The sequence below is a fragment of the Bombus vosnesenskii genome, unplaced genomic scaffold (genome assembly GCF_011952255.1).
Source record: "Bombus vosnesenskii isolate JDL3184/JDL3185 unplaced genomic scaffold, Bvos_JDL3184-5_v1.1 scf7180000014621, whole genome shotgun sequence".
Classification (NCBI taxonomy): domain Eukaryota; kingdom Metazoa; phylum Arthropoda; class Insecta; order Hymenoptera; family Apidae; genus Bombus; species Bombus vosnesenskii.
This window is the reverse complement of record NW_022883555.1, coordinates 115160-403517: the sequence shown is the minus strand read 5'-3', so window position 1 is coordinate 403517 and position 288358 is coordinate 115160. Positions and strand designations below refer to the sequence as shown.

The 288358-nt window shown below is 37.3% G+C and overlaps 9 protein-coding genes, 2 long non-coding RNA genes and 1 pseudogene across 21 annotated transcripts in view; 4 read left to right on the top strand and 8 right to left on the bottom strand.

The window, feature by feature from the left end:
- LOC117240333 (transcriptional activator cubitus interruptus) overlaps positions 1-46417 on the bottom strand; it is a 145801-nt gene extending 99384 nt beyond the window's left edge. The window contains exon 1 of the mRNA XM_033506316.1: positions 45084-46417. Coding sequence (XP_033362207.1) covers positions 45084-45340 — 257 coding nt within the window. The 5' untranslated portion in view covers positions 45341-46417. The remainder of the gene's footprint in view (positions 1-45083) is intronic.
- A 23727-nt stretch (positions 46418-70144) lies between these two features.
- On the bottom strand, positions 70145-162570 carry LOC117240359. Its single transcript, XM_033506364.1, has 23 exons — positions 162477-162570; positions 100725-100778; positions 91522-98783; positions 88048-90700; positions 86680-86954; positions 85699-86046; positions 84907-85227; positions 84175-84522; positions 83735-84041; positions 82687-83327; positions 81986-82363; positions 81002-81838; positions 78705-80690; positions 78167-78453; positions 77255-77801; positions 76411-76695; positions 76047-76287; positions 75517-75860; positions 75137-75428; positions 74455-74769; positions 73737-74014; positions 72789-73187; positions 70145-72418 (listed from the first exon to the last, which is right to left on the bottom strand). Exons 1-23 carry the CDS (start codon positions 162568-162570, stop codon positions 72383-72385), a joined length of 18528 nt encoding a protein of 6175 aa, XP_033362255.1. The 3' UTR covers positions 70145-72382.
- Positions 162571-167703: 5133 nt separating this feature from the next.
- On the bottom strand, positions 167704-173464 carry LOC117240369. 3 transcript variants are annotated; one of them, XR_004494669.1, is made up of 4 exons: positions 173140-173464; positions 170905-171098; positions 170530-170662; positions 167704-169018 (listed from the first exon to the last, which is right to left on the bottom strand). It is a non-coding gene; the product is annotated as an uncharacterized LOC117240369 (long non-coding RNA). The 3 variants fall into 3 exon arrangements; XR_004494667.1 differs by lacking the exon at positions 173140-173464 and having other exon boundaries at positions 170905-171182; XR_004494668.1 differs by lacking the exon at positions 173140-173464 and having other exon boundaries at positions 170533-170662; positions 170905-171182.
- Positions 173465-173816: 352 nt separating this feature from the next.
- Positions 173817-174916, bottom strand: LOC117240367 (translation machinery-associated protein 16 homolog). The gene is made up of 5 exons (XM_033506377.1): positions 174803-174916; positions 174631-174722; positions 174373-174513; positions 174136-174284; positions 173817-174069 (listed from the first exon to the last, which is right to left on the bottom strand). The coding sequence occupies exons 1-5, from the start codon at positions 174803-174805 to the stop codon at positions 173831-173833; spliced, it is 624 nt and encodes a 207-aa protein (XP_033362268.1). The 5' UTR covers positions 174806-174916; the 3' UTR covers positions 173817-173830.
- A 62-nt stretch (positions 174917-174978) lies between these two features.
- LOC117240368 lies at positions 174979-177490 on the top strand. The gene is made up of 5 exons (XM_033506378.1): positions 174979-175455; positions 176407-176513; positions 176740-176838; positions 176923-177039; positions 177119-177490. Exons 1-5 carry the CDS (start codon positions 175168-175170, stop codon positions 177246-177248), a joined length of 741 nt encoding a protein of 246 aa, XP_033362269.1. The 5' UTR covers positions 174979-175167; the 3' UTR covers positions 177249-177490.
- Positions 177491-177587: 97 nt separating this feature from the next.
- Positions 177588-189727, bottom strand: LOC117240366. The gene is made up of 9 exons (XM_033506376.1): positions 189370-189727; positions 188896-189080; positions 187330-187514; positions 185327-185716; positions 181539-181706; positions 180268-180494; positions 179473-179675; positions 179127-179392; positions 177588-178694 (listed from the first exon to the last, which is right to left on the bottom strand). Exons 1-9 carry the CDS (start codon positions 189518-189520, stop codon positions 178046-178048), a joined length of 2424 nt encoding a protein of 807 aa, XP_033362267.1. The 5' UTR covers positions 189521-189727; the 3' UTR covers positions 177588-178045.
- A 9009-nt stretch (positions 189728-198736) lies between these two features.
- On the top strand, positions 198737-219802 carry LOC117240417 (acyl-CoA Delta(11) desaturase-like). 2 transcript variants are annotated; one of them, XM_033506469.1, is made up of 6 exons: positions 198737-198996; positions 216539-216762; positions 217634-217764; positions 218202-218407; positions 218704-218889; positions 219068-219526. In XM_033506469.1, the coding sequence occupies exons 2-6, from the start codon at positions 216552-216554 to the stop codon at positions 219387-219389; spliced, it is 1056 nt and encodes a 351-aa protein (XP_033362360.1). In that variant the 5' UTR covers positions 198737-198996; positions 216539-216551; the 3' UTR covers positions 219390-219526. The 2 variants fall into 2 exon arrangements, with proteins under 2 accessions (XP_033362360.1, XP_033362359.1); XM_033506468.1 differs by lacking the exon at positions 198737-198996 and adding an exon at positions 214971-214993 and having other exon boundaries at positions 219068-219802.
- On the bottom strand, positions 211757-212504 carry LOC117240418. The gene is made up of 3 exons (XR_004494682.1): positions 212445-212504; positions 212132-212230; positions 211757-211816 (listed from the first exon to the last, which is right to left on the bottom strand). It is a non-coding gene; the product is annotated as an uncharacterized LOC117240418 (long non-coding RNA).
- A 3154-nt stretch (positions 219803-222956) lies between the features above and the next one.
- Positions 222957-225822, bottom strand: LOC117240416 (acyl-CoA Delta(11) desaturase). The gene is made up of 6 exons (XM_033506467.1): positions 225670-225822; positions 225175-225317; positions 224813-224943; positions 224497-224702; positions 223987-224169; positions 222957-223464 (listed from the first exon to the last, which is right to left on the bottom strand). The coding sequence occupies exons 1-6, from the start codon at positions 225777-225779 to the stop codon at positions 223155-223157; spliced, it is 1083 nt and encodes a 360-aa protein (XP_033362358.1). The 5' UTR covers positions 225780-225822; the 3' UTR covers positions 222957-223154.
- A 2074-nt stretch (positions 225823-227896) lies between these two features.
- On the bottom strand, positions 227897-242006 carry LOC117240415 (acyl-CoA Delta(11) desaturase). Of its 5 annotated transcripts, XM_033506462.1 has the most exons (7): positions 241122-242006; positions 240774-240995; positions 232751-233160; positions 229766-229896; positions 229288-229493; positions 229011-229196; positions 227897-228493 (listed from the first exon to the last, which is right to left on the bottom strand). In XM_033506462.1, exons 3-7 carry the CDS (start codon positions 233016-233018, stop codon positions 228178-228180), a joined length of 1107 nt encoding a protein of 368 aa, XP_033362353.1. In that variant the 5' UTR covers positions 233019-233160; positions 240774-240995; positions 241122-242006; the 3' UTR covers positions 227897-228177. The 5 variants fall into 5 exon arrangements, with proteins under 5 accessions (XP_033362353.1, XP_033362352.1, XP_033362357.1 ...); XM_033506461.1 differs by lacking the exon at positions 240774-240995; XM_033506466.1 differs by lacking the exon at positions 240774-240995 and having other exon boundaries at positions 241849-242001.
- A 4773-nt stretch (positions 242007-246779) lies between these two features.
- LOC117240337 ((11Z)-hexadec-11-enoyl-CoA conjugase-like) lies at positions 246780-272200 on the top strand. 4 transcript variants are annotated; one of them, XM_033506319.1, is made up of 8 exons: positions 246780-246873; positions 260693-260838; positions 265597-265862; positions 267654-267784; positions 268227-268432; positions 269109-269291; positions 269720-269956; positions 270302-272200. In XM_033506319.1, exons 2-8 carry the CDS (start codon positions 260774-260776, stop codon positions 270420-270422), a joined length of 1209 nt encoding a protein of 402 aa, XP_033362210.1. In that variant the 5' UTR covers positions 246780-246873; positions 260693-260773; the 3' UTR covers positions 270423-272200. The 4 variants fall into 4 exon arrangements, with proteins under 4 accessions (XP_033362210.1, XP_033362213.1, XP_033362212.1 ...); XM_033506322.1 differs by lacking the exon at positions 260693-260838 and having other exon boundaries at positions 246785-246873; XM_033506321.1 differs by lacking the exons at positions 246780-246873; positions 260693-260838 and adding an exon at positions 247255-247353.
- A 4034-nt stretch (positions 272201-276234) lies between these two features.
- On the top strand, positions 276235-280472 carry LOC117240335 (annotated as a pseudogene).
- Positions 280473-288358: the final 7886 nt, after the last annotated feature.

The following is a 288358-nucleotide window of genomic DNA, read 5'->3' as shown; positions in this document are numbered from 1 at the left end:
TGTCACCCCACTCTCCTCCGTTCTCAGTCCCACCATCCTCTCTTCCCCCACTATTCACCTGGCCCATCCAACTAGGCCCACAGCCCCTCTCTCTCTTCGCAACCCCTTCTCCCATCTTCGTTGCTCCACTCGAGGCTTATCGCGGCCCGATCTCCGGGCCTCTCGGCTTCACGTGGCGTGCCCTAATGACGTCTTGGAACGAACGGGTACCACCGCCATCTAACAAGAGACTTTTTCACGTTCCAATGCTAATCCCCCGGGAGTCGTTCCCTTCTGCTCCTTTCTTCCCTCCTTTCTTTCTTTCTTTCGTTCGCGTTCGTTCTTCTCTGTCCGGTACACGAACTAACGCAACACGAAACGGATTTTGTTTCGTCCTCCCTATGTATCTCGCCGTGTTTCTTCGTTCTTCGAGGGTTCGCGCGAAAGTAGTAGAACTAAGAGAGGTCCTGCAGATTATTGGTGAAGTTCGATCACGATCCTTATCGACTGTGTCCGTGATTTGTTGCCGCTGAGACGTGCTCGATCGTTTTACCGACTCTGGTTACTTCAGGTTTACCTTTGGGGGTTTCGGTTTTGGCGAGATGGCTGTTACGTATGGAGTATGCGAATGGCCTGGATAATTATATGACGGAGTTTCGGAGAGAACATTTGTTTGAATATCTATTTGTAGGATTTCGAATATAGATCCGAGAAATTGACAATTCGAGCGACCAGTTGCCTCACCATGGTTAACACTGTCGTTGCTACTGCCGCATGAGTTGCCTCGATTATCTAATAATTTACGCTATTGACGCGACTATCGCTTTTGTACCTTTCATCAAAAGACTTAAAAAGCCAAACAAAGGCAATAAACGGTATATTTAAAATAATGATACCTTTTGCAAAAAGAAATGTCTAATCTCAGATACGAAGTAGCCATATCCTTCAGCATCTGTTGACAATATTTAATACGATTTCCATTTTTTTTGCGCTTTTCACAGAAGTGTTCAAATCAAATATCCAAACTGACGATTCCAACCCTCCAACAAACCACCCTTAACACGCTCGAGTACCAAGTGGAAGCACTCCTTGGTCGATCGATTCGTCTTAATTGCTTCTTGCCTGACTCGTTCGCTCCTAATTATTCCCAGGCTCTTCATTTGTGCCGAGATTGCACGTTCCCGGGCCGGAGAGATGTTCTTTCCTCTCCTCTCTGTCGGGGTCAAAGCTGGCCCTCCAAGGTCGACTTCTCGCGGGGACTCATCGCGACAACGTCCCCTCCTCGTTCTTCTTCGCGGAGTGAAACACGCACGGAGGAGCGAGAAAGATGGAAAGAACACGAGACATTCGACTGTATACGGGAGTCGATTGAATCGGTCGGAGCGCAAAAAGGGCGACCGGGACAAAACAAAGGGACTCGCTTGGAATCTCTATCGGCGAGAGGGTCGGGGCAGTGGGTCCAAGCAGAGGGATCAGGGGAATACTCGACAGAGGCAGGAGAGTCCAGAACCAGAGTCGAGGCTCGTGGAAAAAAGACCTTGACTTGGCGGCTGTTCGAGTCCTGGATGGCTGCTGCGGGCCGAACCAACCGCCAACCGCTAAAAACCTAATTAGATGTCATAATTATACCCAGTGGCGCTCAACCAGCATCGAGAGACCGACCTTCGATCCCCGGAGGAGGGCATCGGTTTTGCAGACACCGTTGTTCTTGTTGATGGGATTTATGTTAACGAATGTTGATTGGGCAGGTGAAGAAGATTTGCTCGCCACTTTTTAAACCTCGACGTGAGATTCTTCGGAGATGTGAGTTCTGCTCGGTTTTGTAGACAGAAGGAAGACGAGATCCGAGTATTCGAAGGTTCTACGGAATTCGGGACGTATGTCGCCGCCTAATATGGATCTAAGCTCCTCGTTTCGGAAAATTTCATGCATTCTTAGCGATGCTTGGTATTTCCTACTACCATAGTAAACAATTAAACGATAGTAAATTGTGTTACTTCTGGTAAATTTGTAAGTGTTGAGGAATTCTATGGATATCAGTCATTTTGATCAATATCAGTCTATGTGTCGTATTCGACGTGCGAGAAGAATTGGGAAATCAAAATGTATAACATAACGGTGTGCCTGACATTATACAATAATATATTCTATCATCGAATTCTAACCTTTAACAATGTCATCACAGAAAATGCTCTGTTTCACCAAACAGATTCTGCCGTCAAATTCACATCCTGGTCTGTAGAGTACCTACGTGTACTACTTCGTATTACTACAATGATACGTTCTACGACTAAATTCTAAACACTAACAGTATCTCATCCTCAAGAAACACTGATCTTCTTTAATCAATCTCATCGTCGACTTCACTCCACCCCCTGCCCCTTCACCTCTTGTTTAGGAACAGATTCAAAGAATCTGCAGAATCTCATCGCTCCAGCTGTGTCAAGAGCCTCTTAATTCACCTGAATCGATCCAATAACCAGCAACAAACAACTCGAACAAACAATTACCCAGCAACATTCTTGCGCGGAACGATACGCCTCCGATTGATGCTCGGCGTTGATCGGCGTAGTGTCCGGTTCACGATAAGTTTCGCGCTGCCGCGAATCGATTATCCACCCATTCCCCTTCGTTCGTATCCTCGTCATTGGTTGACCTCCGGTCGGCATCGTGTATCGTCGCCGATCGATTCGATCGCGATAACCCCGTCACGCCTTGCGATATGAAATCACACGGTCGCGCGAACGGACGCGCTCGAAACTTAACAGGTGGTATGATCGGGGCCCCAACAGAGGAGAGTATCCTGTTTCAAATTGCGCTCTGTTGCCCGACCGGTAGGTTAATTGCACCAGAGGCGGGCAGAAATTCCATTAACTCCGCCAACAAGTTCATTACTCTATTCGATAAAAGTATTTATATTGTCAAAGTTGAAACGGGGGCGTACAAAATGCTCGAGTTCTTTTCTTCTTTCTACCGAGGATTTTAATCTTCAATTGATATTACGAGGCATGACTGATATACAGCAATTTGTGCTTTGTCTAAGAATTAGTTAATCTTTCGGTGTTCTATTTTAATTTGTATTTTGGGTTTCACGCGATGAACACTATCGATAAATATTACGTAAATTAAGATTAGTTATCCTTCTTCGAGTATCTTTCTTTGGAATACTTTATTTAGAGAATCTAACAAACTACTATATTTTAATTATATTTAACGAAATGTAACATCCACTTCGGGTGATAAAAAGCCAAGGAGAATAACGAGGTTAATTATTTGTGTTGGAATGACAAAGTTTATAAAAGTAATGAATTTATGGGGGTGCTTAAATATTAAGGTTTGGTTTATGAATCCGTGCTGTTGATTGTAAATTGCCCTGTTAGAATTAGGCTTCGTGGAATCTTTCGAGAGATTCTCGGTGCTAGTTATGCGGGTAACAAATCAGATGGATCGTTCTTTTTTTTTTCTTTTTCGAGTCTCTTCTTACGGAGGGCGTTTAACGTATTAAGCAACTTTGTTCAAACGTGGGTAATATTACATACATATATTATTCTACGACTACTATAAATAAACGAATTCTCCCATTATATTATGCAATCCTAAAAGATTTTTAAAAAATTATCTAATCGCCATAATCTCCATTAACATGTTCCACTGTCAATCTTTCTGTCATACTTCGAACAAATGTTTCATACGAATTATTATGAATCTTTTTTACAATTTCACGTTCTTAGTTCAAGTTTCGCATCCAAATCGATGTCACCTAACCCCAATCTAAAAATACGTGTCGATGCAAAGCCACGTACGCGATAAACTTATTAATTCAATTCTGCTTAACTTGCAGACGATTCCCAGAAAAACCATAGCGTGCTACTACCACCCAATAAATTTAATACTACCAAAAACTTCACCAAACATCGTCCAGCCTTCAAAACCTTCCACTAAACACCCATACCAGCGACTGAATTGAAACGAACACATTGGAGTTTAGCTGACTCACATAGAAGGAGCGTGTGGTGACCGTTTTAATCGGACACTGTAGCATCGTCTTTCGACGCACGTTCACCGAAAGAATGGTATTCCGCTATGAAGGGACCGGAGTCCGGGCTCGTTTCGAAGATTGTCCACGGATCCACACCGGCTGCTGTCTTTTCACGGTCGTATTCCCCGTTTATCGTCCGTGTCAACGACCGTGAGCCAGCGGAATGCCGGGGATATTTTAACAGTCTCGCGGCGTTAATTACTATTATACGGCACGCGGTCGCCGAGCACCAGCTTGAGTAACAGTGTGCGGCTTGAAACGAGATACTCCGCACCTCGGACACGATGATACCACCTGTTGTGCCTTAACGTCGAAGTATTTCAAATCGCGAGCCAACTTGACAAGAAGGAACGTTGGTTCACGCGGTGACGACCGGCCAATGGTAGACGAATGCGAATTTTCTTCAGATGGACACTCGAGGACGTTAAGATTTTCTACAGGTGTGGAGTTTCTTGTAAAAATGTACTTTGTACGTGATTGTTTTTTTGGATGGATGAGAAAAAAATTAAAACAGAAGCTGCGTCCATCAAATTAAAAATAAAGAAGAGAGATAATGTTGAAAATATTTTATAAAATGGACAAAGACGAATTTTTCGTTACGGTCAGGCGCATCAGATGTTTCATTTAAGGAAACCACGTGGAAAACAGAGACAAATTATACCGAGAACGCAAGGTGAAAACCGAAAACTACACCTGTTCTGATACGGTCGAGGGTGAAATTGGAAGGAAGCCGTGTTTGGATACGAGGGCTGCTCAGGGAATCCCTCGAGGCGAATCGTAAACGCAACCACCTGTTACTTCGACAGGACAATCGCGTGCGACTGGTCCCTTTATTAATTCTTTCATTCAACCAGAACTGGGTGTTTTTGCTGAAGCTAAGAACATTTTAATAAATCTGTACCTTTACGAATATAAATAATAGATCTATGTCATTTATTAAACTAAATACTTGATATTTTATATTTAAAATTTCGGATATTTTATACATTTTTCTACGTGTTAAATATATTTTTTACATAAAACATAAACAGTTAATATTTATCGAACATTTGAAAATTCTAGCAATGTATTTCTGTTTAAGAAAAAACGTGAACCAATTTCCACCGCTAGACATCGCCATATAAAGATGTGATAAATTCACATATCTGCAACTCATTGCAACCAACTATAGTTCGTTTCAGATTCTGTTATAATTCTAACCGCTGGAAGGGACAATCCAAGGATCCGAAGAACGAATTACCCTCGCTGTTAGCGCAGGAATCGAATGTGAAAATAATTTTTCCTTGTGTCTTACCTGTAGAAGTTAACCAGTTGTATGTAAGTTGGTAAACGAGATTACGCAATACAATTACACACGGATTGCTGGATTTATTACACAAACTATCGGGCACGCGGATTACCCAAGCGGAAATTGGAAAATTAATGGATCGAACTGAAGAGATTCGTGAGGAGCGAGAAGGGTTTGAGAAATTCACCAAGGAGATCGCGCGATGAAAAGTTAACGAGCTTCCTAAAACGGATCGAATTAATCATCCGTCATGGTTCTGCTTGTAATTGGTCGAGAGAGGAGATCGGCGAGTTATGACGAAGTTACCTCTCTGTTTTGCCTATCGCGTGGATGAGGAAACGAAGGTGTACCGGATTGTAATCTAAGGAAACCCTCTCTATTTCCAATCTTTTATCCTTTTTCCTTTCGTTTCTCCGATTTGCTCTGGAATTCTAGATGTTGATCTTTGTGTTGGTATTTAGGTGACTGAGAAACTCAACCACTTCGTTTTATACTTTTTTGCTCCCTTTTTCATAAGATCAGTCAGCAGAGGGTGATTAATTTCCTATATTTGGATCGAGTTTTATAGCGTCTCTTGATACGGTTTCTCTAAAGTGTAACTATCATACCTCTTCCCCTCGCATGATTTGTGTATATAGTTTACTTTGTATACCTATAATTAGATTTGTGTAATTCACGTGCAATTTATTTAAACTCGAGTTATGTCCAGTCCGTAATTTCATCCTGACTGATTTTGTCCTTTCTTAATCAGAAAGTTTCAACATATTTTTAGCAACTGTAAAAGCAAAACATCGTCAATTTGTCTCGTCAGGTTTTATTGTTCCAGCGTTAAAGACCAGCCTCTTTGAAAAGCTCTGAAAAACTTCCTCAATTCTTTCCTTCCTAACTTCGATTATTTCTAAATTATTCTATCGTCTTCAATTTATATAAGTTTTCCGGCAATACGAGAAACAAATTCCGCAATGATTATAGTCCACGAATCACGCGTAATTTAAAAGGTTTGATCGTTCTAACATTTGGATCGAATTAATTAAACTACGTTCTACGTCTCGTGAACTTGCCACTCGCCTTTTTCCGTCCCATCTTCGACTATTTCTAGATTACTCGGTCGCACGCAAATCATTAAAATTTATTAATAACGAAATCAGTAAATTCTGTAGCAATTATAGTACGCAAATTACATGTCCGAAAGCCTTAAGCGGAAATTGCTTAATCGGACGGCCACGATTCCCATTTCGGTCGCATTCTCACGGCATTCTTCCATCGTCCCCGAGGAATTTCGAACGAGCTAGCGCGAATCCCTCGACGAATTAATTATCGCCGCGAGAATCGCAAATTACGTGACCAGTGTTTTTGCCCGGCGCCTCGTTGCGCGACTCCCGCGCGGACAAATCGAGGCGAACGTATACACAGCTCGTCGTCGAGCGGAATACGCGGGGCCGTGTGCGAGCGCCTTTAGGCGGCGCGGCGTGTCGCCCGGTCGGCGGCCGCTTTTGATCAACGACCGCCTTCAATAATTCATCCGCGAGTCGAACGTGTAACTGCAACGATCGCTTCGCTCCACTGACTTCGATCTTCGCGCGATCTTTAGCCAGTCGCTCCAACCTATCTCGTTTGCTTTTCGACCGGTTGCTATTGGATATAAGGAATGTTGTTATGTACGAGATACATCATTCGGAACGAAAATACTACAGCTATTAGAGGAAATTGTAAACATAGCTTGATCTTTGGATAAGTGGACTTCAACTTTGGAACGCGATTTAATTTTGGATAATAGATAATCCTTCGCGGCACATTTGACACGTTTAACATTTCATCCCAAGTAGTTCATATTCAATGAGCTGCTTCCAAGTTCAAAAATTTGCACGAATTCTGTACACTTTTCGTTGGAAAATCTTCAGTGGATTCATTCATAACGCGAAACGATATGTTTCGCGTGTGGAAAGTGAAAACGATCGAAGTGAAAGGTCGAGTCTAGTCTGATATAAGGTCGATTGATATCGAGTCATATTCGTAGCACAACTCAATGTCGCAGCACAACAACGTGCAACTCCTGCACTTGCTTCCCTTAATTGATTACCTCCGCCCGAAAACAACCCCTGAACCTTCCCAATCCAATCGGCCAATTTCCAATCGAACCTAAAACATTTCCGGCCGACTATCTTCCAGAGAATTTTCGATGCGTCCGGCAGAAAAGTGCGGCCCTGGCGCAGCCTCCCGTCGTGGACCGGTTCAAAAATACCACGGATGCCCGCGCTGCGGGCGACGGGGGCGGGTTGGCTCTCCACGAACCCGACCGACGGTGCGAGCAAGACGGAACAGCGAACGGAGACAGCATCGCCTTGGCGAGAAGCGTGTGACGACGATGGAGGACCAAGAGTGAGACATAGAAAGGGGTCGGGGTGGCACGAGGGGGTATAAGGAGGGGGGTAAGGGGTCAGGGAAGGGGGGAGGTAGCCAGTGAAAAAGGACAAGCAGAGTTTGGGGATGCGAGGCACGAGGGAGAAGGACGAACACGCGAGGACCGTTCGAACGGCGAATCTTCGAAGCGAAATGTACGGCCAGACAGAGGGTGGGGGCAAATAAAAGGGAAAATAAAAAGATTCCAATAGAAAGAGCGAAAAAGACATAGAAGGGAGGACAGGAACGAAACTTTAAACGAGAGAGACGAAACATCAGCAGCGTCAGGAGAATGGTACAAGATAGGTGGAAGAAGAGACAGAGAAGAAGAGGTTGGATGGTTTGTAAGAGGAAGAGGGACAGGGTTAAAGGCTGAAGGGGGGAGAGGGTGAATCCGGAGGTAGCGGCAGAACGCGTCTTTATTATACGAACGGACCAAGGAACCCAGCGACCAGGCCTGCCTCTGATGATGTTGTACTCACGACTCGCACGTTCTCTCGTACCTACTCGTACTCGTTTAGCTTTCTCGCGTATATACGAGCGTGCCTCGTCCACGCTGAAGGACCTCCGCAGCCTTAAGGGGGAGGAAATCGGCGCGATCGTTAAACGGTCAATTATCACTGGCCCCTTCTTCCCTCTCTTCTATTCCTCCTTTATCCTTCCTCGACCATGTTCCTTCTCTCTTTTTCGCTCGACCACGGGGTCGTTCAATGTTCCTTGCCTTTGAAACTCTCCCCTCGTTCCTTCATCCTTTCCTTTTGCTCCTGTGCTCGACCCTTTATTACGCTCTTTATGATTTTCTTTCGCTTTGTGTCTGTGTATCGGCGGTGTTCAGAACGCTCTCGTTTTTTAGGCTACTTTCGTTTGTCATTACGTTTCTGTACTTGATTCGTTGCCTTGGAAGATATCGACGATGGTTGGGGTTATGTATCGAAATGTTCCTGACAGAGCCGGGCTTTGCCTTTGTCGAACGTAGCGTGGAGCCTTTAACGAAGACTCGAACCGATTTGTGACGGCTCGTTTGCAAGGTTCGATCGATGCTCATTTTTACGACAATGCGATATTTCAACATCGTCGCGCATTAAACAACATGTTCCCATGTAACGACCTGTTAAATTTTGTTCTTTAGGTAATCGAATTCTCCAGTTTGTCCGTAACCAAATCTTAAGCAAATCGCGTACCAATTAAACATTTCTATAATCAGTTAAAGTTAACGAAAGCGAAGCTATATAGGTTACACCGTTCCTAGTCCTTACAAATGTAAAGATAATCAAAAACCTCAACCTAATTTTCACTTTCACAATCTTCCACTATCGAAACGTCAAACAAGTATTTCCACGTATCTACCAGAAACTAAAAAAAACTCTGGAGGCACGAAGAATCCCGCCATTATCGAGCAGCAGCGCATTAACAAGCCAAACAAGAACCCAACTTGTCCCGTATCTCGAGCAGAGGACACCCAATAACCGATCCACCTCCGCATCCACTTTCGTCCGCCACACGGTCTCCCATTTTTCCAGCGGTACACCCATTCGAACTCCGCTCTTAGCATCGAAATCGCGTGGAAGCCCGTGACAGCGGCGGTAGGTGACCACGGCAGCTCGAGTCAAAGAAGGTACGACGTGGTAAAATGAAGAAGTTGTGTGGTGGCCGGCGCGAACTCGCCGGATCTGGATCCAGCGAGCCATTAGTCGGCCGATGGTCGGACCAATAAAAGCTCGCTGCTGCCGTCCACCGACCATAAAGTCGTAGGATTCCTTGTTATGCGGCCGTGTGAGCAAGCCACGTATGAAAAAGGACGGTGAAAAAGGACGATCAAAAAAGAAAAAGAGAGAAAGTTGTGGAAATAGGAGGAGACAGGGAGGGGGGAGTATAGGTGTATAGGAGCCTCTGAGGAAAGGCGTAGGTATGGCACAGGGAGAAAAGGGTAGAGCGTCAGGCGAATAAAGATAGAAGAGCGACGAGAGAGGAAGAAAACATGGAAGATAGAGCGCCAAGTAGCTTCCAGGTTTACCACGAGGGAAAGAAAAAAAGAAAAAGATTTTATATACTGATAAAGAGAGAGAGACAGGGGTAAGAGAAATCTTCGCGGGTCTGTTGGCCGTGGCAAAAAGGGAGAAAAAGGCGCTAAGAAGGCGCGGCTCTTATAAAATCGTGGCCAGCTCCTTTATTGGCATCGGGGCGGGAAATTATGTGTACGTTCCGCCGTGGAACCTGTTTCGGCCCGTTTCTCGCGTATAATTGGAACGTTCGGCCCAGCTTCAGGACACCACAACGTTGCATTCGTTTGCCGCAAATCGTTCGTTTCCTCAGCTGAATGCTCGTGCTCTCGACCTTTCCTCCTACTCTCTTTCACCTCGCCTTCCTCTCTCCAGCGAAGTCGCAGAGCAAAAAGCTCTCGTCTTTGCCGGGCCGTTTTCCATAGCGATCTTCTCTCGTCCCGAAACCGCGAACGTAACCGGAGAACGGGACCCGGAGCGTGCTTTTCGACGCAGAAATATCGCTGGCGATTTATATCCTCCGGAAGAAGAGACGGTGGTGCCGTACTCGAAGATTTCGCGCGACACCCAAGTACCTCGAGGCTCGGCACTGTAATTTCAAGCGATCCTTAATTTTGGTTCATATCTTGGGCTTACACGTTGCATTTTTCGTTCGTTAGTTTCGTTATTTATATGTTAATACGAAGATGCGGAAGGTAGTTAATTACCGCAAATAATGATTTATCTCGGAGCAAAGGATCAGTGATTGTTTAACGCATCTTTCTCATTGTCATTTGGTAGATTAAAAGCTAGTTCTGGTTACGTGACAAAAGGATGCATACTAAGCAGACGTTTTCATATTTTAGTAGAGGGAGAACTTAAAAATCACCTTCTCCATGCTCTCTATAGAAGAATTTCGAAAGGATACATAAGCTCTGCAATTTTTGAAAGTGTCGATGCATCGGGGTACCAAGGCTAATGTCAGGCGAGTGCGAGCGAGTTTGGGACGAAACGACGTACGACTGGGGCCAGATATTTACGAGGGGAAAAATGTGCCGACGTGGTAGCGAAGACCCGCCGAAAATTAGCCCGGTGACAACGATTAATGATCTCCGCAGGCTCGCTCGCGCGATTTAAATCTCGTCCACGACTATATCCGCGCGGCGTTCTGCCTCGCATCTGCCCGTCACTTTTTGCCGCTCTTTCACGACACCGTCACACAGGGTTATCCGAGTGCCATGAACCCGTGAACCCATTCGTGTCCTTGACGAACCGCGCTCTGACTCCGTATCACGAACCTTATCTTAGAAAAACTTAATTTTCACTCTGTTAGGTAAATAGATTAGATTAGAAAGAACGGTATATCTAAATGCTAATCGTATGTTAGATCAACGAGTAAAATTCCACATTCTGCCGGACGCTGGTGGTGAAATACATTTGCGAAACCTTATCACGTAATTGTCCAATAATTAATCCTGTTTGCTGAATTTTTAGAACATGATTTTTAATTTATTTGGCGAAATATTTTATCTAACAGCGCAATAATTAACGCTAATTATTTATACCCCAATTTCTTTATTTAAACATGTAACTCAAAGAATATAATATCCAATGTCAAACTTTATTTCAAGGCTATTAATATTCAAGATCGACTGTCAAATATTTTATCTATCCACGTAATGATTCATTTAAATTTAGATTACTTCGCGTAGAAAACTGTAATTGCAAGAAATACGCTATCCGATCTTAAATATTCATAGTCTGGCGAAATTCATCTAAAACATCATCTAAAATTAATCGTTTAGCAGGAAGCGGTCGCTTAAACTTTCAGATCGGAACGCGCCAGTAAATGAATCAACCACCTTGTATATGAATTGGCCGGTCCCCATCACGGGCAAGGCACTATGTCTCTATTAAACGTACGATCCGGCTTGGAATTCCTCTGTTTTGCATACGCCAATGAATTTTTTCCACTCTCCGTAAAGAACGATCACTGGTGGGGAAGCCGGAGCCACGACGTTCCATAAACAATAAATTAAGCATTTATTGCGCGCGCGCTCAATTCCCGGAATACAAATGAATGATAATCGCGAGCGGTGCGAGGAGACTCTCGTCGTTCTACACGAGAGATAATAATAAAAGAGAAGAATAATAAGAAAAAAGCGAAGAACAAAATATAAGAAAGAAACAAAAAGGAGAAATGGAAGAAGAAAAAGAAAAGAGAGAGAGAGAGAGAGAGAGAAGCAACAGGGGGGCAAGAAGATGCCTCCTATCCACGGACATTTCATTACCAGCTGTCTCGCTCGCTCGTGCAACCTGGCCTAACGAAACCTCGATATAATCGCCAGCCTACCGAATTAATGAAAGCAAAATTAAAGGGCCAGTCGCTTCTCATTAATCTCCGCCGTGCGCGTAAGAAGCAAATGACGGGTGTCCAGGCCACGAAAAGATGATGGACGCGAGTTTTCGGGACACCCCGTAGAGAGCTCTCGGTCGGTGCACGCTCATCGGGTCCTCTCTGCCTTAAGTGATGGCGGCCATAATGTTTTATGCAACGGAGTAGGCGGATGGGAACTCGAACCCACCGCGGCCTGTCAACGCGCGATCATAATTATTTGGCGGTCCGTTCGACGTGGATTCCCTCCGATACAACCATGTGTGGAAGAGCGTGTATATGTATATAGCGGAGATTGGACGAGGATGAGGCTGTAGGCTGCGAAGCGACGCACGTGGTTTTTGCGGCAACTGATAATGATAGATGAAGATATCGATCTTCTGGTTTCGCTTCGCTGGCGATTGCGGAGGGCGCGACGCGGCGCAGCCGGGTTTGTTAGCGGCCAGATGGAAATTTAAATGGTTCGCTGCGTCGATAGAAAAATGTTGATCTTCGACAGTTTCAGATTTACGAGATTCGAACTTTCCGAGTCTAGAGATTTGGAGGATTTGAGCTCTCGAAATTTTACCATTAGGCAAATTTAACTCTTCGAATATCGGAGCTTCCGAAATTTTGCCATTTGCGAGATTTGAATCTTCGAAAGTTTAAGATGTCGAAGGTCCCAGCTTTCGAAACATTCGCAACCATCAAAAGTTTGTAATTTCGACGAATTAAACCTCCGAAACTTTAACATTTCGAATTCCACCTATTGAGTATAGGAAAATGAAACCTTCCAAACATTCGACGCACCATCCTTAACCACTTTACCCCTCGTCAAACCTTCGCAAATCCTATTTCCCACAAATCTCCCACTAAACCTCTCCCAAAGACGAATTTTCTAGCGCTTGCTCTCAACATCCCCCGCCATTCTAATTCCCAGCAAAGGGTGCACAAGGTAGGACCCACTTGCCAAAGCTAATCGAGCGGCTTTATTCGAACTCGAAGATGCAGATAGAGGGACATCGGTCGCATGCAAATGGCACGCACACACGGTCCCACGCGAAGCTACGTCTTCTCCGTTGCGTTTCTTTTCCTGGAACAACCTGCTGCAAGGAATTCTCTGCCGCGATAAGTCAACCAGCCCCCATGGACGGATGCGGCTTCAATTAACGCGGCCCATTAAGGTCGATTTACATCAGCGGCGGCCGCGCGAAAAGAATGTCTCGCCATTCAGTTTAATGGACCTGTTTGCACCTACCCCTTCGTACGGCCCTGCCACGCTAACGAGCCACCAAGTTGCGTTCTGCTAACGTCGCGCCTATATCCGCATTGTATCGATTATCAACTGGATTACGTAACTTTTTTTCTTTCCCTACTTGCCACGCAGCGCACCTTATGGATCGTTTAATTAACCGTAAAACATCATCGATTTCGTTTTATATGTAGCTTAGAGATCACGAGCAACTAGCGAAGCGGATGCTTTTCTTGCTACATGTTTCTTATTGCTGGCGTATGAGATGATACGAGCCACGTATATATTCATTATCACATTGGATTAATGAGATTGGGCGTGGGAATCGTAGTGGCCGGTAATTGTTCATTAGTAGAAGGTTTTTACGAAGATAAACAATGTTAAGGAGACGTTTCCAAGCTACTGACAGGTAATTTGTTTGTCATTGAACAATTTTAGGAAGAATATCTTAGTAAAAGAAATGTAAAGTTAAAAGAGCAAGATTCTTTCTGTTCGACAAGAGTCGTAAAGTATCGATCAGCCCTAATATTATATTTTTCGCTATATAACAAATTGTATACTGATATGAGCAATAGACTCAACGCATTAGCATATCAAAGTTCCTCTTCCACGAGAACTCAAATTCGGTGGAAAACATAAAAAGGCATAGGTCAGACCAACTTGGGAAAGGTTCCGATAAAAGTAAAATTAATATCGATCGCTTTTCAAAAACGTGGCGACGAAGAGACAACGATGTAAAGAGCGGATCGATCATTACGAAAGCTAGATTAGGGTATTACATATCACAGAAGAAATTTCCTCGGAAGTTGAACGTCACACAATATACAAGAGAGTAGGTGATGTGGAAACTGCCAGTTGATGAAGTTAATACAATAAGTACTCGTAAAAGGGAACAACAAGGCGTTGATTACGGTAGCTATACTCGTCCCGGTTATTGTAAATTAGACGCCTTAATCGTATTCATTTCCTCGTACAATGATGAACAAGCGTAATGTATCACGTTGCGAACGAAATTATTTCTATTAAGTTGATCTCGATAGTCGCGTCGTCCAAGATTTATCGATTCGACGTGCGCGGGTTGTTTCAACTACCAACAAGTCTCGTTCAACCACACGTTGCTTGCTTTTCTAATTGCGAATTGGTTAAACTGGCAAATACGTAAAATGTCGGTGAAAAATTTCGGATATTTTTCTTCTAATTTTACTTTTACTAGCGTTCGACCTAATCTTCATATACCCACGTTATGTAAAATTTAGAAATATTCACGTTATTAGTTATTACTGAATTTATCGAATCAAATCGTAATACGAAATAAACAAATACGTATTAATTAAGACAATCAAAGATATCTGTTCAATTTTCTATCTCGTTGTTACTTATCTACATATTCCTATTCTTAAGTTCAGCAATTATCTTTGATTAAATTCAATAGCAAATACGAACTTTGCTACTGATGAACAAAATCGAATACAAATTGAATCATCTCGATCGATCGTCGTCATTTCGTATTAATCAAAGATGCTTTTTTTCGATTCCTAAACACGTCATCATTCGTCTTGTAACATTTTCTCCCACAGTAATATCATAATACGAGGTTCGATGATAATAATATATTTATCAAATTTCTGAATACCAATACGTTCGTTTTCAATTTCACCAACCCCGACATTTCTATTAATAAACAAAACGAAATACTAATTAAATCATCTCCATTGGCCATTTCAAAGGGGAGTGAAAGACGCCTTCTATGCGGCGTTCAAGCCACGCCATCATTTACCCGCGTCTATTTCATCCTACACCGTTTTCTCCCATTAATTCTCCTATAATAACCAAACGAACGAGGCACAGGCAACCGGGAGAAAGGGATCGTTCTGTCAGTGTCAAACCGCTCGGCGCGTTTCGCTAATCGCGGAAACACATCTCTCCACAGAGAGCCGATCGAGCTCGCCAGGATATCGAGCGCGAAAATATCAGGCTCAGCTCCACGCTGGCTTCCAATTAGAATAATGGAGGATTAGGGGAAGCGGGACGACGCGTGTTTCTCTCTCTTGGTCGCTCTCTGCTCGGCGACGAGACGCCGCGGAATTACGTCGGGCTATTTAAATTTATTAATTGAGCGATATCAATGAACTCGTGCGCTAACAGTGCCCTCATTGAATTCGCCCCGGCTAAGCCGCCTTCGTGGTAACTCCAGCCGCCTTCTCCGCGTTTCTTGCGGCGACCATTTTTCGCGACACGCTTCTTCTCGCGTTTGCCTTCGTTTTCCCGTTTCTTCTTCGTTTTGCAGATTGCTCGAGTTATTGGCTAGCACTGATATTTTATATTTTGCACTTTGACAAATTGATAGTTGAATGCCCGGGAATTAAAAATGCTTTCGACTTAATTACTTCGTGCACATGATGTCAAGTTGCCGTAACTATCATCCAGACATCCGTGAGAGGCATTTTTGTATTGTACGCTGGATGAAATATCAAGCGATTATTACGTAGATGTATGTCCAAACATCATTGCGTGTGCTTTGAATTTTCTATTATACAATCTATGTGTAAAAGTGGTAAAGTGCGAAACGGATAATCAATCTCTTCAAACGTTTTCGCGATAAATATATAATAACATTTATATGTAGCGATAGCACCTAGGTTTTTGCGAATTCATAAAAGATCCACATTCGATTTTTCAAGACACGATTCTTTACACATTTGTCGTTCAGGCTTCTAATGTTTCTTATACCTGTTTTTGCAAAATTAGTAGATAAGAATCGATTCTGCTTGTCTCTGGCAATAACATCTTTGCAGTAAAGTCTTCTACTATTTGCCATTGATTTATTCTACTATTTACCATGGCATATTGTGGCATTTATTTGCGATCTATAACGATCCTTTGCTAATTATTGAACTTTCAATAGCCGTCGTGAAGTTTCTCCTGTACATTGCGATATTCTCCAATTTCTACAGATACTTCGCGATATTTTCTACGAGTAAAAAAATTCAAGTAAAATGAAATGTTCCTATGCCACTTCTCGTAACTGGTAATAGCAACAACACTATTAAGTTTTCCACGTCTTTAAATATTTATGAAATATTTTTTTTATATGAGAGCACAAATAGGATTGGCGAGCGTATGAGAACGTTCCAGTCCGGTCGAAACGGCTTTCGCTTTGATTCATGGGGCGGAATGCGTCGTGCACGGGTACCAGTTGTCGAGGCGACTTGATTATTGCTGGACCAATCATTTTAATGGCTAATGTCGAGGGCGACCGATAACCCCGCACGATAAAAGGACCGTTTCTTCCTCTCCGTCGATCGGTTGAACGCAACGCGATGACAGCACCATTGTCGCGGCACAATATCGACTTTTGCCGCGATCGACACGCTCCACCCGTCACTTTTTTGGTTCCACTGAAATCCGTCATCTCGAACTTGCTCGAAGAAACTCACGTAACCATTGATACCAAGTGCAATTTGTATACTCGTAAGAGGAATAGAAATAGAAAAATTCTGCATGAATTTTTAGGTGCAAAGAATTTTAGTCTTTTGAATCTTTCATAAGAAGGATGGAAAAGAAAGAGAAATTAAAGAATTTTAAGAAAAAGATGTGTATAAATGTATATTTTGTATCGAATTTTAATAGGATTAGACCTTATTTTTATACATACTTGGGATCATGTGAATGAATTTTCTGCTACATTTGTCAAAGAAATAGATAAACTTGTACAAACGTGATAAGAGTGGAAGGAAATCTAACGTTAAAAGTTCCAAACCTTCGATGGAAGACAAATGCACCGAACTTTCCACGTGCGCAAGACAAGTTAGAAGTTAGAACAGAAAAACGATAAATCGATTTGCATAAAGTACCACGCTAATTACTCCCTGAACTATAAATCACGAGTAGTTTGACATCGAGAGTTTCTCAAATACGTATAACAGACAAAAGACGTGAAAAAAGGGATCGTGGAAACGTTACAAACACGGGAAGAAAAGAGGTGGCAAATTGAGTCAAACAAATATGAAACGAGTTCGAACGATAACCAAAGGGAAGAAGACGCGACGAAAGCTTGGACGTTTTACCCGTGGCCGGTTTCTTATTGAAATTGAAGACAAGAAGAGGCTTTAACCCTTTCTTCGGTCGGACGTGTTCGCGACAAAAGATCGTAAAAGAGGTCCGGAGGCCGCGAGAGCTTTTGACAAATGGACAGTCGGTAGCGCGAAGAAGCAACGCGTAGAAAAATAAATCAGGGGGCGCACAGTGAAAAAATATCAGAGTGTTTTCGGCCCGTGAAACGCCGACGAGCGTGCCCGCTTAATCCTGATTAATGCCCTTGGAAACTCGCGCTAATGCTAATGCCAACCGGCCCGTGTGTCCGCGTTCCCCTTTCTTCATCCCTTCAACCTTTCTTCCTCTTCTTCCTTTTTTTCTTCTTCTTCTCGTCTCTTCGAGCATTTCTCACGATGGAACGATTTGCAATATAATATTTTATCGAAGGGTTCGTCGACCAACTCTTTTCCATGCTTCCGTATTTGTACAGAATGGTTGGTTATTCGTGACGAAAATGGGGCGAGAAAAATAAAGGAAGATCACAGCAATCGTCGTGTCGTATAAAACTTTCTTCTCGACTATGAATAACTCTAGCATGAAAACTTTCTTTCTTAACTTTCGTTTAAATTCCATCGAACACGCGTGTATCTCCGTCTCTGTATTTGTATAGTACGCTATACGTTTTGTATTTGAAAATTATGTTTCGAAAAGACGAAAATTCGTACGACAAGAATTTCTTCTACTCTCTCGATTTGTCTCGGAGCTTGCTTCTTGTTTGCATTGCGAATTACTTGTCACCCTGTACTTGTACCTTTCAGTGTAATCCTTAGCAAACTGGGAAATTTGATGGAAACTTAATTCTTTACAAACGTAATTGCTATCCGCGCATCTGTGCGTTTCTAAATTACGTATAATCCGTAGTCTAGTCATTAGAAAGTCAAAGTCGTCAAATGAAATGGCATTACCGCTCCGAAATTGCAACAGTCCGATCATAACCACGACATTAAACTCCGCGATTTACAAGAATTAAACTACGACGGCTAAACAACGAAACTAAGGTAATCAAATGAGTCGATTTCTATAACGTTGGCCAATGTGAGAGCCGCTTAAGGATCGTGACCGGCGATTGAGTTGTATCCAACGTTTGTTAAGACTGCTAGAGAGAAGAAGATAGAGGAGGATGAGGGAACAGAATGGCTAAGAAGAAGAGAGAGCGAGAAACACGATCGAGACACACGAGACGATGCATCATCTCCGGTCCGCGATGAATCGGACGAGGACGAGCGTGCGGGCCCTTCGTTGAACGAGAACCGACGCATAAATTCACGTGCACGTCCCCAACACGTTCGAGAGAGAGATACGGGCGGATAGGAACAAGCGAGAGGGCATCGGGGCCTCACGTGTGCGAACATGCGAGACAAAGAAGCGCTCGTGCAGTAAACTCGCACGATCTTCGTGGCGCAATCCGCCTTTGGCTGTGCGCGCTCTCTCGTGTTTCGTGCGGCTCGCACCCACACCGAAACAATCCACTTGTACGAGTGCACGTGCGTGCGAAAATGGCGTGGTTACGTGGTTTGTAAAGATGAATGGGGTACGTCGTCTTTGTCAAAATTAAATTTCTGCAGAATCTGTTTGGCGAGAGATGGGCAGATATTGCAGAAAGTTTCGCTAGATGACGAAAGCTGCAAGATTTCGCAGTAGGAGTTTGAGGAAGAGACGGATAAAAATTGGTATTGAAGAGAACATTATTGGGAATTTTTAAAGTCGTGGCATCCCTTCAGCAATTATTTTGAGCATGTTTCTATGATTCATTAGTAAAAAGTTTGACGATAGATGGGGAAAAATTAAATTATTTGTAAGTATTTCATTATCCATTAGTTCATTTACGATTAATAATTCAATCGCAATTATTTCGATTACACAGTGATCGCATAATGGATCGAATTTAGCGATTTTCTCACACGGTAATTAAAGCATTTTCAAGAATATTACCTCGATCTCGAACATTGATAAAGTTACTTTATAGGACGATAGAGGAGTTTTCCCATAAAACATGGGTTTAACGATCGCAGCCATAAAAGTCCTACCGTAGAAGATGAGAATCGAAAGTATTTAAATTCAGGTGATTTCCTGTTTCCAATGATTACAGTCATATTCCTCGTGAACCAGATTGCCTTTACCTGCGCGTATGTTCATGCTGAGGGCTACTCACTCTCTACTAACATACGCGTAACTCTATGTGTTCTCTATGTACGTGGGTGAACGCGTGAGTAAAGATTACGACAGACGATTAAGGACATTCGCGAACTTTCTCGATTTCCTTCTGGAGGAGGCGACAAAAAATACGTTTTCTCTGCAACGTTGATTTCAGACAAAAATGTCGACGATGTCTTTCGTGAAAGACGCAAAAGCTTTAGAAGACTCTTTAACATATCAAGAGTTCTCCGCTATTAGAATATCTCACATCTATTCAAGATTTTTCTTCCATAAGAGTAACACTTTGACCTTTTTTGTTCCAAGATTTTTCAAGATCTTTATTTCACAAAAATATATACTTTAACCTTTTCAAACTCGAACTACTTCTACCGTGAAAACATATCGTAGACTGATTATTAATAGCATGAATCGACCCTGACTTCTTTCATCGTATAATATCTATCACGTATTATTTACATAACGTTACACGTACACGTATATCCAAATAGACAATCAAAATTACTTTTGCAGAGGAATCGTTGATCGTGAACTATCCACTGAAATATCCTTCGCTCCAAAAATCTCTAAATTTCAGCAAAATCTTCCATCTCGTCGATTCTTCGTCAACAGCTACTTACTACCGACAAAACATCTCGAAGAGATTTCAAACGAGCGTATACATAAGCGTGTAATCGCGAGGGAATCGTCAAGTCTCCCTAGGAAAGATCGACGAATAGTTAGAGGCGCTCTGCTCTCGACGATGACGTTGTTGTTGGTCGTACCGGTTTTTCCGAGGACTTCGCGTTCCAAGATCGCACGAAACAGTTCTGGTCAGTCTATCTTCTCTCGTGCACTTTCTAGGTGTTCCTTTCCACCAGGAGGGGAATATAACCGAGGATAAACGACGATCGTTTCAGCGTTCAGGGCTGGCTGAGTAAACCTAGGCACAACCCTCCGGGTCGGATAAGATCGCGGCGCGGCCTCGAGTGGACGGCGGAGTTAAAGGATAATTTAGTAATTACGGCCAGATGCTTGGCCCGCGGCTAACCTCCACCACTCCCACGAACGTAATCGCGCGCCCTCAGCGTCTACTCGCTCGATGTACAAGCGCGAACTTCACGACAGCGTAATCCAACAGGATCCAGATCTTATGGCATTTGTTACACACGTTACTCCGAATCTCGCAGGCTGGTACGTAAATAAGAGTGATATTGCATGTATATGGCTGGTTCGATATTTTACAGTGAAAATAGAAACGTTTCATAGTTCTCGGACCGTGTACATAAATTTTAGCAGAATCCCGACAGTTGTTGCGGTGTGAAATTGCCGTTCGCTTTTAAATTTCGTAAAAATCTTCGTTAAATTGATCGTGTTATCCGAGATAGATAAGATTCATAGGGTAACGCTTCTAATTCGTGTGTCAGCTGACAGAAAATGTACTGTTAATAAATAGGATAAGAGGCAAATCAGGTAGCGCTGGTTACGAGAAAAGCAAACTAAACGAAGAGAGAAATTATACGAGTAGATTGCAGGAAATACAAGCAGATATAAAACTCTATTTAAAAGCCTCTATATTTCTTGAGACGCGTGGATGAAATTCTCGCCACTACCTTCTTGCCTTAAAAGTGATCACTTGGCGATTTCGAAATACCGCCGGTTTATAAACTCTTCGGGGATAATCGTTCGATAGTAACCGAGAAAATTCCTCGCACCAATCTAATAGACCGAAATCGATCTATGAAGCCTATAAACCTTAAAAATTGGCAAAATCAACAAGAAAGATCACCAGACAACTTCAACATACCCCTAAACCGCGCGAGCAATGCGAACCACGAGACTCGGAGCGATAACTTTGAAAAGCCTTTGGTCAAACCAAGAAGAACACGGTGGAAACAGAAAGAGCGCAGTTGAAATCTTTGTTCGATCCGGTTGCAGAGTTCGCGGGCCAGAGCGGATCGGCGCCAGAATAAAGAGACTCCGCGGCAGATGAGGACGAGAAAGGAGGTGGAGGAGGTTGGAGGAGCTACGAAGATGAAGTTTGCAAGGGAGTAGCACGACCGAGTCGCTGGTACCATGCATCATCGATCCGGACAGCTTCGCTGCCCTCTCCTCGGACCTCTTCGCCGCCGTGTTCCGCTCCGTTTCGTTCTTCCTCGAGACTCCTCCGGTTGGCCTCTTGCCTCCACCGGAGATCGTCCTGCCTGCCTGCCTACCTACCTACCTACCTACCTACCGACTCTCGCTCTAACCACCTTCCAACCACCTCCTCGCGAGTCTGGCAAAAAAAGCCCTGGATGCTTGGCCCTGCGAGGGGTCGAGATCGATCGATCGATTGCAAGCTAACCCGGGAGATGGTTGGTGGCGATCCAGCCACGATCCCGGATAGCGTTCTCTGGTTGGCTCGCGCTAGCTTCTGCACATCTTTCGGGAAATCTCACTCGAATTAATTTCTCCATCGGCAAAATTGTATCATTTTTAGAATTTATATAAATTGCAGTGAATAAGTGGATTCATCGCACATGGTCAGACAATCTTTGTGTAGAATAAATTTCTGTTGCATTGACTTCTGTGCCAATGATCCTTCGTTTTATTTTATCACTTGGACGCGTGATTATGTTCCTCTTTTTTCTTTTTTAAGTTCATAGAATGGTGAATTTTTGCATTTTTACTTTCGTTACAATCATGTTTTTGATTAAAACATGAAAATGATCCCGGCTCGATAAACATAGCTCTTGATCCTATTTTGATTGATGTTTTTACAAACAATAGGAAGAACGGTAACGATCGGTTAGATTTAATGACTCGATATTTAAATGCTCAGACTTCATTCTCCATGCTGCAGACAACCCGAATAACGAGGCATTCAATTCCGGTCGAAATTAATAATTGAAATGCAGATTGAAGTATTTGCCAATACCATTGGTTTTCGTTCGCCTTATATTACAAATAATCTGGGCGACATAATCTTTGATTTCTCTCTATCGATTCCGTTGTATAAATATTTTCTCCTAAGCCGAATCAAAGAAGCTGAACCTCCCTACATTCAGCCATTAATTATCCTTCCCCATCCTATTCTTTTATCACCACTTCTTTAATTCTCGATTTGCTCGTTCTTTTTACTTTACCACGAGTGTGGCATCCATCTTGGCGAACGATGAAGACATACCGATCACAGCTGCCCGCTGAGAGCACGCATTAGGTGCCAGGATGCATCCTCGTCGCGCAGCCTTCTCATAGATAGCGTTCTCCCGACAAAATGTATGTAAATGCGCTTGCGTCCTGGAGCGATGTTGCGCGATTACCGTCGTTATCGCGTGGAAACGACGCTGAATCGCGATGGAAGATGCTACACTTGCTCTCCACGAACATCTCGGCGCTCATCAGCGAACGAACAACTTGGAAAAAGGAGAACGTAGAAGTCGGGTCTAATTTCTATGTAATCTTGATAGTCGTATTGGTTTCGCGGACCTCGGCGGATGAACGATGGAAATGAAGGATCGTCGCGAGTAGATAGGTGTTTCTTATGATCTCGATTTTCTTTTAACAGAGATACTAATTACCAACTGGGATAAACATTCGAAGATTATAGCCGCTGTGCGTCTCATGTTGTGGAAGAAACGATGTCCTGAGGCTCGGATATAAACGGCTTTTTACTTACTAATGCTTGTGCTTTTTGTATTCCTTGCCTCGATATATCAGGAAATTTTATATAACGTTGAAATAATTGGCTACTTTCTCTGAAATTTCATTGTTTTCAGCAAAAAGAGGAATACTTTTAAATTTAACGAATTCCAATGAAACGTTCAATCTTCAAAAAATACAGGACACAATGCATCGTTTACGTATTGTTCAAGTAATTATTATTGTTCCTGCAAATCGAGTTTCTTGAAATCTTTTGAGGCTTAACAATCGGTAAATGAAAAATCCAGTGACACGTTATTCAAATAATATGGGAACTTTGAAACTCGAGTGTCTTTAAAACGAATATTTCTAAATCTAAAAATTTTCTAGAGAACTAAAAAGCATCTGTTCCAATCTAACATGGTGTTCAAATAATTACCATTTCGAAATATTTTCGATACAGAATATCTCTTACATTTAAATTTAATAAGTACTAAAGGAACTTCCAGACTTTGAAACGAAGAAATCTCTAACCCATCGCTCAGCCAATATGTTCGAATAATCACTGTTTCTAAAATTTAAACGCCTCCGACATAGAATACCTTTAGAAACGTAACAAATTCCAATGAAACCTCGAATCTTCAAAAACAAAAAAAAAAAAAAAAAAGAAAGAAAGAAAGAGAGAATAAAATGGAACAAAGCCCACAAGTTTCTCATTGTCTCCGCTTAGTATTAAAATATTCCTATCCCAATGCACGACAATTTCCATACATCTTCCATTCCACGATCTTCAGGAAGCAGTCAAATCTCGGAACAAGATGTCCACGAGCTGTTACGGGATCGCACGCGAAAGAAGAGGAACCCCGAGTTCGGATAGACCGGTCTTTTCGTGGAACGTTTACGATCGCGCGGAAATTACCAGCGCGCCGTACGGGACGGGATTTTTTCGCAAGAAAGTTTACATCTCGCCACTTTTACGATCCATAAACGCTTTCGGTACCAGCGGCGTCGTTCGTTAATTTACAACAAGGAAGCGGGCGACGTCGACGCGTTCAACATCACGGCGCGTCGTCGATACAAAATTTACGATCATCGAGCAGCCGATCATCCGGTTGCTCCATAACATTCAACGACTATCGGAAGCCACGATTTTCTTATGTAATCGTTGCCCCATCGATTCGATTCGGGAATCGTTCCAACCGTATTACCAATCCACGAAACGTGATCGAATTATCGACCAATCCGGCCGCGGTTCCCTCGCGAGGAGCCTCGACACGCCGCGTCGGCGATAAATATTGCCTTTGAATCGAAAATGGATGCCGCCCCGAATGTTGTAATGTAGTTGCAATCGGCGGAACGTTTTCGAGGGATTTGATTGTGGTATCTTGATTGCCTCGCTACCGGTTGAGTCAGACAATTTATTCATGGAGAATTGAATGCGGAGATTTATCGGGGAAATGTAATTTTGAATCATTAGGTAGAAGTATTAGATCCGTAAAGGAATGCGATAGTATTTTTAGAGAAATGATTTTTATAGCTACCTTTCTAGCTATTGCTCGTAGCAATAAATTTATAAACCAATTCCAAAATTTTCAAACGTTAAGTCCTCGTAATTGTTGAAATTCATAAGAAAATTTATAGAAATAACAAAGGATATGCGCACACGACACGATATTTCTTACGAATTATTAGACGTCAAATTAGTAATTTATTTTCGAAAAACGAAAGAAAAAAGGAATTTTATAAGAAAGTAATATCTTCCAAACGAAGAACTGATCCCATAGTTCTTTGTCAATGCGAGAAGACGCGGCTGAAGACAAAATCAGCCTTCATTAGCAACTTAAATATCGACTAAGACCATTTTTTTTTCTCTCGTACCTCGCATGGTTGACCCGCTTCAAAGAAACGATCACGTTAATTTATCACCAATTAATGGGCGATCGCATTAAGAAGTCTGAATCTTGATACTTGAAATTATTCTTCTTTCCGCGAACACTGTAATTCTCCCGGCTTATACCGGAATACGGGAATACCGATAAGCAGATCGGAGGTTTCAGAGACTCGCTCTGTTTCTCATCAGGCCGGGCGCTTCGAAGAGCCGAAATTAACCGGGATTCACTCGGAAATATTCCAGTTCGGCCTGCTAATTATCAGAACGTCCCGTCCACCGAACGTCCCGACACCAGTCCAAGGAATTCTATCATCATTGGCGCGATATCGACCGGCCAATTTGTATCGTTCCGATGAAAAATGCGAATTACGCGACAGACTCGTAAATCAAGATCATTGTACGATATTAGCGTACATATACTGTATCGTGTATTCGTTTGAGTTTTTGTTAGATTAATTTTTCGGATGAATATTTTTCAGTAAAATTCTAATTACAGGTAATTTTTTCAAAACACTAAATATTCAATCAAAATAGGCAATTTCTGCATACACTTTTTCAAAAATGAACTGGATTCAAAGTTTGTAAGAATTGTCGAAGTCGAAAAGAATTGTTGGAATGAAGTTATTTTTGCTTCTTTCAAATAATTTATAGATTTTAAAGAATTCCAATGAGGTAAATCTACGTTCTCGGTAATTCTCGTTGCGTTTTTACAGATTTACAGATCGCACGAATATTCTGATTGTTCACAACGACGATAATGAAATTTTGATATCTTTATACAGTTTGTTAATATTGGATGTACGAAATTTATATAAAATTCTGTCTTCTTGAACGCAGCTGATAGTTACTTAGAGAACAAAATTTGGCCAGTCAATCTCCTACTTTGGAGAAACGATATTTCATATGCACCAATCTAATGATTAAATTTTATCTCACCTAAGAGCGATATGTTCACGAGTTTTCCATAAGATATCTTAAAAGTTCGAGTATTTTGCAATGCATTTTAACTTGGGGAAACTTCACTCTCTTTTATATTTTTAAAATTATAGCCAGAGGTCCAACTCGAGGGTATTGGATAGGTAAATGGAAATTCGGACGATTCCGATCGGTGTAATTCTCTTGAGATGGACAGAGTGCGTGGGCCGAGATAACAAAGTGATCGTCCGCACCCACACCTACACGCACACCATATACTAGAGATATTCGTATATGCCAGTTAATGTGGGTGCACGGTGCAAGATGAACGCGTGCAAGCAGGTACGCAATAATTCTACAGTGCACGTGCTCGCGTGATTCACCATGACGTCTCTGTTTTCGACACGCCACGGGCCATCGACATGCCGGCTACGTCACTGTGAATATTTCGATTAAAAGATCATCGAGAGTCTTTAAATGAGAAGTCAAAGGTTTTGACACTGTGTCTTTTGCAATGTATCAAAGCACCCGAAAGAAACATATTACAGTAAAAGAAGATCTTCATAATCCAACAGTCGAGCGTAGAAACGATAGCAAAGTTCTAGGTTTCTCTCCAGTTGTGTATAGTATAAAGTAAGTACCTTTTAGTGTAGAAATTTTGTGCAGGTTTTACACCTAATTTTTCACCTTGTTTTACACCTAAGCTTGTTTTTTCTACTGAATTGTTGGCAAAAGTCAAAATTTTTAAATAAAATAAGAATTGCACATATAGCCAAATACCGTTTTACATAAAATCTAGCGAGTATTTTCCCTTTTCCTAAATATAGATACATATCTTTTTATGCTACTCGATATAGGTAGATAAATTTAAAATATCTTGAAAAAATCACACACTGCTGCTTCCAAAAAAAAAACAATCCACGTCCAATCAAAAATTATTTTCCGATGACTCGGACATTATTTCGAGTGAACCGAAACTAATCCACGCTCGAAACCCTTTCACGGTTCGAGAAGAATTTCGAGCGGCGAACATGGTTCCAGGAAATAAGAGCGACACGACGCTACCGTTCTCAGATCACGATTTCCCTCGATGCAGATCGCATAGATTCCGAAGCCGAGCCTAGAAGCGACTAGAGCCCACTCGAGAGCAGAGATTGAGTTACCAAGATAATCGGATGCACGCCCATCCGCACGCGGCCACGCATCTCGATATCTGTTAGGCCCAGTTCACAACGCAGGCTCTCGACTTCTTGCTCCTCCTAAGATACCCTTCCTCGATGACCCGAGATTCCAACCGCGCTCGAGGAAGTTACCAGACTACGAGTTTCATTCCGCTACCTTTCCAACGTGCATATCGATCAACCATTGTCAGCTGATCTGATTAAAGGTAAATTATGGTCGTAATGATATTTTGAGCGGTCGCTTGGAATTTTGGTAGGTACTTTGTTTCGAGTTGTTTTATCATAAAAGTTAAGAATGCAGTTTGAGTTAAAAGCAGTTTTGATCTGACGTCTTTAACGCTTATTTTAGGAAGAAGAAAGACCTTGAAATCCTAAAACGAAGCATTAAATTTATCGACCAAACCAGATGCGTAGAATGTATCTACGATAGCGGTGATATATATATCTTTTATGTACACCGTACAATGTACGAAAATTCTTTAACGCGGAAGAAATTGGAGGAACGTTAAAGCAATCCTAACAAGTTACAATTTGATAATGAAGATTTGCTATCTTTCGAATAGTATTAAAGAGACAATAAAATGTAATCTTTAAGATACTACTACCAAATTCTATATTCACCTTAGAAACTGGCCGACATATTGATTCTAACCTATAAATTTTCGTTAATTCTAGAATTAACTACAATCTTCCAAATCGGGAAATGCTCAAAACCATCAGATCAACTTATGGAAGAGATAAAATGATCAACCTTGTGACCTAACAAATTAAGATGTATCGTAAAGTAGCAGCAAGTGAAATTTTGTTTTTTTTTTGTCAGACGACGAAAGGTAACGCAAAGGGACGAAGAAAGAGAAGCACAATGGCAGCTGGTCAAGGTTTCTCACGTACAAATACATTTTTTTCCAGAGCGAAAGCGAGCGTTCGCGCAACAAGTGCCCGTGAAAAGAGACCTCGGCCCCTGGCGGAACCGAGGATCTATAGATCTGAGCGGGCCACAGAGGCAGATGGAGCAACCAACACAAAGCGATAAATCAACGTAATAAGGCGGCCCCTGGGAGAAACACCGAGGTCCATAAAGATGTTGGTTTAGGACGCGGATTTTCGAGGCGTTCCCCCGCGGCATTGAATCTCTCACTCCCCATAGAAAATCACCGATCGCCTCTGCCTCACGACCCGGGGGCGCGGCTTTCGTGGAATCACCAGTCAATCGACCGATTCCTTGTTTCTTCTACGTTCTGTTACACATTTCTTATACGGTTCTGCGAATCGCAACATTTTCGCTACAGAGTACTACGCTTTGTTGCATCTTTACTGTAAAGCATTGTGCTTTATTATATTTTTAATGCGAAGCTCCGTACTTTTCGTTACGATTTCCGAAGAAATCGGCGTTTAAAACCCTTCCCTGTGTTTCTCGTTAAGTCTCTATTTTGAAGTTTTGAAATTGGATCAAACTAACACCGTTCGATATAGAGATATTCCTTGCCTAATTAGTTCTTAAATCACCATATATCTATAATATAGTAGTCCTCTCGATAATGATTCGATTTAACGTTCTATTAAACATTCTATTGTGAACGATAAGCCGACTCGATGTAATATACGGTATTACCAAATAAAACACACCAAAGATATTACAAACTATAGCGTGCTATTAGATTACGCGTAACTTGCAGTACAAGTTCTGCATGTCGTTACACTTTACAATACAATAAGCGATACAAGTCAACGATATATTAAATAGCTCGATATCGAATGAACTCAACACGACGTTAGATCTATACTCTAATTTCTAAAATACAATTCATTTATTCAAATCGGCCACAAATACGATACTTGTGTTACAAACGTATTCGCTTAAACGCCAACGTTACGTTATTGTTATTTTATTGCATAACAGCTATACCAATATCAGGACGCATATTTGATATTTCAATGGAATAACTGTATTAATTAATTAAATTCCTGTATTCCTAAAATGAAATGTTTATTCTAATAAAGTGCGTGAGGAATGTTTCTAGCAGGTTCGATTCACTGTCGAACAAGGGATTCGATTCGGCTGCCTGGAACCTTTCATTCTGTTCTCAGAACGAAGGAAATCGAACCGCAGCGAGGGTAGAAGCGTAAGATTAAAGGGCGGAGTTAATGACTCAATTAGCGCAGCGGCGGTCACCCAAACGTCGACAGGAAACCCCATAGGAAAAACACGCTTCCGGTTTCTTTGACTTTGCAAAAAGGCAACCGCGGTCTTTTTGTCGGAACTTTCATTTATCCATCGGATCGACGATCGGTTCTTGGAGAACATTGCGATGGCGTTTTAGGAGAAATGGAAAAATAAATCGAAGAAGCGCGATAATAAGTTTGAGAATAATAAAATACTCGAATTTCTTGGAACGTAAGCACAGAACTAATTTGAAGGCATTCGTGCGAGACGTAAATTGAAAATTACGAAATTTTGAAAAAATCTTTCATAATTCGGATTAATCTTAAATTTACAAAACTCTCATAGATTTAATAATTTTAAAACACGTTTAATAATGAAAACGCATTTAAGAATAAGACTACTAAATTTACAAGTTCGTTTTTATAGACTTCCATTTAAAATTCCATTACCTCAGCAACAACGCGGAACAAATCGAAGAAAATTCGCAAATCTCAAGCTGAAATCTATACGGACAGTACACAATATTCGTATGTCTCTAAAAATGAAAAATTCATATGGAGAACGACAGGGATAAAGATTACCTTGTTAAATTTACATTCTACCAGGGATCTAACCTAAAAGCGAACAAGTACAAGAATATCCAAAAGGCTGTAAATCTTATTCATAGCGCAGATATGAAATTTTCGAGTCCTTGAAATAATTCGAATATTTTTATTTGCACCGACCAACGCAAAACAGAGCCGTGTATAAGTTTATGGAAATCTTTGCTGGGTTTTATGCATTGTAACACGATCGAGACACATTCCATTCCAGCCTCGTGCATTTCGTATCTTTATTGCAACCCCATTATCACGTCTTATTATACGTTTCCCTTATCACACACGCTCGCTTGGCTGACAAGCGCGCACGCGGAATGCAGCTCGGAGCGGTGAGCCGATTTTTTGCGTCCGGTTTTATTGAAACCGGCACACAACTTAGGGGAAAGTGTATCTTTCCGCCGCGAATTCTTTTGTTTAGAAAAAATGCCCCGAGAAATTTAAAAGTAAAATCAGCTGAATTATCTCGGCCGATAAGGTGTGTTTAAATGATTCGGGATTCTTGGTTTTCTAACGCAGTTCGCTCGATTTGTAGGTGCAGTTTCTGGTTTTTAAATTGCTCCGTGTTAATATCGAGATTAAGAGCTCTAAATTTTATCTTTTCAATTGCCTTCTCTTTTCTTTATTTTCCAACTGAAGTGTAGAATATTATTAAACGACAAATAATCCATACTTCGATTTTCCTTAGACCTTTAAGTTAGATTTTTCATTAGTTTTCAAAAGATTACGTAGAATTTCAGACCTTCTGCCATCTCGAGAGATCAGATATTCTTAATAGCATTGGCAATACTAATGAGAACATAGATCGCTTTGTTTTAATGGGAAAAAAAGTTGAGAATCCTTGTTTTTCTCTATTTAATTGTTACGTGTACTCTCTGTTTAAATAGAGTTTGAATAGAGTAATAGAGAATAATTAATTCAAAGCTGGGTATCGGAAAGGTAGAAGTTTACTCAAAGCTGAATTCATTCTTCCCCATTCACAGACAAGCATCAACGACCTACAGTTTCGCGCGATTCAGGTACACAAAGAACGACTGTCGAGCGTACGATGAACGCGGTTTGACGATTACCACACGCTCTGAAGAGGCTAACGGCGGCTGGAATCAATGATAAAATCGAAAGGATCGAGAACACAGGACGATCGGACCGAGGTATTAAAGCCTTCGTGAGTGGGGCGATTTTATGGTTTCCGCGGTATACGAACGATTTCCAAGGGGCCGTGATTGAACGCGGGTGAAAAGAAACCGCGAGGAACACTCGACTCGGGCCGCCGCCTCTGTCAGCTGTCATTAAGCGTCGTTAACTTGACAGTGGACAGAAGTCAATGGCGCTGGATCCCGGGCACACCGGGATTACCAGTTGCTCTACAGCTCCTCGAATAGAGCTGTTATCTTTATGTCGTTTCTAAGAAGATTCACGTCCTTCCTCCTCCTATCCCGCTACTCCCATCGTGGTCGTCCTCTTTAAAACCTTCCACTTTCTCCGTATTTCAGGCATCTCTACGATTTTGTGATTCGCTTTCGTAACCTTCTGTTTCGGTAGATCGATAGTACGATGACGTTTCTGGAGAGGTTTGAAGTGGAAGTCAGCGTGGAACGCGAGTGAGAAGTTCGAGTAGTTTATGGTTTCCGCGATTTTATTTTTAGGATAAATTGTGTTAGAAATCGAGAAGATTAAAGGATGATTGATTAGAAGATGATGAAGTAGAAGATGATGCATAGAGAAGTTCGCAGCTGAAGATAACGTAGGGTGTGAAAGAGAATTTATTGCGTAATTTATCGTTTAAGAAGATTATTGATGTGACAAGTGCAGATTGAAGATGGGGTATTGTTTAACATTCTCGTTACTGATGCTGCAACTTCTACGGTTTGCTGGTGTCACATTTTTATACCAGAATTGACAATATCGAGTCGCAGTGATAGCTATATGGTGTTTTGACAATTGTTTCAAGTATAATGATCGACGATGAAGCTAAGTGCGAAGATATTTCTGATAAATAGATTGTACGTTTTCTAAGGAAAGAGCATCAACTTCTAGTAGCATGATAGCAAAATATAATGGAGAAAATAGAACGACACATAAATTTTACAAATTTTCTACAACACCCTCAAATACCCAAATAACAAGAATGTTTCTCAACTCTCTACCACGATATCCATAAAAAAGTCTTCTAAAAAAGCTTCCAAGACTCTCCCACCTCCGCAAACGTTCAGCCCCCTCCCTCAAAGTGATCCGGAAGCGGCATGGTACCGCCGAGGAAGCAAAGAAAACAACCTGACAGATCCCCGAAACGAATCGATCTCGTACCCACGATCCGCCCCCAGAGAAAACACGAAAGCCACGCAACGTGTCGTTTTCTCAGACAACAACGCGTCACATCCTCGCCATCCCGAAGAAGATCGACTACTAACCGATCGAAACACATCGACGATACACAAAAAGGAAGGAATAAACGTGAAATGGAAGTTGCATTGAACAGGGCTGGAAGCGAGAGGTGAATAGAAATGGAGCTTCCTCGAGAAGCTCGCGACGTCTTCAGCAGGATCCAAAACGCGGGTGCATAAACAACCGCGATCCCGTGGAAGCACGCGCAGCGCGCATAAAATCTCATAATGCCCTTGTCCAAACAAACGCACGGTGGCAGTGTTATGGCGTTGGAGAATTTACCACTCTGAAAAGCGGCGAACAGAGCCACGGACGATGAGGAACGATGAGAACGGAGGCGGTGCAGAGACACGCGAGTGGGAGAGAGAGAAAGAGAGAGAGAGAGAGAGATAGGAGTGGCCCCAGAAGAGATCTTCGCGCGTAGGAGCCGCCACTCGAGAGTCCGCTCGTTTAAATCCAACTACAAGGTAAACCTCGCTTCTCTTCAGAACCCCCTCTGATCCCTTCTCTCTTTTTCCATCTTCTCCTTCTTCTTCCTTGTTCCCTTCTTCCTTTCTGTCCCTCCGTCAGTTCCTCTTCGATCCCCTCCTCCTCTTCCATCAGATATCTCGTGTATCGAGACTATACAACCGCTAATCCGATTGTTGCCCGTTTGCCGCGCATCCCTTGTGAACAAGGAATCACCCGGACGCGGCATTAAGAAGCTATCGGCGTATCTTTGTTCTCCACTCGTCGTTATCTGGCTTGTTTTTCTAGGCGACGATTAAGGATTTGACGAGATTAAGTGTTTGTTGGGAGGAGAGTAAAGGGACGGGTTCGCAGCAAAAGTTAGCTGCGATTATAGTTTTACTTTTGAGACAAAGTGGAAGTCTGTAGTCGTATTTTGGAAAGTTTCAAGCGTGGACCACCGAAAGCATTCATAGATATAAATTCACAGTTAGACTAAGTACGTAAATTAACCAATCGTTTATATTTATAAAACTATAAATATTCTTCCTCTGATTTGTGCTGTACGGATGATTCAATATAGAGGCTGTAGCAGAAGAAATATGAGCTGGCTTTTTGAATCGAAAGATGTCTGTAATGGTAACATTGTTTCACGAATAAGACGGGTATTCTTGTTTGTGCGCAGCATATCGTTTAGAACATAGTTCGTCCGAACTAATTACAGAACAAACTAAGATCTTCCATGCTTCTTATCATTTTTCAGATCGAACAAATAAACGTACTCAATCAGGCACAAACTAAAATTTGGTTGCAATAAATCAAGCTCTGTTGCTATGTTTAAAGCTTGAAAACTGATATTTCGTTCCAATAGACAATATGTAGGTAAATACAAATTTACAATTTGTTTCTATTTAACCTAACTTTCGTATCTCGAAGAGTTTATCCATAGGTCCCTTAGTTTCAATGTCTAACAATAAGTCAAGAACCTCGGACTATATCACAAGCTGGTTTCTTTGTCCATCGAGTCGCTTAAACAAACCATGTGAAACGTTCTTCCTCTCGAAATATTTGCCCAGCGTGTGAAACGCCGCGGTTTGAGACGACGACACGCGTTGACGCAGAGATTTAAGGCGGCGGAAGTGGTTGCAGCACGGTATTCGTGTGTTTGCGGACTAAAGACAACACCGGTGTAAATCTGTTTGGCCAAGGAAAGCCTGGCCACGTGGCGTGCACGTTTGCAGCCTGTTCCAACCTCGGGTCTAACTGCTTCGTCTAATATTTCTCTAGAAAACACTGGATTACGCCATGCGTTCGCCAATTAACTCTCATTCAGAACCGAAACTCTCGTAACTCCATCATCGAGTTTTTCAGCTAACATTGTGTACAATTATTTTAAGGACAAATAAAATAAAAATTGTTTGCATGTGTGTAGAGAGTGGATTGTGTGTTTGTTCAGTAACACCATTAAGAATTCAATATGAATAAACGCATTTAAGTTGGAATAAAGAAATATTCGAAAAAACTGAATAAGATTTTCTTCAGTACCAAGTATAGTTTCTACTATGTACTATTAGATTTTATTATTGTTCTAAAAATATAAGTGTCAACGCCAAAAAAAGTGACGAATTTTGGCGAAGATAATTTTTAGAAACTCTACACTTTCTATTATTAGTAAATATATTAAATAATCTCTCCGACATGGAATAAGTGTCGGCATCCGCTAACTGAAAGAAACTAACGAAGACATTTAATAAACCTTGACGTAGATAACCAAGCGTCGCTCGTATCTTAATGTACATAAATGAATTGTTTCGCAAATAATCGTCAAATCGTTATTGAATGCAGCTATTTACGTACAATATAGCTGACGCGAACACTCGACGTTATCTTCCGATTTCCACGAACCGTCATCGATCGTCGTGCGAAGCAGCTGTAAATTTATTTATCGATCAACTTGATAGCGAGTATTTATAAAAAGGAAACCGCGGGAAATATTTGGACGCGGTAATCTGGCCTGAGATACAACGTCCGGCAAAGCAGACAAAACACACCGGGATTTATCGGCGGCTATCATCGGTTAATTGTCTCGTTAAGGCGATTAGGCCTTTTCGAGCCGGACGAGGCCGACTTGTCGCTGTCGACTGGCGTGAAAGTCGCGCCTCCCCCCTACTAAAACGCGATGAATCTTATTGGTTTGACGAGCACGCTCCTGCTTTATGACAAGGGATAAACTTCGGACACGACGGGAGTATACTCTTAACTGTGGGAAGAATTCGACTCCCATTCTCCAGGGAGAAGCTGGTGAGCGAGAGGTCTGTAGTAGTTGAAACGTTCGATCCAGGAATAGCGAATATTTTTCAACCGAGTTCGATTAACAGATAATTCATTATTGGAAGTTTGCCTATCTCAACAAAATTTTCCGCCTAAACGTCTCTTTTGCACTCATTTTTCCAATATCCAGACGTCAGTTTACTTCCCATTAGAGAAATAACATTATCAAACTTGACAGAAGATAAAAACCACCTTTATTGATCGTAACAAGGTTCTCCACTTAAACGTAGCGTTTGTACCTTGCCTCAGAACCAGATGCCAACTTATCTGCTCCAGAATAGAAAATTAATATTATCAAACCCAATGAAACATACGCTGCTCCGGTTCTCCTTAGAGTAACAACGGCAAACAACAGCGAAGTTCTCAAGACCGGTATAACAGTATAAACCATTTCCAAGAATTAAACCTAACGAACATTCTATCCTGCCATGTAACAGGAAAACTACCCTTATCGTTGCTAAGAAAATCTCCCACCTAAAATCATCCTTCCTAAACTCTGTACACAACCAAACCATGAAAAAGCATGAAAAGAGGCATCAAACGAGCAATTCACCCCCCTCGACGTATTTCTTCGTTCTCGCGTTACACGTCTCGCCATGAGCTCATACCGATGCGCGGCCTTATCCCGCGAGCAAGCAACGTAACAGACTCGTGTATACGCGATGGTGCCCGGTATCGTCCACGGTATCGTATCGTATCGTGCTCGGGTATCGTGTGTCCCTTGGATGTGCATCGCGCGGCACGGCCGTGTACGACGCGGCACCGTGGCGTTATGAATGCCTGGAATTTATCAATGGACGCCGCGCCAATGATAAATCGCACGTGCGCTTCGTATCGTCCCGCGGCCCTTTCTATCCGCGCGAGAAAGGGGAAGAAAGAGAGCGGTTAGTGCTCAGCCACAAGGGAACGTCTTCCTTCGACGAGCTCCTACCGTGTACATCGCGATCCCGCCTCGCTGACAAATCGGCTCCCGTTTTTACACGCGCAACGCGCCTCCAGCTCGAGACGGCCCGGGAATACGAGATAGGGCCTTCTTGAAAATCGTCTGCCGTCTTTCTTCCCCTTTCCTTTTTCTCCTCAGTTTCGTCCTTTACTCTGTACGCTTGGTTGCTTTTTGGTCTTGTTTGTTTCGTGGCGAATTCTCGGGCCCCTTCGAGGCCACGGGGTGGCGTGGCGGATAATTGAGAAGGTTCGTGGTACAGTCCAACCCTTTTCAGCTTAGAGAAGCATTACCAAATGCTGGTTTAGGTGGTTTGTATCTGATATCTTCGAAAGCTCGATAGCTTCGAATGAGATAATACGTCGAAGCCTTCAGATGGCAACAATGTTGGCCTTCGATTAGTATCATTGGACGTTTTAAGGTGTTTATACGATATTCAACCCCTTGCCCCTTGAGAATAATGTATCATTTTCGTGGAACGAAAAGTAGATCGCTTCGGTAATAAGGCTTCCTTTGAACTCTATCAGGTTGTAGTTTGACAAATACAGATTACATAAGTGTAATATCGGATCGTTCCGCTTCAGACGTAACATTGCAGGTAGGTCACTACAGTTAACTTTCATTTACGTAGCTAACGCAAAACATCGTAAGACGAGAGATTAATATTTTATGTCTTACGTAACATCGACCATTAATGGATTTTGTCGCCGATATATAAGTGTACAACATAAATTAAATTAAATATCCTAATCTAATCTGGCGTGGCGAGCAATGACGTTACGACACAAACTGAAAGTTAAGCTATAATCTAAAACATATAATTGACAAGAGTCGAATGAAGTAGAATGTCCAATCCAATTTGGTAATTTAGTGGTAAAGAAATGAGGAATATTTTAACGATTGTTGAAGATATTGCAAACGAGTTGAACGAATATGGAACTGAACTTTCTATCTTCGAGATGGTTCCACTATACTTCGATTCCTCCAGTCTCAACACACCAACTCTCGAGCTACTTCAATCAGGGGCGTGTAGAATCGAACCCAAAGAGGATGACATCACTTGCAGCGTCCAGGAATCGCTATCTGTGGCCGCGAACGGATCGAACTCGGCAAACGACATAATCGTATCTCTCGCTTCTTGGAAGACGGTCGCTTGATCGAAACAATCGAGTTCCAGAACGATCTCGACGACAACGTGGATGGAACGGCAGACGAAACCATAAATGTATACAATATATACGATAAATTAAATCGTCTCGTGATTTCATAATTGTTTCATGACATCGTTTATGTTTATAAACTGTGTGCACGATACGTTTTATCTCCGCTTGCACATTTGAAGAATGTACGCTTCAAGGATTGCTGTTAAGATATTTGAGAAATGGATTCGATGCAACGGTCTCTTCGGTACGCTAGACTAAGCGAAGAGATGAAAGAAGATTTAGCACGACGAACTCAAGTTCTTAATTTGGAGGAGCTAGGTAGCTGTTTAGAACACCCAACTTATTTAATGTCCGCCATTAATATATAAGTCCATCGTTAATTTAGCGTTGCATGGATTTTATACGATCTACGTTGAGCTTTCTATTCGGCTTGCAGTTCGTTTAGAGGAAGTGGCAATACACGTTATTAATGATACGTAAGCCTAACTCGATCTACTTTTAAGGAGCGTCGAAATATGATTTTGCTTCTATCAGAGAGCGTAACTCCTAGGAAGTTGTTTCTTTTTGCTTGCTAGGATTATCGAAGAATTTTACATTTTAATAAAATTGCACAGCAATTTTTCCACCGGTACAAAAACTAGGGAACGATCAGTCAAACAAGTGACTGATTGTGTTTCAGCATTCAAAGATATGTTTCAAATATCATTGCAATAATACGATCTTACGAAAATAAAATGCGGAATAAGATCAATTCTCAAAAGTGTATATAATAATATTATCTGTTTCTAAAACCACCCCTAAAAAAGGAACCTTCTAACCAATAAACTTCCCCCTTTCTTCTTTTCTACATATGTACTTCTCTGCAATTTGTCCGAGGACATAATTGGCAAATTATTATAACAGTTGAGATTCTTCCCTCTGGAAGATCCTTCTCTCAAGAGCCCCTCAATTGGTAGCTAGTCTCGACTCTGGTTCACGCGACAGCCCGCATGTTTCGCGCGTTCCACGGATTTGCTTTCCCCGTATACCCTGTCAATGGGATATGCCGCGTGCCCACGCGACCGACAGATTCATAAACGGGACGCGAGCGTTCATTGTTCGCTCCGGGGACCAGATTTTCCTCCCACGAGCTGTGCGTGGGGCCCGGACCCCGATCGCGATAAAAAATACGCCTAAGGACGACCAGGTACCTCGATTTACCTGACGTTACGGCCGCTCGCTGCTCGACTTCCTCGGGGAATCTGGAGCTTCCATGCTCGCGCAGATAAGGCAATCGATTCGGGATCCTCTCCGTTTCTTCTGCCTCCTCTTCGTGTTCCTTCTTTCTGTTTTATTTCGTCGGACGAAAGCTGGAAACGTAGCTGGACGAAGAAATCGCGACGAACGAGGGAACAAGGGACCCCGGTGTCGATGCTCGAATTATTGTCGCAGTCTCTTTGCTTGCGGATACAAAAATACAAACGTTATGTATTCTGACGCTTTAAGAAGCCTGCTTGGACAGCATAGATATAAGATGGTACGCGGAATGGAGTTTCGCGGTGTTTATGGCTTTTGGAGGCTGTTTCGTTTTTTCAGTAATAGCTGCAGGTACATTTTCCTGTTGCGAATTTGTGAGTGGAACTTGAAAATTTATTAGTATAACGAGTTTTAAATGTTTCTTTCTTTTTGCGGCTATTGAAACTGTACAGGTGTTTGGCAGAAAAATTAAATTCGATATCTTAGCGAGATAACTTATTTCTGTACTTCGTTCGAGAAAAACTTCAAGTATCCTGTCAGAGGAGTTTTTCATAGCGAGCAATTTTAACACACCCTAGCTAAATATGTTTATTCATAGACCAACTGAATCGTTTATGTTAATATGTAATTTCTTTACCGTTCTAAATCACCAGAGAGTGTTCAGAGACAAAATATAAGAAGCATAGGAAATCACCGAACATCTTCAACATAGTTTACAAAGATTGAAACCTCGCCTCGAGTGGATTCTTTTTAACCAACAACGAATTATCCCGACTAGCACCGAACGCTCTTCTATTTTTCTCGCGACGAAAGGTCTTGAATCATAGAGATTACAGCGCGTACAAACGGCGTAATGTATTCGCGGACAGCCTAGACGAGTGTTACACGCGGGACGCGTTCGCCAGAGAAAACGACAACCGTTTGCATTTGCAATCGGCAAGTGCACTTGGATCGCATTCACCGCTGGCCAGGAAGTGTCTAGCCGATCCTCGAACGCTGTCAACGAGCAACGAGCCGTGGGTAATGAGTAACGGCGTGATTGTGCCGGAAAATGCAAATATCATTGGCCTGTCGTGTTCCAAGATGAATCTTCGTTAAATTAAAGGGAAACTGAGCAAAGTACGGATTGTTTCTTGCTTCAAGAGCCACGTACGACTTCCTGTTTAAGTAGAGGAGTTCCTATCCGCAGGAGGAATTCATATTGGATCTTTTTATTTAGAGAAACGTACGTACAAAAATTTTTGTGCGTACTAAGAGAAGTACGCTGCACTGATTGTCTTACAGAATTGAGTTCACGTCTAAAACGATCTGTCAAAATTCAAACTCCTGACAGGATACAGGGTTGAATATACAGTCATATCGATTTCTTCGCAGTTTGAAAATATATTTCATGTAATACGTATTTTGCCATACGGCGCAGGACTTTGGACAGTTACAATTTATTTGCTTTGTCAGTAAAAACATTTTTTCTTCAGACTGCCATCATTTATGGAATTATTCAAATGTTTGGTAAATCCCAGGATGACATTTTAGATAACAGATACTAGTTTATGGATCAAAGAGTATTTCCTACTTTAAACGTTCTAAATAATATGAATAACTTCGTCACTTTCTAACACAAAATTGTAATTACAGCTGCAAGCTACGTTAATATCATCCAAAAAGATCTGAACTGTTCACTTTGCAATTACATATGAAAAGATCTCTAAACTTTGGACGATTCCGGCTAGTGTACGTTCTTAATGTTTATTTGGAGGATGAGTTTCCAATGTCATAATTACACGTCAGTACATTTAATCTTGCCAAATCTTATCGTGGAAAAGAAACGTCTTATAACACGACACAAGATGAAGAAGATCACGTGAGAGGCGACTGGAAACGCGATCGAAAGGATCGAGCAGCGACGGCCAGCGTGAAATTCACAGCGCGCGTCGCTCAGGCGTGCTCCCTTCGGCCTGTTCGTCGGATATTTTTGTCTCTTTACGAGGATACGCGAGACGCGGATGTATTTTTGCCATCGGCGTGTGTTTTACCCCCCGTCACCATCCGCGATATCGTCCATTTCACTTCCCGTGACGAAGCAGCGTCCTAAATGTCCAGCGGATGCATTCGTTTCCGACACGTTTCTCCCCACGATTAAAAATCACCGCCTAGCGGCGACGCATCTTTCGAACCTCGCGCGTCCGATCGATGAATTTATAGCGGAACAAGAATGGAGCAACACTATTTACGACTGTGAGACGAAATGGAAACGCGTTGGAGAAGAAATAAAATGGGATTTAAAGGATGAATTGTGAATCTTTTGCCGCTTTTTGTCGACCAAACGCGAATGCTTGACATTTTATACGAGATTTGTAAAATTAGCAATTGTGTTGATGTTCGTAATAATTGAAAATTAACTGTGAAATGAATTATGTTCTTCGAATGTATTTTGAAATAATTAAGTTCCAAATATCCGCCTGTATCCTCAAACAATAAAAATCTATGAAATGATAAAGTGCATGCTGGAAAATAACGTTCCAAGACGAAAAAGAAAGAGGAATATACCCAAGGGGGAAATAAAAATCGTCAGGAATAATACTGGACTAAGTATCACGATGATGAAATGATCGAGAAGGGAGGACGTCGTTAAGGATCGTCGGATACATCGAACGGGAAGAATTTCACGGATGATCGAAGGGGTGGTAACGATCTGACTGGCTGGTGTAATTAAACGCTTAATTGAACTGACGCTGGCTGGCCAATTGGCTAATATCAAACACCTGCTACTTGCTCGCTCGATCTTACGATCGAAAGTAATTACAAACGGGAGAGGGAAGTAGTTTTTCCTTTTCTGCTTGTACCTTTTTCCCTATATGTCCTGCCTATATTTGCCCTGCCAAGATAATTGGCACGTGAGACTCGTGCTATAAAATTTTTGGATGGACAAACGATGCTCATACACTAATGTCCAAATTATGCATAAAAGTAGCAGAATTCGAAATTCTTCTTTTCAACGATTACGTATGTAAAATTTTCACTCTGCCACATTCTTTGAATTAATTTTTGGATCAACTATGTCTCTTTGCTTTAAAGAAATTTCTTACCCCTGTAACCTATTTTATACGAAAGCTTCTATTGTTGATATACACGATACATCGTTTCAATTTATGCTACGACTTTTCTTAAAAGATTCTACCGCTTGTCTTCAAAAATGAACTATTTTTTTATTATGGAAGTATTTAATCCGACATGGTCTAACTGCCATGATAGAAGTGTCGTTATTTTACTGGATAAAATCATATTACTTAACGATAGTAATGTCACGATTCACACAACTATTTTAACCCATTCTTTGTAAGAAGCAATACATATATACAATATTTCATCAAAGATGTCCCAAATTCCAGACCAATATCTGAATGACAAGAGAACAATTTGTCGCATCGTTAAGTGATTGAACAATTTCTATTTCAAACCATCCTTTTGAACAGTTCTACTTTTCCGGATTGTATCCCTTTCCCAAACCATATAGTAAATCAGTGATATTAATTGAACAATTTCTCCAAAATCGACGAAGAATTTAAATGAAAAGTCGTGGAAGTGCCGTTGAGGCGATGACGATTGTCGCTTCCGTTCGAGTATCGTCCGTGAAAAGGGTTAAGCAGGCCGTTTAGAAACGTCCAATTATCCCCTGGCGTGGTTCGTTGGCTGAGCGTTTCCACGAGCCCGTTAGCCTAGCCTTAACAAGTCGCCGAGGTAATCTCGTTGCGTGCAATAGCGTGTCGTGTTTGCGGAACGTGAAAACGTGCGAAACCGCCTTAATTAACTCGATTAAGACGTTAAGGAGCTCCCCCTCTTTTCCTCGTCTGATTCACCAACGCCAAACCGTTCACCGTTTCATCCCTTCCCTTCGTATCTCTCTTTCTCGCGCATTAAATACATCATGCGTTATAACGGCGAATTTATACAATCCGCAAAAATATTCAGAGAACGCGATAAACCCTCCCATATAACAGTTATGAATATTAAACTAATTGCAAACTATTGTCAGACGTATCAATTTACTAAATCTTCCTTTTTTGTTTTTATGAATATTTTTATTATTGTAGATATATATATGACTGGGATATCATTTTAAGAATTGGAATTTTCTTGTTCGCATACGACTATTTCTATTTAGAAATGCATTTCGTCTAGGATTTAGCGAAATATGAATCTCCACGAAAAATAGGACAAAAATTTCTCAGCCTCCGTACTTAAAAATGTAGCACGTGATCCCTGCATTGTATAGGCGACCATTATACTTTAACCCTACAACGCAAGCATTCGTGATTTTTACGGTTTACAAAACCGTTTCATTTATCGCGAATAACAGATACATTTCATTACCTAGTATTAACCAACTAACGTACCAAATTATTACCTATAAATAAAACGTGTAATTGTTACGTCGTAAAAGTGAAAATAAAAGTTATAAAAGTTTCATAAAAGCCTGTAATAATGAAATACCCTGACTTAAAGTTAAGTAGCAATTTCATAATGGATCTCGTCGTGATCTTTGCAAATTATTTTTATCTTTCTTCTCCATATAAAAATTAGCTGTTATCGTGATTTAGAAGAAACGTGTAGAAAAGAAGCTAAGGGATGACCTCGCGTTCGCCAGGAATCATTAGGGGTAATTAAGAGCCGTGAATGGAGGCGATGCGTTGATAGATAAGCGTGATTGAGGGTGATACACGCGAGGATTACCACGCGGCTCGTTGATTCTCATTCAACGATCGTTCTCCGCCGACGAATCGTCGGGATCTCCGTCGTCAGAGTTTTGCGCCGTTTCGCGGGACTCTAAGTAGCCGCGTATGTAATCTAATTGAATTAAATATCGCGTCGAGTCGGTCTGGATGAGTCATTCGACGTGCAAACGTGATCGTTTATTCTTCCAGAATGATCGAGACGCTACGCTGTTTAAGAATTATCTGTCTGATTGCACCAATAGCTGCGTTCGGTCAGGGAGACATATAATGCCTTGTTCAACGAGAAATTCTTAATCATCATCGACGCGATAATTACGAATTTTTCAGTGGAGAAACTCACTTGCCTTTCGAACGAGGAAACTCGATTGCTCGAATGTGTCAATTCGAAAAATTTGAGATGCGACGTATAGTTTGCGCTTAAATCTTTCCAATTTTCACGTCCATCTTCGCAATATTTTTTATGAGATTATACTTACAGCGTGATGTGCCTAGGCGAAATGGCATTTTCAAATTAGGGGTTGAAATAATGCTTTTATATGGAACTAGCGGTGATGATGGAATATCTTTCTAGTTTGCAGTATAGAGAGTATACTGACTCGCATAATGTTATTGTGTTTTCGTTTGATCAAGTTTCTGTCAAAAAGACAGGAGAATGATTCGAAACAGTTGGTATCAATTGGAAATCTGTAAACTAAGTATATTATATAGAGACGCTTTGCTGATACAATGGAACTTCGAAATTATCATTCACATAGCTATAACTTCGATAATTGACATTCCATGACACAAAGATATGAGTGAATAATTGAAGTTTTATGGACGTACGTTTACACAATGCAGAGTGATTGATGTCTCAATTAGTTTACGCGTCAACAATCGTTATATTACTCCTGAGTAAATACTCATCATTAACAATTGCTTTCTCTCATTAAACTTCGCTCCCAATCAACTTCTGCGACATTCTTGCTTTTGGCATCTAAAGACGTATTCATTGAACGAAAATTAATTATAATGCAGCATTGAAATTTATACATGCATACAGAAGAAGTACAAAACCATCTTTATAATTCTTTCGACATCATCATACAATTGAAACTTAGCTATTTCTAGTTACCCTCGTTACTTATCATTCAATTCCTCGACCATCAATCATCCCCAAAGTTTTCTTTCTCACTATCGTCCTACTCATTCACACTACCCTAACGTGTATCTTGCTTCCTGAAAATCGATCATCTTTCAACTTCCTTCCCTATTGAACCACAAATTCAAAGGAGACCTATCTTCACTTCAATTTACCCCCAAAAATCAATCCTATCAATTTTCCTTCTTTGACTTTCTTCTTCCCGTAAATATACATCTTTATTTCACGAAAAAGCTCTGAAAGAACCTGTTACATTTAGAGCCTACTTTCAATTCTTGATTTTGAGAAACGCAAGAGTTCATAACTTTTTTATAACCGACAAATATATATATATATATATATATATATATATATATTTCCTAATAAACTCGAAATTTACAGCCACGTTTTAATGACACGATATTTCCAGCGTTATTGTGCGTCCCTACTGTGTACAATAACAAACATAACACGCTTACAGTCGGCCCTTTTGAACTATATATTTCGTTATTGACGAGCTCGCGATATTTTATACAAAAGTTTTAATTTATATTTTTCAAACATTTCCGCACACCTCTATCCTTCTCCGATCTCCCGCAAACACCTGTTTTGCTTTGCAGTAAATTTCATATTTTGCGTCTTGTACGCTAATACGATCGATGACAGCCAACGTCATGCATACGTTGAACTGTCGTGTACGTGGAACACTCGCCGTAAAAGTGTTAAGTTCAATATGAGGACCTTGAGTCTTACATCTACGGCTTATTCACTGCCCCGTAAAAAGCGACATCAGTATTAACGATAATATGGAAACTTACGGATGGGGCGGTGGAGCATGGAAAGCTGCGGCGGCGGCAGCGGCGGCGGCAGCCGCGTGATGTTCCCATGCGGCGGCAGCCGCCGCGGCCGGATGAGGCGGAGGCGGCGGTCCATGGTGCGGATGAAACGGTGGCGGCGGCGGATGCGGATGCGGATGGAACGCCGCATGGAACGCTGAATGAGGGTGATGCGGGGGCGGCGGTGGCGGTAACAGGGAGAACGCCTCCTGATGATAGGCGACCTCCTTTTCCGGCATTTTGTTCTCGCTGCTCTCGAGGCTCGAGTGCCGCGCCACAGAGGGTGTCTTCGCTGCCTGCTCGTCCAGGATCAGGGAAGATCGTCCTGTCTGACACCCCGTGCCCGACGATGCGAACCACCCTCGATCCACGATTGCATAGTCCGTCAATCCTCAACAGACTTTTTCGCTCTTCGATCTTGATAATGACTCTCTTCCTTTACTTGTCTTTCCGATTAACAAATTGATTATTTGATTTTAAAAAGATTCAAATGGTTCCTGACGTAAACGGATTGCATTTCATGTTATTTCATGTCGTTCGATGAGAATGAGGTGGGTTAGGTGGCACAGAGCCTCCCGTCGGCTGTCGACTGACGTCTTCGTGGGAAATGGTTTTATTAATCCTTGAAAATTATTGCTTTTGTATTTGTTTCATACAGAGCTGTTCCTTAAGCGACGAATCAGTGGATGATTGCGAATTTTCAAATCAAGGCGATCTATGGGGTTCCCAGAATCGTCAGGATCAAGAAGAGTCTTTTCCAGTTTGTTCGAGGTAACAGGACGCTTATTATCTCTAGGAAGATTCTATCCGTCACGGTGATCATCCGGCAGACTATTATACTCGAAAGATCCAACAGTGTGATTAATCAGTTGCCAAGAGTCAATAATAACCGAAAGCGCGGAGGAAGCTCTGAAACTCCATCACCGGATTATCCAACGTCTGTGCCAAAATCACGGTCACCGTGGAACAGTCCGTTCGCGTCACACCACGACGAACAACACCACGCTGTACAGATTGTTCCACTAATCGTCACACGGTCTTTCACCCCGAAACATGGAAACAACAATAACAACAACCACTACCAAAAGATTCTTCTACCTATAGGAAAAAATGTCCTTGTAAGTAGGAGGAATCCAAGTTTCTTTGCGAGACGCGCAAGAGAGATGATCACGCGGTACACGAATCCAAAGGTTCGCGGAAAAGCCAGTGGCAAGTCCCGGGGGTTAGACGAGAGTCCCAAAAATCCGCGGGCCGAGGCGTGTGTGCGGGCTGTCACGGTGCTCGTGCTTTGGCGGGTATGGCGGTACTGAGGCTCCACCACCACCACCACCACCGTTACCACCACCATCACGCTTCGCCACCACCACCAACAGCAGCGGCAGCACGAGCAGCGACGGACGAACGGTGGTGGACTCTTAGCGGAACGAAGACGTTCTACGAGGGAAAATTCAAAGTTAGAACGAGAAAGAGGATAGGACGTACGCCCCTGGCCGCGTTGGACGAGCGATACGAGCAAGATGGAACGAGACGGTGGAGTCCACGAATACAGGGGAGGGAGACGAAGGGGTCGAGTAGATCCACGGAACGAGAATGGTGGGAAGAATCTCGTGGAGAAAGAGAAACGGGGGAAGGAGTTAGTGGGGACGAAGGTCGAAGGAAGAAGGCCCGCGATGTCGACGGACAGAGGAGGACGGAGAACGCGTGTCAGCTCGACAACTCAACTAGCACCAGCCGTCCCTGACTCCCACCTCGGGGCTCTTTCTCCGCTCCAGCCTCCCGTACCCTTCGACCGCGAAGGCGTACGAGGCGGAGATCCAAGGGGAAGGGAGAGAGTGCGTGGGTGACACGCGGGGGAACACGAAACTATTCCAGAGGGAGAGACTATCCATCAGAGCACGGATAGAAGGGCCCGTGCCCACGGTGATGGCTACGATTAGCGGGGTCCGTGTCCTCTGCGTTCAGTGACAGAAAGGGTTTTCGAAGGATGAGTCCTTTTTTCTTTTTTAGCGGATAAAGACAAGTCCCCTGGGTGGATTTAGAAGTGGCGTGGGGTTAATTTGGGTTACAAGGAGGATTAATTGTGGTAAAAGCGGTTGGCTTCCAAGGGTTGATTAGAAGCAATGAAAAGGGGTTGCTGAACGAAATTTGGAACGAGAAGAACAAGAAGATGGTGCGAGAATAACAAAAAGATGGTACGAGAAGAACAGAGAAATAGGTGAGGTTAATTGAAGTTGAAACGATTGGTTTCTGAGGATTGATTAACGGGATGAGAAGAAGTGCTGGATAAATTTTGGGGTAGAGATTGTTCAAGAAGCTTCGAATAGAGATATGAATATACACTATGTAGTATACACTATTATACACTATCTTTTAATATTGATTATCGTAGAATCCAAAGGTGTTCTATCAATGCAATGATCTAGCTACTAGACACTACTAATATCGAAGAACTACACACGTCTTATTCACTTTCACGGTCTCCACTTCAAGCTACAGTCGCACGATCGAGAGCTACTTTTATTACTCATTAATGTGTCAACAAATTTCAATTTACAATTTGCTATGTAATCAATTAAATTGCACACGTATCTTCGCGAGAGCAATTAAACATTCGATTGCTTCATAATACACTTTCTCACAATTTAACGCAACATAAATTGACGTTTGCCGTAGAAACGAAGTTTCCATGCGTAAGATACCCGGTTGTTACACATGTGCTTTGCAACGAGTTCGAGGAAACACGAAACCGGCGCAGCCGAAAATGCGAGAAAAGACAGGACACACACCGTTGACAGTAGGCAGTTTATGTTTCAAAGAATTCGTGTCGTCGGCTAGTCTCATTTCTCCATGCTTTTCGGATTCACGCGCTGGAAAAGATCGTTTCCAGGGTAGGAAAAAATATTTGGCCGGCTGTTCCTGTGAAACTTCTTACCTACCGGAAGTTAAACACTCGATGACCATTTGTGTTTGTTATCCTAGAGAAAGTTCAACATTTTCGCACATGTTTTTAGTTTCATTTATTTTAATAGTAACATAATTCAAATCTACTCCAACGTTATACTTGTACAACAATTGCGAATAACAATTTAGTACCACTGCCTTGATATATTCTCAAAGTAACTACAAACCCAAATAAATAGCATTCAGTGATCTGAAAGCTGAATCATTCAAACCACCCCCGATGCATCGTACCAACACCAAAATACTCAAACATAATTTTATTCGATTAACTACCTCAAGGGCCCACAGTACCACTTGAGTTCCTCTTTCCTAGGTCACACTCATCCCTTCCATCGTAAATTTCAAGGAGCAGAAAAACGCTTGATCGCAATCCCTTGACATTCAAATTAACCGTTTCCATTATAATCGGCCATTAGAGTAGAACCAGGTTGTTTCGTTTCATTGGACGGTGACGCAGCCCCCGGAGGAAGCCATCATCGTCGAGCAGTATCATCATCAGGGAGAGCGGCGCAATTAGGGCGGCGAGGATTTTAGCGAAACGAGCCGCTCTAAACGCGTTGCTCGTCTTCCAACGATCCACCCGGTTGAAGGAACACGAGACACGGTGGCAAGAGAGCGCAAGAGCTGTCGTTTTCGTGCGTTGATTGGCCGGTCGTTTCAGGATAATTAGGTCCCTGGAACGGGATCAGCTCTGGGTGGGTGAGGTCCTGGCAAAATCAACAAAATAATAAGAGACCACGGGTGTTTGCCGGAGACGCGAACGTGACGCGTCCTCGCTGATGAAGAGATGTATCTGAACGAGAGAATTACGACGCGACGACTGGTCAAGGGGATGAGGTTCTTCGCAACTCTTCTCTCTGATGACTCTATACAGGGTTCAACCGTTTCGTTGATTGTCGGACTTCTGTCGAAGGTAGATGGTTAGGTTGATTAAAGTTGTTAATTTTGGGTAATCGTGAGTTTGAGGTGATGTTCAGAGCAAATATTAACAGCAATTTTGGTAGAATTTTGATATATCAGGGACGAATTCATAATTGATAATTTTGATAGAAATTGATGTGTGTAGCGGCACGCGAGCAGGACAATTCAAATCCTATTCTTGTTTTGCTTCGGAGTATCAAGACTGTTAGGTCACAAGTATTGTAAGGAGTAATAAACTCCGAGCAAAACAATGTCGCCGCTACATACAACCGTCAAACAGTCGAGTTCAAATTTTCCGGTTGTCCCCTGACCAGTTTAAATAAACAGACGCAATCACATTCAGAGTTCATCGAACAGAGTCGAAGAGTATTAACGTATAAACAAGCATCGCAGTGATCTACAAAGTTTCTCCAAGTATTTACCGGGTATTTATTCCGTGACTTAAATTTGTACCAGCTGACTCACAATTCGTCTGTAATTAATTTATTTATTCGAAAATATATTTAACGGATTGCGACGGCAATAATTCGCTTTCGTTATTTCGCTCCACCAGAAACAGACTAATCCACATGTGTATCGATAATTTTCGAGGAATAAATTGTTCAAAATTTGGATTTAATCAGAGATAAATATTGAGACGATTTAGCATCTTGAGAAGCTTTTGTACATTTACCGGTTACGTCGATAGAAATATAAATTTGCATAAACATCCGCAGTTTGATCACCGCATTTATAACAACTGTAACTCTCACGAAATCAGTAAACCATTTCTTTGCGTTTCATTTTCATATTATACCAACTTCACCAAGTATAAAAATATACACATGTGTATATCATTTCCAGAAAGGCTACCAATTCTACAGACACTACACAATCGATTCAAACCTTTCCATACGCGTCTACAATCCTCCGATAAAGAACACACAAAGAAACCTATCCAACAACATACTCCGACATATTCCTCCGATTTCCTGGTACGTTAACTCGTCTACAGTCGACTAGAACTCGTACAAATCGGTAGATCGCGCCAGAACACGTATCCTCATCGATAGCTGGAACAACCCTGCGGATGGTAGAGTCGCGGTTGTCCAGCAGATCGAATCGATCCCCCTTGAGTGAATCGCTGTTGCAGCTATGGCAAAAAGCGGTTGCCTCGCTTCATGCGGTAGCCGTGTAACGCAGTGTAAACAAAAAAGAACGCGTGTTACATGTTCTATCCAAGTGTACGAGTGAGTTGGCAACAACGCCGCTCGTTACGTCGGACGCCAACAGCCATCCTCCTTCCGTTTTCATCCTTGGATCTCCTTTTGCGCGAGCTTCCAGTATTCCACGTCAGCGGCTATCCAGCTCGAGACACGCTTTTACCAGGCGAGAGGATATCGCTTGGTGTTGGCATCGATCGTCGAGTCATTGATAGAACATGGTACATCGACGAGGACGGTGAAAGCTTCTGATTGATATCTTTCTTACCGCGGGACAGGGATAAGCAAGCGATCCCTCGCTTGACTAATCGCTGCCTTCTTGCCGGAGCGCTCGACAGTCAGCCTATCTAGGAAATGTTTCGTTTAACTGGATTCTAATATCGATCTGATGTCACGTAACAGGAAGACTCGAGCGTGACCAGAAATCTGAATAATTTCAAGGGTGTGTTATTGAGAGAACTTGGCGCCAGTGTGGCGTTGAATTTTGGTTTTATCTTTTTTCGGGTTTCTTTGATTCCCGATGGGATACGCTATCGGTAGAGAATTTTGAATCGATGCTAATTTCTGTATTAATTTGAAGCTAATGCCATGGATACGTAAAAAGTTTGTAAAAAGAACTTTCACTTCGATGAAGCTTTGTACAGTATTTTAAAAAGTTTTCTGAACCACCAAAATTTTAAGATAACTCTTTCTTTTTTAATTCTTCAATTCTCTGTAATACTACTGTCAAAAGATTGATTAGAATTGAAAGAAGGAAATAAAATGTTGCTTCATAGAAGAAAATCTCAAGATATCTGCTTGACTGGTTAAAAATTTAAAGACCCACGAAATCTCAAAAATATTAGGTAAATTGTAAAGGAAAACAATTTTCTATATCCAAACAGTTGAGTATAAACAATTAATAATTTAATTTTTTTAACCTTCCATCTCAAACCAATTTCCCCAAAAAAGTTTACTTTCCTTGGTCATTATGCCATTCGTCTGGCAAACTGGACACGCTATATCTTTGAATACTTCTAAGATAAAAATAGAGTAAATGCATGATTGATTCTGAGAATCAGTCGCTACAAAACACGATCCCCATTAAATACACGTCGATAAACTCTTCGACAAGAGTGACTTAATTAGACGACGAAATTACGTTAAAAAAAAAAGATTCTCATTATCCACGATCTCGGGTGATCAGAGAGCCATCCTAGCTAGGGTGCTGACTGCAGAAAGGGAGGACTGGAACCCTTTAGCCTGACTGTTCGGTGGTGGGAGAGTGGGCCGGGTCAATGATGAGACTCCTTATGGGGGGCCTTACCAGGTACCTGTTGGTCAGGTGGGCCCCACTATTGCCCCATAGCTTTCTCATCTCTTTCCATCTACCAAACAAACCTACGTTTCATCCTTTTCTCTCTTCTTCTCCTCGTCAATCCCTTGGTACACCATCTCCTTTTGTTCCGATCCAGGCACTGGACCATCGCGAGGATTATTCTTCGGATCCGCTTTGATCTTTCGGCACTGTTGCTTCTCATCCAAGAAGGGGCCCCCGATGGAAGTTCCTGGAGTCGCGCGAACAGTGATTTCTCAATGCGTTGATTCCTCTACCGGTGTTCCCTTTGAAGTAACACGGCTCGTATGGCCGCTTTATGGCTCTGAATAATAATGACGAATGTCTAATGAGAGGAAATGAAGTTGTTGCTCTTAACAGGATGATCGGTTTGGTAATCATCAGGCATTTGGGTTCTGTTTTATCGTACATCCCCGTTCATAAGTATCAGGAAATTTGCAGAATGTTGGAAACTTTCATTCTATATTTTCAAAACACTGTCGCGTGTGATGAGAACACAAGAAAAATTTTGATGTGTTTTATCTTCCATCTTTTATAAAAAAAAAAGAACAATTTTAACCCCCTGTGGGCAAGCTGAGTAGCTTATGTCTACGCTTAATTCTATTACTGTTCTAGACATTTGCAAAATCGGACAAAATTTTGGGATACTTATAGAAGTCTCCACTACGTTAGGTAATTGACCTTTATGTCTGTCACTGGAGAAAAGTTCTGCAGGAAACATAAAAATTCGCTGCGAAGAAATTTACGAGTACTCTGGGCGCTAAACGACACGTCAGGGCGACTACACTCTTTACGCAGAACGTTTGTTCTCCTGAACTTGAGATATCATAAATTACCTCCTTTATTACTGAACAAAATACTTGGTGTAAAAGTACATGCGAAGATCGAACAGTTTTTCTCCCTTAAAAGAAACATTCTCGTTCCTCGTAAACTCAAATCGTCTGGCTCAAATGAACGTGTAACATCAACATCTAAACCGTAATCTTCCTGCTGTGTTGGCTGGTTGCGTTTCATCCGGGTGATTGCAAAAATAGAAGAGACCGTTTCGTAACTTCTGGCCACGGTGCAACTCGGGATCCCGCGAGTACAAACGAGCTGGGCTGGAATTCATTATCGTTAATCACTTCGATCCTCGACCCCCTCAACGAGCCATCGTCATCAGCTCGTACATCTCCGGAAAGCCGTGGTTGTCTCGGTCTCGGTAGTCCAGAACGCTCATAAAAGCGGCCAAAGGTTTCACGCGAGAAACGGAACCCGAGGATCTCTTCGCGAGTGATAGAGAAGAAGAAAGAAAAGAAGAGGATGAAGCTTGTAAAAAGAGAAACAGCGAGAAGGAGCGAGCGAAGGAGAGCAGCAGGCCGCAATTCGTGACTTCCCAGAAAGGTGGAGGAGAGCCTCCGGGCCCTGGAGCAGCTCCCCCGTGGTTCTAGCTCATTAACCGTCATCCTTCCCTCTACCCTGCCCTCATCATCCTCTTCTGCACGTCGTTGGCGTGACGGCGGGCCTCTCGAAGACGTGCGTGTGCGTCTGTACGCGCTCATCAGGTAAGAAAGAAGCCGCCTGTGCCGACACGCGGGGCGCTAGGCGCTGGGTCAGTTAGTTAGCGAGGGAAGAGGGGATCGAAAGGGGCCTTACGCGAGTCGTAGTGGGGAGTCGGTACGCATGGTGGGGCGCGTAGTCACGTGATGGGACTAATGCCACTGGAGACGGGCGCGTGGTAGGGGAAACGGGCCCCGTTACCCCCTCCACTCAGGAAAGTTGGCCGCAACGAACGATCTCGTCGCTTTAAACCGGTGTGCGTCCGTCTGACGAGATAATTTGTTCCTCGTTTCCTGGGATTTCGTGAGCGGTAGACGGCAACGACTGTGTCCAGAGGCCTGCGAAACGAGCCTGGTCAACCTGCGGTTGGCCATTCGACTGGACTTTCATCGATGCGCCGAAATTTCCTTTCTCGATACGATGATTATACTTTGATACATGGAAATCTTCGGTTTTCGGCTAATTGTACGGCTAACCGACTCGAATTACGGTTTAACTTCATTCCGTGGTATCCGACGAGGGCTGTTAAAGAGAAGTCAAGACACAGGGTGCAACGACGATCCTCCTTCGATCGTTACGAGCCCCTGGACACGTTCAGCCGTGGGAAAACGAGAACTCGGTGACTTTCGGGTTTCTCCTTTTTACGGTCGTTACGATAACTCAGCGTCGTTAAAGAATACGTTATCTGGCAACCTGCCTCGATTTTCTAAGGAAAATATACGACCTGAGGAATTGGAGTGCGGCATTTGTGTACAACGTTCCTGCACGCGTTGTAAATCTGATTCGGATCCTCTGATCCGGGACGGATTAAGACAAACTTATGGCTCTGTTAGGTACGAATTAACCAAGTTTCAAGTATATCCGAAAAATTCTAAATTCTACTCCTCTAGACTATACTCCTCTGTACTATATCTTCAGCATAAAAATCTCTTGGTGCAGTGTACAAAGACTCCTCCCAGAAAATACATCAATACCTCATTGTCAATCTGAAACTTTCAGTATTCGAGAAAATCCTGAAAAATAATCTAAAATCCATCAAAGGGGACAAGTTTGCCTTCTTGACATGTTCTTACAACAAAAACCAATAATGATGAATCACCCTTTGATAGTTTGACCCTTCGATCATTGAGCTATTTATGAAAATTGACTTTTGTAAAACTTCGGAAGATGAAAGTAGAATTCAGGAAGTCTAACCGATTCGTTAAAATTCCTAAAATTTCCAACGATTTTTGCGTCTGAGAATGCGAGTCTTCGTCTTCCATGGCGAAAGACGAAGTCAGGTGCCTCGCAGAAAAGAAGAAGAAGAAAAGGCAGAAAGGGAGAGGAAGCACGGCAAGAGGATTGGACCAGAGGTGGCGCGAGGCAGACAGGTTGGTCCGTTCGCCACCCGGGGGCGCCCCAAGGTGGCCGGTGCTCGCACGCCGTGGTGCAGATGAAGATGGAGCGAATAGGGTGTCAAGAGCGCGACAAGGAAAACAAGAGATTCGAAAAGACCCGAAGAAACATGGTGGCCTCGCCCCACGCGAAGACCTCCCGAACACAAGGGCCCGAGAGACTTTGGCTCCTCCGTTCGACAAGTTTATCGATGATGCCTGACGAAATTCTGCCTCGCAAGTTCGGTGTAACTTCCGTTGTCGAAAATCTCATCTTTTTGTGACTGATTCTTGCATGAATTACTGCATCGCCTAATGAAGGGAATATCATATTATTTATTACGAGCTTCGTCGACACGTTAAGGACCAACGTCGTGTTTCATTTACAATTTTTCTTCGGTATATTTATATCACGAAATTTTCATATTCATTTGGTCTTTATTTTGTATTTGATTATGGTCGTAAAAGAAGATTCAGAAAAAGAACTTGATAGGTACCTTTTAGTCAGTATTGCTTCTTCTATTTTAAATCCGGAATTTTATGAGGATCGATGAAATAAAGACATTTATAGTTCTGTGATAAATATGTGTGAATTCTTCATTTGTGAAATGAATTTTTACGAAATATCTGTTATTTCAATACGCTTCAGTTATTGTATTTATGTCTATCAATAACATCGCATCTTCGCAATCCTTATGCATTTGATCCTCCTTGATCCCTACTGGATTAAAGAACTAGACAAGTTTTCGCTATAAAGCTACGTCAATTAAAAAATAGTGAAATAGAATGAAGTAGGTTAAGTCAAGTTGATCTGTTGAATTATGGGCGTGTATTGAGAATGTAAAGATGAAGACGAGAGAAACGTTGGGTGGATAAGGTTGGACAAGTTCGAAGGAGAGCGTCCATCTTGATCGGAGGAATTCCTGTTAGGGTTAAAAAGGCAACGCGTCAAGTGGAAACACGAGAAATCGGTGGATTCGTTCTAGTCGATACGGATTATCTCGGCCGTGGACAGAAAAATCCACCTGTCTTTTATTTATGTATCCTTCTTCTCCTGGCTGACGCAAACATCTTTGTCGGCCGTCCCAAGATATTACCGTGGTCCTATTTACGTCCTATCCTCGGCAATCCGACCGCAACGCTAATCTCGTCCTTATTTCGCCCACGACCGTCCACGAGCATCTTTTTCTCGCTCGTTTTGGCCTAGAATCCTAAAACTCTATTCACACCGCTCGTTTTCCTTAGGTCTTTACCGACAGGATGTCAAACAATTGCTGATCTATGGAGTCAAAGCTAAACCTTATACTTTTATATTTTAGTCAAACTTTAATCTTTTTATACTTCTACTTAGACATAATACGATTCAACATCATTCTCGTGCTAGAAATGAATATCACTCGTCACCACAGAATTACCGATTAAGAGATTGCAATGCCTTAATTCGATCTATTTTATTCATTGAGAGCAAAGTAATGAATATTTTGTTACCAAACGATTAATAAATTAATGAAGTTGTAATACTATTATAACTTAGGCCTAGAATAACAGAAATAAATATTCACTTTGTATACTTGCATTACCAAGTATACTTTTCATCAACTTTATTGGTCAATAATTCTAGCACTATGTCATAGCTAAATTAAGAGACGTGTCATTATTATGCGAAAGTCGCGTAAAACTCGGTAGAAGTCGGGTCCAAAGAGGTTCGAGGGGGGTGAACAGTGTGGAGTAGGCCTTAATCTTGCGATGGACGTGGCGCGGGCCCCCACCGCGCGCGTATGTCCTCTAATCATGGCTGGAAAGGCCGCCGCGGTCCAGGATAGAGACGTTCCACGGCCTAATTGCTATATATATGCCAAGAGGGGGCCTCCCGACTCGGTCTCGCTCAGTTATTCTCGGGCCCACGGTGTTATTAAACCCTCGGGGCCCTGGCCCCACCTTCCTCCACGTGGAAACGCATGCTGCGCCTCCGCCGAATATCCGACACGGACGAAAAACCGCGTCGAAATTAGAGATTCGTGCGTCGACCACAAACGAGCGTGAAGGAAGTTTCTGTTTCTCTGATTGTTTCCAAGCCAAAGGTTTTTCTTGAAGAACTTTTCAACCGACAGTGGTGATCGCATATAGATGAAAAATTAGTGAAAAGATTTAGAGACGATATTATTATTTAGAGTCGATGCAATTAAGTTTTCACCAGAATTTTGTATACCTGCATCGCATGACGAACGTAATGTAATATTAATATACGAAGATGAAAGAAATCTGTTAGAGGCTAGTGAAAATTCGTAGCGCGCGAGCGATACGAGCCAACAGAAATCAAAATGTTGTAGAATTAAAAATGTACGATTAAAGTGTATATAGTATGCTGTTTAATATATTGTTTTTACGGTTACGAAATTTATCCAGAATTTGCATATGTATAAGGTGCGATAACACAAGAGTACCGATTTATTCGACCATAACCAATTGAACGGTTTAGTTCATCAATTTTTGGCTCAATTTGTAACATGTTACGACTTTATAGAAAGTTATATTTTTAACTTTTCAAAAGAATTATAATTGACTACACATTTTCTCATTAATTCTCTAAGAGGTTTAAGCTAGTAACAGGAGCGCTCGATCATATTGTCCCCACGATTCATATAACACCCATCAATCATGTACCCAAATTTCCCCACCCAGTACCTATACTTTATGAAAAAAGGAAGGAAACGAACGAAACATAGAAACAACGGCATTTGCATAACCGCACAAACTATCCTAAGTATTTCCGACGGAACAAACGAACATGACTAATATTCGATACGAACAGGGTCCCGGGGTACGGCCCGCGGTTACAACTCGGGGCACGCTGTTCGACGTGTAACAGGTTTCGAATCCGACTCGTAGCTCCGAAGAAGTGTCGCGCGTGGAGGAAAGCCGGTAATAAACTTATAATGGGTCTGCCCGCCAGATTTACAGCCCCATTTACCAAGTTCCTCAATCCTCTGTCTTTTGTCCTTCTTCTTCTATTTGCCATTGTCTCCCTTTCTTACCGTGGAGCCACGACCTCCTCCAGTTTCTTCTTTTCTCCCCGCGTTACAAAACGAAACTATTCGCACCGTAAGAAAAGGACACTGAACGCTGACCGCATAAACCGTGAAGAGGAAAAAAATCGAAGTACAGAAGAACGTCGCAGTGAAAAGTCTGCAGGGGGCGTCCTTCGTTCGACATCCATGAGATTTCATTTCCACGCGACGAAAATCGTCGAATCGCAATTTGTGACGGTACTTGCCGCTTTTCAAGACGAATCTTCTCACGACGTGCCATTCCCTGAAGAGGATGCTGGGTGTCTTCGCCAGCTACGAGCTATCTGACCGACCGATCTGCACGCTGCGAGCTGAGATACGTCCAATGCGACCGATCTCTGCCTCTGTCCCGCTTACGCTCGAATGGCTGGCACGAGGTCGCCTGGACACGGGGTAACCGGGGAGCTGGTAAGGGAGAATTTACCACCGAGGTGTCGAGAGTTAGTAGCTTGCTCCCAAACGAGATCTCGAGATAAGTTCGTCCACGAATTAGCGAGAATCGGAGGAGGAGGCTACTAGCAGAACGAGAGAGACGTTTCAAGTCTCAAGAAAGTCACACTTTCAGAGGGACCCGCTGGCTGGACGACGGACTTCCAGACACGGAAAGCTCGCCTCCGGAGTGGAATCCGAGGACGCCTTTAAGCGCTCGTCGATCGACATTTTTATTGGCGTGGATCGTAGCTGGTTCTTCTTTCAGTTGTACACTTTGTTCAGGTTTATGGGAGGTTTAACGCGCGTGATGTGTTTGGGATGTTTCGAGTTTTATATCGGGGCAGGTTGATGTCGATATCTTTCAGGAGGAATGTTCTCGGTACTGTGATATGGTTGATCCACTTTGATTTTTCATCAACTCGGACGAGGAGCCTCTTTTTTTACAAAGAATCTTGAAAGTTCCGTCTTTAAAGATGCGAAAGTTTCATCTTTCTATCGTACTTTAAATGTGCGGAATATCAGAATAACTTTAGGTATAGCAAGATTCAACAAGGTACAAGAGCTAGCTTGATTTTGTCAATGTTAAAATGTAATATTGCAAGGGCTAATTAGAAACCTACAAATTTTCACGCATATTTAAATTGAAGACTTCTAAAGATTGACATCTGTACCTGATTAGAAATTCTCATACATTCAAGAACGTGTAACTACGAACCCTGAAAAATCCAGAAATATTAATTACGAATTCTCTGAAACCTAATGAGTGCTCGACTGTGTGCGAATTCTCGGAAACTCAGAAACGTGCTTACTTACTAAATATCTCAGGAACCCAATATTCGATCTAGAAATCTTTGGAAACCTGCCATCTCTCAACTACCCTTCTCAAAAATTCTCGTAATTTCGATCCTTCGCAACCATCGGTGAAACCATCGATACCAATCGAAATCCACCATCGTTTCCTCGAAATGCAATGTTTCTTGCCTCGAAAGAGTCCTGCTTTCCTCCATGTTCCGCGTAAACGTCGTCAGTGGTTTCCTTTAGCTGTAAGAGTGGAGCAGAGGGAGGAAGGACGAACGACGGCAGATGCGCGGCCGGTGAAGCAGCCATCGTTCTCGATTTCTTGTTTGCTTCATGGCGAATCAGAAGGGCCGCGCAGCGAGTCCAAGTCCGATCGGGGCCGCCTCATTGTTTTTCCACGGCTGAGGCCCCTCTCGCGGCCTTTATGAACGTCGAAGGGCCCCACGACTCCCAGGAGCGTAAGAAGCCTCAGGGGCGATGCCGAGTTTCGCAAGTCACCCGTTGGTAGTTGGTAGCCTCTTTGTCTTCGCGTTTGCTCTGTTTGCCGTTCGTTCGCGCCGGTCACATCACGGGAAAAAGCAAAATTGATTCTTCCGAGGCTCTCTCGTCGTTCGTTCTGCCTGGAACCATCTAATTCGAAACGCCAAGCGATCATTCTTGCGGGAATGTGTTAATCACAGATTCCTCTGATTATTTCACGTAAATTGTGTTCCACCATCCTCTTTAGGAGTGAATGATTCCGTAATGAGAAGATTTAAGGTGGAGATTTTCAACTCTACAAGAAAGGGAGAAAAATTTCAACCCTAGAAGTAGTTAAATCGTTTTTCTTTCTTTTTTATTTAAATTTCACATTCACAATTTGTCCAATTTGGACATTTGGTAGAATTTTTTATCTGTTTGATTATCATGTGGGTGGCTACCCCCAATGGGGTACCATCATAGTTAAATCGTAGCTTCGAAAATGCTGAACGTTATAAACGTTGAATTTATGCTAATACCACACGCACGAATAAAAGTATCATGTACTTGTTTCAGAGTCCGTAGCGTCTCGATTATTTGCATACTTGTTTATCGATAGATAAAATCGAGCGCTTGAAAAATTCTTCCAAAATTGCAACAGAATTGCAAGATAGCATTACGATTCTCGCTTCAACGTCACGATTAACCGCAAACCCAAGAACAGAGCATCGAATCTCCCATAGTTATTTTGCACCTGAAGCTTCCCCTTCCACCAACGATCTTCAGGAACTCGTAAGCAGAATTCTTCCCAGAATGCTGGTATTTCACTTGGAGCGCATTCGTTCCAGCAGCTTGCTCCTCTTTTTGGGACAGCAACCCCTGCGCGCCCTGTCCTGCAGAAGGGAACGTAATTAGCGCCAGTTCGATCCTTTGTGTTATTCACCGGGCGTCGAGAACAAGATGATTACTGGCTCTCCACAGGTCCCTGCCAGGCGTTGCCTACCTCTTCGAAAATGAAAAATCGCGTCCGTGCTCTCCTTCTTCCTTCTACCCTGTCTTCGTCACGCTGCTGACCGCTTCTTTTGTACGCTGTCCCGCCCCAACCCCCTACGAATTCGCTCGTTTTAGATATTTCTGGGCACCTTCAACAATCGATGAGAGAAAAATCCACGGAACCATCAGGAAACAAAGGGAAATCTTGGAGGAACAAAAGTAATCGTGGACCGTAATTGAGGTGTATAGGGTGAGATGGTGGATGTTAGCTAAGGGGTGAGAAATTTCAAGGCTTTCTTTAAAAAATGATATCGTGTGTATATTTAAGGTTGTTTATGGGGAAGTTTTATTGCCCTTTTGGTAAGGGATTGGTGGTCCTTTATTGTGATTTTGAGATAGTGGTTGTCGTAAAGTATAAAAGTGGTAGGAAGAGATATTGGAATTGTTTAAGGATTACTATAAATAACCAATAAATACCAATATCAAACGGTAAGTTAAGTCGAGGAAATTTACCTGCACATGCAGAGTGTTAATACGTGTTAAATAGAAACGGCTAACGATGTTGCACATTAAAATTCCAACGTACAGAATGATTAACAAACGATTCGATATTTTAAACTGCGCATTTATTTCATCCTTGAAATCACCAGAAATCATTTCCTACGTCACGCCCCTCTTCTAGATCCAAATAATAAAAGACTAGCCCAAGATACAAATAACAGTTTGACACTTCTTTAATCATCCTCAAACAGCGTTCAATTACCAGAAACCTAAAAGGAATTTGAAACCCACAGCTTGAAAACGATCGTATACCATTGTAGGAGAGTTAGACATGCAATGATGGCGTACAAATCGTGAAAGAGGATGTTTCCCTGCGAAGCGTGTCACGGCTGAAAATTCCTCGATTTCCCAGCCACGTTCGATACACCGGCTCCCTTTATTGCGACACGTTCCGGGGATTTAGGAATGCCGCGTGGAAAATAGATGCCGGGTTGATGCGCCGGGAAACGTGTTTCTCGAATAGCAGGCCACCGTAGAAAATCGAATTTCATCGTCTGTTTGTTATTTTCGCTGCAGACTGAAACGTTAATGACCGTCGAGGCGAAGACGTGTCGATGTACCATCGTCCGAAAAGCGCCGACTCTGTGGCGAATCGATGCACGCCGCCTCAAACTCATAAACTGACGCCTCGAAAGCAACTTTTGTTGCCGTTTGATGATCTGCTATTGACCAGTTGGTATCGGTTTCGTTATTGTTTCCGATCGTTTCGAACATCCGCGAGTGTCCCAGATGAATGAATCGGTCATTTAGTGTTATTCACGATGATCGATGAGGCCAGTTACACATTTTATATTTCTTTATATTGATGGAATTTACAAAACGTTCACGTTCAAGGAAACGAATTAGTTCTATGTCATTTGCGATGGTCGATGAAGTTTTTTTTTTTTAATTTGATATCTCTTCGTGGATCAATGGAATCTGTGTTATATAATTTTATTAGTGAAATTTTGCAATTTCATTCAACGGTCGTTGATCCGTCTGACCTGAATTTACGTGGCTCGTATACGTTTCATATAATTATTCAAGAATTATCGTACAAGTTTCTCTCAAACTTTCATAACCTTTAATTTGTACCCTGCAAACGTATTTAACTTGAGACATATGCAACGAGCGTTTTAAATAAACCTTCTTCGCGTTCTATAGGGATGATTAATCGTTCGACAGTTTCCGTTACTTATTAAATTCGATCTTACTCCGTTTCGAAATATCCAATCGTATTTTTGTCTCGTCCATATCCATATCTCACGTCGTTTTCTCGTTGTCAGTATGGTTGCACAACGTGCTCTTTCCAGGGTTGCACAACCAGTCAACACGTCGATAATGAAGTCGTTGTATCAAAGGATAAAGTGTGGCCGTAACGAACTGTAAATGCGAGAGTCTTGAAATTCCAACAATTCTAAACTCGTAAAACCCTAAAATGTCTCACCGTCGCGGTATTCAGTGGACCAAAATCGAAATAATCGTTGCTCGATTTTGATCTTATTGTTCGACGACATCATCAATCTCTAAATAATATAAATGAAAATAATAATTCCCCCCCAAAATCGATAGTGGATTAGCAAAAATCGTTCGTACATCAAACTCTAAAATTGAAAAATGACTTGCTTGAGCTTAAAAATTGACACACGCATTCATTGTACACTCTTGTTTATTAATATTTGATAAAGAGTGTTTGTTACACTTTAATTATGAAGAATTTGAGCACAGACATGTATAATTTCGATTCCCAATTAAAAAATTTCTTTCTTTAAGAAGCGATTTAAGAAGACGACTCAAACCATCTTGCACTTTCGATTCTTCTGTGTTAAAAAGATATTACATTGCACCATAATTTTTTTTCTGCTGCAAACTGTTATACTGGGTGCCTTTTATTTTTTTGGTAAAATCCATCTGTAATTGCCATTTAGTTGAAGAGTGGATTTCTGATCATTTACTTTACACGGCATCGGCGCTATTTACTGAAACATCCACTAAAACATCATTTTCAAACTTAAACATCATTAAAAATAAATAAATCAATATTCAAAATATTTAAACTTAAAAGACAAGCAGTAGAGAAAATCCTAACAAAGATTTGTTAAACAGACGATTACACGCAGATTGTATGTATTTTTTTATCTTTATCCCGAGCCCTCGTTCAAATATCTAGCGAACGTGGACAATGAACGTGATCCACGAATTTTTAATTTCTTCGCGAATCCTCGCTCAAATGTCGCGCTGTGGATCGATTCGAGAAAAAGGATGTGAAAAGAATCTAAACGCAACAATTAGTTTTTAATCGTGCAGGAGGATTCAGATGTCAAGTACAAAGATTAGAATACTCGAAACTAAAATTTTCTCGAAATAAAACATTCCTTCTCCCAATTAGACGAGCAAACTTATTAACAAAATTGATCTAACAACGTACATAAATAAAATTGGAATTTTTTCTCAAACAATCCTCGATTATTCGAAAATCTCACCACTCATAGGCATCGTTCACGGTTGTTACTTCGTTCCCGGCACACAAGCGGCCATTAGCAACGTTACAAGGTGACAGGCATTCCAATTGAAAGGCGACGAACGAGACAAACCGCTCCAATAGCCATTCCGAATTCCTCCAGCTCTCTAATATCCCTTTTTTGAGAGGCCGTGTAATTTCAGCGTCGAATTCGAATGGCGTGTCGCGAACGAACCGTGAGACGACAGCCGCGATTGTCGCGCTCGTCGTTCACGCTGAATCCTGTCCATGAAACGCCGAATACCGTGCATCGGACCGTGACACCCGTTACACGTAATTTCCCTTGCAAAAATGATGAATCGCTCCAACGAACTCGCGCGAGCGCCGGAGTAGTCTCGCGGCGTGTTCAGTTCGTGACGATGAAAGCCAGGTAAACCCCCGTGGCAAATGACAGGATCCGTCCGGCTAATGTTCCGTCATTGTGTCACTCATCACCTTGACGTTCGGTGCCTGTTCACGGTGACGACTTGCAAATCGCAAGCGTCCTGACAAGCGTCACGCTTGTTAGCAAACTGGGAAATCGGGGAAAGTCGACAGGTGTTGGGTATATGTGCGTTTAAGTGTAAATGGGAAGAATTCGATGAAAAGGGGAAAGGATAGAGACTCGATGTTTGGAATGGAGGTGAGGGATTCGAGGATAAAAGAGCGTTCGTTGAAAGATGCAGATAAATTTGAAATTTTCTAAATTCCTTTCGATTCAGGTAAGGAAGTAATCATAAATAAGTGGAACAATGCTGTGGATATTACAGAGCAGTATTAAGGTTAACGTATGTTCTTCCATTTATTTGTATTTATGTCCTCGTTTCATAAACATGGAAATACATAAAATGTATTATAATAAAGAACGACTGAATGTCACGTATTTAGAATAGAAACGTGAATGTAGCAGGTGATTTGTCGTTCCTTTTAGTAAAATACTTCTGATATAAATTGACCTTTTGTAGTTAGAATTCCTTTACTATTAGATCACGATGCTTTAATACAATTCAACGAAAAAAAAGTTCGATACAATGATAAATCCAATAATAATAAATCCAAATAATCCAATTAGTAAAAATACGATAGTGAAATACGAATAACAAAGAATGTCGAAAATGTAGACACGGGGTACGTGACTGCCAGGTTACAAGGGTGTTTAAGCCTCGCTGAGGATTGTGAAACAAGAACGCACATATAAATGACAAATTACTGCTCGGAACTTGTTTCTTTCTTTTTAATAAAGTAATCCTTCAGATATAAACACAGTCCTCCTTAATACTTCATGCGCGTCCCAAAAGATAAAAAATAACACAGAAAACGAGGGATATTATGTTATGATGTAGAAAAGAAATTCATTAGCGAACCGTGCACGATCGATTTGAATTTTGCAATATGGCATTACCCGCAATTTACAGTAACGAGACCAATATACATATATATATAGGATGCATAAAGGACGGAGGAGACGTTGTCGAATATTATAGAGTGCCGCGAAATAAAACCTGAAAGAAACTGGCTGCTCAAAATCGAGACGAGTCTATTAGCTGGAAAGTACCGCGTCATCTCTTCGTCTTCAAAGAACTTCCCGGATCCCTCATTATCGTTAACGATTTCCGGCAGTCAAAGCCTTTCAACAATGCCACTGCCCGGGAATTTTCTAAGATTTTCCGAACAAAGAGCGAGAAACAATTTCCTTGGAAACGTGGCCCGCGCCGTCGGTCGATCGTCAGAGATTTCAGCGCCAACAGCTCATCAATTCTTTCCAGGGCCAGGGAAAAAGGTATCAAAAAGTTGTTCGCTCGATCTCCGGATGAAATTGCTCCCCTCTATCGGCATTCCCCTCTTAACAGCACGGTGACTTCACAGTTTTGTAATGAGCTGCAATTGCCTCGCAAGTGGGAACATTGGTTACATTGTTTCTTACTCGTTTCTTACCCTTTTGCACGGTATTCTTGCAATATTTTTGCTTCGTTTTGTTAGAGAAAAATGACCGTAAGTCGGTTTTAATGTAACGTCTTATTAGACAAGTCTGGTTGGATAACATGCATGTAGGTAGCGTTTCGATTAACTTGTCAAGCCTTTTTTATTCTTTCGGAATAAATGTCTGGACAAAAACATATTAAATGTTCGTTTAACGATGAGGAATTTAAACTATGAAATTGATTATTGTAATGTATACAGGGCGGCTGGTAACTGGTGGTACAAGAGGAAAGGGAGTGATTCTACGCGAAAAAAGAAGTCGAAAATATAGAATAAAAATTTTTTTAAAATTTTTTTTCACCCCCTTTCCGCTTGTACCACCACTTACCAACCACCCTGTATAATAGCAATGTGCAAGAAGAGAGAATTTCGTAGAATACGAATTAATTCTTTCAAAGCAATTTCAAATTTTAACTCTTGTAAAATCATAGAAAAATTCTATCGAGGAGCTCAAACGAACCTCATTTCGAAATTCTATTTTATAATGTTTTAAAAATAATTAAATAATAATCATTCCAAAGAAAAAAAATTAAATAACCCTATCAGTTTGCCACAACATAGCAAAATCGTAAATGTAACACAAGAAGGCAACTTTTTCAACGCTTCAGAATTGATCAAACAATGATCCTAACTATGATCTATAAACTCCCCAAAATGACCACATAACTTCATAGATCTATCGCTAAACCCCCAAAACATCAGAAATCTCGTTCAAACACCGTATCCACGAAAAGCTCCTAGCTAAACTAGCTCTTCTAAAAAAGAAAAGATCCACCAAAACCATAAAAAAAGATCAAAAAGGAAAAATTCCATACAAAGAGCAAATCGTGTCACAGAGGGTTCACCCAACGTCGATGAGCGCCTTACTCAGCAAACACCAGACAACACACACGAGCAGAACGAGCCAAAAATGACGACGTTCTTCACGTTCGAATATTCTGTGAAATCCTTTTCACGCGTCTCTGTTCCGCGCGAGCTGCACGAGGGGCTGGCAATTTTGTGGGGGTGAAGAGAGCCGTGGACTATCGTCGGATGGCACTGTGTTCTGCTCCATAGATCACGGCCAGCTTTCTTTTTCGTTCCCCTTTCAGGAAGCGGCACAATGCTAGCTTCGCCGGTATTATACGAGGTCGTAGCCGACAATGGACGCGAACTTGCCCATTGTACCGGTCGATTCCGAACCTGGAGCCAGGCCAGAGCGGCCTTCCCTTTTCCTCGGTCGTGTTACCGACGAGATGTCTTCATTAGCGCGACCTACGTGTCATTCTGCACGGTTACGTAAACGCCGTGCGATTTAGGAGAGATGTTAAAGGCTTCTTGGAGAACGTGAGTTAACTTCTGCGAAGTTCATAGCGTGGGCATGTGGTATGTTCAGTTTCAATGTTATAGGGAAAAAGGTTTTGTAAAATAAAGATTCTGAGAGAATGTATTATCGGTACGTTTTTGGCGTGATTTTTGTGCAGATTGAATTAAGGGATGGTTAGAGGTTTTCTTCGATTCGATTAAAAGAACGAGTACTTCTACAATTCGTACACTGTACTACGAAATATTTTCTTCTTTCTACTTTCACCTTGTCTTTTTTCACAGTACTGAATTTAACATCGTAGCGTTTTGCATCTTAGTGTACCTAACTGTTAGATTCGTGAGTTACCTCCTATGTAGATATGACACGAAGTTAGAAACTGTAGCATAATTAGTTTTAATATTCAATAAATAACGTGTCAGTTGGTGAAGACTCAGCTTACATTATTTTCCTTCGAGCTTGATACCGATCGTATTACTCCCATAAGTTTCCCTTAACTTCTCACTTTTCCACGCTAACTTTGCTCTAAAATTAACAACTTTTCCCCTATCTGCAAACTTTATCCTATACGTTTCTTCCAATCCTCAACGATCATCGTTCCATCAAAAGTCCCCAGAGTCCAGAGTCCCATGAGAAACCCGTTCACGCGTCCACATCGAGATCTCAACGATCTTTCAAAGCAACGTGGCTCCCTCGACACAGGTAGCCAAGAGGAATTTCCACGCCGGTTGAGCGGTTCGATCGCGGTGGAACGCTTTTATGATGGCAATCGATTCAACGCGAGGATAGAGAAAGAGGCAGAGGCCTGAACGATCGTGAATAAATCGTTGGTTGGAGGCTGTGATCGTGGCTGGTTTACAAACAATACAGCAAGCACGCAGCTTGGTCCACAATGGTGACGAGGATTCACGCGTGGATCGCAATAATTCCAGCGTGTAGCCAGGCCACGTGATAGGTGGTAACTGGTAACTGGTACCTGGTGATTTGTAACTGGTAGCCAGCGGTGCCCGGCTAATCCCACAAAGAGCGCCGACCTTTGAAATTTCTGGACAATTTATCTCGTGGCATGCAGCGTGCGCGCGAGCGCCTTCCCTCTGCTGCCATTGTGACAGGCAGTCGGAAACGAACCCGCTATTTGAGGATCGGTTTTTCTTTTCTTCTTGTTACAAATATTGATGGTGCGTATGGATCGCTTTTTAACGACAAATAGAATAAATTTTATAATTGTTATTTAGTTCTTGCCCAGGCTGGATATTTCAAATTGTCCTATGAGTTTTGTTTAAATCTTTTCTGTGAATTTCAATAGAATTCTTGCCTTTTTTCAGTAATGACAAAGAATATGGAAAATGTTTTACTAAACGATGACTCCTCTTGTTTTCCTTTTCTTCTCTCATTCTTAATTCTCTCCTTCTCTTTCATTCCTACCCTTCTTTCCGCCTTACCACTCTTCATTCCTCACATTTCCCCATTCTTTCTTGCTTTGCTCGCTTCTGAGTGTGCTCTTGGCATTTCTCACTATTTAATCAAATATAACAACTACCTAAGAGTTCTAAGCGGGCACACACGCTTTGCAGGGATTACGTAATCATTATCTACCGATAAACCGGAGAAAAATGAATGTGTTAGAAAACGAGTTACAAAAATATATGTGAATCCAACTAAATCGGAGAAAAGCCATGCACTTGCAATGATAAGTTAAACCAGACCCTCTATAGATCAAACCTGTTTCTGGATCCACAAATTGGAATTCTCAAAAACTCGGTTACAAATTTCTTTCACGGTTCCCAGGGGAGCATGGCGCACGAGAACTACTCTCGACTGATCTCTCGAGGGACTACTCGTATTTTCCTTCGATGAAATCTTATCTGAAAGATCGGAGAGGAGTGGACCGTCGAGAGAGCGAGAGAGGAAGGGAAACGTGGCACCGAGAAATCGGCGGGGGTCCATGGTCAGAAACACGAGGACTCGAGGGTTCCAATTTCTCCGGGCGCGCGCAACGCGTCGCAAAAACGCGTCGAAGCCGACTATTCCGGGAAAAAAGGCCACTGTGTCTTCTCTCTCTCGCGTCGGATCAGTATCCACGGTTGTTTCCGTTTCGCCTTTGCTATAAAATTTGTCACAAAGAAGATTCAATGAGAACTTGAGAAGTTTTAATTGGATTTGAATCGTTCCGTGATAAAGTGCTATTAATTTGGATTTCGGCGTCGAATTAAACATAGCGGAACGAATATTTTATCGATCTACCTCTCTAAAATGTATATCATTCATCATCGTCATCGTCATCGTCACCATATACAAAAGATCCTATCTAAAAGTATCTCGAACCACTCATCACATTCCTTCACATGTCACCATGTATCTTATCATGGATAATAAAACGGCGCTTAAAATAACTCTAATTCGTTCTTGTGTAAACACTTTTAATTATTGACAATAAAATTCTCAAACAACTGATCATTCTCCTTTACATTTTACCATATTCACTTCGCTACAGATATTACAGCAGCCTTAGAAATAAATCTTTTGCGCGCTATCTACAGATCATCTCGATTAACACTACAGCCACTAAAAGGTCAAAATAGCCAATCATCAGTAATCCTTCAGAAATTGTTTAGATTTACAACCACGATTCTTCACGGACATATTCTTCTTCCGTTATATGCATTTTTATACATCTACCATTTTTAATTTCTTCGCTACAAGCTTCATACCTTCATCATCAGCACCTCTAGCTTCAAATCCTATCCAATGAGCAACCTCATCAACCAACACACCAAAATCTACTTACTCCTAACCCTATCTACCTCTAAAACCATCAGAAATCCTCTCAAGATAGCGCGGGAAGGCATCAGGCTACGCCACTGAAACGAGGACAACTTGATTCTCGCGCGGACAAAAAGCGGGGACGTGCGGCGGTCCGCGTTTCTCGATTCGTCGCGGCGCGAGCCGTGGCCTGCAAGCTAAAACGAGCCTAATCCGCAAAACAAACCGATCGTGGTCCGCGACGGGCAGTTCGGGGCCCCTGTTCCACGGGCCCGCGAACAACCGTACGCGACGAAAGGGCCGATTCGTCGAAGGGGCCCGCTCCGGACGACGAGCGGCGACTACCGCAAATGACTTTATTTATACCGTCGCCCCTTATTAGGCACTCCCTTGAGCCGTGGCCGTGTAAGGTTGTCGGAAGGTAATTTCGCCGGTATCGGGGGCTTCTTTTGTCGGACTCGGCTTTTTGCACCGGCCCCCACGTCCACCGGTCTGAAATTACTACCGACCAGAGGCGTGCAAGTTTTTCGAGAGCGAGCGTTACGTGAACACGCCGCGCCCTGTGCAACACTCGGCATGTGTCGTTGTTGCTTGTTGTGTTACTTGGCTGGTTGCGTTTCGTTGGAAAAGTACCTCGTAATGGAGATCGGTTCTTCTGCACGTTCCTATGGGGTTGCAGCTGGATGGACGTTTGGTGGATTCTAAGGATGTCGCAGAGTGCGGAGGTTTGATACTGTGGTGAAGGTTGAGTTCGTTAGTGCGAAACAGTGATAAGTCTGCTGATTCCTCTCGATTCCATCGTACCGAGTGCTGCTCCTAATTAATAATTCATTGTTAGTTTCTACGCTTTCAATGGATAATTTGTATTATTCACTTTTATTAAAATTACAAAGAAGTATACAGATTCTAAGTATACAAAAATTACAATAACATTAAGTAGAAGAGGTTCTTCTTGAGACGGTATGTACAACAGAATATATTTATATGCATTATTATATTATATTATATTATGTATATTATATATATATAGATCAAATATCTATGCGTACACATGTGGTATGTATAAAAGAGTAGTTTCATTTTGGACGTAGAAAAAGGACGAGTTAGTTAGTTTCGTGCGATAATACAAGGTACGAGCTTCGTTCGTTCGTCTTCGTTTACGAAACGATCACCGACGTATGTATATTTTATTTCATTTGGTTAACACGCGCAGTTTTACGACACTGAAAGGAAATAAAAAAGAAAGAAGGAGTCAGACACATAGAAAGTATTATCGTTAATGATACACCTGTCCTCCGCTTAATACATCCGCTTACGCTATCTATTGAGCTAAAGAAAGTAAAAATCAAGTTAAATGCACGTGCGGCTGCGTTATGCAACACGTTCTGCTCGCTCTTCCTCGAGTCTGGTTTAGCGACGTTGCCGCGGCTTCGTCACAATCAACACATAATTAACGAACATTTCATTCGCATTTCACGCGTTCAAAATTCCATTGATTCTTTTTTATCCCATTTTGATTCGTCCGATACATCTCGAGCACATTTGGTAAGGAATGATTGACATTAACAGGTAGTACAATCAAGGAGATTGCAGATTGGCTGAATTTACAATTAAAATTTTCCTTCTTCATTTAAAGGATTAATCAAATTGTTGAAATGTTAATTGGTAAAATTGCGATTGTTATCGTCACAAGTTCCTGCGTACAAGCTACGTTCTATAGAATTTTTTTTTAAAAATACAGTTTGTACTTATAGTCAGATGTTGGAAAAGTATGAATCGCAATGAATTTGCTACGCCCCGACGTACGAATTTGTAAACTGACGAAGCCGGGCAACATGACAGGACCCGCCAGAAAATAGACTAAACAAACAAACAATAACAACAATTAATAATAATGTCCGCCTCCGCGGCGATCGGCGCCGTTCGCACGACTTATGACACTGTATTGAGTCACGCGTCGATTCGCGTGCAGCGTTTACCGAGGACCGTAAAACGCTTATGGAAAATTCGATTATGACATCGAGAAGTATCGTTTTTATTCGTATTCACAATTCAAATAATCTCGTTATTCGTCGTAAGAAAAAATAAAATTATATTATATTTTTAAAAGTCTTGCTATAAATCTATTTTAAAGAGCATCATATTCAAAAGTTTGCAAATGTCCAGTGACTTATGAACGAGATTACATATATTATTCATACAAATAAGTACATGTAAAAAAATATATATAAATATATCGCCAATTAGACTGCAGATATTCATGCAGTTATGGGAAATTTAAAATATCCAAGGTAAAATAACAATAAATTGTATAAAAATCAGCAAACTACCGATAGTAAATAAATGGCATTATCGAAGATATCTCTCGAAGATAATCAAATTTCCGAAACGACATGATCGAGTACTCGGCGACCAGTTAAAAAAAGAAAAAGTATAAGAAACGAGGATAAAAAAAATGAAAACGGCAGTGGGAAAGGCGAGGGACAATTTCCCTCGCTACCCTTCCCAATCATTGGTTGTATTTTGGCACGGGAATGAGTAACCAGCGCGTCTCTTTGAATCTGACATTCGCGTTTGATCGAACTTGATATCTTTTTCTCAAATCCCGCCGACGGCAAAGAGAGCGCCTTCTGAAACGTTTCTACGTATCTAAAATCTTTGAACGAATACATAAATAAATAGAGGAAAGCGTTGCTTATAAATTTACCTTCTTCTTGGTCAAGTTTCTTTTTAATCACTTTGGTTTATCACCAAGATCGTTATTTTATTGTTAACAATATAAATATATTTATATGTGCTTTTTTGAGACGCTTCCCCATCAATAAATATCGTATTAATTTAATAAAATAGACGATTAAAGCTTCCGAACGAAACGATTAAGGATATGTTTCTAATTTGTTTGCATCGATTAAACTAAAACAACTTGTTCGATTTTGACCTTTGTTTTAACGTACTTAAGCTTCGACGTTTTTCGACATAGTTGCGTCGTTGAAGAAATTTGTTTCATGTTTTATCTGTTCGATTCGCGAACTTGTGGAGGCTACCGTCCAGCGGTCACATCCACAACCTCCCGTCGACCGGATTTCCTTTATTACTTGTACGATCTTCGGTGTCTAGAGGGAGTCGAAGTTCGACTCTCGATCGCTGGTCTGCAAGAAACGTTCTTTATGATTTCCTAAATTAAATATAGCAAAGATGGTACGTTTATACGATTACTTTTTGACTAATTGCATTGACTAATTGCAGCAACTATAGCAGAAACTGCGGAAAGTTTAAAATGAATATCTTTACGTCTTTCAATCAATACAAAAATGAAATAAAACATTTCTAATCAAAATAAAATTGTTGCCCCTGAACAAAACTTATCTGTAAAAATCTATATCAATTGACCGCAAATTAATTAATATTTGGCAGATATTTTTTTTATGCTGGTAGATATGATAACTACACAAACACTGAACAGTTAACAAAGGCAACGTAGAAATTCTAAGTGGAGCTCGAATTTCACTCGTAACTCACCTTGTCCGGGCTATAAAGAGGCGGATGCTGCGCCGGAAGTCTCAGCGTGCTTCCCAGATCCCTCTCGGCCATTGTGTGCCCCTCGCTGGCACTGTCTCTAGTGTCTCTGGCATCCTTAACGCTGTTTCTTCTGGCATCGGCGACTTTCGTAGGCGGCTGGATCGTCGTTTCACCGCAAGATCTGGCGAGAGTCGAGCCAGCCTCGCCTAAATCAAGCCTCAACAGCTTCGTCGGTGCTTGGATGGTCGTCTCGCCACAGGAACGCGCCAACGTCGAGCACAGATCGCCCTGGAGATCCCCGGTTCGCAGCACTTTCGTCGCTGTTTCAACCGTGGTCTCGCCACAGGAGCGAGCTAACGTCGAGTCGGCGTCCATTTGTCGAGTTACCGTTGCGGACACCTAACGTATAAAATAATCAGATTTTTATTTAAGAATTATACGAATATATACATTTCATGAATAGCTATGAACTATTTTGTAACTAGTAGATACATTTTGTACTAGTAGAACATTTTGTAACTAGTAGATTTTGAAACTTTGTCTGATTGATAATTTTATAAGTAGTTTCGGAATTGATTATATCGTAAGTAAGCTTTCACACTTTCTAAACTACAGCTACTTTATATTTGTAGCGTCGCCCCCCCGCGTTATATCGTATTGTTTTTTATTTCTCAATATCAACTTCAAGATCGTAAGTTGTAAAGTATGAAATTTTCAACGAGTCATTGCATTCCGAGAAAGATACGTTTATATACATTAAAAAATGAAAATTATATATGAAAAAGAAAATTATTCATTACAAATACATATATAAAATGAAATATGTAACATATAAAATAAAAAGCATTTGTTGAAGGAAAGAGATGAATCATTTTTTTCAGATATTAATTGATGTTAACTTCCTGAAGGAAGATTCACAGTTAAATAATAATTAATAACAGAACACACCTGAAAACCAGCGCTAACAAGGGCGCCACTCGGTGCAGCCGGCGTTCTGACGATCTGCACATCAGAATCCTTGCAATCTTTCGCGCTGGATACGCTCTGCTTCCTGTTTCCGGTGTTATGCGTGCCGTTTTCGAGGTAATTGAGCAGCTTGTGCTCTTCTGTCGAGAACGTGCTCATACCGGATTTGTAATTCTGCGGAGACTGGGGTGCGGATCGATATTTGGCGCGCGGGATCATCACTGTCAACGAACGATCTCGTTGTTCGTCGTTCATTGCCACTGTAGCAATTCGATAATACAAAATTAAAATGTCTTAATATTATATAAAGATGGTCTTCGTTCATTTATTATCATTGACAAAATGTACTGTAATATAACAACAAAAATTTCCACTGTTTTAATGTATCTTTACCCAACGATTTTTTAACATAATACTCTACTTCTTTCTCTTTAAATATTCTTAAATAATTAAACATTTTTTCTCTTTCTCTAATTCTTAGATATCATAACTCACAATTTCTTTTTTCTTGAAACGTCTTAAATAATTTCTAAATAAGTTCTCCGACAACTCTAAATTTCCTCTCCGTTAAAGATTCTTGTGTTCCTTGGAATAAATAAATTCCGAATATAATATTCCGAAAAAGAATGTTCCGAATCTTCGATCAATTGGCAATCAAATTTTCATGAACTCAACATAATCTTTAAAACAAAAATCCTACCTGATGCAGGTACCATGGTAGCTTTTCTTGGTGGATGTCTGGGTTTGGTACTGATCTTTCGAGCCGGCCTCTTTGTCGGTGGCAAGGGTGCGATCATCTGTGGGGGTGGTGGGAGAACGTGCGGCACGTGGTGTGGAATAGCCAAGTCTGTCACACTACCCTCGCTACTGGTGTCCCCGCCCGTTCCAGGAATCATAGCCCTTCTGTCGCCAGTTCTTCGTTTCCGACTCGGCTGACGGAAACATGCCATACCGACACAAACCGCCAGAAGGCCCAGTAATATTGCACCCGTTGTAACAAGAGCTATCAGGAGCACTGCAACCAGATTTACGATTAAGTGTTGCATCGGAAAACTTCGTGAAATATATACAAATGATTTCCACGCTACTTTATAAGTCGAGAAATAATTGCAATTAGATAATGTATAATTTCATAATGTAAAGATAAGATATAGATTACTATTTCATTATCATATTAACGTTCATCTCTTCCTTATGTCAATTCGATACCTTACTATCGATGTTAACTGTTTTATTATTTCTTTCAAATAATTTTTATTTGTGGAGATCGTTTTTAATCTGCATGATTTTATTATTAATTGTGTTACGAAAAATCTTATGGTTTAATGTATGAACACTTTTTCTAGTTTTCCTATATTTTAGATTCGAGTAAGCAAATTTACCTTTCAGATTAACTTGACACCGCTGACCACTGTGCCAGGGGAAGCACTCGCAAACCTCTTGACCATTGGTGTTTGTAACGCAGTGTCCTTTGTTGTTACAACTAGGGCAACCTAAGGGCGCTTGAGAGCAGAATCTTCCAGGATACGCGGGGTTTTCAGACAAATCTGCCCAACCCTCTTTACAAGAACACTGATAAGAGCCTCGCAGATTGAAACAGGCTGCGTTTGGCGAGCAATCGTGATGTGGTCCTCCTTCTTCTGTCGCGCATTCGTCGAAATCAATGGCCTCAATCTGAAATAAAATGTGCTTTCTTTATTTACGAAAATTTCAGGTCTCCTCCTCGATTGATAATTTTTTTGCTTAGAAAAACGAAACTTACGACGTCAAGATTTTTCAAGGCATAAACCTCAGTGCCTCCTAAGCTATAATTGCTTCCAATAAGATACTTTCGAAGAACTTCTTTTAGTCTGGTTTCATTAGCGTTGTCGCTGAGCTGAACGTGGAACTCCACTTTCGTTGGGTCAGGCGAGAAACCAGCTATCTTCAATCCTCTGTAGACATCTCTGAGATCACTCTGCATCAGAGTTCTATCTAGGGCGTCTTTAGTAGGACCTAACAGTTTTCTGAAAGCTGTCGACGTCGAATCGTTCATGCTGGCTTCGTATATTACTGGTTCGTGTCCAATACGGTCCAAGCCAACTCGTAACGTGTAAGTGTAAGTGGCTATAATTACATATTAAAAGAGCATAAAAATAAAGAATCAATTACCAAATATTTTCTAGAAATGCTAGTAATATTGTCAAATCCTTTAGCAGTGATTTTATCAATACATTTTTCAAATTCTCCAATATCAGCTATACGGCTTAATTTAATTAATTTAACTTAATAAATTCAAATGTAATAACTCACGCTTGCAAGGTCGATCAGGGAACATTCTAGCGAAGCCCGGACGGCAAACGCATCGCATTTCACCTCCAACTTCCGCGCATATTTCAGACCTAGACGCTCTACATTCTGGTGTACACTGATTGACAATAGGTTGAAGCGATACCACGGGTGCTCCAAGAACTCCACCAGCCAGTACTCTATGAACTTCGTTTCCAGTTGGATCTTGTTCGTCTCTCGAAATATCACCGTATTCAGCCTCAACCTGAGAAAAATTAATACTTTTGTAATATGACTTTATATAATTTTTCTAATGTAATCATTAAATACAAATTAAATGGATACATAATACATTGCGAAATAATTAAAATGTATTTCTTACATTTACCTCTTCAGCACCAGGTGCCGGTGGCTTCTGATCGCTCATCACCACAAAGATGGAATCATTGTCGACCACGTTTTCGTAGGATGATGGTATTCTAGTCACCACCGATTGCAAGATCGTTGATGTGACCGTGGATATTACACTGGTTGGACGCAATAATGTTTCCGTTACTGTTTCCACAGTGGTCGATGTCAATGTGTGGGTGAGCAGTAATGTTCGAGTTGTAGGTGGTGAACCCAATACAGATGTTTCCGTTCTCGTTACTGTTGACGTCTGGAATCGTGTCACCTGTGTGATAAACGATTGTAACGCTAACTGAAGCACAGTAACTTCTCTTATAATTTTTCTTCTCTTTTTATTGTAGACAGATCTAATTTTTTAATATTATCAACGAGACGAAAGATATAGACAGATGAAATAGACAAGACTAATTTTCGAAAAATCCACTGATCTCTCGTGTGATATTGATTTTTATTAATTCAAAATTGATACTGTAACTATTAATAGCTGTCTATATACCTTTTATAACTTTTTCCAGAAATTCATATATTTGTAAATCGAGAACAAATTTGTAGTATAACGTTTGTCTTTCTCTAAAGCTTTCTACCTCTTTTCCTGTTTCTAATATTTCAACACAGACACGACACGTATCTCCAAAATTAAATTACTATAGTATCAAGTATGCTATATAGATATAACAAATAAATTAAACAGTAAACTGAAAACAACCATGAACGATCATTTTCCCTGAGTATCTATAACGACTCGTGTTCTTTAACAAACATACAAAATAAATGTAAATTACCCTCTATCACAGTTCAAAGTATCAAAATTTGATCCAACTCACCTCTTTAGGCTTCATACGCGTGGTCGTCGTTGTCCTATTAGCAGCCTCGCGTGTCACGTTGCTAACATCCTTCGTCATCTTGATCACCGACTCGTTTCTCCTGTCAATATTTCCGGACAACGTACTCGTTACCTTCGTTATCGAACTGTCAACCCTGGTCACCACGCTAGGCAATTCCTTCGATGTGGTTTCGTTCTTTCGTTTGCGTTCTGTCGCCGACGAAACGACCACCTTTGAAGCTTCGTTTTTCGTCATTGTAGGTCGTGACTCTTTCTTCTGACTCGTGCTGACCACGTGGTGAGTCAAACTTTCCGTAGCTTCCACCTTTGTCGATGGTAGAACGTTATCGTGACTGGATTCCAAAAATACTGGATGCTCCGGACGTTTTACAGGGTTTCGAGGAATATCGAAGTTATGAGATCGAGTTGGTTCCACGTCTCTGGTTGTCGAGGATCTGCTTGGTTGAATATGATCTACTTGCAATGGTCTTAGCTTCGTTGGGATTACCAGGTTCGTCGTTAGCATTGGTGTTGGTTGTACCGATATTCTACGAGATTTCATCGTAATCAGTGGTAAATTGGAGGATGCACAAACGTTCAAAAGCTTAGAACTAGCAAGTATCCTATAGAACTTAACAGAACTCAATATCGACTATCCAAAACCTCATGGGACCCAAAAGTTTGAAAGAAGGTTGTCTTAAAATTTTGCCATCGTAGAAAACTTATTGAAACAAAGAAAATTAAAATGTTTACAAAGGAATTTAGAATAATAAATCCGATTTTGAATAATGTGGCGATATTTGAGCCGAAAACACGTTGAAAACTTAACTATGTTAAATTTGATCAATAATTAGATTTGAAAATGTACACATATAAATTTTCAATGGAAATTAACAATAAAATACAAAAATACCTAGATACAGGTCTCGTGTCAAATGGTCGCACGGTATAAATGCTAACGTGCTCCGTCATTCTGGTTTCCACTGGCCTAAGAATCTCAGGCACGTCTACCACCACTGGAAGATCGACAGTGCCGTGTATGATCGGTATCTTTGATTCGATATCCTGAACCACTGGTATGTGGGATGTTGCGACGGCTGTCGCGATTTGAATCGACCCAGACACCGCGACCGCTGGCCTCACCGTGGCAATTTCAAGTGGTTTGGTAGTTTGAGTTACTGGTGGTGGAGGTACCATATCCTACAAAGTATAAAATTTACAACAAATCCTCAGAAATAACAAAAAAGAAAAAAAAAGAAAAAAGACAAATAAGAAGAGAAAAAGCTATTAAATTCAGAATATTGTTTTTCAGATCATTTATTTATAACTCTAATCGTCATCATAGCCTTGAGATTTGGACGATTTTTGATCTGCAATTCCTAGTCGAAAAGAACCGAGTTAGTAAGACTCAAAAATTTCAAAAACCCAATAATGAACTGTTTAAACTTTACCTGAGACAGCAATTCCACTATGAAAGGCCTAGCAAGAGAAGGTCTTGGACTAGGAGGCACCATGCTAACGCTAGGTAAAGGTGCAACAGAAGACTCCTTCAGTGGAATATATTTAGGCGGAGGTTTCAATCCAGATTCGTTGACATTTGCAAACGGGAATCTATCTTCCGTGGGACCACTGGTCGTCGTAATATCAACTGGTGGAGGTGATAATCCAACTACATCCCTCGAAGTTATAGGTGGTGGTTTCAAATCCTCTTCTTCATTCTTATTCGATTGATTCAACCCAATAACAGGTCTCAATGGCGGAGGCATCATGTCCCTAGAAGGCACGCTCATTCCTTCCATACTACTCAACATATCGCCAGTAGACGTCTCAATAGGTCTAACTCTAATTTTGCTCTCATGATTCATAGAATCATCCTTATTCGCGTCTGAAGCCGCGAAATTCGTCTGATAAGAACCATCTACTTTTTCCACGTTCTTCTTCTTATCGTTAGAACTGCTCGTGATTAACATACTTGGTGGTCGCTCAGTTTGCGTCTTGCTATCAACTTCTTCGCCTATAGCCTCTACAGGCATGGAAAACCTAATATTGGGCCTAGTTTCACCTTTGTTAGCTGTTGAGATAGTAATTGGTCCAGGTACTTGAGGCTTAGGCTTGGTGATAATATGAGGATACTCTGGATGAATTCTGGTTCCTGAATACTCCTGTTGATTCACCACAGGACGATTCTTCTCCAAACTTACTTTAACGCTCTCAGTGCTCGTCTGAGGATACTGATCTTCCATTTTCTGAGAAATAGAACTGTTTCTAAAATGATTCTTCATAATTTCACCCTTGTTAATTAGAATCTCTTGTCTATCAGGTCTTTGGTCTCTAATCTTCATTCCCCCATCCCAATTAAGATCCATGAAACCTCCTAACTGGAAGTGACTCTGATTCAATTTACCTGCATGACTCAAACTGTTATTTACAAATGGTTCCAGGCTTCCTGGCTTGCCTTCGTTGGACTGTTTCACTTGATCCGGTCTGGCTTCTGAAGTTTGACTTACAATTTCTGGACCAGGATATAGTACAGGCCTAGTTTCCACTTTGTTCATTATAGATGGTCGAGGATATGGTCTCTTAGGTTTATTTGATTCAGGGACAAATTGAGGAATGATCGCTGGTGGTTTTAAATCTATGGTATCGTCGTGTTCACGACTTGGTAGAGTCGATGTCTGTTCGTTTTGATTTTGATTCTTGTGGCTAATTGGAGATATTTTGCTTCCATAATATGTCGATGGTACACCTTGTACTATGTCGTATTCAGGCTTGTTCTCTTTCCATTTGTAACCATAATTCGATTCTTCGTGGCCAGTGTACACGCCAAACGGTTTTCCTTGAACTACTGGTGTTTCATGAAGCTTAGTATTGTAATAATTAGGGCCGTATGGTACTTGAGATTGTGTATTCATTTCATTTTTATGAGAAAATGGAGAGCCTGGACTTATCCAAAATGGTTTTTCTTTCTGATCTTGTTGGGAATCAATTTCTCCAGTTGGTTTTCCAATCACTGTATTACCAGAGGCTACATTTCCGTAGGGATTTTTTATATTGGATGTTACATTGTTATTTTGATTAACGAAAGACGTGCCTTTTTCGGTTTCATTGTATTTTTGCACCTCTTTGACTCGATTGTGATAGTTTATGGGTTCTGAGGCACCAACTTCTGAATCTAACGTTTTCTCTGTTTGCGTACCGCCATGCCAGATTTCTGCTACTTTATTATCTTTATTAGGTGGAACCTGATCGAAGTTTTGAACTTGCGTATTTGTTGTAACTGGTCTGTTATCTTGCTTTATTTTAGGATTCGAAGGATTGTGATATTCTACTGCTCCCGTGGGCACGTGTTCTTCTGTCCTTTCAGTTTGAGGTCTCAGTTGTTCTATGTTTGGTCTCTTCTCAGAGTAGAAGTGAGGCGGTCTGTCTTGAAGATCAATCTGTTGGAAGAATGGAAGAATTGTAAAATTGAGTACAATCTGTTTAATGTTTACCCAAGATCGATGTTAATACAAATAACATATTTAAAAATAGGAGAAATAAAACTAAAAAATACCAAAATATCGAAATAGCTATGTATGGAAGTATCAAAATATTGAAATGATCAAGACACTGAAATTTCGAAATATTAAAATATTGTTCTTCAATATCTCAATATCCAAATATTAGATATCCAAATGAAGAAATATTCTAATATCTAAATACCCAAATGTCTAAGTATCTAAGTAAAAATCACATAAAATTCATTTACGTGAGGACGAGATCCGAACGAAGGCTGTCTCTCAGTTGCCACGTCCTTCATCGCATCTCCAGGCGTCGGAGTGGTCATCCTCGGTGGTTCATGGTGAATTTGAGGATTACTGACTGGCCGATGAGGAAGCACAAATGTATTCTGTGTCTTTGTCGGAGGCCTCTGAGGTCCGCTGTAAACTGGTTTCCTAATACCCGGCCTTTCCGGGTAAATCGGCCTATCCAAAGGACGACTAGTTGTCGATCTCAACGGTGGACGTGGTCTCAACCTGTTATTCATCAGAATTCGCGGTGGTTTCTTGTCCGCCTTCCAATTGGAATTCAAGACGATCTCGTTCCCCGAGTCTGGCTTAGGCAATAAGATATATCGATGGGAATTGTCCGATGAACTCGACATTTCTGTTCTTCTAGGTGGAGTTCCGGATTCTACAGGTTTTGGAATTTTTGGAAATTGTCCGCGTGACGGTATATGATTGTTGGAATGCACGTGAGGATGAATAGGAGGATAAGGAACGCTTTGTGGACGAACGTTTATAGTTTCTGGTCTGTGATGGACCAGGATCTCAGTGTGTACGTGACCTTGGCCGCCGAGGACACCAGAATGGTCAGGGTGTTTAATCAAATGTACGTCTGATGGCATCTTTTCTGGTCTGTTTAAAGGAGCTTCTAGTTTGTCTTGCGGTCTTTCATAATCGAAACGACCTGGCGATAAGGGAATGGTTGCTGGACGATTAGAAGGGTGTTTTTCTGGTAACCCCTTGAAACTGTGAGGTGGCGATGGTGGAACCATATAATCTGCTGGGTCCTTTCCGTTGGAATATTGAGGCAGGTCCTCCACCTGAATACAATTAATGCTTCTGAATTAAATTTCGAACTAGTTGAATAAAATTTGTATTTTGTTAAAGAATTATTCAATTAAGCACTTCAATATGAAATTTAAAGCGGATGAGTACAAAAAGTAAACACTATGTTGTAAGTGGCTTACTCTTTGGATTCCAACAAATCCCAAACCAACTTCTGATTCAGGATATGGTGATGGATCGTCGAAGTATTGTCCACTGATGTGTGGCTCGCTGGTGTCACCGAATATTAGTGCTTGAGTACCACCTTGAGGAATCACCACGTTAGCCACCTGACTAGGTTGAATATTTACTAATAAAGGTTGTCCTGTTGATCTGTCGATGACGTGTGGTACTTGATGAACTATAGGTTCCGCCGGTGTCGGTTTGGATTCCGAAGATTGAATCACAACAGGAGCATCAGGGAGCAAAGGATCTTTCTGAGCCCACGGTAATCGTTTCTGATCTTCAGATGGAACGGCGGGCCAAGGTTTCTCTATTGGAGATATTCCTGAGTCGATTTTCTGGAATGTTTGTAATAATGCAAAATTTTAAAGCACTGATATCGTTCATAGCTATATTAAACCACAATTTATAATTATATTATGGAAGTTAACTGAAAAGTTAAGTATCGAAGAATATTTTTTAAACTTCCTTTATATCAATATTCACAAAGCTCCAATATTTATTTATCTGAAACTTCGAACTTCTCTAACATTTTATATTATCAAAACCATATTTGATCTAAAATAATTCTTTTATTATCCCGAAAAGAGAAACCTTATAAAATGGCTCACGTATCACACTAAAAATTCCAAAATCGAGGAACTGAGAGATCCATATGTACCTGATCAAATTGTGGATGTAGTGGAGGGAGCTTTAAAGGATCCTTAGCACTCCACGGTCGCCTAGATTTCTCAGGACTCCATTCCGGCTCCTTAGGATTTGAATTTGGATTTGCATACTGTTCCACGTTAGGTCTATCAGGTGGCTTTAACAAAGGATCATTCTCCAGTACATCTTGCTTCGAAACTATTCTCTTTGGCGGAGACGCTTGAACTGGAAGTAGCTTCTGAGGTTGTTTCGATATCAATGTAGGATTCGCATCGACAGGCATGGAAACCGGAATTTTCAAATGTTCTTCGTAAATCTGATGCGCAGGATATATCTGTATTTGTGGACCTTTGTGGGCTTGAAGAATCTGCTGAGACTGAGCATCGTCTCGATCGTTCTCCACGACTTCGAGAACAGGATGAACTGGAATGTTAGGGACTGGTAGCGGCGGCGGTTTCATTCCAATGTGTTCTTCGTCCTCTAAGAACGTTTGAGGTGGTCTGGGTGCCATTTTCCCTGGTTTTCCTATGATTACGTCGCTGTTCGCAGTGATTACTTCGCCCGGAGAAATTGGAATTCCATCTGCCAGGCTGGATGCAACTTTGTGACGGATTTCAGCGATGTAATTGTGGTTAAGGTTCGCTAGATGTGTACCTTGAAGAGGATGTTGTGATCATTAATGTATTTATTAGCCTATTAGCCCGTTATCTGATAATTGTATAATCAAGTGGTTGATATTTTTTAAAAATTAGATAAGAAAGTTGTTAATTCATTCTTTTTATTACTAAACATTTTTATATTATTAAACAATCGGAAAATATTTTTTTGTGAAAACTAACATCATTTTTATTGAACTACTACCATTTTACCACATGCTCTATTTAATATCTATCCTTAGAAATATTACCATACGCGTTTTCTTTGAATAATCTGAACTGTTATGAAAGCAGAAGTTTTGTGGTATAAAGATTGTAAGCATTTTAATAGACTCACACTTGTTTGCAAATTTCACGTTATTAACAAAGTCTAACCATAGTAAAAATTTTTACAAAAGTAATTACCTATATTTTGACTCTCAGCTGCTTCGATGTCTCCATCAGCGAACTCAGCGACTGGTATATAAATGGGCGATCTTTGCGTGGTCACTTCCTGTGTTTCCGCCTGTGGCATCGAATCATTTCTTCGCGTAGCTGTCGTCTTTCCTTGTAGTAAACCAGCCATCGCCGTAATCACTGGCCCTAGAGCCGACAAACTATTGATTCCCAAAGACCCTAGGCTTAGAAGATTGCTCACTTGAAGATCGCTCGTGTTCTGACTCGCAGGCTTTTTGTTCTGTCCAGACTCTGCAGAAACTGTTACGTTGTTCTCCTACAAATAGATCAATAGAGTTATTTTATAATAAATTTAATAATTTAAAAATAATATAAAATTTAAAAAACTTTTTTAATTTCGAAAATTCGTATTTCAAATATTCATCACAAATTATTCATCTATTAATTACTTGATTAATCTGTTCAACTGGCTTCAAACTTGGCTCATTAGCAGCTGGAGAAGATTCAGTAGATACGAAGCTGGCGGAAATCGATTCATTGTTCTGGATCTCCACCGAGGAGGTCGCTTCTTGGAAGCCAGTGCTCGAAGTAGGATCGATCTGGTCCTCCTCGTCGAAGAATATGATCGTCGATCCAGTGACCACATTCTTCACCGGATCTGAATGATGAGCAGTTGTTAACAAAGCGTTCATATAGCCAGCGTCTAGCAAACTTGGTGCTATCGATTCTGTCACTACGTTCTCTACGATGTGCGACCTCGAAGAGACTGTTGTTGAAGTTTCTCCATCTGGTCCAGCCTGAAATTGAACAAAGATTTTCAAAGTCAATTCCTAGACCACGATAGTACATATGACTATTTGCATAAATCGTTTCGCATCTAAACATCAATCAACGTTTATTAACATTACCAATACGATGGCGAATTAAAAATCCTTTAACTCAATAATTTTCTATATTCATATTTCCAATATTTTCTATCATTTCATCTGATCCATAAATAAGTAGGTTTTAAAGATTGAAAACCGAATAAATATCAAGCATACCGTATGTGTATTCTATATAGATATAAAAATTCATAAATTATATTTCAGTCGTTGAAACAAAAATTATTATCTTCTATAATTGAATTAATTCTATCAGGAATTTACGATTTTTCCTAATAGATTCACTAATGAATTTACCTGAAGCAAGGTTGTGAAGTATGTAAACGTGGTCAGATACGTCTTTGTCGCAAAAATTTGAATAGGTTCTGGAGTAGGATTCACCGTGGCTGTCTTCGTGGTCTTCTTGGCAGGTGCTTTCTCCAACACAACGTCAGTTGATGTCGCTACGTTCGTACGCACCACGGTGCTACCTTTCTCCAGGAAGGTATTATAATAAGTGTAGGTAATGTAGTATGTTTTCATGAGGTCTGTCATGCTTTCCTCTGTACTGTCTAGCGCCGTTAACGTGGTCGTGACGCTGGTTGGACGAGGAGGCGGTGCAGACTCTGTTACTATGAGCTGAAAGGAATATTAACATTCATTATTCACTGTTGCTAAAACACAGTTATTCCGCAATTACTTTACGAAAATCATAAAACGAAACGTCATAAGGATTTTTATTAAGGGAAAGACAAAATGTCATATTATTTATTATTAATTCAAATGAATACAAAAATTTCCCCTTTCCCTACAATCATTAATAATACCTAGGTAAGAATATCTTACTCGTCAAAAGAACCTAATGCTACAGTGATCACTAATCTGTTAAATAAATTATATTTGCATCTGCTCTAATTGCTCGATATTTCATTCGCATTTCAAAGCATACTTATTGAAATACGCAAAAATTAAAACGTGGCAATTACAAGTAGATCGTTAAATGGACGAGCCACATGTGTCAGTACTATTAAATATATTAAAAATCCTACATACTCGTCGAATGAGTTCTTTGTAAAATCTTTGTAAAGTCGTCTATCATTTTCCACGAACCTGAGTAATTGTATCGCTGGTGGTTTCTATTCTGGTACGTCCATCCTCCATGAAAGTCTTTTCCAGCATCCTGGTGCTGAGATACGTGTTCGTTTCCGGTCGAGGCGCTTCTGATGGTTCAAGGATCATGTCTAAATAATGTTGCGGCGCAGTGACCGTGTTCGTGATTACTTTCGTGCTACTTTCCAACGCGTCATTTATATTAGAATGATCGGTGTTTAATGTTAAGTAGGTATAGGTGGTTTTGAAGACTTCTGTGCGTAATGTTGGGGATGCTTCTAATGTTACCGCGGCAGTTTCAGATCCCGGCTTCCTGTGACGTTCTTCGGTCGCTGTGTTCGCTATCACCTGCAGGAATTTATTAGTGATACGAGTGATTATTCTGTTTTATCGATTGTTTCAATGTGTATAAGCTGGCATGGAAATGAAACGTAAACGTAGAAAAATTTGTAGCTGGTTTTGGTATTGGAGTCGTATAGTGTCAATGGCGTAAAGGATAGGTTTGTATTAACATAACATTACGTTATTGAAGTTTTTAAAAAAATATCGAAGTTACATGAAATTTATTAGATGTTTTAGAAATTTTCCTGTCATTTCCAAACGTTAGTTAAAATATTAATATATGATGTCAAGTATGGTATTCTTTGATTCGTATATAATCAGAGTATTTGACGACTGGAATATTTTTTGTAGCAGTGGTAAAGTTACTCCTGATATTGAAAAGAATCAAGGAAGGTTCGCTGTAAACTGTGCGCTAGAGAAGAATAAGAAAGACGAATAGAATTAAAAAGAAACTGAAAAAATTCATTCATTTAAGAAAGATCAACGTCTGAAGACAAGAAAAATACACAGATAAAAAGAATTAAAATTAAAAAACGTTTCATATTCGAAGAATAAGTAACCAGGATTCAAAGCCAAAAAAGGCGCGGGAATGTAATGAAATAAAAAAGTGAAGAACGTCCAACAATATTGTATTTCTACCTGCTGCTCCGTTGAAACGATAGTTGTCCCGTCTTTCGTAATGGTAGTAAGGTACGTGAAGGTGGTGGTACATGTCTTAGTGACAAATTCATTCGGTTTATCTTGTGGAAGCATCATGACGACAGCATCGGACAATGTCAGCGTAGGCTGTGGCACCGAGTTCTCCCATCGTAATGCTGGCGTTGGTCCAGCAACGATCACTTCGACTCCGTTTGACATGACACGCGTGGCTAGGTTTAACCTTCGACCTTCTTCATCTTTCCCTTCGTGCTCTCCTGTCGTTACAATTCCACGATCAAAAGATTACGATGTGATAAATGAATATTAAAACTTCCACTTCGACAATGTAAAATTATGATTTAGCTACTTATACAATAGAAATAAATACATCTGAAATAAACGTGAAATAACTTAGAAGATTTACAAAAGAGTATATGTACGCCTGAATAATTATGCTCTTCACGGCGGATCTGTTGACTGGCAACGGTTATTCAGGCGTTAGAACATAAACGATCACTGTACACGATTAAAACGTGTTTTAGAAGAAACAAAAAATATACAGAATAGACTACAGGAATAAAACAAACGATAAGGAATTGTAGTATGTACAAGATCAGACTTCATTTACAAGTATGTACAGTTCACTCAAGAGTTCTATTGTACAGAAAACAATTTAGATTGCCATAAGCCAATCCAAGTGAGACTCGGAAGAGCGTCTGTACAGTCTCGAACGTGCTAGGCGCGCGAGAAAAGATATCATATTAGTCTAAAGAAGAATATTACTTTTTACATCGATCGGCTAGTGTCCTGAACAAATTGTTCTTCAAATATTATCAGTTCTATGATTTCAGAATTTACTCAACTCGATTATCTCGTTGTTACATCGTATACCTTTGTTATTTCTGTACATGTACATTTTTTGTAATTAACACATTGTCAATATTTTACAAAATACCTTTCATTTACATTATATTATAAAATAACTTTTTCTACTTCTATATAATTTCAAAAATCAATTTTTTATAGTGACTTTCGAAAAATCACAGTCACGATTTTCACTTCAAATTTTTACATACATTCAAAAATCTTCCAATTCTCTTTAATTGGCAAGGGGTTAAATACAGATTTTAGAAAAATCATATTCATGATCTTCATTTTTTATTTCTACGCACCACTATTCTTCATTACATTGGTAATGCATCAACAATTCCAAAAAAAAGTGGGAAGAGAAAATAGGAAAAAATAGTAAAGAAAGAAAGAAATAGTAAAGATCGCAAAAAAAGTTCTAAAAGTACTACGAATCAGTTCAGGACACTGGAAGATCGTGGATAGAGAAGGCTTATCGCAGAGCTAGTTGTAGCTACTCACCAGCAGCGGGCACCGGGCTATACACAGACGAAACGGCGTGCGCTGACGACTCCACGGTAGGAGTGACAGTCACCGTGACGGGCACCGTCAATGTAAGCGTCGTCACTCTCGGTCGGACCGTCGTCGAGGACGTTACTTTCGTCTCCAGTCCATTCAGTTGCGTCACTACGTACGTATACGTCCTAAGTCTCGTCGATGTCACCACTGTCTCTGTATAATAAATGCTCGTGCTCGGTTCTAAATCTGGTGTTTCGGACCTGGTCTCGTGCTCCACGTGAACCGGTTTCGATGGCAGTATCTCAGGGAAATCTGGCCTCGACAGGGACAAATAAAGATCGTCGGCTAATCCTGCCTCGATTTCCTCGGGGGTCGGTGACGAGATCGACGTCGTTACCGAGTCAATGCTGGACGTCGTCTCGAGAACCATCGAGGTCCTCTTCGAGTCTGACAACGACGTATATTCGACTCCTAGGGGAATCACGCTTGGGATCTCGGAGTTATCCAAGTAGCTAAGGGTACTGGAGTCGTACGACGTCGATTGGGACGTTTCTAAAGGCAGGACGCTGGTGAAATCGGGATACTCGTCGAAGAAAATTGTCGTAGCAGACGAGATGATTTCGGTAATCGATGGTATGGGCTGCACTGTCAGGTTCTCTTCATTTTCCTCGAGTTTTGGTGTGGTTTCCGGAACCTGTTTCAGGGTAGTGATATCTATCATGTCTGGGAAGGATCTTTCAATTTCTGGCCTTGAACTTGGGTCGAGTATGATACTAGGGTGGCTATCGGGAATTTGTGTGTCTTTCTTGGGAACGTCTTCAATTTTGGGAACGTCTTCAATTTTGGGAACGTCTTCGACTTTGGGAGAGTCTTCGTATTTGGTTTGAATCACCGTGACTTGGGGTTCGATCTCTTTTTTGACAGGATCTTCAGAGTCTTTTGATATAGATTCCTTGGGATCAATTTCGATTATGGTGGTATTTGATTTTGTATCTTTCTCGAGGGAATCTTCACTGTCTTTCAGTGAAATGTCTTCAGGTTCAGGTGAAATAGTTGCAACGTGAGCTTCAATATCTTTTTCGAGTGATTCTTTGTTTGAAGAATTTTCAGATTCCGATTTAAATTCACTAGGCAGCGAAGGGTGTTCAGTACTACTATGTTCTTCTTCCTTATCGATTATTGTAATCTCTTTATCAGAAATTGTAGTTGTCTGTACTTCTTCAGGAACACTAATCACTGTCGTTTCTTCCATAAATGTCGTAGTCTCTATCATTTCTGTCGTTGTACGGTCTTCTTCCCCATCCTCTTTCTCATCTTCATTAATCTCAGGATAAACAGTCGTTCCAACTTCTTCTGATTTTTCTTCCAAACTCATCTGCGTCGTAGTAATTTCTTCTCCCTCTTCTATTGACTTTTCAGTTGTCAAAGACTCAGATTTCTCTTCTTCTTTCAAATTAGTTGACTCTGTACTTTCGTGATCAGCGACACTATGTGAAACTTCTTCGGGCTTTTCCAGCGTTGGTTCCTCTTTCTCTGACAAATCAGGAGCTGCAGACATGCTTGAAGTGTCCTCTTTATTCAAACCATCCTCAATTTTCGTAGATTTAGTCGTCGTTAGAATATCTTCATTCTCAGAATCATTTTTCTCACTTTCAGTCGTGGTATCGGTATATTCATCTTCGTATTCTTCATACTCATCGTCAGATGCAGGGAGGAAGAAATTATCAGTGATAATGACAGGTGAACTCACACTACTCTCTTCTATAACTTTCGGTTCAGTTTCCTCGGTCATAGTTCCAATCTCATCTGGCTTCTTATCAATTATATTAGGAGATTCCTTTAGCTCAGGCGTGTCTGTCGAACTAACATCCTCCTTACTTTCGATCTCAACCTCATCTGGTTTCTTATCGATTATATTAGGAGGTTCCTTCAACTCAGGGATATCTGTCGAACTAACATCCTCCTTACTTTCAATCTCAACCTCATCCGGTTTGCTATCGATAACATCGGGCGGTTCCTTTAACTCAGGTGTGGCAGTCGAACTAACACTTTCTTCGTTCACCTCTTCTTCACCTTCATCCTCCTCGGAGAACTCTTCATCGTATTCAGAAGATGGGGCAGTGAAGAATCCAGTCGTGATAATAGCGAAACTAGGCGTAGGTTGCAGCGGTCTAACAGCGACCAATTTTTTTCTAGTGATTCTTACTCTTCTTTCGCTGCTCGCAGGCGAAACGGTAGTCGACGCAATCTTTCTACGTCTAGTAATAGTCACTTTATGTCTTCCAATCTCTGGTTTGAAACTATCAGATTCCAAATCATTGTGAATGGTGTTAGCTAATCCCAATGACCTCACTCTAGTCACCACGATCCTCCGCGGCGTATGACTCGCCACAGTCAATTGATTCTGAGCAGGATTCTCAATCTTGGACGAAATAGGACGCAATCTTCTGACTACCGTTAGCTTATGCTGTCTTCCACTCTTTCTGACCACAGGGACGCGAATTCTGACGCGTTTTCTGGGCGTTTCTTCGAGGTAATCGTCGTTAATCTCTGGAGCGAGATTCCTAGCGTTCTCTCGGGGCGATTTGCTAGCGAAGTCGCTGGTTAGTCGGTAGAAGTCGTCGTGGTAGTAGTCATCTGAAAAGGCGACGTGTCTCTCGCTTGCGTGCACGCACTTGTGATCCTTCGCCATGGAGTACATTCAGGGCATGTGTGTGTGAGTTACAGCAAATGTAGGGCAGCCGTGAGCAACAGGCGGGGGTTTCGTCTCGAGTGTTAGGCGAGTCATCCGAGGTGGGGTTAAACAACAAGACAGATCATCGTGTATCAGACACATCCCACCCTTGTTCGTTTTCGTGCACTTAGTAGAGCCGGGTGTTATCGATCTATCACGCGATCCATGGGCAAAATCGCGTCGATCCGACAAATACCAGAGACAAAGAGAGTACCATGCGTCGCGTGTAGACTTTATCGCGTGTGGGCGCGCGTGCGGCGGCGGATTCGAGGCTGTATTAGTAGACTGGACCAGTGGAGGACCATATCAAAGGATAGAATCGGAGGGAAGATAAAAAGAAGAAAGATTGGGGAAGAGCGAACAGGGCGTGAGATGGGCATGATAGAATGATGGATCATTGTCGATCAACCGAAGCTGCGAGCTTTATTTTTCTTCTTTCACGAAGGACTTCCTTTCTTCCGTGAACAATCCTCCGGAAGAATTCGATCTATGGTACATCATATGTATATCGTGATTGTTGTGGAATTCCTGCACGAAAATGCACACAAAATACGAACCCGCGAAAGGTTCATCAAAGGTCATCAGCTTCGGTCTAGGTGGGCTTCTCATAATGGATCTCGTAGATGGGCTTACATATTAATTAATCGAATGACAACAGTTAAGAGTAGAAGAGGGGAAGGATTATCTAAAGTGTGTGTATTTGAGGGTTAGGTGTGGATGGACGTGGAAATGTGCCGTCCTACGTCACCCACTACGCTCTCGAGACTTTGTGTCGGCGCATGCGCTTCTAGCGAGTCCACACTTCCCGCCAGAACCGTGATGTCTTCGGATCCCTCGTGCAACGACGGTGGGATCGAGGGTCGAACCTCAACGACTAAATCCTCCCCGGTGTCTCGTCGTCTTCGAGACGTATCGCTTACTTTCACGGTGCTCAGAACAGTACTGAACTCTCCTGGCCGTCTCCCAGAAACGTATAACGTCACTACGCTAGATTCCTCTCTAGCCGCACTAGAATGATCCTCTTTCCTATCGTTCGCTTTACCGCGACCATTTCTAGACCTGGAAGGCTTCTGATACTCCTGAACGTCATCTTCTTCGTCGGAATACTCATAATTATCGTGTTTATAATCCAAGTCAGCTGGCTGATGCCTTCTCTCCACCTCTCCAGGCAAAGTATTGCTCTGAGTGAATGGAGGAGCAGCGAACAAAGGATCCAGCAAAGGATTAGCGTTCTTTTGTGGTTGAGGCTGCTGAAGTAACAGTAACAATGAGTTCAAATTCGCCGCTGGCAACGCTGCAGTAGGTGTAACCACCACTGTATCCGTGATGAACTCTGTAGCAGTCACCACATCTGTCGAAGTATCCACCAAGGTTGTTAGAATCTCCTTGCCCCGGAAAGTGAGTGGGATCACGGTACTCTGCTGCTTAGTGATCGTAGTAACGTACGAAGTCGTACGCGTATTATACTGAGTAGACGGTGTACCTTGAGACTGCAGCAGAGGGTTTGCCTGACCTAATTGACCGAGGAGCAACTGCGATAGAAGAATGTTCGCGAGAGGCGCATTTCCAGGGAGAGAAGGTTGCACCGTGGAGACCACGTTCTCTACAGAATAGACTGTGGTGGGTACAATTACGGATTGAGAGGCTCTACGACCACCTAGTGTGGTTAATGTGTGGGAGACACGAGTGGTGGGCGTCTCGTGGAGCAGGAATCGGGTTACTTCGGTCTGACCTTGAGGATTGGTACCGGTTACCTCGCTAACAATCACCACTAACGGCTTGCCGTCTCCACCTGTCACTGTACTATACTGAGATGGACTTAAAATCTCTGTACTGGGTTGTGCCGTTATTATGTTCCTGTGCTCTGTGATACCATTGTTCACTACGGGAATAGTAACTTCCGTGGGCACGTAATGAGTCACTGTGATCGTTCCATCGAAGTCAGGATACACGGTAGGTGCTTCTCGGATATCTTCTAGAGATCCTCTTGATCTACTAGAAGAACCTCTTCTGCTGCTATTTCTATTGGAGGATCTATTCGAGGAAGTGCGACTAGAAGGAGGTGTTCGTCTTGTACTGGTATTCTCTGACGATTTATTGGAACCGTTTCGTAATCGTGGAGGCCTTACTCGATCTGAATTAGTAGTAGTAGTCGATCTTCCATTTGTCCTGGAATTTGAAGAACTAGGTCTTTTGTAATTCGTCCTGGTAGAAGAAGATCCATCTTTTTCTCTTAAAGTAAACTGTCTACCATTATTTGAGGTTGAAGAAGGTTTTATTCTGGAGGCAACGTTTCTGTCTCCATTATTAGATTGTTTAGACCTATTCCTATTTTTATTTTGACTCGACTCTGTAGACTCTGCAGATGTTTTCTCAGGATTATTAGACTTGGACGTTGGTCTAGTCGCTGTAAGAGACCTTGCACGGTTGTTGTACCGAGCAATAGGTTTGGAACTAGACTTGGAAGTCTCCTCTTTGCTAGACACGTTTTCGCTAGCGTCAGATTTTTCTTCGGACTTCGACGAGCTCTGACTAGGTCTTCTGAATCGACTGGTCAAAGATCTCAACTGACTCGCCTGTCGACGTATTCTTCGTGCTCTGTTAAACGGCCTGATCTGTACAGTGGGTCTGACAGATTTTCCAGACCGACGATTGATTCTATCTTCATGCTCAGATCCTTCGTAATCATTGTCAGCTATTTCTTCCACAGGCTCGTCCTCCAAATTCTCTTCTCCTTCTTCTTCTAGATCTTCGTTTGGTTCTATCTGTTCCTCGATGGGTAATTCCGGCTTTCTCCCAAGTAGACCTCGAGGCGGAAATAACCCCGTGCCACCTTGTCTTGGTCTAGTTGAAATTGGAGCATTTACCCTTCCATTGGTTCTCGTATTAGTCACTTTAGGAACAGTTGGCGAAGTGGCTCTATTTAAATTTCCATTTCTCCGTGTAGTCGTTGGCGGTCTCGGCGTAGTACCAGTTCTGCCGGAATTATTCAAGTTAATAGGTCTACGGAATCTGAGTAAGGGATTCGTGGATCTTCTCGAAGACTCTGTGGTCGTCTGCAAAGGTGTCGTCACGGTCTCTCCATCCTCTATATCCTCTGTATAAGGCGTCTCCTCGGTCACCAACGTAGTCGTAGTGAATTCATTAGCATCGTTCTCTTGGTCGTCGTGTTTAACCGTAGCCTGACCTCTTGACAAGGTAGACGAAGGTCTGATTGGTGATCTATATCTAGTAGAGACTCCAGGATAAACTGAGCTTGAGGCACGAGATGCAACTCTGGCTGAAGATCCTCTAATCGACGTAGGTCCTCTTCTGTTTCCTTGGAAAACAGAGGATGGAGATATTCTAGATTGAGCTCTGCCTCTTGTACTTCCGGTTATAGTTGATGCATAACTACTAGCTGTATTTGGTGAACCTCTTCTTCCTGAGAATCTCCTAGAACCTGACTGAGACAACGTAGAAGAGTATGGTCCTATTGGTGAACTGACTCGACCTCTAGAAGATGCGAATCTATTTCCTTTTCCAGCCAAGGTCGCAGTTATTGTGGGTGTTATGTCTGTTCTGGTAATCGTCGTTGCACCCTGAGCACCCTTTCTTTTGGGATTAAACGTGGGTCTGTTTCTGGAAGCGAATGGTCTGATCACTGGAGTGAAAGTTCTTTTTCTAGTAGAAAAGGTCAGTCTAGATTTCTTCTTGGAACTTTGTCCATCTTCCCCTTCTTCATCCTCTTCTTCACTCTCCTCATTCTGTTCTGAGTCTTCGTCTTGTTCCGGGGATTCCGTCGTTGGGTCTTCCGATAAGGAAGATTGAATGACAGCAGGCGAAGGTGAGATTTCTGCGATTTGAGTTGGTTTGCCAGGTGGCAGAGTGGAAGTAGGCGCGATGTTTGCCGTTGGAGTCGAAGATAGAAAACTGGATGTGCTTTCTATGATCTGAGCGTATCTACCTTCGATACTGGTTCCAATCACCTTAGATTGATAGAATGTCGTAGTTCCATTATTCGCAATTTGACCTTGAATTAATCTAACCAAACCAGTTCTGTGACCTTGAGTAGGTAAAATAGTCGCTTTCCTCTCTTCGTTAATCTTCGTACTCGAAGTACTTTCGATAACCTTCGCATAAAGACCATCAAACAAAGTTCCAATCTGCTTCGTCGTAAAATAAATAGTAGTAATCTCATCGGCGTCTACCACGATACCCTTGTTCATCGATAAAATTCCTGTTGGTAGGACTGGAGTAACTACGGACGAAGGCAGAGGCGGTGTCTCTACTCTCGTCGAGCTTTCTACAACCTGAGCGTACAATCCATTGATATATGTACCATGAACATCAGTCATAAAATGAGTAGTGGTTCCATCATTTACTTGACTAGACCTGATCGTCGAGATTAAACCAATTTTTGGAAGTTCAGTAGGTTTTGCGGGAATAACTGGTTTCTCTTCGGTGGCTAAAGTTTGTTTAAACACTGATCCATCAATTGCTCTTCCTGTTGCCACTTGTGAAGTTGCAAGGACATCAGGAACAGAGACACTAGTGACAGTCTCCAATCTGCTATTCAAAATAGTCTCATTACCAATGTAAGAAGTCGTGAAATATGTGTAAGTAGTATAATAAGTGGTAGGTTCAGGTGAAATTGTAGTTGATTGTAGAACATTCTCAGAAGATGGAGTAGTAATATCTTTGGAACTTGTAGTTTCTGACTCCTCAGCTTTCGAATTTTCAATAGGAACGACGACTGAGGGCGTCACTTCATTGTCGGCAGTGAGTTTAGATTCTTTTTCGCTAGATTGGCTGTCTTCTATGTTTGTCGTCGTTGGTCTGTAAGTCATGATCACGCCTAGCTCTACGGTAGGCGTAGGTGCTACACCCGGTGTCATAACATTACTGACAGTCTCTTCTCGACTGGTAGTGACAGTGTCGCCTCCTCTGTAGAATGTAGTCCAATAAGTGAACGTCGTGAAATACGTAACTGGCAGTGTGCTCGTTTCTTCAGGGATCACAGCTGTTGGCCTAATTGTCTCTGTGACTACATTTGTAACTGTTTCTAGACGGCTAACTATGTTAGATTCGTCACCTTTGTACATCGTTGTAAAATAAGTAAAGGTAGTATAACTTGTTTGAAGTAGAAGAGTTGGTGCTGGCTCTACGTCGTGATGATTAGATTCTGAAAGCTCCTGGTCTTCAGGAACTGCGTTTCTTTTATCCATCACGTCTAGAACAGTGCCACTTCCAGCACTGGAAGAAGATACGACATCAGTGATCATAGAGCCTAAGATTTCACCTTCCATTGGTGGATTTGGCGTCACTTGCGCGTTCACTTCGAAACCGCGAAACAAATTTTCTGTAGTCGATTGTTCTTCCAAAGTGTCTGAATCCTCTGTCGTAGTTTCTTTAGTTTCAGGCGCATTCGTGGTTTCCTCAGTTTTACTGTTTCCTTGTTGTTGTACCCTTTTGGCAAGAAGGAGCGCTTCTTCTTGAGACTTCTGTCTCTGAATGGCTTCCAAATAGGCCAAAATCTCCGGTGGAACGGCTGGTTTATTGGCTGGTTCCTCTCTAGGTGTAGTTGGTCGCTCTGTTTCTTGAATAACAGGCACCACAGCTGTTGGTTGAATGGTTTCAGTGACTACATTGGTGAACACCTCTGTCCTTGTTTCAATCTCTGTTTCATCATCAACAAAGATTGTGGTGAAGTAAGTGTAAGTTGTATAATAAGTTTTGATCTGTTCCTTTACTTCTTGAGTGGGTAAGGCTGGAGTTGGACTTGGTTCAATGTCAGGTATCGTGTGTTTGGTGTCTTCAAATTCCTTAACAGTTGTTCCCGGTTCTGTTGGAATATTCTGATCAGTAGTAGTATCTTGTTCTTGCAACGTGGTAAGAATGTCTTCCGTCGTTTGTTCCATAGTCGTTGGATACTTTTCAGTCCCTTCTTCATGTTCAGGAGTAGTCGAAGGCAAAATTTTATCCGAAATTTTGGTTGGTGATATCAAACTGGACTCATCCTTCTCAAACAATCCAGCAACCACTGCAGACACTCCATTAGGTCCAACAGTCTGAGTAATCACATTTGTTTCAACGACTTCTCTACTAGAAATACTCGAAGTGCTTTCCTGGAAGTACGTCGTCAGATAAGTATACGTAGTGTACAGGGTCTTGAATATCAGCTCTATCTCTTCGTCCTGCTTCGTTGTTTGCTCTTCTTCCAACGCAGTGATCGAAACAGGAGCTGTCCTTGTCGTCACAGGTTCAGGCAACGTCGTTTGAAGAATCGGAGACGCAGTTTCGCTAGGCAGAATCAACTCTGTCAGATAGGTAACGTCGGAAGACACTACTTCATTAGAAATAACGGAAGTTGTAGTTTCATCGCCTTTCGGTACGAAGAAAGTAGTGAAGTAAGTGAACGTCTTATACACTGTGGAAGGAAGTAGCCTGGTAGCCAAAGTAATCTTACCTTCCTGCTCAAATTCGTGCTCCTTGTGATTCTGATGACCAAGATCGTTCTTCGAGCTGCCACCCTTGATACTACGACCTTGAGGGTCCCCAGGAACAATATCATTAGGAATTTCATCATCTAACGTTGGAGCAGCCGATTCCGTGGTACCAAGAACTCTTCTAGCACTCTCCAAAATATCTTTCAAGGTCGTTAATACGCTATCAGTGGTGTCTTTAATAGGAGTGGTCAGTTCGTTCATTTCTGGAAGAGATTCCTCGCTCGTAGCAATTACCCTTGGTGTAGTACCAGTCGTTATTTCTAATGTAGTGTCCTGTTCATGTTCAGGCTCTTCAGTGGCAGTCGTTCCATAATCTACGGTAGTATCTTCGGCATCGTAAGTCGCAGTGGCTTCGTCAGGGAAAAAGTACACGTTCGACGACGTATGTATAATCTGAGCGTAATTTGTACCAATGTATGTTCCATAAATTAAACTCTTATAGTGAGTGGTAGTGCCATCAAGGGAAGTAGTAGAGTCTACAACTTTTAGAAGTCCTGTAGGTTTTAACGAGCCAGTTTCGACATCTGGTATTAAAAGAAGAGGCTCCGTAGATGTTGTTGAAGATTCTACTTCGAAATCTTCGGTGACACTTGGCTGAATATTAGCTCTGTTAATGGCGTCTAACAAAGGATCGCCTGTTTCGCTTTTTGGATCAGATTTACGTCCAGGATGTTGCTTGGTCTTCTCTTGACCAGTGACCACGCTGGTTGGCCTGATCTTTACTACTGCGATTCCGTCGTCAGGTCTCAAGGTCGCGTCTCCTTTGATCGTAGTAGCCGGGCGACCGACTGGAGCTGGTGACGTACTTGGAGAGAAAACTATGACAGTTTCGCCTACAGTCGTAGTGAATTCAGCGAAACCATGGTACGTTACAGTAGCCAGAGGCTTTATGTCTAATTTCTTGAGTGTAGAAGGAGCTTTTGGCTGAGGTTTAAAGATTTTAGGCGCTCGAGGTCTGAAACTCTTAGGTTGATCGTCTTCAAAATTGTTCGCGACATATTCATGAGTAACAGTGTACGTAGGAAGATTATCCGCTGGCCTGACCTTAGCAGGTTTGAATCTCTGCGAATCTGACCCTAATTCTCTTCTGCTAAATATATCATTCTCCCTGGATAACTCGTCCAATTTCGTTGACGATTTTCCTTCGCTACTTTGATTCCCAGAATCTCTCTCCTGATTTTCCTCCAATTTAGATTCTTCGATATCCCTTAATGCTTTGATGGGTGCGTTGTCGAGAGCTACTTTCAGCTGCCAATCGTCGTCAGAGGTTCTCGAGGGATAAACCACATAAGGTGTAGGTGAATCTGGTGCTGGTTCCTTATCGTAGAATACTCTGCTAGACGTAGATAATATTCTAGCGTACAGACGACCGTTGTCCAACGTGGTACCGAGTACCTGAGTAGCGAACTCCGTGCTGGCTCCATCTTGGACGAAGGTTCGGGCGGTTTTCGTTAATAGACCGACCGGAGGAATGGATTTACCGGGTCGAGCCGAGACTAGGAGGACCGTGGTAACACCTGAGGACGATCATCGAGTATGGAACGAGTCAGGAGGATTTTAGGATCATTCAGAAACACCGGGGACAATCGCCGCACGAGGAGCACGTGTTTCGGTGACCGTTATAATTGATCGATTATCCATGTATAATTGTATTAATAGAGAACAAGAGAATCGTCCAAGTCATGTGGTAAATTCGTTTGAGTCATTCAACAGTCGCAATTATCGTCAGTATTAATTGGTTTCAGTTCGGCCAATCGGTTTTTCATTCGTTCATATGTGTACATATATATAGTTATATAGATATATTTGTTGGTTTGTTTGGTTTGATTATTTGTATTTTTAGTTTTAGATAATGTAGGTCGTCGGAGAGACGGAGTGGCGGGCGGACGTTGGAGGCAGACGGCATCCAGTTGTTGAGAAGAGTTGAAGAGGCGAGGAGCAGGCGGGAGCAGTAACAGAAACAGAAAAAAAAGAGACAGACGATCTTAGTGGACGAGTCATCCTGTTGGTATATAGACTATAGAGAGCAACCTGCTACGTCCCCGTTTCTCTACCCTCTGTCCACGAGTATCGATTTCCGATCGTCGCACTGTTCACGGGCCCGAATCATATCGTTTCGTTTCGTTCCGTTTCGTGCTACCGGAAACGGGACTCCGTGAATCAATGCGCGCAGGGAAACGACGATAAGAGGCGCGCCAGACGTTCAAAAGTTGTCCAGTATCGGTATTATGTATATATAATATAATATGTACAGCTCGAGGGACTTGAAAGGGAGTTACAGAGGATCTGTGTTTTGCTCGGTCACAATGAAGCCGTGTCTAATTCGTGCTCGATTTATGGGTCCGTGCGAACCGTGAAACGAATTTCACGTTTCGAATAGTGAAAGTTTCTTCTATGTATCTATAATCGTGTTCATTGTTGATATACTTGTCTCATTTTTGTTTACTGTTTGGTTTTATTCTTTCTTCTTTCGAATCGTTTTGTTAGATTGATTGTCAAATCCCTCGAGACTATATACAGTCTGTAATACGAGATCCTGGACGCGATACTCCTTTGTGGAAAATAATTCTGTTTGTAAGAAGCTCTAAATAAATTTAAGATATGTTTTCAATAGTGGTTCGATTACCTCAAATTTTCTGTGGAAAATTATAAAATATTGCAATTCTAACGTTCGACGATTCGCCATGATTAGACAGTGATAAATTGCTGAAGGTAGTTTCATATTACACTCACTCTACTTTTCGTATTCGAGAAAGACAACTTTACGCGACCCGTACTGCAATAACGATAACTCGAGAAATAATTTTACCTGGTTCGATAGAAACTGAGCAACAGACTATTCATTTTGTTAAATTACTTTTAATCTGTCTAAAGCTTTTTACGAAAGCACTTAGTTTGCACAAAGAGATATTGCATCTTCGATCTTGTGTAACAAACTGTATTTTCTGTGAGTCGTTGGTCAGCGATTTTGAGCCCATTTACCCACGGAAACGTAACGCAAGGTGGCATGTACGTGAGAGAAGGGAATAAAGTAGAATTAAAGACAAAGTATTACAAAAAAAAAAGAGAAAAAAAAGAAAAATAAAGAAAAGACACATAGACAGATAGAAACATGTATGTATTTCGAAATAAGTATAACTTTTGATTATGTACACGGCCGCACCTCGCGTCGACACGCACAATGCAAGTTTTTAGAGACAGAACGATCGGTTTTAACTGTGAGAAGAGAAAGGCCAGACAGCGGAGACGAGAGAGGAAAGCGAAAGAGAGAATCGTTGTTGCCGATAGAATTACGCTCGAACGTGGTACTCGTCGCGAATAATGTAACTATCGAATAATAAGGTTGATGAAATGTATTAATTTCAGGCTACGAAGTCTGTGTTCGAGCGAAATTCTATTGGAGAAAACAGACATGAGTTGGATGCAAGACAGGCACGCTGAGAGGGTGAAACGCTCACCTTGCAGATCCCTTTCTATCCTAGATGCTCTCACTTCTGATAGCGATCCTACATCTGTAAATAAACAATTTCTTGATTATTTTCATAAGAAATAAGTTTTTGTACATAATATTAGAATTTATCTTTATTATATCGTATCATACGTATTATGTTGATTGCCTTTAAACAGATTCGAGTCTTCGTGTAAATTCGTACAAATTTTAGTAATGCTATACTTATTTTGCCAGCAATACAGAGATTTTAGGTATATTATATTTATTATTACGATCAGAACATGTCAATTTTGTTTTCTGTAACAGATTACCCGATTCTGAAAAGTTTACGCGTTCGATATATTCATCAAGGACACTTAATAGCACCCGTAGGAGAAGATGCGGTGGGTGGTGAACGATGATGTTTGCTCGAGAAATGATGTTTGATCAACCTAACGTTCGGTCGATGTCACGTTGTTAACGCGCAGAAACGAGCAATTACGCGTCACAAATATGTCGTAACAAAAAATACATATACGTAAATGCAGAACAATCGGTAAATAAAACATGAATATGCAAAATTGGTATATTAAAATCAAAGAAATATCGTACTTTAATATTATCTTCCATTCATTCCTCTATTCCATTTACGTAATTGTAAAAAAACGCAAGAAAAACTAATAATCTCGTAAACGGAAGACAATGGTCGTACGGTGTCGACTTAATGCCATTGAGGTGTCGTTCTTGGAAAACAACCGACGGCAAAGTGTACCGGTTGTTTTAGACTAAGACCTCGAATTGCACGATGCCGGTAAGTAAGTAAACCAGCCAACAGACAAAGATTAGACGACGTCCAAGCGTGTGTTGAACGAAGACCAAAGATCAAATCGGGAATCGTTGTATAAGGCATATACTGTATCCGTATGGGAATGAGAGGAGAAGAGGTCCCAGGCTTCGACGATGCTGAAGATGTCGTCCAGAGGCCGCGACGTACAGTTATCTGACCGACTCCTTTCTTCTTCTCGCGAGAATATTTCCCCTTCCGTCTCGGCTCGTGCCACGTGCACACCGGCTAAATCTACTGGAAACCTTCGCACGCGCGACGTACCGCACGAGGCTTTTCCACTTGGTCGTTTTGTTTTACATAAACGTATCGATATACTGTCGAGGAAAATAGGCCAGTATAGATGTTCATTATGAAACTGAAAGTAAATTCTTTTAATCCATTTCTTCTCTTCTTCTTCCTGACTGTGTCGATGAAAGTAAAGTATAGTGTTTGGTATAACGATATACGTAAAAATCGTTTAACGACAAGTAATCGAGTCATTGGCAGACTTTTGTAGGATTTAAGTATGGACGAAAAATTTTGTGAATTCAGAATTTTTAAACAAAAAGATCATAAAATAATAGATAATCTACTTTACTCTACCACTCACATTGGCTGATTGTCAAACCCTGTGTTGAACCAAAGTCTCAAAAATATGAAATCGAAATTAATCGAGATACCTATTAAAAAATCTTGCAACCTGACGATTCCAAATTCTAATATATTAAATTCGAAATCCTAAATCACCATTACAAAAATTTTCCACCAAGAAATGATTCGAAATCTTAATAGTCATCGAAAATTCGATCGAAAGCGATTTCACCGCCATTGTTTCGAACATTCTTGGACCAAACGAGTCGAGGAAAAATCCAGACAGTCGGCTTGTTTTTCATCGTCGTGTCGTGGTACACCTGCAGGATCCAGCGTCATCTGAGATCAAGCGGATTCTTTTCCACGCTGGTGTTTCATTCATTCGATATACTCGATTTGCCGAGTTCACCGATTTCGCAGAATTTCGTTGGTCTTGAATGGCTATAGTCGCGACCCAGCCTGTTCTACTACCTCTCTCACCTGTTCCATTGGATCGCCGTTAACTTTTAGCGCTATTTGAATCGCTATTACGTCACTGTTAAGTAGGATCAGTCGGGGAATTTGTTCGTCGAGGCAGGATTTATGGCTGGCAATTTCATGCAGAAATAATTTCTTGGATTATCGAGTTTCTGATACTTTCCGGATTCTTGTAACGGATGTAGAAACGAAACTTGACAATTTTCGAAGAATTATTGAATGTTCAGCTTCGTTTGAAACGAAATGAATTCTCTTATTGGAGAGATAATCGATTAATTATTGATTTCCAAAGATCCTGGATATATATTATGAAATGTTCTAGTGGTTTCTTGAAAACTTTACTGCAATCGGCTCGAAAAATTTCTCGTTGTTGGTTGTAATGCGGATTAAATTGTTATCTAATTAATAATCTTAATTATTTTAATTTAATTTAATTATCGACGCACGTGAAAACTTGATATATAAACATTGCATCTTTTACAAATAAACAAAGACAAAGATTTAAATATCATGTTACCTACGTACATGTTGTAAGATTAAATAATATTAAAAATGAATAAAACTCGATTCTACATATGTTGATATCGTTCGAGCAAGCAATATGGCTAGCCGATTCTTTCCGATCGACGATAACAATTGTTTCACTGAAACTTTTTCTCCAAGCGCTTTGAGCGGTTTGCATTTATACTCGAGCTGCTTTATTACAACGTTACAATGTCCACAATATTACGGTAAACAGAGCGTGTAAGCTATCCTTCGGTATTACGGCACATGATTACGAAACCCTGGCTACTGACGATACGTATTTGTCGAACGAGATCGATCAGTGATTTCTTTAATTGCCAACTACTCGGTTCTTAACGATCTCCGCGAATTCATTCGGCCGATACTTCACGAAACCATTGGTATAACGATGAAAACGATTTCATAGTTAGTTAGCTCTCTAGAAAACTGCATAAGAATGAATTCTATGGAAATAAAATAATAAAGAGATTGTATTTATACGAAAAATGATAATACATTCTGCTGCGATCTATTATAATTGCCCATTTATGCACGCTTATGTAATTACAAAGGATAATTACTCTAGATTACCACATTAATTCGCCTGGTTGCTTCCTTACATCGTTAATGAGAAGATCACGTTCCAATATTACTTTTCATGCGATTTGAATACTTCTATCATTTGCCGCATTATACTTTTTTATATACTAACCCACTAAAGCATTCTCTATATGAATATTCATAAATAAATTGTTTGTTTCGATTGTGTCGAATATTGCCTACATTTCCTTTATTTATAATTTTAACGATACGATTAATCTTATGAAAGTATTAATTTCTCCGAAAATCCAGAGAACTTTTTATCTTTCGAAATAAAAAAGTATGTAGCTCCGCGATACTGGAGAGAATACTTCCAATTTCATGCTGAGATCGTTCTAAAGGAAACTGTTATGGTTTCGACACAGGTAACAAACTTTCTTCGTTTTGTTCATGAGACGCGGATTTCCTTCATGAAGGATCGATAAGCATGATCGTTGTCGATCATTGAGCAACAGCATTGCCCCCTTTGGCAGCGACTGCGAAACGGCCCCAGTTGGCCTGAGGCCAGATCGTCGGAGAAAGAAGGGCGACACGAAGTCGACCAGCTGACCCAATGCACCTGGACGAGGATGACCTCGAACCATGAGAGTACGTCGATCTCGATAGATGGACTACCGAGAAGTGGCCACCGGTTGGATAACCGGATGTCATCTCGTTCGGTCATCGTCAATTTTTGACCGTTGGCTTATCATCAATTTGGCGCAATGAACAGTTAAATAAAGAATAAATTAATGAAGAACGAACGGATGAATAAGGTTTCTTTCTTTTGACAGAGTTCTATAGAATTCAAAGAATTAAGAAACGGAACCTAAGAATTAAGAAACTTGATGTAAAAAGAAGAGCGTATTTATCGTCTTGCCTTTACGAGCGAATTTCGCTGCTGAATTCAACGCTAATCAAACGACAAATTCCACCTCTTTTGATTTCGCAGTTACTAAAAACATGGAGCTACTTTCAGATTGATGTTGATTTTTGTGAAGATAGAAACACTTATTTTCATCGCGCTGCTTTAACTGTAATCATCCACGTGTGGTATATTACGAGCCAGTATCTACAACGTTAACAATCTTCGTCTGAGAACATGACACGAGCCATCTAATTACAATTCCCGTAATGATTCGCAATAAAAAGAATTTTAGGCTCCAAGATATATGAAATACGATGTAGGTTAAGAAACAAGTGAAATGTCATAACCAAAGGATAACATTCGTTCGCAATAATGTTCGTTATACCTTTCTGAAGGTATGGTTCAATGAATCATTTCTATATCCTTCAAGGGACTGAATACTATTGAAACCGACGAAATAGAGAGATCAAAATCGAAAGAACCACATCTGCTATATACAAGCACGTTCCCGATTACGCGATTGCAGTTGCATACGCGGGCGTCGCCTTGAGCTGCTTTTTCACCCAAGCAAGAGAAGAGAAATCCCTCTGGTATTCCACGACTTTCGCAATAAGCAATTCGTCCATTGATATCCTATGTGTCGAAGAGAGACGCGGATCTCTTTTTCTTCGATTTCTGAATCGTACTTGCGATCGTTTTTAGACTTATTCGCGCTAGATTCTTCCGATACACGACACGGATAATAAACGACGAAAACGTAACGGCTTGGGGACGTTATAATGGATCCTCCTAGGAATCCAATGTTCCAGGTGAACGCGTGAACGCTTCACCACGTTTCTTCCGCATCGCGGAGATTCACAAAGACGAGATAAAATTGGAGCGTGCAAATCGAAAGAGAGATCGCGAATTTTTCAAATTTATCATCATTTGTCTCAGTGGGAAAATTACATGGTAGGTGAAAAGGCATTTAAGCAATAGGACTGTAGGAGTCAATTAGCAAACGTTAATGGAAAAGATGTTCAGAGAGTAGATTTCAGAAAAAAAGTAATTACGCGCAGGAAAGCGGAGATTGAACAGCAAAGTTCAATTCTAAGAAATAAATCTTCTGGAGAAAAATATTGAACTGGCGAAAAAGTGGCATATCTCTGTTCCGGAGCAACGATAAATAACAGTTGCTAGAAAATAATTTTATAGATGCTGTATTTGTACGATAATTAAGTAACGAGGTAAATTTTTGATAACGTTAAAAACTAGACAATATACGTAATATATTTGAGTTAGCTTGTCTTATTAAGAGAATTAGTCATTTCTGTGGCCAGTGACGCATGTTATCTAACACCTTCCAATTTTTCACTTATGTCATTGATCTACTAAAACTACGATACGTATACGTTACGTATACATCAATATATTATCTTCTCAATACGGATTAATTCTCACACTACACATTGACATTTACAAAGTATATTACATTATAGAGTACTTGGAGTATTAATCCATGTTCGTGACCCGAATACGTTTCTGATCTCTTTATAAGGATCGCGCAGAAAAGTGTATCACGAACGATGCGGCCATTAATTACGACATAAATCCATCAAATTGCGAAGGAACGTACAATTTTCCAATTTCAAAGGAGACTCGAGATCGTTTTTTCTCAGAGACCAGTTATCACAGACCTCGTTGAACGCATTTTACCACTTACACCAAAAGAATGGAAGTTGGCAAACACGAGCATAGAACATAGAAGCCAAAGAATTAAAGTGACAAAAAGAGAACGGGTAGATATTTCACGAAAGTAGAAACAGATTAGAATCTCGGAATTAAATTTAAAACACGGAAACGGACTACTTAAATTTGTTGCAGACAGCGTTTAGAAATACTTCATGGAAGCGTGTTCCTTTTTATTTCTGTTTTATATTAATCCAGCTTCATGTCACGATCTAACAAGTGTCGTACTCTGTTGTACGTCTCGAATGAATTTTCTGGACAGGAACGCGAGTTGATCGTGAGCATAGGTAGCATCGGACGTGACCGCGCATACGCTGTGCACGTCCGTTTCGAGTGCGAAGTCGCCGACACGCTGACCCTGAGGAAAACGTGTCGCAAGTTTCAACAATCTCACCGACGACGTAACCCACTTGGCGATCGAAAACGCGAGATCTCACTTTCCGCCGTGGGCGAAACTGCTTACCCACTATTCCCGTAAAACACCTATCCATCGTTTTAATAGCTGTGTATTTCGATGGATTGTCTATTGCTTTTAATTTCCATTAATTTCATATTTCGTTTCTATTAGCTTCTAATGACGAAGCAACGTGATTAACGTTGGGACAGGCAATGGAATATAAAATCTATTTTGAGAGAAACTGAGAAGTGAAGCGTTTATATATATACTTTGAAGTTTACAAAAGTTACGGAGGCTTTGTGGTTAAAGCTTGTGGCATGGTGGCTGCTATTGGATTATTAAATGTTCTTTATTTTTGATGTTTTAATATCTATAAATTATTATCGAGTTATTGATTTCTCTGCTGTTCTTACGTTGTTATTGCTGCATAATGTTTGACGATTATTACATCTGTATATAGCAGTTTTTAGTGTTATAATTACCAAATCTAAAGATATAATGAATAATGGCCGTAGAAGAAAAATTTGCAACATTAAAAATTTTATTATTCATGCTTGCTCGTTAGGAATCGCAAAGATAATTTGCATAACTTAAATGAAAGAAACTAAGTATATCGCAGTATATAATACAAATATTTCAATCACTACAAACTGTAAAACATTTCTAGTTTATTATTTATACGAATACAAAACTATAAAATTCAAGTGAACAAAGATATAGTATTTCGAAAAATTCGTTCATTATATGAACATCAAAAATACAATGATATAAATTGATCGAAAAAGAAAAAATTGCAAATAAAATGTAGCTGTAACTCAACATTGGCCTTAATGAGTTCGATTATAAGAATCTCGTAGATAGATTGTTAGGATTTAGGATGATGCTTCGTTGCGAAAGTTGATTAAACACGCATCAAACAGCCAACCAGGAAAAGGGCAACCTAACAGGATTCGATTTACTCTTTCGAAACCGAACGCTACAGTTGAATGCACGAATTAAATACTGACACAGCATCGACTTAACTACTTGCACTCGCACATACGTATGTATAATATGTTAGTTAACTAACTCCGGATAGTTCTTTGCGAGCGTAAAGCCATCTTTGAAGACTTGTCCACGCGTGTGCGTTTAATCATGCCAGGATGATGATCGCTCTCACTTGCTCAATAAGTTTTCGCAATCGAAACATCATGTACATTCGTTTGTCACCATGTTTAGCGATGGTAAGGGTGGTTTTGACGCGAAAGGATACGTTTTCACGCTTTTTCTCCTTTTCTTTCGTGATAAAATACCTTGTTCGTCGCGTGACATAATCATGACGTGAGCAGTAGAGATAATTCAAGCGTTAAGCTTCGAGTTTTTAGCGACTGACGTGGAAAAGGTCAGTCCGGTTTTCTTATATAATGGCCACTTGGACGGTTTGAAACGTGATTTTCTACAACTCCTTTAGGATGTTGATAGAATGACAATTTTATACCATGTGTTAGAGGAAATATTAACAAATTACAAGTATTATAGGAATTATTAATGAATTATGAGTTTCTCTTCTTGCATCAGTTTTCTTTGGTAGAAACCTTTTTTAAGCTTTTTCCCATTCTTCTCTATCCTCAATAAATATAAACGATTCTCTCGAATATCGATATACAAATGCAATACTCATCATTGACAATTGATCACCTTGTACACCGACGTAGCATTTATCAACGTATCATTAATTTACGATTTATTAAGCAGATTACTAAATAGTTTTACACGTTTTGTTAACCACTGCCATCAATATTCTTGAATACTAATGGAAACAAAGGCAAGGAACAAGACTGCCATTTATTTCTATCAAGCAACGATCATTTATGACAGTTTAATAACAATTTAATTCTCCAACTCCATTCCTCAATTTGAGTAAATCCATTTATAAAAGCAGCTTGGTGCCGAAACCAATTCATCTAAAACTCTTTAGCAATAGCTTACTACTGTAGGAAAATTGTCTTCATTTATTTAAAAACAATTTACCACTAACCGAGTCGTGTTAGTACATATCTGCTTAAGAACAGTTTACTATCAATTTCCATTTACTAACTTGATACTATGGAAAGAATAGAAAGAATTGACTGACCTTATTATTGAACCTAAATGTTTAAATATGTTTAAGAATATTTTACTACCACTTAAATCGACTAAATCGAACAATAATTCGATATTAAAAAATTTCTTTTATCTTCCTCACGAGTTAACAAACAGGATTGTTTTCGACTTACAACAAGAATTTCTCATGTTCACGGAAATGGAGAACCATGTCGCGGGACGGAAGAGGATCGTCGAACGAGGAATACATTTGTTTTGCATGCTTAACCGCCAAAGAACGTGAAATCCTGTGCATCCAACGTACGGAGCTGGTTCGACGGAGAAAGTGTTCGATCGTGGGAACCGGTAACAGCGCTATCAACGCGGCAGATTAATTTCTTCCAGAATTGTCTCTGAACATTTTTTCGCTGAAACTTTGTACGCTGAAATCGTTTTCTTTCTTCGCCATCTTCATTAATTCTGTGTCATATAAATTAAGTTTAAGGAATGAAACTAAATTTCCAATTCTTCTAATTCACAATTTTCATTAACCATACCGCTATATAAATTAGATTTAAGAAAGTACAAAATAAATTTCAAACGCTCATAACGCACAGTTATCATTCGCTTCCTCCACTAAACATCGATTTAAAAGTTAATTAATTAATGCAATTAATTAGGAATGCAAACACATAGCTCAATTTGGAATAAACTGAGATCAACTGCCATTTATTATGTCTAGATTTCCTCCTAATTAACTGCGAAAATCCAGCGTTCTTTGATAACTGCAAAGAAACATCTAGTTTGCTATAATTTTATTCGTTTACTTCCTTATATTCCGTATTATAATCCATACATTAAGAGTTAAAAGAAAAATTCGCCTTGAAAGGATTAAAAAACTCTTATTTACTACAATCTTCCTCTTTCTCTGCGTCAACCAACGGTCGACAGTTTTTATCGTGAACTTGTAATCTACACTTACACAGTTCAACAAGCTCGTAATACATCAAACTGCTTGGTAAATTCCATGAACTGCCAAAAAAACCTTCCAAGCGGTTAATTGTATCTGTGATTCACGCTTTATCGAGGATTATTAATCTCGTTGGTTTTACGAGATAAGCACGTGTACGTCGCGGAAACCTACCTCAATATATCGGTCTTGCAAACGCGCGACGCGATTCGATCGCCGCTTACGATATCTCGATCGGTGGCTTTCACAGCCGTTCAACCAGGAGGAACGGAGATCAAAACGATACATTATCAGGCTCCCGAGTCGGAACAAGGATCCGCTGGATTGACTCGAACCACACGCGAACTGGAGTAGCGAGCAATACCGTTAAAAGCAGTCCTCGTGTCTGCGATTACCTTTTACTCCTCTTTCTGACTTCCTTTTTCTGGTCAGGGACGCCGACCACGACTGCAGCAATTATCGCCAGACCTGGACCTCATTCAGGGCACTGGATTATATTCGAGACTGCTTGGTACGTAGAGAAGTTGGCATTGTCGCAAGGAAGTTAAAAATTTTGGTAGAATTTTGTCGGACATATTGAAGAAGTTTGACATTGGCATGATAAAATTATTTCTACAGATTTCCTTCATATTATTCGCAGGCTGCTATTACACGCTGATAAAAAATCTACGAGTTCACCGCCAATAAAAATCTTCGTAAAAAACTAAATTAGAATCATAGAGGAAATCTAAAAAATTCTTATCAATATCACACATATTTCTAGGATTAGAAGTTGGAGTATTTTCTCTTGGTTAAAATATCGTTAGTGAAATTATATGCATTTCGAAAATTATATAACCCAACTTGACGTAACCTAAGCCTTTTTATAGTTACCTGTAAGGAAATGTTTTCAATAGAAGATTAATGTTCTCTAATGATTTTCAAATTCTTTCCTGCTCCGCCCCCTTCCAAAAATAAAGAAAAATATCGAGTAAAAACACGTGTACTCGTCGTATGATTAAAAATACGGGTTTCTCGTTTATCAAGTGACATTTCCGACTACAGGAGAAATGAAATAACACCTAGTCCGTATGGTAATTCTGAAAGTCGCTGGAACCGATTGGAAACGGATACGAGATTAGAGGGGAGAACGACCCTGGCGCTGCTCGCTGTCACGTTTCGACCTTAAGAAACCAACGACAGTGTCTCTCGGTTCAACCGCTATATTTTATTACTAAAATGAAGCCAACAACGAAAGCCGAGGTTCACGGACCTGGTTGCGCGCCAATTGCATACACGAGACTCGAGTAATCGCTAGTGGAAACGAACGTTTCCTCGGTTATGCGTTCCGTGATTCACATAGCCGCGGTAAAGACAGTGCTCGCATCTCTTCCGTGGAAAACGTACAGTGTCTTCCTGATGTTGTTGCAAATTAGAGAAAGCACACATACGCGTCAGGAAACTGCAGGATACTGGGCGATTTGATTGGAACGTGTGTTCCCTCTTGAGATGAAATAGGAAAAATTCGCGACGAACCGCAAATAACTTAATAAGAATTATGCTTCTACGATGATACAATTTTTCCCACGTATAATTGTGCAAGTACCGTATGCGCTTTCACTTTCCATTTAGTAACATTTGCGTGATTTATGTAACAAATATATTTTTCTTTAGTCTAGTTTGGGCTTCAATACGGAATCACTGTAGTATTCCAATAAAAACCGGCCTACGTAAAATATTTTCATGCAATTACTTTAGGTTCCTGGCACAAATTTAACGCTGTAAGATATTTGATATTTCAGTACGGGATTCAGTACCGTATTGAAACTCGATGAAGCACGTATTTGAGTGCGAAATAATCTTACTAGTGTTTTAAAAATTTGGCGATGCAAAATATTTGAACACAGTATATGATACTGTACCAACCATTGAGTATAATATTTTAACCATTTATATTTTTATCCCAATTCTCTGCCAGAACTTTGGCGATACAAAGCATCAGAATAGACAAAACCTTGGTACTCTAGATCAAGAATCTATCAAAGGAAATCGACAAATTTCAAATCGAAAAATTCATATCGTATTGAACAAAAATCAAGACAACATCTGTATTTTCTTCAACGTTGAAAAGTCATACGGTAACCACGCGAAGGTAGCAATACCTGAGAACCACGGCAAGAAGGAGCTGCGCACGAAGCATGACCACCGCCACGTGACCTGTCGGACGCACGTGACCGACAGCGTGTCAGAGAGTCAAGCAAACGGATAGACAGACAGATACACGCGGTATACTCGACCACGCAACCACCGCTTCTTGCATCTTTCGACTGACCAACGATTTGCGTCACAACGTGCCGCAGATGGAGACAACCTAAATACAGTCTTACTCGTTATTAGGTCAGCGATAGACAGAATCGCTCACAATATATTTAATGAAGTTCTACGTTCGTCTTGGTTTCGATCGATCGCGATACCAGAGGACCCGATGTGACGTTATTGGAGCGAAACAGAACACGTTGTAGTTTGCAGCTAGTAGATAAATGCGTCACAGAAAAGTATGGGATACAGATAGAAGTTGAAGATTTCAACTTCGAATTCCACAAGGTGTCGCAATGACAAGGAAGTGATATTTGAATATTTAGAATGCTCCAAATAGTATTCACGTTTGGATACGAGATCACTGAAACGTTCATTGAAAATCACGCAAATCGTTGTCCCGCTTCATAGATCCATCGGTCGTATCATCGATCCACCTGCATCAGGTTCGAGTCGATCGGCGGAGGATACGCTTCTCCTTCGAGTTTTCGCGGCGAAAGGCGACTCGGCCTTGACTGTTTTGAAAAAGCGCCGCGAGTCACCCAGGCGGCACGCGGTTTTCAACGAGTCTCTATCGCGATCCTCCTGCGGCTAAATGGAAAACCGGTGTGAAAAGATCGTTCTGCAAGAGTGAATCGTTTTGCGTAGAAATCCGCGATAACAAGCAGATCATCCAGCGATGGAAAGTTCTGATATCACCTTTGATAACCATCCAAAGACGATCTGGGGTGACAAATGTTTTCATATTTTCAGGCTTAATTGTCGAAATCTGACACTGAATCATGTTGTAAAAGTCGAAGCATTTCCGTACTCGCTACTTTTTTTTTTAGTGCGACCGATTTTCTTTATAGATTTGAAGAAGCATAAGGTTCAAACGAAAAGAGGAAAAAAGGCAATAGAGGAGGAAATATCAAACGAAATTTGATTGCAAAATCGTTATCACAAAATTGTAAGGCAGCATTGTTGATATTGGATTTATAAATATCTTTGACAATTTTTTACAGTAATCCAGAATCCATCGCTACAGGTAGATTTAATATTACGTTGATAACAAAGCATTTATAAAAAATCTTTTCCTCAATTTCGTTCGTATGTTATGCTTTTGCAATTTGCCCAGAAAAATGAAAAGCATCCTATAAACATGCCATTACGTATCCTTCTTCAAATTTCCTCATCTATATGACAACTTCTGAGCAGAAGCAATCGAAACAGAACATTTTCAATCTATTTCCATCTGTCCCGATGAAATGAGATTCTAACGAAAAAAGCTACTTAACTCAAGATTAAACTACTCTTGCAACGCATTACCCGTTACTTCTGAGTCATTCTATTTTCCGTATGATTTATACTAACCGTAGACCGTGCTAACGAGCCACCTTGCTACAATTACCACTATCTCTCAGCAAATAATTTCATTCTCAAACATCGGTAAGAACTGTCAATCGACGCGGTAGCCGTGTCACGCCAAACACGCGACCGCGTGTTCGCCGCTTCCGTTCTCCATTCGAATTCCTCGGACAGCGATCTCGTTTGAATCGTTTCGCGAGCATCCGCTCTCCCGATTCCGCAATCCTTCTCGGACCACCTGCGATCTGTTTCATACAATTTCCGCTGCGAACACCGTCGTTTTCATTTTCGTTTGTTACCATTTCACGCAATGTAATTTTTGTAAAATACGAAGAAAGAAAATTACCACAGAGAATTGTGGATTATTCTTATTAAAAATTCGTCTTCGAACCTAGTAATAAATTATAGTAATTAATAACTATAACATATAAATATCACAATAATAGAACAAACGTCGTGACGTATTTTAATTTAATGTATTGATAAATATATCGTGCTAAAGGTAATTTCAATGTTTAATTGAATGTTACATGAAACGTAAAGATATTTTAATTTGTCCTCCAGAAATTTAAGCTTGATTCATAAATTAATTGTCCTCGTAAGTCGATTCAGCTCTTTCCATTAAAGATTCAAAAAATGGTCTTTTTATTAATATCACTGCATGCATTTTATATGTTTTCAATTCACGAGTCGTATACAGAATTTTATAAGCTTTTCTGTATCAAATTTCATGGGAAAAACGTTCAGTATCATTAGAAATTAGAGTATGTGAATAAAAAAACAAGCGACCAAGAATTCAAAACAAAATTTCTAGAACAAAAGGCAATTAATTTCCGCGACAATTGACGATCAATTTTCCCAAATTATTTTCCCAAAATATTATTTTCCCAAATTAGCAATATCTTGTTAACACCCATGAATTTAAAACAAGACAAGATACTAGTATCAACAAGATTCTGTTATTCTTTTCACCATCCGGAGCGCAATGCTTGTTATACGATCGTTAGAGACGATCACCAACGATCCCCTAAGGATAAATCGTTATTCTCTTCGAAGCGGAGATCGGGAACATCGATTCATAGTCTCGTAGTTAGGATGTCGGGCAATTATCGGCCGATTCTCGTGTGTAGCTGCTATGTATAATCCGGTTGATCGAAATAATTGGATGGCGATCACGAGAGGTCCGGCATAGATCGGTCGCACAGCTTGATCTCGATACGCGAAACTTTCGAGATAAACTGGTTCCCCGTACGCAGTTCGGAATTTGTCCTCGATACATCTCATTAGCTCCGTGCATCCTATCCTGAGATATCGATAACGAACAGTTTTGCATTCCGCCGTTTAAACGAAACGCGCCGTTTCTCGTGCAATTTCGCATACCATTTCGCTAGACGAGTAATGCGATTTAGTATATCAAGGTAATTCGATTTACTATATGAGGATAATTCTAGGAAATCTTGAAAATCTTGATCCAACGGTTACGAGTGTTAGACTGAACCATTGTTACGGAGGATACTTTTGATTTGTAGAACATAGAAAAAGAAGTATTAACAGTAGAGCAAACTATTCTAACCTGGCTTGGCGTTTAACTCTATTCTACGGATCTATTATTCCGAGGCAAACTAGTTTTTTAAATATAGAATCCAGACAAAGAACCGTAACAGTTCGATAGAAGAAAATGTAGAAATATGCATGCTGTAAGCTTTTATGCGAATTACAGTTATCTGCAATTTTCTGGTTTTTTAAATTTGTTTTTTTTTTTTTAGTTTACTAGATCCTCTGACCTGTATGTGTATATTACTGTACTGTACTTATTATACTGAGATTAATTATGTCGCAAAAACTGGGTAATAGAATTGTGCAGAATTTTTGTGAATTTAGTGATTTCATGGTATTCGGTGCAATATTATATCGATCAATAGATTTAATTCGATAGGCTACCGATCATGCTTTAATTACGAGCATTGGAGAAAATCAGTGAAAGTTAAGAAGCCTTTCTATCTTTCAACATACTAATCCTGAACAAGGGAACCACTTTTAGATTTCTTATAAACCTGTCGGATATAGAACAATGAAACGCGACAATAGTCGCGTAACAATTATCACACTTTCGAAAATCTTAAAAAATAAGTTAAAAAGCAAACAATAGAAAAGAAAAACACGAATCGTAGTAAGATCGAGCTAAAGAACTTTTATACGTTATTAAGAAATCCTCTCAGTTAAGAAACTCTCTAAGTAACCGATTGTTTAAATAACAGCAGGCAAAAGAAATCAAGAAACGGAATGTACACGCATTCCTTATGCACTGTTCGACTAGTCACTTAGGCCGAGTCTGTTAATTACTCTATCAACAAAGAAAGTTCACGAAGCATCCACAACGAATTCACGAAAGCAGCAGAGATCTAATGCAGCATCCAAAAGAAAGTATTGAACGAATCATGAATCATTCATAACGAACTTTTACTTCGAAATTTTATTAATTTCTGCAATTTTATGTATTATTAATTAATATTTAATATTGCACATACATAGACGATCAGAATGATAATCGGAATGATAATGATGTTTGGCTATGAAAAATAAAACGATATATTTTAAAACAATACAAAGGCGTAACTCTTCTCTTCACTTATTATGGTCTGATCATAAAAAGCAAATACCACTTCAATAAATAAATCAGCTCCTCTTTAGCGCGATATGTCGTATATCTTGTTTGCCCTGTTTCACTGTTTATAGCAGCAATTTTATTGCGATTAAACGTGAAATCTTGGCCGTTGGAGGAAAGATGTCCAGCAGGCAGATCATACAATTTATTAGATGCTTAAAGACGACGTGATCGGCGTAAAATTTTTCACGTGTCATTAGCCACGACGGAAGGAGGTGCAGATAGCGCGACGACGTGCACGCGATAATTCCGCTATCTTGGGATAAATTATGAAGAAAACGATTCGTTTAAAAGATAGGGAAGAAAGTAGGATCGTGGGTGCGACGATTCCGATCGAAGTTCCGGATTCTGGTGAAATCTTTTGGACTACTTAATTATTATACGATACCGAACTTTTCTGTTTTCTCCTGCGCCATACTATGTTCATATCATATAATAGTCGTCGATTTTGCATAGATTTAGGTTCGACTGATAATTCACATTCAGATAAGTTAATTTGTTTGTTTCACTTAATAGATTAAGACATTCTAAAGAATTCGGATATAATATTTAAAAAAAAACATGGCAACAGAGATTTAAAACACTGCGATTCCTCGTAAAACGAAATTACTTTACATTTTTTGAAAATTGTGTTCTTGAAAGCTAAGAACAATGGAACCATAATTGAAGTAATAAATCACGAAGAACTGAAACGCAGAATCTGCTTCATCTATCGATCTATTCTATCAAGTATCAAATACTTTCAATACAAAATTAAAACAGCGAAACAAACGATAATTAAAGAAACTCTGCGATAATTGGTATTTGGTACAAAATGAAGGTTTCGCGGTATTTCATCGCAAGCATCAAAAATACAACGCATCGTCTATGACATCACAAGATCCAACGTTTCCGTGGACTATCTCGCAAACCATTACAAACTGGTCTGACAAAGTAACAGACCGTGAACATCTCTCGCTGAATCTCCTAGCCACATTTCTTTCTTCTTTTCTTTCGACTCGCTATATTCGATTCATGCACCCGTTGCATCGTGTCCAGTTCTTTCTCATTCTTTTTCCTCTTTCCCATTTTCCTGTTCTTCTTCTTACCTGCTCTTTTTTTCTTCGTCACTGATCGCCACATGAAAAATCGATTCACGGACCGTTACGCATTCGGCTCAGAGAGACCCCAGCTGAGAAATGACTGTTACGGGGCGGCGAGCGCGCATCCGCCTCGAAATAGGAAGCCTCGTAGGACGCACAATGAAACAATGAAACTGTTACGTGCGAGGAAGGAAAGACGAGGAGCCCCGTGCCCTCGAAAGATCCCCTTTCGTTCATTCGCGAGTACATCGGTGAAACTTCTCACTAGGCTGCGAATTTTAAGCATTTGTGGGAACTTTTAAAGCGCGAAAGTCATAAGTCATGTAATATACAAAAATGTATTTCTTGTAAAATATATGTTCATAACGATAATAAACCTTGCTTTTCTTCTTTTACATTATGCATTACATCGTATATCTTGAATTTCGATTTCTTTGATAGGAAAATTTCATATACACCCTCTACCTTGTCCAAAACTGTACGACATACTTTTACGTATAAAATAATCTGCTAAATGATTCACATATTCGTCTACGTCCTACGTAGGATAATCAATTTTTAAATCCTATAAAATACTTAAGAACTACACTTTCTTCCTTAAAATATACGAAACACACAAACGAATTCTAGCATGTCGTTCAATACTGTACGACCATTTAACCGTGCATTGTTCCAAACGACGTCATTCTCTTTGTCCTACATCATGTTCGAGATTTAGTTAGAAGGAACGATTTGACATGTCCTTGGCCGGTCCATCGTGATTTCTACGGTCCCTGTGATTTTCAGCGGCTCGATACTCTCGAAACAATAGCCGACGTTCGATTTGATCTTCGTCGAAAGATGCCGGACGAGGCGTTAATAATCGTTGGCCATTCATCCTCGTTTTTCAGCATCCTCACAGGGAATTAGAAAGTGAGTAGCCGATATTTGGGTCATACGGGGCCATTAATTGTTGCCACAGTTCGGATGAGTAACCTCGGTTCGGTTTACGAACCGATGCCTCTAATTATTAATTGCACGTTTTGTAAGTATATCCTGCAACGCGTTCAACCGTCTCGAATAATTGACATAAGCTTCTGTACTACGGATGGCTATTAGTTGTCGAGGCTGTTATTAATTTTGCAAATGAAGCAACGATGGAAAAGTGACTTCGCAACTTTGTCAAGGAATTTGACAGACTTGTATTGAAGAGGATGTTTCCATGCTTGAACTGGTGAAGAAGTGTTTTACCTTTTGTTCGTTCCCTTTACTTTCGAATAATATATCGTTATGGCTGTTCTGATGTTAGATTTTATATTGATTAGTATAGTGTACACGTAACAGTTAACTTATCTTCTATCTTTTCTCATCTTTCTTTGAATAAATTTCTCTGTTTCATTAGCTATATTTTAAAACAATTCGATACGTCTAAATATTCTGCGAAATTCCATTGTTTCAGGAAATTCCATTGCCAAGGCAATTAATTTTCACCCTGTTAATTCTCCATTAATTTCTCGGCATTCGAAGTAGGCTACGGAGGCTATCATTACCGATACGGATATAAAAGTATATGCATATAGGTGCTTATTGCACGTTCGATGAAAGTATACGGATCTCACTTGGCGCAGAGAGAGGAAAACACTTTCACATTTGTGTCGTTCGACAATACAAACCATTTATTCGGGCGACCTGTTACTTCCAATAAAATCCATTTCATTTCTGTTACAACTTCTAACAATAGTAATTCCAAACTATATAATGAATCTATTTCTCGATTCGTTGAATTTTTAAAACATAGAATTGATTAGGTTTCAAGGCTTATTAACACGTTAATAGGAAACCAGATAATAGAATATTTGTGATCCCTTATATAAGTACAGGAATAACATCGCCGACGAGGCTATGCAAATTGCTTAAAAATTCTTGTTTTCAATAGTGTTGCATGGATGTTTCTTGATGTACTGTTACACGAGGACTTCTTTCGCAGGTGCTTGTAACGCGGACGTACTCCTGGGGAAAGTTTTCGTGTCTGCAAGGTGTAATATAGGCCGTGAATATTTATGCACCTGGTTGTCTTTGTTAATAGAAGGGATAGGTGCTGCATTGCCAGGTAGAAAGTATTTTGTCGCTTTTCATTTGAATAGATTACAATTTCATTTATTCACCAAAATTAAATAACGATTTCTCCTAATCCGAGAATTAATTAAATTTCTTCGTTGAGTAGAAATTGTTTGTCGATAAATATTATTTTAGTAATTTCATAAGTAAATAAGGTAGAAAAAGTGGTTATGCAAAGATATGACTACATGACCATAGTCTATCAAGTCATTAATATTCCCTTCATATAGCGTCCGCAAAATATTCTATTGCGATGTTAGTTATGCGAATCTGTAATTTTAACAACTTATTAATGAAATTCTTCGACTGTCAAATCAAAAACTGTCAATATCATGAATGACACACATCAATCATATCTGTGTTTTTTACAGCCTTGTCATCTATCTATACTACGTATATTTATACTTAAGAAATTTCCATTGCTGAAGTTAAAACGTAATTAGTATTCCATAACATACGTGAAACATTTTCTAAGCGGCGATAAAATTTGTTTTAAATATCAGATCCATTCCCAAAGAAAAGTTTCATTGAATTTCCTTAACAAACAATAATTTATATATGTATTATACAATTTAGAATGAACATCAAAGGAATGATTATATACTAGCCTATAAACTACAACCACGATGATTCTCTGTAATTAACGAACGAGATAAGCTTATGTAAAAGAACTTGGTTAAAGCGACTCATAAAATTCTTGAACACATCTTTTCTATCTATCTACAACTTTCCTTATCCACTTTTTCATCCATTTCTTAGTACCATTTAATCTAATTGACGTATCCTATTATTCGATTATTTACTGATCGTAACGAACAACCGAGTTCGCAATATAATTAGTATATTCTCTTATTAATTGAAGACCGCAGGAGGAAAATATAAGCTGCGTAACTATAGTTTTGTATAATAATTCTTGCATTGCCGATCCATTTCTACAAGGCTTGTACCCTTGGCCCTAACAAATCGCTCCCATTTCCAATTATATAATATTAAACTATTTCACCTTGATCGTCGAACATCACAAAAATTAGAAAATAACCAAAAATGGAGTTATCGTATTTTCTCAACGTAATTTTGAATTCCATCGAACGACGACTCGATGAATAGGAAACACAGTACACGCGTTACAGATACTCCAAGCGTGACCAACTTTGCGATTCGGATGAGCAGGGCCACGTGGTCCTACGGGGTCCTATGTGGGCCGTGTGTTCCACCGAAATTCTCAGATCGCCTCGGGCCCATAACGGGCCGGCACACTGACTCCTTCTCCAACGACCACGCTTTTTCGTAATTGGCCAATGCAAATCACCATACCGACTACCCACTCGTACACTTAATCGACCCCTTTGTGCCTGTTCGTTGCTGCTACAGTCACAAGCTGCAATTTGCATCGAATTTATTATGTGTCCCCGGTGCGTGTTCTCTTTCGTTCGGTCTTACTTTCGAACGCCGACTACCTCCTCCTCGTCTGGCTATCTCGCATTCCCCACGGTCTTCCAGTGGCACAGATCTCTTTAGATCTATCGGGTTATCTATCAGCCGCTGTTTCCTTTCGAGGATTTGTATTTACTCTGATTTATGGTGACTAGTATCCGCGACGTTTCTATGGGGAGAATGTTAGAAAGCGCAGCTTGCTGGGATTTGACCACCATGAAGAAATGCAACTTGTGTTGCAAGCAATGAAAATTGACAATTTTTAAGCGGAAAAAGATGAGAACGGTTAATTATGATTTTTAGTTATATTATCGTAACGTATCGTACCGTATTCAAAGTTTTACGAATGTTTGTGAGCGATTTTTAGGAAATTCAAGACACAAAAATCTATATAAATAGGTATATCTTGTAAGTTAAAAATATTAAAAGGATTGTATTCAGAGAACGTAAACAGTGACTCGCTAAATCTCGATCTAGATTTGCTAAATCTTTTAATAAGGAGTTACAAAAAAATACAAAATGCTGTGTCAGTTTTTACTAATTATACTTTTAAAAAATAAATCGAATATTAAGACGTAGGTGTTTCTTGTTTTTTATATAATTACATTCTTGAGATATAATTGACAAAATATTAAAAGTTACTTCCTTTTAGTTTGTTTTATGGAAGATTCTAAAAAGTAACAAAACATTTAAGAAATCAGTGTTTGATATTTCATGGCTTAGATAAGTCAGATAAGGATAACTAAGTTTGTAAATGAACATACTCAGTGGAAAACATTCCAAAGTAATTATTTATCGATTAAAATAGGCTTCAACAAGGTCGATGAATTGGAATATTTTTTATAGACCATGAATCCCGGTATAAGGATCGTGATCTGATTTTCGCGACAGCTTTCTCCTTGAAGCGCAATGCTCATCGTAGAATCGAAAGCAAAATTACCGTCTCGAAATTGAAGAGACTGGCATTCGACACTTGCGAGTGACGATGCCTGAAACGTGACTAATTTCGCCAGAGAGAACTACGATAATAGTATTCACGCACGACTAAATTGTTCTATGTTTCGTGTTAACGATCCTTCATTGAAATTTTTCTTTACGACGCGAAAGATAATAAATCTGACAATGAGATACTTCATCATTAGAAAAATCATAAAATTTAAATGGTGATGAGATTGGCATTTCAAAATCCTTGTAATATACATGAAACGTTGTTAAATTTTTCTACACAATGTAAAGTACGATGTTTTATACAGACAAATCAAAAACTTTAAATGAAATTTAAAGACCTCGTATGAAAGGTATCGTATTATCGTATTAATTGAAAAATTATACGTATTTTACACGGAGATTTCAAAGATTCTATATATATAGCAAAAGCACACTTTATGGAGAAGAATTCGGAAATTGTCAAAAATCTAAAACTTGGCATTCGAACTAGAGATTTCTTAACAGCAATCGAATATTCAAGTACGTCGTCACGCATGGAAAAATAGAAAAACGACCGAGAATGTAAAAAGGATAGAATCACACTAGTATGCAGAACGATGCTGGAATGTGGCATGGTATTTCAATGCGTAACAAAAACCAGTGGATAAGTCGTTTGCACGCTAGCCAGGGAAAGATTTATCGCGGTGACGTTCACGGCTCGCGAGAATCGCCCAAGTACGTAGGTGTCCCTGAAGAGAAGACTCTATGCGTTATGCGACGGTGATAAAGGAATGGAGAAAGGTAATTCATATCGAAAGAGCAATGATGGCACGTGTATAACACGAAGACATCATAATAATAGTTGTAATAATAATAATAGTTGTTTGGTCGTATAGAGAAGTTGCGAAGAATTTTTCATTAATTAGTCGATATCTACAATACACATATTTCTGCTATACGTACATATATAATTACACGTATAATTAGACAGAATACGTCTACGAGGTTTTTAGTTATAGTATATTAACTCAGGCATACCTGAATTTTGTTTAAGAAATTTTTCTAAATAACGAAGGGAGAATAGTAGACATATCTAGGTTAATAGAAAACTAAATTGTGGAGAAAGGCATTTTGTTTCTCCTTGAAACAATTATGCTTATTCTTGAGAGAAATATAATCGATAATTCAAGTGGAAGAGATATCAAATGGCCACGGGTACACTCTTTTCCGTAGGTAACCGGACTTTTCCACGATCTTAACGCGGAGTATGGGAAAGGAACAGGCGTCTGTAGCTTTCGTTCCCAAGAAGAAACACTTGCCTTCTCTTTAGTGACCGATACCAAGATATTTTCCACGCGAAAACTCTCAGAACTAGATATGACTCACTATGAGTCACTGATTGTAGACATTTATGATTCTGATAGACCATTTGCGACAAATCATATTATTATACACCATTAAATAGCAAAATATTCTACATTCAAATATGATCAAAATTACTATTCCAATTCTATAACTATTTTACAAAATTTTCTTGTAATAAAGATAAAAATATCGGATGTCGCAGAATAAGCACCAAAATAACCTCAGGCTAGAGAAAAAGGAAAGGATGAATGTAACCATACGATGGTTCTTTGCATACCAAACAACTCTTTGTCAAAAAATATTTCTCCTATTCCTATGACTATGTAACAAATATTTAAAATAACAATTTTCACCGATCTACTCTATATATTATTCATACTTCCTTATATAAACACACAAGTAATATCACAAATAAAAAAATATACAAAGAAGCTAACTAAAAATTTTTTCTTTCGAAACAATCACATCCATATCGCTTCAAATATTTCACAAAATCATCATTGAAGTCACCATGTGAAGAACTGAAATAAATTCCAACGATTATGATGTTACATATAACTAACCCCAAAACATCGAAAATGGGGAATGATAACGTTTCGTGATCTCTAGGAATGCGATGCCATTGAAACGGCACCACGAGTTTGCACGTCCCGGTGTGTTCGAGGGTATGAACGTAGAAAGGCGCGGTATTTGTGCTAGTAGGTCGTTTATGGACCAAGCCCATAGAAGTTCCTTCGCTTCAGCGGGATCTCGTAATGACGTAGCACCGATCATGTTGCCGAGGCCGAAGGAACCGAAAGTCTTCGATTTACGTACGATCTAGCTTCGACCTTCCCCCATAATAGATTTCATCTTGATGATCCACGTGTGCTTCCTCCTCGCTTCTATCGTTCTGTGTATCCTTTTAATACGCGATCAACGAGATTTTGGGTCACGTTCCTTTGTCTCGATGATGTGGTGTTTATACTTTCACGTTTCTTTGCTGTGTGACTAGATGCGTGAGGTAGAAATTGGCATAGTTTTGCCAATGATGGAGAGGAATCGGTTGATTTGGTTTATCAAGATGTTTTGTAGCGTCCAGTGATTTTAATGGGTATTGAACGGAATTTTTTATTGTGATGGAAGTGAGAGTCGTAGATACCGTATAATCGATAATTGTTCGGTTTAATTTATGCGATGGTATCTCGTTTCTTCTTTGCAAATTATTGACTATAATATAGAAAATATAACATGTTGGATAGACACGTATAATGTAAACGTCTTCTTGCGCAATTTATCAATCTGCGAATGACAAGTTGTAGATGTCTGCTTCAGAAACAGCTTTTAGAATTCTACAATTACATATCGAATAAGACCTTATAATTTCTTAACTATGCTTGTATACTTCCTTTCTGTTATATAAAAGAACTTATATTAATACTGATAATTTGTAACTTGAAAATTGTAGCTTGTAAAACCTCGCTAATAAGATTAGTTCGATCATTCGTGCATGAAGAATGGTCATGTTACAGAATTATTTTTCTATGAAGTAAAATTGAACAACAGTTATCAATGAACTAGAGATCTTTGAAAATCCCATCGACGTACGCTATCTGCTATCTATCCATTCTCTTGCGATGTTAGACCTTTAGCTTACTCTCACTCTTCAACACGTCTGTACTCAACCTCATCCACTGAAAGTAAATTTTAATGTATACCTCTTCATAAACGTCTAATCCATAGATGATTACCAACTTTAGCTTTACAAAACTCTACTATCCACAAAATAACAATAATCACTTGCTTTCCATTCTTGTTAACATTAATTTTTCACCTATCTGATCCGCGTCTCTAATCTATCAAATTATACACGTATATAACAATGTTTCGCCGGAAAGTAAATTACAATATTCACGCCAAAGATTTTTACCATCTTAGGTTAATATACTATCGTCTTTTTATTTTCCTTCTGCTGGTATTCGCGTGTACGGGAAACGCAGCGAGCATAAAGAGCGGTGGATCCACGCGAATTCGCGTAACGCGCATCAATTTAGCGGAGTGAACTCGCTTTAATTAGAAATCGACACGGTCGTCGGCCTCGCCGGCACTCGATTTCATTATCATAACATCCCGCGGTCGTTCATACCGATCGCGCACACGCGACCTGGCATCTCCAAGTGAAAACGCTTTCTACCGATCGAACCAATCAAATTCCACCGGATCGAAAGGAGTCTTCGTCGGCCGACCATGTCTAACTATTTATCGTTCCTACTTCTCTTTTTAGTCTCTCTTTATTTTCTCGTTAGAAGCTATATGTATCGTCGTCTCTTTATAAAGAACCAAAGGAAAACATGTATTTTTCATATGTAGCACGAAATTTCCATTTCTTTGGGAGATGTTGATAAAGAGGGAGATTGGTGAAGATTCTTATGTGTTGAGTGAAAGAAAATAGAATTTCTCTAGATATTTTTTAAATCAATATTAGGATTCCTTTCTTTCTGAGTATTTTGAAAGTAAAGTGGAAAATTAAATTGGGTCCTCTTTGTCGATTGACAATATTGAGCTATTTATGATCTCTGTTTCTCTTTTTATTGGCTCGTTAGAAGAGTTACATCTTCTTTTGTTTCTTTATTAATAGAACGTTCGAACATAGAAATCTCCATTTCTTTGAGATTCTAATGCAAGAAGATTGGAAAAGACTTTTTAATTGATAGAATACTGAGGTTTCTCAAATGCTTAGATTTCGATCATCGTAAAGATTGCCTCTGTTGTCTGTCTTTTGGCATCAAACAAAATAGCGATCAATCATTTTACATTACATCAATTTATATTACATTAACGCGAAGCTACTTTAAAACGACAGTTAAAAACTAACTGGTTAAAACGTGGATGAAACGTAAAACTAGAAAATTGAATTACTTCGAACCTCGTAAAATTCAGGTCTAACGGGACTTCACCTACTCGTAAGACACGAAGTCTCTTAAATTAAACGTCTCTTAAATCCTCTGACAATGTACACATATGGGCAACGTTCCTTGTTAAGAGTACGTTGACAATCGATCATTAAAACATAGAGAGCGAAGGATGCGCACGATAGTTTCTCTTACCATAAACGTGTCAAAGGTTGTGGCTACTTTCTCATCGGGATGAATTTAATCCTTGCGCGCATGTAATCTAGTGTACACGTTAACTTGGAAATAGGTGAGCGGATGCCTTGTTCGAGATCGTGCCGACTGATCAGACCTCGATTCCTCGGCACGGAATCTCGATGTGACCCACTGTGGGTGCAAAACCACTCGTGTACCCTCTTTTTAGCTTCGTTAGTCGATGAAATTGAAAGATTCATGCCACTATATGCATACGTGTATGCATAGATTCACGAAGCTCAGTTTCTACGGTAAATCACTGACACTTATGGTTCCATGCAAAGCACGAAGGTCTTTGAAGAAATTATCGAATCTAATCTCGTGATTTATCATTTCTTTTTCGTCCTTAGAAGCTATCATCGAAGGAAATTGCGTTCATTCGTCACTGTTGGTGAAATTTCACAGTAGTTGTAAATTGGACAAAGATTTGTGTAACAGACGTATTAAATACGTTTATATTCCAAAATTAAAATCTGAAGACTCCATATCAAAATATTGTACAAAGTTTGGCTTCAGCGATTTTCCAAATTTTACCGATTAAAGCAGAAACCAAAATTAGAACTGAAACTACACTTTCTCTCAAATACATTTTCATCGCAAACAATATTTCAAGCGTGAAAACTATCACAGAATCCAATAATGCAGTAGCAACCTTTTATATTTCGAATACCCAAGATGTAATCAAGGCCTCCAAGTCGACCAGCATCTCATTAAAAAAGAATCGTATTTCTTTCAGAAATTTCTCGTCACTCTCCACACTTTCTGATTTTCCAACCGTCAAATTCTGCTCATAAAAGAATCACTGTCACGAGGAGGAGGACAACTTCTCATCTTCTCGATGTAAGTCAAAATACGGTTGCTTTCACGAGACGCTTTCTCGGCTTCGAATCTGTGCACGGTCCGTTCTCTAGGAAGCGAAGATCTCCGTGCTGAATCCTCGGAGAAAAGGACACGCGGTCGAAGCGAGTCTCGTTGCGTAAGCGGCTATCGGTTTCACTTGCCATGCAATTTATCGTGTACGCAAGTGCACGATAATTTGTCGAGGGCAATGTCTCTTTACGCAGAACATAAGAGATGAAAGCCAGTCAGATCGTTAAGAAATCAGCGTTCGAATGACTAAGAATCGTGAAATTTTGGTAATTTTGGTATGCTGGTAAATTGTGATGTAAATTGACTGAAATATACAATTCATACTGCAATATTGGACATTCGTTTGTTTTGGTTAAAAATAAAACATAAGAAAATGATTTATTCGAAGACTATCTTGCAATTAAGAGACAGATGAATTCGACCAGTCATAGTCAGACGCTATTAGTAGCTGCGCTTCAAATGTAAGATAATTAGATGCATAGTATTTTTTTCCAGGAAAATCAACATTCTCTATTATTGCATCGATGCTATGGAAGCTAAAGGTAAATAAAGATTCGGAATCTCGGTTATACAATCGTTGCACAGAGTCAATGGAGTGGGTGAGGTCGGGGCATGATTCTCCGATCATTTCCTTCGCCTCGTTCGTGCTCTGTGTGAAGGGAAACAAACGAACTTTAACGTGAGAATCTTAGAAACTCTGAATGTAGCACAGACTCTAGAATTTATGACGAAACTCGAAAGCAAAATTTTCCAGTTTATAATTTTGTTTGCACACAACGTACACATTTCATAATTCAATTCATGTACATAACTAAGATTTCGAAGTAGAAGAATCGTTCAGCTATATCAGCTATAGTTTATTCGGCTATTCAATGGTAATTAGCATTCTATATCTTATGCCATGATAATATATGTATATTGTACAAGTACATAAAACAATTCGAAAAAGATCTTTTGCTTTCTTTGGTATTTAGAGCATTCCAGCTGTACGAATCCGAATATACAGATAGAGGAATCTCGAGCTCTCGCGACTGCCTCGCCCACGAAATCGAGTTCGCAACAACGCGAGTTGGCATTCGTGACGAATGCTTAAGCGAGAATTCACCGTTTACCGATGCAGGGGAGATCGGCTGGATGCCAGGGAAATATCAATGCTTGTCAAACGTTGAATTCGGAATACTCGATGATGGCGGGGTGAAGAAAATTGTAGCGCAACAGACGACGCTCCCTCGTCTTTCGCGAGTTGACACTACGAGTTTCTTAATGGCGAATGCGACGCGCAAAGAGAGACAATCGCCTCGACGATAATGGCTGTCGCGTGCGTTTTCGAAAGAGAAATTTAAACTTGAGAAAGGTATAAATTCTTCTATGAATTTCTGTATGATATACGCAAGACTCCGGACCATTAAAAACCAGCTAAAATATCAGATATTTCCTGTGCAATTTTGCAATAAGGAGATTCAATGCATCAGACGAAAGAACAAGGCTGGATGAATCGTTAGGCGTCTTTCCTTCAGCGAATTTTAATTTGCTAGCGACGATGATGATGAACCGAGGGAAAGCACCAGAGTTACGTCACAACGTGGACGTGCATCCACGCAGTTTCCCAGACACTTTCTACGCAATCTTTCGCCCCGAACCTGGTGGTTTCGCATCATTAAGAGGCTGTGTAAGAGACAAGTGAAGCAACGAGAAATTAAATACGAGCGAAATAATCGTCTCTGATGCGAATGTTTGATATTCCATTTACGAGATCGTCCGTGGCTTAAGGAGTAACGAATTATGATAATTGCGCACAATAGCGTTGCTAATCGCACATTAGTCCAGACATATTGTTATGCGGAATATTTAACAATCCTTACCTATTATAGTAACTTTAATATTAAGCACAAGTATTTTTCTAATTTCGTAATCGTGCTTATTATTTGAAGAAGAACCACAAGAGAAATCACACCAGAAAATCGTTTAGAAATATGAATAAACTTTCGTTAGAAACTATCGAAACTCAGTTTAATTTACAATATGCGTACACAGGGTGCGACGTTCGTCTTCATAGAATTTTGATTAACGATTTGTGTATTGCGAGGCCCTGTCGCGAGAGATTCTCAAGTGACGAAACAAGAAATTTGTCACGTTGTCCCTGCGAACCGTGCTTTACGAAATTCAACGACGAAGCGCGAGAATACGAATAAGAATGGATATCTAGAGTATACCGAGCGTCATCTGAAGTAATTCTACGACAACTTTAATTAATGACTTTCGTAGCTAATCGCAATCTAGCTTTTTATGCCAACTGCGCAATTATACCAGCGGTGGTTCTTTGCTATTCTGAAACGCAACTTTACCTTCCAGGCTAATTGCGCGGAGGTGCCTGTCTATTCCTCCTGTCGTTAATTAAGGGGATTGTACGATGTTTAATTGATTCAGATCTATTTCGAATAACTCAGGATCTGATGGATAAAATCTTCAAGGATTTGTCCAAGTGGAAGTTCTTATAAATCTATGAATTTTAATGGATTGAATTTGTATTTAACATTTAGTATTTTTTAAACTAAATTAAAGTTGTCCACTTCTTTGTTCATAGAATTTGGTATTTAGGTTTCTTAAACGAGGAAGATGAAGCCAATTATCGTTGATTTCGAAATTCGGTATCCAAATTTGGGTTCCATTAACGATATACTTAATTATCTAAATCTCTAGCGTTTACGATCTCCTATCCAAGAATTTAAATGTTTACATGTATCATCTAGACCTTCCATAGAGTCAGCTCATTCAACACCATAGTTCGAATTATTCACGAGACAAATGAGAAAAAAATACGCAATATCACCTGGAAAATTTTGTTACCTTCGGATCGTTAAACTTTTATGACCACAATGACCAAATGATATTATATAATAAAACATTTAAATGTCCGCAGGTATACAGAGTTCTATTAAAATTCAACTTTCTTCAACTAAAAATTTTGCCACTCGCACTACTTTTTCGTTGAGATTCTCGATTAAATACCATCAAAGATCTGAGATTAAATAGAAACGAGAGAATCGTACAGAGAGATCAAGAATTCCTTGGTTCTGTAAATAGCTAAAAATAATCGCGTCAGCTGCGAATGCGATCCACGAAGACGATTACGGTAAATTATTCCAACCAGTCGGATTCTACGTTCGCGGATTTACGTGTTGCCGCTGGCATGCGTTTCGAAAGTGCAAGTGCACGTGCCTGAGGATGCGCCTCACGTTGTTACGTCCCTGCCACTGACATTTTCGCCGCGGACACGCGAAACACCAACGCAACAGACTCTGACTCATGTGCATCGGAGTTTGCATACGCATGAATTACGTGGAACCATGGGAATTCTTGCATGTCCTCGAAATTCTCTTTTTATTTGTTTAACTATTCGCGGACAAAATAGTTGTAAGCTAAAGTTTCGTTTAAATTGATCGAGTTGTCTATATCGGCTGACTTTATCAATGTTATCCCATTGTCTCACTTAACTTGGAATGCTCCTTTAAATGTCAAGCGAGGTTCAAGATCCTTTAACTACAACCTAACTTGAAAGGAACGATAGTTGCTAAACGATATAATGTGCGTTTACTTTCGTGTTTCTTGATGTCAGATACTAAAATCGAGTCGACTTTAGATTATCCACTTTGTATTAATATGTATAGTGGTTTCATACTACTTGAATATAAATGAGCGATCAGAAGTCAAGTAACTGGAATAATAAAAAAAATAAAAATATCAAAGATATCAAATCAGGAAATTAATACTATTTGCATATTCCCTATTGATGGAATAGTTCTAAGATTCTTGAATTCGAACGATTTCAAGACACGTAGCTTCGCCAAACCAACTAAATCACTCTTACGACTATAGATCAGAATTCAAGCAACTTAACTTTGTATCGCTTGAGTTCTAATCGAAAGAAGCGTAAATCGTGCAAAATCCAACGCGACTTCTATAGAAATTCCATGTTTCACAATTCTGCATTTCTAACGTCGTTGCTTTTCGATTCGATTCATTGCAGCTGTTTGCTAAGCAGGAACGTCGCTAAATGTACGATCACGATCAGAATGCCGTTCGTTCCACGAATGGAATTATCACGAATTGAATTACCTCGAATCGATGAGATTTGTCATATCGGATACAAGAGATATAAAACACTTTCGATTCAAAAACTTGCCTCCGGCCGAGGGATACGGTTGGAATGTGTAGAAATTACGCAGCTTTTTCATCTCGCTGTTTCTACTGACAAACCTGCTTAATCTTATTTAATCGACTGATAGCTGTTTAAATAAAATAAAACTTTAACAGTTTAATATAACGCGGGACATACTCAGAATCTATTCGAAACACACTGAGACCACTGACTTCAATCTGCATTGGTAAACATTACTTAACATTCTGAAAACACATATAGCAATCTCTCGTGCCTGTCCATCTAATTTTACATTTTCCTGAATGATAAATACCGCGGAGTTGGAAACAAGAATATTTTCACGAAACGACTATCGAATTTTTCACGGTCGCGCATAAAATGGTCGCGTAAAACGTGCCTGGACTTTCAAGTAGTACGTTAAATAGAAAATTGATGAAAATTGGATAAACATGCGGTCGTAATAACAGAGAGTCGATGGTTGAACAGTGAGCATTATCGTTGCTTTGGTACTCACCTATTGAACTCGAATCATCGACAATGAAATAAAACGGTACTCACCTGAAACAAGGGAAAAACGAAAATACTGTAATTATTTGCTAACATGCAGTTCGTTCTACGATTGCTGTTTCGTATCTACGTGTGATGTGTGTTTCTGGTAAAGTTGTAATCGTAGAAATGCACAGTAGCGATTCTAAACTTCAGATAACTGACATTACGTAGCTGCGGATGCATTTAGCGATAATACTTGTGTATGTATATAGCGAAACGACGATGTTTGGTCATAGTGAAAATTAAGATAAGTTTAGATCGAGTTTAAATTATAGAAATTCATAGATATTAAAGGATGTATGAAATTATTACAGGCGATTAGAAAGATGCAAATTTTCATTAATAAAGTAGAACGCGCTGCTCACTGAATGGAGAAATGAACAACCGAGTTTCATAGGATTCTAAGTCGTTCGTTAATCCTTCTATATAAGGCTTTAAATAACGTTCCAGACTAATTATTATCGATTACGATTTATCGACCACTCGTGAAGCAGCTCATGATTCTTTCACTTAGAATGTGACTTTAAGTTCACCATTTTTTATTATCACACATATTACTTCAATATATAAAGTTAAGCTATGAAAGTCATCAAATGTTCCACACAAAATTGTTTCCTAAGTAAAGTGTTTTCAAGGGCAATAAACGATTATATCAATAAGTATTCCATGTAATTTTAATAACTAAAAATACTTCAAAATGGCAATCTAATTTATTATATTATTATTAATTTATTGAATTAAAATTATTGTTAATTTACAAATTAAATGATTTTTTAATCAAAATAAGAACCATCTTAATCGAGTCTACTATAACTATGCACATAATTTAGATATTCACTTGATGTTAGCTTACTTCAATTCAATTTTTATTGAACTTTTACGAACACAAAACTTGTCTAATTCGAACGAGATTGAAACGACATTTATTATGCAACAAGCTAAGTAGAATGTTTCGGAAGACTCGGGAGGAAAACAAAAGGAAGCGGCAGTGAAACTAAAACAGGAGGTTGCATCGAGACACGATGCGTCGAGTACACGCTATGCGTGCAATTTCGTTCGCGTGTAAAGCCGTGTTTACACGGTTCGAGGAGCACACTTGCGGCAGAATCTCGCAGATCTTATCGAATCCACCGTGTTTCGTGCAACGCGATCGTTTCTATCAATGTCCATGCTCCCCAAGGGAAAGTCCATTATCGACTTTTCGTTTCGATAGAATTCTCGATTAAGTAATTTTTCAACTCGATAGAAAGTCCAATTCCTTTCGTAATTTGTAATTACTATCAACTATCATTTCCAAGAACAAGAACGATTCTACTACTAGATTTCATTTATAATTTATGTTGAAATTTATAATTTCTAACAAGAACAAATCGTCTACTAGAAAATTAGGATTTAGCTGGTAGCGAGTGAAAGACCAGTGATGATTGAAATACCTGAAATTAACACATTCGTTAATTTGCAGTCGGGGATGAACATATTTGAATTTCAGCTTCAAAGCAGATCATTACGAATCGCTCTCTGTGATCTATATGGTAGAACAAATCTAAGCATCACGCGTGTAATTCACCTTCCGCGTGGAAGGATGTAGAACCTCGTTTGCAGGAGGGAACGCAACGCGGCAGCCTTTCCGGAAACTCTTCACGCGACTGGGAACGATGATTACACGTCGCTGTAAAACAACTACTTTGCGGAAGTAGCAGCGCTATGATGAACGCAAACAAATTGTACTTAATAACCGACCGCTCTTTGCTCTTGATCCTTGAACCTGATGCCACATGCGCGACATCCTTTTTACTTTTCCTTCCTCTCTTGTCAGTTTAGTATTAAGCAAGCTTCGTTGGAATTTTTAATTACGAGTATTACCATGAAACTAGAAATGTGAATCAAACGATCACTAGACGATCACTGGTTGATTATTATCTGTTAAAGTGGATTGCTTTGTAACATTTTCATTAATTTAATCACTATCGTTTGTATAGGCAAATTGAACAATTATCTTGCTTGAACATCTTGTTTTTTAAGGAAGTATACTTAACTGTAGCAAGGAAAATGGGGAAAGATCACATCGCTCCTTATGTAAGTGAGTTCCAAAACAATAAAGGAAAATACTATTATTCACGCGATTTCTCAAGAGAACAATACGCGTCATTTTGTACGGATAACACACTCTCATCACCAAAAGTTCGTCAAAAAGGGAAATAATATTTCTATCAAAGTGCACTATGAGAAACTTTCTTCAAACTCTCTGCGACTCGTCTACTGATTCAAACAACTTCATAGTCACTTCAAGACACGTGAAACTTTTACAATAGGAATGATTCTTTCAAATTACATATCTCAAAAAGAATCCAACCAAATGATATATGAAATATTCTAGGATTTAAACAGCTTCGATTCACACGAAATACATATTTTGAAAGAATTTCTCCCAGATCAGACACCATTTCGCAAGAAATTCGACCAAAATCCACCAAATCTTGAAGAATTCAAGCATCTTCAAACATCTTCAAACATCTTCAAACGTACGCCAATTCGTGTAAAGTTCATGCGATGAAAGAATTTCTTCTCGATCACGTCCCCATAGAATTATAAGTTCTATGGAATCCATAACGATTCAAGCAACTTCGTATACACTTCGATCCACGTGGAGTCGGTACAACGAAAGAAAATCAAAGAAACCAGAGTAACTGGCGATTTCGAGCGCGTGGTCGATTCACGGCCGACGCGCGGGATGGTCATTGCACAGTGGCAACGATAATTGCCCTCCGCGTAGTCCGTGACGATCAATGGGCCCGGTTTCGTGAAGGATCCCACGGTGCACGCCGCGCCGGGACACCATGCTACGACCACTCATTACGGTGTTTTTCAGCGAAGAGGAGCCCGTCTTCGCTACGTAACCGTTATTATTTACTCAGTCGCTCGCTACTTTCATCCTTATGCAACCAGCCTAGATCCTATCTGCCTTCCTCTTCAACCTCTTCGTCTCTCTTCTACGCCTCCTCCAGCAAGCATTGCGAAATCGACACTCGGCTGAGAACACGCGGAGTTTCGTACGATCCGATTCTCGATCGAAGATCGAACGATCGAAACTTATAAGCCTTTGCTCGTATAACGTAAATGCTATATATACGACAAATTATATTTCCAATTTTTTCAGGTTTTTCTGTCGCTTGATTCTCGGGCGATATCGTCTGGTTTGAACATTTTTCATTTCAATTTTAAGCTTCAAATCACGAATATTTATACAATTTTATCGTCGCTAAAAACAAAGAGGGGACACGTGTAACAATCTACGAGTTAAACATCTCTGTTTTCTACTTAATTATTCTTCACTTCGTTAGTCAAAGCGTCTGAGCGAACACGCCACGAGAGGATTACACAACTTAGTGCAACGTTAAACATCTCGCAATGTTTCTTTTTTCCCTGCAGCAGTATCAAGATAAATGACGCGACCATCGTGTGGAGTATAATCAAAGGAGAAATAGTCATCACTCTATCGTTGAAAAATCTTGTAGAAGTAAACTGAACGTTAATAACTGCTCCAACGTTGACGGATAAGATTCGAAATAATTGAAGCGATTAATAGAAAAGCAGTATAACTACATACCTTTTTCTAGAGGACTGGATAAATATAGGAAACTCTATTTTTGATACTTTACTCTTAAAAGCTATCGTAGTCTGACACATTTATCCATTGATATAGATGAGTCGGATGGTTCATAAAAATTAATCTTAATTAACAACATAAATATATATCAAAAACCACTTTACATCGATCTGTTTCACGATAGTAATTAAACGATTCGACCGACCGATTTTGACGTAACGCGATTTTTTTTTCTATTCTATGGTCACGTTAAGTGCCACACGATCTGTAGCATTAGGATTCGGTGGTTGCCGATCGCCTTTCCTGTTTCTTATCCGGTCTATTCTGGGCAAGTTCTAGTTCCTTGACATGCGTTTATGCCAGTAATGAGAACGCCTACGCGGCTGTTACTCACTTTCCGATAGCCGTGAGAAGGGCGACGCACTTTTGCGATGCTTTCACTGACGCTTAAGTCAATCTACCTTTCAACTTATTGAAACAATTTCTGAGATAATAATTGGATATATGGTTTTTATTTCACAGCTGTTTTTTCTTTTTTATCATTCTTGTAATCACTTTGATTTTCTTTCGGTAGACTATTTTAGTATATTCTCCATTTTGCGTAAGAAGCGTCGTATAAGTGGTAAAAATATAAATACAAAAATATGAAGATTTATTAAATAACTAGTATTTCTTTTTATTGAAATAATCCGATAATAAAAAAATTTAGTCACATAATAGCTATTTATTGATGCTATATATATAAAAAATCATAGAACCAAATAGATAAATATCCAAGTTCAATAAGCTTTTACATGAATTGGACTTATTTTATAAAATTTCCTGCCTTACAAAAGTGGAGAATGTAAGATATGAAAAATGAAAAAAAAAAAGAAACGATTATATCATACTCAGTGAGATTTACATCACATAAGTTTGAGTAAAATATTTTTCATCTAATCACAATTCCAACGCAAAACATGTAGATTGCACAAATGCGAATGATCAAGATTCTCCATTTGACGATTGTATAGTAGCATTGCAATCGCTCCATCACGATAGTCTGTCTTTTTCTTCAACGTCGTTCCTAGTTTTCTCGTCGAACCATGTTGCAGAGGTGGCTAGGTGGCCGAGTTTAGATATTTTTTACGAGAACACGGCGACTCGTAGACGTCCTATCGCAGACGAGCGTATGTACTGTTAGCTGAATCTGGGATACGCGAAGTAGATGTTCATCGTCACTGCTGTCTCCATCATCACACTCAAATACGACGGTGACCGATCTCAAACGATTATAACATCACGATATAATATAAATATCACGTTCTATCAAATCTCCTGTTTTAAATTTTCTCCTTTTTAATAACTGAAAAATGTTGACTGTGTGCTTCCTTATTTAATCTACTAATTTTATAAATTATAGAAAGGGAGCGAATTATTTCTTCCCTCTTTAGGAATAGAAACTCTCCCCTGTTCAATCATCGAACTTAAATAGATAGTGAATTATTTCTTTTTCGTTTAAATTAAAAGATTTTCAATATTTAATAGCGATATAAATTAATATTTTCAATTCCGTATCGACCAGGTTTGTTTCGTTAAAAAACCAGTATATTTAATGAGTTAAGCGGCTTTTGGTTTTATTAAATCGACAACAGGTTTCCAGTTCCATTAGCAGTAGTGACGACAATAAAAAAGGCGCCAAAATGTTAACCACTTTCTAGAGCAGAGACGAGGCACATGTTATACGACAAATTGGTTAATCAAAATGCGTTCAACCACATTATATTCCTTTCCCACACAACGGCAAGAGCACATAATTATACACGTTGATGCGTTAATTTCATATTTACAATTGGTTCGTCTGAACACTGAGGATGAGCGACGATTCACACGAGTTGCAACAATAACATCGCCTAGTTTCGACGCTTGTCTCCCCCGATTCATACTTCGTGCATACGACGCTGCTAGAACAAGTTGATTACATAATAGTAGCTGAAGTGACTTATTGATAACAATCTTGGAGCTCATCATTGTTAAAAAGATTGAGATAGGAAGTAAAACAGGATGATTTTGAAAAAAAAGAACACTGAATTGGAAGAATCACTGATTATCCATCTGCGATGGAAGTTTTAACCTTAATTGGATGCACAATATTGTTGAGAATATTGTTTTATAAGCAACAGAAAGACAATTTGTAGAAAACTTAAGAAATACTGAAGAATTAGTAAAAAATTTAAAGAAGAAGCAAGAAGAAGAAGAAGAAGAAAAAAGACTCTCATATGTTTACCATCTTCTCAAAGGAGGATCTTAGGTCATTTCAAAGTACTACGAAACGTGCATTAATATTCATAACTTCCCAAAATTTCGAAGTTGTTATTCTAAAATTTTCTTTAGAATATTAAGTATTTTTGTTTGTCAAAAATAAAACTAAATTAGAATATAAACATTGGCAAACCGCAGCAGGATCAAATCAATCATTTCCTTCTTCATAATATTCTTATATCAAGTTATGAATATTTTTACTCTCGAGACTGATGTCACAAGTTAAATTAGAAAGTAATATTTCTCATCAATTCTATCCGCTATCCAAATCTAGTTTTCAGCCAACAAGTTAGACACGTAATCCATAAATTTATGAGAGAAATCACTGCATTCTCCGTCAAGTTCTTCGTTCTTCATGGCCAATTAGCGACAAGGTTACAGGAATTGATTCACCATCGAATGAAAGTCTCCGAAGGGATCATCGAATCGTCACGGGCAGCAGCGTTGTTCCGCGTTGAAAACTCTCGTTTTTCTTTCTCTTCCTCGCCTTCGATTGTTTTCCACGGCTTCACGAGCTAACGACAGGTTCCATGGTTCCGCGTAAGCATTACCGTTATAAACGTGACGATTGCCACGGTACAGGTTGACATTCCGCCTCGTGCCGTTATATAAAAGCGCGATAATGGAAATCTCTCCACGCAGACGCGCGTTCGATTCAGTGAAACTATTCCTTACGACTATAGCATTTTTTTAATTCGTTTCTGGAACATAAACTGTGAACATAAACTGTGCGAACGACCAATGAAAAAAAGTATATGAGCAGTCATTACATTTCGATGGTTTAAACTTTCACCGATTTGTAATACTTGTTTGCTGTGACAGGGTATCAGATTTTAAGAGACGATATTAATGCCGATTGAATTGCAAAAATTGACGTGGAAGAGACTATGATTTAATATTATAGCGGAAGAAGAGTATTTTTACATTTTTCATTTTATAATCAGAGATTATGAAGTATAAAATGAATTTTCACCGTTGATATGGCTCCAATCTTTCTTGATTCTATTTTTTCTTCTTTTTTTTCAAGACAATGACAGAAAAAAGAATCTAGTCTTCGAAACTATACTATGGAATGCATCCTCAACTAAAAACAATGTTTAAGTAAAATTTACTTGTATATTTCCTAACTTTACTAACGATAAGTACTAACTAATACTTCATGAATTTATGTTGACACTAAGAAAAAAATGGTTTTTATTTCATCTCGATAAAACCACCTATTACAAATATGGGAGACTCTGAAGTTGTTCATGGTTCCCGAGGGATAATGAATGGATCAGTGTAGTACGATGTGGGAAACTGGATCACACGCGATCGTAGATAAAAGAAGTAGGCACTTCTGCGTACACACGCGATACGATACACTCGAGGGATGTGTGAAAAAAAGCGCTGACAGACGGCTACCAATAGGTTCTAGGCGATAAAAGTTGTCCCCCGTTATACTGTCTGGCTGAGCACGACTGAACACACTACTAGCATAATTTTTGTCCGCAGCTTTAACCTTCCTTTTACCTTCCTACCTTTTACTATCCTAGTGTCGCTTGCAATTTTAAGGATTCAGCATAGGATAATTAAATTGATAACGGTTGAAATCAAAACTAAAGCAACTATAAAATTAATAGTAAACAAGTACAGAATCGTAATGGCATCTCATAATCATAAACGAAGTAAATTCTATGACTACCTTTAATCGAAATCCTATTACCTAAGTGAACCAATTACGTTTGTATGAAATTGTATATGACGATGCAATGAAATTAAAGACTGCTATCAGTTACAAATTGTAAGTCTCCCCTTTCGTAAGGAAGTGAAAGAAAAGTTTCTGTAATACTTTTCTATCGTTATTGTACATTAGGTAGATCGTGCGTTTGAGACATTTCTCAATAAAAATAAAAATTCAGAGGTAAGAAGTTCAAGGAGTGAAATCTCACTCTTTATTGTACGAATTTGTCTCTAAAGACATGAAGGTATTTCTAAAATGGAAAAAATTCTTAACTCAAGAGTGTTGCATACGTCAAAAGCATGATTTACAGAAAAAAGCAATAACTGGTTGAAACGGATAGCCGACTTTCAGTTGTAGCACGTATGGAATTATCGAGCGGCACGCTCTCGTATACCGAGGGAAACCGGAACATAAAATCCAAGAAATCCTAGCCCGTTTCCCCTAATGATAATTAGCGGCGGGAACGCAATGATACTAGCCTAATACTTAGCTAACGCGAGCATGTTGCACGATGTAACGCCCGCGGTGAAATTATCGCGATAATAAAACCCGCATCCGCGACCTAAGAGAATTCTACGAGCGCGTGGAAACTCTTGCTTTGCCCGACACCGTTTCCGAGACTGGGTCAACAGGAAATTTTAAGCAATGTGTTACAACAAATTGCCGTACAATCGATACAAAATTACACAGTTGGTAAATTCTTCGCTAAATATCGGTATATCCCACCACGTGATTAACCGAATAAGCTCGAGCTACTTTCGTCTTTCTACAAAAATATGTACGTGTCGTTCGTTCGAATGATGGATTATACAAATCACGATATTACGAGTCGAATAATTGAGCAAAAAGCGACTAGTTCAGGAAAGTAAATTACAGATATGGAATAAAAATTTTGTATAGGAATTCATTTGCAATATAAGATATAAATAAATGGTTTTATTAACTGATAAAATAAAATATCAAAAAATAGGAATAAGTGTGGTTGAGGGAATATCGAGAATTGATTTCATTTTTCAAGAGGCGATCCCGTTCTTCTCGTTAAGATTAGTCTGTGTCTGACTATAAAGTTCTACTTGTCTGTGTCTACTGTGACGCAAACGGTTCATATTATCGAAGCTCACCGATTCTCTCCGTGCTTTTATTCAAATGATAGAAATTCGTATTCAATTACTCGGATTCAATTGGCAGGAATTTATTTAATTGGCTACTAATTAAAATTTCGTTCCAGTAAATGAGGTTCTACTAGATAGTTACGTATAATATTTTCACGGTTTTTACACGCGTCTTAAAAAAAGATTTCTACATGAATTATTTCAAAAAATCATTCACATTCTTAAAGGCTGGACGTTGTTAACTTACAACATTTTTGTAACGAATTATCAATTTATCATTTTGATCGCTTTCACAATTCTAATGTCGACGAGTTTAAATGGTTTACATTGTGGATAATCCGCAATAATGTGGATTAACTAAACCATGGTGGAACAAATTAAAGGTTAAAAATGCCAATCGTCGATTAAGGATTCCTTCCAAAAATTAAAAAATTTATCTCATAAAAATCAATTCACGTTAATGTAGTTATAAAATCCATGCTATTTGCATACGTCGTGATTTAAGTGTCTTTCTAACAGAGCCGGATTAGGCAGGTCGAACATTTTTCACCAGTAGAAATTGCTCGCCGTTTGCCAAAAAAATGTTGCGAGCTGGTTCGATGTGATAAATGAAACGCGACGCGGACCGGTTTCCCCGTTGACTCCGTTTCGAAAGCAGCGTCGCCGCGTCGGGACGCGTACACCAAACGGATTCTGGATCGGTTCACTGTGTTACTGTGACGTTCGCCAGCGCGTGTGGAATCGATTGTTCGGAATTCCGATTGACGCGCGTGCCTCGTGAGTCGATGAGCGTACGCACGATTTTTGCATCGCGATTGGGTCAGTAGAATTCGAGAATTTAGAACAAAATGCCGACGCTGTGATGATTCACTTGAAAGTATTATACGGTTTGTCACGTTAAGTACTCGATATATTTGATATAAAATTATACACATAGGAGTAAAGAAGAAAAAATGACTCGAAATTTTTGTTCAATTCATATTTCTTATTTGTTACTGTTATAATCACATAATCGCTTGAGATTAAAATGGAATCTACGGTGAACGATTATATTTTGAAAACTGGATATGAGTAATATTTTTGAGGTATTATCATTGTTTCGAAAGAGTAATGATACAACTATAGCAACAAATGATTTTTCAACAAGTATAAAGAGAAAGTAAGTTTTAATGAAAATAACGTTTGCTGATGTTCAGAACAAAGCATTATTTGACGTATTTTGACTTTAATGCAATTATGGAACAAATTAATATTCCTTTGATTGTACTAAGCGTCTGTAGTTTCTATCGTACTAATTCTACCAGAATACCTTGCTAAGACATTACCAAGCCTTCCAACATTCCGAAAATGGAAAGGAACCTGACAATCTCGTTATTCGATTCTTTAGAGTACCACATCAAATCGAAGGCAGCAACATTGAAGTTTACGATACTTCTCCGGTTTCTGAAGGTCCCAAACCGAATCTCGGTTTATTATTAACTGGACCGTAATTGCGATACAGCTGAGGTAGTGCATAATGGTATCGTCTATAAACGAATAATGTTGAAAATTTCCGTTCCGGTAAAATATTTAATTATACAGTTGACCGTTAGAATCTGTTTAGAAGCTGATTTTATCTTAAAGTGTATACTTTGAAATGTTTTGATGTTATTAAAATTATAGACTGTATAGATCATTAAAAAAATTAAGCAAAATGATCCTACGGAATATGAAAAATTAGGATACGCACAGTCGCAAGAAATTGATACGTATTTCATGGAATTAACGATGAATATCTTATATATTGCATTCATATACATTTAAAAATTTTCTAAATACGAACTCGTACCTAGCTAATTTAACTGGTCATTTTTTGTACCTACAATCGTCAATTAATTTAAAAGGCATAAAATAACGGTGAACATACAGGATTACGTAATACACTTAAAACGTAGAAAAGCAGCCATGCGGTGGCTCTAATTGCGGTCGCAATGGGTCGAGTGTAAAAACGTGCATTGAAATCTACGTTCCGGGAACTAGCTCGGCAGAAGCCGTTCCAACTCCCGTTTTCCCTAGTTTTCCACGTTTTTTTGATAAACAAACAACGCTTTTTACAAACTACATTTGTCTAGCAATTTTCTATCCTTTATTACTTCCCCAAAAATATAGAGATAAATGCACCACGACCACGATTCGACTAAGAGATTCAATTTCTTTTTCATTATTCTGTTGCTCTTCAGGTAAAACTGTCCAATTACATAACTCTGTTCTTATTCCTACAGATGGTACAGGCTATTGTTACATTTGTCTAAACTCCTAACTTTTTAAATTTCTAATATAAACGAGACATTATAAATCGTCGATCCAGAATTTTAAAACGTTCTGTCCACAAAATTTTCTCAAATATGAAGAAGAATTTCTTCTAAACGGTATGTGTAGATAGCGAAAAGGGTTCGAAATTTAAAAGAACAAAACCGCAAATACAGGTGGAGAGGTAACTAAGTACTATAACGATTATCTAGCGACGATCAGAGTTGCTCGAAACACCCACCTTGCTTAGATGACCGCTTACTGTGTAATGGACAATGGTAACAACTGCATCGCGGGGGCAACGATGCGCCGCCAGAAAAACAAACGGTGGGTTTGATGTTGAAGGCGCGAAAGCACGTGGGTTGGCAAATATGCCGGCGTGCCAAAGTACGCCCACGCGAATTTCCACGTAAAACGTCACGCTAGGTATTTGCACGTAGGAACGCGTAAGTAAACGGTTTTCTCTATGCGTTTTGTTCTAACGTGCACAGGTTTGTTCAAAGTATCGGCGACTAATAATTTTATCGTAAGTCGATTCTAAAGCGGCAAGACACAGAATTTTATAAAATTAATACGACAACCGTAAGAATTTCATTTGTCTTGATTTTGTGTAACTACATACATTTTCAGCAAACATTACTGTTAAATATCCTCTTGTTGCATTCTTCTCAACAGATTCACGATCACGTAACTGTTTGTTTTTTTAGTGAAGAACCGCATAGATCATGGAAATTCAAAGAACGAACAATCAGTCGTTGAGTATGTGATTTTTAAAGATAATTAATGTACATATTTTATCTAAATATAACACTGTCAATTGTTGTTGAATTGCTACGTGGTGCTTCTCTTCCTATATCTGGAAAGAATTCTCAAGGGACAATCTGCAATTATTTTAAACGAAATACGAAAGAAACGTTCGTTTTGCTTCAGAATCAAAAACTTGTGAATAATCATATTTGTTAGTGAAGATAGTAACTTTTACCGCTCGTTCAAACTAACTCACAGTCAGGTGATCTTTCTAGTGTTAGTAAAGCATAATACATAAAGTAGATATAATGCTTCCTCTTTGCATATGTTCCACCAGGCTTCATGCAAATAAGAATTCCTTAAGCATAAAGTTTCATGCCATGATGAATCCAAGATAGAACGGGTAAAAATCTTTATCGTTTCACGAACCAAATGTTCATTTTAACTCGCAGCAACGGTGGACAGTCGATTGTTGGAAATAAAATGAAATCGGAGAAGAGATAATAGTGGCTTGTCTGTGGTGCACGAGAATGCGGGCAAATAGGGGTTTCTTCGCTGTACCGTGAAAATTCCGAGCATACCGTTAGAAATTTTCGAGCGATAGAGAAGTCTCGTGATGGCTGATATACAGCTAATAACGCCGTTCGTTCCATATCTGCAGCCCATCGTAAATAAAAAAGGAGAACGTGGCGTTAGGAAGTTTCACGAGGAAACTATACATATGCGTCTAAGTTTAATTACAAGAAAAAAAGTTCTTTCGCATTTTATTTATTACTCTATTCGTTAATGATTGCTTGTTTCTTCTTAAGATCGTTAAATAAGTATTTCTGAATATCGTTAAATATTAATTCCCAGATAGTCTAGTCTAATAAAAATCCATGCTCTGTGACTGAACAATTACGATATAGTCGTATCGTTGAAACGATCGAAATCTGAAACTCGATCGGTAAATAATACTGGAAAAATCTATAACATTGACGCCAATAGAAAAGAAAAATTGAACGTTAATCCTGATAATGACATAAGCCCATCCATTTGATTCTAATTTCTAAATTTAACCGCAATACACGTTTAATTTAATGAGCTACCTATCACCACGATTTCTTTAACAAGTATTTCTAACAATACACAGACGTGCTATACCAAGATGATTAAATAATAGCAGGTACGTTAGAATCAATAATTAGATCAGGGTAATTCAACTTGTCAACGTCAATTTTTCCACCGTCATCAAATTCAACTTCTAAAAGCCAACCACTTTTTACGAACTATTTGAAGGATTACAAAATGCTCGTGTTGCATGTCATAGTAACACGAACCACCGGCTTGTTGCAAACCAGACACTTATGTCATCCAGCGGAAATTGAGCGAGTCGAAAAAGAAATAATTGCCTTCGCGTTACACGGTCGTGTACACGATCGGTCTCTTATACGGTTTAATTAATCGTCTTCCGTGATCACCCGCGAATATTACAGTTAGTCGGTCGTTAAAGCACGTGCCAGAACGTACTGTCAAGTCGCCTACATGTTAGTCAAATTGGAACATCATCCGGGGGCCAATGTTAGTATGTCAACACGTGTACAAGTAATTAAATGAAGAAACTACGATATAGTTATAATAATTTTTGATAAAAATTAAAAATTCTTAGCGACACATTTTTCAAGATTTGATTGATTTTTTCTAAAATATGTTGTGGATATGTTTGTCCTACTTTTTCATGTACGATTCATTCTGATTTCTTTGCTACAAGTCTTATATTATAGAAATAAAAATTTATATTAAGCAGAACTTACGACAGTAATTATAATAATAGAAACTGAATTCGTAGTTATAGGTTCCACGATCAGAGGAAAGTTGAAGGTTTCGCAAAACAATTTAATGTTATCAATCTACATAATTAACAAATAATAAACCGTACATAAATATACAATTATTATCAGTGAATCTAATATTAATTATAAAGCGAAAAACACAAGTTGCAAACTTTCTACGATCGCTCTAAGCGGCCACAGGCTCGCGAATCCTTCAGCCTCACGAATTAAAGTTCAACGATCTCGTTCGCTACAATTTTCGCGTTCCCAAGATTTCCTTCGCTGCGCCGTTTGATCGCACCATTGCCCGCATATGACAAACAACTTTCTACGTTTCTTGCGTAACGTAGCATGTATACTGTATCACCTCCTCCTTTTTATCTCGAAATTTCAATTCACCAACTCTAATGAAAAGGAAGGATCATAAACAAAGAAGAATTGTGCTATTTCTCACGATCTAGGATTCGAAGAAGAGGGGATATTTCTAAAAATATTATAGGCATCTCCTCCCATTCGTCTTAAAATCTCAATCCGTCAACTATAACGAGAAGAGAGCTCAAAGAAGGGCTCAAAGAAGAGAGCATTTTATTTCTAAAAAAAATGTTCTAGATGTCCTTTCTTATTTATCTCACCACCATTGCAAAATTTCAATTAATCAACTCTAATGGGCAGAAAGGATCGGAAAGAAGGATCGTGTTTCTTGTCGTAATTTCGAGATCCGAGAATAAAGAATATTTCTAAAAAATGATCGATAACCGGATATAAGTACACGCGTGTTACTGATCCGTGACACGAGGTTCGCTATACACTTGACGGAGAGTTCAAATACTATTCCGCATTCCACACGGATTGCATACTTTCGTCATTTTGCACCGTGGCCAACGATCGTGCGTGACGCCATTTATCGTCTTCTTCATTTCGTTCGTCATTAATCACAATCGTCAATCTGTTAACTGGAAAGAAGTAGTCAACTTAATAATTTAATTATTTTCTCTCCGGGGTCTTTTAATGGTAATCTATTTTGCTTGAGGATCCTTCGGTTTTTAACGCATCGATAACTTGAATAATAATCTACTTCCTTTGGATAATTTATTTCTCGGACGTTTCAATGCATCGACATTTTGCACTTCATAATTTATTTTCTCAGGATCCTTCGACCTTTTCGCATTAGAACTTTTAATGCAGTAATTCTCAGTAATTCTTTAGCCTCTAATTTTTATTGTATCAATATCGTGGATATAAAAATTTGCCCTTTTTTACAAAATTTTGATTATACATATAAAAAGACACTTCCTAATCAAACACTGACGATGAATTAACAAAAATCAACTTTAGAATATTGGATGTAAGTTAACTGCCACCTCTACAAGAATTAAGAAATTGATACATTAAAACTTGGCTATCATTACCTTCGTTAAAGTTCATGATAAATGCACACGTTGTTTAACAATGAAACTTGAATGATAAATATGTAACAACAAATTCTTAAGGTAGACAGCATATCGAATGAGAATAAAGTTCGAGAGGGGATAGGAATTTCAGGGTTGCATCACAACTGTGGGGAAAATATGAAAATTCTCGAACGCAAGTTGCTAATCTATGATCGCAGGAATGGAAGGACGTCTATTATAATTACAAAGTGGCTGATCTTTACGAGCCGGCTGCTGCACCGATCGTTTGTCTTACTTTCTTCTTACGTAAAAATATCATTGACGTTTGCAGCGGTTCGATACCGCGGATCGATAATGTCTTCCGTGTTCGAACACCGTCAGCAGATATGTTAGTTTAATTAGAGATGAGCTAAGCCACTCTTAAAAGATGCGACAAAAACTTACGATCTCTCCGACGAGTGCTTTCACGCTTCCATAAAGATGCAATGTTTCAGATAAATCTTCAAAATGGATATGTAGATAGAGGTAAGTAAAAAAGATGCACATTTTGATATAATCTAATCTTCATACTTTGAACGTTGATAATGGTAAAAGGTTTACAGTCTGTTATGTCAATATTTCGTGTAGAAAACGCATGTAGAGGTTTCAGTTAATTAATTTGAAAATGAATATAAAAATACTTAGAGAATGAACCAGCCCTTGCCTTAAAATGTAGAACATATGCAGATAAAATGTGTGTACATTTCTGTCCATGTTCTATCAAACAAAAACTATTATTCTTTTACAACTAACTAATAAATCTACGAAGTACCGTAAAAAAATCGACGACACAAACAATCTTATGTCAATAAATATATTTGGAATATACAAATTCCTGGCTTACCACATTTCCCTTCACAATCTCCAAACTAAATCAACTTTCGTACCTTTCTATCTTCATCCTAAAGAATCACAACGTCAAGCGTTAAAAAAGAAGAGGCTGTCAGTCGTCCGATTAATATATGCGTACAATAAAATTCCTTTCGTCTGAATCGCCACTGACGTCACTGTTAAACATCAACGATAATGAACTTACTATTACCATCCATTGGCGCAACTCGAAATAAAACGAGAAAAGAAAATTGCATCGTCAATGCCAAAGATTCTCACTTGGAAGAGGTCTCGATACTTAACAGGAAGGTGGAGGCGGAAGAAGAAAGATGACAGAGGATGACGAAGGCCTTGTTAGAACGGTAAACGACGTCGACGACGTCCCAGAACGAAGGACGTCGGCCTATTGATTCCATTGTCCATCGATAGATCGTTAAAACAACGAGAGACTACGAGCAACGGTATTACGCGCACGCGGATGCGAAATCTCGATGATCATCCCAGTCAGGATGGTTCAAAAACAGTAATCTATCCAAGGATGACGCGCTCTTCTTCCTCTTGGCCACAGCCTTGTCGTCGATCGACTATCGATGCGTGGGTCATGGCCGATTATTTGTTGCGTAGCCAGAGTAACAGGAAGATGACAGGTATCGACAGATGGTTGAGTTCAACGATAGCCGCAGGAAGCGGATTTCTAAACTTACAAGGTACGCCAAGAGGATATCGAAACTAGAGGATATCGAGACTAGAGGATATCCTTCATCGAGAATGTTATTGTATTCTTTGGAAAATTCGTAATTGAGCATCGATCGATTATAGTATTTAGTTTGATTGATTCGAAGAGATCAATCGACAGTAATCGCGATTGGTTTAACCGATTGATAAAATTCACGACGAAGAGAATCCCATTAAATCGTTGAATGAAACTTCAATCGTTGATAGCGATTTCTTGAGAAGTTTGAAGATGCAAGTATATGCAGAACATGTAAGTATAACGTACGTATTTCGCTACGATCTTTCTACACAACGCGACATCGTAAATTCTAGCAAAATTTTATAGCTTCCGAAGCTCTACATTGCGATATAGATTCTGGATAATTGCAACAAGATTTGTCATAATTAACGTAGAAGAATATGGAAAGAAAAAACATGGGAAATTATGGGTAATGAAACTCTAAGAAGAATATTGAAATCGTCAAATAAATTAGAGCTAATTTTATGTTAGGTTTCACGAGAAATTGTGGCGAAATTCGTGTTACAGAATCTCGAGATGATAGTGGTCGCTACAGAGAAATAATCGACAAATTACGAAGCACACGAGAAAAATGTAAAGATTGGAGTCAGATGTAGGTAGCATCTCGAGAAATCGTGGTAATATAAATTTTACGATTGGTCGCAATACGATCTCCTCGTTTATCGTTTGCAGAATCTTGAAAACTTGAGGAATTCTAGAATTCTGGTATGAAATTTATATCGACAGCGCCTGTCCATATTCGAGACAGTAATCGTACAGGAGTAAATGGAATTCTGAAACCTGATGCACAGGATGTTGTCTATGCTAGATACAACAGTTTTTAGCTACAAAGTTATGAGAACGAGAATAGCGTTATATTAGGATATACAGCACGCTATACGCAGGAATAGATAACTTCGGGAAAGAAATCTCCTACAACTCCAAAAAATTGAAAGATATAAAGAAGGTTCTAAGAGATAAAAAAATTTCCAAAAATATAAAAAAAGACATTCGAAATATAATTTCAGATGACTAATATAATAAGGATAATCAGATATCGTATAATCTGATCAAAAAATATCAGTAAAAAATTTAACTCGAAATGAATGGTAAGCTGAGTAGTATTAAAGATTCACCGTGTAACGTTAGAAGAAACGGATATTCTCGAAAAATCCGTGACACAGTCTCGTTCAGGCTCCACTTTACGACGATTTTGTCCCATTCAGTTCTCCTATTCAACACGATATTGTCCAGGAAAAGTATAGTAAAATCGGCCAAGACATCATAAAGGAGTACCTCAAGAATTCCAAAAAGCTGGTCTTCGAATTACTGGCTACTTTTGGAAGAATTCGCCAATAACAAGACGACCAAGTGTCATTATACCCTTTTTTAGAATTTGAAGAATTTCGATAGCTGTTAGAATTTTATGTGATTCAAGCATTGGGATAAATCATATGTTATCGTCGATTATCTTTTCCTTTTAAGATAAACATTTTTTTGAATTTATTTGCAATAGAGTTCTTTATCGGGTTCCGCGTGGCCATTAAGCTACATTCGCATGGAGCTCCTTTTCCTTCATCGCCATACGCAGAACACGACTCGATCATGGATAAATTTAGAACATCGTGGCGACATCGAATACTTTTTATTTTCGGGTTATATACGACAGGAAAGATTCGACGAAACAAATGACGAATGCGATTTGTGGAAGTCGTGGGAAGTTTTAACCGTCCATATCAAGTCTCACAGAAAGGCTACGCGATCCGTTGTATCCAATTACCATATTTATTGTAATCCTATAAAAAAATAACAACATTTAAAAATTTTCTCTTCATTCCAACTGCAATAATAATGAGAAAATTTATAGAAAATAGAACGTAGATTTTTCGTTATCTAACACTGACGAATGACGACATGCATCGTTGAATATCAGTCAAACTTCTTTTCATAAAAAGTTTAGAAATAAATTTTTATACATAAAAACACTAATACGAAATGAGAAATTTATAGAAAGTCGATCAATATGGTTTCCGAGAAGCTGAAATATAAGACTGGCCAACTGTGACCGGATTTTTCCTGATTCTGCGTTCACGCACGATTATATCCGAGTTCGTTCGCTATTATCTAACCAATGGTTGTGAAATTGAATTATAGAGAATTCCTGCGTCACGAGATTCTTGCGAACCGCTTGGATTTCTTTTCTTACGCGTACTTTCTCCGTCGACGAGAAAAGAATCTTGCGCTCTCCGTCCACGTCTCTCTCTCTCTCTCTCTCTCTCTCTCTCTCTCAATTTCAATAATCAAGTTAATATTCTGACATCTTCAAAGGAGAGAGTGTTCAACGACCGATCGGCCATCGTTTTTTGCCAAACAGCAAAAGATTCGAAGCGATCGGGCCATCGTTCGAGAAATATCGAGCTCGTGTCCACTAGCTTCCTGTTTTTTCGTTCGTTGTTTCATTCGTAACTTTCTTCGACCGTCTTGTGCAAACGTATCGCGTTCGGTTGTTAAACGTTGTTCGATCAACTTCCGTATAAGAAAGAACTCGACTGACTCGAAACCTGATGTTGTTTCGTTACCTTCTGCAGTGTTTCGTATGGGTATTATTACACAGAGTATGGTACAATGGAAAAAGAGATTTTCTAGATACAAACATGCATCGAAAATTTGCAATCAGGTATTTTTGAAGCTTCGATTTCCAGCAAATCGGAATCAAGCAAAGTTCTTGACTAAACATGTTCATGATTGATTCACAATTGTTAGAAATTTAAATAATTTTTTATGTGGAACAATATTCGAAAATATACAGACGATGAGAATTGCAGTCCGTCGATTTTTTTAAATTTAAAAATCCATCCAATTTTTTAATGGACCCGACCGATAAAAATATTGCGAAATACAATACATATTTCTTCCCACTGGTGAAGTTTGTCCAAAGATAGGTTGAGATTTCTGAAATGACCTAATAGTCTGAAAATCCTCATTAAAAATCAACGTAACATACCTAAGTTTCGAATTCTATGCAAACAGAATAGGCTTTTCGAGGTCGTGGCCGTTGAGGAGCTATTGTAAAATCAAAATTCACTTCGAGTCGTGGATCTTCGAGGCCGTGCGGCACACGCGAAACACGTAAATGGGTTTCTAGCTTACGGGGGATTTTTTACGCAAACTGGTTTAGTGACAGGGGTTCGTAAGGCTGAATAAGATCGATCATTGACGTTGCGACACATTGTTAAGGTAAATTACGAAATTCGTACTGTGATAGTCATGCTCTGTGTCATAACACTGTCTGTCGTCGTAAATTAATCGTCTGAGAACAAACAGACGTTCAACATTAAACAGAAACCTTTATCTGATTGGACGAGGATCGACAGATCGATCTACATCTCTTGTCAAGTAGAGAGGAAATAGCAATTCGATTGTTCCAATGAGTATTCGAAAAGAAAGTTTATCGAACGAGTCAAATATGCTTTAAATTAAAATATATTTTAAATATACTATAAATTTAAATTGTAGAAAAAGCAATTGAATTTTATCACAGCAAAGTTTTTTGCACTACAGTCAAAAACCAAATACTCTTACAGCTCTTTATAGCAATGCGAAAAAAACGATGGTATCAATGAATTTTTATCGAACCGAAATATGAAATATTATTCTCGGAAGAAAATTTTTCTACCAAAAAGAATATTTTTAAAAAATCACTTCGCTTCCGAAATAGAAAATCACTAATTTATTGTTCTAACTGTCTAAATAAAATAATATCATTCGGTTTATATTCGTTAGCCATAAATAAGATTCAATTGAAATCAGATAAATAACAACACAATAAACAAATGGGGACAAAAACGAAATAGAATGAAATTTTGCTTAAAAAGGACACCGACTTCGTTTACACGCCTAATATAAAATACACATATAAAGGAAGTAAAAAAAAGAAAGAAACACGGATCTAATCATCGCAAAAAGATGCATTTTTCCAGTCCCCTGTCCTTAATTTCCATCGGACACCGTGAACTTGAATTCCTGTCCCAGACAAGAAGCGTTCCACTCTCGTGTCGCCATTCAAAGACGAGGAAGCACAGCTTTGCCAGTGATGTCACGTAACGACCCGTTAGGAGGAGGACCTTTTGTTTAACACAGTTGCATAAGATTATGCAAAAATCTAGGTCACTGATCGAGCGAAACCAATCTGGATCGAGCATGCGGCTCGCAGCCCTGTTATTACGACGCATCCGTCATCGTGGCGATGCCTTTGTTTAGCCTGCAAATATGCACGACACGTATCGATAGTCCGTTAACGTCGATCGCCTCTCGTTCCGTTCTCTGGCAAATTTCATCGTAAATTTGTTTCCGCCTGTCGTACTACTGCTTTGATCGCTAATAGAAAAAAGAACAATGGATCGATGAAAGTACGAAAAATTCGCACGCGAAACGGTGAACGCGGAAGTGGAACGATGCGAATGACCGCGTGGAAAATTAGCTTCGATCGAAGATATCTGGATCGTTTGGATTTGGTAACATTGTAAGGAGCTGATTGAAATTTTCGTGATTTTTTTGGAAGGAAAGCAATGCATTTAAATGGAGAAAATGGTACATGTTGTATAATTTTTGTAGACTTTTTAAAAAATTTCCAAAGATTGGCAGTTCTTCGTTGAAATATCGACTCTTTAACTGAGAATTTATTCGTATAACAATTTTAGCATTCTTTTGCAATAAAACTTTATGAAATCAAAAATTATGTGTCCTAGCTTCCCCCACTTGTATCGTTGGTAGCACTGCAGCGGCAACTTACTTTTATAAATAAAGAAAGCTTCTTAAATTCACAAGAAACAAGTAAGGTCTCGATTGAATTGGCAAAACAGTTTCTTGAAAGTTTGTAGCTCATCAAACCGAATCATACAGGGGCGAGTAATAGAGAAAAGGAGAAAGAGGAAGCACCCAGAAACGTGTTTTTCTTGGCCGAGCCCACGGATGAGTTCACGTTCGTGAAATTAGGACCTGGTCCGAGCACTCGATACCCAGGGAATGCAAACTTTCATCGCCCGCAGCATTCGGACGATGGGAGAGTGATATTCACGTGTCCACTTTCATGAATCGAGTCCTCGCGTGGCACATTTTTTCATGCACGCGAGACTGTCTATCTTCCAAATAAAATACGTTCTTTGACTGAGAGAATCTTTATGAAGCATAACGTACTTCGTGATATATTAATTTGCACTGCACGTAGTAAAAACTACATTCAACAAAATAAGATTATCACAAGAATCATCTGTATTGCAAATTTCTCCTCGCTGAAGATATAAATACATATTTCGAGTTCGTCTATTCTAAATCGACGAGATAAATCTAAGATTCTCATAGTTAACAAAACCGTGTAAATATAAACGATGTTTAAATATGAAGAACTTAAAGTTTAATATAAAAATAATAATGGCAATTAATAATTATAATTTCTAGGAAAGGCGTATTCTTTTTCCGTTAATAAAATAACATTATACGTTATAACAATCTTAGGATAAAAAGGAGAAAGTGTCGATTTTAAGGAGAAGAACATCGTTAAATTATAAATATATATATCTAAATTTCTTACAACATGGATGAACTTCTCAGTGTCTAAATCGGCATAAAATATTCCACAAAAAAAGAACGAAAGAAAAAAAAAGGAAATTTGGATGTACTTCCACTTTCCCTGCGACACTCTCAATGTAATCGACCCGTAACGAGAGCAAAAAGCATCATCGAGGTTATCGTGGCTGGGAAACCAGCGGGAAATGTCGATTAACGTCATCGAGGTAAGGACGCCGATTCACGATGACCGTGACATGAAGCGTCCCTTTCGAATTCTCGTCCTTGGTCAAGTCTGAAATCTGTCTTACTGTTACTCCACTAGTTATATTCAACTTGCTCACATTTTAAATACAATTCTCGCCGTGTTCTGTTCGATGGCCTTCCAATGCACTCGCTGTCCTTTCATTCCTCATTTCTAATAGGAGGTTGTTGCTCGAACCAACCGATCCTGATCTTTCTTTTTTTTTTTTTTATGGCTAAGATATTTAATTCTTTTAAAATTAAAGTGCTCACAAAGAATGGAATTTCCGGAGAATGTTAATTTTTGACATTTTTAATCATAGATCAACTGTATTTGAATTCTTATTTAAGGAAACTTCAATTTCTTCGGGAGGAGAATATTCACTAATTCCGAACATTTTGTAGAATTCTAGGTGTCGAAATCTTTATACGAAAACTGACAAAATTTAATTTTAATTTAAACAAAAATCTTATCGCTCACCGAACAATTGGAAAATCAGCTTCAAATCATTCTTCGAAAATTTCTCTGAGATGTATGAGATTACTGACTTATAAGTAACGTGTTCTCGTAACATTGACAATGCAACAAGATGAAGTACAGCTGACGTTTTCATGGCCAACATTTCGCCAAGAAGAATGCGATTGGTACAAATGGCAGAAACTGCCTTAACGCTTCTAATTGGCTTCGTGTCGAGAGCTCATGCAGCGCGTCGTCGTGATCCTTTGGAGAAAACGGGGCTACGTGATATTTCGTCGTGGTTTCACTTCGATCGGTTCCGCAGTATTTACAACGTGGCTCTTAACTTTCAATTAATCGAAATATCTCATCCTTTGCATGTGAAAATTTCCAGACATCCAATTTTTATATCGAATAACATCGAATAACGAACTGGTTAATACACTGAGGAGCTAAGTAAAACAAACGTTTAATTATATCACCATTGTGCACTGTCATAATTGCACCTCGCTGCTTCATAATATGTGTATTTCTGTAGATCGTATCCTCTTACATAGGCAATTCAAAGCTGTAACGCAAATGCCACGAAAATGTCGCTCCACTGTCTCTTGGCCAATCGAACTTTGCGTGCAACACTGTTAAATGAGCTGGGTGGGTTACCAGAGTGACACTTAGACAGTTAGAAAGACAAAGAATTTGACATTTAATTCCCACGAAGTAAAGCAAGAATAGTAAGACGCAAGAAAAACGTGCGTGCTAATAATTACGAATTTGTCAAAAAACCTACAATTTTATGATTTTTCTTTGCTCTAAATTTACATCTAGTTCTCTGAAATTTATACAGGATGACCGGTTTTAATCTATAAATGCAAATCACTCGTACATTATGTGTTGTCTAAAAAAATAGTGTTAGGTAAGAAGTGGACGCATTTTGTAGACGCGTTTGTCTACAAAAAAGCTACGTCACACCTTATCTGAACTATTTCCTTATGCGACACGTACTTTAGAAGTAATTTACGTTTACAGGTTAAAACTGGCCATCCTCTAGAATAAACGTGTTCTGTTTCCTGCGAGAAGAAAGCTAAATAGAAGAATTTTTTAAAGAAATAGATCCAAGTAATTTTCAACAACCTCGACAAACATCACGAATATTCTGAAGAAAGAGAATTCATCCACTGTAAAAAAAAAAACCTAAAAAGATGTTATGAATTGTCTAAAGAAAAAAGGCAACCTACTATTCAAAATCTTCTAGAAGCTTAAGGAGTTGAAAAAAGACTATGTCTAAGTCTATAAAATTATACATTGCTTTAAAACAACTATTTTCCAGAAGCTTCGAGGGTTACCACGAATATTCTAAAGAAAGCTCCAGCACTAAATTTCCATCATATTAAAGGTGAATTTTTCTACATTGCCGAAAAAAAAGTCGAGCTAGTTTCCAAAGAGGATCATGTTTGCCGGATTACTGAAAGGGACAAAAATCTAGTCGTAGCGTAACGTTCGAGTTCCTGACGGTGTGCGTAAGCGGCGCATTCTTGCACAGACTTAAAAGCGTCTCCGCTCCGTTTCGCGGCACGACAGCTCGGCAAATTAAACGGCACTGAAAAAAGGAGTGTCTCCCGTAGATGGCTGGCCGGACAATTGCGCAAAACGGACAGAAGCGGCATTTCTCGCGAGTACCGAGCCATCGTTCGGTTTTTTCCCCTTCGGGTGGAGAAAGTTCTCGCGCCAAACCGAGCATATAAAGGGGAGAGAAAAGCGTTTAAATACTGTTGCAACGGTGAGCTTACCATTTCCAATCTTCTCTCGGAACAAAAGAATCTTTTCTTTCGGATTTGTTCGTCTTTCTTTTTGTCGTCTCGTTCTTTTTACCAGAGAAGACTCGATACGGTGAAAATGACACGTTTTGTGTATTTGAAGATCCGTTTTCTATTTCTTTAGTATCGAAGAAGATTTAAGTGGATTGTTGGATGATTTTACGTGTTTTTCAATGTTTTAAAAAATATATATGTATATCACTGGATGGGGGTGAAAGGAATTGATAATGTCTCAAGTTGCGAAATGAATTTTTAATGAAATCCAATCTTTAATTTGTAATCTAGACGAGATATGATTGACTTAATAGTTTCTTCTAAAGGAAATATATAGTCGATCTAATTCAAATACAAACTTTTCTTGTATGCTACTTCAACTTACTGATAGAACTGTGTTGCGTAGAATTGAAACCAGTTGAAGCTTAATGTCTCTACACTTTGAAAAAGATCGTATTTATTACGTTTTAAATTGTAATTCTCTGCGTTAATTCTGATATCACGTTGCCTTAGTTAGCTTCAATAAACGGAATTCGTAAACCAATCAACGGAATAAATTTATTAATAAATATGCTTTCTCGGTCTCTCCAAGAGATATCTAAGACATTTTCTAGTTAATTGTAACTTTCAAACAAGGATATTTATCATTTTCTGTGTCCATCACCAATGTAATATTCTTCAATTGGTTTACTTTCCAGAGAATTTCCCAATGATCGAAACTGATCGAACGGTCAGGAAAGGTAGACTGAACTCACTTTTCTTGTAGTCTGCGACCGAGATTTCCACTTACATTAATATGCAATCGGAGCTTTCCCCGTGGTTTATTCCAATAGAGGAACACTAGGCTTTCCCATGATCGGTAAAAAGGAGGCGCCCAGCGATTTTCATTAACCCTGAATAATATTCGTTTGCGACGAGAATCGAGCTTCTCACAATTTCTCACATCGATTCAATCATTTTTTTTTAAATAAAAATCGTATTCACGATATAAGTACGATATTTTGTATATAACCAACATCATGATGGATCTCCTTCAACAAAAATTGGTTTTATTAGGAACATTTTCGATTGTTCATCATTTGTATCATTACGAAATTATCATAAAAGTAGACGCTCAAAAAGTATCGTCTAAAACATTCGCGTTCTAGAAATCAAATTCTTCACAGATTTGTACATTTCTTTAAAACTCTTTATAGAAATTTTACATTCTAATCCCCATTTGAATTTCGCGCCAGAGTAATTTAATAATTTTTAACTCTTCGTGGGCAAACTTGGTCGTTTATACCCAAGCCTGATTTCTTTATTCCCCTACGTTTTCACAAAACCTGAGAAAGTTCTACAATATCTGTCTCATACAACCCTCCGTCAAGTCAAATGTTTTAACTTTTCTTCAATAAAAATGTGGGATGAAGTTCACAGGTGAAATTACGCTAATTCCCTTACAGACGATTAGAAGTGTGCAACTTATCATTCACCATCATTTACTACGTTTTCCATCTGTTATCACAGAGAATAGAAGCGAAACAGGAAATGTCCTCGACTTGCCGATGCGAACCAAAATCCACGAATCCGTCGTCAGTTACTTCATAAAATCCAACTCTTAGGAACGATTGCACCACAAGCAACAAAATCAGGATGGAAAACGAGGTTCGCGCGCGGAACAGAGGCGGCTGGTTGCATTATTCGTGGCATTTTTATCGACGCCGGTTGGCCTTGCGGACATTACCTCCGTGTTCCATTCACTACTGCAAAACAGGAGAGATCGTCGCTCGAGTCGAAGATCTCTGCTAACGAGCCACGATTCCTGCTGGCTCGTTCGTCTTCGCGGTGAAAGAGTCGTCCGCGGCTCGCGATTCTCTGATATACGATGATCCTGCTGTCTAGGTTTGCGTGTGTAAAAGGATTCCGCGTCAAGCCTGCTAAAGCCCGTGCTAACGGCGATCTTATCGCCAACACAGTTTGTTTTCCACCACGCATTAGATCTTTCTCAGTTGATTATATTCTGGGAAACCTATGGATGGCGTTAAACCTTTGAACTTGGAGACTGAAATAGGTTGATCATTGTAAAGCAACAAGTTGGCTATTAATATCCCTTTCTGTTGTTGAGAAAAATTCTCCAATTACAGAAACGAAAAGTTGAATTTAATACGACGCTTAATGGATGATAATATGGCTAAAGTGTTAGAAATCGTTGACCTAACGAAAGATTTTTAATTGACGAATCGAAGAAGTTAAGTCATTCCGCTGATGAGAGTAAACGATCTCGCAATGTTTGAGTTTGCACTTGTACTGACTTCGCAATCGATGTATCTTGATGTTTGAAACCTGAGTAACGCGAATTTTTCACAGTTTTTAAGTAAATTTCATAGTCGGATCTCGAAACTACGAAATTCCTACTTTCGAAAAGATCAAATAATAACAATATTCATATTAATCATACGATTATATCTAGTTTTCAAGGCGATTAGCATACATCAACCATTAACCAACCGCAATTTCCAATTGTAACCACCCTATCAAACATCTCTTCAAATCATCATATACGTAAAATCCGTGAAAGGAAAAAGCATTACTCTCGATTGAAACTCGTTGCACACAAACACAGAATTTCCTGAATCGTTTCATTCTTTAGTTGGCCGGTTTCACCGCCAACAAGATACAACGGAAGATAGAGCCACGACGGAAGGACTAATTCGCACCACGTCGCTTCCGAGACGTTCAATTAGAGATGGCGGTGAGCAACGTATCTTGTAGTTTGTTTTTCTGATTCTGTAGGTAGTTCGTTTCACCGGTGAACGTCGAGTCATCGTTCGTTATTCCGTTCTTGAATTAATTGAGGAATTACGTGAGCTGACTCGTGCTGGCAAATGATTACATGCATATTTAATAAAGATCCGAGTAAAGTAGTCTGTTCTCATCAGTGAGCACCAACCGCGAAATCACTCGCGAGTCTTTCAAAGAAAGCATTTTCAAGAAAGGAAATTTTTTTACTAAAGCTGTAGCAACGTTCATAAAATTTGTGAATGTCCCGTTAAGTGAAGAAACCAGTTGAATTTTTGGAAACCAGTTGAATTTTTGGAAACCAGTTAAATTTTTGGAAACCTGTTTCGCCGGAACTGTTTATGGCATTTCATTAAGTTGTTGGTATTTCTATAGTGGATAGCTTTCGTAAGAGAATGTGTCAGTAACATATGGTAGACAGGTAGTTAATAATGCGACCTCTGACAAGTCAAGAACATATGACTAGTAAGTGAGGAATTTGGAATTTCTAGTCACCGATTTATGTAAAAATTCGACTCAGTTTAATAACTTGGCAGAAGATACGATCGATAACAATACTATAATACAATATAAAATAATAAATTTACAATCTCTGATCACTATTGCTCCCCTATTAAGAAAATTCCATAGAATTCGAGCACTTCTTATTCTCATTCTCTTGGAAAATCTGTTAAAATCTTCAACTAAAACACTATTCTAACCAGCTGTAACACCCTCGTTTATCTTTCAAAGAAACGAAAAAGCTTCCTTCTAGCGCGAATATTCCGTACTAAACTCACGACCGTAAACGAAGAGTGCGTCATAACATTAAACATCCCGCGCATTTCTGCAGGTTCGTTTCGATTAACGATAAGAATCTTAAAGACGTTATCGAACGATCTACACCGGCTCTAGACGTGTGATCGATGATGGACGGTAGCGTGCGCGTATGGCATCGTCGATCTTGTATTCGATCGAGGAATCGAACAAGCGGATACCAGAGTAGAGCGCGCGCGACTGAGCGCCATAAGCCGCTTGAACCGTTATACCGTTCGTAACACACAAAGTATCGGCATTATTTTCTAATGTAGTAGTTCGCAGGTCCTAATTTCTCTCGAGTTTTAATGCATCGGCCTCGCGGAGATCGGTTTCGTTCGCCGCCGTTTCCGTTCTGTTTTCATGTGGAACGATCATTCATCGGCTACGTCGATAGAGACTGTTCGTCTTTGATACGGGTTAATTAATGTAACTGGGACGCTTGTCTGTCTTTAATCAGGTGGGAATATTTTGGAAGGTTCTTGTGTTGAGACTGTTTTGTTGTTGGCGCGTGTGGCGGCCATGGGAAATTGATATAGTGTTTTTTATACGTAACGATAAGTAACAAGATCTTTTACAGGTAGCAATTTATAGTCTTCGAAATGAATATTTTAAGAAATTCTTGCACGCCGTAGTCTAAAAATATTCTAGTATAAATTTGATACTTAATGAGAGGATTTCTAGGTCGTTTAAAAAATACTTTATTCATTCGCGTTTAATTCATCGCTGAAGTAATCTTTTGACTTATTCTGACGCGTTTCTTACGTTTTATTTCGCGTTGAAACGAAGAAACGTTTGTCTGTACGGAACGTTTTCGACGAGGTATTGCTTCATCGTCTCTCTACTTGTTTTCTGGATCATTTGGGTCACAAGAATTTACGCGACGTATTGTTACGTCGCGCACACCGTTACGCGGTTTGCAACACCTCCGACCACAGTATTATCTCTTTAATATATTCCTTAGCTCTTAACGTTAATTCCATTGAACTTATGCAATGTGTTCCTCAAAATTACCTTCATTCACTAATTCCTACAGGTGAGACCGCCCGCTGTCCCCTTATCAATCTCGATCTAACACTTGTTCTTGTCTTCTTTCCCACGAATATATTCAATTATTCCTCGATTCTTGCACAGAATTTTTAATATTTTTGAATATCTTATTCTATCTTCTCGCTACGCTCTTACTCTAACTCTGTTCGCTTCTTCGTTCCTATAAGCAGTTGATCAACAGTGTAATAAACATAATGTAAACACAACATAATAAACATAATAGGATAAAATATAACGCAATTATATAACACTGATAACAAATACAGTACCATTTTCATTGCAAAATCACTAACTGTAAATTCGTCAAGGAAAACAATGTGAATTTCGTATACATTCGTTATATCTCATTATATCTATGTGAATATCTCAGAGAAGATATAGAACCAAAGAAGCACAAATCGACATCCAATTTTCCATAAACCTCATTGTGAATACACCACGCACTTCCTAGTACCTACACAAACAATCTGTAGTATTCTAGCGAATATGTCATATGACAACCTAATAATTGAATCGATACAACTTATGGATCAATACTAAGGAACGTGTTAAATTATTTCCCTCTACTTTTTCCTCTATTTTTCTTAACAGCGAATATCTTAACACTCAAGGCGGCTGATAATTCTTGGCCTCGTCTTAAACATAGGAAAACAGTTGCACGCGAACAATTCCTCGTTGGTGAGAGCTACAGCTACGATAGAGTAGTGCAAAAGTGGATGTCCTATTAATGGGAAGACAACCGCGTTATATCGACTTGCATGCGGAAGAACAGCTGTCACAACGAAGGAATTGTTGTTCGACCAGCTAGCTTCCTATTCGTCATGTTTCTTCAACGTCGAACAGGACCAAAATCGTGGTACCCGTGCGACGAAATTCTTCCTACATCGCGGAATTGCACAACGCGTTCCGCGACAAGTATTTTCTCCCTTCTCGAGGCGACGAATTAGAAAGTGTTTAACGCGTTTCCAACCACGACTGGCTTGCACGATGCAAATGTCGTCGTTTGCACAAGCGCAACGAGACTCGGGAAAACTCTGCCAAACAAGCTTGCGCTACCACACGTTTTTCGTTTCATGAAACTTCGATTCGACAATTCGATAGTCACGCAACTTGGTGTATTCTCTCTGTTTTCAGTGGTATGGAAATTTTGTAAGATAATTTAAATATGACTGTTCAAATATTACAGAAGTGGTAAATTTCGTAAAATACTGAACATGCCTTTACTGGTCCTTGAAATGGAATAGCAATCTTGAATTGAAAACGACCTACGACATTGATATTTAAAATTAGTAATATAAAAAATGGAAATTTAAATTAAAAGTTTCATGAATTTGAAAGAATTCTATTGTAAATTTCCAAGGCTTCGTAGCTACGCGTACTAAAATATTTTAATGTTTGGAGAAACAGATTCGTAGATTCAAAGACTCCACCCACAGTTTCCTCAAATTGAAGATTCTGTCACTGGTACCACAATGTATCACTTCATCGTCTGAGTCCCTCATTGTCAAAGATACACTACAACGCATAGAAGATTCTCAAAGTGTAGAACAGCGAATACGACACCAAAACAAGAAAACTCACCCTCAGATCGCGTTTCCACGGCGGCGAAGAATAACACAGCCGCCAGCAGCAGCAGCAGTTTCGTGAACCAGAGCCTCCACATGTCTTTGCCCATCTGTTTCCCCGCTGGCAGGGAGCTGCGCTGCACGAAATTACCAACAGAAGACGTACACTCTCATGTAAATCGGTCCAATACGAACGAACAACGTTAGCCCGTTACATCAGCACCAAAATCGTCGACGTTCTTATCTTACACACTTCGAATTATTCTCACCCTCGACGTGACCGAATAAAAAAGATCTCTCGAAAAACGTAACCAAAATCTACATGGACGGAAAGACGAAACGTTAAACAAACGAAGGGCAAACCGATCGGACGATGAACTAAATTTCTTTTCTGTTATTTGAACAACGAAAAAATATTGTTTAAAATCGTCGACGAGTCTCTTTTTCCTTTAATCACAGTCTATCCACGGAGATACGAAGAGGAAAAATTTGTCCACCTGGTCACCAGACAGAGCAGTTAACGAGAGCTCTGGTACTCGACGAGCGGAGCAGCCGACCGATTGACCTTTCTCCGGGTGCGTAACTTTGTCTGTGTCCCGGTGAGGACTGAAGGGGAAGCAAGGCCCACCGCCGGCTGTTGGGAACCGGAGAAAGGTGTATCGAGAGAGAGGCCAGAGGCGAGCCGGTAAGGCCCCTTCTTCTATCGCTTCTCTTCCCCTCCTCTCAATCACAGATTATACACGTTTCTCTCTTCTACCACTGGATCGTGAAGATTATACATATATATGGATACTTTTTAAATAAAAACCTTACTAAGTTATTAACTTTTGTTGGGTAATATGACTTCTGAATGAATCGAATAAGTGAGAATTGAGTAAGAATGAATAAAATTCGTCGCTATAGGAGCTCTGTGAAAGAAGGGTAGATTATACACACGATTATGTATGTTTCTTTCTTCCACTAATAAAATCGTAGGCATTTTATAGGGAAGGCATTTTTATTTGAATAATATTACTCTTGGCGCGTAATTTAGCTTTTCTTCGAATTCAGTTTACAGGAATGAAATTCGTCCATCTAAAATAAATTATTTTTCGAAAGTACTTCCTAGCTACTTTTATTTAGACTAAAATTCTCTCGGATGTGCCGTGGGTCAAGTTCTTTCTTAATCTCATTATCGTCATCTTCTTCGTGGCGAGAAGAACCGTTTGTCGCATTATTCTTTCCTCTTTGCTAGATTGTTATTGTCATTGTAATTGCGCGTGCGCATGTATATTTGCGCCAACTTACAGCCGACTACGACGCGGCCTTGCATACTATCTCTTTGAAGTATCCTTGTCTTGGAAGGATGACAGTAGAAGTAGGTAGGAGTTTGGGGACAGAGAAAGAGTGGGGGGAATGGGGATTTGAGGGAGAATCAAGAGGATTTGTATCGTGTGGGGGTGTAATTATTGGGCGACGGAAATGGGTATAATGGGATTGAAGATATATAATTAAAGAAATGTGCGTTCGGCATACAAATTGAAATGTTGAAAAATGTGTAAATGGTAGAAATTATTAGGTTGTAACATGCATTCGTCCTATTTTTATATTTAGCATATAAACGAAGAAGGCGAGACAAATTTATATTACAATCTAATGCCTTCGTGAATTGAAGAAATAATAAGAAGAATAAGGGCAGTGGAAAAATTGGGAACTGGGAAAACGCAGAGACAGCGTAATTGAAAGGATATACAAATATAGGAATCGAAACTTAATAGCCGTGGAATTGGAAACTATAAAAACGTGGAAATGGTATAACGTTGAAAAGTGAACAATTTGAAGTACACAGAAACCAGGGATATTTCGTACAAAATTTTGCTACGAGTTTCTTAACGAAAGACCAGAATCAAAAAGAATTCCAAAAAAGATCTGTGTACGATTAAAGACTAAAACATCATGTAGCTAAGTACTATAGAAAATATTCGGGAAGAAAGTTGCCCGATTAATTCGTGCAACGAGATTCGTCCTTTTTCGTCTCTTTCGCGACTCACCCGTCGTTCCGGTCAGTCGTTCCGTCATCCAGTCAGCCACTTTCGAGTTGTATTACAGGACCACCCGTTATGTGGTAATTCAAGCCGGTGCACTAGTGTGACTCAATACGTCGGCACAGCTGTTACATTTGCTTTAATTTGCTTATCAAACCTCTGTTTTGCTAATTGAAAAACCCATTCCTGATCATTTTTCATGACGATAAACCGCAAGCTCGCCATTGACTGCTGCTGAATTGTTAAGAAGATGATAGGCAACGAGCATGAATGGTAGTCGTTTTGGTTCCTTCGACAATAGTACTCTCAGAGATCCAATTTAAAGATTGAACCATGTGTTGATTATGTTTGAGTATTTTATCTATTTGATTTACACAATATCTGACTTATTGATCTTTTAATTTTCAAATGTATATATACTCGTAAGTCTGGTAATTATAGAATACGAGTGTTTGATATTTCTTTACAAAATAGATATAAAAGAATATTATGGTCCTTAACATACTTTACTATTTAGACAGCTATATAGGATTCGACAAAAATTACTTTCAAAAATAACGGATCTTCGATTTACTTTTTCTAAAAGAGAAAAGTAATTTATGCAGAAACGAAGACCCACCTGTGAAATATCCCTTTCAAGTGTCGAAGTTTCATGTGAAATATTCGGTCGAAGATTTCACTATAAACTGTTCGAGTGAATAAAGATTCATCGAAAAGGCGAATTTGAATTTGAAGTAAGAAATGATAGCGAGGAAAGCATTTGTGATATTTTATCGAAGAAATGGAAAAGATATTTAGTATATTATAACAACATTTTTGTCACCTTAGGAATGCTATTGGCTTAGACATTAAAGTAGATGATATAGTAATTGATTAATAATTACTCCACTTTCTAAAGATTATTCGATAATACCAATAAACTACAATAAAAGCCAGATTATAAAAGACTATATTTTACCAAGAAATCCCATTTAACTCATCGTTCAAATCTTTTGAATACAATTTCTTTATTCATAGATCTTCTATCTTCTAATACGTTGTGCCATTTAAAAAAGAAATTCATATTTACAAGAACTATTTTAATTAAGCATTTTACAATCATACAAATTACTAATTCAAAAATGGCTCATTTAAAGCGTTTAGATTTCCGAAAATCAAAACATCTTTTTCACCTCAACAGAATCATTCAATTTACCTTCTGCGCTTGTTAAATGTCAAAATATCCTTCTGAATCACCAAAATCCCAATACACGACCGACTAAAAACCTCAGTTTCCTTCTGAACCAACGAAATGCTAGTAAAAATCCGAGCAAAAACGTCGAAATCAATAAAAAAGACCTAAGTTTCGATGCATCCTACTTCCTACGACCTTGCCGCTCACGAAGCAGAGAAATATCCCATCACCTACGAATCGCTCGACGCGATTTTAGAAACATCCTGTACGCGTTCAAGATTCTATCTCTTGGAACGCTCCTGTTAAAGTCAACCTTGCTTCGAGTCTCCCGATAAGGTGGTCCACCTGTTGACCGGGCTGAACTGAATGAACTCGACGGTGAAGCGGGCACGCTTCTTGAAGGAAGCTGTAAGATAGTGGCACGACTCCCTCGAGGTGGGAGGTTCGTATTATAGGTGGCGACCCGGGGGACCTACATTCACGAGCTAAGTCTTCTTCTCCTTCCAGCTGTCTGGCTCGTCTCCGCCGAGATATTCGTGTCGATGTCGGTTGACTCGCTTACCGACCGATTCTCGAATTCCGTCGCCGAGATTCCACTGGAGAAATTACTCCCTTCCTTCGCCTCTTTCTCTTTTCCGCGTTCCTTTTTTTTTCTCTTCTCTTCCCATTTGCTTCTTTCTTTGCATCTTGCGGAGGAGCCGCCGGTCACGCTTACAGACCGCGAAATTGAACGACGATGGCGGAGAAAATGAGCCCCGAGAGAGATCTACAAGAGTCGATTAACGCCTTATCGACGGGGCGCTTTTATCGTGAACGATGGTTTTGTTCGAATTATCGTTCTACTTGTACATTATACTCTAATGTTTAAACTGCTTTCAAACTTTTTTAACGACCATATAAACTGTTAAGGCTTAGAATTGTTGCGACACATGGGCGATTATGTGTTTCCTGTTCTAACCAATAGCGAAATGAGTATACATCAAATCCATATAAAATAATTTTTCTTAAGTTCTACAACACAGTTATTGCAGCGCATAGTCATCTTAATCCACAGTGAAAGGATTAATCCTCGGACGACGAAGGTTCTGACAATTGTGATAGCTACGTATATACAACAGACGTTTCACGTTCACTTTCTAAGTTACATTTAGGTGTCAGTGTTTTATCACACTGGAAATGAAGTGGGATCTTTGATAAGCACCTTAACGACGAATAACGTGGAAGTAAAGCTTGAATCAGGATATGTGGTATCTTCTAAATTTTATAACTTTTATTATTTACTTATATAATTTTTTTTACTTAATTATTTACTTATATAATTTATTATTTACGTTACATAACTTATTTTTAACATTCTTTCTTTTCCTGCATTTGTGTTCGCATTTGCCATAAACATCCGCATTCTAGCCATCAAATTCGTAGCCTAGTCACGTATTCACACTTGCGGTGGCTAGAAAGAGGTTCATAATGATGCAGAGGATGTATTTATTGAATTACCTTCATTGTTAAAGCATGTTGTCAGGAAAGAAATTTATGATTCGTTAATTGATTCACTAAATAATTCCTTAATTCGTGGTTCAAATGTTTGTCTTATTCTATAGATTGTGGAGACGTGGATTGTAACCCAACCAAAAATACACATTACCATATAAATCAAGATTAGCAATGTGTTAGTAAGAACGTGTACATGTTAATAACTGAATATTTTCAATGTTAAATTTCCAACAATACATAATTCATCAGAGCTATTTCATTTTTATTATTTCGAACAAATTGCAAAATTTATGAGGCATAATTTTACTATTCAATAAAGCCATTCGTTCACAATTTGACCCCAATCAACGAACCACTGCATCGCGAATACTCTCAGTAAATCTTAATCGCATGCGCATCAACATCTGCATAAACAAACGCATCTTTTCTCTCATCAACAGTTTAAATTTCACGTCCTATGTGCGCGTTTTCCATCGCCTCGTCATTTTTCCGCATAGATGGACGAAGGAAGGCAAAAGTCAAAAAGTCACAGCTAGACAACGAACTTTCTAATTCGACAGCACCGGTCCGTCAAACAAGTGGGAGGATTAGCGTCGAGTATAATTGAGAATGCAAGGACGTCGGGAGATCGTAAAGCTCAAGCGAGCGTAAAAATGGCCGATGTGGTAAATTCGATGCTATCTGAGTACTACTTGCCGAATAGGAATCGAAACGCGATTACGATGAAATCGTAGATAATAACAAACGTCTGAATGATAATTTCGAAACAATTGAGAGATCAACGATACTTTAGAGATTCAAGTCACTTCGAATATGGTTCAATAAAGGATCAAGATTCAGTATAGAACTTTGGAGACCTGGATAATTTATGAATTTTCAGCTACGATAGGTCATCAGTGAAACGTTATTTAACAAGCACTCCACTCATTTACTTCGATACCAAAAGCCAACCATCCTCAGGTATTATAGTTCTATTTGTAACTAATGGCAACGCAAATGAATTTCTAGAAGAGTCCATGTAATCGGTAGACTGAAGATTCTATCCAACATCTCGCGCATTCTTAGCTTTCTGTTAACAAACCGAACGAAAGTTTGGAAAGTTGATGGTAATTCCGATAGATAGATTGAAGATTTTTATGAATATAATTAAAGAAATAATATCTAAGTAAAGATTTGTTTCACCCTCTCAATTTTTAACGAATACTTTACTTTGAATATTTTGGGCATTTTTTAATATACTGATCAATATTGAATATCCAAATACGTGAAAATGATAATGTGTATCCTTATTCTAATCATTCCATGACCTATATACTATATTTTCAGAATTATGAATTTGAAGAACTGTACTATCCGGATATCGTCAATTTGCAGAAATATTTAAGAGCTCGTCGCACAACTCTTGTAATCAATGATCTATTATATCGCCTTAATCTCTTCCTGATAGTTCTACCGGTTCGGTCGATCGAATTAATGTTAATTTAGCTAAAACACCTCGTTAGATTTGTCGTATTTTCGCTTAATTTGCAACGAGCCATGGATTCGACGCTGCACTCGTGAGACGAATTTGGTTAGACGCGTGGTAATTAAGAACAGTGGGCAGAGTGAAAGTTAATTAACTTACGAACGAATTTGGAATGTAAATCGTGGCAATTACTAACTATCCTTTAAAAGGTAATAATAAACAAATTTTGACTATATAATTATGTAAAACTAATCGCGATCGCAGCCAATCAGCTCATATTATCATTTACTACACAATTCATAATTCTAATTACGTATTGATGCAATTAGAAATTGTACATTAAATATTAATATGATTATCTGGATCTCACCGTGTGGAGGTTGCTGCGAATGGAGACCCACCTAAAATTAAAAATTGTATTAGATCTTAAGATAATCATGAAAATAAAAATTACATTAAATCATAAACTAATCGTATAATTCTATATGAGACTCTTTTTCTTATTTTTATCAGTAATTTTATACTTCTATTGCCATTTTTAATTTCAAAACGATCTATCTATCACACACATACAGGGATACAGTGCTTCCTAACATTACTAGGTCTTCTATTAAGTGTCTACCTAATTCTAAGTTGGGGCTTTAATTTGAGAATGATCAACATACCCAGGGATCTCATTCATAAAATTAATTCACAAATGCCTTACCTAACAGTAAAAATTAAATTTCAACTTCCTACCTGACTACAAATCTAATTTAACCAGTCTTTCAAACATTCAAAGATTTTCATGAATCCTATCTACATAAATATCTCAATATAATAAATAAAATTGGAGTGGAAATATTGCGTCTAAGTACAGAATGAATATATCTTTCACAACTAAATACGTTGATCTTGAATATGTTGAATATGTTGATTGTACTATGAGAGAGTATCTTCTTTCTTAGAAATAAACTTAAATTGAAATTAGTTTAAATCAAAACTTTAGATTTTTTGTCGTCTCTACTTACATAAAAATTACACGATTTCTGTACAAGTTCTACCTATTCGAAGTCTAAAGATTTCTTTTCATAGACTTTCATCTGCAACCAATTTGAACAATTTCTTTGTAAACTCTGAGCATCAGACATCTAAATGTTTATTTATAGAATACTACCTAGATAGAAATTTGAAGATTTATTTATGGATTCTATCTGCCTCACAAGTTAAAGGTTTGTTGATGGATCCTACCTGTCTAACAATCTAAAACTTTGTTTGTGGGTCCTACGTACCTAAAACTCTAAAAATTTATTTATGGATCTTACCTGTCTAAAAATCTAAAAATTTTTAAAATATTTTTCAAAGTATTTTTTATTATTGTCAAATACATATATATGAATATTTCATAATACCATTGATTTGTAAAAATTATCCGCCAAATTGAATGTCCGCCATTACAGTTTCATATATTTTATGCATTACGTGACTTCATTCTAATGCAACATGGCGCACTTTTTCTGACCGTTAAACAAAACTACACAATACGAAAAAAATGCGATGCGCAGAACCTGTTCAAACTTATTTGTGATAACGTACTTTCTCGAATGTAATACAAGTTATTGAGAAAGACGAAATTAATAGTCAATATTATGTTATGTATTAAAATGAAAAAGTTATTTGAATGTCTTACTCAAATGAAATAGAATCGAGAGAATCTATGTTAAATTTACGTTAAACAGTCTATTTACATTCTTCGGAAACATAATTTAATATATTCGAAAGAAAAAAGTAATTTCTTTAATCTTGCACTTTTCATCTTGGTATTCTTAATAAAAACCGTGAATTTAGAATTTATTATATTAGATATTAATTACGTTAACATAACGGAATATTTATAAGAAATGGAGTTAATTTAATAATAAATAAATATTACCACATTGTGACGAAAAGTTATCAAATTTATCGTTAATCAACATGGCGTCCTTTTGGCTTTCATCCCGTCATTTCGAATTTCGCAGCATCCCTCTAATACATCAAAGCTTCTCTCGGAATTAAATAATAGTAATCTGCACAAAAAAGCGAAATATTAAAACAAATGTATAAAAAGAACAAATTATTTGAAAATAAAACATAGATCATGGTCAAATTGTGTTTCAAAAACTCATTGTACGAGCTACCGGTAAATGGAGCAATCAAAAAGACAGTCGGAGAAACAATGGTAATTAAATAATAGATTACAACGAAGTAATGAAGAAAAACGCACAGAAAGTAACAATAGTGTGAGTTTGAACGGTAGAAAAATGTCTACCAAAGTGCCAAAGCCACCTGTCGCGAAATGACATGGATGGATATACGTCTAATCCCTCTGATTGACCACGCTAAACTGACACCCCGCACCGCGATTTACCCAACGAGTTTGGGTTGTGGAGGAGTAGGGGGCTAGAGTTGTCGGCTATTCCTACATACACAAATAGGACTCGTCAAATTCCTGGAACACCTACACTAAAGGATATGTTTTCAGTAATAGGCATATTACGTTTCAAAACAAAAAACAATACGTTAGGCTGAACAGTGAGATGAAAAATAAAAGTATAGAGAATAAACACAAATGATTTAATATCATTTTGACGAATAGAAGTGAATCTGAAACGAAGATATCTGCGCTTATACGTTGTCACTTGATTAAATAAAATTGATTAATAGATAAAAAGTTGGAAAGATATAATTTTTTCAAACATAACGTGTAATAGAATATTATAAAATATTAATAGCAATGTCCTTAGGCGATCCCATTATCAAAGCACGCCTTTGAAAACGTAAAAGTAAATCTAATTCTAAAATATTAAATTATAAAAACGTTACATAGCATACTGACTCTAAGACCGCATTGCATCCGGTCAGAAAAAATTTCCGAAAGTAAAACTGCATTAACAGAGAAGGATGGGGGAAGTGAGCGTTTTTTCGGAAAATACTGCTGTTTCTAATTAATTTATTCATCAATAAAAAAATATATTACGGAAATAGAATATATTTGAAATATTATTTGTGCTTTGTAACTTATTTCCTGATATTGACAAATATTTATAAGATTCTAAATGTAATACAATCTATCTGAAAGAATTATACTGCGGATGTTCGTTTCTTACTTATAAACTACATTCATTTTATAATTATTCGAAAATGCTTGTGACAGACCAAAATTCGTGTACACGCGTCTGGTACTGTAGAGCTCTCGTGAAAACAAAAAATTGTTGACAAGGATTTAGTGACGCTGCAATCTTCTCGTCATGCATTTACAATTCATATAATACATGAACTATTTTTATTTTAATTTCAATTGAGAATGTCTTAGTTATTTTATCGAATTGTTCAAAACTCTATTTTGCACTACAGATCGAGGAAAAAAATTATTCAAAATAAAAAAAACGTTGAAGATATTTGAACTCTTTCTAAAAAGTAATGATTTTTATTTAATCACGTCTAGTTCCACCTTAGTATTCTTAAGAGAAATCATAGAATTACGTATAATTTAGTCGTATTACGTTAAATATGGCATGCCTATGTGCATATTCATACGATTGATATATATATATGATTGTCATATCATAAATGTGTATATCATAAATCAACGTTACTAAACGTTACTGTATAAAAAACGTTGAAATAAACGTACAAAATTGGAACAAATTATATTAAAGTGAAATAATAGTCGAACTTATATTCTGTTTCAAAAGTTTATGATACATGCTACACGTAATGAAAACGATCAAATAGACTACCAATGGAGGAAAACAGAAAAAAGTTCGAGAGATTATATAAACTTTTGTTAATAATATCTAATAAACAACTAAATAGGTAGACATTAATTCAACAAACCTAATAATAATGTATGTAATGTAATAACAGCAATCGAAGTACTAAGAAATTTAGATTATACGCTTTGAACGGTGACACATATTAACGACTCGCTCTTCGACAGTAGAATGGCGGTATCCCGCCAAAAGTGAGCCTAGCCGATTGTGGATTGGCTGAGACGGCGAGGCTTCGTTTCTATACAATACAAATTTGAAATACCAAACACCGTAAAAATTCTTTTACATTTTACGAACTGATGAACTGGACATTTTTAAACCATATAACTATAAGAATTTGAACACTAAGGTGAACACATATATATGCGTACATCACAACCATGATTTCAAAATACGAATTTTAAGTATTATGTGAAGACAGATAATTACAGAATTACAAATTGCTGTTACAGGTGAAATATAAAAAATTGTAAGCTTATTCGTACTATGTCACAGTGCATATACGTAATCTTTCTAATTTCTAAAATTTTCTAACAAAGAAAAGTTACTGTACGATACATTAAATCCATATACTAAGATTAATCTTTGGAAAGCGAAGGTAATCTAACCTAAAAACTACTAAATTTGAAACGTATGCGATGTATTAAAAGTTTTAAGTTTCAGGCTTCAGATATTTAATCTAAATTAGAGATATATTAGTGAAACATGAAATGAGACATATATATATTTACGTTATAATTTTTAAACATATTCGTATTTTTAAACATCGTTAAGTAAATTTCTAAATAACTAAGAATATACTGCTTCTTATTAAATAGTTACAATTATTTTTATTAACGAGAAGCTATTAAGTGATGGTTGGCAAGTTGTATCGATATATCACAAGTTGACGAAGTATAGCAATAATAATTTAACAAAACAAATTCTTCTTCTTTAACAAACAAACGCAGCTGCATTTATAACATGCAACATAAGTTCACTCTTTTATATACTAAGCTATTTGATTAATTGTAAGTATGTAAAGAATTTAAAAAACTTTTAAAATCGTATATTTATCATTATTACTATTGATTTTTTTACCATTTTGAAATATACAATTTTTAGAATAATTACTATATCTTCGTTCTTAAATGATGGAGCAACTAGAGAAAAAAATGAAGAAAAAGCGAAAAAAACGATGCAAAATATTCATGACGTGCACGTGATTCATCTACATGTTTCAGTTTTGTTGAATATTTCACAATCGAACATTTTCTTTTTTCTTCTATCGTACCCTTGTACCTTGTGACATGACTGCTTCTTGTGGGAGACAAGAGCAAGACAAAATGCAGTCTCTAGCATTTTGCAAACAAAAAAGGATAAAACTGTTCGCTTTTCTTTTTAAATAGAGATGAAGGTAAAAAAGATGTATATCTACAGAATTTATTCTGTTTCCATTACACATTCTGTCGATTGATTATTTTCATTTGAATCAACTGACTTACTTAATAAATTCTTCTTGTTTACAGGCATAGCTATTTGCTTTCTTTCTTTTAGCACTAATGCTTTGTTTAAATCATTCTTACCAAACCTTATAAATTTAAAATTATTCACACACTGTAATTCATTATTCCAATTCATTAACATTTTACACTGCGTCGCATTTAAAATATCAGGAATTTCTGAAAAATAAAAGAGGGTTTGTATATCAACATATATTAAAAATAAATTTGACTGTAATTCTTTACCTATTCCACATGTATCATATTCTTCTTGTTCTCTCTCCTTGGTTATTCTAATTATATTCTCCCTGCTAGCATGCTGTCTACTCCTATTGCTACCTATAGATCTTTTAATAGCAATTTGTTCCATTTCTTTATCATTTCTTGCTATGTACCTTTGGATCAAACATAGGACTATAACCAATCAAATCTTTAATGCTCATTCTATGTATCACCATGTACATACATCTTTGTTTTACCTACGTTTCTAACAAACTTGCAGTTAACTCTGGAGTATAGGGACACACACCTGGGATCATATTGTTTCTGATCCACAACATTTTTTCTCCTATTAAATTCTGTTTTATCAAGCGGGACATTTTTCCTTTCTGTCTATTTGATATTCTGAAACAAAACACATTGACCATTTCCTTCACTAGTACACAAAAGTATTATATAATCATATAAAATAAATGAAATGTACATAATAAAATCATATAATTTAATAGTAATTCTATTTACTTCTTGGCTTTTTTCGTAATAGCGATAGACTTTCTACTATTTGGATGTATCATTTTCTTTGACTTCAGGAAGTCTTTTCTCATTGCTGTGGCCTATAAAAGATAACAACACACTCAAATAGTCTTTCTATGATAATCTATTTTGTATACATATAAATTAGTAAAAATATTACCATGGCTATGAATTATTTCGATTATCCTAACCTTCAAAACTCCAACTGAGGCTATGCGTTTACTCAATGTATAATCTTGCGCAGGCGAATCGTCGATAGCAACTACGGCGACGCCTATCGAGAGTAGAAGTAATATCGAAGTATACCTTACCATGACATTTCCGGGCCAACAAACTTCAAAATTTGTTTCTTCTGTTTCAAGATATTCTTAGCTATTTTTTTTAAATCTTATAATGGTAACCTATTTTAAAATGTGTAATATTTGATGAATGCATATTAGTAAAATTTCATATGAAGAAAGTTTTTTGGGAATCTGTATCATATCCAGCGAGCAGAAAACGAAGACTTGACGGAAGTCGACGACAATGGAGATAAAAGTTTCTATCGTAATATTGCTTTTATTGATTTTAACCTCAGATGGAACGGGTTTCGGCAGAAAACGATCCGCCAAGTGTCAAAGAGGCAACGAGCAGACTTTAAGTAGAAACGAGCAGAATTCAACATCCGATTATTATTATTACTGTGACCCAACAGAGTTTGGAGTAGTACAAAAGATTCCGTATTTGCGTTCTTGTTCACCATGCGACATGATAGAAATCGATTTCTCTTCTGCTTGTATCAGATGCGGGATGTGCCTTGCCATTGCTGAAAAGGTTGATCCTTTTTCACCGGTCTCGATTATCCTAGTTCTCTCTATTCGCGTATTTTTTAAATAGAAATATAGATTTTTTACAATTATTTATTTTGTTGATAACATCATTTAACGAATTGATTGAGAACTTCGCAAGGGAATCCAAACATAAATAATATTTAAAATGTTTATAGCAGTTCTGAAGTAAAAAAACAACGATATGAATTTGAAATGACGAATCATATCAATGATTTTATTATTCCCATTTTAGACATAACACAGGGGAACTTTATAATTTTTTCTACATTTATTTTTCTTTTTGCATATCTGCATGTTGCCTTAATTGCTATCTACATGTTATTTTAGTTGTATTTTCTTTTGAATCGGCAATGGCTGTCCTGTGTCTCGTCAATAATTTGTCTTGCTTCTCTTGGTGTATTTTTAAAAGTAGTATTGACATAAATGAACTTTTGACTCCAAGAGTCAACGTCGCCTTTTACGACTCTTTTTTTAGTTTACATAAGTTCAAAGTTATATGTAGGTTTTTTAAAATTTTCCTACTTTTTTGCTACTTAATATTTTCAAAAACACGTCAACATTCGCAGGCTATTTATTACTTTATTCAATTGCATATATACTTTCGCTTCATATACAAAAGTACATTTTCACAAACATCCTTCCGTAAGTTTGTTATTTAATCAATTTAATTCAAACAGAATCGATATTTGTCCAAACCCAGCGTTTTATTATTTAAGAGACATTCACGATAAATAATTGTTTTCCAATTCGGTCAAATACGCAGTAAAAATTAATATTGATTATCAAAAACACTAGAAACTCTCGTTCACGAATACAAGCAGAAATACATAACAAAATCTTGAAATGAATGGGTATCAATTGCATAATGAATTATATTATATTTGCAATAGATTGATGGAAAAAACTCCTGAAATATCGTATCTATACCTTTTAGATAAATCAGACATTGCTGGACGTTCACGAAGCGTTGCCTAACGCGTGTTTAAATGACACTGAGATCGAAGTTCTGTTGAGGACCATATGTGATTATTCTTTTCAGTTGTAAATATCTGATGAGTAAAGTAATCTTTATGTATATATATATATATATATATATATATATATATAAGAATATATACACACATAATATATATATATAAGAATGTACAAAATATCAAAACTAAAGTACTTATTAATATTAAACCATATATGAATTTCCACTTTTCATAAATATCCATAACCTACAAATAAGAAAAGGAAGGAACATATATTTATGATTTTTTGACAGCTATGGCCTTCGCGAATTAGATGGAAAAAGATACATTTCTGATAAATTACCTGGTTCTATCATGGTATCTACGTCCGCCGATGGACTTTGGAGAGAGAAGTCTGTATACAAAGACACTTCATTCATATCACAATTATGCATGTCGTGCGTGTATTCTGTTATCTTACGACGGATTTTATTTAGATTCAGAGATCTTTGCCATTATTATCTCGATGAAATCGGAGAAGTCTCATTGTACGAACAATGGCAGCGATGTAACAACGATGGAAAACTTCATGACTTGTCGAACATTATGTGTCGGTAATAAGAAAAATGAAATATCTGACTTTAATAACAAAATATTATCGAAAAATTTTGTCACCTGTTTACGTCATTTCAGAAACGTGCACGGTATATTGCGAGATTGTAAGAGCATGCAGAATACGGAGAAATACGAATCCCCGTTTAAGACTTATTACGCAAAAGTAAAAATCACCGCAACTTACGATAAATACGGCAAACGTGATTAAGAGTAATATGTCTACAACTTTTTATTCTGCACTGCAAATAAATATAATATATTTATAATTATGCCACTAAGAGATCTTTACATCGTAACTCATCATAGCTATATTTGTAATATTTATTTATTCAAATAAATATGAGTTTTAAATATGAGTTTAATCAATGCATAATTCATTTTTTTTATCTTAAACATAAACTTCAAAAACGTACGGTATGTTACAACAAAGATACATTCTATAAATTGATGCAAATGATAAAATACTTCAACTGGAAATTCCAACGTATTATAATATAAACATTTTCTTCTAACGTCATTCAGTGTTTTTTACCAAACAAACAAATTATTAACATTAGAAGTAAATGATAATTTATGACTCAATTAGATTGCAATAAGAAATTATATTGCACATACATACAGAATATGCAGAATAATCAATATTTCTTTTACCTAGCTTAAAGGACACAGCAGAAAAAACACTTATGCGAAACCAACATTAAATATTTAGTTTCCAGATTAACCTATGTTTTGAAACGTTGTACAAATACTACCTTAAGAATGTCTACAAAGAAGCAATAGTATATCGACTATCCAGATAATTCTACGTTCTTGCCAAAACAACTCGCCTCTTCGTCGACAATTTCAGCCGCACAGAAGCCATTTAAATACTGATCAAGCGCATTAAAGTTACACGGTTGATTTCGAACAGAAACGAGGCCCTAATATATTGATACTAAAATTATGAAACTTTCAAGAAAGGGGTTAAATTCTCGTGAATTCCTTGACACATAACATCCTTCCTTATCATTGATGAAAAGGAAAGACCGTGTTATCCTTAGATCTACTCTTCTGACTTCTATCAAGCCTCGTTCTTGGCAATCCCGAAAACGGGCTCCAATTCGTACGCTTGAAACTGCTACGCCTTCTCCAGTTGAAAAATTTCGGCTCGAAACGAGGTCGATTGATGTCTTCATCCGAACGCACATAGCGTTCCTGGTTATAATTCCTTTGTGTAATTTGTTCTCGCGACTCTTGCGTGGAATCGGAAGGATTCGCTGCTACGCATTCGTTGTTTATCGTTAAATTCGATCGCGAATCACGATCGAGAGAAAAATCATTTCGACGATCGTCGCGGAAATGCAAATGCGATAAATGAGGGAAATGAGAGAAACGAGGTAAATGTGGCAAATGTGGCAAGTGAGAGGGCATTAGGCGATGTTGACGCATTCCATGAACGATCGTTTCCTTCATTTGTCGTCTCTTGTGCCAAAGTCTCTCGACGATCCCGATAGAAACGGCCGATACGCCTCCAGCGATCAAGATGAAGAAAGCGGAATAAACATCGGCCAGCCTGGCACTGTGAAATGTGGTCGGCGATTTGCATCGAGGCATCTCTGGCAGCATTTGTTCTGTTATCCTGTTCAGAACGCCTCGTTCTCGTATTTTCAAAATGCTGAAAAACATATTTGATTGATTAATGTTTCCATTGACCGAGAAGCTCTATGTGAAATTCATTTATCAATTCTTTCGTTCTTTTCTTTCTTCTTTCTGAACATGAGAAACATGAGACATGAGAATGTTGACGATAAGTAAAATACAATTATGGGGCTTGATGGAAGAGTGGCGTATAAGATATTTTAAAATCACCACTTCCATTTATTTGGTCGTGACATGCTCTTCATCGAAGCAGACGAGATTTCTCAATTTAGGTTCTTCTAGCTTCACCGACGGTTTATCCAACTTTGATATTTCTTATTCGTACTTTTCCTCCGAGCCCCTCGATTTTAAGAAAGAATAGAAAATAAATAAAATATAAGTCTAAGTCTAACGATTCTCATTCTCCCTCTAAAATTCAAATACGATATCCTTTTAATATTTCACGTACTTTAAATTAATAATTTTTTTATAAGGACAAGAATTAGCCATTGGTAGAGCCACTATTGTGAATGTTTGTGGAAGAGGCAATTCTTTTAGAGTACATCGTTCTTGAATCAGTGTGGACCTGAGGGCGCGTCGTGCGAGAGTTGCACTTACGAAGAAGCCATAATGGCCTTTCACGGCCTTTGTAAGACCAGAAGTAGTGTCCAATTTAGATTCCCGATTGTTATACGCTCTTATATACAACTGTCGAAGATTACTATCATTCACGTTCTGTGAAACAAAGAGGAGAATATCTCGATGGTGAAAAATTTGATATATTACATTTTTATTTGTTCTTTTAATAAACTTACTCTAATGTATTCATCATCGGTGATGCTGTATCCCAATTTGAAATTGTTCGACAAAATATCGGTAATAGATTTGATACCACTAGCCTGCACCGATAAGATCGAAGTGATGAAACCAGCATAAGCATTGTACGTTACTAAGGCGAACATTAGACTGAATAATAATATTGTCTTTCCTGATGGATTTCGTGGTGTCCATGGAGTACCTGCAATTGGAATTCGTTAAATTCACGAAAAATTAATTAAAATGAATCGATTCTTAAGAATGAAACAATCATTGAGACGACAAACGTTACGACGTCTTACTTTATCCCTTCTTTCTTCCTACAAACTTGTAGCTTACGTGATTATATGAACATTCAAAAACATGTCACTGTAGAAGTCAGAGAACTATCTGTACGGATTAGCTTTCAACTAGTGTGTTCCGAGTCAAATGACTTGCAAGCATAACAATATTTGTAACAGTTTTTATTCTTTTCGTTTTATTCTTTGATAACCTTCTAAGATATCCTTTAATAATTAATTCTCTATTTATTCTTATCAACGAATTCATCCATGCAAAACAATTTGTAGGACAACAAACGAAATTCTCCATAATATATGTATTATACAATAACTTGCAGATACGCAAAAAGAAATTTGAATACTCGACTAACAAATATGAAAATTTAGTGGGATCACCGCTCGTCACTATGTATGCGTGTAAACGTGTTAGTAAAAATTGTTAACTAAACATTGATAAATTACTCTTTTAAGAAATTCCTGATTGCCCTTTTGAAGAAATTCAAGGGATATAACCTTGCATGCACATTATGCTGATGCACCAAAGCGCAGCCTCCCCTATTCCAACGCGTTTAGCTTCTTCATTGTGTAAAACAGTTTTCGCTGCGTAAATGATCAACCCCATCGCTACTAGTATGGCGAAATAAGTAGATGCGACACAACTCAGTAAACAGTTATTAAACGGTTGGCGAAATATGTCCCTCATGGTACCAGTTTCCAGTGGATGATAGTAAACATTCCTCCTGTGTAAAAATATTCATCGTACAGAGCATAGGTCATTCGCCTGATCAACAATATATTTCATTATACAGCTTGCCCCATAGGTTTCCATATAAAATCTTGTTTACGTGTTCTATGGACAAAAACAAGATAGAACTGATAAATATCTCACTTAAAATTCACTAGAAAAATATGAAGCATAAACGGAGGTTTATTTTCTTTACATTAATTAGTTTCTGTGAATATTTACAAGAGACGAAGAAACTAACGTTTTTATTAATTAGACGGGTAGTTCATCGTAAGATAATGGACAAAATAAAAGTGGTAAACAGATAATAACTTTTAACTTGAAGAAAACGAAACAAGCTAATATTACAGATCAAACTACATGCGATGTTATACATTGCTAAACATAAATTTATCAGCCAATCACAGTGCATTAGTTTTTTGCATTATATAATCGCGCGATCCATTCTCATCTTTCTTGAAATTATGTACATAATATGAATGAATGGTACGGTTTCGTTTATTTTTCATTTGAAGAAATATATTGAATAAATTACATTTTTACTAAAATTCTTGGTATCTAATAATAGGCGACCAAAGGTGAAGTGACTTTAAATTTTTTCGCTTGATACATCAGCAACTAAAGCAACTTTAAATTTATCAAGCAGAATTCACCAAGTTGTTTATGTAGATGCTCGCATATATTGTTACATTTGGTTATTGTTCGAAGTGTTGTCCCACCTTTCTTCCTATAATATCGATATACTATATACCGTAGTATCAATTTATTCGACAAATCAAAGATTAATTCAGCAACTTATATTGACACATAAATTATATTATAATAAAACCTTCCTTTTAACATTTCCCTCGAATTATATATTTTTGTTGCTGCTTTATAACAAAACTTTCAAGAACCTTCGTCCATATCAAGCTTTCGTACTTTTAATAGTAAAAGGCTACAGCAAAATTTATAAACCTAGGAGACACCCTGTACGTTCTCGAAAAATCTGTTGGTCACTGTTATCGGATGATTTAGATATTATGATATATTTTCTCACATGTAACGAATTAGGGGATGACTAAACGACATTTCAGCTTGTCGTTCTTTATTGACGGTAATATATCCTAAACCAATGTCCACATAACCAGTGACGACATCTCCGAGGAGGTTATTCCACACTTTATTATTCAAAGTACCCAACTTCTCGTGTGGCACCAGCTCTATGCTGAAAATATGACATTTTATTAGTTATTTATCTATTTCATTTTAATCGCAAAATGATAAAAAATAAACTCTAAAAATATTGCAGGCTATGTTAAAAAATTATTCATCTGAATTTTTTGCCCGGATTGCGAAAAAAACAACAAAAAAACTGCGAAGGAGTTATTTTCCTGATACGATTTCATACATATTTATATAGCGACTTGTCAATATTCCACGTGTTTGCTTCTGCGTCAGAATTATACTTATTTTGGCATTAGAATATGAATTGAATGAACAATAAAGACATTGTTGAACGTTTATGTATCTTTCATAAATTAATGACTTATCCTTCCCCAACTTTTATAATCCAGTCATTCACCCCAAACTTTTCGCTGTGCCAAACGCCGGCTCAATCCAAGTGGTAACTATAACTTCGTAGTATGTTTCGTATATTTAATATTTATCTGTATATTTAAAAAATTGTGCGTGTAGCATAAAATTAGAGGGGCAAATTCTAGAAATGTTATCTACATTATTTCAACCTTTTTTTATATGTACAATACAATTATATGTACACATTACATGTTGATTGATATACAGGGTGGTTGGTAACTGGTGGTACAAGCGGGAAGGGGGCGATTCTACGCGAAAAAGGAAGTCGAAAATATAAAATTCCAATTTTAAAAAATTTTTTTTTTTATTTTTCCATCGAGATAACGATCTACAGTGAGACCCGTTATAACGAGACGCGATAAAGTGCACGCGTACCGAGCAAAAATTCAAAGTCGATTTTTTCGAAAACAAACCCACAAACGAAAAATGTTTATTCTATATTTTCGACTTCTTTTTTCGCGTAGAATCACCCCCTTTTCGCTTGTACCACCAGTTACCAACCACCCTGTATATCTATGTATTCTTCGTGTGATAGAATTTGAAACAAGTATTATGTCCTAAGATTGTATACAGGCAATGCTTGGCAGACCCATGAGGCGTCTACTGTAAAATAAATTGCTATATTGTTAGTCTTGCCTTCTTTTTTCGTATATGGTTTGTTTTTACCGGTAACTTAGACTCCTTCTTTCTTCGTTTCTACCTTCTACAATCGCCACAAGCTCTCCCAGAATTTCGAGTCGCGTCTTAGAACATAACACAAGAAATATATAAATCCTCATTTGCTCGTTACGAGAATGATATCGTGCGTGGTTCACATTGGTCGTGAGCAATGAACTCGCCCTACCGTATCCTATTCGCATGAAAAACAAAGAAAACAAATACAAGAGCAGTGTCTTACATTTTTCCTTGTCTTTGATATGACAGATTTTACGAAACAAAAATTCAAATATCTACTAAACTAATGGTTTTTCGACATAAGTAGGTTAATAACTTTTTACAGAAGATACCAAGATGGATCGATTAACATATTAAAAAATATATAAACATATTAAGAAAATTAAGACCGATATTTACAGATCCTCTACGTTTCTATCTACGCGAAATCTATTAACATCAAGTTATATCATTTTCGAAACCATTTAATTTTTAATCGAAATATTTTCTGGTGAATGAAGATTGCTTGCATTGTATATCCATGATTTGCAAGTCAGCCTGCATATATAAACATAAAATATTTAATGTTAAGGAACAAATCCGATAAATTCTATCAACACTTATAAATTACATTGCTGTTCATAGTCCAATTAATAACTGCTTTGCACTTTGCAGAAAAAGAGTAATCGATATGAAGAACTGCGGGAACGTAACGATAAATTACGAGAATAACTGATGGATCGTTAAAAATAATTAAAAATTGTCTAAAACTTGAAATAGAAAATTACAACAAAAACGACCGATCAAGACGCGTGTCACTATTTTCGTCAAATATAAACCATGCCGTTTTCGGAGAGACATAAAAAGCTATAGACCTCTGCTTTAAAATTATGAATCACTTAACTCGAAATGTGGCTAATCTCGCAAAGAAAGAAACCGCAAAACTCCGCTAAGTTGAAATATCAGAAATGTTCGCAGAAACCAATATTAAAAAAGCGTTATATTAATTTATAGAAACACCGAGATTTGCCAAAAAAAAAAAAAAATTGAACGAGAAATTAAAAATTACAACGGAATAACAATTTTCATATGATCAACGGGAAAATCGATAACCAGAGCAGGACGGAATAAAAAGGGCTGAAATCATGCATGCTCGTTAACAAAATAACAATATCAAAACTTCAGTGCCATTTTCATCTGTCATATCGTGATAACGGTTACACGAACGTTGAGAAACTGGACGTTGGATTTTGTACACTGTAACATACGACTTTATCGTCGTCATCGTATGACTATTTTCAATGCAGACGTCTTTACACTTTACGTATTGATGTATTTCTGCGGATCCAAGTGTGTAAAAAATGATTTCAATAATCCGGTAAATTACTTATTATTTAAATCATAATTAATTATCATTTTCAGAGAAAATTTATGAACGTTTAACTCGCATTTGTCTTTTCAATTGATATTATAATGTATCATGTGTTATGATGTATAGTGTATCGTGTTATGATGTAACCGATAGATATTTGATATATACATATATACATAAAATTGCATAATTTGTTAGATTTATGGACGATACTATTTAACACGCAGTTAGAAATTTTAAAAGGCCTTGTGCCGCGGTCAATGAATCTATTAGTAGATTTCGATGAAGTCATGATCTATTCGAAGAATGATATTCGTTAGGTTTAATTACGGAAAAATATTAAGTTACTAAATTATTAAGTTTAATTACGGAGAAATATTTAATTAACATCGATCCAGAGGTTGATTTATGCGAATGCAGAAATTAGAATTCAATTACAATTATATAAAAATATAAATAAAACTGTAATATAATATAATATATGTAAGACAGATTCAAAAGGAAAAGCTCTATTAAAGAGGAAATGCGAAGTACGTAAGTAAATACAAAAGTAACAAAGTGCATGATTCACTTAGAAAATTAGTCATTCAAGATACGACTTAATATTCATCAGAGGAAAATATTAACGATTTATCTGGCTCATAAATAATTCACTGTTAACGCACAAAACTGCGCAAATTAAACGAAAAGTCATTTTATCGATATCAATTGAGTTCTATGATTTAATGATTCCCACCTCTTTTAAACTATCATACGTTACCACATTTGAAGTACGGTACTATGTTGCATGATTAATACTAACAAATTTTATATACACCTAAATACATTATATTGTATATAAATGATCATATTCGATCAATTAATTCGACCGATTAATTACGATAAAAACAATTAGGCAAATATAACAGTATTTTTATCTCGAGAAAAGTCAATATCAATTTTATCAAAAAAGTCTGGACATATATTTAATGGAAATCCATAATCTATAGCTTCCACAGTACTCTAAACTATCCCCTTGACATTCAAAATTTATCTACTGTATAACTACGAATACATATCTTCCATTGAATTCCCAAATATTGTTCTTTATCGGATCCATTGCCACTCTGTAACTTATCCCTCGCCTACAATCCATATACAAATTCAACGATCTAAAGAAAATTTGCATGCTTGTAGCCATTGCGAACCGTTTCGTCAACTCATATATTATCTTATTCTAATACCTGGCGTTCACGCTGCTAGCAACGAATTTGGCGAAATCGAGAAAAGGTGCGATGTCGTTCGTCTCCTCCTCGTTTACATCCATTTGCCCATCAATGGTTCCATTGAGAACGCCAAAGATGATCGGTTGCCCTTTGAACTCGTTTCTCAATTTCACGCTAATTGGATTATTCAATGACCACGAGTCCAAATACCAAGATCCAAGGAAATTTGTCACTAGACTGGTATTGTCCGAATATCGGATTTTATATACGTGGACGAAGTGGTAGAGCACTGTTTTATTCTCGAGTACCGCGTAATTTAAATTAAGGGACGCGTTCTCGTCGAACCGTTTGACCGGTGGCTCCCTGAACTTGAAGCTTGTCCCGTAGCGTTGCAGAGATACGCACGTTCTAAAAGACACGATAGAAACATGGAGAAGATAATAGCAAAGATCGGTTAATTGTAATTATATATGAATGAATGACGAGCAACGAAAACGAATACAACTTGAATTCTAAAAGTTTGTATCCTCGTTCTCGATGGTAATTAATTATTCATTACGTTGATGAATGGTAACGATAAAATTACCATTGAAAATGGAGAAATTAGGTTTTAAATTAAATAGAATTATGAGCATGGACTTTAAAATTTTGATAAGCATGATGTGACAGTTTAGAATTAAAACTGACTGAAGAGAGTTGATACAAGTCCATATTTATGGTATATTCGCGAAATATCAGGGGTCACACCATAATTACCACGTGCGTTACGAAAAATAGTACTTTCGTCCATCTTGCGAGGACTAGCGCTCCGATAGCACGTTATGCTTTCTTGCAATAAAATATAGCATATTTCGAAACTTTTCTGCGAAAAATAGCACGGTTTGCCTTTAATCGCGAAAAACATGGATTATCTAGGATTCTACTGCAAAAACGAAAGTATAAAGGCTTCTTTATTTTTTATATTATATATATTTTATTATACAAATAAATGTGCCTAATGATACAAGTGCATCATGAGTAAAAAAGCATAAATTGGTATAAACTAATTTATTCAACTAACAATATCATTATGAAGTTGAATATATCTTCCATTTAGACACCATCGCCAACAAATCTTCTTTTAGGTAATTGAATTATGATAATTTATCAGACGTGTATCAGTAATTTATCAGACGATAATTCAATTTTAGTATCGCATCCACTTTGCCGTGTATTTTAATTTCTTCTCACAATGTAGTTTAATACGAGTATACGTGGGATCATCGAAATTTTCAAAACTGAATAAACCAGTAATAAACGATAATGAAGACAACTGGTAGCCACAGAAGATGAACGTGAGTTGTTTGGAAACTACAATGCAATATCCTACTGTTCACGAAATAAATGAAACGTGTTACTTTCCGCTGAAGCGTTTGAGACAAACTACTACTCGTGATGAAACGCGAATCATGTTTGTTATCGTCATATGCTCGAAACGTGTTTATTATCGGCAGGAACATTGAACGGCGTTTCTTCTCGTGATAGATTGACTTACTCTTCGTATGGCAAGTAAGACGTAATACTTTTCGTAACGCACGTCGATTTAGCGTAACCATAATTTAACAATATCCACGATAATCTTCGCATTTGTGTTCTCTCGAATTCCATCCAAGGCTAAGGATAGCGATAAAGAGAAATTTACCAGCGAACTTTGAGTTTTGCATAAACGACACAATAAATCTTAAATGATTCGTTTCGAGCGTTAAATTCTCGATAAGAGAGTCACAATGTTCGAAAATCTTTCAATACTTAACGATGTATAGGTATAATCTATACGGTGGACTAGTTGTTTTCGATTATTCATATTTTTAGATTTATCTTAACAAGTCTGCTCCACTTTTTTCCGAATTTTTTTCTCCGTCGTTTAAATTATCTCGGAACCATGAGAACGTGACATGAACGTGACATTTACCACGTTCCTTATTCAGACGATCGATAATCAATGAACATGCTAGATGCATTGTTCGACGAATATAATCTACCTGTTCCAGTACGTTCGAGACATTTTCTGAATCACTTCGTACGTCGACGAAGGCGTTGCAACGATCACGTCACTATCGATACCGATATTCAAGTGTCGAAGTACGGTATCGATCGTCGCATCCGTGTTTCTCATGGTTATCATCAGCCAAGACACGTAATAATTAAACTGAAATTTCTGCGACGCCTGCAATGAAATTTTCATTAAGAATAGTTAATTACCGAGCTTGAAGCAAGACGGCCGACTTATGAGAGAGAAAGAACAACTTGGAGCAATAATAATTACGAAATTAAACCAATGATATTTTTCATACTTTATCATGTGACTTTACTCCAACTGCAGCTAATTGCAAATGATATTGTCATGCGATACCATATCTCTTGTCTGATAATAAATGTAGCAATTATTGTGAAAGATACAGGATAATTTTACACGAAACGGTAATTAGTTATTCAGGAAACCATAACATAACCGATGTATTATGCGTCAGATATGTAGATTAATTAACTAACATGTAGTATGTCGAGTGAGTAATAGGGAAAGATCGTGGTACCGAATAAACGAATGAATAAAATCGAAGACAAGTAGATATTATTAAGCTATTGATATGTCTTCCTTCCTATCAAATGCTTCTTGTGTGCAGATCATAAATTTTTAATTATCCAATAGCTAAATACATTTTTCTATCTATTTAACTAATTGATTGTTTATAACCGCATGGACCACTACAATGAATTATTCACTATTCGTCCGCAAAATCGATTAAGTATTATGTCTTTGCTATAAATATTTCTTGTCGTTTAAACACTTTATTACCGTATGCGTGCAAAATATTTTCATGAATATCTCGGAAACTGATGTCGAGCGCCCATTACATGCATAAACGAAATTTATCGAAATTCTGACCCTGACGACCTATTCGAAGATCATTGAAATCGGTGAAACGTGCTCCTTTCGATATACGAAACATTTCTAGCAATAAAAATGCGCTGCTATAGCAGAGAACTAATCGCATTTCGGTGAATGTTGAATAGTTAAAAAGTTATTTAAGAAAAGAAACGTGTTCCAACATCATCATACGAGTCTATGCAGTCTGTCACTGTGTGACCGAAGCGTCCTGTTTTGCGACCAAGTTTTTCAGGACAGAAAAAAATAAAAAAAAAAAAATACATAAAAAAAGCTCCGCTCCCCAGAGACTTAAACCCAAAAACTGCATCATACAACGAAAAATGTAAAGCGCCGACACATAACACAGCATGGCTACGTCGTACTTTGCCTAACATACCATTACAAAAATTCATGTTTATTGCGAATAATGTACTTAAAATCTGTATTTTCTGGACTCAATAAACTCCTTTGTAAACAAAAAGTCTATCACTGTGTAGATACCGTACAGAGGCATCTCCGATAAAGGCAAATGAGAGTTTATCTATTTTTCTTGACGAAAATTCAAAGACAGTTTCCTTCACAGGAATATGAAACTGGCTCTTAAAGTACGTGACGTGCCGTAGCGAATGTGTTAAAAAGTACATTCCATATAACGTGTTACGACGTAGCCTCTCCTCACCACATGAAGAATATTATCAGGGGAAGTGAGATTAAGCCCATCCAGTAGAACGATCGATCCGATTCGATGCTTCTGGATCACTAGGACGTCAGGTATGTTCGGGTTGGCAGCCGATTGAATCGACACGGCGATTCCCTCGTCGGAGAGACACGCGATCAAAGGTCTTGTGTAAGTAAAGACGCAATCTAAAATAAAAGGAAAACGCGTAAAGTAGGAAATACTACGTCGAAGCGAGGAAATAGGGAAATTGAATAATATTACGAAGGTCGCGCTTTTGCGACCTCCGTTTAATCGCCAGGAACGTTATGTTATAAATTCTTGAAAACATTTGGAAACGAGAAGAGTCGCTATACGTGATTAATACAGATCTGTAAGATCTAATTAATCTAAGTAATACATTGCGAGAGAAACATACGATAAGTGTCTTTTTATTTGAGGCCGGAGAAAAGTACACAAAGATTTGATCGTACTCACCAAAAGAAGTTAAATCCTGGAATAGTACTACTTGGTCCCAATCTTTCCATTTAGCAAATTCCAAGATCAATTGCAATATCAACGGCGAGGGTAAGATGCAAGTGCTCGTGACCATGTGTAACGTCGCCGCCAGGAAAAGTTCTACTTTCATTTTTGTATAAAGTTCGAAGGGAAATAGAACTATGGATAAGTTTTAAAGAATCTTCTTTATTTCTATCGAGCTATGGATCTCGTACGAGACTCTTTAATTGTGAATAATTATAAGAATCGACGGTGCTGTTTCCATTGACGTTGATTAATCTACTGAAGAAACTCGTGGAAATAATACAACAACATTTCCCTCTTGAAATATGGAGATACGTAATTACAACTATTCGTCTAATAAGAAAATTCAATTTTTTATTAGGGATGTATACTCGTTTGATAGAAAAATCTTTAAAACATTTCACATAAGATACCTTTCAGGAGAGTTAAAATCACTAGAAACGACCTCGGTCGTTGCAATCGAACGTCAGCAAGTAGCACTTTTACGCGTCAAACGAGACTTCGAATTATCATAGATAAATAAATTCCTGTCTTAATGATATTTTCATTCGTTTATTCACTTCATTCGATGCATTAATTTGCTCTAGAAAGATGTTACGTAAGATAAAAAAGCGGCTACTTGCATTAAGTCCATCGATACCTGTACGAAACACGAAACGCCCCAGACAGCGATCGAATGTAGACTGAGAATCATCTCAACGCAGTCCTCTCGTCCTTACCTTCAACGCATGCGGTAAAAATTACCTTCCATATAGAGATCGAGAAAACGTTCTGTTTTTTACATCACTTCGAGCGTATTAATTAAATGGATGGTGTCCCGTATCGTTGTTAGACATCGCCCCCCGGGGAAACGAAAGACGGTCGAAGATTACAATCGAAGTGAAAATTATGTTGGAAACGTAACGCTCCACTTTCTTCGATATAACACGAATTTTAAAGAATTCTAGACAATTTTGAAGTTTGCTCGAGGAAAGGATGCCTTCAGACAGTCACTTTTGAATACGAGGCACTACGTTTGAAGGAAGAATTTCCCATAATTTAACGAACCATGCACTTTTCTCTAAGAGCCACATCGAATATAAAGTTGTAAATGGCTTCCATTCCGATTTTCACCTCTGTAATCGTCTTCAACCGTATCAGAATCGAATTTTCCTTGAGCTGTGAAAAGATCTTCGTTTTTTCCCTTGTATTGTTTTAAAAAGGAAACAGTTAAAATATTATTTTTATCCATCTTGTCGAGTTATATAAGTTCAATTCGATAAGGTTTGTGTTAGGTTTTCTGATTAAATTTGACGGATTCTAAACAAAGTTTGTTGAAAACGAAAGTATGTGTGGCTGTTTATAAAGATTACAAAATGATTTCCTGAGGAAGAAGATGGTAATAAAGGAATCGGGTTACCGTGTTTGAAAAAATCAGCACGGCAGGTGTATTATTGACGTTTGTACTGAAAACCCGTGAACGAAGACAATGATGCGTCGATAATAGTATTTACCCCACGATGACAGCAAATCGATAGAATTGATGGTATCGATTCGACCGATGAAAAGAATCGGTGCGTCCCATAAACGTTTATTTATAAAGCTTGTTCGTGAACTGCATCAATAAGAAAGATTGAAAGTTCATTTGCGAAATTTTAAAAAACTTTCCTAAACTTTCCTAGTTCATAATATTCCTACGATCGATATTCTATTAAACGTAGTTATTAAATCGCAGATATTTATACCTTTAAGGGGAAATGTAGAAAAATATTGAAAATAAAGTATTTGTTATTATATTTAAAGGGCGAAGCAAATTTTTATATTAAGACTTCATTTTCTTTTTCATCGTGTTGACATACATATGTAGTAATTATCTCCAATGAAATTATATTACACAATTTCATAATCAGTCTGAATGATTTTCCTTATCTTCAGAAAACTTCAGCTTCAGTTTGCGATTCGACGAGACAACAATTTATATTATAAATCTTTCCAAGTATATTCACTTTCTATCGTTTAATTAACTTCTCTTCATTCTAGATTGCTAATGATTGGTCGTTTTTATAATGCTCGTATTTATTCAAACTAGAAGCTGTTAGGCATATATCACACTTTACGATTAGGGTAATTCGCATTTCCTCTATCTTATTACTTATGCGTCTTTAATGTGATGCGAAATTGTTTTCAATAACGATTACGTGAATTGCAAATTTACTGAACGAACCGTTCAGGTGACGCACTATAATTGTTGATGAAACAAGAATAAAAATCTTTTATGAAAAAATTTCATAAGTAACATTCAGTCTTCATATACAGGGTGGTAACTGGTGGTACAAGCGGAAAGGGGGTGATTCTACGCGAAAAAGGAAGTCGAAAATATAGAATAAAAATTCCTTTTTTTAATTTTTCCATCGAGACAACGATCTACAGTGAGTTCTATCAAGCCGGTATTCAAAGTCGATTTTCTTGAAAACAAAGTCTCAAACGAAAAATTTTTATTCTATATTTTCGACTTCTTTTTTTGCGTAGAATCACCAGTTACCAACCACCCTGTATATTTTAACTAAAAGGTTAATCATAAAAATTAATCGAATATATTATGTTGCAGTGTGTTTTACATTAATGTCGTGAAATTATTTCCAAAATTAAAGATTCCCTCTTTACATTTTTGTAAAGAATATGATTTAAATATATGGATATGAAATCATATCCGTTTGACGATGTGCAAATTTTTTAATTTTGTACATTTGAAGCTTCTATGGCATTGTAAACATAATAACTTGTACACACAAAAGGAAATCGTAATTATAATAAACAAATGATACATTGTCAACAACTAAAGGTTAAATATGAATTGAATAAAAATGAGAAACACTTCCCTCTAACAAGATATTGCTTTCATTGTAACTCTTTATAATTAGTAAGACAAATTCCATTAATAATAATAATATTTATTCCATTAAGTCTTTCCAACACATCTCCTACCACTTACACATTGCTACTGTACTGTACAGATTGCGATACAGAGTGCGGCCGAATAACATGTACAAGCAAGTATGAGACGATTCCTCACGAAAAAATGAAAAGATATAAAATAAAATTTTTTGCTCGCAGCTTAATTCTCGAGAGAATTGACTTTGGAAATTCTTTCGATATATGTGATTTATTTAGTTACTGACTAGGCAAAAGTTGACAATTGAAAGGAGGTTTATTCTACGTATGGAAATATGTAAAAAATACGCGAAAAATGTACAATAAAATTCTTTCGTGTAAGGCTTCATTTTCAGGGAAATACGGACATGACAAAAAATACTAATTCGAATTGAAATATCTATATCTGAAACTAAATATATGTAGTAACTGATGGATTCTTAGAGTAAGGACAAGTAATGATGGTAGGCTCATTGTCTATAGTTGGCTCGACGTTTCTTAGGCCCTTCTCCCCGATACTACACTCGGCCATCCTGCAGTAACATCTGCCCTCAGATGTTGTGTTCATTCTCGCCATCGTCGGATGCGTCATCTTCGGCGTTCAGGACCCAAGGCTTCATGAAATCGGCAGTCGTCGAGGTGTGCGCGGGTCCCTCATGCTCCCCTACTTTCTCCACAGTGTAGCGGTCATTCCGCATGGCTCGCACTACCCGGTACGGAACCAAAAATCTGCCCCCGAGTTTTAACCCTGAGGACTGTGTTCTCTTTATGGCGACAAGGTCCCCCCTTAGGTACTGCTTCGCACTCTTTCTTCTTTTCTTGTAATTTCGCAGATTCTCCTCTTGCTTACCTAATTTTCGTTCGGCTAGGATACAGTCAAGACAGTTGGATACCACGTGTTCGACCTTTTCGCGTAGCCCCTTGAACCAGAAGTCCTTCTTGACCATAGCTTCTGTTTTGGTGACCCCGAAATGCCCACGCTCGTGCGCTTGCCTGACTACTTGAATCTGCATCGCCTTCGGTACTACTATTAGCACATCGTCCTTACACTCCTTATACAAAATATTGTTTCTTATTAGATACCCATCGGCCTGACTGCACGTTGCGGCGTCCAAAATCCTACGGACTTCAGTGTCCTTGTTCTGTGCCCTTCTCGACCGTGCAATCAGCCCGTCTTCACTCTCCGTTACATACATAGTGCTCGGCAGGGAGTTCCCACTCAGAGCATCTACATGCTGCATACTTTTCCCCGGCCGATGATACACTTGATACTTAAACTCGCCCGGTAACAAGGCCCATCTAGCCACACGCACACACAAGTCTTTCTTTCTCATCGTCATGGCGAATGCTTGACAATCCGTAACAATAGTAAACGGCACACCTAACAGATATACCCTGAACCTTTTCAACGCTTTTACTATTGCTGGCACCTCTAGTTCGTAGCTGGTGTACTTCGCTTCCGCGGGAGTTGTTTTTCCACTGGCAAAGTAGACCGGATGGAATTTTCCGTCGTTTAGATCTAGTTGCATTAATATTGCTCCGTAACCTTCTGCGGACGCGTCCGTATGCAACTCGGTCTCTGCGCCTACTCTATAAAGTGTTAACACAGGCCCGCTGGTAAGCGCTGCTTTCAAGGTTTCGAAAGCTTCTGATTCCCGATCCCCGAACCTGAAGTCTATCTCCTTTTTCAACAGATCGGTTAAGGGTTTGGCAATCTTCGCGTAACCTCTAATGAATTTTCGGAAATATCCCGTAAGCCCCAAGAAACTCTGGACTTTTCTAACCGATGTTGGCTTGGGAAAGTTTGCAACGGCCTTGGTTTCATGAGCGGACGGCTTTATGGTGTTTCCCGAGACTATGTGTCCCAAATACTCGGTTTCCCTCTGCATAAAACGACATTTCTTCCAATTTATGACTAGCCCATACTGCCTAGTTGATTCTACGACCATTTGCAAGCGTTCCCATGCCTCCTCTAAATTCTTCGCAAGGATAATGATATCGTCCATGTACACGATGACAATACCCTTGTCCATCAGTTCTTTATAGATCTTCGTTGGCGTAACAAAAGAGGTATACTTCTGGCTATCTTTGTCTAGACTTACGTGAAAAAACCCATTTTTTAGATCTATCGTCTCAGCCAAACACTCGAAAAGAAAAAATATTGCTCAGCGGTTTTCCTAGACATCCAACAGGCATTCGACAAAGTATGGCATGAAGGGCTACTATACAAGCTTAAAAAGATCCTACCTCACCCCTACTACTCCATCCTAAAATCCTACCTAACCAATAGACAATTCATGGTTAAATGCCTAGACGCCACTTCCGCAACATTCCCAATAGAATCCGGCATACCTCAAGGTAGTGTCCTCGGTAGTGTCCTCCTACTGTACTCCATCTACACTGCCGACCTACCTATATCAAACGATATAACAATAGCGACATTTGCAGACGACACAGCGCTATTAGCTACCCACGCAGACCCGGTAATAACCTCATCCACTCTCCAGCGAAGTCTCGACTCCATGGAAAAGTGGTTTCATAAATGGGGCTTCAAAATTAACGAAAAGAAATCCTCACATGTAACCTTCACGCTCCGAAAACAAACCTGCCCCCAGGTCACCATCAACAATGCAACAGTTCCTAGTAGGGACTCAGTCCGATACCTGGGCATGACCCTGGACAGGAGACTAACGTGGAAGAAACACATCTCAGATAAAACGAAGCAACTAAAGGACAAACTAAAAAAACTCTATTGGCTCACGGGCCGACGCTCCAAACTAAACATACAGAATAAAATTACCCTCTACAAGACCGTAATAAAACCTGTCTGGACCTACGGAATCCAACTATGGGGAACAGCAAGTAACTCCAACATCGAAATACTACAACGCTTCCAATCGAAAACGCTAAGATCCTTAATAGACGCACCTTGGTATGTTACCAATGAAACCATCCATCGCGACCTCAAGATACCCACAGTCAAAGAAGAAATAGCAAAATATAGCGACAGATATAGCAAAAGAGTCAACAAACACCGAAACCCCCTAATCACTGGACTACTTGATACGACGGACCAGATTCGCAGGCTGAAGAGGCACTACCCGCTAGACCTAAACGCTAGATTCATTTAGTTATCCAAATTAAGCATATGCACTTACTTATAATACTTATAAATTATACCTATCTATAATAAGTATTAACTTATTGTAAATAAACAGCCATGTCACAGCGCCACGCCAGAAAAATTACTGAAAATTCTCAACGCGAGAATTGATTGTAATTTCAACAAATAAAAAAGATCTATCGTCGTAAAAAGCTGGGTGCCCTGCAACGCGTCTAAAACGTCTTCAATTAAAGGCAACGGAAAATGTGGACACTCAATGAGTTCGTTAAGCTCACGAAAATCGACGCAAACCCTGATGGAGCCATCTTTCTTTCGGACTACCACTATCGGACTCGCATACTCCGAGTCTGACGGTTTGATGACACCCTCGTTTGTCCACGCTCCCATCAGATCGTCCACCTCCTTTCTTTCCGACGGCGCCAGTCTTCGCGGTCTTCGTGCTACGGGTTTGTCGCTTTTCAGAACTATTTTTGCGGTTATCCCGACGTCTCGCTTCTTCTCCGGCCTATACCCTTTAATGATATCGCGAATGGCTTCACGGTAATGAGGTTCTCGTACATGCGACAAGTCTATCTCGTCGGTTTGTTCTATCGCGTTTACCTTCAGTACATCCGGCGCGTCCTCGTGACCGTCAGTCTGACCGTCGAGTCGTAAAAAGGTCACCTCGCCCCGTTTGACTCGCAACTCTACCTGGTCTAAGAAATCCGTACCTAACAGTAGGCTGTGTTTTGCCTCGATCGTCTTAACACTGGAGTTACCCGAACTCCGTCGTCTTTGCTATTGAGATTGCGATTTCCTGAGCCGTTAACGTCCAAACGGTCCCCAACCACGCTAATCTCATCGTCGTCGTCGTCTTCTTCTGAATCGTCGTCGTTGTCATCCTCCGAATCGTCCTACCAGCTCGCGTTTTCTGCCCGCTAGTCTCAGCCGTCGTCTTCTCAGTTCGTCTTTTAGCTCAGATGTTCGCATCTGAGCCACCTGCTCGTCGGTCAATACTGCTTCTCCTGTATCGTAGTCAGCCATTGTTTTCAGATATCACTTTCACGAATACAGTCACTTGAACACTTTACTTGTCACTTGGCACTCTAAATCCCGGAGGAGCCCCCAAAAATATGTAGTAACTGATGGATTCTTAGAGTAAGGACTCAAAGTTTAATGTATTTTAATAAGTGATATTCAACAACAAGAGGACCGATTATAATATCGTCGCACGTCGATTCACACTCTGTATCCGCTCAACTCACACTCTGCTTCTCAACTGATTCTCTGGTCGTTGTAGCATTCTTTTGTCTTTTGCTAGGCCCACCGCACACGTGTTTCGCGGATGTTCGTAGCCAGGGTCACGTAGGCCTTTTCGGCGAAGCTATTTATTTGAAGGACCCGATAACGCATTGATGGAGCCGACAGCGCCTCGGCTCTCGCGACATTATAGTTGGCTCGACGTTTCTTAGGCCCTTCTCCCCGATACTACATATAGTATACAAGATTAGAATTAAACATGAGATATATAGCTGTACTATAAATTCTGTTTTTATTTCAACAAAAAATTTGTATTTCATTCCGCGGTGAAATGAATCAATATGTAATTATTATTAATTTTGTTATTGACTATGTTTTTAGTATTACTGCAATACCTATACCTCTTTATCTACATGCTTTTAATAATTACAAAAATGATAGATTTATTTTTTCGTTGTTGTACAAACATATTATACTATTACATAAAATTCACCATCGTTATTATGTAATTTTTCTAAACTATTCCAAATAGCTCTTCCTATATTTCCCCTTCCCAGCTATTCAACCCTTCGATGACTCAAGTTCGACATAAAAGACGACTCGTGACAAAACTTATTACAATCACTTGCTTAAAATGATTCAACATATTTCCATTCGTATTACGTTAAAGACATGCACAATTCCACGAAGATATCTGAATAAGAATTTATGGCTCCGCTTCGTGAAATGTTATGTGATTCGCGTGATCATGCATTGAACTTTGAATTTCAAATTAGATTCACTATGTAAATCTAAGAAAAATTAAGTAAGAAGCAAATGTTTACTGTGATTTTATTTCTCGCTTTAAGCATAAGATGTGAATTTATAAAAATATTATAAATGTATTATATTATAAATATTATGCAATCCCAATTATTCATAGTTTGTATAAGGGAAGAACATATATATGTGTATTTATAATCTAATTGCATTTAGTTACATCCTAAATTCATTCTGAATCATTATAAAACAATTGAAACTATTACATATTATTAAGTATATTTCTTAAAAACTGTCGATAATTTTGTATTTTTTAAGAATATGCGCAAGATATTTATTTACAGGTAAACAAAACATATTCGGTTAATTCATAAGTATATATTCTGTTATACGTCATAAAAAGGGCAAGTTAACCGACTGAAGGTAACGATTCTTCACAAATGAATTATTGCAAATGTTTGTAAATACTAGATTCATCTTTTTACGAGTAAGTATTCAGAGTGCTAACTAATAGAGACCGAAATATTTAAATCAATATTATGAATATTAAAGCTATATCGAAGATGATTAATATTAAAAATGTAAATAAATTACCACTACATAATGCCAATGATAATCGCTATTAAGTAAGCTTACTATTACAGCGAGTAACATGACCTTAATAATAGTGTTAAAGAAATATTTTTATACTCTAACTTCTTACAATATAAAGGAGATTATATAGGAAATAAAATAGCTAGAAGGTTACTATAATTGAGTACTTAATGTTATCGAAATGTATTTAACATATTATTCCATTTATCTGTTCCCAAATTTTTAAATGAGAAATAGTAGCAATGGTACAAAATAAGAAGATATTTTTTCTAGACAATACAAAGGACTTACGTATGTTTTAATTTTCTTTATTTACGCGTTCAGGATCATCAGCGTATCTATAAAAGAAATCTATAAAAGAATCTAAAGAAAGAAATGGAACGTTTTGGACAAAGCCTTTAAATCTCATAACTTAACCGAAACCAAAAGACAAAAAAGGTTCGTACAAAAATATGTTTTATTTTCATTAACACAGAAGGATATGTACATATATTGAATATTGCGTAAAGAATTATGTACATTTGTATTTTCTTTGATATAGGTACATATATATATATATATATATATATATATATAGAATCACGCATACTTACGCATTTGCCGGTAAGATCACAGGATAAACGCGGGGAGGCGCCACTAGTTCTTTCGTCTAACGTTGAGCGCGCTTGTGCTTGTGTTTGTCGGCTATTTAGCTCTTGCCTCGTGTTGCCGGCGTTTCAGTCTTGCTTTGCTGTCAGATCGTTCAATTTCGAGACTGGGAATCCATTCGCGAGCGATAATAGTGCATCTCAAAGAGTCAATTTGAACGATTAGAAGAGAAAGAGCTTTGTGTAGCAGTAATTAATTTATAAAATCGTGTCACATCAACGACGTAAGGCGACAACATTCATCAAGTTGATTGAACAAGAAAGGTTAACCGGCGAATAATTCAACAAGGGTAGTAATAGAGCTAACAGGTATGTTTGCTTTACTGTTCTATCTTTTTCCATTGTTTGTCCCTTACACACGATCGTATATATTCGTCGTTAAGAATCTTCGAATTATTCCATTTAGTAAAATTCTGTAAGACGAAAGAAAAAAAGAAGGAGAGAAGATAGTAAAATCAAAGTTTATAGGACAATCTCCTTCTTTCACGGTCATTTCTTATTCAACGTTCTTCGTTTGCGAATTGATAAAAGACTGGGATAATTCCGTTTGTGTTTCTCAATTCGGCAGACGGCTGGTCATCACATCATCGCGTGATCAGATCTTTCGTACGTTTGAGAATTTATCAGTGTTCTAGATGATGTAATAGCGTTATAGTGCGGTTGTATATGTTTCGCTGATCCAAAATAATTCGATTTTAAAACTATTTATGACTACAGTACGATATTTCTAGCAAATAAATCAAGATAGAAGAAACGTATATAGATATATATACATGTGTATATAAATATAAAATTTGTATTTGTATGTATAAAATCATCAAAACACCATTCACAGTTTTAAAAATGCCCCATTGTAAACCAAGAAAATTTTGTTTCAAGTTCAAAATTACAAATAAATCATTTCAATTCTGATATTTCTAGTGTTAACGGACGAACTAGGATAGCGTTAAATAATATACCGTTAATTTTAATTTTGCTGGCTCGATAATACCAGATTTGCGTATTGCCTATTTCACGTATATACATGTATACGGCGTATAATAAGGAAATTTCTCCTTTCGCGTGAATCGTACCATGGCAATAGCAATAGAAAAACCTTAATTTAACATTAAAAGATTGACGAACACTGAGTGACAAACATTCAATTTTTTTCCCCTATGAAAGTTCGAATCGAAATTGAAAAAGAAAACTCGCGATTGCTTGATTCGGATGAGACAAGTAAATCACGTGTTTTTTTAAATAATATAACTTGAAAAAATAAACGACCGCAGGTAACGTAAGGTCATCCATCCAAGGTAAATTTCATTGACGCGTGTTAGATACGACAGCTTTAATTACGTTTCTGTGTATCTTGTATACAATATAAAGTCTCAATATCACGTTTGTCGCAGTCTTTAATCGTTATGGCGTCTAAATAAATCACACGCGTTGTTTCTAGCGTTAAGTACTTTGTTTGAGTACATGCGAGTGATAAGATCTTTCATATAATTAGTTGTAAACTATATTATCCTCTCTATATTATATATATTATCCTCTGTTGATTCTTTTGCGACTATAAACATCTTTTAAGTAATTTCTCTTTTATATATAACGAGTCAAATATTATAATGTTACGTTCACTTCAGTATTGAAATTACCAGATGTTTTATCGCTTGATATTGCCGTAAGTAATATAAGTCTGTTTTAGACTTCGCAGACAAAAATACAAATTTTTAACTTTTCCTTCCTTCGATACGGTATGAGAACACGCACATGAGGCGACATTTCTTGAATTTCTAATTCGTATACGTTTCTAGTATGTTGCAATATATGCACATATATGTGATCCTAGTAACTTTAGGAACGGGCTACTACGGTCGCACGAACGTTCGCCTGAGAGTTATGAAGCGATAACAAAATTTACGATACCGCGCGACAAGTAGTAAAAATAGATACGCTTTCCTTGTTCTATTTTATGTTTTTATTTAGATGTAAACCTGGCTACGTGCCTTTCTTCTTCCTTTTTTTGTTAATGTCTTTTCGTGGCATTGCTTACTATTTGAAATCTAAATATTTATCTATTTCTCGCGATCGCGGAGATGGGTTGTTTCGCATAACCTAAGCGATTCAAAATAAACTAGTACTTTTAATTCCGAGCGTGATATAATATATGATCTTTTATTTTACGTTCGCAATATCGATTTGTCGGAAATTTTCGAAGGGAAGATAATGCACTTTTTATAGTGCTTAGATAGTATAGATAGTGGTTGCAAGATAGTGTAAGATATTGTGAAAATAGTGATAGTAATCTCTTAGTAATAGTGATAGTAATCTCTTAGTAATAGTGATAGTAATTTCTTAAAAATTTCAGCTGCATTGTATATCTCGGTAGAATAACGTATATAATATTAATTCAAATATTTTAAGTCAGTATAGGAATTATGAGATAGTAGACGAAATTTAATGTAATATATCTACATTCACGCCATAATTTCACCACTCAATGCCAAGGTTTTCTCATCGATCTCACAATATCCATAATTCTACACATATTTTTTTATCATTTTGACATGCTCTATTTGTATGAGATATGCCAATGGCTTATGATTTATTCGAAACATGTTCAAGGTCATTGAATTCGAAGTACGAATTAGCAATTCTTTAACGAGGTTGAAGGATACAGTACGTGCCAATTGTCAGGCCAGCGTCTCAGCGGTGTCAAACCTGTTGAGCTGTTTGGAAACATTTCTTAGATTCGCTTGTTGTTGGCAAAGGTTGATCGTTGATATAAGTACATCTAATGTGTTTATTCCGCTTCTGCTTGGGGCAGCCAAGTATTTCTCTCAACGCATACCGTTACTAGGCCTACAAGTTTAAGAAAGTTGAGAGATGCGTACAACAATATTCATATTATAATTTAATCTCTCAAAAATTCGTTCAATTTTAACGAAATAAAACACCCTCTATTTTATTTTATAACTTTATTACACTAATACTTACAAAATTACATAAGAACCTATTTTTTTTTTTTTTTTTTTAGAATCAATTTAATGAAATTCAAAGATGGATCTTAAGAGGCTGAAACAAATATTACTTTATGCTCTCGGTAAATTTACTCGTGAAAAATTTAACTCGGGTATTTTTATTACAAGTTATCTCGCGGCTTTGAACCTGTTTTTCTGCGTGCAACAGTTTCTCATTTTCTGAGAGTGAAAGCTAAATTTATAATCTAGTTGAAAGTAGTTGCAATTTTTAAGACCAATGATACATTCGCGGCGCGTCGTTTACAATTTCATTCTTGATCAGATACGAGGATGTAATCGGCCACCGGAAACGTCGATTCGATTAAAGTCGATTAGTAGCAGCGGTTCGATCCAGCTCTTGTATATTGCACTTCTGACGATAGAAAATATTTTTGTGCGTCAGTTATTTTACATGTCCTATCGTGCAAAAATCGAATAAGCTTTTATCAATAACAGATTTTCATGTTTGAAATTCTCACACTATTTCATAATTGTTGTTTATTTCCTCGGTTAGTTACATAACAAATATTAGCATTATTTGACGCATTATTTCAAAGTACATACATCATTTATGTTGTTAAATATTGTATCAAAAACTTCTATTTAGATTTCTTAATTAGTACTGTATTGACAAATCTGCACACCGTATTGGACTAAAAGTGTAAAATTAATAATAGTATATAATACATATTATAAAACACATGTAAATAATATTAGATAATAATATTTTAATTATTATCTTCGAATTTCTATAACTAGAATGTTTCAGTTTTCAGGTGTTCTGCGATATATAGGTGTTAATTAGTTAAGGCTATATACATATCTTTGTAAACTTCAACGACCGCAATAATTCATTCAGTCGTGTTCATTTTGAGCCCTCTTTCAAGTTTAAAATAATCTCAATTTACTTACTATAAAATCTGGAAATTACTCCATATTATCCTAAGTATTTTACGAATTCTTCAAATAGCGACAATTGTTCGGGAAAAGAAGAAATAAAAATGAAGAATAATTTTTCCATAGTATAGCAGTACATTATGTAACTTTGCAAATAAAGAAAATTAATTTTTTAATTATAATATGGTGAGGTAGTACCATCATGCATGCATACATCAAATAAAGAATTATCATCATCAGCTATCAGCATATTTCGCAAAGATAAACGGAAATATATTTACACGCGGTACGGTTAAAACGTGTACAACTCGCACCTACAATACGTCTACAACACATGTACTAGAACAATATTCCTACAGATTCTCGGATTATATGAAAAACGGGATAATCTTTTTCCTAAGAATTTAATGCATGCATTTCCATAAAATATAGAAATTCCGAATTAGAATTTCGTGCAATGTCACCTACGATTAATGTATTTAGTTAGGCAACTTTCTCCATGTAATTTTCGTGAACATCTGTAACAATTTTAGCATAGTCATTACGATCGATATTAGTATTACGTGGTTTCAATACCACTGTTATGCTGGATTTTATCGGATGTACGCAGGAAAGATTATGAGACCGTGGTTATACGTTATCAGAAGTGTGTCGTTCTAAATTGTAAACGATTACTTCCTGAATATAGTTGCGATAATATGCAAATATGTATGTGTGCGAGTGCCCCAACCTTGAACATTAATTGCCCATTACGTTTTATTTAACATTGCTATAAAAAAGCGGCACCCTATGACATTTATTTGTCATTATCTTGTTTCAATGGACTAATGTTAAAGCTGCACGCTGAATTTACTGACCATATACATGATACAGTACTAAACAAATATATAAAATGGCATGCAGCTATATATCATGCGGAAGTCTTTTTTTATGCTTCTTGAGGCTATTCAATTATTTATAAAGTCGAAGTAAATAATAGGAATACTGGAAGCTGTCGTTTTAAAACACCTATTAGACTAATTATTTTTAATGATCCATTACTACGTGGATGTAGTTATTTGTCCCAATAATGCAATTCAAATTGTCAGAAATTCATATCTCACAGAGATTATCTCAAAATTACAAAATTATCAAATTCCTAAATTTCCGAATTGCCGAATTTTTGAAGATTCGATAATTGTGCGTCGTATACTTTGCTCGGTAAATGTATTCGCGCGAATTCTCACGTCTCGCAACACCTTTCTCTTGTTATTTTACATCGGAAGTATCACAGCTCGGTATTTTCTTCCATTACGGCTCGCAATCAGCTCATTATACGACACAAAGAAACTGAAATCAGTTGAAAGTACGAGTCTACAATACCTCATAATGCTCGAACAACTTCTATTCACTTGACTGCCTCTTTAAACTCCTCTCGAACGTATTTCAAGTTGATTCAATCAACTATGCCCTCGGTTTGATCTCGGAAGTTCAATGACAAAATCGCAATGATGTAGCGAATAATAAAGGATGTATGTTTGCTTCATACACTCATTGACTCAATATTCATAACCCTGTAAATGATAATAGTTTGCATCGTGTTATTCGCATTATTACATCGCATTAAGGCACAATTTAAATATAGTGCGCAAATTACGCGTGAAATTTTGCAGCTATTCCACATAAGACAATTTGATCTTAAGTACGTGAGATCATCACCGGTGTTATTGCATTTGCGCCTTTCCTTGCTTCAACCGATGACGATTGACAATCTCATACGTGGACTTTAACTCTGAAATTCTGTGAAGGAAGAACTTTGAACATCGACGTAATGGACTTCGAACATTTTCTAAATGGACTCTCTGCAATTTCTCGATGAAAATGCAAATTGTTCGAAACGAGAATCTGTACATACAAAAAATCTTCAAATATCAGGAACGATGAGTATTCATTTTTGCCATGTATGTAATTTAAATCGTGATCTACTATGCGTCAATCATATAACGATATATAAACTTGAACTTGCCGAGGGACAAGTTGATTCATATAACCAAGCCTTTGATATGATACGAGTGCCACCTATTTCTCCCTATCATCTGTGATTTTTCGTTCTGTTAATAGGAATTCGCGTTCGTATAAGAGAATTCCACCGAACATTTGCTCTTAAATACATAACAATGTTGTAATCAAAATTGTATTAATTGTAAATCATGAGAGTATTTCACGTAACACGTGTTCCTACTGTTTACATTTCAATGTTAGACGCTCATATAAGAGGATTGACGCTCGGCAATAATTTAGATAATATGAAATCAGCTAAAATATAGTGAATTAAAATCTACAATATCGTTCATGTAAATGGAGTACCACTGTAATTATAAACATCTGATATTTTACATAAAGTTATAATAAATCTTACTTAATTACTTTATGTCTGAATACGAGATTTGTACGATATGCTATATGCATGTACTACATGCTATGTGTACAGCACTATTCGCTTACAATCCCCGGTGTTATCTTACTTTGGCTCACTCTACTGCGAATACGTGATCGTGAATGAGACATAACAACGTCCTACCTTCATAACATCGACCTTTACGTTCTGCCCTATGGAATCCATATTCAGAGAGTCGACAATGTTTAAGAATTAGAAATTAATTACCGCGCAATTAACATCGATCGTTGCTTTTGGTATTGTTTCGATGGTACGCATCTCAACAATTTAATTGTAAGGTTGCATCATCAACGTACTTATACAGTTCCAAGTTTGCTTGGAACGTGCAGTTCTAAAAAGTAGTGGGGACGTCGTTAATCAAAACTCGGGGTCACTTAAGCGGGCAGTATTTATACACATAGTTGAACTATCTAATAGATTTGATATAACGTTTCTGTTAAAATATTTTTCTTTAAAGAAATTAGATCGACCACGTAATAACACTTTTCACTTTTCAAATTAATGTCTAGTCAACAAGTGAGTCACGTAATACGCGGACGAGGAAGCGAACGAAGCCTCGTGATTCTCTCGCACGCAGCATCTCGTGCTTCTCGTCATTCGTGTGTGACGTTCGTTGCCTACACATTTATTACACCATATAGTGTGTACTCCGTTGTGCATTTGTTCAACGTTCGCGCATGCACGTTCATTGTTACTGGACATGGAGGGATAAACTTATTTAGTACATGTACATATATATATTTTGAGCGTTAATTGGAGATGTAGTCGAAGTTTCATTGCTTTAATTTTTCCATTTTCTGATTTATGCGAATCATTTGTATCTCCAGATTAACCTTTGCCTTTCGATATACGACTTTAGCTCCAAGTTCAGAGTTTAGTTTAGCTATACACTTCTTCCCCTTGTAATTCCAATGTAATTTACATATCGTTAAAATTCATTCCCCTTCTCTATAGGACTGCTGATGTTACGTGCGTTATCTATTAACATAACATTTTAGTTTGAAATTGAAGATTTTCAAAAGCGATTAGAGAAATTAATTATGCATCGCAAAGGTCAAACATGTCGACCGCTATGACAGTCACCAATGTTCGATGACACAGAAAGTTAGTTTACATGAAATGAACAGTCATGTTCCTAAAAAAATTTGCGATACGCTCAATGTTGGACGCGTAATAAAGCGACTAAACGGTTTATTTTTTGGTGGGGTATAGACAAATTTTTGTAAAGGAGAATTTTTCTTCTTTTTTAAATTCTTGAACTTAAAACGTTAGAATATGCGAATTTCTTTGTCAAAAGAATATAAAATCGATATAGATAGAAGAGTTAACATTTTTACAAGTTTCTCGCGGTGTAACGAAGCTCCCAAAAACGCTGAAAGAATAAATTGATAGAATGTTTTGGTACGTGTATTCATTTTGTATCAACGATATAAATATGCGACTCTAACAATAATCGTACATCTTACGAATTTGGATAAAGACTTTATGGTACAGTTTAAAATATGAAATACACGAACAAGTAAACATAGTGAATATATGAATACCTACTTGATGTGTAATTGTGCAAATACTAATATTGTTAATTCGTAGGAATTCGGTAAGAGTTTGTCATTTTAGTTATTAATACAATAAGATCCGTTCAATATTTGAAGCGACATGTAAATATACATATTTGTCGAACGTTTAAAATATCTAGTATGCATAGGCTAATTTAGTTTAAGATGAACTCTTATATTTTTCGTATACTTCCTAAACTGTGAAATATGTAATGTATGTATAAATGACTACAGTTTAATTTAAGTAGAAATATTAAAAGTTTTGCTAATATATGTATAGTTATAACTCTAATCTAAGTATTATGTATAATAGTTGTGATAGTAATAGTAATAATAATAGTTTGATTAGCATTTGAAATTAATTAGAAAGGGAGATCGTGTAAAAATTTCATAAATGTGCTTAACCACGCTTGAGGATTTTCCTTTTATTTGCATTTTATAGTTACGTTTTCCACGTTTTTTTTAATCTTTATGCATGCCTCTATGTCGTATAGTGTAACCCATATACCTGCGTAAATGTTACGTGTCATGCGTATTTCAACATTTCTGAAAGTTTCCTCCTTACTTATTTCGCATCTGCCTTTTCTCTAAATCGACTCAATTTTTTAATTATAGAAAATTGCGTTATTCGACGATCTCGTTAAGAGCAATCAGATTCTCGTAAATTGTTTAAATCAAGTTAATTATCGATTATTTTTCAAATTACACTAAAGTAGCACTTTCTGATGTAACAAAGTTCTGCCATATGTGTTTTTGTTAGATCTGAAGCAAATCCAAAAAGTAAAATACATTGATTCTTATGCCCGCGCAAATTGCATACCAGTGCAAATATGCAGACACAATGCTAGCTATTGCTTTTAAGTCTCGGACATCGGATGAAGCGACGTGAAAGCGGGTCAAAACCACCTGCTATATATCGTCAGTTTGCTGCAAGAGGAACAATTTCGAAAATTGAAAATTTATTATTTTATGTAATGAAATTATATTATTTAAAAAAATACCATAGGTTCAAAAATTATTTTAATTCTGTAGCTCTTTTCTTAATAGTGAGTTATATGCATGGATAATATTTTATTAAAGACTTAAAACTTTAAAGTTAACTAAATTATAAGAAAAAAACTCTTTCATCGGTAAATAATCGAATAATTAATTATTTTTTATTTCAATTTTTTTATTTTGAATTGATTTGCAGAATAATTTATTTTTCTTATTTATGTCACTTTTCTATCAAACCAAAGATGTGTATATATAGATATAGATATAGGTTTTGTTATATCCATTTGTATGTATTATAAAAATTTTATATTGAAATCCTCTTTCATTAATTTTTGTTTTCAAAAAATATATGTCTGATAATGGAAGTGAAAATATAGTAGGATAAAATTGATCTGGGAAAACTCAATCACCAATGAACGTATTAAGTCAATAAGTGAATAACAGAACACACGCTATTGGCACAACATTCTTTATAAGCGCGGCTATAAGACCTCATACAGATATCATTGAGTTGAATCTTCGCCAGAGTGTGAATTAAGGAACATAACGAAACCTGTACTGTATATGAAGTTACGACAATTGTATCAACGTTACCAATTACGTTTTATAATTGCGCTAGTTATGACAAATTGCACGCGATACGAAAGAAATTTATTTATCGATTATTTAAATATTTCGTATAAACGAAGTTTCCCAATTGTTGCTTTTGAAATACATATTCGTGAAAAAAGCACAGGTTTGAGAGAAATATGTCTACAAAGTAATGTTTCATAAAGTTTCAGACTTTTTTATTTTTGTAATGTAGAATTATAGAAATATAAGTAATATTTGGTAATGGAAGTATAAAGAAAGATAAAGAAACAAATAATATATTTTATCCTGTTCACATATAAACTAAAAAGCAATAGTCGAAGCAAAATCATTCTCCGAGTCAAAGACATCAACTCAAATATCTGTGGGAACCTCGAATAAAACTACGGTTACGTGTTAACGATTTCTACACCTGCCAACCCAAACGCGAAACGTAATATATATAATTGTCAGTGCCACACACTGATATCGTAGATTAAATTACTTCCACTTAGAGAAATATTGTCGAATGCGAATACTAAATCCACATCATAATTCGTTTTCATTAATTTTTTTTTAATCTTTCTGGAGATTAATATCTCTGATATCTTTTATGAACATCGTGAGTTTTATTTACATATCATTCATGGTTTTAAAGTGTTAGTAGATAAAACTGGTTTATTATATAAAGAAAACAATTTTTGGAATTAACATCCATTTGCGAAATAACTCTACTAAGATTTAACATCTTACAGTTTCTGTCGACTATACGTGCGGCGTGTATTTATATCTTATGCGGTAACGAAATTTATCTATTCCAATCTCTCACTCTTTTAGCCATAATTTCCTTAGAACTCTTTCGTGTATACCCGAAATACTAGAAATCCTTCGTCTGAACCTAAATCTTCTTATTTTCATGTTCAAGGTTGCTCTATGTAGGTTCATCGATTGAGCGTGTCTTCCGTACGATTCAGAGCGTGTTACGTTTGCATTCACCGTTCGAAAATCAGTCTTCCGATATAATTCGACTCGGTACGAACGGAGAATCAGTTTGTTCTCCCTTCTCCGGCTCTCGATTCATTTTTCTCGATTGTTCGGCCCGGTAAATTCACGTTTCCCCGTTCTCAAAGCGTATGGCGCTCACCTCACACGTATTCTGCCAACCACACAGACACGTGGCCGTTGCGGATTGCGAGTTCCACGAGGTATATGTATTCTAGTATACGGTGCAGGAACACGTCGATACTATTCTAGTGTGGTGCGCGACCAGCCGCACGTATTTCAACGAACACCATTCGCTGGTTTGAAGTGGCGAGAGCAGCAATGCGCAGCGTGATTGGCTCAGACCATCTCAGCTGAGCCGTAGTTCGAGGGGCGTCGCAACGTGTCTGATTTTAGGTGTCCCTCTATCAAGCAGAAACTCACTATTATCGAAGCGGTTCTGCACTTGTTGGCGTTTACCCTGCCTACACTACTTTATACTCTGCTGATGCTACTTGAATTTCCCGCGCAATTCAGAAAATCTTGGTAAACATTAATTCCTTTTTTACCTCCTTTCATGATCCTTATTGCTCGTTGCAATTCGAACGATTTACGATTGTTATTCGTTCATTCAGAAATTGGTTTCCTAGAACAGATACAAATATCATGGATGATTGAACGAAACACAACACTTATGTGTGTATAATGTGTATTTTTTATACTATGTATCTATTGGACGTTATTATGAAATGTAGAGTATTTAATCCTTTCTATAGACTCGATTTATATTTCATTCAATTTTTCTTAGGATTAACATTGTACTACTGCATTTGTAGCAATAGCTAATTTAATGTTTTCAATGACAACAGAAAATTGTAACAAAAAGAACTATGCATATACACATATCTACAAATGTTTTTCTAATATTGCTGGCGCATTTACGTAGTTTATAATTGAAATACAATTACATGTAAATCCGTTTTTTCCTTTCCTGGTTTTTATTTGTAACTTCAAATCAGACGAAGTTAATTCTAGCTTTTTATCATTTATATTTAATACAAGTAAATATTATCTGAAGTTTTATCATTGTCAGACATCGAATATTAATAGGGAGCAGTTTTGCGTCAGATTTTGCAACAAATCTAAGGAACAAAAGTCATCGATAACTCCATAATATATCTAGGCTTTAACTTTGCACACTTAATGTTAAGACATATTCAGAATCACTTTAGATTAGATTACCAGTTCACGTGCTTGTGGTTTGATTCAAATATTTCTATAATTCGTATTTTTGCGAATTAAATGTGACAGTGTATACTGTTACAAGGAGTGCGGTCACAGCTCTTACACATCTTAATCTTTTTAATGAGTTTTTGCACAATAGTAACGTTTGAAATGATAACAATACATAGGTCATGAATGAATCAAGCGTAGAGTCTAACGAATTGAAATTAATGATATTAATCAATAATTCATAAGATTTCTAAACTTTCAAGACTCTCAGTTATAAGTGTTATAAAATAACGAAAGATTTACGATAGGTGATATAAAAAATAACTATCTTATTTTAGTAAAGCCTTCTTTCGTATTTCTGGATACACAATATTTTGTGAAGGGATAAATATTAGTATATAAATAACTACGTTACGTAATTGGTGGTATTTAATGCAACCTTTATGCATAAATATCGTAGAGTTTTATACGTTACGAAAGAGTTAATATTAAAATTTTATTTTCTAACGTGAAACTGTGATTGTAACTGAAATGACAGTGGCGTGATCTGTACGATGCCAGCCGTACTGATGTGCAGTCTATTGCAAATTCAAATCCTATTTTCAAGACAATATCCTTTTTCATATATTTACCATTTATAAATTATCTTTAATATGAGAACTGTCCAAAATAACCAGTTGGTGGAATATTTGACAGATTTGTTATTTTTACGATACACGTAGACTATTGTTGTCATTGTAAAAAGTAATTAATGTTAATTTTTATCGAGATAAAACCATGTCTGTGTATTTTTAACATGTCACTTCAATTACAATCATCTATGCGATGTTATAATATACTTACAGGTATGTACATTACATGTGTGTAGGTTGCTCCTAATATCGAATATTTTCTTTAGTAATATATAAAGAAACTTAGATGGCTGTAAATATACATTTTATTAATTTTTTACATGTTTTCATATATAGCATTATACAGGGTGGTTGGTGGTTGGTGGTTGGTGGTTGGTGGGGCGAAAAAAGAAGTCGAAAATATAGGACAAAAATTCTTTTTTTAATTTTTTTCCTTTTTTTTTTTTAATTTTTCCATCGAGACAACGATCTGCAGTGAGATCCGTTATAACGTACCACAGGCGTACCGAGCGAAAATTCAAAGTCGATTTTCTCGAAAACAAAGCCTCAAACGAAAAATTTTTATTCTATATTTTCGACTTCTTTTTTCGCGTAGAATCACCCCCTTTCCGTTTGCACCCCCAGTTACCAACCACCATGTATATTGAATTCTTGTCATATCTCCATTTATTCTTATTCCGTTTTTCTTTTATTCATTTATAACCAATATCAATTCATGAAGCTGGATATTATTAGCTTTAACTTTTCGAGCAGCAGGTACCAGTGGCTAATCAAATAATTAAAGTTACACACGAGAACCTTTTCTTGCTAGGTCGAGGATAGACACTATAAATATAAAAGATAAAGAATCAACATTGACCGATCACGTACAATGGAAAATTGATAAAAAGTCAATAACGTTGTTGTATCTATCATTTGTTTCACTGATACTAGAATGATAATGTCTGAAAGATATATGTGATAAAATATTGAAAAATTATAAATATGTAATACTGTTGTGATAAATGGTATTGATCAAACGTGGGTTAGAATAGAACATGAATTTCAAATATTTAGCCGCGCGTGTTCGTGCATTCATAAATAGTCTAAAAATGTATTCGTTCAGGTTTCTATTCAATTCTACATAATTCGTATATTCACCTGTGTACGAACTTCTTTGACCGTTAAATTGCTTGTCCATTTAATCATCATATAACATCATTCGGTTATTTCATCAAGGTCTTATATAGTAGTCGGTATCTACTTGTAAATAAGTCGAGAATAAATTATATCCATTCGACGAAGTGATCGATTGAAATTTTAGAACTATGACTATGTATATTTCGATATAGACAAAGTGTGTTGCATGTAAGCATAGAAAAGTATTTTATTAGACGAATTACGTAAATGCTATTAGCTTTATGTAATCACGCGATACGTTTGTTTGGTACGTAATCTCTCCTTATCTTCATACCATTAGAAAATCTCTATGACCCTTGATCACTATCGAATTAACGCACGAATAGTCTAATATCGATCGGTATCGTTGTCCTCCTTCCGGTCACTTTATTATTCTAAATAAAATAATGCTTATAAATAATGAAATAAAAAGTTAATTTATTTTATATGGTAAATTGTTATATAGTAGATTGTATATAGCAAAAAGTTAAACAAGAAATGAAAAGATACAATAACTAAAATATTGTAGCTATAGCGCCCATAGCAAATTGTACGTTATCTGAGAAGAGTGCTAGATTCTAAAGAAGTCAAAGAATTCAATTTTCAATTTAATTGCGTTTCGACTGATGATTCCTTTAATTTGTGGCATATATATCATTCCTTATTAACAAATTGTTGACGAACATAGATAAATAATTTGTGTTATAACACTGTCGCTATAAATGCAAACACGTTAACAGTTAATTATGTAATTATCAGAGAAACAATATCGTAAGACGTAAATTATGTTACATGGATATGATACTGTTTTTTATGGTTTGGACAAAACATTATATTCTGAATGTATCAACCTTTTTCTTGTGAGGAATATACTTCACATAAATTGTACATTATAAATAAATTTATATAAATAATGATGTTACGATTCCGTCGCTAGTTATATATCACACATTGTGTAATATATAAATTGTTGCGATATTTTTTATCTGCGGAAAGGGTGAATTGCAATTTTACACATATTTTTATTTTCCACTGTGTAATTTTACACGAGGTCATTCAAAAATTCATTGTGATGAATGTACGAGATTATTAACAGTGACAAATCAGCCATTTTCCGACCCTTTAATTTCAGCCAATATAACGAACAGAATATGTATAATTGATAATTGGTTAATGTAACGTAAATGATTGACAATTGCCTATGACTTACGGATGTGACCTGCGAATCAAATTGAATAAAGAAATTTGATTACTGAATATGGAGATTCTTCGTTTCGTATGGATCATACATTTGACGTTTAGCAATTGTATATGTATACGTATTTAGGAATTATCAGTACACGTAGTATAACAGTAATACGAAGTTAATTTCACTTTCATGTACTAAACATGTTAAATTATGAACAAACGTCTCTTAATAAAAATGATAAAAAACCGGAAAAACTGTAATTGTTATGTTGAAATCTTGATTTTGTTGATAAAAATTGCAATATTCATCTATTCTTTATCTTCCGGTCTAGCATATCTCACTATATTTTATACCCAAAATTTCGCGTTTGCTGCTATAAAATCTCTAGTGAATTGTCCTTCGCTCTCCGTCCTAGCGATTCGACTTTCTATACATAAGATACGAAACGACATTCCATTCCGTAATCTCTATCATTTTCAACCCCATTTCATGGCACCCCGTTCTCCGCTATATTTCTGCCTCCTATTCAGCAATTTCTTTTCAAAGCAAACAGACTCCTTTACTTTCTAAAAAACCCTGCAGCTACATCTCCGCCATTTCATTGCCGATGCTAACCCTATCCTTACACTCGCTCTCCTTTATACTCCCCCCCATAACGTTATCATTCAACATTTTCTGTCTTCTATAGCAACACTTTTACTCTCTCGTACCTTCATAACCTCCATTCTCTGTCTTTCTCTCTCCAAACTTTTTTTCTCAACTCCCTCAAACCTTCGTTCCTACCCCAACTTGTTCAACTGAACTTGCGTCAAGGTTCTGGACAACGTACGTTCTAGTCGATTTTATGGTCTTTGATAAGGATCAACGGATCCTAGGAAAGAATTTCGACCAACGAAACTCCGTCGCGAGGAAGATGTACATATTTCGGTGGTGTCGCGTCGGTACGCAGTACGGACGAGCCTGCGTGCCAAGGAGGGCGCGCGTCTCGCGATCTAGCCTTCAGTCGATAGACGACCACGCTCGGGCATCGACGAAATATTTCATTCTCCTTTTCTACCCCAGTAGCATATTTTCCATTGACTCGGTCTACTGCCACCACCTCTTCCACCCCTTTGCTGTCGCTGGACCCGTAGTGGAGGTTACAGGTGTTGCCAAACGGGCGTCTGGCAGCTGTTGTCCCTGAATATATGTATAGACGTTACGGGTCGACGACTGTGATAAACCCGTGATAACAGTGAAAGTGGCGATTCTTGAGGACGATTTAAATACGATCTAAGGTTCATTAAACATATCTAGGTAAAAGACAGAGTGAATTTTCGAACTGTAAAATATTAACGGTGGACACTTTCGTTTGAATTTTGAATGCGAGACGTTATTAGCAAAAGGAAATGGTAAAAGAATTAGTTAATCGTAGGATTAAATCGTTGATTCATGGACGAATAGAGTCGCAGGTGATGGATTGAATTTGTAAGGTTGGTCGGGGAAGCTGTTTTCACTGCTGGTGTTATCGATTTCGTCGGGATGTCCTGTTTTGACGGGACGAAGGGATGGTTGTTCGGTTTCATGTCGGGAAATATTTCGCAACGTTTGCACAAGATTCCATGTATGAGGATCTAGAATGTACTTAGGCGACACATCTGTGAACCGATGAACAGGTATGGTTTTTTGTTATTACGGAGAAAGGAGGTTTGGTGAGTGTTAGAATTTTTTTTCCTTCGGTTCTCTTATTCTTTGCTCTCTTGTGTTTTCTTCGACGTTCTCTGCGTTTCCTGCGGCACACTTTTGTGTTTCCAAGGATAAGAATTCTAGTAAATTTCTTAGTTAGTTATTTTATTTTTCAGATGACTGGAGAGTTATTATTTGATATTTCTTTCGTTCGTGTCATTTTGTCGTTAATTGAGCGACCATATTGTAATGAGTTTGTTGTATTTCATGTCATTTCGTATTATGACTTCTTAATAAATGTATATTAGTTTATCGAAACGAGTAGAAGTGTGACCTTTCTATTACAACATTCAATTGCCATTTTGAATAAAGAATGAAATATTTTAGTGTTCAGTTGAATACAATTGAAGTTAATGCATGTCAGTTTATTAGAAAAAAGTTCGATTCATAATCGTTTTATGGAACAATTTTCTGTTTTACGAAAAAATATAAATATCGTTGAATAAAAAATTTTCATTATATCATCGTTTCAATTACCGGAATAAAAAGATTTACAGAGTAATTTAATTGACAACCTTATATCGAAGAAATACCTAAGGGGTCACATATGTTAATAAATTGATTCGAAGATTGCCCTGTTGTGTAATACTTGCACGATGATCATCAGCTTTGCCAACACGTTCAAAGAACTGTGCCGATGAATTAACAACTGATTAATGTTCGAGTTTCTCAATAAAGTACCATTTTATTATCGCGCATTATTAATTAATATTGGTGAACTTGCCATATATATTCCACGCTATCGTATCGGAATTTTTCAGTTCTTGGTAATTCTGATTAACCGAGAGTAACATTGATACACATATATCGTTGTAAGATAGCAGAAAAGGAAACAGAAAATCATTATAGTTGAACCTTCCTTAGAATTTAACATGCGTTATTCATATCTTTTAAGATGTTTCAACATTTTAACGTTCAATGTTCAACAACCAATTCCTTTTATATTTTATTCACTGCCTCATAATTAGAATGAAATACAATGATATGCACAATATCGCAATAGAACATTATACATATTATGTAATAGCTTATACATACGTAGTTGAATTTGAATATGTGTCAGGGAAGTTTTTTCAAACAGTGTTTTTTATGTCGCATTATTAAGCTGCAAAAGGGAAAGAATCTCCATTGTAAATAATCCCGTGTAAATAATAATTCCATTCTGCGCAAGAAATGTATACTTAATGTTGCACTTTTTTCATTCCAATTCCAATGATTCATTTCTCATATACATATATCATGCGTCACATATTTGTGTATACCTACGTTGACGTCAATTCTTTCGATTGCGCCGAATTAAAATGTATAAAAACATAACAGGATTTGATTAGTATTTATGCATTCATTATAACGTAATACTATTACGAAGTTGAAATATTAAATTATGTAGATAAATTTATTAATATCCATGTGAATTTCTTGTAGCTTTGTACGAATTGTTTCGGTAATTCTAATACACTGTTTTCCCTTTTTAGGAAGAAAGGAGGAATGGCGCCGAATATAACGAGTAGCCCGACAGGTGTACTCTTTGAGGGTGAAACTCTGGAGGAGAGTTCAAGGGTGATCGACGCGCCTAAAACGAAATACAAGAGACAGATCGTTTGGAGGAATGTAATTATTTTCACGTATCTTCATATAAGCGCCGTCTATGGACTGTACCTCGCTCTTACATCGGCAAAATGGGCGACACTATTATTCGGTGAGTGAAAGTGTGAAAATATTTTTTGTCCATTACCTAATACTAATATTTATAATATCTTGTAACCAGAATTGTATCTTGTAACTGTAGGATTGACCTGTTATAAGTCAACAATCGATACGTTCAGCTTATCTCTTCACCCTCTTTCACCTTATTGTACCATTATGGAAACATTCTATTAAACTCAACTTTTTTAACTATATTTTGAAAAAGAATTCTCTTAATTACCTGTAAATTCGTGACAACTTCTGTGGAATTGTCTAGACCCAGTTATATTGTCTATGCGATAAAATGACCTCGTAAAATGGCATCGTACCAAATTTGAGTTCAGAAATCGTACGTTCGATGGGTTGTATGCCAACGAAACCAAAGCTTGTACGAATAAGCTAGTCAGCGTTAATTAATTATTCGAAAGAGGAAGGTGGGAAGTAATAATATGCGTTAATGAGACGTTAAATTGCACACACATGTTGACATGTTGACGTACTCAGATTTCCTTGTTTGTTCTAGAAAAATTCTTTCTGGATTGTTGTTCACTCTGATAATAATTATTATTATCGTGATAGAGTTGATATTATAAACGTAATTATCAATAGATTGTAAAATAACAATTAATTTTTTACTTCATTCTCTTTTATCCTTGATTTTCTTTAACAAGATTTTTTCTTCGCTTTGAAAAAGTTTTAATTATTGAACAATCGTAAATACAACGTAGTAAACATGTTGATAAAATTTTTGTCGCACTTAATGAAACTTACATAACCCAGTTTATAAACGGTCAATTCTAGTACGTTCTTTCATAAGATTCAATGATTCGTATGTATCAATACGATCAAGATCAGTATCCTTAACGTTCGTTTTTGTTTTGCAGCGATCTTCTTGCATGTATACAGTGCTTTGGGAATTACAGCTGGCGCTCACAGATTATGGGCACACAGATCTTACAAAGCGAAATGGCCCTTGCAGTTGTTCCTGATGATTGGCAACACAGTAGCCTTCCAAGTAAGCAATCGATCGAGTAATTACTGAACGATGAACCGTATGATGACCTCGCTACATGATAAGACTGGGAAAGAAAAGAGAAAACAAATTATTGTCCAGACGGCTTTTAAATCATTTTAATACGAACTGTATTGTATCTAGTGGATGAAATTATGGAATCTCTGGAAGTAGATATGACAACATTGAGAGATAAAAAAATATTTGAATCATTGGATTGTTCGAAAAGTTCTACTAGAAGTACAGGTTCTTAGAGTATTCGATTTCTCTAAGTTGAAATCAAACGTAAACGAGATCTCTAATTCTTTAATATATCAAAGATCAAGTAGCGATACTTCCCCTAATGCCCGACTCTTGGTGCAACTAGAAATGGTTCAGAGTAAATAGATTTTTGTTTTTAAGTTATTCTTTTTTTTTTCTAATACGTTTATCCTCGATAGGATGCGGCAATCGATTGGGCCAGAGATCACAGACTTCACCATAAATACAGCGAGACGAACGCAGACCCTCATAACGCAAAGAGGGGATTCTTCTTCGCGCATGTTGGTTGGTTGCTGTGTAGGAAACATCCGGACATCCGCGCGAAAGGCAAAGGAATTGATCTCAGTGATCTGAAGAACAATCCTATACTGAGTTTCCAGAAAAAGTGAGTGCCCTTTATCGATTCCCCTTGCGATCCACTGAAATGGAAAATTTGATCTTCTTTCTACGTTCAGTATTAAATTAGAAGACTTTTAAGAATCGATTTGAAACATTCAGGAAAGTTGATCACTATGGCAGAAGATTGTAGTGTTACAGTATTTTTAACTAGAATGAAGCGATCTTGAGTTCTTTTTTTAGATAATTTTATTAAAATATATTTTATATATGGAATAAATATAAATAAAAATAAACAAATAAAGAAAGATAAGGTTTCTAATGCGTTGTACAATGTGTCTACAGATATTACGCGATTCTGATGCCTCTACTGTGTTTTATTGTACCGACTATAATTCCTGTCTACTGCTGGAACGAGACTTGGGGAAACGGTTACTTCGTCCCTACTGTTTTGCGCTACGTCTATACGCTGAATATGACTTGGTTGGTCAACTCTGCGGCTCATATGTTTGGAAACAAACCATATGACAAGTTAGTATTATTTGTCATAGTTTTGATTCTATTTATCGAGTTAGTCGGTTTCGAAAGAAACAGAACTTGTCGTATATTTCGCGTTAAAAAAAAAAAACCATCGACAAAAATCTCTAATTTTCTAATAAGCTGTATTAAAAAAACTGTAATGGAAGAGGAATTAAATGATATTTTTTAGGTATATCAACCCCGTGGAAAATAAAATGGTAGCCATAACGGCGTTAGGTGAGGGTTGGCACAACTATCATCACGTATTTCCATGGGACTACAAAACGGCAGAGTTGGGCAATTACAAAGTTAACATAACAACGTTGTTCATTGACGCCTGCTCAAAACTTGGCCTCGCGTACGATATGAAGATAGTACCTCAAGATCTGGTGCGGAAACGAGTAGAGAGAACCGGCGACGGAAGCCATAACGTGTGGGGTTGGGGTGACAAAGATCAAACGCAACAAGATAGAGATGTGACAATGGTGGTGAATCTGAAGAAAGATCATTAACGGACACAAATATTGTGCTAGGCTGATCGTTTTCTCAATAGAAAATAGTAAACGACAGCCTACTTCTTTGTACAGTTCTTTACGGAAGGGGTGGTATATAAGTTATCCGGTAATCAATTGAAATATTTTGGGATAGCTCTTAATATTCTTAGTTAGCCGGTTATATTAGCATCAGTTATATCCAATTTTTCCGATATTGGTTTACAATAAAGGATAAAATATTGTATATTGTTTCGTTGCGTGTTTCCGCCAAGATTGATATTCGCCCCAAGTGTACAAAAGTACGCGTTACTGTCGAACAAAGATCTTTATTCTATTTTATTAGTCTTATGTTATTGTAATGTAATCTTAAAATAATAGTTAACGTACTTTGAATATCAATTTCTACAAAATAAAAAATATTTATATCTTGATTGACGGCGTAGGCTGTCTTGCGGATTACTGATCGCGGCCAATATTATGGTTACGTGAACTCTAAGTGTCCTCAGTGATTATGGGTGAAAATCGATACTTCGGTTAGACACTTTAACGACGTCCTAGATCGTAACGATAGACTCGCAGACGACGATAGTTTAAAACTATATATATATATAATATATATATATAACTATATATATATATATAACTATATATATATATATATATATACACCAAACTTCGAAGAACATTGATGCTTGTAATAGCTGGTGAAACTGTTCCATAGGATTTATGGATATTGAATTAAATTTCTGTTCTTGAGCTCTCTATCCGATGGCAGTGTGGATTCTATTCTTAGGAGGCTTCTTTGCTGTCTTTGTCTTTTATTTATTTCATATTAATAGTCGATATCAGAGCTGCGAAGGATAAAAGGAGATAAATATGGATGTTTTTAGCATGTTTAATGAGAAAAAAATGTTATGTTAACGCGAATTATTATAGCGACCACATAATTAGGACGCGTTAAACGTATTCTCATAAAGAACCAAGTGAATCGAGAGAAACTCGTCGAGGATTTTATGCTTTATGATAATATACCTCTTTAGCCGTTTTAATGCTATAGATCATTCGTTCTTTCAAAAATTGAAAATTTTTCGTAACTCTGATTCGTACGGTTTCACTATTGTTTTTCGCCTTACACATTTCCGTTTTCCCTTTTATGATCGTTCCTTAATCCTTTCAAGATGCTTGCTCTCATCCTACTTATATAATAGCATGCTATTTTTGTAATAAAAAGTCTATCTTTCGTTTCTACTTTCTCTTTCCTCTCTTTCTCTTTATTTTTATTTGGAAATTTAATTACAATACAACTTAAATTATTTAGTAGTGATGTTTGAGTCAACTATGGGAACACTGGAATTTAATATATTGCGTTTCCTTTTCCTCTCTTTCGACTCGTTATTGGGTCGAATTTAACCTTAGAAAGCGGAAACTAGAAGAAGAATGTAAAAAAATATAGCTTTAGTTGATCTTTCTTCGAATATTTTCTTTTTTCTTCTTTTATATTTACTTTTTTTATTACTGAATACAACATTAATTATCTTCATCGATTATTACTGATATGATCCTAAATATTTTTCTATGCGTATGGTAGGAAGCAATGTTCTTTTCGTTTTTGGAAATTGACATTATAATTTGTGATATGTAGAATTGCAGAAGATAGTACAATACATTTCTTCAATTAAAGATGTTTAAAAAATAGAAGAAGCGTCACGCTTTCTCGGGTTAAAGACTAAAAAAGATAGAAGAAACAGAATATGATATCTTCCTAATTTGTTCTCTCTTCTTAATAAGAAGTGAGCGCGTAAAAAACACAATAATATTTGTACTCGACGACACTATTTGAAAAAACACATTAGAAAGTGTGATTGTAAAAAAGAAGAAGAAAAAACCGAACGAAACTAAGATGATGTCGATCAATACGAAGACCTCTGGTACCTTTAAGAAAAGCACGCCGTGCTCTGCAACGATTTGCACGTGTATATTTGTAAAATTATTTGCATAGTCGACATAGTCGATTGCAAGAAAGATTGTAAAGAAAGTGAAAAAAACATTGTACGCTTAATGTAAATGTAAACGACTGTCAGTTTTCTACTTGAACCTCTTATTTCGAATATTTTTTTGTTATCGTGCGGGCGCTTGTGAAATTTGTTGATATATTTAATATTTGTTTTTCTAAGAGACATTCCATCCTTGATAAAATATCCTTCCCCGTGTAAAGAATTGAAAAATTAGCTAAACAAATTCTCAGGCAAGGGTCTCCTTCGTTATCTTCAGAACTTCATTAAAAAAAGGAACAGTAGGCAGCAAAATTCTTTCTACGTTCAAACATATGGTGAATCTCTCTTTGCTAAAAGTGTCTTAGAACATTAATTTCGAAGTACCACTACAAGAAACAAAATCCTTTCTCTTCGTTGATTTGTTAAAAAAAAAAAAGGATGCTCAACATGTTTCTCACCGATCTGTACACTTTTAGAGAACATTCGCTGTATCCGTCATATATGTTTTTCTGAAAATTGGTTGTCGCTATAATTACATGTTTCTGACCGATTCTTCGTTTCCATATATAGCATCTACTTATTTTCCTTCGCCCTACTGGCTTTTCAGGTGTTCACTTGTGAGTATAAGAAGTGTGATAATTGTATGAATTCGCGTTACGATGGCGGTACGACGGTGTACACAGAAGATTGATATCAAAGATTACATAGAGATTAGCAATTAGTGTGAAAAAAAGACGAGGGGGGCAAATTTCGCTAACGTTGTGCGAAATTTTGAAGAAAGTATATATGACGGTATTTTTCACGAGATCGCCCTCGTTTTTTCTATGTGTTTTTTTCCATATGTATAAAGAAATAACTCGCATACAAGTATACTAAGATCTTTTCGCAGACGTACAAATATGTCCGTTCGCAGACGTTTACTGTGCAAGGAACTATCTGAGATTAGTTCTAAGATTTAATCTTAACTTTAAATAAAAGTGTGATGTGTTACCAGATTTTAAGAGACAAATATATATGTTGTTTTGTTACCAGATCAGGACGAAATGATTGATTTTATTCCATTTCGTAGCATGCCGATAATTATATAAGAGCATTCAGGGTAATCGTTTCTTTCGTCTGATTAATTTCTTTTTCGTTGCATGAGTAGTAACGTAACCGGGCATTTACTGAACGATTCATTTAGAGCGGACATACTTTCTCATTTTTTCCTTAATTCTCTTTCTTACTGTACTTTTTGTTTTGTTTTTTTTTTGTTTTTATTGAATTCAAAATTAAATTTGTTGTGTGAATTTAATTGTAATTTCGTTTAAACTATAATTTGATGGAATCGCGATTTAGTAATTTAAGCTTGTTTCACATGGTGATATCTGTTCCATTATATTTCATTGTCTTATTATTCTTCTAATACCGATCAACCTGGAGCATTTGACAGTTTCGCAATTTTCAATTGAGACGAAATGCTCTAATTAACTAATATATTATTCTGTACACAAAATGATTAATAAACTAAAGGTAGTTGCATGAAATTTTAATCATGGATGTTTAATGATCTTTTCTTTTTTGTGTGGTTTTGTCATCATAAATTATATCATTGTTATTATAAAATTAATATATTATCAAAATATAACAAAGGTTTATATTCGTCAGTGAGTAATAACTTGTACGATTTGTCGATGCTCAGAATCATATCAAATAACGTTGGTAAAGGAAGACGATAAAAGCGACGATAAAAGAACAATGAAATCTATCGTTTTAAGCTGCGACAAATCGGTACACTTTTAATTTCAGCTCAGTTCTTAACCATCAGCTTCAGTTTTTTTGCGTTGTACATAGATTTTTCTTTCAGCTTTCCAAGGCCCTCCGCAAGCGTCATTTTCTTCTTGCTCACTTCGTGAAGCATTTCTCTAACATCTTCGGAATCAGTTGTTTGCAACAAAGTAACATAACCGAGCTCGTGCCATATTTTGATGAAAAACGTGGCGCAACCGTCCGCGTAGCTGCCGAATTCACCGCACTTCCAGTCCCATGGTACCATGTAGTGATACATCGGCCAAAATGACTTCGTTAGGAAGAATACACTGATGTTGTCTTGTGGCAATCTGGAACCGTGAGTAGTTTGCTTTGGATTCGGTACTTGATCATGCAAAAATTTTCGATACAAAGATTTCTTTAATTTTTTGTTGCGATATCGATGTAAAATCTTTTCTCTAATTTCCAATTTCTCCTATAAAAATTTCATTGTATGAAATTTCGTGATTCTTTCGCGTTGCTTCAATATTAAGAAGAGAATTTCTTTCTCGTTAACTAATGAACAATGTTTTATCGAATAACGAAGATGGATATGAAGCGATATTGACAACTAAAGGAAATAATTTTCTAATTAAATTACATTGTATTTTACGAATTCAAGGAATTTGTTAATCTCGTCGAACAATTACAGCGAAATGATTAATCAGAGGATCGTTTGTATTAGTTTCATCAAGCTTCTTATATTTTCAACGAATTTAACATTTTATTGAACGGTGATTCCATCGTTGTCTATCCTGACAGTGCCGTGGCTACCAGGCATTTTAAAGAACAGTTTGTACAATATGCTAAAGGTATCTGAAATTTGCATTAACTTTTGCATTTCCATACTCCAGATCAAGCGCGCGCTGTTCACCAGCCAAGATACGTTCACCGTAATGGCGAATCGCAGCACTCCCGTGATCAGTATGGTCTCAGTCATCGATTCGTCCCAGTATTCCAGCGGCGCGTTCAATGGCAATATTAATCCGAATATTATGAATAATGGCCAGTAGAATCTGTAAACACAAAGAAGAGAAATTGCGTTACGAAGATGCGTGAAAAATTAGGCAAGAAGTTAAATATTGAACGCTTGGACGAAAGAAAATATCTATGTTCGAAGAAATGGAATTGTGCGAAGAAGAGTCAGTGCCAGAAATTATTAGGCGAGTGTTATATTGTCAAAGAACGAGTGTCTCTTGTTTGGAAAGAGTAGAAACAGCAATGCAGGTTATTAGAAATGAAATTTAAACAAGTGGAAGCAACGAGTCAAAAATAATTTTTGATAGAATAATAAGAAATGTAAGGAAATTAGACATTTTTAGCGTTCGTTAAGAAGATCTTACTTCTTTTGAAACCAAACATAGCCATCTTGCTCGATATCACGCATATCGATCTCACGTTTGATCTCTTCAAGGTCCATACTCGGTGACAATATATTACCTACATAGTGACTATAGAAAAATCCTTTCTTATGATTATAAGGGTCTTTATCTGTCCCATAATACTTGTGATGAAGCCTGTGATACAATACCCAGTCGTGTATCGAACCCTGTAAACAAAATATAATTTACTAGGATAAGAACATGACAGGTAAGCTGTAATAATAACAATTAACTTATTAACCGGTTCTTCCCTTAAGCAGAAATTTCAGGTACCTACCACTCCTGCTAGGGTGTGAAACAACATGAGGAGAAGCCTAAGAGATCCCGTGGCTTCGTACGTACCGTGAGCCCATAATCTATGGGCACCTGCTGTCACTCCAAGGCAACCAAGGGTCGTTATAAACAACGCTGAAAAATTTATTGACTGATCACAAAAGGTATAGGCTAGAATTTGATTATTGTTTTAATAGAATGAAAGAATAAAGCAATATGTCTGTTCCTAGAACGAATAATAAATGAAACTCTTGAAAAGACTATATCTTACTGGAGGGGCACGGAACGATTGAAGCGATAAATGTACCACAAGTTACAAAATTCGTCGTGTGAAACAAAAGAATAATAAAGTGGGTGTTTTCTTACTAAAAATCACAGTCATCCATTTAGCGGAAGTGAACAAAAACCAGATAGCGTATACTCCGAGGACGTGTATATAAATGTACCATAAAATAGCCGCCCATTTCATTTCTTGTTTCCTTGCTGGTTGTTTCTCGTCCAACATCGCGCTGTTTTTAAACAAATTGAAGATTACGCATGTCGCTCGACGAAACACAATCGGCACATATTTTCATCTATTCAGGATACTAACTTAGATCATTAAAAAATAAAGTTCGATAAAAGTCACATAAAGTTGAAAAGGAAAAGACGAAAAATACATTTTAGCAACACCAAATTGAAGTCTCCGTGAAGGAATCCATAAAAGATTTCGAAGAACGTTTACAGCTTAAAAATTGATATTCTCTTTATATATTCTCTTAGCTAAGAATGCCACGAAATCGAACAACACACTGGAAACGAGAGGCAATACAATTTGAAAAGTGAGTTCACGTGTTCAGGCAGTTGTGGATCGAAATTTACCTTTTTCTGTAGCACGAGACACGCTTCTGAATAGTCGGAAAAGAACTACTTAAACGAATGCGAACCGTAAGCCTTGTCGACCGACCTTTTGGCTTCTGTTTGAATCTCATTAATGACTAAGATTTCACTTCGTCATTTCCTTTGTTTTAGCGTTCTTTAATTTGAAAATGAGTTTAAAGAATCGTTTCCAACTCGGTCACGATTGCCGATAACCATCGCCCCCTTGATACGATGTTTAGCATTAGTTACAGTTGAAACTGCGTTTGAGATTTTTGCCATTAGATGGAATTATTGGGAAACATCGTAACGAATAGACGACAAATCGGTAATTTCAAAAACAGGAAAATAGAAATTAAAAGGGCTGCATTGCGTTGTCCAAAGTTTTTGTATCAAGAAACTTTTCAATTAGAAGATTAAACAATTTTTAAGATATGTGCAAATCTGAGAACACGTAATTTCGTTACTGCCACTTATTGCGCTGTGTTGTTTATAAACTGAATCACCAGATTACATTAATTATTTGTCTTTATCAAAATATCTAAGAACGTGTGAAAATATCAATATTAATTTAGAATACAACTGCAAGGGTAACTTTTGAACAATTCTTGAAAAATTTCTAAATAATACACGAAGCATCATAAATTATTTAAATTTTCTTTGTAATCAAAGAAATAAGCGCATGGGAAAAATGTTAATCAGAAAAATTAAAATGAAAATTTAGCAAGAAATATATAACGAGGAAGAGAGTTTCATAACTTATCGATTTATAATCAGTAAAAATCGTTTATAGGTATGAATATTTTATTCCTTTACTTACAGGTCGATAATAATTTTTGCCATTTTCATTACCTTTTTTTCTCTTGATGCGATTCTAACAGTAGTTTAGTTAGATTTTACACAGTACAGATTTTTGTTACATTCAAATTAACATGGAATACATTTCAATCTCATAATATCGTGGGGCATTCGTATCCTGACCTGTTGCGCGATTCATGGATTCTTTAGAGTATGTAAAAACGAACAGAAAATAATTCTTAAGGTAATAAAAAGAAATTGAATATTTATACCTCATGTGCATATGGCCTTTGTTCAATTTCACACAATCGATTCTTTAATACAATAATTAAAAAGATACATGTAATTGCTCCGTTTACAATTATATGCGGACATTTCTTTTTTAAATTCCCATGCTGCTATCGTTTAGCATTTTTTTTTCTAATTATTTTTAATGTCGCACAGCTGTGTTTTACAATTTTCTATATTTATTTTCTAGATTTATTTTCTAGATTCGTTAGAATTTTTTTACAGATAGTTGTTGAAAGCTTAGGTATTAAAACTTGCTCTAACTAATCCTTAGATTATTTTAATTATGGTAACTGGAACTCTGATAACAAGCATCGCAATATAAACAAAATTAAATATACGTTCTGTAAAGAAGTCCAAGTGCATTCATTCACATCGTACACATATTTTATTTCTTATTTAAAAATAGAAACTATTTTGTACATTATGCTCAGAAAGACAGCTTGTCTTAATCGACTCAAAATCGATTAACGATAGGTTCATTAACTTATGAGACCGACTTACAAATTTTTCAAGTACGAAAAGTTGCAAATTATTCCAAAGAACACATAGTGAATTCTTCTACCAACAGTCTCGTGAAGATTATACATCCAAATAGAAACTATCATAAGAGACGAAATTCACCTGACATCTTCCAAGTTTCTTAATACGTTCAATGCGGGAGGATTTTTAAAATCCCAAGCCCAATGACGAAAATTTTCTCAATTTTCTTTTTTTCGTTTAATTGTATTTGAAAATAGTTGGAAATGTATTATTCAATATTGAAATTATTAATTTGGTTAGAAATATTTAAAAATACCGATATTTTCGAATTTCTCGTGTCACTGGGAAAGAATAAATTAAAAGGAGACACAAATTCGTCTATATCGTAAGAGTAATGCGCGATCAAGAATCGTAGAAACAAAGCAGGAACCGTTGGAAGACGGTTAGAGAGATAGATGATCGAGCATGAAGATCTAAAGGGGTTTTACAGACTTTCCATATACATTATACTTCAAGGTTCTCAACTAAAAGGATCAATATATAGTGTCAATATTTATTGACAAACCACATTTTCGTTAAGAACCTTGAAATATCGACAATATTATTGTTCGTCTAATGGCATAGAGTGGCTATCACCACCGTAGAAACATTGATACATTGATACGCTTGATACATTTATCGATTTCGTCACACTGAAGCAGCTTCTGCTCGATACATATAATACTTACAACAATAACATACACACACACATACACATATATATGTATGTATATATATATACATATAAAACAATACATATAAAATTCACCGAACGACACAAGAAAAAATAACAACATGGTGATTCATAATTCGTGTCACACACTCCTGTACGTTCAATTGATCACAACACTCGCGGAAATAGAAGGAACATAACGTCGACGTGTAATCACTAAAAATACATTGTCACTCTTTCTTCCTGTCCATCTGTTTTAATTCCTGGAGATCCTCAATTGGAATGTCGGCATCACCGTAGCCCCAAACATGACTGCCATCGCCAGATCTGATCGCTCTGCGCCGAACCATCGCTGGTGACACGTATTTGCGATTGTAAGCCCAACCGATGTGTGCAAAAGCGTCGATGAAGCCCGTGGTCAAGTTGAACGTGTAGTTTCCAAGTTCTCCAGTCTTGTAATCCCACGGAAATACGTGATGAAAGTTGTGCCAACCTTCGCCTAGGGCCGCGATCGAAACCACCACGTTCTCCACTGGAGAGATGTATCTGAAAAATTTGCAAAATTTTTATTTGATCACGAAGAAGAAAGTTCTATCGGTAGAAGTAATATCATTTAAAGTATTCTATGACGAAGGAGAATACACATAGAATGTAAGTTTCACCAAACGAGAAATCTGATCGCAAAAGGGTGGAAACTAAAAATCACACGAATATATAATGCTACTTTCAGACTTAAAACAATGATGCAGAATTGAATTAATAAATCCCCCCTGAAACGTACGGAGAATTTTTGTGATCTCGTGGCAGAAAGTTTCTTCGATGGAGGTAATTTTGTGCAAAGTATTGATTTTACGATAATGGAGAAGCTTGGATCTTTGTACAAATTTCTATTCCGATGAACGCTTAAACAAATGGATTCTAATCAGAGATTTATCTCGCTGATTAAAATGAATGGAGAACTGAAATTTCACACGTGCAAGCGCGTGGTGTCGTGTTCGAGTAACTCGAAACGTCGTAATTTCGATATTTGTGATCTGGAATTTATTGAAAATTGATTGCTTACTTATCGTAAGGTCGCTGGCCCCACATGTGAGCCACGCTATTCACGAAGAAGGCTATGTTGAGCGTAACGCAGAAACGAAAGTTGAAGTTCACCCAGAAAGATGTCCAGACAGATTCTGACCAGAAGTAGCAAGGCACGCCGACCGGAAATCCAATGGTTAGAAGGGCAAACAGAGGTATGTAATATCTGTAAACGAATATATCACTCAACGAAACTTATCAAATTATTGGAATTACTTCTTAGAATTCAGAATCATAAATTCTCGAACAATATTTACCTTTTTTGCCACATGACAAGTGGATCAGCTTCCAAGTCGCTCATGTCCACTGCTTTTCGTTTTGCCACAACATCAGGATGAGGTGTTGTAAAAAGCCAGCCCACGTGGGCGAAGAAGAAACCCCTTTTCGCGTTGTGGGGATCCGCATCGGTTTCGCTGTACTTATGATGTACCCTGTGGTCCAACGCCCACGCGTATACGTGTTTCTGTAGATGAAAAGTGTTTGTAAATCGTTTAGAAATTGTTGAACATTTAGGGAAATTAAAAAGGAATAATTATATTGCGACGTTCGAATTTTTTTTAGAAATTTGTTAGAATAATTTAGCCACCGGAAATTAATTTCTTAGATATTTTGGTCGCAGAAAATTAATCTTTCAGTGATTGGTTATTGAAAATTCGTTTCTAAAGAACCAGTTAATTATCAGAAGATGATTTTATAAAAATTCATAAAAATTGGAATGAAGAGAAAATTACGAACTTGTCCAGTTATGGTGAATAGTAATATTAGTAAGAATCGAAGAGGCCATTTCGCTTTATACGCCCTGTGGGACCACAACCTGTGAGCCCCCGCGGTTATACCGAATCCGGAAGTGTATATAACCACGAACGCTGCAACAAAACGCATCATAATATTCATAGCTCTGGCTTTTGAGTCCAACGTAACAAGTGTATTTCTAGTTCTACTCTCGCATCAGACATATTTATAATCTGAACTTGATCACATACAATGTATTCACAGTACAGACATATTTATATTATGCGATATATTTAATTTAATCCTCCGAATGATAAGACAAAAATTTATCTCTGTCTTCGATGTTTGAAATTTGTATTACCGTACCGATTATCAAATTTGATACCATTAATTACACCTTTAGTTTTCTCAATCTCCTTTATCCTCTCCAATTCTAAGAAAAATTCTAAAATTTAATTTAATGTCGACTAATTCTCGTTCATATAAATCATTCGATCTATCAAACTTATTTACGATGTACTTTGCAAATTCGAGAAAATATTCCACGATGATCAACAGTTGTTCGTTACAACAGCCTTACATAATGTTTCGGAAGCATGAGAAACGGATTAAATTTGCGTATTTCTAACTCCACGCAATCGGATTGTTTCCGGTTCGTTCATATTCTCGCTTTCATTCATTTTCCTGCCTGTTTTGATTATCGCGTGAATCATCACCAAATATTCGAGGATTTTTGCGTTCCACACGCGCGGTTAACCAAAATCAAGAGGAACGTTCCCATTCTAATATTAGAAGGTGATTAAACTCGAGAACGATTTGCTTCTGTACTCTCATTCGTGCTTTTTTCTTCGGGTTTTCCACATTTTTAAATATTACGCTCTACATCCAAGATCCTAGCGTTGTAAAGATATAACAGTTTAAATGGACGGAGGAATTTTTTAATTTCTATTTCTCGAAACGAAAATTTTATAAATTTCTGTTTCTTAATGAAAATAATTATTCAAAGATTGCGTGGTGGATTTCAACAAAAATTTCTATAAACACTTTATTTTATCGTATTTTGCGCTGTACGTTAGAGTTATTCGTGTTATGGTCGAGAATTAGTTCGGCTTGTCGAGCATCGATGACGGAGTCCACGTAATTTGCGAGGCCAAGAACAGTGTCATAGATTAATAATAATCAGAAAATGGCCTCGGTTTATTTCTGTCGTCGGTTCGAATTTTTGCAGCAGAACCGTTCCGAAGTCAGCACGCAACGCACTTCCGTCGTGGCTCTCGTTTCTGAAATGCATTATGTAATGATCGAGACACAAAAGTTTCATCTAATGAATTACATGTCGCTTTCTATCGTTCCTAATCGCAATGAAAGTACGTTAAAATGTTAGTAGAATTTATAAGCGTGAGTAAAGAACCAGGATATTATTTAGAAGCAAGATATCGGAGAAATTTTTACAAAACCGTCGTTTAGAAGACCCATCGATCTTAACTTCGACTTAAAAAGTTATTAACAAAATAACTTTTATAAGTAGAACGTACGTTTTTGACACTAGGTGCACATTTAAGGAGTCTGCACGTGGTGCATACGTGTTGTATACAATTGTTCTCACATTTATCGTTTTGTTTCGATTCCTATTAGATTTGAGTCAGTTTAATCTTTGTCGCCCTTACTCAAGAGTCTAATCCTGATAACGTATGTGATGGTCAAGGTCACTGGAGGAGAGTTCTTTAAATAGCAGTTTTATCGAAGTTTTTCTTATACGTCGAATTTTTCCCTTTTATTCCTTCGATTTTTTATTTTTCGATTTTATATTAATTGTTGATACAAGAATATTGTAGGAACGGAATTAGAATCATCGATGACCAACAATATATATTTACATATCCCCTTCCGTGAACCTCAGCGATCGATGCCTAATCTGATTGTTGAGTACTTCGTAGAATTTTCGCAGCCCAGTTAACTATTTTTCAGTATGATACGTAACATATGATAGCACAGTACAATATTGATTTCAGATTCTGACCTATAAGCACAATACGTATGCATATGTATATTAATCACGGAGAACGCTGAATAATAATAAATAATAACCGATGAATCAAACTGACATTAAAATTTCAATGTTTTATCGACTTGATAAACGAATTATCTGAATATCTGAAGAAATATGGTCTTCTATCTTGAATGAGAGTCATGAAAAAGTAATATTGAAGTATTGAGAAGAGTAGGTGTGATTATATCGCTACTAACGTTTTATTCTTTAATTTAATCTTCTGTTATGTCATACAATCTACCGTGCTGATACGATATACATCTTCAATGTAGAGTATTGTGAAACGATTCTAACATTGTGGAGTACTCGCTCTTTTTGCATTTGAATTTCAGTTCGATTAAACTTAATTTGTATTTTCCGCTATATATTTATCTCTATTATCTATTCTTTATACGATATACTTATTTTTTGCTATTATACAATCTGTCCTGCGATCTAGCAATTTCACGCTCAAGGATATATTTTTTACCCTTGATTGACGAAAAATGGGTATTATCCTTCCAGCAGCTTTCTAGGTTATAAAAAAATCAATTTCTTTCCTGGATTCATACAGTGCGTCATCGATCGTATACAATATGCAGTCACCCACAAAAGTCCTCGTACATTCTATAAAAGGTTTCATCGAAAATCAATTTCATCTAAACGAAGCACATTAGAACGTCGTACAATGACCACATGTATACATCGTTAATTTTTTTTTAAAGCAGTGATATAACGGTTCTTAGTCGTATTAATTAATACAGAGTGCAATAACTTGGCAGTCAAATTTTCTAGCATGTCATTTGAACAGCAATGAATTTTCTCATATGGTAAACGAAGATGTTCGTGAGTAATTGTACGCACACGGTATATCTTTGAATACGACAGTGTGAAAGATACGGAATATTCCCTCATCGATAATAATAACCACGAACAAACATAGTTTCGATTACACTTACCCCATAACGTGGTAAGAAGCTTGGCTTCGGTGAAGATAAGGTACAATCCGTAAATGCAGCCTACGTGAACGAAAACTAACGCGATGAAATCCGGCCACGTGATACGAGGAACATATTCCACTTTACTGCTACGATAAGTTTCGTCAACCGCCAAATAGTCGTCTGTTTCAGCCAATTTACGATTCTTCGAATCGTTTTCCTTATATTCATCTTTCAACTGCGACACTTCGCACGCGGTGGCTGGAACTCGATCCTTGCTCGGAGACATTTTTATTTCACTTTTCAAGAATTCGTCAGAAAATTCTAATTCAATGGAGGAGGAATATATTCAGATGTTATTCAAATTTATTTCTTGCATCGTAGCTTCTCTCGAAGATGGTGATATCAGTTGGGTGGACGAAAAATATTTCCTGTAACAACAATAGGTGAAGCGATTATTTTCAACTCTTTATCCTATAGCTATTATGCAATCGAAGCTTAATGGAAATATAATTTGAATGTAAAGTATATGTCCTTCAAGAAGAGCAATTCTCTCGTGATGTTTCATTTGGCTTAGTCATTCGTTAAGAATTAATGTCGCGTTACACTGAAAAGTTATTGATAGCTGTTATGAACGATCGGCTTCCTTCGGCTTTCAACCATCATTCTGGAAGTTTAATTCGATTTTGAAATATACTTCATACGTCTTTTAAGAAAATTTCATAATTTACATTCCGTCTTTTTATATATTATACAGGGTGGTTGGTAACTGGTGGTACTAGCGGAAAGGGGGTGATTCTACGCGAAAAAAGAAGTGGAAAGTATAGAATAAAAATTTAAAAATTTAAAAATTTAAAAATTTAAAAATTTAAAAATTTAAAAATAACGTCAATTGAGACAACGATCTACAGTGAGATCCGTTGTAACGAGACGCGATAAAGTGCACGCGTACCGAGCGAAAATTCAAAGTCGATTTTCTCGAAAACAAAGCCACAAACGAAAAATGTTTATTCTATATTTTCGACTTCTTTTTTCGCGTAGAATCGCCCCCTTTTCGCTTGTACCACCAGCTACCAACCATCCTGTATATTAATTCAGTATTAGATTATTGGGAAGTTTATTAAATCAAACAAGTGTATTTTCCAATGATAGACTTTCCTTTTGGGAACTTAATTCGAATTATAATCACGTGTCTTTGAATAAAATTCCGCAATTTGTGTTACTTCCTTTACCATAAGTTATGTATTATTTAGGAAATGTGTTAAACAACCGCGATAGTTTATCGATAATAAATTTTTTCCCTTTTTGTATCTAATAAATTATAGAAACAATGTTACACATGAAACAACGTACAATGTTTCTTCCGGCTATGCGATCTGTGTAGGTCGGTTCTACGATAAGTGAATACCTATGAATCGTTCAATCACTGAAGGATATCACTATACGCAACCAATGGTTGAGAAAGACTGAGTGATACAGCCCGACTGAATGCTGAACGATAAACTCTATCGATCGTAGATATTGCCATGTGTGGTATCACTACATGCGTTGATAAAATAATTTATTTTCAGATACTCATTACCATCGCACGTGATTGTATCCTTGTATTTCGTGAGTATTCTTTTAGTTTAGTTACGTGTCCGACGATCTGCAGGTATTTTGTGAAACAAGAAATTACATTGAGAAAGAACAAAAAAGTAATGTTGGAAAATTACAACACTGAGCTTTTCTATTGCAATGTGTAAAATTACTAAAGTTTCTAGATATTCAAGAAGATGAATCTTCAAATAAGTTCCTGCTTCGAATTAGATCGTCATTTGTCGTTTTAATAGATAATAATTGTTGCAATAGAAACACTGTTACATGTTATGTATATACTGACAATGTTTTAAGTGGTGTACGTTTATCGCAATTTATGCTTCCGATGATATCTACACCTGGTTCGAAGAATTGCCATATGTTATGATAGGTTATTGGTAATATTCTCCCTAAAATATAGATGGATAATCGGGTCACACATTAGTGTTGAAAATGAAGGACAAGCAAACGAAATATTTCGACACTTCTACAATGACACATCGAACTGGAAATAACTTAGAATCATAAATAATAATGCCGAAAATCAATTTAAATAAAACTAAATAAAATGCTTCTTGTTCGAATCGTCAAACAACGATTAAATATCGTAACGAAAAATTATGAAACATATTTAATTTGTTTCATTTCTAAATATTTAAGTCTTGACTATAGAAATTTTGTTGCTATTGTGGCAAATAATTTTTCTTCTTAATACGTGCGTAATCGTTTCTTCTACAAATCCCAAAATTCTCCACCGTGTTGTATTATACCAATAAACTGAAAACTCAAAGTCATTTCGGAGACGATTGGTTCATGCCTAAAACATACATTTTTCACCAAATGGTCTAGTTTTGCTTCAACTTTTTTTTTATATTGTGTACCACGAAGAATATTAAAAGGACGAAAAGAAGGAATGCTATCGAAAAACGTTCTATTAGAACGACGAAAAATAGCGGAGGGTAATGTATCTGGCGCCAGTCTTTCCGAGTGTACGGATTTCATATTCGTGTTCTTACTTAAACGTATCGTGATTCTCGTAAAAGTTGACGTAGTTACGAACGTTGATGAACACTCAATAAAGGAAACGGATACAGGAACGATACGACTGGCGCCACGTATCTTCAACACTAGGCGGTGGAGGTAATATTCCTTTGCCATAGGTGATGTTGCTCGTTTTTATGTTGATGCGTTAAAAAAAGATGCACGGTAAAACGAAGAGAAAGCATTCCGTTGGAATAATTAATTAGGAATATTTTAATTAAGATGATAGTCAAATTTTCTAAAGCAGAATTGATATTCAGGGAAGATATTATTCTCTGTTCGGTTTTCGATTATGTGGATCATGGATATTATTCGCATAACATTCAACAATATGAATACACTTTCTTTTTCACAATTTTCGATTTTTCCACTCTCCTAATACAAGATAGTTATATAATCTGGTAAATAGTTACTTTTATCACGGTCCTTACGAAATGAGTTATAGCCCCTTGTATATGCTTCGTTATTTTTCAATCAGCGCGTCCAGTTCGTTCTCGGAACTCGATCAGATGTTCACGGAAAATTACGTTACGAATCGAAACGGTATTTACGAATCTCGTTAACGACCCCTTGATTGGACAATACGTTCTGCCTATATGTAGACGACTCGTAAATAAGTGTAAAACTACTGTGTCAGACTTCGGCCAAAAACGTTTGGCCACATTTCCATCACGAAGAAGATACTCCTTGGAGCTTTTGCACATAGGAAATGCAAAACTTGCTTTGCTAATACGCCCGGTTAATGTCCGACTGCAAATCGATACGGTACGTCTGCCGTTTCGGAAAGGATCGACCTTGTTGCAAAATGCAAGAGCTCCCGTCGACTGGTAGATCGTGCAAACCCTTTCGCCACCCTCTGCCCATTGCTCTACGCCTTTTTGTACATAGCATTGTATACCTCTGAGATGTTGAAAGAAGCATAAAAGGAGCATAAATACTAGGACAGTCGTCGATTCTGAGAAATATTTTCTTACGTGACGTGATGATACAATGGTAGTATTTAACGATCTAAATATTATCCGTATTATTATATCGATTTCAACGAAGATATTCAGAGAAATGTGTAACAGGCATTCAGAGTATTAAGAGCGACATGTAAAATTTATCTTTAACTTATAGAAGCCTCAATATGAATTTCATGCAATGAATTATACAAAATCGTACGAATGAATTATTTAGAACAGAATACTTCCAGGAACTATTTTCGAACAAAGATTGACACAGCTCTGCATCGTTTACTTCAAAGACACCAGGCAGAGGTTCACAAAGTTGGGGCGACCAGGATTTTAGCGTAGAAAGTTACGACGGAAATTTGCTTCGGTAATAGACTGTTTATACCGCGTGACTTGGAAAATTTTATACGTCGACGTCGACGTTCTTCACAGGTACGATGCAAATAGTTATAATAATGGTATTGAGGAATCATGGATGATAAATGGTGGTACTTAGAAAATTCATAAAGTTTTGCACGTTGATCTCGTAAAAAAGTACAAACTTCTAACTGTAGCCAAGTCTGTCGGAGTGATAAACATGCCAAAGCGACGAACTTTATCAAGTGTTTCTTATAGAATTTGATGTTGAATTTGATCGAACCATGTAATAGAATTGAAATATTGAATCTCAGTTTTCTATCGACAAATTTGTCTCATTCAGTTAGTCAAAAAATATATTCGAAATTAACGTGTACACTCAGCGCCGAGTTATTTCCGGCCAATGTTATATCAATTTGTAATAAACGTTTCTTTTTACATTTATCAAGCAAGCTATAATATACTATTAACGTGCAAATACTATTTTTTCCAGGAACTAGCATCGAAATTTTGCACTCCGAGAACATTTCATAAAGAACTGTACATTAATTTCCTGTTCAAATATATACACGTTTTACATATCAATTGCGTTTTAGGATTTTCACCATAGTGTGAATCTTCTCTGCAAACGTTTCATCCTGACTTCGTGATTAATTTCTTTTTTTAGATTTATTTTGGATTTATCAGCTCTCAAAGAGACACGAGTAAATATCCAGTAAGATCTAATACAATCTAAAATTGAATTTAATCATCGTAAAACGATCGTGCGCGTAATAAGAAACTTGATTAAGAATAATTACGTCGAGTACACGGTTGGAGCTCAGTCCATTACTTTTCTTCTATTAAACATTCGATATAGCCACGTCCTTTGTTAAATGATGATTAATTAAAACGCAACACGGCAAATGTTGGTAATTAGCTAATGTAGAGAGTCACAGCATGTAACGAATGGGGAAAAAGAAGAATCTAAGGCAAATGTTGCAATCGATGTAGATGGATAAACACAGTAGCGATCGTATTTAATCGAGAAACAATCGGAATACGGACGACAGGAACGATTTTCCTTGTTCGTCATCGCGGGAGGGTCTTAATGAGGGAGGGCGTCTTAATGGAAAAAGACACCGTTCAGAGGAGACGATTTAGAAACTCGTAAAAAGGCGTGAAGCACTTGACATCACGAAACTGCAAAAAGATCATTTTCAGAGTCTTGTTGCGCAATAATTTATCAACTAATATAACTGATATTAAGCAATCAACAACTTACACATAATAAGTGGTAGATATCTTCTTTACAATTTTTGTTATTTTACTTGCAACGCTTGTCACTTATAAAATGCCTAATAACTTTTAATTTCTAATTTCTAATATTCTGTCGAATAATTTTCCATATTTTCGATACTGGACATAGTTTTATGGTTGTTAGTAGTAAATACTCTCGTGTATATGAGAAAGAACAGTCTGTGATTCATAAATTTGCAACGATGTAAAAAATTTCATTTTGCAATTCTTCTACCTTTTATCGTAACGAATCGAAAAACAATCGATCAGCTATCGATATTACAAACGCATTATCCGCTTACAAGCCTATTTTAAACGACATTTAAGGACAAATAAGAAGCATAAAGAAGCGAAATAGATTATCGACGATACGTTTATACAAGGCAGTACGTGAATGAATACATCAAGATCGATTAGTGACGCACGAGACTAATAACTATGTGTTTTTACAAATGTGGGACACAATTTCTGTGTCGTGGCTCGCCTTCCATTTACGACGATATAATCTTTAATCGGAATTTATTGTTGAGAATTCATAGTTCACGGCCGAATCGTTCTTGCCTTTGGTAGGTCGTGATTCTCTATTGAAGTTGATGTGAAACGATCAACCGATGACAATCGAAATAATATAGCTTGTAAACTTTAATAGTTTCATTGAATACTTTTTATTTTTCATTGATCTTCGTTGTTTTTAAATTTACGTTCTATCACAGAAAAAACAGAAAACGATTGAGGTCAAAGTTTGCAGTGATCTTTAACTAGTTGCAGGTCTCATAATCGAAAATGAATAGGTGTTCGCGCCCGATATTACGCCACTTACGAGTAATAACGTATACTCTTTGTATCTATAAAGACTTGTTACGAGTCTCTTAAGGCTATCTGATATAGTGATGAATCATTTGAACATACAAGCATAAGATGGATACACGCGCTGTATTTAAGACACGACCACATAAAACCAATCATCGATCTGAATTCCTATGTAACGTTTTGTAAACGAATGGCGAGCTGGTCTTTTTGCCTTCGGTCTCGCTTCTTACGTGTACGTTAGCATTTACGATTACATAATTGAAAAAAATGGTAGCTTTGTACTTTAATAAAATATTTTTCAATCGTGTGATCGAACGTGAGCAAATTCAGTTCAGCCAAAGGAGCATACTGTTTCTGCGAATCTTCAAATAGGATAAGATAAAATTTATAATAAAAAATCTCGTAATTGCGATCCATTGAATGTTTATCAAACTAGTCACTAGAACTAAATATAAGTATCGCGTAATTCTCGATCGAAATACGTGTTCTATGTTACTATGAAATCGTACCTCGATTATCCTAGAATTTCATTCATAATCGAGGAACGGTTTAACTATCAATCACTACCGATTTATGTTTCCTGTTTATGGCAATTTCCATTGGAATGCCTGACTTAAAGGAGCACATAACTTCTAACCTTGATTATCTTAAATCATTGAAGTTGTAATAAATTTATTTCCGTTCATAGAACTCGTATTTTCCATTAGGATAGATTAGCACGAGACGAATATTCCACTTTAAAATTGTTAAAAATTTTCTGTCATATGTACGTAATCGTTATATGAAAAATTTGTTACATTTTGAAACTTTGAAACTTACAATTATCGAAACCATGAAAGTATCTACTATATATAGATACTGGCAATTTTGGCAAAATTGTTATTGATTTTTACTAAGATAAAAAGATATATTCTATATATTTGTTCATGTTTATTTAAAATACACTAAACGTTGGTAGTTCTAGTGCTGATCAAATGAAACGAAACACACGATGCTTCTAAACAGACGTCTACGTAGTATTATATAGCACAGTAACATATTACACCAATTTCCCGCGAAGTGTACGTAGCTAAAAAATTATTTGATTAAATAAGAATTCCACAACGCATACGGAGCCAGCGCCTATAAATAATTATTCTCATCATCGCGCTCCAAGGCTGAATCTAACATGAACCACGTATGAGTACAAGCATATTATATATACGTGGTACAGGTGCACGTACTATGCAGCTGATGATGATCCAGCGGATCACGTCGATATTTTCACGTATCTCTTCAAGCCAAATCTAACCAGACGTCGATCTAAAAATATACTCGAAAAATAGAAACATCGCTGTCCATGGTATCGGCATAGTCGTCTATCATATTAGCGTGCATCGAATACGTACCTCGCGGAGGTATTGTCATTCGACTGGCGCAGACGGGCGTTGCGATATCGTTCGTGTAATTAGGATCTAAAGGGGCGTTTAGATTAATATTATTACCAAAATATTTAAGGTTTTCGACATTGTATCGTCAATATATTGATAGATGTATATATCGATGGTCTAGAAAGACTCTTACGTAGGATAATGTTGAGAATCATAAATATCGACAATAATATTGATCGTCTTTAATTCTCCTCTACGATAAGATTGCGCCGGACGCAGTTAGGGTATCCCACATTGCAGGCTGATTGGAACACGGTTAGTAGTTTAGCCAAGTAGCAAGTAAAGCTGAATTTACATTGCTAGCTTTGAAGGATCATCGCGGATGAAACGAGAATGAAAACGATGTTTTTTTATGAATCGTTCATAGTGATCATCCGCAATGATACAGTGTAAATTTAGCTTTATTTGCTGTGTACTTAAATATACTTGAACTACTTGCCGTGACTGAACCAGTCTGAAGAGGCCAATCCTTGTCAACAACTTTCGAGGTCACTCAAGCCAGATAAGAAAAAGATTCCGCTTTGACTCTTACAAATTGTCAAGGCAAGGCGTGGATCAATTAAACTGACGTGTGTGTAAACTCTCATACGTACTTACGTAAATTGACGGTAGAACTAGATATTCAAGAAGTACGTAGAAGTCGATAAGAGATATTGGTTCGTTGTCTCGTCTATGTTTCTATACGCTTTCTTTATTCGTTATCAATTTAACGAAGAAAAAGGTAGAAACTTATCATAGTGGTTATGAGTTGCATCTGTTTACCTTTCACTTGTATGACGACACCACTTTATGAATCATTTTTTCTTCTAATATTCGATCCTGTTTATTGAAAGTGATCGAACAGTCATAAATTAACACGTGCATATCGTTGACAGCTATCAGGTATATGTATTTTATCACCGGTGTGATGATTATCCAATCGATCATCTTTTACAGTACACTTACCTTTCCAATATAATTCTCTGTCGAATACCCACATGCAAAATCCATCAAAATTCGCATTATATATCCGTATCAGGCTTCGTTATTTAATTGATTCTCAGATCAAACGATTCATCGTCATATTTATCATATCGTGTTGTATCACTATTTCAATGATTATCCGATATATCACTCACTATAACATGCTTGACTCTTAAACATGGTTTTCCCAAATCTCCATTAAACACGTCTTATTTCGAAATTCGGAGGAGGTTCGCGCCAGAGAAGCATTTCATAGCATTTATCAGTTCACATTAAATCACCATTTAATAAGATTATCTGATCGCTTATGATTCATAATATCCGCTTCTTCGATACGATTTTGTACTTTTTCACCTTGAAAACTCCGAGAAACTTTCGGAAAGCAGATTTCTCTAAGCATCTGATTAGAATCGAATTGAAACACCTGCAATGACGCGGCTACTATCACGACGGATACGTAGAATTTAACACAGGTGTTCTATTCAGGTGTTTCGCGGCTCTTTCAACTCAATCAATTGGATCATGATAACTCGCAACTGGAAATTCTGGAAATTGTGGTCTTACGATCGCGACATCGTATCAGTTGCAGCGATATCTGATAGCGACGAAGATTCTTCGAAATAAGGAGGAGAACTTTTTCGAAGAATTTCGGATGTCGATTGGATGAAAGTATTTAGATATGTGGTAGAAATGGATTACAGTGTGACACCTGTCCCTCCGTGTTATTTCTAGCCGGTTCCATGCTTCGTTCCGCGATCCGCGTGGAATAAACACTGTCCTGATGGCAAACTCGCGCGCCTCGAGTAACAAACTCGCTCGTTCCGTGCGCGTGTACTCACGCCGCCACGAAACACGCCGACTAGACACGGATCGGCACGAAGCATGGCAATCTTTCGTTAGATCTGGTTCCTTGTGTTACACAATACGTTATTTGCTAATAAATAATAATTAGCTATGTTTTTATAAATGGGTACGCATCACGCGAAAGACTTTTAGTAAAAACTTTATAAATACGTCTCAGAATTCAATGAATAAGTGAAAATTGATATTTAAATTCTTGTATGATATACATATGCTCGTTTTGTGAATAGAAAATTCTGTATATTTTTCAATGTACTAATGTTATTTTATAAAAAATTTCCTTGAATCCTTCGCGGATGATGGCAGATGTAAGAGATGTACGCAATACCTCTTTAGAAATAATTATAGAGCTTCACGATGAAGAGTTTCCATATGTGTTTTTATTTTTATATAACATGGTCAACGTAACATAGGGTCCTTCGGTGAAATTGAAATCTCTCTCCTCGACGAAACGGTCGCTGGTCGTCGTAATTCTTCGTTGAATTTCACACGATATTTTGTAGGGAGAGAAGGTACAATTCTGCCACGAATTTTCACAATATGTCCGAAAACTTAACTTAAATACAGGATGCAAATTAATCCTTTGCATTCGCGAAAATTTGCGTGATACAGATCGGTCGGCGACTCAAGAGAAGATTTTATACTGCAGACGAATTGATCAATTTCATCGACGTTAACCGTTTCTGAAAAATGAAATACTAATCGTATGTTCTGATCCTAAAGTTAAAGAACTTTCAGAAAGTTCCAATTAATTTTAATTTACAAAATTCTATTTATTTCTTTGCGAATTCAAATCACCAACTAGTGGTACTTCTGGCAGCAAAGTTCACGGGTAATTTCTTTTCCATTGAACAATATAATTCATCATACTCTGAGCCATCATAAAACGAAAAATCTCAGGAAGATCTGGAGATCAGTGATGTGATAAAATTTAAAGATAATCAGAGATAGAGACGTGTAAAATGCTACAATTTGCTACAATGCTACGCGACTAGTAACGTTTCTCAGTATGTTCTTTGATAATTGACTATTATAAATACACTAAGAATATGTTACTCGAATAGATGACACACACGCTACGCGTTATGCGAAATTCTAGCGGCGTTGAAAAACATCAACGATTATCAATATAACGAGGCAGCAAAAAGTAACGTCGATTTCATAATTGTTCATGCATTTCGTGTGAACATCCTCTTTGTTAGTGCAAGGACGAAAAAAACCAAGCGTTTATCTTTATTATTATTCGCGGAAGATTTATTGGAAAGATATCGTTGTATTTTATTAGAAAGATATTGCAAAATATTTATTTCTATATCACTGTAATAATATAACTTTATTCTTATCACTTTTAAATATCTTGTTTACACAAAATCTTTGTTTACACAAAAACTGATGTATAAGTCTGATTCGTGTATAAAATAGCGTTTTTAATTCCGTGATGTCAGATGTTTATTTTTTAAGATTATACGTCAGTCTGTAGCAGCAGTTACACAAGAATCAACCTTGCAAGCCTATTATACTAGTTTGAATTCAAAGGACGCGTTCAAACAAACGTAAAAATGTTTTGAATATCTTATATCAATCTTACTCTTCGTTATTATTATTAGACATTTCGAAACTTATTCCAAATTCGTATTTTCATTAATAATCCTATGCCTGATCATCGATATTATACAATTTTGAGAACATTGAGCAAATCTGTCAATTTCATTTTTATTTTATTTATTTGAAAGATTATTTCGACGAATTCATTATCTTCGTTAATAATATCTTGAATCTGATTACTCGGAATATCGTTAAATATTAATTTAAAACATCTGATGATAATGGGAATACATCATTTTTCTGTCGTGTCAAATAATTAAGAGATTAAAGTTTCTAATAACAGGTAGCTAGTTCGTGATCGGTATCGATCTCTGATTCGAATCTGTCTCAGCTTCAAGGATCTAAATATAATGCGTTGAAAGCAAATTATAATTTTTAGACAGTTAATCTCATCGAGAATTTATGTTTTGCGGTTTATGCAATTTCATATTTTAATGAACGTAAGTAAAGAAATGACACGTAACTAGAAATTGGTTTTATTCTTCAAATGTTATGACCGCTACTCTACTTTGCGTATCTTTAAGTATTATGTCTATTTTGTACGTTTTAGCGTATTTCAGTTCGCTATGTATGCATAAACATCCGGAATTAAGTTATTATAGTTATTTAACAGAAAGAGACGACGAAGGCTGTTATCATTGTTACGTTGCGTGCGATCGTAACGTAAAATTATTACAGAACCACTAAAGGAACTGATTCTTTGATTTCTTATCAAGTAACGAGTTATCAAGATATTAAGTACGAATAATCCCACAACAAAATGAATCACGGATATAATATTGAATGAGAAGATTGTTTATTGTTTTCGTCTAGAGTACAAATGTCAATAGTCGTTTTATCGTTATGTATTACCATCCTATTTTAAATGTACAATATCATTCTATTTTACAACCGTTTAATCATAGTCTTAAGAAATTTCAAAATCGTAAAAAATCTATTCGTGGACGAATTGGTATAAAAAATTCTCGAAAATTTACTACGATCATATCGATTGAATTCATGAAATCTTCACCTAGGTTTCATTTCCTTAATTACGTCCATAAATGTGTAAAGATACATAAACTAAAATAACTGAATTTCGAAATTCGAATGTAAATGTGACCATAGCAAGAGAGAAACTTTTCATCATCGATCAGATAAAGGACAGGTTTGGTCACCTCGTTCAACTTCGTATCGCATTCTCTGAGATACAATCGTTCATGAGATAATAGACGTTTTGTTATCTCTGTTTTCACCATGAACCTCCGCGGTCTAGAGCGCTGAACGTTAGAATTGCATATAAACTGCAGTATCTGTTTCACATTAAGACCCAAGACAAATTTAATCGAAAATGACTTCGACCTCAACAGAATCAACCGTATTATCGATAGACTTATCGGAGAGAAATCTTCCGAGAATACAAGTTCGCAAGACAACTCAAACGCTATTCAACCTTCCTGTCTCGCTGTTTTCTTCCCACACTGTTCTGTCGAGGATGCGACAGACCTCATCGAAAGAATCTCCCACAAGTACGATATGAAAACAGTTTTCCCTATACATATTAAGATATCACGAATAATCAGCTGCTCGGGCTGAAGAGCCTACTCCAATAACTAGAGACACCAGGTCTCTATAAAATATCCTGCACACGTGGGAAGTTCTATATTCGTGAAACTGGAGGAATGCGAGTACATTGGTCACAGAATGCGAAAATTACATGAGACGGAAGCATACGACTGTGTATACGACAGCAATAGCAGAATAGCAACTAATTACGGGGCAATTTTTATTTTTTAAGCGATCAGCTGACAAATTAAAAATTCCGTTAACTGATCAGCGAATCCGGAAATGCACGTCATCTTAATCACCGGCTCAGAGGTTCCAATCGGAAATCGTCGTCATCCTGATTACCGTTCCGGAACGACCTACTTAAAAGAGTGTTTTTCCAGAATCACAGCAGTATCAGTGCGATACCCTGACGAAGCCAATCGCAATGCTGGCAAAAGTTTGGAATTCTTTATCTTCTGATATCGGCACTTTTTCGCAAGCCTCAGACAGTGTTAGACGAAGCAGCGTTAAATGTACGAACGTTAAGCGCAACAGAGTGAATATTTATCAGAAGAAATTACGACAGATAACGAGAACCAAAGGTTAATAAGAAATTATGAGAAATCTATAAATTGTTACGTATTGAAATGATATGTAAATTGCTTTTTCCTTTGGTAGAAAATATTAGAATTTTAATTTTATACAAATCAGAGTTTCCGTATATGTATATCGATGCTCGCTGGTCGCTTCGATTTTTAACTATCATGCACGATTATTCTTGTGGTAATCATTGTATCATGTGATACATGTTATCACAGTGATAAGTCGACGATTAATACCGCGAAGGTTTAAACGAATAATTACTTGGCAAAAAATATACAAACTATAATAATTATTATAATTGCCACGAATTCTACCACATTCGTATTTTTATTGAAAGATATTTGAACGACATCTGTACCCTCGTGTAAAAATCATTTTATTTTTAATGAATTTCTTAACGAATTTTTGTTTTAACGATTTATTGTCATAACTTATAATATTCTCCGTCTTTGTAGACATAATTAATGAAACTATCTGAGAGTCAAATATAACGCGGTTATCTGTCCCTAACAATTTTCTACAGACTGTACCCTATTCCCTTTAACAAACTAGATATTAAATTATAATTAATAACGAGATATAACAGTGTGTATGGAGGATACATATTTTACAAACACATAATATGTACTAATTTGCGTTTTATATTTTAAACTTTAAACGCCTTTAATTAAACTAGCAACAATTTCAAATTTTCAAAAAATCTTCCAAGAACATTTCAAATCTCCCAAAGAAAATCAATTTCGTTACCCTCCGTGAATGTTATCGATGCAGTCGAACGAATAAATAGTTCCCAACGCCTCCGTCATTGATGTCGGTGGCGCTGTGCTGAATCGTGCGCTCCTGAGGTCCGGATACGCTGGGCTTTTCGAATCCATTAAATATTTCTCGTAGACTACGATTCTTTCCCTTTTTTTACGGCAGTGACGCGCATGTACCGAGGGGTAGCTACCCCCACGCGGACAACACGGTTTCGACACGATAGAGGGAGAGAAAGGAGCGGATCGGGAGATAGAAAACCGCAGTCGAGCTGGGGGGGTGGTTCGATGGTCGCAACCCCAGTTATCACAGCGTAGTTAGGCTCGTTTTCAATACTGATTCGAAGTTATTGACTGATTTTTTCACCGGGTGATCCATGAAGGTGGTTTTTCTATCTGATCAAATATCGGTGATTTACTTACTCTGGAATTAGGAAGTGTATATAATTGCACGTTAAGGATTGCTCATAGATAATGTTGTTGCTAGGTTATGATAAATCGTATCGAGGTGATAATTGACGTGACTGTTTGCTGTTTGAATTTTAAGTGGATAATATTGGGTTCGTTTTGATCGATGATGGGAGATATTCATAGAAATAAATAGGATATAGTACCGAAGTGAATTGTACACGCGATTTCAAGGATTAACAAGCTACCGGGTGGTGAAATTTGTGTTGTGTAAGTTGTTAAACATCCGTCGTGATATTTAACTTGGATAATTTTCATCATTATTCGCGTTGCACTGAAGTTAATGTCTCGTGAAAATTCATGTGGGAAGTTTGTTAATTAAAGAGTTCAATTTTTATTCGAAGCACATTGTTCAAGAATCGCGGAATATCTTTTTCATTTCCTAGGCAAGACAGGTAACATTATTTATGAGTATCTTTAACAGTGTGTCGTTAGTCGCTGAAAAATAATGCACGTATTCATGAAAAGCAACTTCTATTTTAATTTCAATTTATATATATATAAAAATATAGAAATTTATCACTATACAAATACTGATAATATTGTATTGGAATTACGCAGACGTATAACTTAACGTATAATATACTTATAATATACTGTTAATATTTGTACAGTACAAAATTTTTGCACGATAATACATTGTAATATTTTTCACTTAATAGTCAACAGTATAATATATAATATATATTACGTTACAGTTTACGATTATATTATTATAATTATAAAATCTTTTATATCATCTTCGTTAAATTTATAATTCACTAGTGTGACCGAATGTTATAAGCCAAGAAATTAAATCACACAATGCTCCAATGGTGCTGCGTCTATTGTAACGTTCAATATTATTATTATTTCGAGGAAAAGTTATTTAAACGAGGGAAAGCTATTGCCACATAAAGATGCTTCAATGTTCGTCTGCTTTCTTATAAAGAAAGTTTGAAAATTTTGCTTTTATCTGGTTTCACGTCCCATGCATGTGTACGTGAACTTAATTACTAATTACCGGGCAGAGACACGATTTTGCCCATACGATGTTTCAAACTTCTTAAATTTTTATTTCCAGCTACTAGTTATTTTACTGTATATTTTTGCCAACTTTTATGTAGGAATTCGCTTATAGACAGCTGCAGATAGTAACGATATTCGTACATTTATAATTTCCAATTTACTTATATTTATCTCAACTTGTAATTATGCTTATCGATCTACATTCCCATACGTTTTATTCTTTCCAAACGTTCACTCACGACACAATATATCCATGCATATTCATCTCGTGGAACGCTTATAGAACCGTAAATCGAATAACCATACCGCCATACCGTTCGTCACAATTAAAGTAATTAATTGTTAATTGGTCGAGCTAAAGCCTGTAATCCCGCATTCTAGGAAAATAAATTGCTAAATGCGTATATCGCGAAATAATACAATATCATAGAAACTAAACGCCAAATCGAAGAAGTTCGCAGAAACTTTGATCGGTTTCGTCATTTTAATAGCTGCACGTAAACTTAACACGAACATAAAATATATCATCTTGCTTCCAATCTTAGAAATTTGTTCGTTTCCACTATTTACCGCCTTTAGCTTGAAAGACAAAACCTGTGCTTCGGTGATCTTTGCTAGCAAGAATATTATTATTAAAAGCACTGAATACCATGCCTGATATTGACAAAACCACAAACGTGGAAAGTTCTTCTATCCGCAAATCATGCGTCAGACTCTCGTTATTCACCGCTAAGAAGAAATATTTTCCGAACTTTTTAACGAAACAACCTCGTGTAAAACAACGAATGCAGAGCTTGGATTAGCTACAACGACATTTTGTCAGCAAAAAGCTGCTTACCGGAGGCACGAAGTTCTCAGTCATGTGTCAATGGAGCAGAATCTCTGACACGCGAATCGCGTCTGCTGGAACTGTACACTTTCTAAAGCATTATACGAGACTCGCTCAATTTTATTTTCAACCTAAACCAGCCGTGTGTCCTTCTCTCGCGTAATAGCAGATGTGTACGAGAGCTGAGTACCGTTTAACACGTATGAATTGCCCGAGGGCAACTCGAAAGTCCAGCTGGTTTCGTTCGAAACGGAACTTCATCTCTGAACATCGTGTTCCCTTTTTCATGCTCTTCTACAGATATACTCACAGACATCCTTTCTGTGTTCTGCTTCTTCGTCGACGACGAACTACACTGGATCATTGAACAGGTTCGATCAGATTCGATCGCCAGAGAAAGTTTCATTACTAATCTTTCTTTTTTCGTTGCTAAGATAATTGGAGCAGCCGTTGAGGACGTTTCGTTGTGGTTCTCGATGCTTGTAATTTGTTCGCCAGCCTCTTGGTACTTGTTGCGTTTCGATATGGACGCGGATGATATTAAAAGAACTGCTGAAACTCGTTTTCTGGCTGTAGGTCAAGTTGATTTACAGTGCGATACGCGAAATCGTGTGCTACAAGCTAAGTGACTTCCAATCTTGATCAACGCGATGTTAATTTGTCTTGGTCCGCAGAGTAATTTAATCTTGCAACACTAACACAACTTTGTGATAATGATTATCGATGATAGCGTTGTTCGGAACTTGGGACAGTAGTTAGGTTTGGTACTGAATGTAATTTAATTAATAAAATTAATCGCATTTACTCCTTTAAACGTGATTTATTTGTGGAAAAATAATTATTAGAGTTAGGATTATCCGGAATTTATGGCGACAGTCGGATTTCTCATATCGATTATTCATAGTTCTTTTAACTTGTATTATTAATTGCGTTTGGTTTCGAATATTATACGTATACCGGACCGATAGTTTTCATCCCAAGTTAGGTATTTAGAGAGATCGATATTTCTATGCAATTTGTGGCCGCACTTATTCGCCACCTGTTTCTCAGTGTCAGATGTAGCTGTACGTTAGTATCTCTTCGTGATTATAGTATCTCTGAGTACTTCGTAATACTTGCAATCGAAGACACTGTCAGCTTTTAGTTCCAATTAACTGGCATAAAAATATAAATTCGTATCTCTAATCTATCGATAACAATCCGTATGATTAATATCCTAATATTTAATAATATTTCTAATGTAATTTTCGTGTAAATTCGAACGAGATTTAGATTCTGATACATTGGCTTCCGAATATTCTGTCATTCGCGTATCTAGGCCATTTTAATGTTAGGTCAAGGATACATTTTGTCCTCTCGACTCGAAATCACATTCTCTTCATTCCCGTTTATAATCACTTGTTGACGAGAAGTCGCGTTTGTAGGAAAATAATGATAATTATTTGACTTTAATTAGAGACGAACGAAAGATAAAATGCTAACGATAAGATACATTGATAGTTTGTTGTACATATATGGATGATAATTCTAATAATTATTCTATCAGTAATTCGAAAATTACATTTATATATTTATAATCCTGATAATTATTCTATTAGCAAATCCAAAATTATATTTATGTATTTATAATTCTGATAATTATTTTATTTTATATATTTATAATTTTGGAACTATTATCAAGAAACGTTTGCAAATAGTTTCCTCCTATTTCCAGCGAGAGATTTACATTTGTCTTTTCGTTGGCGAAAAATCAAGTGCGAGGATGAAGTCATCTCTTGTTCTGGTTCCTAATATTGTCTCTTAAACTAATTCACTTGTGTATCTTTTGGGTATGTACGTTTACGGATCAATATTTTTCTTTCGAGCCTGATATTGATAACTATCATGTAAATTGACTGTTACCGCGAAATCAATAAGAGCCGATACGTGCGAAACAACACGATTATTATTCGAGATAGTTTTCGATCTGCGACTAACAGTTTGCCATTGGAAGAATTTTGATAAATCCAATTTTGCAAGTATTATATTTTACAAATGATATTACGAAAAGTAATTAAGTAATTATATAAATTACAAATTACCGGTGTTCAGAGAGATATCTTTATTCGTAAGGTAGCTAGCTGTTTCTTTCTTTAATAATTCAAGAATGAAATTGCATAAATGTAGTAACGAAGAATGAGCTATACTCAACCGTTTTACAGAGCGATATTTTAACCGGAAACCGCGCTATTGACTGATCGATGACTTAATGTTAGCCATTGCAATGGAAGTTTATGCCCGACAAATGTTTGCAGGCGAACTTTTCATAGTGTTTCATTATTTGGAACGCGCGCCAATAGTTTCAATGAGATCGATAACAATTTGTTTCCGTTGAGCGAAACGACCGTGAAGAAATCAGAAATATTCGATGGTAATGACTTGATGCCATTTTGAAATGCGGCTGTACGGTCAGCGTCCTTCTTTATTTTGATTTAATGACTCTTTCGATTCGTTCTGTAACTGTACTCTTTCTCTTTTTCGCTTATGTCCCATTTGTTGTTTTAATGTTCACGCGTTTTGCTAGTTGAGACCGAACTATTATCTTTCCTTTTATTATTACTATATGCTTTATTTATTATACTTTATTTTATCCATTAATAATCAGTTGAAAGACAATTTTGATTGCATTCTCATGGAATAATATTTAACAACGTTAATAAACAAATATCTGTTTACCCGATCAATGCGATGGAACTGTTGAGACATGCATAGCGAACTTTGGATTATTTCTTGCAATGATTTTATTTTTTATTTTATCTCCTATCCATACTGGTGTTTACTCTTATCCTCGATTTGTCTATTTGCGTTTTTAAATGTTAATTAATATCGATTAAACTTTATTATATTCAGAATAAGAAGAAGAATAAGAGTGAAGAATGTTAATCGATACATCAGCCTTCCTATCGACGAAGACGAACTGTGACTTTTTCTTAAACGAAACTGATTTACGTTCGAAATATATTCAGAGTTTATAATGCTATTTCTCTTTGTTCTTATAAATTTGTTAAATAATCGGAGATAAATCATGCAGTTTTACAACGGCTCCAATAATTTAGTCTTGAAACGTTTAGTCATACTTTCGCAAGTTCACTTTTCTACTTGAATTTTACATTTCGTAAGTGAATATTTTCGTATGATGCGAAAATTCTTAGAAAATGTCACAAAACTTAGTCAATAATCGTAATTAAGAAACAAATGCATGTGAGAAACGTTTAACAATGATCATTGAATATCAGCTTTACGTAATCGATCGATCATGTGTCAACGATGGATATAGAAATATTCATATCTATCGACAATAACGACAATTGTGTCAATTGCACATTATGCACATTTGCACCTGTGTTACTATGTTAATTCTGTTTACTATGGCAATTTCACCAGTGGAATATTTTGACATTGATTTACGAAACAATCTCTTTCAAATGATCGAGCAATCCGAACTCCTTTTGAGAAAATTGAGTCGGATATTCTACTTTCTGGAATAATTGGATTTTGCGAATTTCGTCTGTCCTGAAAGTAATTCACGAGGCGCTGAAGCTCGATTCTGAAATTTACTAAATAAATGAATCATCCAACTTATTTTAAGAGAGTCGAATAAAAATGTTTACTTTTTTGTGTTATTGAATTTAGAAACGTCGTTTGTTGCAAAAATGATCTTCGAGGTACATTGACGTTTCTATTTGAGGAAAAGCAATATTTTACTAGGCACGTTTCAAATCTACAGACTATTATCTCGACGATGATTTGAATACTAATTTGCTGGAAAATTGATCTTTTCTTCCGCATTATCACTCACTGTCATTCGCTGCCAGTTTTTTTTTAGTAAACCGGCGAAATAGAAAATATTACGTGCGTTTCTTCCAGAATTTGCCAGATTCTAAGTTTAATTCTACTTCAATCAGTTTAATTTTCAATTCCCTCTGAACGAAAGTGTTAAAGTATTTGCGCGTTAAACAAATATTTTCGATTTTATTAAATCTAATACACGAAGAACAAGCTATTTGGTATACAATGAAGATTGCATAAGAATAGCGACTTTTTAACATTTGAGGAAATGCTAATGAAGCAGAAAATTAAATGGTTTTGAAAAAACAGCCTATTACTTGTAATAAAAATATGAAACTATTCACGCGGAAAAGATTATCATTTTAATACACTGTTATTTAAAAATCAGCGATTTCCTATATAATTGTTTATTTGACATTTGTATTACTTTCGTATGCTATTTGCATATTGTAACATATTTTGCTGATAGCCGGTAGAAATAACAATATGCATCAATTTTTGACACGTAGATCACGATTTATATTCCACCTAAAAATAATTCACGATATTTTTCGGTCTCCTTCTCGTCCTCGATACTTCCTTTCTTTCGTCGTGGCAGGCGTGTTTTGCCTGTAGATATTTACATCTTCTAAATTTCTAAGAACAGAGGGAATTGGGACACGAGAGAAAAAAAAAACAAGGAAACGAACGAAAATCAGTGGGACAGGTCGCTAAGAAACTTACGACGTACTGATTACACGTTTGCTCGAGCTTCGTGCACTTACTGCACTTATGTCAGAGAATTGAACTACGTTCCCATTCTTATATTGCAAAGATGCATTTATAACCTAAGCTTTTTTCTAGGTTTCTATGAATTTACAGTTAGGTGGCAGCAGTAAATCAAATGATTCGAATTTTTTACTCCTTTACTTGGAATTGATAATTTAGCATAATTTTTATGTACTGTATGGCCCACTCAGAAACTAGATTCCATCAATTTTCGTCAGCTCAAGATAAATACACGCGTACATACATGTTTGTTATTTCTTTCAAATTTATCTTTCACAGTCCTTCCTCTCTGTGGTACATGAATATGAATTAATACGATGCCTTAGAACGTATACGTCATAATGTATAGAATTTAACGTATAGAATATAATTTTTTTATTTCCAATAAAAATTATGTTATACTATGACATATATATTATTATTATTTCAATATTTACAATATACAGACTAAAAAATAATCGATGCTAATATATGTATTATACGATATCATTCGAATGATTAATTGGAAGTTAATTGATCTTTAAATCAGTCGAGCGGCTTTCCGCAGAACATAAATCATATATTATATTCACCGTGTTTTCATTAGATTCTCTACATGGAGTAATACTATTAGTAGCCACGGAACAAGGAAGGAAATCTTTCGTTTTGTGGAAAACATCTTTTCTTTATTTTTCAAATACTCGTCTAAATAATGCTTGGTCTTCCTTAAGGAGCTAATTTAAGTGTTAATTTTAAACCTCGGCCGACAGTGTCAAAGCTCTTTGAACGGTCCCTTTATTTATCGTGGTCAAATTGATTTAATACCGTCGAACAGTGTTACATTCATCTCATACGTGTCTCGAATAGACATGCAAATTGTCACGGTAACGAGACGAAATTTTTTTTTTGTATGAACGCTTCGCCTTGAACGTCAGCCGAGGATTTCCTTTATTCGGTTCACGACACCGGACGAATATTACTCAATGTCCCTTTAAGCCTCTTTCGTCTGCTATTTCGCGTTTGACCGTTTAAACTGAAAGACAGCGACGTTCAAACGAAACGATAGAAATGCCGATTTTACATCCTTTTATTCGGTTCTTTATTCTTTGACATTTTCCACGTCGATGAGCAGATGAAAGCGAAATGAAGCTATAAATATGTTGTTTTGCGCGAGACCAACTCTCCAGTAAACACTGTAGGATTTCCAATGATTTCTGTCCAACCTACATTTTATTGAATTTTTCAAACAATTTGAAGATATTTATAACGCACTTAGAATCGCAATCCAACGACAAGAACAACGTTCAAATCGGCCGTTTCGAAAATAGGAAATTGGAAATAGCCACCGAAAAAGGTTACCTTAATACAATTTGTTCTTCCAACGTAACATGAAACTTGATTCAAACTATTCTCGAATCTCTTATGGAGATTTCTCGTAAACTATACCAAAGAACGATTTCCAATTACATTTATCGTAATCCAAATTCAGCCGAAAAAGGAATTCCAGTTTATCTAAAAAGAGTATCTTCTAAACTACGCTGGAACTGAAGTACGAATTATCCGACGTAATTCACGATTCAACTGGAACTTACCGCAGAAACGAACACTATAGTCGAAGTTATTCGAAAATTTCTTTTTAAACTACACTGCACTACTAAACTACAAAATACCAAACTACAAACTACCTTTAAACTACAAAATACCAAAATAAAATCGGACCTATTCTAAAAATTCTTAAATAAATAAATAAAAAAAAAATAATAATAATAAGTCCAAAATATTTTTCTTCTTCACTATCAGACTGCAAGTCCAAGCGAATCGCTTTATTGGCTCTACACTTGTCGAAACAGTACAGTTCGATGTACATCGAGTGCCGTTCGTCGAGTCTCTTTCCAACTTTGAAGACCATCGATATCTCTCGCAACAAAGAGCCTGCGCGTACCATTCAAATCATTTCCTATATTTCGCTACTTCACTACACCGACTAATACTTCATTAAACGGCACCGTTTCCTATCGGAACATTCTTTCCCATGTCCAGATCACACCGACATACCGATCGTGTGGGGGATTTCGTCGACGTGGTTTTATGGGTCGTCGCGGAGTTGATAAGTGGGACATACGCTCTTGCATCTCCGTATTTCGTAGTGAACTCGCCATCAGGTCGGATCATCAGCAGCCTAGGTGACTACTTCGGAACAGGTCCTTAGAGCAACATCGTGTCCAAAGGGATTCTATCATTCGGGGGAACTAGCGACGAGCGACAACAGTAAGTCGTTGTTATCCTTCGAGACTTTGAATTTCGTTCGAGCAACGTTTAGCAAATTGTTCGATATATATCGGAATTTTGGATATATAGGATTTTTAGTTGGCATTTCAATGGTGTCAACTTTTTCGGCAAATTTTTATTTTAACTTACGTTCTAAGTTTGATTCGTTGGTGGGAAAGAGAGTTGAACAGGTTGGTTGGCAAATTTATCGACTGTTTGGATAAACAGGAGCACAGATTTGTATTTTTATTTCTACTCAAATTTCGAGCTTTCTCCTTTGAGCTTACCTCGTGCACGAAGAATTCGATACATTCTGCTTGGGTTTCGTGTGAAGAAACATTTGACGGTATCGAAGGGCGAGAATGGAGAATTTTGACGAACTGCGATGATAGGGTTTTTAAATTTTGGGTTACCAAAGGATAGGAACAGAACGGAAACTTTTATAAACGAGGGTCGAGTATTATTGTGGTTTAGATTCGGATGATACGAAACAGTGATTTTAAGTTAGATGATTTAACGATAGAATTGCGCGATTTTTATGAATCTGCTGTGTAACAAGCGTAGCTTGCTAATTCGCATATCGATGCAGAATTGAAGTATGGAATTTCGAGTAAAATTCTTATACAGTGACGATTGCACGACACAAATTTTATTCGAGTGAACGTGAAAAAATGAATCTTTTAAGATAAAAGGATTATGTGAAATAAAAATTGCGCTTTACATAAATAAAAATAAATATAAAATATAAGTGATATAAATAACAATCGACTGATTCGAATATAAAATTCGTTTTATTTCGAAGCTGTCGTTCAACCGAGGCGGCAAATTTATCAAAGTGTAAAGACAACTTGATCTTCGTGCCACGTAATATCAAAGATGCCTTTTTTATAAATGTTCAAAGATGTCTTTTTAATAAAAGTTGCAACAACGACAAAGTTCGTATTTCCTCGCGATCGGTTTATATTTTCACGAACCAGCAGGTTTCGAATTTCATCGAATCAGGCTTCTAACGTGCTCGTTTCTCGATGGGAAAAAGAAGGTAGGAAGAACGAACAATCGCAGTTAACTTTAGGAAGCAAAATCTATTTTTACTAAAAAAAACAGGCTATTTTTAATTACTGAGAGTTCGAGTCACTCGAAAAGTAGATCGCTTTTCCTATCAAAGTAAATTCATTTTGAAATTTCTCAAATTTCGTATATCCTCGTTGTACGTAACTCTATGTTAAGTGTTCGATGAACTTTAAGATTTTCGATTCCTTTTTTTTTTTCTTTTTCAACTCGAGAACATGTGCCATTCTAAAAATTTACAAGTTCCAGAACCGTAATAGTAATCCATAACATGAATTATTTATAAGGAATTGTGAGATTCAAAAGATGAAAGCCTCGTTTTCAATTCCCCGAAATTTCTTTTATTTGTGTAACATGTACGTTCGGAATTTATCCTATTGGAAGGAAACCACGATTCTCTCGAAATCGATTTACATCGATTTTCTCAGCTGAATCATACATTTTCAAATATAATACATTTTAAAATTCATAAACGAAACAACATAACATCAAACGAAAGAATATTGTTTGTTTCGTCGGAAGAGTCACGTGCATTTGATTAAATGATTTTATGACAACGTTCTTAACACGCATGCAAATAGATAGAGCACGTGAACGCAGAAGAAATATTCTTTTGAAATGTTCGTTCGTATTGTCATACGTGTCAGGACGTTCAGTTCAGTCATCGTCTCGAAGTTTCGCCAACGTCCATCAGTCGGAATTGATAAGAAACTGGGAAAACGGGTCTCTGTAACACAGCTTCCTGACACTTTATCATTGTATAACTTTCTAGGGGAAAATCGGAACATCAGAAACGTTTGAAGAAAGGACTCACCACAGAGAAAAATGTTAAGGAGAGGTTTATTGACAGTAAATAATTAAATCCCTAGGGATGGATTTGTCTTACAGTTCTTTACACTTATCCGTCCACATCTGTTTGCATTTGAAATGATTACACACTGATCTAGCGGTAGAGTTTAGTGACATGAATCTAGAAATATGAAAATCCAGAATCTAGAAAAAACCGAGTAAAACCGCGATAGAGAAATCTGCATTGTAGGAGAATTTTCCTCGAAATTGGAAAATTGAATGTTTCTTAGTTAATTTCGTTTAGCGTAATTCAATTCGATTTCATTGGCTTCGTAATTTATTCGATGTACAACGTAATTAGCGTCTGTATAGCTTGTGACATGATATTCGAAGGGTTCGTAAGAAAGGTATTGGTATAATAATATTTTCAGAACTATAATAGACAAAGTTTTATAATATTAGAGAAGTGAATTTATGTTTTTGTAATTGGCGTCTATGTAATTAACGCGTATTGGAATTTCATAGGAGAAGCGAAAATATGACATTATGTCGTTTTGCAGTTTTATTTATTAGAATTTTGATTTGTTTGTTAATACATATTAATTGAAAAGATTTTTGAGAATGGAATCGTATAGAGAAGCATACTCGAATGTAAAAATTCAAAACTCATCCATTCAAATCATAACGCATTCTCCTTCAAGTTGAGGTTTCTATAAACGTGTATTATATGATTTTGGTCACTGTACTTCTTTTCTTCTAAATGAAATCCATATTAATATTTTTTTCTAAACTCGTTTTCAATGCTACGATATCTTTATAACATCTTCTTAGCAGTAAACAAAATTTGTTGTGCGTTATGCGTATCATTACGTTACTATCACGTTATTATCACGTTACATCGTGATAAAATTATTTATTAATCGAATTGACACTAGAACGAAATTAACATTAAAAAATATATCTATATTATTTTGTTATAGTTATATCCAAATCTCAGGTACTTTGTCTATTCGTTTTTTCCGCTATGTTACTGCAAAATTTATTAATATTAACTGTAATATCTTCGACATCTATTTTCAAAGAAATTGATTTAAATTCGAAGAAAGACATTCTTCCTTATTTTTTTCTCTTCTTAGACTCAAAATATCGAGACTTTTCCCTGCAGATTTCTGAACGAATCCGTTTCGTTTCGGGGCATATATAACTATGGCATACTTTTCTCAGTGTCTGCTTACTAGACTGGAATTGAATCGTCGTTGAAGATCCGCAACACAGAAGCGAGGTCATTTGCAATTTTGATATCGAGTCTTCGCCGCGCAGAATCGTATCACGATTTTCCTTATCCCCTGTTTTTAATTCGAACAACTTTCGTTTCATATCCTCGGTGTTGTTTGTCCAATCAAGTTGATCAATATCAAAACTCCGAACGTAACCATTTCATCTATTTCCATGTTTGTCTTTCTCGTCGTTTCACTATTTTACCTCTGGACGCCTGATGCTCAATCGTTTTTTTATGTTTTATTATTAGCGTGGATCACATTTTTAACAAATTAATTTATATTCTTCTTTCAGCAAGATCATTTTGATATTTCTTTAGGAAGATATTGAAAATCATGATTTATTTGTGATTTGATGTTTGTGAACCACATACGGAATTTTATATAAAACACGTTTGTTATTTGTCCTTTTGAAAAATAGTTAGAAACAAATTTAGACAACGATGTCAGATATAAACTTTACAAATATAATAATTAAATATAATAATTAATAATTAAGTAAAATAAACTAGTTCAACTATATGGAATGTTGGTTGACGAGATTCTAACGAAGATCAAAATATCGATAGCAGATGAGTAGTTGGCGGACAAAACTTAGGTGTATAAAGAACGTGCAAATGTTCATAAGCGACTCATGAAAAATAAATTATATTATTTCAATGATAACCGTATAATATTTTAACAACAATAACATTCGTAGAGCCGTGCAACATTGTGTGCAAATATATTAAATATATTCAAATGAAATACGATGCTATGAATAATTATTAGAAAATGTGCAAGTCCATAATGGATTTTGAGGTAAATATGGGAATATATTATGGGCAGGTATTGTATGGTTATTTAAAAGGCCAAACTCGATTTAATTAATTAATATTTTCCATTTTGATTCAATGCAAAATAGCGATGAAATATGATATTCTATCAAAAAGATTGGTGATATATTAATTGTTTGATACGTTGGAAAATTGGTCGTTTAATGCTAGAATTGATTTTTTTTAGGCCATACGAGTATTAACGACGAAACTGTTATTTTTATACAGAGTGGTTGGTAACTGGTGGTACAAACGGAAAGGGGGTGATTCTACGCGAAAAAAGAAATCGAAAATATGGAATAAAAATTTTTCGTTTGAGGCTTTGTTTTCGAGAAAATCGACTTTGAATTTTCGCTCGGTACGCGTGCGAAAAATTAAAAAAAAATAAAAAATAATTTTCATTCTATATTTTCGACTTCTTTTTTCGCGTAGAATCACCCCCTTTCCGTTTGTACCACCAGTTACCAACCACCCTGTATAACGTTATTAGCAGAAGATGAAATTGAACTTTTGATTGATGCGAACGACAACGACAAAAGTGTCGCGTGTCTCTTGCGAATTGTCGGCAGCGCGTGGTCACTCTTAACGTCACAAACCCGTGAAAGTTACGGGCTTCATATTTTCAAATATAACATTGTACAATAGCAAGTAGTACTAATACACAATATCGAATGTACAATACAATAAATGTCAGATATATATAGATATATGAGATATACTGCCAAGTGAAAAAAATGATGCATTTTAGGAATTTAATTTCTATTATTATTCGACTACTTTTACCAAAAGGAGATCCAATAGAATACTCTTCGTTATCATTTAGAAGAATGACCCTATCACTCTTCAACAATTTTTTTCCATTTCAAGCTATTTTTTGTTCATTTCGCATGATAATCTGCTTACAAATCAAATCTATTATTTTCACGGTAAGTTGCGTTAATTATTGCTAGACAATCGTGCGTAACGAATACTTTCAGCATCTCCACGTTTCTGTAGCATTCTATAAAAAGTTATTCCATTCTTATCCTTTTCGAAACTTATCCGTCTCTGTTCCGTTTCGAGATCGTCTGTCGCCAATCAGAAACAAATACTTGGTCGCCTGCAGATTCCTTCGGTGCACCATCGTGGATTGCCGTAATTACGCCTCCCATCTGACGTAATTTAAACATCTGACGATTGCGACAGGATGACTGCGAGACAGTACAAAGGAGAATTCGGTGGAGCAATGAGAAGATACTCGCTCGTTTCGCGATTTGTATTGTCTACGACCTCGTTGGTGAAAGCTTTGGCCACGAGCTCATTCCCCGATTACACTATCTTTTCATTTTGCTTTTCATAGAAATCGGTTCGAAAAATTCGCGAACTTTTGTCGACGATGTTTCCGAGTGAATTCGTGCCTTTGGATTCCACAAAGTTTTGGAATATCGAAAGCTTGAAAAATTTTCCAGCATCTCAAACTTGTGCAAGTTTTCAAAGTTGTCCAAGTTTGGAATCCTAGACAATATTCGAAAGTGTCGAAGAATGTCTTTTTACGTGGAGAAAGGAGGCGAGAATGAACGATGGTGATGTTGTGCGCGTGATTGGTTATGGTTAAATTGAATGGTCGAGATTCTAACGACGAAAGGCTTTATTTTTTTAAAGAAAGTATCGTAGATTTTACGAGTTTACCGAGCTCGATCTAACGTCCACGAGGTGCCAATTTCTATGTAGCGTACAGTGTAGTGCATCGTTCCAAGAGTTTTCTTTCGAAACTTATTAGTGCGTTCTGCGGTTAAAGTATAAATTGTAATACTATAATATTACGTAGAACTAGTTACTAATTACGTATACTATCACTATTGATTTGTTTTACTATAATTATTGCTAAACTGTAATATATTAGAAAAGATAAAAAGTGTGAAACACCAACGATACGATAATACCATTTTTCTTTTATTTCGATACTTGGTAAGATGAGAAACGGGCTGATTACTTAAAGATTATTCATACATTCAACGTTATTTGTTTTCTAACGTTATTATAGCAATCGATGCAGATACATTTCTCCTGGAATACTCATAATACCAACAAATTCATTCTGATTTAAAATCAATATTACAAATTTGTGTAGGAATACCGAAATGAAAATTGCAAGTGGAATTTTCTTTCCATCTCGATTCTCATTTCTTGGCGACAATGAGCTAGAATCTAGATCTAGATGATAGCGAATCAAACGTTTATCGTCGACTTCGTAGTTTTTCTTCGTCGTTTCACCTTTCAACATCGGGCAGTCGTACAATGCTTTCGGTTTGAAAATACGCTGAAGTCTGTGATTTCTTTTTCTTTTTTTAGAGGAATTCGCATTCTAGCATTTGATATCGATCTGCCGATTTGTTCAAGGTCGATTCAAATATCTCGAAGCTTAAAGCCACGAGTCCACATTTATATCGCGAGAGTTATTCGTAACGCACTTTGACAATACGTCGAATAAAATTCGAATTCTCTACAGTCAGGACTTTCAATGATTACATTCATAAATAAATTTAAGAGGAAGTGCAGACACTTGGACGTGTAAGTAACATAGTATGAATCAGATCTAATAGATTTAATAGAACTTTGAATTCAATTGGAAATTTAAGTCGCATGATTCTATTTGTTATATCTGTTTGCACGTATGTGTACATATATAAATATACGAAGAAATTAAAAAGGTACAAAAGGGAATCGATAATTTATAAAATCAAAGTTAGTCGAAACGGAAGTTTATGGGATCGAAGGATACCGGAGCGCATTGACCCAGGTTTCTCAATCGGTTCTTCGACGATTACAAGCAGGTTTCGTTCAACCGTTGACCTGAATATATTTCCATTAAACTGTACTCGCTCGAGATTGATCCTTGTATGTGCATATGATTTCACATTGAAAGTTATGATAGCAACATCGCATTTATCAAATTTCCAAATGATTCTCAAATCGAAAATACATCATTCGCGATACGTCGATATTAATCAACGATGTTAATATTTATCGATATATCTTTTATCGGACACTTGCTATGTTTTTCCTACTGATCCACCTTTTGATTCTAAACGTATATTTGACGTATTTTTGTTCCGACAAATAAGAGAATTTCTAACGTTTAGCATAGGATGGAAGTAAGAAGTCAGGAATGTGAATAACAATTGCAGCATATTTTCCCAAAATTACAGATATTTTGTAATTATTTTCTTTGCACTGATTCTCAGAAACAGGCAAGAAGATATTGACACGTGCCCAATATCTTCTTTTCTTTCCAAACATCGACCTGCTCGCTTTCGCGACGTTCCTGTTTCCGGTAATCTCTCCAAACGTATTAATAGCCCTCGGAGAGCTAACCAGGCGATTTCGAAATCGCCATTCATCTCCTTTTCAAACGGCACCGCGCGTACCAATGTCAAAGACGGATCTGAAAAAGGCAACGAGTCACAACTGGCACGTGATCAACAGCGATTTCAATGTCGCTCATTAGCGTTCCTTGAAAGAAAGCTTGCTTTCTTCCGACAAATTGTCATCCCCGTTGTTATTCTAATTATTATCCCATTATCATCGATAATACGTCGAACACATGAACGAAACAATGATTTCCTCGCGTCGGCGAGGTCGCGTGAAACACAGGAGACAGGGTAGAATACTTTCTGGGGATCGATAATGACTTCAAACGCGCCATTGACCTCCTTTATGCAGAACCTGTTCCCAGCTCGAGACTCCATTTCTTTTCTTCCTACTTTTTCCCTCTCCTGCGTTCTATGAATCTTGATCTTTGCTCGTCACTCGGCCCCTTTCTCTGCGAATACTCCCTTCCGGATACGCAGCATGTACCGTTCATTTCGAATTCTATCGTCGAGCACTTTTACTAGGACGACCATTCGTTACACACGGTCCAAACCCTGAACAACGTCTTTAACTTTCACGTAATTGGTGGATAGTTAAGGAAATCCGATGAAAGATTAGCGATACGTTTAGATTGATTTTTTTAGTTTCTATTTCTTTTTTGGTTCTTTCTTTTTTTTTTTCTTGCCCCCCCCCCCCCTTGTTTTGTTAGAATCAGTTAGTAAGTCGTTTCTTGCCCAGTTTTTCAGGTCCTCGTACGAGCGATTGTTAAGCCTATGTCTTTTCTGGTGCGAAGGATTTGCATGTTGAAATATTATAAACGAATGATTGGAAAGTCTGATTAAAGTTTTAAATATTCTGTGGCGCATAACGACTAGAAACTATTATGAATAGTATCTCACTTTACTTGAATATTTCATATATTCTCACGTACTTTACGTATTCTAAACATTTTTGCATACGTCAAACTTTTATGAATGCGCAAATATCTACAGTGTAACAATTTATGCGTTTGTATATTTTATATTTTACATGGAAGCGACGGAACTTGAATGGAAATTTTCTTCACACTTGACATATGATAATGATCGATAAACCTTCCCTGTTTGATATTTTTCTATGAATCGAATTCCATGTAAGGAAGAAGAATGTAAGAAGATGAGGCGAGAGTTCATGAGAAAAAAATTTCATTCGAATGCTTAAATCTTGTTTGAATTTTATTCTTATTTCTACTTGACACTGCTTAATTAAAGATGTAATAACGCGATTCGAGAAGAGATCTGCTACTAAATTGAGCGACTGGTAAACTTGTCGAGAAGGATGTCTCAGTTTTCAGATGTATAATCGACCAATTACAAATGATCGAAGATCTAGTCCAGTGGTAGATCGTTTAATCTCGTTTCAATGATGTGCAATAACGTTTTCAACAATATAATCCACCCGTGTCAACCAGAAAATTGTAATTCGAGAAAATATTTCCGAAAGTTAACACTTTTAATCGGATAATCTAATGTCAACTGAAAATTAAACTAAAAAAAAGACGAAATGCTTCAAATTGCGCCATCTAAAATTGAAAATATTCTGAAAGTTCAATTTCAAGAACAAACTACTCCTCTTTTTCCTTCCAGATAAAACAAAGAAGCGAAAAGGAAAGGTCGTCTATATCGTTCGAGAGACACTGAAAAAAACGTGGAACGTACCTAAAATACAATTTTGGACACACGTTAGAAATTAATCTGGCAGTCACAATAAAGTGCGAACTTTCACGCGTCTAAAAACGCGTCGCAAGTGGAACGAGACTCGCTTCGCGGTTTTGCGTTTTTTGAAAGTGTTTATTACTAGGTCACTGGGTCTCGATTCTGAAGACGTTTTGTCGCAACCAGTAAAGACCACGCGTTTCCAAACGATTCGCCCTTGATCGATACCTGATCGATAATTGAACCAAGAAGACCATCCTCTCGTTAAATCGCCTTAAGTGACTCGTGTAAAACCTACCTAGTCCACCTGTTAGAACATCTTATTTTTCCTTATAAGTGGTCGATCGTACTTATAATTATTGGTCATTAGAGCGATTTAGCAGAGTATTCTCAGTTTTTCGAAACTCCGGATTCGCTCACTTACTATGATCAATGATGTTCACGTTTAGATATTTGTTTAAAAAATTGATTTAATAAAGCTGGAAAGTATTACACAATATTATTATATTATCGAATCTAAATATTAGTATATTAATATTAATATATCGAATCTAAAAAGTAGGCTGTAGAAAACTTTGAATGTATTTGGATAGTTGGAAGATTTGGAGTATTTAGTATTGAAACGTTGGAACATTTTCATTAACCAGAATCCTGGAGAATATCGAATTTCTGAATTGCTTTGCGTTGTTTACAGTGTACCGGTGAGGTTTTTGGTTTAATAGACATCTTGGTTGAACGTCGTTCAAGAAAATTTCCGAGCTAAATTTCCAGTCTTCCGAAGCTATAAAAATATTATTTAGCTGTTACGAAGGGTTTTCTAGATCGTAAAATAATAACGTAAAATATATACAGTAATACAGGACACTCTGATCGTTCGTCGATGAAAGATTTCTTTTGTTTTGAACGAACCTGTATATGTTATCGATGATACGCGAGACGTTACAGAAACCGATATCTGTTTCAGATTGTTCAAGATGGCACCAAACTTGTTTGGTACATCGGCCACGTTGTATTTGGAGGCATCTCAGCAAAATATTCATCAAGAGAAATCGACGACAGAGAAGACGAACAATCAAGAATTGCTGGTCGAAAAGTCATCGAATACCGAGTCGAGCTATGAATGGAAAATCGTTTGGAGAAACGTGATTGCATTCACCTATCTTCACATTGGAGCTATCTATGGATTATACCTTGCCTTTACTTCAGCCAAATACCAGACAACTATATGGCGTAAGTATAAATTGTTCGATGAAACGTGCATGTAGTTTAGGAAGAAAATTGAGAAGAAAAGATGACTCTTTCTAAATTTAACTTTTTTTTTTTAAATACAATCTATTTATAGGTGATATTGTTAATCGTTGGGTGAATGGAAAAGAAAAGAAAGAAAAAGATCGAAAGTTAATGACTGGAATTCTTACAACTAGAATTTCAATTTCAACTCAAATACACAGAAGAAACACAAGAAACGTCATTCTTTCGCTATCCTGAAATTGGTATTGCGCATCACGTGCTTCGTATTCGATCGGTTACAAAAATGATCATCTTGCCTGACTAGACGATATTCTTCTTCTTCTCTCCGCTATCATGTTTATACGATGCGATTACAGTTATTAATAACAGCCGCGCATAACTGGGTCGAATATAGAAACTTTGAAGATAGAAATCTTAAGAACGCATGACCTCGAATACCGTGGTTGCAACTTTGAAAAAGCTATCTAAGTCTAGGTCGCCAACGCCAAAGACGTAAATGCTACGCAACATTTTACAGAAGATCCTATTACAATGAAGATCTTCGACAGCGACATTTCACTTTCTTGTTGGTAGAAATCGATGGGATGAAAGCGTGATCGTGAACTGCGTTAGAATCCTGTACATCTGGTTGCATTTTAAACTATGCTGTTCTGACTGTTTTATACGAGTTCATTGTGAACGAAGGAATCACGTGTCTATACAATTGTTATTATTATTGGTATTATTATTAAGCGTTTTTATAAGTTCAGGGATTTTTAAATTGCAATAAAGTAATATACAATCAATATTTTGATGGGTATTGAATATGAGAAAATATTTGATCTAGTCTGGCGTGATTTTCGGATTGAAAATTATTTGGAGCTTAGGAAATGATTTTTCGTATTTAGTTGTGTGTATTTGAATTTAATGAAATTTCGTGTTAGAGATTTTGTCTCTACATAGAGTAGAAGGGGAAGAAAGTAGAGGGAAATTAATGTAGAATGGGACAGAACAGTAGCGGAATGAAATGAGATGTACTGGCGTAAATAGAGTAAAGCGTAGCGAAAGTAAGTAGAACAGGGAAAGGTAGAACATGACAAAAGTTAAAGTAGGATAGGATAGAGCAGAGTCAAGTACAATAAGATTTTCGTGAAATCAAATATAACATGTTAACGAGAAATAAAGTGTACTTAAAGGAGAAGAGGCTAGAACAGAAATAAACAGGAAAAGAATCACATAAATAGACTAATCAAATAATGTAAATAGGATATATTATGTTAGAGTAGAATGAGTTAGAGTAGAATCAGACAGATGGTGTATATAGATTATAGTAGAATTAAGTGGAACAAGATAGAGTAAGTTACTGTGGAATAATTTAAACGAATAGGACAATAAACAACAGAGTATAATAAGGTAAAATAGAGGAAAAATAAAGTTGAGTAGAATGAAATAAAATAGCGGACCCATTAATAGGGTTAAGTAGAGGACAGCAAGATGAAACACAATAAGGTAGGAAATGTTGATATCATGATGTAACATAAAACGAAGGTTAATAAGAAAGAAAGTAGAGTAGAATGAAGGTAATCAAGTATAATTCAAGCAGTAGAACGAAATAGAGAAACAAAATATAGTATAATGGGGACGAAAATAGGTCAAGTTTAAACAATGTAAAATATACAAAAATATATATGATATAAAGTAATATGCATAGTTGAATTCTAATGAAATACAATATAATATAGATGTAATGTAGGGGAATAAAATGAAATAAATGAACTGTGATACTTTCAGTTTTCAGCCTGATAGCACTTGGAGGGATGGGTGTCACAGCTGGTGCCCATAGACTTTGGGCCCACAGAACGTACAAAGCGAAGTGGCCCATGCGTTTCCTATTGATGATCCTCCAGACAATTGCCTTCCAAGTGAGTTTTTATTTCCCTGCTTTGTCTCCTTTATGAGAAATTAAAAAATTGAAACGTTAGTACTTAAAATGTATGAGGCATCGTTATGATATTTAGAGAATGAAAAAAATCTTCATATTTAAATTATTTACTTCTTTAATACTGTTCATAAAACATGGATTTACATAAAAATTCGCATTCTAATTACCACGTTCGTATACGAATTGATTCTATATTTCTTTTCATCCTTGATGGTTGATGTTTCGTAAATCCTGTCATATCGTTCGTAGAAAAATAATTCTAAGATTCGAAATATCTTTTGTGTATCGAGATCATGATCAGGCTTCTTGTATCTCTAAGAGAATAATTTTATATCGCGTTTTCATTGCAACATGTTCCAATAATTCCCTCAACAATATTACTAGAAATCAGAACGTTTGAAAACTTCAACATTGCTTCGTAGAATCACATTTACGAATGGGTGAGAGATCACAGAGTTCATCACAAATTCACGGACACCAACGCAGATCCGCATAACGCAAAACGAGGATTCTTCTTCTCGCACGTAGGCTGGCTTCTAGTTCGAAAGCACCCGGATGTGTTGAAGAAAGGTGCCACAGTTGACATGAGCGATCTCGAAAACGACCCCATCGTCGTTTGGCAAAGAAGGTGAAGAATGACTACGAATTATAATTTTTCATTTCTAATAACAATCATCCAGCAAGGAGTGAAAAGAGATCTTAAAGTTGAGCCTTGAAAAATTATATTTTCTGGAATATTCTCGACAAGGAAAGCTAATTTTCATTTAGAATGGTTGTTACTAAAAATGGGAAGTTGAGCCTTGAAAAATTATATTTTCTGGAATATTCTCGACAAGGAAAGCTAGTTTTCATTTAGAATGGTTGTTACTAAAAATGGTAAGTGCAGTGTCCACTCAAAGAAAGTAAAAAAGAAAAAAAAGCACACGTTAAAATTTGAGTCGTTTATTTGCTGATTTTCTTTACTAAAACATTTTCATATTTAGTGTTTGAGAAATATTTGCTAGCACACAAATAAATAAAACTAAGTTAAACTTTTTTACTTTTAGTGATCTTTAAAATCAGGATTCTATTACTCATCGCGATGATTTTATGAGGATAAAAATAAATTCCATTAAATTGTAGAAAATATTTGTTAAATCTGTAAAGTAATCGTAATGGAGGACTTGCTCCTAGTGGTGTTAAGTATCGCGTAACAAGCCAACTGGTTTCTAATGAAAGTAGCTCTTGATGCGTGTCAAAAACACAAACGAAAACTGTTTACGACACGGGATGTGCCTTGAACCTTTTTCTTTGACGTTTTACAGGCTGTATCTTTTACTGGTGCCAACATTGTGCTTCGTGCTTCCCGTGTGGGTGCCCTGTTATCTCTGGAAAGAGACGTTATTTAATTCCTGGTACAGCACTCTAACTAGATACACACTGAGCTTGAACGGAACATGGCTGGTGAACTCTGCGGCTCATATCTGGGGCGCTAAACCTTATGACAAGTAAGCGATTAATTTACTTGTATTTCTAACAATTTTTTATCTTTTTGGGTAACGATCAATAGTAATTGTATTATAATACTTAATTAAATTAAAAATCAGAAGGACTTGATTTACTGATATTAAATTATATTATAAATATATTAATTTATATATATATATATAAATTTAATTATATTAAATTAAAGTATATTAAATTATATTGTAAATTTGCAGTTGTACATTAAATTGATTTCTAATTATTTTATTACAATTATCACAGTTTATACAATTTTGTAACGTTGCATTTAAAACTTTTCAAAATCATTATAGGCAATAGATACGATTCTATGAAATTCTAAATCGAATTAAACGGGGTTGTATAAATTTCCATGGTTATTACAGGAAATACGATTTATAAATTGTTCAAAGCATTACTTTATAAATTTCAGGAATATTGGTCCGACCGAAAATAAAAGCGTAGCCATAGTGGCATTCGGTGAGGGGTGGCACAATTACCACCATGTGTTCCCGTGGGACTATAAAGCCGCCGAACTCGGCGACTATAAGGTCAACATCACTACCGCATTTATCGATTTCTGTGCTCGGTTGGGTTTGGCGTATGACATGAAAACCGTCCCCGTGGAGGCGATTAAAAGACGAGCGATCAGAACTGGCGATGGAACTAAGTACCGAAATTACCGTTATTAATATCTTAAAACAGAGAATCTCGTCGAACTGCAAAATTTTGATTTTTCCAATCACAATTTTCCAAATTTTCTATATTTTTAAATATTTTTCATTAAATCGAGTCAAATATAGATCAAGAAGATCAAGAATCTCCAAGATCTTTTGATCTTGGGGAAAAAGGAGCGAACTTCGAAAAAGTTTAAAATCAAAAAATTGGAAACAACTCGTCCATTTTTGCATAGTAATTTTTGATACTCCAAAAATATCACGATTCAAGGTTTCGCTTCTTACTGTTTGAAAGATAATATTGATAGGATTTTGAAATTGGAAATTTCAATTTTCAGGTACAATGAACACGACGACTCTCATCATCATATGCATGTGGACATGAAATGGGGCTGGGGTGACGCGGATATGAAGCCGGAGGAAATCCAGGAGGTCGAAATCATTAATAAGAGCAACTAAATGATCATTTGTGCTAGATATCGCTAATCAACACGCGATCAACCGTTCACTACGTCAATTAATATTCGTTATATGTTATCAGTGGTCTATGGTTATCGTTCCTCTGTGAAGAGATCGGCTGCTTAATCGAAATTGTTTCATTTAAAATAAGCTCCAGAAATCCAGCAAACTGAAACGTAGGCAAACAAACAATTCGACACAGACGACGCACGGCAATATAATTTCCGTCATAATCAGCTTGCGCTCGTAGCGCGAAACATATTAGGAAAAAAAATAAATTAACAAGAAAGGAATTAAACTGTAGATTTTTATGCATTTATATAAAACTTGATTCTAACAGGTAGAACAATTCTGTATTGCGGTTCTATCTCTATTTAAATCTATTTATAAAAAGATATAAATTTGCATAAAAATCCGCTGTTTAAATGATACAAATAAAAAGACAGACAAAAGGAATGAAAACGAAAAAGGATAAAAAAATAAATTTTACGAATCTCTTGACAGCAGTCAACTGTTAGCTCACGGAATCGGACTACATTCGTGGCCTTTGTGTCGCGATAGTCCGAAGCGTCGCGAGCCTTTTACTTTTCGTACTTTCGAGCGTTCCTTAGATACTTTGATTCGGAGAATCGGGCGTATGGTAGTTGAACAATTGATCGGTTGATCACATCGATTCTATGTTATACAATGTTTGTTATACAACACTGTGGATCGTGGTGTTTTTCAAGCCGCATAGATTTATCGTAACCAAAGTAACCAAGTAAACTGTATATCGATTGATCGACTAGTTCTTGGACCCACAGACGGAAAAGACACTTTACGCGTTGGAGATCGAATCTTGACGATGGTTAATCGCCTGGGATCACGTAAGACTTCCTCTCTCGTTCCGTCAACGCAAACAAGTAGAATGAAACGGTCGAAGACAGACGACAGTTACTCGTCGCCTCTCCGAATTTTACGCTTGTAAATTGTTACTATTGCAAACGATACATAGTCATTCCTGCCACGAATAGCGTAAACGATACGTGTAATAGGGAAACGCGGTTGATCGGTAAAAATTTCATGCAATGCTGCTCGATCGATTCAATTTTGATACACCGATTATTATCAAATCGAGACGAAACTATCAAATGTTACTACACTTATTTTGTTGAATATTTATCACAGAAACTATAATAGGCTTACATATCTAAACTTGGAAATACAGTATATAGGGTCCACTTGTATACGAGCATTTTTAGCTACGATATTTTCTAAAGGACCAGCTATACTTTTTTGTAAAGATACAAACTTACGAATACACGAAAGATTAATTATTCTATAAGGATCACTTCCACTAATATTTTCAAAAATAGAATCACGCACAGTCTACGCACACCTGGCACATATTATACGATATCGACGATTTATGAAATTCAGCAACCAGGAATATTCTTCCATTCGAAATTTCCAATCTCGTCAAGTATTTTACTGTATACTATTAATGTAATGCCTTGAATTTTGAAGATTACGCGAAAGGGAGTAATAATCGCAGGATCCCAGGCATCGTGAGCGACGATTCGACGAGAACGATCGATCGTAGACAGGATGGAAGGACTCGGGCTCGATGTTCGTTCGTTGGTCTTCCGTCAAATGTTTCTTGAAGAATTCGGGCCCGAGTTGCTCGCGATCACTTCATCATAGAACATAGCGTCAATTAAATGTACAATTCGATCGTGAGGCGATCGACGGTCGTGGAAACGGTTCGATTCACGAATACGTGTCATACAGTTCGACAATCGTTCCTCAATGACAGACGGATGACAGCGATCAAGTGCGATAATCCAATATCGACCACTTGTCTTAAGAATCCTGTCTTGTCAGAGACTGTCCTGTCGCGCGAATCCATCCCGTAGAATTTATTAAAAAATATATTACGCGCGAATAATTTGTTAAAAATTATTTGTAGAGTGGCCTGAAAAGGAAGTCGAAGATTTCAGAGATTCTTTGAGAGAATCTTAATCCGACATGATTTTTTTTTTATATAACCAAGCTTTATTTGATGGAAATGCAGATACCCTTTTTATTTAGAAAATTGAACAGTAGTTAAACGTAAAATCGATAGTATAAAATGTAATTAAATTCGCAATTTAGTAATAAGAATTTTTGAAATTTGATTCACGAGATTACTCGAAGATCGGCCTGTATACAACGATACAGATACATTCTGCGTGATTGCTAGGAGTTTCTAAATTCTTCGATTTCTTTTGCCAACCTTGTTATCAATCGTGTTTTCCTATAGTTAAAATATGTTTTAAGCTGGAAGAAAAATGTGAAAGAATCGTTTTCGATACGAATGATCATCTCGTAGTAAAATTTAAGAAAAGATCCCTTTATTCGAACGAAAGTGAAATTGGGCCATAAAAATTCGTGAAATCAGGACCGTATCAGGATTAGATCTCCTTACGCTTGTTTCAGATGGTCGATTCGATTTCGCAAAATACGATTCTAAAACTTCGATCGTTGAATCGAAGGAGAACGAACGCGGTCGTGGGTTTCTTCTCTGTTCAACGCCTGTTATGTATTTATTGTCGAGAATACGAAAATCCGTTGCTGGTTATATAATTTATACCGTTCAGTTTGATAGTGATAAAAGAAATATGGGAAAGGGACGAGCAGGTGCGGCTGTAAATTGTTTCTTCCAAATCCTGTCTCGATTACGATTTTGAGCTTCTTTTAATTTATTGCGTTTGTTTGTAAATATGGATTTCTACGACAACAGGACTTTACCTATCTAGTAATCACAGAAATAGTGTCGGCATCTCTAACGCGTTTATTATCTAATCGTGAGTTTCATAAGCGTTCCTGGACGTTCGTAAACGTTCTTCTGACAAAAGAGGCGTGAAAAGACTAAAAACAATGGTGTATATATTTATTCGCGTAAAGAAGAAAATAGGTTGGCCGTAGTTCGCAAATATTACGAAGTCCTGACAAAGACAGTGTACGTAAATAAATTGATAATTATTTTTAACATATAAAACATATTTATATATAGCTATGTTATACAGAGTGTTATTTATGCTCGATTATTTAAATATTATTAAAAAAAAAATAAGCATCGTATTCGTTTCTCTCTTTAATACCTAGTATATTGTAGTACATAGAGGTTTAGGTTAGACATTTTTTCGCCAATAATTTTTTTAGTAAAACAGAATGAACATATAAGACTCTAAATAATTTCTTTATAATAATATACAGAAAAATGTGTCGCGATTAGAGTAGAGAAAAGAGCAGATATCGTAGTACTTGAATTACATATAATTCATTTGACAGACAGTTTTCAAGAGATAGTCAGAAGGAAGGAAACGCTGCAAGTTAGCTAAAGGAAAAGAACTGGAAGATCTCACAGAAGAATACTTATGGGTCCAAGGCGCGGAGCGGCGAACATTGTCCGACTCGTAAAGTCTATATTAATGGAAGCAACGCAAAAGAAAAAAAGAAACTCGAAAAAAAAGATATGTTAAAAAATATGAATAGAATGTAGGGGATATAAACACGAGGTTAATTACGAGCGAAAAGGAAACAGTACTGTTTCCGTTGCGTATGTAAGCTTTACTGTGGACAATATTGACAATTTTCAGTGTATTTATAAATAAATTATTGTTATCCGTAGAAATACGCGTGTTCTTTGTCACTGTGCAACGTGTAATATCGGATACCGAATTATGAAAGTCCTCGTTTTTCTACCTACCGATCTAACATACGTTAATTTACGTGCTGTTTTTTACTCTTTTTCCATAAACCTCTTATCGTAACGAATTACATTGTTTCGAATTTAGTTTACACAGAAACCTCTTCACATGCTTAAGTACACATGGGATGGTCTAATACTATCCCAATGGTTAGTTTATTTGCTCCACGGATTTCTTATGCAAACTTTTTCCTCGTGTACTCAGTGTTCCCAGTTTGCAAACACGTTTTGTCATAGCATTTGTCTTGAAGATGATCATCATGAAATTTACGCGTGCCGAATTTGCACTTGACGAATTCCTTTGTCCTACTTCGATGAACAGTGAGAAACTGCGACTGAAGACAAGGTAATTAGTCCGTGAAGCGGTGTTAGAAACACGTCGTCTTAATATTCGTTTCACTTATTCCCACTTAACTAGTATTGGTATTATAGCGTGTCGTATCTCGTTATAAAATTTCAAAATGTTTTTTCTACAAATATCATTCATGAAAGCTTGCTTATAAATTTCTAAATACTTTCGTGTGTCGTTTTACTCTACTTACTCTGTGTTTACATTCCTTCACAGATTCCACGTTCGACTAATTCGATAGAATGTCAGCAACCAAAGAAGGAAACCAAAGAAAAACGCACAATTCGAAATCTTTCCAATTTCCAGCAGAAACTTCTCTATTACGAAACTTTTCAAATGCTTCTGTCCAATTTATTACATTTGCTAATACGTTTATTGTTGAATTTGTTCAAGGATCAACTGCATCACAAAAAGACAAGTAGCTGCGAACAATTTCGATAACGCGGTCAAGGTCGCTGCTTCACCTAATGTAATGCGTAATTCAATCGGGTGGCAGAGTTGATTTTAATTAAGAGCGAGATCTAGTCACGTTTGGAGCCCAAATTAAGAAGAACGTGAAACTGATGAAAATTTCGAGTTTCGTTTAGAGTCACATCAAAAGTCGTAGAGAAAGCGTTCGCCGGAAATCAAAGGTAATTGGATTGCTTTTTAATAGTAGAATGAGAGAATAATTACCTGATGGTCAATTAAATGTTTAATCTCGACGATCGTTATCGATGGTTCAAGGAAAATTTTCATTACCAAATATTTATTGCGGTTCGTTTAACCTAACCGGCTTTGATTGATCATTATTCGATTTCACAGACAGAGAAAACTAATTCAATAACTGTTATGAACTCATTCAGTGTTGTCAGTTTACTCGTTTCAGTGTTGTACAGATATGGAACCGTGCGTTCATTTCATTTCATTCCAGTCTGGTCGAGTTTCCCAGCTTCGCTGCATCTACTGGTCATTCACGTTCGCTCCGTATCTATTTGAATATTTGTTCCGGTCGTTGTCGCTCGTGCCATAATAATGTAATAAATGTTAGTACTTAACGGATTCGGAATTTAGGGAAAGTGTTAATTATTTGTGAAAAATGGAGGAATACATTCTGAGATTGATTTGAATTAAATTTATTAAAATTACATATTTAAATGAAACGAAGAAATTAAAGTTGAATAGATGAATGATTAAACGAACCTGTTTGCAATGTATTCTTTCTATTGAACTAAATGTCACATGTCAGAACTGGATTTTTATAAATTATTAATGAAGTAAACGACAATGTATTTGTCCTGAATCTGGTTTCACAAAACTACTCCAAAAATGTGGTTTTACTCTTAATAAATAATAAAGAATAACTTTTCTCACAGGTTCAAACTATCGATAAAAAATAGTGAACAACGTTGATATCTTAACAAAATTTACATAAATGACTGTTTCATAAGAATATAGTAACTATTGGAAATCTACCAAGAAGGTTCTTTTCTACCACATATTTTCTCGATCTGGAATTTTATTTCAAATCTCCCGCCTAAACTTATTTCTTCAATTCATCTCTGAAAAATGCAATTTCAATGATCAGTTGATACGTAGAAAATTGTTTCACGATTCTTTCTTGCTATGTTACAAGAAGAGAAATTGCAACGAACACGTGATGTTCCAGGTGAAATACAAATTTATTCAGATCCACTCCTCGGCCACGCATGCGCTCGAATGGCGACAAAGGTGTCGAGACGCAGTTCTGGGGGCGCTGAAAACTGTACTGTACCGTTTTCAGCAATGACAATTCAGCAATGACTATAATAACAACGAATTTACTCCCGTATGAGTTTTCTTCCCTTTTGTTGGTTATTACTAAATCAATAGACTACATGTAGTTTATTTTCGGGGAAGTTTCACGTACGCATCCACAACCACCACCAACAACAACAACAGATTCCTCGTACATGGTACACCAACAACATTGATCCTGATCATCAATGAATTGCATAACCTTATTTCAGCATAATTTTCATTGTTATGTTACAAATAATTCAAAATATTTATTCTAAATATTAATTATTTATTATACTTTTTAGCATTCGAATGTATCCCCATTCGCAAGAAATGACATCGATGACTTTTGAACAAGACGTACCGGTATCCGATCTACTTAATCTGCCTCTTAATCGGTAAGTTCGTATTCTTCACAAAAAAGGTAAAGGGCCTGAATGATCGCTAATTCCCCATTAACGTATACACAACGTATGCTAAATGAAATAAGACCAAAGTTGCTTTTGGTGCAACCACGAGAACCATGAAGTACAATATTAATTTGTTTCGCATTGATTATCCTATGCAAAAGTTAGGTAAGTGTCAGGGATATCATCAATGAGAAATAAAGTGATTTCAAGATAGTCCAAATTTCATAACGGACGTTTTCTTTTTCTTTAGATTTTAGAGCAAAAAAAGTTTCGAAAATTCAAATAATTCAAAATAGTCGGAAGAAAAATTTGAAACTGAATATCAATTTCTTCGTTATCTTTTTTTTTACACATTTCACATTTTACATTAAATGTTTCGCATTAAAAATAATCAGAGATCGACTGGCTGAATATTTTTAAAATTTAGAGTTTTAATTTAATTTTCTAGATATTTTGGGGATTGGTTAAATACACAGATGAAAGATGGTTGCACAATCAGTCATAAACCTCCACACATGTGGTATGGAAATTTAGGTAAATACAGTTAGTTATTGCATTTATAAGAAAAAAATTTATTTTCAAAAGGATTAAAACGCTCTTATTAATTCAGTTACTATGTCCTGGTGGGATGAGTTATGGCTAAGCAAAGGTTTTGCTTATTCTCTGAAGCATAAGGTTACAGAAGATGCAATTCTTCCTGGCTGGCAAGTCGTTAGTTATTCACTTCATAACTATTTCGATACACTTTTTCTTAGATTATCTAGTTAATTAACTATTTTTATTGATAATTTCATTACAAAGTTATTTCTGCTTCTTAATTAAAAGATGTATTTAGAAGGAATTATTTTACTTGAAAAGAACCGACATATTAATAGAATATCGATTGAATCAATACTTCATTACAATCAATACAATATTATCGAATAAATTTATTTACAGACAGATTTGTTCTTACTTGAACAAATGCATTCTGCTCTTGCAATCGACGTGGAACTGAGCTCGCACCCTATTGTTCAAGCCATTAACAATACCGACGAAGTAACTGCAATATTCGATGAAATATCTTACAAAAAGGTAACTTTATCATAGAAAAATATTAGATTTTTATACTCCACGTTTCACATGTATATCGTTCCTTTATTTTCAAGATGTCCTCGATAATTAGAATGATGGAGAATTCCATAAAACCAACAATTTTTGAAAAGGAAAATTACTTAGATCTAAAGAAACTTATGTACCAAAACTCGGAAGCCGCTTACCTCTCCAAAATATTACAAGAATGCTCTCTGGATAACTTGAACGTGACAGCTATAACAGATACGTGGACCAGATAGAAAGGATTCCCAGTAGTGAACGTGAAGAAATCTGGTAATAAATATATATTGACGCAGAAACGATTCTTGATCGATCCAAATGCTGACTTTGATCCATCGGAATCCGAATACGGGTAATATAATAAATTCAGTCAAAACACATTTAAAAAAAAAAATAAAGGAAGATTATCTTTGTTTAAGGTACAAATGGACTATTCCTATTACTTACATCACCAACAAGATATCCACACCTATTCTTGTGTGGTTCGATAAAGATGCCAAAGATCGTAAATATTATTTTACACTTAGCACAATTTGGAAATTTCATGTAGCATTTTTCAACAATGTAAGTATCATCTAATTATATGAATTTTGCAGTGGTGATTGAATTGGACGACCCAGTTGACTGGATCAAGTTCAACGCACATGAAGTTGGATATTATCGTGTTAACTATGAACAAAATGAGTGGAATCCCCTTTACAATATTCTTCGATGCCAACATGAGGTAAAACATGTAATATGTTCTTGTCATTCAATTCTTTATAATTAATTAAATAATCAATTAACTAAATTCTTATCGTATTCTTAGACATTGTCGGCACTTGATAGAGCGCATCTTCTGGAAGACGTGTTCAGTTTAGCCTATGCTGGGCAACTCGATTATGGTCTGGTTATGAATATGATGAAGTACCTGAAACGAGAAAGACACCCTATTCCATGGTGTGTGGCTTCCTCAAAGTTAATGTACATCTTTTCTCTCTTGAGGGATGAGGGCGTTTTCCCGAAGGCATTCAAGGTAAAAGAACAATTAATTTTATTTCTATATTTTTTCAAGTATTTACGATTTTATCTAGGCCCAACCAGGCCGCGCTGTTTCTTAGAATTGTGAAACGAAGTGATTTTATCATTTCGCTAAATTGTTTTGTAGAGATATGCGGGAGACTTGGTAGACGGCATATACCATGAAATAGGATGGGGATTGAAGGAAGTAACAGACGCTAAAAACAAAGATTATACAGATATGTAGGTAAAAATTCTTTGTCCCGAAACAAATAGTCGTTATTTTTTAATTTTTATTTTTATCATTATTTTTACATTTTTTCGAATTTTACTCTGGTTCACGTAGAAGACTTCAAAAGACAATCTTGGAATTCGCCCTCGCTGTGGAACACAAAGATTGTAGTCTTGCAGTCAAACGAATATTCATAAAATATTTCTTTCCTGCGTATGATGAAGATCGAATAGAACACGTTCCAGCAAACCCTTATATCCGTGATCTTTTCAGTTATTACGGTAAACATCTTAACTAGTTTATATTTTAATATTCAACATTTGCGTTTCACAAGAAAGATTCAATTGATATTGAAATTTTACATTTACGTAATATTTACACTGAATTTACTAACCATATATTGTACTCTTCTAGGAATGCATTTCATTGGCGATATATCAGCATGGGAAAGTATATTCAAAATATATAAAGCTGAGAACAATAGGATAGAGAAACTGATGTTGATGCGTACGCTCACCGCGATCAAGGACACTTCGATTTTGGAACAGTAACTCGCTTGCTTCTTTTAAAAATAGCTTTAAAGATCTGAAAATATTCCTTTACAAATTTCACACGACATGTTTTATTTTTATTCGAAAATTGGAAATTAAAGAAATATAAAAAAATAAATTTAAATAAACTACAAAGATATATGGAAATAAATTTCAAATTATGGTACTCTAAGAGAATAAATTTATAGAAGTGTAATAGGCTTTTACATTGTATCTTTTTTTATATTTTCTTCGCAGATTCATTGTAACGGCCACAGACGAGAAATACGTCGCCGTCCAAGACTTCCTCGGTTGTTTAATCGCCATGTCGGAAAATCCCGTAGGAACACCATTAGTCTGGGAATGGGTGCGCTCCAATTGGGAGTTCTTAGTGGACAGATATACCCTGAACGACCGGCATCTCACTTCGTTGATCCTATCAATCACGAAGACGTTCGCCACACAGACAAGTTTAGACGAAATGGAATGCTTCTTCGCCAAGTATCCCGATGTTGGCGCTGGCGCCATGCATCGCGCCAAAGCATTAGAGACAGTATCCAATAACATAAAATGGCGAGCCAGATCGCGTATGAAGCTGGGAACATGGTTACTTCGATACAGAGTAGAAAAGTGAAGAAGGTCGATATAAAGACACTTGTTATTATGGCAAATCATATCAAAAGCATGTAAAATTCTGTCTTAATCGACAGAATTTGCAAAGGAAAGAAGAAGTTTTACATGCAAGAAGGTACTGTTATGAAAGTGAGAAGAAGAATAAGATTTACGTTTGTTTTTTGTTTTTATTTTGTTAATTTAATTTAAGAAAGAATAAAGAGAAGGAGAAATATGTTGTGTAATTTCTTGCAATATGAAAATTTATTTTTAGTTAGTTTAGTTGAGTTAGTATTGTGTAAGAAAGAGAAATAAGTGCAAGAATTTCATTAGAAGATAATTGTTTCAAGAAAAAAAGAACATCGGAGAAATACTTTTATATGTATATTATAGTACAACAATATTTATACTTATTGTAAGCAATCCGTGTCGTTTCTTTGATAAAGAAAACATCCTGAAGCAAACGAAGTTGCTCGTCGTTTCGACGAATGAAATCGATGCTATGTTTTGTTCCACGGATCAAAGGGTAATCAACAGGATAAATCGAGCCATTATAATTGTTCTTCCCTCCCGGATCGTACAATTGGATTCACTTCTATTGGACGATCATGATCAACGTTGTCAACAAAGACATGCGGAACTTTAATTCATCCTGTCCGTCGCGTTTCCGTGTCTTCGTGACTTTATAGAACGTGTTTTACCTTCGCCTGTCTTCCACGGTTAATGGCTTGACATATAACCGTGTTCTATATCCGTCAATATCGTCAGTTTAGAATAGTCCACACTGAAAAGGGCAACTATTAAAGTCACTGTATAGAATGAGATGTTAGCTTTGTCGAGCTGCGGAAGTTTCTACTAGAATTGAAAATATTGTAGACGAATAACTGTATTAGCGAGAAATTATATTGTCAATGATTTTTTATTTCATTATATCTTTTTATATTTCTTATTCAAATCTTTCTGTCGTCGCCTGGAAGATATAGAAATACATATATCTAGATGGAAAAGATACAAAACTAATTAACAATATTTCTATTTTATCTATAACTCTAAACTCTATTTCATATAACGCTCGAACGCAATTTTTAATCGAAGTTCTACTTTCGTAGAATATTTTTACAAAATTGAAGAAGAACTTCAAATAAATGGCAACAAGTCGCATAGTAAATCGCAGAAAAATTTCACAATTGTAATTTGACCAATCATTAGAATTTGGTGGAGCAATTATACCACGAAAATTGATCATAATTCAAACCTCTGAATTTCTCAAATGCTTACAATCGTTATTGTACACAACTATCTATTTGTTCTTCCGCTACCATCGATTTCCCGCACAACCCAGGGGTCTCATAATCTGTCAATTGATCCGTCATTGACAAAACGAGCTGCACAAATTGATTCATTGCACAAATGGAGGTCGAAATTAAGTCTCCGCAAATATCGAAGCTCAATTATGAGAGTAAACTTACAGATCTTTTTTCGAAAAAATAAACCGTGTAAACACTTGCTCGTACAATTAAATTTATGTTTCAGTAAATTAACAAACCGCAAAACTTTCACAATTTTAGATATTATCGGATTTTAATTTAATATTAAAATAACTTTGCAATTTTCTTATCAAAATAATTCTGATAGTAGAGAATACTATTACAATTCTTTTACAGTAAATTCTGTTACTACTAATCAACATATAAATGTATAAACATCACTGAATTTTAATCATACATTTGTACAGTGCGGAAAGATTGTCTAGAAATTAATAAGTGTTTGCATTGATATAGTTGTCCGTATGGTACAAATATTTTCGTTTTCTTCAAACATGTTCGTGAGACGAAACAGGTAAAATTCGTAGCTGTGCCGCGCGATCCAAGATCTAGTTATCCGAATGAGGTCGATGATAATCCATTACGTAATCAACTATCAAAGATTAGTTCACGAATATCGAGGAAGATTTGGCGTTGATAACGCTGCGCATACTCGATCACACGATTATTTTCGTTCGTCAAACAAGCAACAAATTTGCATATCATTTTTCCTGTATTGCGTCAAATTTAAAAAAGCAAGAACTGAGACAACGAATCTACTTGAACATCGTTTTATCAACGTCCTTTAATCGGTGAATTTAACAAACCAATCATCGAACAATAAATTTCGATGAACAATTTCCCAACATTAGTAATTATATAGAAAGAAAATGACTAAGAAACTAACTGATATTTTCTTTCATTGCAGTGGATTTAAGAAACCAAATGCTGATGGTGTAGTGTAATTTGAATAGTTTTCTTTTTTTTTCTTTCAATATCTATCGATCAACGAACTAAGTACGACTAAGTAACATCGAGTAATAAATTTTGTTAAACGATCTTTCAATTATCTAAAAAGAAACCCAATAAAATAGGATTGAATATATCGAATATTCGATATATTCAATTTGATCTGAAGGTTTTTGTGTGTATCTACCAAATTTTAATCATTAGGTATCAAAAAGAAAAAGATGATCGTTCAAGATTATTTCTACCTTTTTAGGGAAGAAGCATAATAGTAACATCCTCATCCCTCTGAAAGCGGTGCTCCCTTATCAGAAAATAATTTATAGGCAATTTGTCCGGTTTCTACGTAATCTAGCTAATTTTCTCATCTGTTGTCCTCTATCCTGTAATATCATAGGTATTCAGCGGAAGCGTGACACGGCAGCATTTCGATTTCCTGTCCGATGAAAGTGTATTCGCAACAGTGGCATCACTATACACCATTTCCTATCTCTCACTTATCTTCAGCCTGCGTTATCCTCTTTCGTACTTTTTTTTTATCTAGGATGTATGTTAGAGAAATGTCGACGCTCGTTATTCGATTCGAAAAACAGTCTTTAATTATTATTTTCGATAGTTCTTAGCCTTTCCAAGTGATGTTTTTATGAACAAGCGCTTTCAAATAATCGATTAATTATACTTATCTACAATAAGTATTAACTTATTATAAATAATTAGCCACGTTACTGCGCCACGCCAGAAAAATTACTGAAAATTCTCAACGCGAGAATTGATTGTAAATTTTAATAAACATAAAAAAAAAATAATCGATTGATCGCCTTCTGTAGAATATCGTAGTCTTTCGTCAGTGATGTTGTAGTATTTTCCATTTGGTCAAACTTTGTTGAAATATTTTATGCGCCAGGTAAAGAAAGACTTTATAAGCGATCGAATTCGAGAAATTTATTTATTGCTTTTAAAAAAAAATATATATACAGGTTTTATTTGAATATATACAGGAATATTTGATGTATACAAGAATGTATTATGGATATGTGAATTTGATATATGACTGGCTTCGAAAAATTAATTTATCAACAACGATCGAATAAGTTCCAGAAGTTTCTATTTATCGAAATATCCCTGTTATCAAACTTGATGAACAAAATCAACGAAGTTTCTGTGGAAAAGATGTTTCACAAATGATTATCGCTTCTTTTTACCTTGTATCGAAGTGGCCGTGAATTTCTCTTGTGGATTTTTTTCACTTCGAGAGACAAGTAAAGCGCACATGAAGCTTCGCATGGAAATTCTGTTCGTTTATCAGATCTTATCGATAGATAAGATTATGTACATTCGTATTCTATCGACACGCGCTGGACGTTCTTGAGCTTTTAATTTTTCAACCTGTGTTTGTATAATACACAAAACCTATTCTTCGAAATGTGAGTAAATGATTATTACCGAACGATCAAGCATTATCGACTTTTCCTTTACGTATAGTAACACTCTTTCAGTATATCTCTATAGTGAATTTTCCATAGATTCTATAAATATTTTACAATTCACTAAATTTGATTATGCTTAAAATTTATATTTAATATGCATATTATTATTATCGTTTAAAATTGTCTCGTTACTTCTTTGATTTCCTATTTCATTCCTATATTTAACAGCTTTTGGATAAGTATTATATCTACAATTAATTATGGAAAATTTAACTCTGGAATTCTTTGGAATTTAAAATGCAAATTTTTAATTTCCGCATGATGATCTCTGTATAAAATAAAAATAAAAATCCAAATCCAAAATAAAAATCCATAAAAATTCAAATCTTCGATCACGATAGGCCAAAAATTGCTCCCAACAATTGCCGTCATTTTAAAAATTCCATTCAGCCCTCGAATTTTCGATCGTGCTTCAAAACGTAAAGTCATTCTTGTCAAAATTCTCCTTTCTAACTCTCGTATTAACGCCTCCGACGAATTTCGAAATTTGCATGGAACTCACCCGATTGGAAATTGTTTCCGCTCCATTTGGAAGCTGAGCGGAAGTTTGAAAAATCGGAATCTCCATCATGTAACTTTCACCTTTTCTTCACGTCGCGTGGCGACCTTTTTAAAGTTCAATCGAAAGCTATTTACACGCACAATCGGGTTTCTTCTACCTTCTTCTTGTCACTGAGATTTTCCGCCACCCAGAACATTACGAATCGAAAAGATCGAAGAAACCGATATAAAATGGCAAAAGCTTTTCAGCTTTTCCCTTATGGTTATCAAACTTTTTGATTCGAATTGAAGGATTTCTTCGAGGGATCGTCACTAAAAAACACATTCGGAATATCCCAGTATTCGTGATAGAATTAATTTCACGTGAAAAGAATAAATATAAAATCAGTAATAAAATTTTGTCGCACAATACTTCGTTTTCTGGTAAACCGAGCTTGAGAATTTAATCATTCATAAAACATAATACAAAAATAGGTTGAACGTGAACGTAAGACGAAAGTATAAGCTGGTAAGAAGATGTTGCATCAAAGTCACAATTTTACTATAAATTGGCTTTTGAAAAAATAACATTCGATAAATTTCAAATTTATCATGTAATACTGAAATTACGCGGTAATATTAGCATTCCCCTGCGTTATTCTAATTTCTTAATTAAGTTTCTTAAAAGGTCAACGATAATTAATGTATTTATTTTATTGCAGCAACTATAAAATTTCAGATTATTATAATCATTTCAATATCGAAAGTATTCGATATCTTCGAAAGAATTTTGTTGCTTGAAGTCCTGTACGAAAGATAGTGACAGATTAATTGGTCAGAAATCATTGAAGACAGCACAGTCTTGACAAATCACCGAAACATATACTTATTCTTCGTATTTCTACCTGCTAATGCTATGTTACACGTTTTGAATTAATTTTTATCTTCGTTCAATTTGTCCGGTTTGGAAAAATAAAACTGGCGTCGAAGAAATAACGATAATTTTTCGCTCGTAATAAATGAATCATAGTTAAGAGATAGCCTGATACGGTGTTATACGACGAAATCATACTACTTATCTTCAGATATAGTTCCACTTATCTTCGATCATTTCATCGAAACTAAGTTTAAACAGCGAATATAAATAAAAAATTAAGATGAACAACTTTCTTCGAAAGAATTCACGAATCCATTCCTCTTTCCCTAGTTTCTTATTGCATCGGAATTTTTTAACCGTTCCTCGACAGTTCTGATTCATTCCGTGTTTTGCCTAATGTATTTTTTTATGTTTCTTCTTACTTTTTTCCTTTTTCGAGCATTTCAAGCTCCGTTGAATGTTTTATTGGAAAGTACAAGGAAGAAAGGGAGAAAGAGAATCACGTTATTCTGCATTTCGATTCTCTGATTTCATACATTGTCCTTTGTCATTACGTCGCGTGTAATTTAATAACAGATCGTTTCGTGGGAACAATCGGGGCTCGTCCCCTTAGCACACGCGTGGAGAATTTTATCGAGCAGAATAGGAAACAAGCAATTGTTTTCAAATTTCAAAACGAATTATCAACTCCTTGTTGCTTCGTTATACGCTACGTGGTTTCTGACGCTTCGTCATTTTTATTTCTGCCTGATAAATCATTCCCTGGAAATTTTTACTGACTCACAAAGTTTCTATTTCGTTAAAAATATTTTGAATTTCTCTTACAAGATTTATTCTATGTATTCCAATATTTTTATTTTATCACTTAGGAGAATTACTCTAAAATACAAGTAATCTTGAAATTCAAAAATTCCTGAAAGATCATCCGACCATCGTGTTATTCGCATTATCTTCATCGACAAAATTCTTTCCAAAAAATTTATCTTTTTACAATACGATATGATCGCGTCGCGAAGAAATGTCCCACCGTGCGAATAATTTTGCACAGTTAATCGTCGCGGAATATGTAAATCTACCGTTTTCAAGGCGAACTAGCGACAAATTTCAGTCGAATTAAAACATTTCGTGTTAATTGCGCGTGATACCAAGAACGTTTGATTGCGCTTCTGGCGATCACGAACAGATTTATCCATCGCGAGACGCAACCGGTTCCGCGGACTTCCGCCCGATTGAAAAGCTCGATGCATTATAATTATTGGCAAGCTGCCCGCGTCTAAAATCAGAATGCAGCTCCTTTCGAACGTTCGCCTGTTGTTACGGCAACAACCGTCTATTGACGTGTAAATTACCGTCGCGTGGACGAAAAACGGCAGAAACATCTGTCCAGATTTGCCAAGCTAAAAGTATTTTTCTGTGGTCGAGATCGAAAGTAATTTTACGAAAGCTTTTTTCTACGAAGCAAAGATTCGCTCGCGAAAATTCCCCTTTATTTGTAATTCCTGTAATTCTGTTTGGTAGAAATATTTAGGCTTTATACAGTAATTGTATAACTTAGTAAAATTTCAGTAACTTACGCGAGAATAATATTTCAAATTTATTCCTACGAATAATTAATTACCCGATTATTTACGTTAACATTAAAATATAACTGCTACCTCCTAAGAAATTCGACTTAAATGGCACTACGAAGCTATAGAACCTTTCGCCATTCTGCTTTCAGCACCATAAATCCCATATCTACATATTGTAATATCTTATCGTTTAAAACCATCAACGCGCGTTGATTCCTCCATCTCCGAAAAGACATCAAAAGAAAAAAAAAAGAAAGAAAGAAGTCGCAGCAAGCAACACAAGTGCTTAAAATCCTCTTAAATGACGATAAACATCTTCTAGAAACCTGTTTGCACAAACAACAGAACTAGATCAGTAAACTACAATAGCACATGTTCTCCATGAATTGATCAAAGCAAAATAGAACTCAGTTTCCAATAGAAACAAACAAACAAACAAACAAACAAACAAGCAAGCAAGCAAGCAACAATAGCTATGCAAGGAGCTGCAGTATATTGAAGCTCAATTATCGCCAATTATGAGCACAGAGAAAAAGCTTAATTAGTAATAAGGAAAAGACATTTTTACTTATTCTGTTGATTCAAAGCGACACTTCTGTCTGATGAAAGTCAAAAATAAAAGTCGGAAATAATAATCAAAGCGATGTATGTAAAAGCGGTACAAAATAATAAGCTCGTAATTCGCTAAAAGGAAAGAGAAAAGAAATGAATCGGAGATCTTGATATTATTATAGAGGGTGGTTGGTAACTGGTGGTACAAGCAGAAAGGGGATGATTCTACGCGAAAAAAGAAGTCGAAAATATAGAACACAAATTTTTTTTTTAATTTTTCCATCGAGACAACGATCTACAGTGAGATCCGTTCTAACGAGACGTGTTAAAGTGCACGCGTACCGAGCGAAAATTCAAAGTCGATTTTCTCGAAAACAAAGCCTCAAACGAAAAATTTGTATTCTATATTTTCGACTTCTTTTTTCGCCTAGAATCACCCCCTTTCCGCTTGTACCACCAGTTACCAACCACCCTGTATAAACGATACGAAACAGAAGAGAACTAAACAAACACTCGTCAAAACACGAATAGAATCGTTGGAAATTCATCGATATTATCCGGATCATGCAATCGAACAGGCTACTATTTGTCGAGACGATACAAAACAATTAGCAGCCTCGTCCCACGTACTGAAAGTCCCTGATTATTAAACATTCAGTAGAACAATCCGATATTCGGCGCAACTTTCATTGAAACACAATATTTTCCACGCGTAATTAATTATTCAACGATTTGTGATCGGAACATATGGTTTGTTCTGGCTGACGGCGTAAATACAGTTCGCCGTTAATTGGTTTTCGCCGAAAGCTATGTTGTGACCGGTTAATTAAAATTCGTTCTCGTTTCCACGCCATTTTTACTCTCTGTTCTGGTCAGCGACGCGTGTAGTCGTGATTTATGCTATGCATATTAAGTATAGAGCAAAGCTGTTTCAAACTCTCGTTTCACGATCTTCCATAATTCATCTGAAACATGGATTTGGTG

What these genes read in the sequence shown, in the direction of transcription:
- LOC117240417 (XM_033506468.1), top strand. An exon ending in ATGGGCGACACTATTATTCG is followed by an intron (nt 216,763 to 217,633) that starts GTGAGTGAAAGT and finishes TTTGTTTTGCAG; the next exon opens with CGATCTTCTTGCATGTATAC. An exon ending in GGAAACAAACCATATGACAA is followed by an intron (nt 218,890 to 219,067) that starts GTTAGTATTATT and finishes GATATTTTTTAG; the next exon opens with GTATATCAACCCCGTGGAAA.
- LOC117240359 (XM_033506364.1), bottom strand. Translation starts at nt 162,570, where the DNA reads ATGGGCAAAGACATGTGGAGGCTCTGGTTCACGAAACTGCTGCTGCTG. An exon ending in TCGAGAGCGTAGTGGGTGAC is followed by an intron (nt 90,701 to 91,521) that starts GTAGGACGGCAC and finishes CACGCAAGCGAG; the next exon opens with AGACACGTCGCCTTTTCAGA. An exon ending in TTGTTAGCGCTGGTTTTCAG is followed by an intron (nt 73,188 to 73,736) that starts GTGTGTTCTGTT and finishes TTTATACGTTAG; the next exon opens with GTGTCCGCAACGGTAACTCG.
- LOC117240368 (XM_033506378.1), top strand. Translation starts at nt 175,168, where the DNA reads ATGGAGATAAAAGTTTCTATCGTAATATTGCTTTTATTGATTTTAACC. An exon ending in GCCTTGCCATTGCTGAAAAG is followed by an intron (nt 175,456 to 176,406) that starts GTTGATCCTTTT and finishes TATACCTTTTAG; the next exon opens with ATAAATCAGACATTGCTGGA. An exon ending in TTGTCGAACATTATGTGTCG is followed by an intron (nt 177,040 to 177,118) that starts GTAATAAGAAAA and finishes ACGTCATTTCAG; the next exon opens with AAACGTGCACGGTATATTGC.
- LOC117240366 (XM_033506376.1), bottom strand. Translation starts at nt 189,520, where the DNA reads ATGAAAGTAGAACTTTTCCTGGCGGCGACGTTACACATGGTCACGAGC. An exon ending in CCAGGATTTAACTTCTTTTG is followed by an intron (nt 189,081 to 189,369) that starts GTGAGTACGATC and finishes CTTTTATTTTAG; the next exon opens with ATTGCGTCTTTACTTACACA. An exon ending in CATCCCCTAATTCGTTACAT is followed by an intron (nt 180,495 to 181,538) that starts GTGAGAAAATAT and finishes ATTTTTACACAG; the next exon opens with GAGGAATGTTTACTATCATC.
- LOC117240415 (XM_033506462.1), bottom strand. Translation starts at nt 233,018, where the DNA reads ATGTCTCCGAGCAAGGATCGAGTTCCAGCCACCGCGTGCGAAGTGTCG. An exon ending in TATTCACCATAACTGGACAA is followed by an intron (nt 229,494 to 229,765) that starts GTTCGTAATTTT and finishes TTTCATCTACAG; the next exon opens with AAACACGTATACGCGTGGGC. An exon ending in GGCCAGCGACCTTACGATAA is followed by an intron (nt 228,494 to 229,010) that starts GTAAGCAATCAA and finishes CAAATTTTTCAG; the next exon opens with ATACATCTCTCCAGTGGAGA.
- LOC117240416 (XM_033506467.1), bottom strand. Translation starts at nt 225,779, where the DNA reads ATGAGATTCAAACAGAAGCCAAAAGGTCGGTCGACAAGGCTTACGGTT. An exon ending in GTCTCGTGCTACAGAAAAAG is followed by an intron (nt 225,318 to 225,669) that starts GTAAATTTCGAT and finishes GTTTAAAAACAG; the next exon opens with CGCGATGTTGGACGAGAAAC. An exon ending in TATGTTTGGTTTCAAAAGAA is followed by an intron (nt 224,170 to 224,496) that starts GTAAGATCTTCT and finishes TTGTGTTTACAG; the next exon opens with ATTCTACTGGCCATTATTCA.
- LOC117240337 (XM_033506319.1), top strand. Translation starts at nt 260,774, where the DNA reads ATGACTGCGAGACAGTACAAAGGAGAATTCGGTGGAGCAATGAGAAGA. An exon ending in AGATACTCGCTCGTTTCGCG is followed by an intron (nt 260,839 to 265,596) that starts ATTTGTATTGTC and finishes TATCTGTTTCAG; the next exon opens with ATTGTTCAAGATGGCACCAA. An exon ending in GGCGCTAAACCTTATGACAA is followed by an intron (nt 269,292 to 269,719) that starts GTAAGCGATTAA and finishes TATAAATTTCAG; the next exon opens with GAATATTGGTCCGACCGAAA.
- LOC117240367 (XM_033506377.1), bottom strand. An exon ending in ACTGCAAGTTTGTTAGAAAC is followed by an intron (nt 174,285 to 174,372) that starts GTAGGTAAAACA and finishes TTTGATCCAAAG; the next exon opens with GTACATAGCAAGAAATGATA. An exon ending in ATATGATACATGTGGAATAG is followed by an intron (nt 174,070 to 174,135) that starts GTAAAGAATTAC and finishes TTTATTTTTCAG; the next exon opens with AAATTCCTGATATTTTAAAT.